A 274,848-nucleotide genomic window follows, 5' to 3' on the forward strand; every position below is an offset into this window, starting at 1 on the left:
TCAGAATAGTGGCACAAAAATAACGCCATACAACCACCCCTCTGCTATTTTGGTGACAGAAGCATCAGGGCTAACCGCACAACCTGTTGGGAACTGTGAGTTTTCATCCCTGGTATTTTCATGGCTGTCAAGTTATTGAGTGGAAACTGACAATGGATAATTGAGTGAAACCACAAATTAGTTGCCCTGCCTGCACACTTACTCATGTTGCTCCCGGGAGAAAAAAAAGGGTGGGGGAAAAAAAGAACGATAAGACAAGATCACATATGTTATAAGATAAGATAAGATAAGACTTTATTGATCCCACAACGGGGAAATTGTTGCGTCACCTCAGCTCAGGTACAGATATCAGAAGGAAATACAAAAATACAAATAAGTACAATAAACTATATAGCTTGATATAGCTATTGTACCACTCACCACCCGCTGGTGCAGGGTCCGCTCTTCGGCAAAGGTTTCTCCATTTGGTTCTGTCCAAGGCGTCCTCAGGTTTCAAAAATAAAACTATGAAGACACTTAAAATAAATTTCCTGTGGTGGGAAACTATTTTGTGCAACTTTTTTGTATTTACAGTTTTGAGGGATAAGCCTCTTAAATTTCTCTAACTAGAAATATATGTTAAAAAAACAAAAAGGATTTTCAATTTTTTTGTAGTTTATTGCACTTTTTTGCAAGTTATGTAATTACTATGCACTTAATGCATGCATATTATTAAAATGTGGGCTATAATCGTTGTATTGATGTATATCATCTTAAGGGCAGGGATAGCTCAGTAGGTAAAGTGGTCACCCCATGATCGGAAGGTCGGCGGTTCGAATCCACTTAACGGCTACCCTGAGGTACCCCTGAGCAAGGTACCGTCCCTACACACTGCTCCCCGGGCGCCTGCTTAGTGGGCTGCCCACTGCTTCACTGAGTGAATGGGTCAAATGCAGAGAAAAACAAGTAATTTCCCCATGGGGATCAATAAAGTATCCATTATTATTATTATTATTATTATTATTGAAATGCTCCCAAAAATGGCACTACAACATATAAATTTATAAAATATACTCTGGCGGACTTGGTTCTATAGGTCTTAAAGGGTTAACAGAGTCCTGCAGACTCCGAAGGACCTCAGTCTCCTCAGCAGGTGGAGTCGACTTCTTATACAGGATGTCTGTATTTGTAGTCCAGTGCAGTTTATTGTTGAGGTGAACACCCAGGTACTTATAAGAGTCCACTATCTCAATGTCTTTCCCTTGGATGTTCACCGGTGTTGTAGGGGGTGACTTCCTCCTGGAGTCTATGATCATCTCCTTTGTCTTGCCAGCGTTGATTTGGAGTACGTTGGTCTCACAACAGCCAACAAAGTCACTGACGACCCCCCTGTATTCCTGATCATTCCCGTCTGATACGCATCCAATGATGGCTGTATCATCTGAGAACTTCTGTAGATGACAATCGTCCGAATTATAACAGAAGTCTGAAGTGTAAAGGCTGAAGAGGAAAGGTGAGAGAACCGTGCCCTGTGGTGCCCCCGTGCTGCAGATTACCACCTCGGACACACAGTCATGGAGCCTCATATACTGTGGTCTGTTGGTAAGGTAGTCGATGGTCCATGCAGTCAGCTGTTTGCCTACTCCGGCTCCCTCCAGCTTTCCTCTCAGTAGTGCAGGTTGGATGGTGTTGAAAGCACTGGAGAAGTCAAAAAACATGATCCTCACAGTGCTCCCCGCCTGCTCTAGGTGAGAGAGGGATCAGTGTAACAGGTAGATGACAGCGTCATCCACCCCCATTCCAGAATGGTAGGCGAACTGCAGGGGGTCCATCACTGAGCCCACCAGTGGCCGAAGGTGGTGCAGGATGAGCCTTTCCATGGTCTTCATCAGATGAGAAGTCAAGGCAACAGGCCTGAAGTGGTTGGGCTCCCTGGGGTGTGCAATTTCTGGCACCGGAACCACACAGGAAGTCTTCCACAGTTCAGGAACCCTCTCCAGGCTCAGGCTCAGGCTCAGGTTGAAGATGTACAGGGCCACCTGACAGAGCTGGTCTGCACAGTCCCTGAGCAGTCTGGAGCAGATTCCATCCGGACCTGCTGCCTTCCTTGCCTTCGTCCTCTTAAGCTGATTTCTCACCTGATCAGCTGTGAAGTAGATGTGAGGCTGGGCTGGAGTGGGGGGTGGGGCTGGCTTTGTTGTGGGTAGATGTGTTATGTATCTGAAATGAACACAAGCTGCTTTAGTCACACTGTTTTGTGCTATAAAACATTCAGCCATTTTCTTCCATTTATCCAAATCAGAGTAAGTGGAAGGGAAAAAGATGAGGTACACGGTGGGCAGGTTGCTAATCTTTCACAGAGCTAAAACTTAGTGTTAATTTAGAGTGACTAGTTATCCTAAAGCCACTAATTGCATGTCTTTGGACTGTGGGAGAAAGCTAGATTACTCAGAGAGAACCCACACAGACAGGGGGGAGAACATGCAAGCTCCACACCGAAGGGCCCCAGACCTTCTTGCTGTGAGGTAACAGTGCAACACACATCCTACCTCACGATTCACCTGAATCCTAGTGAAACATTTTAAGAATTTTATGTGTGATAAAAATGTTTTTTTTTAAATTAACTTTTGTTTTAGTCAAAGAAAGGAGGCACAAACAGCAAATACCCTGCTTTTCTGGTGCATTTAAAAAGTATCACTGACTTGAAAATCAGCACGTACTTCTAGTTGTGTATTCATATATGTAGATATCGTTGTACTTTGTGAACTGCCCATTGAAAACAAATTCAATTTGTGTTAGAAAGTTTAGGTAGTTTTGAAAAGAATACAAAGCAACAATAGCTGCTTTGTATTCTGGGATTAAAATGACATGATTGCTCCGAGTGCAGACAAAAACACAGGTTTTGTTCTGAGCGACAGGACAACATCTCAAATTTTAAAAAAAAGCTGAATTGTATTAGTTAGGGCCATTGATATTCTGACAGTCCTGTTTGAATATCAGTTCCTTGGAGAGAAGAAAATGTCCCTGGTGAGAGAGAGAGAAAAAGAAACAAAATGCTTTAAAATGCTCACGCGAATCATCTTTTAGTCATTCTGCTGGGCTCCCACTCTCAGTGATTTTGTTTTTTTTAATACTTAAGTTACACACGCCACTCTTCACTGACACAAAGACACTGGGTGGACTTTTTATACATTCGGTAGGATTTGTTGACACACCCAGATATTATGCTGGTGCAGCAATTTTCACTTCATTTGTGCAGTTACTGTGCTAAGGTTTTTTTGGTTTTTTTTTAAAGCTGGCAACCACAGAATATTTTCAATGTGTGAAATATGGATCACTGACTTCCAAAAAGCTCTCACCCACAAGCTGGGGGGGAGGTTAAGAGCAAAAAAAAAAAAAAAAAAATCAAATAAACATGAGGCAAATTCTCTCCCCGTTGACATCAAAGTGGCTCACATTTGCAAATTTTTCTTCTTTCAAAGTTTTTCAGGGGTTTATCATTTCAACTTACTTATTGACCATAAAAGGTCTCCAGAAAAAGAAAAAAAAAGATCCTTTGGTTGTAGCTGTTCATCATCATCTCCTCCCCTCCGTCATGTCCTCTCTAGCCTGCTGACACTGATGGTTTCTAAGTGAGTATCTCATCCAACTCTCCCTCTCTCTCTCTCCTCCTGTCATAATCACTGCTCTTTATGATCGGTTTGCCCTCTCTGCCCTTTCAAGATGCGGCGTGTAATGAGGGCTCTGGAGAACTATGTGAGTGGGCTATTTAGCTATTCAGACAAGATCAGCTCACACATCCCACGCTCTCTCTCGCTCGACTCCCTACCAATACCTTTCAGCTGAGTGCAGTGATTGTTTGTCCTGCTCACAAGGTCACACTGTGGATGGAGCCGGAGCAGCTCCGCATTCAACATCCATGACGGGCCTTTTAGTGTCTGCTCACCACATGGAAATTGAATGATTAAAATGGGCGATTTAAATATTCAATTCGATACTACTGTCAAATTATTTTGTATAGCTTAATAGCTGCAAAGGCAACATAAAGGGTCAGTTTTCTCAAATTAAAATAATAATTATAACATAAAAGACATATTTCCTCCCACCAAAATCTGTGCACGCCGTATGAATCCATCATATTTTACACCAGCAGCAGCTTTTCTTTTTTTTTTTTTTTTGCAATACTGCCAGAACTCATTAACCTTGAGTTTCAAGTACTGCTTGTACATGCTGTTTGCAGACACATTAATAAGCAGCAAATAATATTATTTCTATTAAGGCCCCCCAAAAAACTTGAAACTTACTCTGCAACCTTCCCCACCCACTGGATAAACAAATTATGTCCATGAGTGCTTATAGATAAACCTGTACAAATTCTTCCTGCAATTCATGTCCAGTCTGCTTGTGTGGGTTTTCCTCCCACAGTGCAAAGCCAAGCATGTTACATTAATTGTGGAGTTGATCCCCAGTTAAGAAAACGAATGGATGCATTTCCAGCAATGAGACTGAAACTAATACACACACACATCCTCCCCATCCATCCAAGCAATCAACCCCAAACGCAAAACAAAGACTGTATGCACTATGTGAGTCAGCACATTATAAATCCAAGTTATACATATATGCAGTAAAAATGTTTAGTTTGTTTGTGCCCTTTTCTTATGTCCTTTGATTCTTAACATTAGTGGAAAATTAACTCATATTGCTGTTTTTAATAATATTATTTATTATGATTTTCAGTTGTGATTGTTCATCACACATTAGTAACATAACTATTTTAAATCATATCTAATTTACCACATAAAAGTGTTAAATTGGAACAGATCGAAAGCGCATCAAATCTGACTTTTTTGACCCAATGCGACCCATGTGCGATCATGCTATGACAGTGTGAACGGCACAAATCCGATATTTTCAAATCCGATCTGGGTCACTTTCGTATGTGGTACTGAATCCGATACATAGCTGATGTTTCAGAAAGCAACTGCTCTGTGAACGGTCATGTCGCATTAAATCCGTCTTTTACATCACTGACACAAGACAGACGCCAATTATCAGCGCCCGAGAAGACACTGTGAACGCTTCCTGGCCATCCAGTGTAGATGTTGAAACTGTTGGGAAAACAACTTTGAAGAAACGTGAACATTTTATTTGTACTGTATAATCTGCAGATTCTGACAGAAATCTGCAAATATCCTTTGGAGCACCGCTCCTCTCTAAAACAGCAATAAGGATAATTATTAAGGCCATATGTAAATAACAAAATAACTTAAAGCAAAATTGGGAAACGTAAAGTCCGAAACAAGTCTTTATATTAAGGGTCTAAACAGAGCGCGTTGTGTGTGACGTCTTCTTTTGCTTTGAGGGTTCACACTAGAGCGCATTTGCTGTCACATTTTATTTGTAGTGTGAACAAGCAGACAAGAAAATCGGATTTGATCAAAAAATCGGAACTGAGCATTAAGACCTGCAGTGTGAACGTAGCCTAAGATTCAAAGCTTATTACAGTAGAAAAAAGGAAAAAAAGAAAAAACCTGCATGTGTAACATGAGTTTAATAATAGAATCTAAACTCTTCTTCAGTTGGTTAAAAACCACAAATTCCCAGAGATATTCTGAGGACAGAAACTCAGGGTCCTGTGTGGCAGTTGTAACACTGCACACGCTAACATGTACTACTTATGTAACGTGTAAGGGAGAAAATGAACATTAAAACTTAATAACAACAAGTTTTACAATCTTTGGTTTTACCCCACATATTGCTCAGTTACAGTATTTGGTCTAATGCTTAGATGACCCCATTAAGACCTCAGTAAGATCTAGATTGCTCAAAACAGCGATGCCCATCTTGCGCAGTGTCCACTGAGGGACACATACCAGGCTGGACATTTCTTCCTGTTAGAAGCGAGTTTTTCCTTCCCACTGTCACCAAGTGCTTGCTCATAGAGGGTCATCTGATTGTTGGGTAATAGAGAATAGAGAAGTCACAAGTTAGGACTAGTAATACTCCTAACTTTACAATATAAAGCGCCTTGAAGGATTTGATTTTAGACAAAGAGAAATTGCTAGATCGTTAGATTTTTAATCTACTCTGTTCTCACCTCTGTCCCTGTAGTTTAGACTAAGCGCAAACAATGTCCATGCCTGCTAAACGTGCACACCTGCCTCCACCGTGTGCATGCGTCTTTTAGAAGCACCGCCCACCTCTGATTCTTGACCTATGATCGCTCATAGGCTTTCAGCGTCATCTCCCGTTGGACTTGCGTGTCAACATGGCGGCTTCCATGGCATCCCAGGCTGTAGCGAAAGGACTGAGGATAGCTACTTCAAAGCACATACTTCTTGATAAAGCGAAGGTAGCGTCACAGCTTCTCTTGCTGATGTTACGGTCTGCTGCTCGGGCTGGGTGGCTTCGTCGCTGACAGCGTCTCACGGCTAGGGTTAGCAAGTTAGCATGTGTGAGCGGACAGAGGTTTGACAGATCAAAGTTGAACAGTGTGACAGTTCACAGGTGACGTAACAATGCCGTCTTCAAGTCCTGCAGTAGCTCTAATCATGGAGGCTGTTAAATATACGCGCTGCTCTACAAATGATAGTTATTCGGCAAGAGCTTGTTTGAGTAAAGCTTTTCTAATGCGCTCCTGCATGTGAATGTTACTCGTGTACACTGTCTGTCACTATAACTGTGAGTCTGTAAGTTTGTGCGTTTAAAATATTTTTAATTTTTCTTTATTGCGTATAATTGAACTGCAAGGGTCTTCTCGTCAGTAAGTTATTTTGCATGCTTAGGTTCAGCACTTCTACAGTGGGCTGTGTGACCTCTGATGAGCAAAAGTCATAGTGAACAAAACCTCCAGCCTGGCCCCATTTCAGATAAGACCCGAGTAAAAAAGGTTAACCCTTGCACTTTGAGCTTCCAGCATGTGCGTGTGAGCTGGCAACAGCAGCCAGCAGAATTCGCCTGATTAGGGTTGTCTAAGTACACAGTGGCAAATGCTTACAGTTGCACAGTTTCTCATTTAGCAAACAAAGCATTTGGTCTGGTAATTGCAAAGAGTCTTAAACATGCTGCCAGAGCTGCAAGACATAAATCCCCACACCCCTGCACTGTACTGACTAACAAACAAACCCAGTCACACAGAGTTGTGCTTTCATAATAAATTTCAAAGCTCCAGGACGAACAGATGAATAAATTAGCATGATATGCTGTACTGTCAGTTTGATGCTTTTCTGCGCAGTCGGTATCTGAGAACTGGTCTTTCAGGTTGAGGTGCTTGCATAGGTATTTGGAACATTAGTACAAATCACCATAGTGGGTGGACAAAGCAGGGACATCTCATGCTGTGTTTACCTTTCATATTTACTCCCAGATGGATTCAAATGGATGGTAACTTATCATTAAACAGATTTCATGTGCAGTGTGGTAGAGTATTTTTTTATATAGGTGTTGTACCTGGAGGAAAGGTGATTGACTGAAAAATAATTGTGCTTTATGCTGATAGAAAAGAAAATATGTAAATTGAACTTCTTCTTTTATCCAAATTTGTCCAGATTAGCTTGGTAAGCTCCTAATACTAAAACTATTAGACATAATTACATGCTACGTCTCAGTATCAGAATTCATTATTATTGCTTTTCAGCTTTAATATTATGACTTATTACAAAGTATTGTCAGAAACGCATGGAGGTTTTCTTTTTGTGTTTTTGATATGTCTTGTGTTAAACTAGTTGCTTGCTTCTCTGCAACCATTACTAAAGTATAGAGAGGCCAAGTAATGGCCCACACTTTACTCCGATTATAAACCTGCATATATCTGTGCGTCATGCCTCCCCCCCCCCCTTTTCTTCATGTGGCTATTGCACATAGCTGCATTACTTTCTTAGTCCTTCCAAAATGTGGGCGACCTACAGCTTACCTTGCCGGAACATCTTGGATTGGATGCTGCTTTGATAATGTGCTCTTCACACTGTGCCTTCTATTTAGCCATGTGTCTGTGTCTGTGTTGTTTTTTTTTCATGATTGAAAACCTTTGGTTAATGTTATTACCTAAATAAAAACAATGTCCCAACCAAGGCAACAAATTGCATGAAACATTTCCATTATTTCTTTTCTCATTTTCCACCAACACATTCCTTAGAGCAGGGAATGGGACCCCCTGTAAAGGCTGCAATTATTATAATTTTTTTCCTCCAGCATTAGAAAAAATGCTCTATAGGATTACTAAATCTGCTATTATTATATATCAAATATAAGTGTTTTTTATTTATTTAAAAAAAAATATTTTTCATCCATCTAAGAAAGCAACTGTCAGTTTGCTAGTGGACAACAACTTCGCTCTTATTTTGAAAGGTCATTTGGCGGTTAAAATCTGGCCTTTCCAACTCCTGTTTTTCCAACTGGCTATCTTGCTAGCCGGGGGTGGAAAAAGAAGTGTATTTCTTTTTTAGCACTTACAGCACCAACTATATGAAATATCTCTGAAATTGAGGAACCTGCATCAATAACCAGCCTATCTGCATAAGGTAAAATTTAGATATGTCAGTGGAGGCCTGAGACCTGGCCTGAACTGTTCCTTTAAAAAGTAAACTCTAACAAAAGTTTTTATCTCATGTTTACTGGCTCTTTACCTGCTCGTCTTCTGCTTCTTTCACTTCTTTCGCTTCTGTCTCTCTCTTTCTCTCGTTCGGGCCAGGTGATAAGAGTAATGATCGGGGATTTTCTCTGGTGTGTAGCACAGTATCAGGGCCTGAACAGATTAACAGTCACGTATCGCTACAATAGAATCAAATCAGCTTTGACAGTATGTCAGCTAAGCTGTGGAATTCAATTTGCAATGATTTGTCACCAACAATGCACAGGACATTGCAATATTCAGATGGTTAGGCTCCAAGATACTCCTTAAAGGAGGAGTGAGATGTTATTTTTTTTTCTCTCTCACACTCTCTCTCTCTCATAAATCAAATCTCCTGAATTCTTGTCTGCACACCGAGATAATCCTCGGGTTGTTTTTCACTGTCGCTGCACAGGGATGAATTTGTAAACCTTTGCTAAGTTTTTATTTTTTGTGTGGCGAGCGTGCTTGGTAATACCCCAACTGTGTTGAAGCCCAGCATGGTTTGAAGGGGTACACTGGGAAGAAAGGTGTCTCAATGAGACTCAGTCCTGAATATTTTACAGAACAGGGTGGAGAGCCCTCTACTTGCAACGGCTTCTTTTGCTGGAACTTCAAACGACGGGAGGCTCCCCCATCTGTCTCAGCAAGAACACATTTACATTTCCTCCCCGCAAGGGATACTGGAGGACGAAGTTGGCTCTAACTGGATTTGAATATCGTTCGCCAAGGTTAATAGCCATTTCTGTAGCTGGTGAGGTGCTTAGGCTTTTTCAATAATTTAGAGCGGCTGCAGTTATTAGGAAATGTTGCCAGCCTCTGCAATGAGTAAATGCGCTCCTATCAGCTTAACTTATGCTGTTGTGCCTGTGTAGATAATGAGGGAGAAGTGGGAGTAATGCTGAAAATTACTTGAGAAAACAATGTCAGTGATGGCTGACAGGCGTAATTCATTAAAAGTGCAGTATATTGAAGATCATGTTCAGCTTCTCTATCATCTGTGAAATGAGACCTTCAAAGATTGAGTTTTCCTGGAACTACCCTTTGTGCAAGTCATAGGGATCCGATTCATTGAAAATTCTGACTGGGTCTGGCTGGCTGATCTCTCTGTGCCATAAAGGCGGTGATTCCACTAGCACTGTGTGAGTGAAGAGACTGTGTTACAGAGCACAATGGCTGCTGCCACTTGTAATAAGTACGCTGTAGTACTCTTTGCACAGTTTTGCCTAGATATCGACCATCTCGCCTGCTTAACCTTGGCATGCATGCCATGATCATTTTTAAAGTGGTGACGGCATATTAATCTGAACTTATTGATGAACAAGATAATTAAGCCATCAGCTAAAAGCAGTGCGTGGCTGTTAAAGCACAAGGGGAAGGCTTTTGCAATTCATGAGCTGTGACTGAAGGTTTGTGCCTGTGGCAAAGTTCACAGATATATGGGACTGAACTTTGCCACAGTTGCGCATCCTTGTATTAACTTCTCCTTATTTACTGCATTATCTTCCCTTTAGACCTGACACCTTTGAATCTGACTCCCTCCTCATATTAACTATGCTAATTACTGAAATCCCTATCTGTAGAGACACAACAGTCAGGTTTTCCTTTCTTAAGCCTGTCTGCAGGAGATTAGACCTGCCCTGCCTAAAGACCTGCCAATGATGCAAATCTCACTGATCTAAATCCTGGAGCCATGCTCTACTGCTTCCGTCTCTATCTCTGCTCCACTGTTCTATCCCCGGCTCTGTAACAGGCAGATGTCATTTCTCTCTCCTTACTAAAATGGTCTGAGCGTGACCTTTTTAAAAGGCAAGGGCAAAAAAAAAAAGCTACAAGTGGCTGCTAGCAGTAATAAGAGCAACAGCGCATCTTTTGTGCAATAACCAGACCCAAATTTAATTTATCACTTTTTTTATTTATTTGTTTTGTCCATGTGATCAGAAAGGTAAATTCAGAAAAAGTAAAGTTCTATAGTATAAAGTGCCTTTCTCTGGTAGCTACAACAGAATGAATAGGCCAATCATTTGAAACGCTTTAACATGCATAACTTTTTAAAGGGGGTTATGTAACCTGCAATTTTATTTATTTATTTATTTATTTATTTAAACTAAATAACCTATTCATGCTTTCATCCAAATCTATAGAGGCACTGCCACAGTTGAGGGGTAGAGAGAGGCACTTGTGCCACGAACACTCAAGCACTATATTAATTAGAGCAGATAAGGCTCTTTGAATTAGTCCACTAAAGCTTCATGAGGCATACTCGTGCTGCTTTAAATGGAAAGCATGGCTGTGATTCATACTGGCATGTTTGTGAACACAGCTTCTTCGCGTCGTCCATCTCTCTTATTTTATGTCACCTCTAGCACAGCTTACTACGCAGCGCTTGTCTTATCGCAAGACAGTTTGTATTTATGAGATGCAACGAAGTAGCCAAGTGCCACCTCATTAACAGAGTAACACTGTGCGATCAGTATAGCAGTGACTCTGATAGTCACACAGAGGACTGCTCAATGTGATTCAGCATGTGCGAGTGCGAATGGACACTATAAATTTCCCCTTTTAATTTTTCCTTGGATGGTTAGCTGAATGGATGGGGAAAAGAGATGAGTTCATAACCTGAATGGGAACAAATCAATTACATAGAATTGATGAACTGGCAATCTGTTAATTTCTTAAACATTTGATAATGCCCCTTAAGGAGCATTCTGGTTAATTAAGTCTGCAGTCATTTGTCTTAACTAATTAGGCAGTGTCATTTCAAAGGGTTAGGGACTGGCCATGACAAATAATGAGGATTTTAACCTCACCAGACATCTGGGAATACCACTTAATAATATGTGATATTCGGTGACTGTGATTCGCAGTTTGGAACAAGTGCATTGGTTTGTAATAGGTGAGAGTAAGGACTCATTTTTGTGCAGAAAAAATGGGACTTAACAGCCAATAATAACATGTCAGTGTGTTGCCAAAATTGCTCAAAAATGCTTAACTCTATTGTGATACATTAAAGAAAAATGTCCTTGTATACGGTTTAATGCATCGGTATTGAAACATACTGTTGTCCTGAAAAGTAATTGTTTCTGTACAACAATAACAACAATAACAAAAAAGATGTGCATGGGAGGGCATGAGTGGGGAGAGCGGTGTGCCAACCAAACCTCATTTAAAAATCTGGCCTTGTCAGCTCTTGTTGTGAGAAGTAGGTGCCACTTTTCACTGAGTGTGTGATAAGCTGCAGCTGCTTGAAGTGCATGCCGCTCCAGTCCTCAAGTTAGTGATATTGTCTGTAAAGTGTCTAGATAAGCCTGAAACTAGGTTTAACAGATATACAAAGCATATCTGATATCAATATGCTTATTTCTTATATTCTATGTAAAGTAGAATAGAATATATTGGTATTTTGTTATTCCCCCAGGCATATATGCAAATTGGGCATTTATTTTACTTTCTATTCTATTCTACTAATCTTCCTTAAAGAAAAAGAAAGTTATCACTCTGAAACTGTAGCATGGGATTTGTAAAAAATAAACAAACAAAAAACACTGATTAGTTTCTATTTAGAAGACAAAACCAAAAAAAATGAGTCAACAGTTGAATATGGAAGCCCGTTTCCACCACTAAAAAAAAAAAAAGGATCCATAACTCGAAATTTCGAGTTATGGATCCTGGAAATGACGTCATTTCCTCGTTACCCGGAAGCTGAAGCCCTCGGGTACAAATGCTACAGCTAAGCTACCGGTATTACATCCAGTCATGAATGCACAGATTGCTGAGTATTTTCAGCGTGGCTTCAAAAATGATGAAATCCTTGTGTTATTAGCTGAATCACATGGCGTTACTATCAGCAAACGTACTCGCGAAAGCGCCAATTTGTTGCGATCAAGTTTTGAGTGCATGTTACTCTGTGCCATATGCTTCCGGGTAACAAGAAAGTGACCTCATTCACGTAGATTACTGATTGGCAGAACTAAGTCGAAATTTTGAGTTATGGATACTTTTTTGTTTGTTTGTTTGTTTGTTTGTTTTAGTGGCGGAAATGGGCTTCCATAATTGAAAAACCCCGGTAAGACCTGAGTTGGAGATTCACCCATTTTAAGTTTAGCATCTTTAAAGACAATATATTCCGCACGTCTTTGAAACGCAACTGAAATTTATTGCTAGTCTGCTTGTCAATGTGCCCACTAATACAATCTGAACAGGATTTTTGGTTTCGTTGTTAAATGTGCTGAAGACTAATTGTAAATGTTCTGGAATATTGTTGCCCAGTCCCTAATGACTGTGACCTGGTGTAGCTAAAACCAAAGAAATGTTTTTTGATGAGAAAAATGTTATTAGATTTTCATCAGAGCTCCCCTTTTTTTTCTGGCTGTGCATTATATGTGCTTAGGTTTGAGCATGTGGCAGCAGTGCATTCATACACTAGATGAAACTGAATCCTTTTTGCAATTACAGATGCTGTTTGATAAAACAATCTGTTGTTCTTTTTACAGAGCTTGCACGTGGACTTGGCACTGAGGAATGTATTTTATCTTTATTTTATTGATGCTGACCTTTCATTTTCTAGTGTTTGACAGCCTTACAAACTAGGAAAACTTCAGAATATGTTTTATGTGCCATAAAACCGCTGGTCTTGCTTTGAGGACCTGTTTCCCAGACATGTATTAAGCTTAGTTCAAGGTCTTTTCTTCAGTCGATATTTTTAAAAAGTTAATCCAGGACTGGGCTCAATACATATCTGGGGAGCTGGATGAAGATGTTCTTCAGCACTTGAATTAATAATAATAATGATTTTAAAGGCACAGACTATTGTTTTTGACGCTCATTATTCTTTAAATGTTGAGTTCCAGATGTCATCAGGGATGGAAGTTTAGTGCTACCTATTGGGAAAACTAATGGATACAAAGTGTCCTTTGTCCTATCTTTAATTGGATCTTTAAAATAATTACAGCTCTGAATGTCATTGTGTCTGTCTTTCTTTTCCCCATGAATCATGGTGACGGTGTGGGAGAAGTAGATCTGCTGTTTGCTTTGTGTTTGATGTACAGGACATGCTGGTGTTAGACTCCTGTCTTTCATTTACATTGGCCTGTTGGCAATTATGGTTTTACCATAGCAGCATCCAGTTATGTTTTTCTGTCTTCTTATTCAAGCACATTAGTATGCTAACATCTGTTAATTATTTCAGAATATCAAAGTACAGCTGGGGGTGATTGGCACATTGGTAATGGTGATTTATATGTTCATAAATGTCCAACTTATCAGTGGCTCCCCTGAGATATCACAGCTCATCCTTAAGGGAGCGTGAATTCAATAGCTGTCAAATGTAAATCTCATAATGGTGCTTTATATGAAAAGTCAGGAGGTGAAGGTAAAACATAGTATATGTGTAGTTAAAATCCACTAGATATTTTGGCAGTTCATTGCAGACATTCTTTCATGTAATAAGGAGGGGGACCAGCAGATTCACGTTTCCAGCTGCAGAGCTTTCTTCCTGCTGGAAATAAAAACATAATTCTTTGTTTTCACTGTAATAGATTCTAGGTGTAGCAGTGCACCTATGGCAGTTTGCTGCAACTGACAGCATATACAAACAAAAATTAACTTTTGCATAACTCCATTTTAATAATTGTATGACATTATTAAACTTCACAACTTTTCCCAAACTACTATAAGTTTAAGGATCTTTTCTCACTTACTCATCTGAAAATAAAGTGCTCCGATATTAGAAACCGGCATAAATACTTAACTGAAAGTGAGCTGCTGTACATTCATCTTCACCTGACGTATTTGACTTTACAAGACTAAATCAGGTGCAACAGATTTATATAACAAAACCAATGTCAGTTTCTTACATCATTTTTTCAGAGGTAAAATATCGACCCCGTTTTCTTTTTAACTCTATAAATCTCTCTCCATAATTTTCCTCATACCTGCTTTGGTCCTTTGCTCATGCTGAGGCTGCTGACTTCTGAGGTTTAGATTGAGTTTAGCGTTAGCTACTTTTCCTTTGTTAGCTTCTTTAAAATGTCCACGTTCAGGTGATGCAGAGGAGTTAAGCATTGGACTACGTTTGTCTTTATAAATGTTTTTCAGACTCGTCCATCTGTACTTGAATTTATGTCCTCACAGTGAAGAGTTTCCATGGTGAAGACATGTTAGCTTGTGGATTTAAATGTGCGCACAACTATAGACCAGCTTGTAATCAAACATCTGGGAGGCTGTTTGGCTGGTCATTGGTCTCTACTGAGAATGCTGGAAATCGGTTGATTTAAATCATGGATTGATCGATGCATCTCTAATAAAAAATGTCTGCTTTTTTCTGAAAATGGAGAATAAAATAAACACAGCAGGCCATTTCAGAATTTGGCAAGTTAGGAATTCTAAGCAGTCATTAAAAGAACAACAATGAGGTCTTTCATAATGCTTAAATATTTCAAAAGTCCCTTTGACACGTCCTGATTGGACTGTTGCAAACTTTAGAGCTCTGAAAGGAGTGTCACGCAGGTTGCATCGATACAGATTTGCAGTGTCCTCATGAATATGCCTGCTTAAAATTGCCTTAGTCTCTCAAAGGTTGTCAATAGCCTTTCTTTATTTTTGCATAGAAACTAGTAAGGATCAATCCAGGGTTGACTTATTGAAAACTTCCTGTAATGGAACTCACTTTGTCCTGCCATCAGGGCTTTTGATTGATGATAGGCTTTTTGTAAGTGGGATGGTGTCTTGTTCAAGGTGCATTTCTGACTCAGTGCAGCTGTTTACTGCCTTAATGTAGCTCTTCACAGTGTATGTAAGAGATTTATCTGTGTATATATAATGTATAAACTTACTAAGTAAATAATTCAGTGAGATAATGTAAGGTTATTTGTTTTTATTTCTTTTTATTGAGTTTTGAAAGGTGATGACTGACAGTGGCTCCTGTTAAAGTACGTCTCCTGCTTCAGTGCAGCCTCTTCACAAAGTCATTTCATCACTAGTGTAACAATAGATACCATTAGGTTCTCATATTGCTCACATTTCTATATAACAGTTTCCATAAAGTACTGAGTTTTATTATCGCTTTGTTTGTCTGTTTTTAAGAATGGTTTTAATATAACTGTTACAAAGGTAATATTTTTGGAAAGCTGCTGAGCTTGTTTGAATAAATGTTATAATAGGATAGCTGGAAACTAGAGTTTTTTGGGGGGAAATAGTGAAATTGATTTATCAGATGATTTTCTTTATGCATCTTCTTTATGACACTTTGTTAGTTACACCCTGTTAGTACTGGGTTTGGACTCCTTTTTGGACTCACCACTGTCTTCGCGGCATCAATCCAGCAGCAATACTCAGATCGGCTGTACAAACCAAGTACAGTTCACACGGTCCTATGTGAACTGTACCTCAGTTTGATGTTTTTAGCTCGCACTTGGTGTGTGTGGTCTTCTGCTTTTATAGCCCTATGCTTCAAGTTTGATGTGTTGAGCATTCAGAGATGCTCTTCTGCACACCACAGTTGTAACAAGTGGTTATTTGAGCCGTCCTATCAGCTTGAAGGATTCGATCTCCTGTGATCTCGGGCATCAAGAGGCCATTCAGACCTCTGTAAACACTAGTGATGGTTGTGGGGAAATACCCCAGTAGATCAGCAGATTCTGAAATAGTTACACCAGCCTGTCTAGCACCAACAACTGTGGCACATTCATAGTCACTTAAATCAGCTTTTTCCTTATACTGATGTTCAGACTGAACCAAAGCAGGTTCTTGACCATGTCTAGATGCCTAAATGCAATGAATTGGTTCCATGTGATAAGCTAATTTGTGTTAATGAGCAGTTGAAGAGATGTACCTAACAAAATTATACTTTGCATACAACATCTTAGTTATATAGATAATGGTAACTGGTCATTTTTATGAACCTTCCAGCAACCTCTTTGAAAAAATATTAACATAAGGTGAAGACACTGCTTAACTGTGCACCATTGCTACATGTGCAGCAGTGTGGGGAGCATTATAAACAATGGAGTCAGAACCACTCTTAATTTGATTTTTCAATAATCAAATGAATCGTTTTAAATATGCCATTTAATATTTTGTGAGTACATATGTATGATGTAATTACTACGAGGATACGTGAATTTCATTACATTGCCAAAAGAAAACGTGTGGCGGAGTCTTTCTTTTACAGCCGCAGTGCTGAAGTCTCTTGTATGATAAATCGCTTGTGTTGAGAGATAATGTTCCTGTACTGTTAACACCTGCCAAATCAGAATCACATCTTCACTCACTATTCGCTGGATCCTGTCTAGACTTACTTCCAAGAAACAAATGTGTTGTTTGACCCGCCGTGTCAACCCTTTGAATTTTTGAGTAACAGATTGACGAGCAGTGCAGCATTGACGCTCGGCTGTTTATGGGCCTGATCAGAGGTGATTGCCTGCTTTGTAACCTTCCCCTGTAAATTAAGGCTTATGGCTCCAATAAATTTTCAAGGGAGCTGGAACTGCTCTGTCAGATGGTGACTTTTTGACATTGTTCTACTCTCATAGTGATAAAGACAACTGCTCTAAATTAGCCTTAGGATATTGACTCCTTAAGTTTAACAGAAGGGCAAATGACAAAGTAGTGGCATGTCTTGAAATGACTTTGCAAAGTGCCAAGATCAGACATACCCTAACTGTGGTGACACTTCTCACAACAAGTGTTGTTTGACATTGTGCATTCTGCTCTCAACTAAGCTTGAGACTGCACAATTCTGTTCCTCTTAGGAGGAAGAGAAGTCCTGATGTTGCACGATGCCGCGCTGATAACCATATGGTCCAGCCAGAGAGGTGTTTTGGGACTAGTGTTGTACATACCAAGATTTTGTCCTTCAACACCACTGGTGGATCAGTACAGCTGCGACAAGGACTTGGCAATCTGATGCATCTGCTGCCATAGCACTATCTGTCCTTCCTGTGCCTCTTTGTGCGAGGGCACAACCAGTGAGTGTTCTGGAAAGAGAGCGCCTGCATGTCTATTCTGCTCATTTCAGTGTTGCAACTATTCTTGTTTGCTTGTTTGTTTTTTGCGTGTAAATCTCATCAGAATTTAGTGCAGGGAATTCAACGTATGAACTGTGGTCTTTAGATTTGTTTACCTTTTTGCAATTCTTTCATTTATGCTAACTATCTAATAAGGTGCCTTTGATGTGAATCGTTTTTGCAGATACTTATGGAGCAAAGGACCATGTCAGGTTGTTTTTGGCTCTTTGTCACATACACGTGAATGTGTATCATCTATTTGTTTAATTACACTTCATTGTGTCTTTTCAAATCTAATATAACCACAGTACACTGAGCACTGACTCACTTAAGGCATATTTTTTGATTTTTCTATTTTTGCAATTCCATCAGAACATAAGCGTGTGCAAAGCTCCTCTCTTTTATCGTACTTTTCTAGACAAATTTTATTCGCACTTTACAGCAATAACCTTGTGCACCAATACTTTGTTGGAGTTTTACTTTACTGTGTTAAAGGGAAGAAAATTTAAATGTTGATCAAGTAAGTAAGCAGACAACCCATCAAGATATGGCTAAATGTTTGATGTTTGCTTTTAGCATTAAATGAAAAGCCCTGTTAGGATCCATCTTTTCTACAGTGTATTGCTGTGACATTTTCTGATCACTCGCTGAATGTCAGGACTCTTGCTGCAAGCATGCCAAAAGCAAAATCTTTCTCAGAATAAGTGCTTACTCAGTTTAACTTCAGCTTCCCTTTCCTCTGCCTAATTTAAATTTTATAGTTAAGTTATTTTTCCGTGCTTTTGCATCAAATCTAAAATGCAGTTGCACAGGTATAAAGAAGACAAGGTTGAGCTAATAATAGAGTGGTATGGCATTAATACTGTATGACTTTGTGGTTAGTTTGGGGTTATTCCTACCTCCTGGACATTTGCGTGTTCCTGTCCTGAAGGGAAAACCGGAGACAATTTGTGTGGGCCTGCGATGGTTTGTCAGTGGGCCAAGTTCTTCGAAAGTATGGCTGGAATGAGAAAGGGGACTTTTTGATTTACAGAGGAAAATTGTTCCTTCAGTTTTTTTTTCTTCTGCCTCCTCTTACCTTCATATATTAATATAGAGATCATTATTTATCATTGTCACCACTCCACCTCTCTTTCTCCAGTGTGCCCCACTTCTTTCACTTAAATGCATCCATATGAGAGATCTTGAGTGCTTTTGTCTGTAGAGAGGTTTGCTCTGAATACTTTATCCCATCTTGGGCCCATTGCATACAACTTTGTTTGTGCCAGTGTCTAGTCTAGTCACCATTGTGCACAGCAAACCTTATGTCTATTCTTGTCATCTTTGTGTGTGCATTAAGAATAAGTAGAGCAGTAGTTAGGCTGAAGGACTGTGTAGGATCGTCTCTAGAGTGCTGCTGATGATAATTACTGTAGAGAGTGTGTCTCGAGGGACTGCAGGCCAGCTGCCTGCTTGCCTCCCTGCCTTACTGCCATACTGTCATCCAACACTTGCAGCTTTTTTGTTTTTTTTCCAGGGCAACCATGCAGTACTCAGATTATTTCTCTTCCTGTCAAGATGTCAGCACTATCATGACTTTCTTGTCTGAGTGCAGGATTAGAAATGGCTGAAACCATAACTGTTTCAATGATTAGTCCGAAAGGAATTTTAAAGTAGTGATATCTTTATATGGTTCACAGTATCTATTGTTAAGGTGGCAAATATATCTGTGCTCTGAGTTGCAGCATCTGGGGAATTGGCTAGTATAAAAGGTTTTGCAATACTGTAATTCCCATTTGACACTTTTCTTTAAGCCTTACTGTTTTCCTGTTACTCAACTTTGAAATAACAGAGTTTATGCAATAGCCTTGCATAAATATTAGCATTACAGAATGACAGTTAACTAAAATGTTCCTGTACTTTAAAATCTGTCAGTGATCGAATGTACCGTCCTCTCTGTTTAAATATTTTAAAAAAGGAAAGAAAAAAAGTAGTAGTAACGCAGGCCGGGCAGTTAATTGATGTTTCTTTTTTAATTAAAACAAAGTAAATTGAAAATGAAATGAAAGCAATAATTAAGAAACGGTAATTGCAACACTGTGATAAAGATTATTGTGCAGCATTTCCTTTGCAGTCACGCTGTTGTGTATCCTTGTTGTAAATCCATCACACTTCTTTTACAGTGGTACATTTTTGTTGCTCCCTAAAACCAAAACTTGGTGTTATATTTAAAGTTCAAGAAAATCTAGTGCAAATTTCCATGAATTACTTTTGTTCACTTTCATAGCATTTCTTTTTGTCTCACCCATGTTACTCAGAGAACCAGGGTTATATTGATGACCCTACGTTTCCAGATTCGGAAACTAAATAAGCATCAAATAAACATGATTTAAATATTGACCTGCAAAATTTTAAATAAGACTTCAGTATTAATCAACAGCCCTTACTTGAGGATTTTATGCCAAGGCACAGTGACCTCGTTATGGGGGTGCATGTTTGCTCAACACCATCCTACGTTACTTCACTATGTGGATTTTTACATTAATTTGTCTCCCATTTTTATATTGTTATCAGCAGTAAGAGCCCATCTTTGATACAGACTATTTGTCTGTGGATCTGCGACACAGTAAAATGTGCCTCAGGTTTCTTTCCATTCCCTGGTGTTTTGCCCAAGGTAACTGTCAGTGCCTGGAGGGCCACCTCAATCCCTACCTGACTTTCTCAGTATGCAGGGGTTGTTATTTTAGGAAGTCTGGATATCTTTTTCACCCTCGCTCACCCTTTCTTTGGGTGACAGTGAAGCCTTATTAGTTTGAATTTATTTAACTTTCCTGAGTAGTTTTTCTAGACCACAACAGTGTTTCTAATAATATATGCATAAGTCAAAGATAGTTGAAGATGCCTCCTGTGGAGGAGAATAAACACTGACACTTTGGGTTTTTTATTTTCTTTTTTCAGATTAAGTAGACAAAAATTAATTGACATGGTAACTGTTAATGAAAATAGTCACTGGTACAAACACTCAATTAGTATGCTGTTTTATGATGCTGATGTATTTGTGGATGACTCTTAACCTCTGTAAAAATGAAACCTCAAGTTAGAATAATACACTGCAGACTAATACATGAAATTGTTTCATGCACAAACTTGCACTTGTGTAGTTGAGGTTGACTACACACTGGCATTACTGATGAGCATAAGAGCTTGGATACTTTGCAAGTATCTATATACATACCATCTGACCATACTGTGATGCGTCTTAGGTCACTCGGATCAAAGCATTTAGCTGTCTGGTTAATACGTGTTGGTGTGATCTGATGATACTTCCTATTAAGGTGTTTAACCTGGCCCTGGGAAGGGTCCCATTTGCCACTTTCTTTTAAGCCCATTATAGAGTAAAAGATTGACAGATGGAGTTATTCATTTAGGCAGCAGAGCTGATCCTCCTGGGGCAAACAGTTGGGTGGCAACGGAAGTGGATGTTTTAAGAGAGAGGGCCCTGCAGGTACCTGACAGCAGTCAAGTGAGTCGGCAAAACAGAGGAAACGTGTTTTGCAGCTTGGTTTGTTAAGGCTGTGTGAGATTTTCCGCTAAAGTGGACATAAAGGAGTGAGCGACAGGCAGAAAAAAAGAGTAAAGTTTTAAAGTCATACACATCAGCCAAGTTTTTGGCCAATACCACGCAGTACAGTTAATTTCCTGCCCTTCCTTTGAACCCCATCCACGCACTGTGAAAGAATGACATTATCAGAATGTGCTGCATTAGAGGGATATGGGTAATAGACTTGGAAGCATATATGTGTACAGTACAAGCTGTAATAGCTAAAACATATAAATAGTGTAGTATTACAAACAGTACTGCAGAGGTGACCTGCACATGCCCCTGTTTAGTGTAGGCCAGTATACATCAGCGTGCGCTGCTCTCCAAGAAAACAACCTATTTTGGCTGTAATGAAGTCTCTCGACAGGCTCTCACAAGAGCTGGAATGGAGAAAGCATGCTAATAGTGTGCTGTGGCACAGAGAGGATTGGTTTTGGCATGAATTGTGGATTACTGGTCTTGCAGTTTTGTTTTCAGTCGAGGTCCACCGATGATTGTAGATTGAAAAGGTTTAACTTGGCTATTGCCTATTTAAGGGACCATGTCAAGATCATTATCCTTTAATCACTAATAACCATTAAGTGCTAGTCGGGGTTACATTTTACTCCGTCTATCAGTAAATGGTTGAAAGAACATCTCTCTCTTTCAATTCCCTCACTCTTGTGTGTTCCCCCTTCGTGAATGATGGAGTGACTGATGACTTTAAAAAACACACAGTGGCCTTTTCACGCCCCATGAACCACTGAATCAAATTGCAGCCTAAAAATGCAGACACAGTCCATGTGCGTGCGCTCAAGTGAACAAAAAATGGCTTCTATTGTTGCCTGTTTGGTCCCTACTGTAAGAAGCTTTCAAAAATGTAGTTTCTGCTCCTCTGTCTTTATTCCTCTTGAATTCAAACTACATTATTCATTCACTGCGCACGGGTCTCACGCTGTTTGCAAGTGTGAGCAAGAAACATATAAACATGTTTGCTTGCTTGCAAACATTTTTACCATAATCTGAAGAGGTCCAAATAGTTAAACATGACTTAGTACGCAGAAGAACATGATTCTGTTATGGTTGTTTTTTTGTTGTTGTTTTTTTACCACATCACAAATCCTTAGTCTGTTTATGAAAAAGTCTATAAATAATTTGTTAGACTTATGTCATAAACTTTAGACAAAATGGCATTGTTTTGATTTTTTTTGTTTTGTTTTTTTTCTTGCCATGAGTCATCGAGAAATCGACAATGCTTCCTTAAGCACAGTTCCTGGTTTGTAGCATTTGACGTTGTTGCATTGATCTTTTGACAGTCTGTTACTAACAGAGTTTCAATAGTACACAAAAGCAGTGGATTATGTCACAAGTGATCATTGTCTTCTACATTTTAGATCACTTATGTGGCCCTTATGCTCATGCAGGTGTCCCTGAATAACTAATGTATTCTCTAACAGCATCCCATCTCAGTTTAACTCGACTGAGTCAGCAATAACATATTGTGTTGCAGTCCTAATGTTATCCTGATGTAAGTTTAATCTTTACCGGGTAGACAAATAGAAATACTGAAGCATTCTTTCTGTGCCGGCCGTGATTTAGTTCATAGTTCTTGTTTTTCCTTTACTTTAATGGAGTTTCTCTTCTTAATGACTCCCCAAAGACCTTTGCTGTGAAAACATTTGCATCCAGGCTCACATACAAGCCTGCTGGTGCAGAGGGATTCTAACTCTAACACAGTCTATGTCTCACTGTCGCATTAAAAAGCCAATTTCTTTTTAATAGCAACAACAGCTGGAGCTGACAGGACCGGTGTCTTGCTGATGGAGCAAACGGCTTCTTAGCTGTCCTGCAGTTTAAGCCCAAATTGCTGCCTCATTACAGGAAAAGAGAGCGTAAAATAGTTGGAGAGGAGGGAGGAGAGGAGTAGAAGATATATCCTATACTTGCTATGTGTTGTTAGACATGTTTTGGTATTGTTTAATGTAAAGAAAACACAGCAGAGTAGACAGGCTTGGCGATGTTAAGGTGAGGGGAAAAAATTGCCATTGTTAGATGTGGTGGGAGCCTATTTGCACTATTAACTTTGTTTCATTTACACTTTTACTCTTTCTACCTCGATCTTTCATCTAGTGCACCTGGTTGAGTCCGAGGAGATGGCTGAATCTACAGGAGTACCAGAGCAAGAAGCTGATGCAAGAGAGTGGCGTAGCTGTCCAGCGCTTCTATGTGGCTGACACAGCTTCTGAGGCACTGGAGGCTGCAAAGAGACTCAGTAAGTAGAGGACACACATACAGAGACATGTGATTCACTTATGTCAGCAGCTGCAATACGTTGTTGTTTAATATTGGTTGTTTAATACCAGTGCTCATTCGTGGATTTCACTGATACATTACTTGAAGCTGTATGTTCAATGATTATTTGGGATCTGTCACAGTTTTTCACATTTATGGTAAATGGCCTGTATTTGTATAGCGCTTTTCTAGTCCCTAAGGACACACCTGTCATCCACCCATTCACACACACATTCACACACTGGTGATGGCAAGCTACATTGTAGCCACAGCCGCCCTGGGACGCACTGACAGAGGCGAGGCTGCTGGACACTGGCGCCACCGGACCCTCTGACCACCACCAGTAGGCAACGGGTGAAGTGTCTTGCCCAAAGACACAATGACCGAGACTGTCCAAGCCGGGGCTCGAACCGGCAACCTTCCGATTACAAGGCGAACTCCCAACTCTTGAGCCACGATTGCCCCCAATTTAATGAAAAGCAAGTTTAAGGTCAGTCTCAAATAAACTGGTGAGTCTGTGTTATAGCGGTCAGAATTGTGTTATTTTCAATTATTTTCATGCAGTATAGATTCAGCAAGTGCACTTGACTGTATTGCATTTGTAGCTCTCTTTTAAACACAGATGTAGTGAGGCATAAGCTAATTCCTAATTATTCTCTTACTGTAGTTTTAATGAGTTAGTGTAATGGTAAACGGTAATTGTATTGCTGTACCCAGTAAAACCTTAACGGTCCTATTTGTGCCGCATGGCTCTTTGGCCCTGCTACCCAATGTGCAAATGGCTGTGTTTGCAATTTAACAAGGCTCGAAGTTTTATCATGTTAAATTCCATCTTTGCTGTTTGCGTACGTGTGGGAGCTTGTGTTTTTGTGGTAGTGCCTGCTCAGTTTTTCATCACGGCATTCATCCATACTAATTTGTTTCGCAACCTCTCATATGAAGTTTCATATATAAGTGTCAAGCTTTTGTTTGGGTGTGTGTGTGTTGTATAAAATTCAACTTGCTGCCTCACACAGTCATACAATGTAAGGTAGTGGCCAAAATTGTGATTTTTCTTTTTCTGTTTTTGTACTTGTGGTACAAATTTTCACAGATGCATTGTAAGCACAGTGTTAAGCACACATACATATGTGTGTGAACCTACATCTGTCCTCTACCTTCCCTGTTCTACTTTCCTTTCACACACCAAATTGTCCAGCACGTATAGTGTGTATTTCCACCCCCAGCTTTATATTTTATTCAGTGTCCTCTCTAGCTACAGCAGCAGCTTTCTGATAGTGCCTCCAGGTTGGTTGTCAGCCAGTGAGGTGCCACTCTTACTGCTGCCTTTGGGCTCAAGCGCCTGGGGCGCTGCTTTCAGTGGCCCTGGTTAAGATGCTGGCAAAGATAAACTGAATAGGGGAAGAGAATATATATTTTCATGACAGTATCTAGAATGTATTGCTTGGTAGGGGATGAAATGGAGAGTCGGAAAACTTGGACAGAAAAGTTCGAAGGGTAAAATGTAATTTTTCTGCACTTACATAGCTTATTTTACACATACCTGAATTTTAAGGCCATGTTTTTCTTGTTCACTCATTAACAAACACATTAAAACACAAATGGCAGCGTTCACCTGCCATCAGGAACAACTTCACTCTGTTGCTAGCTCTGCCATTAGTTTACATTCCACACTACCACCTAAATTACAGCACAACAGTGGAATGGACAGTCTAATGAAACCATCAGACAGCCTTAAAGGCATGTGTGCTCTCAATTCAGACAGCATTTGTCCATTGACAGTACATGCACTCACCAACCATTCACATATTCAGGTTTTCTTTGTCATGCAAATACTGAAAGGTGATTTAAGTGAGTTTCAATGTGGCATGGTTGTAAGTGCCACATTAGTTAATGGGCTGGTCCGTGTATTTCAGGAACTGCTGAACTACTGGGATTTTTCCGCACAACCATCTCTTGTATTTCATAGAGAATGGTCTTTAAAAGAAGAAATATCCAGTGAGCAGCATTTCTCTGGAGAAAAATGACTTGTTCATGTCAGCAGTCAGAGGAGAATGACCAGAGTGCTTCTAGCTGACAGGAACGAAACAAAGAATCACTCGTTAGAACCAGGGTATGCAGAAGACCGTCTCTGAAAGAAAAACATAATAGAACCTTGAAGAAGATGGGCTACAGCAGCAGAAGACCACACCGGGTGGCACTGACTCATTAAAGTTAGAGAGAAGATTGGAAAAACATTGCCTGGCTTGATTCTTGATGTCTGCTGCAGCATTTGGGGGTGGCAGCAGCTCAGGAGGTAGAGCAGGTCATCTACTGATTTGAAGGTTGGTGGTTTGATGCCAAACATCCTTGGGCAAGATACTAACCCCAAGTTGCTCTGTGATGCATCCATCTGAGTATGAATGTGTGCCAATGTTAGAGCACTTAAAGCAGGGGTGGGCAACTCCAGCCCTCAAGGGTTGATGTCCTGCAGGTTTTAGATCTCACCCTGGGTCAACACACCAGAATCAAGTGATTAGTTCATTACCAGCCTCTGGAGAACTTCAAGACATGTGGTACGAGGAGGTAATTTAGCCATTTAAATCAGCTGTGTTGGATCAGGGACGCATCTGGTGTGAGTAAGTTAATGTGACATGTTGTATAAAGCGCTTTGAGCGCTCCAGGAGAGTAGAAAAGCGCTATATAAGAATCAGTCCATTTACGAATTACATTTGGATTGTGGTCATATGGCATAAACAACTTCCATCCTGCCATCATCAATTAAAGTGCTAATAGTGAGGAAATGGGTTTGCATTATCTTGGTGCACTCTTAGTATCAGTTTAGCATTGTGGCCTCCACAGTCACCAGTTCTCAATTTCATGTAGTTTTATTGATCTTATTTCTTATCATATCATAAACAAATCGCATGAGCAGTCACAAAATTATGAGCTGAAAATTGGTAGGAACACATTCAAATTACAGCTCCCGCAGCTGACTGGGACCTTTTTTATGTTACTAATGCATTTCCAGTGTCCCTGACAACAAATATGTTAACCCAAGTTTTTGCAGTAATTTCAAGTCAGCTTGGTTAACCAATCCCTTGCTTCCCATAGTCCCTCAGAGCAGCTTTGCCCTAATATCTCTATTCATGCACTGGGCTTTGGTTGGTCCTTATCTGTGTGTGTCTTGCACTTTTTGTGCCCTTTGATTACTGCTGGCTCGCTAATAAAGCATGCAAGTGAGCATCCACATATGGTTCATTTCTTCAGACACACACTGACTGACTTTGTCTGGGCCATTTTAGGTCATACATAAATGTGTTAGAAAGTAAAAAAGGCAGAGATTAATAGTCTTTAGTTGAGATTTGTGGTGCTGATATACAAGCCGAGGCTGTGCCAAGCTTTGTGTCTGAGGCTGTGATGGGAAGGCAGGGAATGGAGCCAGCCTAGGATGAAGATCTATTTCATGGCTTTCCACTGTAGAGGACACGTGGTATGGCTCTCTACAAAAGATATGGATGTTTGGGGTATCTGAGCTGATCAGAGTGACTCACATGGATTTCGATGTCCTGCTGCGAACCCCTGACGTACACACAATTGAATGAACTCATCAAACATTGAAGCACGGGCACAGATGAATGACATTCATGGAGTAGGCTTGCTTCTATGAGCACACAAACACTCAAACATTCACACCAACTAGTACACTCCTCTCTGCTCTCCTCTCTTAACCGTGAAGTGGTTAAATTGGCAGTTCAGTCGCAGTAATGTTACACAGGAAAAAAAACTCTCATTCCTCTCATGGACTGTGGAGTGGTCCAGCTCTGGTAAGGTGGGCACAGACCGATTTGTTCTATTGCTGCTGAGGACAAACAGATTTTATCCTTCTCTATCAAAGCATTAAAAACATGTATCTGGAGCAGACTTTTAATTCGCTTTAACTTGAATGACACTCTTAGGGGAGAGTTTGCATTGCGTCAGATGGGTGATTCGCTACCAGGTAATGGCTCATAGAAAGTAGAGTTTGATTTCTTTAGTGTTGTACTGGGTGAGTCCTGCAGGGAGCTTTTGTGATGGCTGGTCCACTGGGACACTGAAAACGTTACCACACTAACTGCTGCTGTCGGTCCAAAACCAGTGACCCACATCCACTATTCACATTCACAAGCTACTAATTTTTGTATTTTGTGTGTGTATATGCATGTACAGATTACAGTTTACATCTACAAATTACACTTTTCCATCTAAGTATTTCTTAATCTAACCTTAATATGTAAATACTTTAAATGAAAGTTAGAGTTTGTACCATATTGCCTGATAATGCCTGATTTGGAACAGATTGTTTTCTTTAGGTAGATTTTCATCACCATAACCCAAAAATTTTAATATGCAAGTAGGAAATCAATCCTGTCATTTGAAGACTGCATCGTCTCAGATGCTGTGCCTGGAGCGACCCCCTGCTTGGGCTTACAGCAACCTGATGCTCGTATTCCCACGGGGATCACTTTGAGCTTCCACCTTCCACATCTGTTCTTTTTGTTCCTTCAGCTCCTGGTGCTTCTCGACGTTCTCATGCTCCTTCTTGGGATTACCACATCTATCACTGCTAATGTTTTTTGCTTGTCAGCCACCACCATGTCACCGTGGAACTGCTTAAAGTTGAATTCCTGCAGGATCTTAGCTCTGCTGTTCTCGAGCAGTTTTGCTTGTATGTTCCGGGTGGATTTTGGTACGTCTTGCCTATATTGGACAGAGAGCTTTTTGTACACTATCCTTGCTATATAACCGATCAGCTGCAGACCAGTTTTATTTTATATCTCCTTGAGTTTATTCAGATAAATTGCATAACACGATCTTGTTACAATGGAATGTTCTCCTGGGAAACTTTGCGCCCTGGCATTCATGTGGATGTTAGTTTGACACATACTGCTTACCTAAGCATTGTGCAGACAAAGCACAGCACACTATAGCAATGACGCTTTCCATAGGGACCCCAAGTAGGACAGCGTGGCCTGCCTCAGAGTATCACAGGCTCACAATTGTGTACAAAGCCCAAGGTGTTGACCCAGCTTTCAAACTCATCAGAGCCACCTTTAATCCAAAATTTAAGGTGCAGGCCAGAGATGATTCCTATCTAGGAGCCACAACCCAGCAGTTCACTGGGCCTAAAAGATCTTTGGGCAACATCCTACGCCAGAAACAGCACATCCCAGATATCCTGTGTCCATGCCAAACAGGGCAAAGTGGTTTTAGTGAAATTAAAACCTAACTAGAAGGAACGGTGCCGTCTTAAAAGCAAGCAATCATACTTAATATAAACACCATTGCTATTTTTGGTTCTGCATACTGCACTTTATAAAGACAGTTTAAAGAAATAACTTTTTAGTGCATTTTTGAAAGCGCTGTTTCTTATCTGCTAAGGCCTAAAACTTTCATAGGCAGAGATTTTTCACAAATGCTTTGTTTGAGATGTCACAGTAACTGCAGTAATGAATATAGATTTTGTGTTTGCCTTCGAAGCAGATTTGCACGGCCATGCACACAAATATACAAACACACATACCTGTGCCCTGCTACTGCCAAAGAGAATATGATTATGCAGTCCACTTTGTGTGTCGCCACCCGCCTGACAGATGCATCTGCAGAGCAAATCTTGATGGATTTTCAGTCTGAATTCTAAATCAAAACCACATTTTCCCTCTCTTTTCTTGGTACGAAAGCCCTTCATGTCTGCCATTTCCTCTGCCTCCCACAGAACTCGTTCATTGACAGAGCAGTGATGGGAAAAAACATCGGTCTGGATTCTTATCTTAACCGCATGTTGAGCCTGTGTGATGAATGGGAGCAACATATACTTGTGTATATGTACAGCTTATATCAGATGGCAAAGTGTTCTCTTTTAGCATTGTCATCTTCCTGACTTTCCTTTCAGAAATTGTGCTGCAGTCATATTCTCTGCGTCCTTCATTTTTCCCTTTCTTGTTTTCAGTTTTATACTTTAATCTTTTCGTACTCCTCGCTCACCTCAGTCTCCCTCTGCTGCTCTCTTCCTCTCTTTGTGCTTAGCACAGCCTCACTGCCAGAATGACAATTAACAGAGGAAGGAAATATTTTAATTTATTTTTTTCCCACTGCTATGAATATTCAGTGTAAACAGTTTTTATGCATGGCTGTCAAATCTCATGTGTGCTTATTAAAAGGATGGTTGGTTTGATATGTTGGCTTACTGAATAATAGCAAGCTACCTTGACATTAGCCAACCCTTTGATGAGGCAGGTTTATGTGTGTGTTTATGCAGTTTTGCAAATTTGGTTATTCTTGTATATTTTGTGATGTTGCTGGATAGGAGAGGGAACGAGAGCTCTATGGGATGTTCCCAGCTCACAGACACATTTACATTGGTTTCCACTTTTTCCCCCTCAGAAGTTGAGGTACTTTAAAAGCACTCAGATTGTCGGATGACATAGACGTCAATCTCAGAATAAAAACCGTGTGTGTGTGGGGGGGAGGGGGAGGGGGTTATTCTATATATAGTGGTTTATGTTCTTAGAAGTGAAAGAGGCTCTTTTGTTGGGCAGGATCTACTGTACTCAAGGGAAAGAAGCTCATATTGTTTTTTGTACGTATTGTATCAGTAAAACTAGCTTCCATACATTTTGTTGAACTTTGAAGTGAACAAAAAACCCAATATAAACAACAGCTAAATAACAACCTAATTACAGCTGCATACAATAGTTACATGGGCTGTAAAAGCCAAAAATTCTGTCAGATGTAGAAATTTGCAAAAGTCTTAAGCCACCCCTCATTTTTTAAAAAGTATTTTGTTAGGAAGATTTTTATTTTTATTTTAAATTGTTCTTTGGGAATCACCTTGTTGGTGCTGGTACTGTTTTTATGCTTGTCAAACTCCGCTGTTTTTGGCTTTTTTTTTCCTAGATTCATTGCTAATGGGAACAAATTTGTTTTTGTGATAGGCTGCTAGTATCAAAATTATCAAAATAAAATAAACTGTTTACGGCAATATTTTTTCATCGTTTTGATGGTCACTGTAGTGGCTGTATTAATTTCTTAAAGTGCTCTCTTTCTCTTGTAATATAACCACACTACGGACGGACAAGCGCCTGTTTTTATGTGTTGTCGTTAGCAACAACGACGGTAAAACCATCGCGTGTCCGCTTGTTTATTTTCCATATAAACCTTTCACAATAAAGCTCAAGATCCTGTTGAGACTTTTCAAAATAAACTGAATCACGTGAAAGATGCAGAGTTTTTACGGATGAGAAGTAAAAAGGAGCTGTCAGGTGCTTAAAAAATAAACCTTGGACTCAAAAGTTAGAACAGGCTTTTCCCCGCAGCACGGCGTCTAATGAATACTCACAAAGAAAACGGCGGCCGTTACAACTTATGTCTAAAAATGTATCGTTTCAAGCATCTGTTAAAACACTCGACTTCAGGTACATGACGCGCAGCTGGAAACACTTCACGCAAGTCGAGCTGCCCGAGATTCACAGAATTTACAGAAAATGTTAAATTTTTGTGATTTATATCGTTATCGGGACGATAGATGTCTTGTATCGGGATATGAGATTTTGGTCATATTGCACAGCCCTACAGTAGTATTATAAAATACTATATTTTTATCACATGCATGACAACATGATCATAATTCGGTCGTGGGGAAAAAAAAGTGTCCCGCTGTATTTCCTGTTCACTCCTTACTTGAATGATCTTTAAACCTTAGAGCTTTCATCAGACTGTCATGCTGTAACCAAACCTTAACCGCCACATCTCCGTATCTCAAGTTTCCATACGCAGCATAACCTCATCAAAGCTCAACCTATATTTACGGTATGTTGAACCAACACTTTCTGTACAATTCATATGAAATATGCTTAGTGTAGTGAATTCAGAAACTGTGCTTCCAGATGCAGTAAATGAATTAAATGTAGGTTATATGCTCGTTTAGATGATTGGTGTTTGTATGTGTAATGTTGCTCCAGCAGCCAGTTTCTGATATAATCACTGCAACCATCCTAGTTTTGTGTGACTGGTTTTGAACTGTCTTTTTTTTTTTTTTTTTTTTTGTATCAGATATACGTTTGATTTGTAGTACATGCTCCATCCGTTCAACATCGGAAGAATAACAGCATGAATGAGCATTTTGTTTTTCATCCATTTTTCGTGGAATCTGGATTTTCAGGGTCGACTGAGTACTTTGTGAGTGCTTAGCTGATTTCCTGCACAGCAAGTTTAGCATTTTCTTTTTCAAGTTTTCTTCAACAAAATTGGAACAAAACAACAAAAAAGGTCTTTCCATTTCTGAACTACTTGGCTCCTGTAATTGTTGCTTGCAGGTGTATTATTTATATTTGTCTTTCTTCATAATTCAGCAAAATGTGGAAATTCAACAAGAGTATATTTGACAGACTTTAGGTAAAGCACCGCTTTAGGCAAAGCACCACTTCTGTGTAGATGCCAAAATATATGTGGGAAAGGCTTGATATTTCAGTAGATGCTGAAACAGTTACTGCTGACATTTTGATTCACTATTTGTTTAGCAATTGTAGGATTGAACAAGTTATTTTACTGCTATTTTATTATTGCATTATAACCACGTAACAAGCATTGCATTAAAGCATATATTGAAGCTGTTAACATTACATTAAAGTCTGTTATTTCAGGTGGTATCATAATCATATAATAATCTTTCATTGCAGGAGCAACTGTAATCATTTTATACACATTGCATTTTGGTGCTTATTAAAGAGTTGAAGCTCGGTCAGTTAATTGATGGTCAGAAGCTTCGTCCGGCGCGATGTCCGGCCGATCTATTGAGTAAAGTGGCCTAGAGCTATGGAAAGATTGCATACAGGCTTACAATACATATATCACATATAATCTAGAAACAGGCCTGAATAAAGGCCTGAGTGTATTCCACAACCTGCTGCATTTGAGTTTGTTTGGTAACAGATGACTCAGAATAAGTCAGGAAGTATACTTCTGAAATGTCTTTGTTTCCTCTGTAAAGTGTGCATTTTTTGGTGGTTATTTTGAGGAGCTGTCTGGATGAGGCTATTTGAATAACCAGGTTGTTCATTGTTATCTTTTTCTTTTATATTCTTTTATTAAGTTTTAAGTAGTATCATTTGATTAAAACATTTAAATCAAATCAAATCAAATCACTTTTTATTGTCACATCACATGTGCAGGCACACTGGCACAGCACATGCGAGTGAAATTCTTGTGTGCGAGCCCCACAAGCAACAGAGATGTGCAAACACAACAACACAAACGAGCAAAATACAAGAATGGCCAACCTGAAACTAATAAATATATGTACAATATATAATAGTGTATGCATTTCTGGATGTGTATACTAAATATTTTCCTACGTGTGTGTGTGTGTGTGTGTGTGTGTGTGTGTGTGTGTGTGTGTATACACATTTTTACAAATTAAATAGTAAAAAATAAAAAAATAAATAATAATAATAATAATAATAATAATAATAATAATAATAAAATATATAAAATATACAGAGTTGAATATGTGCAAAACAAGTGGCATTAATGTACAGTATGGAGTGCATAATGTTGAAGTTCCAGTAGTGAAGCTGAGGTGTCTATGACGTGTTCAGCAGTCTGATGGCCTGGTGGAAAAAGCTGTCTCTCAGTCTGCTGGTACGGGACCGGATGCTGCAGAACCTCCTTCCTGATGGAAGCAGTCTGAACAGTTTATGGCTGGGGTGACTGGAGTCCTTGATGATCCTCCCCGCTTTCCTCAGGCAGCGCTTCCTGTAGATGTCTTGGAGGGAGGGAAGCTCACCTCCAATTATCCGTTCAGAGCACCGCACTACTCGCTGGAGAGCTTTGCAGTTGTAGGCGGTGCTGTTGCCATACCAGGTGGTGATGCATCCAGTGAGGATGCTCTCAATGGCACAGTGATAGAAGGTCCTGAGGATGCGGGGGCTCATGCCGAATCTTTTCAGTCTCCTGAGAAAGAAGAGGCGCTGCTGCGCCTTCTTCACTGTTTTGTTTGTGTGTACTGACCACGTAAGATCCTCAGCCAGATGTACACCAAGGAACCGGAAGCTGCTCACTCTCTCCACAGCAGCGCCGTTGATGGTGATGGGGGTGTGTACTTCTCTGCACCTCCGGAAGTCCACTATCAACTCCTTTGTCTTTGCGACGTTGAGGGTGAGATGGTTGTCTTGACACCAGTGGGTCAGGGCGCTGACCTCCTCCCTGTAAGCCGTCTCATCACCGTTGGTGATAAGACCCACCACTGTAGTGTCGTCCGCAAACTTCACAATGATGTTGGAGCTGTTAGTGGCTGTGCAGTCGCAGGTGTAGAGTGAGTACAGGAGAGGGCTCAGTACACACCCCTGTGGAGCACCAGTGTTCAGTGTGATGGGGGATGAGGTGATGCTGCCCAGTCTGACCACTTGGCGTCTGTCAGACAGGAAGCTAAGGATCCAGCTGCAGAGGGAGCTGCTCAGTCCTAGATCCTGCAGTTTCCTGTCCAGCTTCGAGGGAACGATGGTATTGAAGGCTGAGCTGTAATCTACAAACAGCATCCTCACATACGTGTCTCTCTTCTCCAGGTGTGACAGGGCAGTGTGTAGTGTCAGGGCTATGGCATCATCAGTGGACCTGTTGTGGCGGTATGCAAACTGTAGAGGGTCCAGTGAGTCGGGTAGTGCAGAGCAGATGAAGTCCCTGACCAGCTTCTCGAAGCATTTGCTTACGATGGGGGTCAGGGCTACAGGTCGCCAGTCGTTCAATGAGGAGATGGTGGAGGATTTGGGTACAGGGACGATGGTGGCCATTTTGAAGCAGGCTGGGACTACAGACAGAGAGAGGGAAAGGTTGAAGATGTGCGTGAACACTCCAGCCAGCTGAGCCGCGCATGACCTGAGGACGCGGCCGGGAATCCCGTCCGGACCAGTAGCTTTATTCAATATATTACACATATAGTTTCAGTTGTGTACGTGCGTGCCTTCGGTCTGGTGGAAAGGTTACAAGGTTTAGCTGGTGAGGTGAGAGGTGAAACTGAGTGCATTTCAGGTCAACACAAACGCACACCCACACGTCAGACGTGTTGATACATCACAATAGTTCATTAGTCTTAACTAAACTGCCAGTCTTACAAGGTATGACATAACACACACATACACTTTTGCTGGTGATGCGAATGGTTCCACTTCCTCTGGCAGGGTGCAGAGAAACATTTACACCTCCAACTGAGCCTGACGCTGCTGCATGAGATCATCTAGAGGGTACCATATGCCTCTACACCAACCCCACACACGGCCTAGCCAGTGCCATCTGTCACGAAAATGCACTTTTCCACCATGGGCATCACCACAAGTCATTTTGAGGAGTTCCTTATCCAACCATGACGCACCTCACCTGAGTCCTCCATCACGCTCCCCTCCGATCTGTCTAGACTGGCCTGTTTGCCACCAGAAATTCTGTGCTGTGCTTTCTGTGTTTATTTTTTTTGTTCTTATTTTTATTTAATATTAGATAATTGGGGTGTTTGTCGATCATTATAGCTGCTTGAACATCTTGTTTTATTGTAGCTTTATTTCTTAATGAACATGGGACATCGTTGCATTGGATTAATACAAAAGGGTGAGCATGAGGCATTCTTAAAATTCCCTATTACATCAGATTTGTTTTTTTCCTAATGAATAATGCAAGTAAAAATGCGTGCTGGTTAAATCTTAGTGAAAAATAATTTAACAGCAATTATTGTATGTGTGTTCAGTTACTGTTCAATTATAAAGTGCCAGAACTGCATAAAGTCATTGGGGCTAAACTGACGGGCTAGAACTTTGTTGTGAAGGTCAAGATTTCTTATTCAGCTGATCACACCTTCATAGCTGATAAATTGTATGACTCGTCAGACTTGGTGGTAACACTCGGCAGCCGTGTGCTGTTCACACTGAGGATCTAAAAATGAAGCAAACAGATCAGGCTCGGGTGGTTTCTATTTCTTTCCAAACCTTCACACCTTCCTGACATTTCACCAGGCTTAATGCTCCGCTATGGTACTTTGTAGTGTAGTTGGGGGATATGACTAATTACTCGATTCAATGGTTAAACTAGGTAGACTAGTCTGTCAAACTAGTGCCATTACACAGCTTTTTTTTTTCCCCAGTGAGGCAGTAAATGTTACATTATAGCAGACTCCACTGATGAAAGTCGGTATTTTTGTTTGCAAAAGTCAGAAAATGGAGCACAGACTTTTCTAAGTGTTAAAAATCACTGCTTTAGTCAGCAAAGCCTGGCAGGTTGGAAATGAGGTCTTTCTTTTTCAGTATGTTATTTTCTTAAGTAGCAGTGTTTCTTGCACAAATAGGTACATTTAACAGTCATCAGAGGGAAACCCAACCTGCCACCTCGTCTCAGAAATGAACATCTGCTGTAAATGGCACTATATGAAGCGATATTTGTAAGCAAGGTCTGGATGAGTCAAAATTGAGTACTTTGGCCATGATCACCAAAGGTGTGATTAGAGTAAATATGGTTTACAATTTTATGAAAAGAAAAGCTTGAAGAATTAAAGTGAAAAATTCTCGACTTTAAGCCTCTAAGGCAGCTACTGTAGTGGCAGAGGAAACATTGCACGGATAGAGGGAAGACGGCATTTGTTTAAAGAGCAGTAAATACTGGATGCAAATGTCATGCAGTCAGAGGATGAAGTAAAGGCCTGAATGGAGAATCATCCTGGGAAGTTATGAGTGGAAACATTTTGGATTCAGCACCACAGATCGAAAGGGTGTGGATGGAGGAAAGACAGTTTGCTCTTTTGTATAAAGGCAACTGTCTTGCATCGACACAACCACAATAACATATCCAACACTGCATCTTAGCTTGCCATTGAATTGAATTAGTGGAAATTTTACTAAATGAAATGAATTCTACATCTTAAGTAGTTTAAAATTAGGTTACATGAGATGCATTCAAATGAAGTGAAATACATTTCATTATCTTTTCTTTAATTCAAACTTGAATGAAAAATGAATGCGAGTGCCAATCCAACTGTGTTTTTTTTTTCTTCTTCCTTTTTTGGATTTCAACCAGAGAAATAAATAGAAATCTGCACATATTGCTGACTTCTCGAAAGCTTGTGCTTGGCAGCTACTACACCTGACCTGCATGAAACAGACTGTGAACTAACAGATTTTATATGCATAAATATACATTAAGCAAAAATGGTGAAAATTGAATTGATGAACAAACTGCAATGCATGTAATTGAATCTAACCCACTGTACAAACGTGAGCTTTGATTGACTTGGTATCATATATGTATTGTAGGACTTGACAATCAGAAATATGTTGAAACCTTGTCGTGGGCTTTGAGTATTTATATGGCACATTAGCGTTACTCATGCTTCAGTTCACTTGAGCTCTTTTATGCCTTTGTGTCCCAAAACTTGTGCAGTTGTAGAGCCATTATCTGAATAATACTCAGCCTAAATTGCATGTTTTATTAAGGCTATTCCATGATTCATTGAGCAATGAATTTGTAAGAAGCAACGCAGTGATATTTTCTCTCTGTTGTGTGTGTGTGTGTGTGTGTGTGTGTGTGTGTGTGTGTGTGTGTGTGTGCGTATTCTCTCCAGTTCACATCCAATTTTTGCCTACCTTGATTTGGATAGCAGTGCTGTGTAAGACCTGGGTCTTTTGTCATCAAATTCTATTATACTCAGCTCTGTGTGTGATAACTCTCCCGTTCTATCGATGACAAATGTTTGGACATATCTTGCACTTCAATAGAGGGTTGAAAACGGGGGGAAAAGGTACTGTACACATCGCGTGCACATGGGGCCCTTCTTCCTTTTCAGCGAGGGACAGACAAATATTTTACTGTCAAACATGGTTAAAACACGGAAAATGGCCAGACCTCTCCTCGCTGTGCACATCCTCCCTTCTCATTCACACTGTCCCCACTGGAGCTGCTTCATGCACTTCAACATTTCAAGCGCCTTTTAAGACCACTTTCATCTTCCCCCTTCAGAAAATGAGGCAGAGTCTCTGGTGAAAAGCGCTGACAGTAGCAGTTAGCGTTGAGTAGTGTTGGCTCAACCACAGCTCTTTTTCTTCTGTCTTTGTCTGAAGTATTGAGAGATGAGACGACCCTCTCAGAAGTTGGTCTGTGTGACTGTGTAGACCAGCTGGAGCCCTCATTGCGTCCTCTCCTCGTTGGTCTGCTGGACAGAGGACACCGAAGCAGCTGCTCATCTATCAAGCCACTTGATGTTACAACGGGTTCTCGCACTTCATGAGAATATGCAGCCTGAGCCTCTGAATTTTGCGCTTGTTTCGCTGCCATCTTTGTGCTCTTGCTGCCAGCAATTTCCATCAGAGTCTTTGTCATTTCCACCTCTACTGTTTCCAGTGTAAACATTATGTGGTGAGTGGAGCTGTGCTGAGATTGGGTCTGTTTGGTGTCAACCATTCAGATGGGTGAGCTTGTGAATCACTGAACAAACACACAGGGGAAGATGTATTTGCTAGCTCACTACCTCTTTTTTGACATGCAAGCCTATATATGAAAGAGCTGTTTAAGCGGTTCATGTCTTGAGTCTGTGGCTTCCAGATAGACATTTTTTTTTTGAACACACCACTATCTTTTGGATATTTAATGTTTGCTGACCAACAGTGCATAATTAATAATACTCAGTCTTTGTGTTGACTGCACAGTGTAATGTATAGTTTGCAGTAAAAACATGATTGGAAAATCCGTCAGGTCATTGGCTGCAGCTGCTAAGAGACTGATATGAAATATTTGTGCCCAAATGATAAGAAACTGACAAATTTGTAGCTGTTAGCTGTAATTTGGCATGCCTCAGCCTTTTCTCCAATTTCCCTTAATAATAACTTCTTGATTGCCATCCTACCACTGAGACCATTTCTGATGAGGGTTAAGGGCAAGTCTTTCAGATACAAGTCATCTTTTGTCTTCTACTTGTCCAGTTTCCTCAATATTTTTTAAGAACGCACTGCACACCATGCTGAGATGTGCCACATGTTTGGGTAATAGCACTTTGGAAATCACCGTGCTGTTCCAAAAATATTTTATGCCTGTCAGACTGTTATCTTTGGCAGTTTTCCTAGAGTCAAATAATAAAATGAGAACAAATTGTGTTTTGGCAAGAGGCTTAAGTGCCTAAAGATACAATTTAAAATGGGTTCTTTGGTAAATTGTCTGTTATGTGTAGAGACAATCCTGGTTCATCCCATTTAGAACTTGTTGCACACGTTCTAAATGGGATGAGTTACATAGCTCTTAAATTGTGATTGTGAAGTTAAAACAGCATTGGAGTTTCTTATGTATTGAAACCACACAGTGCGCTGTTGCCTTCTTCTTTAGTCACTCTTTTCAGCCTTGTAATGTCTTTGTCACAGAACTATCCAGTTATATATGTTGTATACTATATACGTGTGAAAGTGTCTTTTTTCTTTTCTTTTTTTTTTTACTGTACATTTGTTTATTTTTCTTTCCCATATGATTTTTCTTTTTCATTCGTCCCTTACTTCAGGCTGTTGTTGCTCACTCCTACTCGCAGCTCCCCTTATTTTTAGTATTTCCTAAACACCCCCTCAAAATGTGCCCAGACCTTCTGTAAAATCATCATAGATGGTACTCATTTGCCAGTTTAATCACATCGGAGGGGATAAGTAAACAAAAGCAGGTTGTTAGCTGGAGCCAACTGCAGATATCTGCGTCTCACTCACTGCAGGGCTCCTGCTGATGGACTGAACAGCTCTCGCCCCTCCATAGTGCTGCTCTGTCACACAGGAAGACAGATGTTAGCCTGCAGTTTTTCACTACCTGCCAAGATAACACGCATAGCACGCAATGAGGAGAGAAAGTGGGGGTGGGGAGGGGGTGTGAAACAAAAGGTTATTAACACAGACACAGCGACCCGCCGACTTGGAGACAAAGCAGAAAACCACCCGTAGGCAGCATGATAGCTGTGAAGACACATGCGCATAAAAACGTCGAGAATTTTCAAGCACAATATGAGCGTTCCAAAATAAACAAGCAGATGCACATTACACTGCCCTCTCCAAGGACCTGTTGTTATCCATTACATTAGCTGGCTCTTAGGTCTTGCGTTGGTTTTAAAAAGGGGGAAAAAAGCAATGCATCTGAAATAGTCTTAACAGCTGTAAATAGGCTTTGCAGGGTAAAGCAGCCTGTCTCTCAAAGAGCTGATTTCCGTAAGCAGCTTAGTGTTTCCACCTCCTCATTACGCACCACAACCTTTTCATGTTGTGGAATTATTTTTCACACGTCTTCTCTATCGTATTAGGATGATACTAATGTGCCAGTGAGCGTGCCGCCTATTGTTTGTTGTCAGGGCACATCGGGTAAACATGGGGCACCTGGTCGTGCCGGAGTTGAAAGTAGTTCGAGCAGATACAGAAATTGTGGAGTAAAATGTGCAAGCTCGGCTGTGCTTCGTTGTAGTGAGCTCCAGCCATTAGATACGTTTCATTAGTCATCAGTGGAATTGGCATTGCGTTCCTCCTGCCCACTAATGCAGCAGCAGATGTCTGTAGATTTTAGAGTTTTTCTCTGCAGTTGTTAATGCTGAAGTGAAGAAATTGTATCAGTCAATAAAAGGGCCTCTCAGCTAGTTAAACTTTTTTTTATTTATTTATTTATTTTTTACTCTTTTTCTTTTTTTTCTGGCGATCTTGTCTTTAACAAGTTGATTTTTATTTTTTTTTTTTTTTTTGTTAACTGTTTCCCGATGAGCCTCGATACAAGTAAATGTCTTCACCCTGGTTTTTGCTCCGAGACGAATGATTCGCCCTGCAGATATCTCCATGGTCATTTAGCACCCATTGCTCCACAACACCATTATCATTATGATCACCCTTCTGCTTGCATGGCAATTAAAAAAAAAAAAAAGAAAAAGGGGGAAAAAAGACTGAGAGGAGACCGGGGGCATCTCAAGTTGTCATTAGAGGTGCTGTCCTGTGTCTGAAATTCAGGTGGACTTGTCCTCTAATGAGGACTCAGCTGTCATGCAAGCCGTGACTGGAGGAGTGTCACAAAGAGGTGCCATTGTTGGTCAGGGAAACTGATATTCTTTTTCCACTGAGTAGCACCGAGATGCATCATTAGATGCAGAGACACATGGACACTGGGCTTAACCAGACAAGACAGTGACATGATAATTATTTATTTAGTTGTAGCGAACAAAGAGGATAAATGTTGCAGTCTTTGGCTATTTTGGTGTTCAAATCTGTTTGTTAGAGTCTTGTTAGGCCCATATATCTGGTTGAACTGACGCGCCAGTAGTAAGAGGGCTTTTACCAAGCGCGCTTATGATTTATAAATGTTGGTTGACTTTTCAACCTCAACTGAACAGGCAACATATTCTGCTTAAAGAATTTCAAGACCATTATATGTCAAGGTAGATGCAAAACAGAGAGATTTTATTTTCCTGTCTCTCCTTTTGGTTCACTTGCCATCGCTGCATGAATAGAAAACCATTTAATGTCTGACCTTTTCACAGTCTGGTAGAATTGGGGGAAAAAAGGTAAAAGTTTAGAGAAAGCAGAACTTTTTCCAAGATAATGTCAGCTTTATCTGCTGCGCTTACAGCCCCATCTTCTAAAAATCTGTATTCCTTTGTTAAAAACAATGATTTTACTGTATTCAATTAGACATTTGATGGCACAAAGAAAAATTGTCGAATACTGAAACTGGGAAATTTCATTGTTATTTGACTAGTGTGCTGATTTTAAAGTGCTAGCCCTGTAAGAGACAGGCTGTCCCAGGTGTATCCCAGCCCTGAATGGGATAAGCAGGGAATGATGGATGCATGCCGACCAGTTTATAAAAATCTTTTGCCGTTAACAAGTTATTTATGAGCACAGCTTAAAAAAACTAAAAAAAAGTTTGATGATTTGTCTCTGTGTTGTTGTTTTTTAATTAAATTTAGGCTTTAAATGATTCGCAAATGATTTCCTTTTGTTTTGATTTACATTTTACATCGCATTCCAGCATTTCTGGAAATGGGAGTCGTAAATGAAATCATTATACAAGCAGTCATTAAACATGACCCGCTCTGTGCACTTGCCCTAATGGTGCCTAAGTGTAATTAAAATAAAATGTGTTGATAAGGCTATTACACTAGGCATTTTACAGAACTAAGCGCTGGCCCTAAATTTGCCTTTTAATTCACATGAAAGGTAAAAACCCGGCGCACATATTCACTTTTGTGCTTAAACAATTAGTAAAGCTTATTAGATGGTTTCTTTGTTTCGGATCATTAGTTTCCTGCGTTGCCTATGGTGCTGTAGTAGATTATGAGTCCATTTTCACAATATTACTGATACATAGTTGTGACACAGCCAAAAATCACTGCGGCAAAGTGACTCATAAACTAGAGTCGACAGAGTCACTAGCTTTCTTGACATCAATATGCAGCTGACAGCATAATTGAAGTTATTTAAAGGTACACTATGTGCTTCTAGATGGAAGCAAATGGAGGTGCAGATTGTTTTGTTTTTTTCCTCCTACTTATCGTAAAATAGCTCTATACTGGGAAAGTATAATTGTGCCTACGCTACTTGTTTTAATGATCCTGTAGACTGACATTTCCGGCCTCCTTTTTTTTTTTTTTTCTTCTTCTAAAGAACAGATTCCACCTGTTCGACAGCAATCAGCACTGTCTGGCATCATAATCGAGCACAGATGTTGAGGGTTTGACTGCGTTTATTTTTATTTTTTTTATTTACTGTCTTTCCTCTGGTGTTAATGGCTGTGTTTGATTGTAGCTGTTCGTGGCTTGTGTTTGTTTTCTCCTTACTCCCTAGAGTTTGATTAGTCTTCCCCATTTAGCCGCCGCATTACTTTCATTACAGCACACGAGTGTCGGGGAGGGCCACCCTGATCTTTTTCTCTCTCCTTGCAGATGGTAGCCTCATCTTACTCTCTCCGGATTGGCGCATAGCCCGCATCTGTCCCTTACCAGGCAGCATTCCCCCTCATGGCGCAGCCTCGAAGGCTTAATTAAATATCAGACCAAAGCTAACTGTGCTGTTGGCCGCTCATGAGCTACATGCTGAGGGAGGAGGGTGGGGGAAGAGAATAGCCTTTCAAAGTGCACAGAAAGAACGGGGTGAAAGAGACACCGACTGCAGAAGTAACGTCCTCTTTGCCAGCTGCCTTCACTGGCAAGCAGACTGGGAGTTGATTTGCTCTCATTACTGGGAAATAAGTAAAGCCTGAGGATGATGACCGCATTACTCAAATTGCATACGATGAGATCGGAGATGTTGTGCAATGTTAATCTCCTTCCGTGTGTCCCCAAGAAATGGAAAATAAATGAAGATGAAAATCTAGCTCCATTTCTTCACAGAGGGCCATGCATGATACAAATGGAAGCAGTTAGCTGATTATGAAACACTGTCTCCCTCCGACTAAGAAGAGGATTCTCGTTCAGCTGATAAGCAAACTAATATCAGTCTGAGGAGATTTTTTTTTTAAATTATTGTGGCTGGATAACAGAAAGGGATTATTCACTTAGCCAGTACTGTAAAGAAAACATACAACAAAGCAACGTAATCAGAACATAGAAAATGTTCCTGTGATAAAACACCCACCTGTGTCACCTTTCAGATGTTTAGAGCTAAATATTGCATTTTTTCCACTGTGTGAACATCTTGAGCTGTGACTCATCAGCAGCGCTTGCTGGTGTCTTTATTAACTTCAGACACGTGCCCTTGTTTCTGCTTTTTCTTTACAGTTTGACATAAGAAAACTTTGACTTGTTTCAGATTTTTTTTACATTTTATTACTCCTTTTCCATCCTGTCCTCACGCTGCTCTCATTATGGACCAACCTTTTTCTCTCAGTGTTAGAAGCCATCTCTTGTCTGCCATACTACCAGCTAATGGTCACACTGCTCTTTCACTCTGATCTTTAAGGACATTGTTATAATTTCCATGCATTTCAACTGAGATTGATGTTTCAGTGTTAAACAGCATTATTTGTAAGATTCTACATGGTGTGTGTGAGAGAGAGACCGAGAGAGATGGGAAGAGGCAAGTGTGTCCTTTTTAATCATGCTGTCTTTGTGATTGGTAATACTCACAGTTTATCACATTATATCTGCTTCTTCTGTTTTTCCTCTAAAGTTTTCTCTTATTATCAGCACATTACAGCTTCTGTGGCTATTCATAAATGCTGAAATTGCTTATATATCTTATTGTGTGCAGATTGGCTTCACTTACTAGTGCAGCAAGAATGAACACCTGCCTTGTTCTCACACCATTACCTTCCTTAACACGCCACATACCCTTTTCTTCTTCTATATATTTTAGTGTACTTGCTATGACGTCTTATCTTAGTTCTTTACCTTTCTTCACACCTCAATGACGCAACCTCCCTGCTGGGCCACATCCTTGTTCTTTAACTTGCTTCTTTTTTCTATATATTATTTCTTCTTTTTAAAGCAAAAGTCATTTCCTCTGTGCTGTCCCTCTCCGCTGCACATGCCCGCAGGACATGCTTTCTCATCTTGCTTTGAACTCTTTTTAATTTTGTGCAGTAGCAGTTTTTTTATTAACATATTTATTCATTTATAACTGCTCTCAAAGCCTTTTGCATACGAGCTCACCTTTCATTCTCTCTCCATCTCTTCATGCTTTCGCTTCCCCTCTCCCCTCAGCCTTTAACTCTCCTCGCAGAACGGGCCTCACTAATGCAGTGTTAGTTTAATCCCTGTCACTCTGTCCAAGCCTGTATTCCCTGGGTCCTTTCCCCCCCCCCCCCCCCCCCCCCCCTTTTTCCTCCTTTTTTTTGTTTTAAACTGCAGCAACAGTGAACATGGAAAACATTTTTAGCCCCTCCAGCTTCACCAGGTCCTCGATCTATTCCACCCTTCCCTTAGACGTCAAGAGTTTTTATTTTTTTAAATGCCATCAAGGGAGGAGCCAAGGTCAAGGTGTCTTCTTAACCACGTTTCTACGCCCCCTCCACCCACTTCCCAACGTGCTGGCAGCCACCTGTCAAAGGTTGAACTCTCCCCACCTAGATAATAATAACCTAACTGTAGACCATCTTTCATCAAGTGTCCTCTGATCCATTTGAATAGTGCGGGATTGTGGGTAAGATGCGGAAGAGAGAGCTCAGAGACGACCTCCTGATGCGACTGCTTGGAAGGTGGCAGTGACAGCGAAGGGGATGCTGGGTGGTTAAGTAATTAGGGCAAGGTCATGTTTCCAAACTTCCAAGACTTCAATGCTTTACCAAGTTTTTATTTTCCTTCTTCCTTATGTGGATCTTTTAATTCTTAAATTTATCATAATGGCAATCACCCCAGAAATGGTAATCCTCTGTCAGTGTGTCCACCACTTTAGCTTATATGTTAAATTCAATCACCTGAAATTGGTAGACATTTCTGTTCTTCAGAAGCTCTCCTGTACTGTTTAGCATAGCCACCAGGATTTTGACTTCTTTGGGAAAGTAGTTCTACTAATACTCTGATAACTCCAAAATGATCATCACAGTTATTTTAATCAGTACTGACATCGCAGTTAGTGGCTCTACATTGTGTAGTGCTTTATACTTCCGCCCAACAGCAGAAGCTCCCTGGTTAAAATCCCAGCAGGAGACACAAATTCCAGAGAGGTTTTATCAGGAAGGGCGTCTAATGTTAAATAAATAAATATCTGCCAAATCAAATGTGAAGCTACCGACTGTGGCGACCCCTTTTTGAATAAGAGAGCAGCTGAAAGGAGCTTTATTGACATTATGATTAAGCATGGAGCTTAGTGACAAAAATGCTTTGTAAGTATAACACTGCTTTTTCATCCAGGTTGTGTTCCTGCTAATGTCCCTTCATATTGTTCGTATTTACCATTTTCAGCAGCTGAGACAGATGTTTGTTTGTTTTTTCACATTAGTTTAGTATTTCTTTGACCTTTGAGCTAACACCAGCATCAGGTCAGAGGTTTTTATTTTCCTTTGCTTTTTATTTATTTAAAAAATGCATTTCAGAGATCCAGTTTACCTCAGTGAGTGAACAGGTGATCATATGCCACAAGGCTATAGTGCAGCAGCCCAGGTTCAAGCTGACCTGTGTCTCCTTCTCTCTCTTCTGTCTCCCCACTTTTTTTGTCTGTTTTCACTGCTGTACTATCAAATAAAGGTTAAAATGCCCCAAAAAATAATCTTTAAAAGATGCATTTATGCTGTTGACAAGTTAAACCACCTGTACTTTTTCTTTAAAAAACATTAATTAATGGACTTAAGTGTCCATTGATAAAACTGGTATGTTCTTTACTGGACTATAAACAGATGAATGTCTCATTGGGAGCCCTTAGATCTGGAATGCACTATAATTGGTGTTTAAGGAAGTCTTATCTGAAATGTATATGAAAGGATGTTGTCCACGAGTCCTGTTGGGTTGGTGGGAAGGTTAAGACCTGTCACTGTCTGAGCCAAGAAGAATAACATTAGGTTACAAAAGATATTTATTTTCCACCATCCGGCTGTCTGTAGACTTAATAGAGTTAACTTTGTGATGCATTACAACAGGACCTTAGTATAAACTAAAGTCAAAGTCTTGCAGATGATCACTCTGCTAAGGAATGTTAGCCAGCCTTCTGTTTTCTTCCTCCCTCTTTCCTTCCTTCAATCATATGGACAAATAATTGACAGGCTCAAGGGTGCGTTCAAGGGCATGAGCTTATATCTTAAGTGCTCCGTCTGACTTTCTCTTCTCCTCCTTTTGTCTCGTTCCCTCTCTCTATCTCTCTGTCTGTCTCACTCTGTTGTTCAGATGCCAAAGAGATCGTGCTGAAAGCTCAGATTCTGGCCGGGGGCAGAGGCAAGGGTGTGTTCGACAGCGGCCTTAAAGGTGGAGTGCACTTAACGAAGGAGTAAGTATGCCCCTACGTGCATTTCACACTGTGAGTTACTGTAGGAAATAGATTGATGTTATTTTCTCCAACAACAGCGGCTTTTACAGCGAGGAGGCTCAAAGAGCTTTCTGAAGATGCTCCCTAGGCACAAAGACACAGTCAGGATTACTCGGGCTGCAAATAAACATTTTTCTTTCTTCCACTGTCTCGTTTTCGAACAACTACCCTCAATTAAATGTTGAAAAAGGGGCTTTAAGGTCGACTGAAGCATTACTCACCCCATTTTCAGTTTCCCCGCTCGGGTTTATTGGGTTTTGTGCTACTATTTTGTTCCTGCTCAGAGTTGCGAAGTGTGATGGATGTATTTCTTCAATGAGGGCTCCCTCTGAAATCTTATGCATTTTTCAAAAGGCTAAACAAATCTTAAAAGAGCTTTACTTTGCTCAGGAACTGCATTTCCCTCCACCAAGTTTCCCCCGTATAAAATACATAAATAAAAAAAAAAAAAAAATGCTGTCTTCTTAGTAAAGGTAGCTACAACTTGCTGCCACTGCAAAGGCAGAAAGGTGATTTATGACAATTGTCCCAAGCATGTATCATCATCACCCTACTTCGGGGTTCGGAAAGGCCGGAAACTTTTTCAAAGTGAGATACAGTGAAGTTCATCGTCCCCAGACAGTGACATGAGTGCACAGTTCACCTTCCTCTCATCTATCAAAGGATGAGTACAACCCCGAGCTTCATTTGTATTCACTTGCAAAAGCAGAGCAGGCTAACAGAAGCAGCCTCAGCATGCGTGCTGCTTTTAAATGGAGAGAAAATGCGGAGTTTGATTCACAGCAGTGTGCACGTGTACCCAAAAGCTGTCCTTCATCAGAATATTTTGGACTAATACCGAGAAAGTGCTGAGACATATTTCTTTTCAACCGAACAAAGTTATTGAGAGGGGAAGAAATGCGCTTTCATCTGTAGACCCCTCCTGCTTTTTCCACCTTTATTTTAGAAGTCTTTTATTTTTTGGCTTTATGATAAAGATTTATTTCAAAGAAGTGATATTGTTTGACCTACAACCTCTGTCCTTTAGCCCCGCTGTCGTTGGTGAGCTGGCCAATAAGATGCTGGGTTTCAACCTGACTACTAAGCAGACACCAAAAGAGGGAGTGAAAGTGAAAACGGTGAGCCACTGCAGAGACAGAGGGAAGGAAAAGATCTCTACCCTCACTATCTTTTCTTGCCTTTTTTTGACCTCATTTCAAGTCATTTTGAGTCCAGTAATTAATTTCTGTCATATTAATATCAGTTTTGTTGTTGTTGTTTTGTGCTCAGTTTTAATAGTAGCTAGCCCCCGATGTTTACTTTTGGGTTGCACTAGCTGGTGTTATGGCTCATTGCATAAATTGAACAGAACCCACTGTGAATTTAAAGTGTCTGGTAAACAACTGTTTCTGTGCGCCACTAACAAGCAGGAATACTATTTTCTCTGCTCGCATGCTGCATGTCGTCCCCCCTGAAAACAGACGTTTTCCAGGTGACGAAGCCGTTTCAGTCTGTGGCTTGTTTGTGTGTCCTGCTGCCTTCCTCTTTGTCTCTCCTCATCTCTGTTTCTGTTTCCCCTGTAAAGTTTACGTTGAATCAAATGAGCATCACACATCATTTTTATTGACGGCGGCTACAGAAAATTCAACAAGCTCAGAGTTAACTCGCTGTCTGAGGCAGAAGGCAAAGGCGGATAAAAGACACAAACATATGGCCAAAACCTGGATTAGATCTGACTGAGAAGAGAAGTGAAAACCAATTGGACATCTACAATCATTGTCTTACCAAGAAAATCTCACACAGCACAGAAATCTGACGTGGCAAAGAGCCGCCTAACGGCTCGAGTACAATAACGGTGTAGTCAGAACCCGGCGTTTCCGATGACAGCCAGAGCTCAGCTGTCAACCTGCCAATGGGAGCACACACCAACGCTCAACCCGTCCTACAACACAGATAAGGGGCAGCACTCGTGTATCTGTGTGGATTTTCACTCTCATAGCTCTGAATGAGAGATGAGGAAACGAGGCGGGACAGGTGAGCGAGGCAGAGAAAGATAGAAATAGACTGTGGAGAAAAGAATAGGTTTAGTTTGAGAGAAGAAACTGGTATAAGTCAAACGACAGGCAACTTAAAAGGTTGTTTGAGTGAGTGGGGAAAACAACTTTCGGACAAGAAGATAGGAGCGCTGTCTGTTAACACGGAGCGCAGAAAAGCCGATCCATCCTCATTCACTGGGCGATAAGGTGGAAGCAGAACATAAGGGCTGTGCATGTTCAAACAAACACCCCTTCCACCAAACCTGCACCCCATTAACCACCACAGAACTGATAGTTTCCTGTCAAGTCTTTTTTTCCTTTCCTTTTCAAATGGGCTTCTTGCTTGCTTCCTCCTGCCCCTCTTTCTGAATGAACACACAATCCCTCTCTATTTGCCTCTGTTTCTTTTATTCATAACAGATGACATTTCCTCAGAGCTGTTGCACGTAGATTGTGCCAATCTCTGCACTCTGCTTATGTTCTTGTTTTGTACAGCTAGTTGTAAATGTGTTACTTTTAAAAGATAAAGTTAAACATTTTCGGAGTTTTTGTAAATACTGGTCGGAATAAAGGGGAACACAAATGACTTATTTCCCTTTTTTTCCCCTTAATAATAATGTTTTCTTAGTGATGTCAGATCAGTAACATAGCTACCTTCTTCTATCCAGCCCCTCTGTTTTTGCTTTGCAATGTGCAGGTGATGGTTGCTGAGGCCCTGGATATTACCAGGGAGACATATTTTGCCATCCTAATGGACCGCTCCTTCAATGGTCCTGTCATGGTAGGAAGCCCCCAGGGAGGTATGGATATCGAGGAGGTGGCTGCCAGCACCCCAGAACTCATCTTTAAGGTATAACATTTCTGCTTTTCAGTCATTTCTAAGTTGTCAGTGATTACCAGCTACAAGAATAAGAAAGAGGGGGGGAAAAAAAACTTGAGAGCAGTCCAAACTTCCTTGAATTAGACATCTTACCATGATGCTTGTTCTTTACTGGCACAGTGGAGCTCTTTATAATCCCCTCACCATCTTACTTTAAAACTGATAAAGGTTTTGGTGGGGGGGGGTGTTGAAATCATACTGAGTTTCCAGATGGAAGCTGAGATCTGTTCGCGCACACACAGCAGAAGCTGAACACGGCACACGCATACAGGAACACACTGGAGTTTAACATGTGCAAACACACACAGCCTTCGATGTTTTCTTTTGCCATTAATGAGATTTTATGTACAGCTTCTCGACAGCACGGCCTCATCGTCGTTAGCAGATGTAACCTTGAAGCGTTTACAGATGGCTACCTCCAAAGGTTATATACGTGTATCTTATTTTGCTAATGTGCGTTGTGAAACATCAAGCTGAGACAATTACGTTACATTAACTTCACCAAAGACTGTAGAGTTTCTATAAATGAGAAATGCGTGGTTTTACTATCAAACAAAATGATTAAAATAGTTATTGTCCAGCCCTGTTTGGTGCTACAGACTGTCTGTACAGATGGATGAGATGTCACCAATAGGTGAAGCAGTAATGATGTTGTAAATAGGAGATGGGCAGTGAAGATTAGGCTGCTGAAGTCATGTTTCCTACCAAATGAAATGCAAACACTTGGGTTTTGCTGAAGGATGATGGTGTCAAAGTGAGCACCATCAAGTTGACTTTTTTTTAAAATAAAAACCTAATTTCCACATTGATACATGAAATTATCATTACTATGAGATTCATAATAAACTGAATCTGCTTCACTACAGTTTGATTTTGCACTTCCACATCTAACCAGCACTTGGAACACAGACGTGCCTCCACAGGAGCGTGCACACAGGTTCATGCCCGGACTTTTGCACTGCTTTGAAATGGATGTGTCTGCGGAGCAGTGACACTGATCCATCATCATCAAAAGAGAGAAAACAGGAGGATATATTAGGCTGCCAGGCTGACTTTTTGTCCTCCTTTATCCTGGAGCTTAATGTGACTGCAGTTTCTTTATATATGGTCTCCTTAACTTTTTGTTTCCCCGCGGGGGTTTCTGTCAGTGAAGAACGTGCATAGGAATAGTTGGTGAAAAGTGCAGAAGAAGCAGGTGAGATATTTTAAATGGAATAAAACTGTAGGTGTGAGGTAAATAAGTAAAAGAGCCAGCAAGTCTTATTTATATATGTTCAGCTTCTAATCAGCCACCGTTTCTCTCTGAACCATGTGCTTTTTTGGGTCACACACTCTGCTTTATGGAGGACGGATAACCTCCTCTGCCAACAATGATGCTGTCAGTCATCAGCAGTGCTAAAGGGGGAGGATAGAACGATTTGAATATGGAGCCAATTGCCCAATCCTAATAAACACACATGCCCAGAACTTCCCACAGATCAGTCGATGCATTATGCATAAATTACCTGCATGTTATAAAAACCCAGTGGAATGTGGGTAAAGGATCTAAAAGGATAGATCTGGATCACTTTCTTCAATTTTGCAAACTGGCATTGGTCTTGGTGATGGATATGCTCCCTGAAATTTTATTCTGTTACACCATGTTACTGTACTCCTGCTTTGTGCAAGCTATAACTCTGGTGTCTGATTCTGGTTTTGTACAGTTTATGTATTTTGTGGTCTACAAAGGAAAATGAATGACATGGTTTAGGAAAGAAACAGTTCGTACATGTGCAGATGCTCCACTAGTACCTCAGGGATTGCTTCAGCTACTACAAATAAGCACTCATTAATAAGATAATCATAAGCATTTATAAAAAGTTTGATGAGTGTGATGAGCACTTTTAGATATATTTTTGGGAGGTATTGTGATCATCTTCATAGACAGCCTATTGCTGTTAGAGAGTTGGTCCATTCTGTGTATGATTATCAGAAATATATTGCATAGTTTATTTAGGATATAGCCTAATGTTTACTTCTTGTCTTCGTTTGTTTGTCTTCCTCTGTCTTGCATATTCTCTACAAATCTACCAGGAAGCCATAGATATCTTTGAAGGTGTGAGAGACGACCAGGCACTTCGCATGGCAGCTAATTTGGGTTTCAAAGGAGCTCTGCAGAGACAGGTAATGGGCCCATGGAAGGCTTTAAAGTCACAAAGAAGGATCAGTGATTCTGACATTCATATATATGTAGGCAGGCAGATGCTTGCCCAGTCATAAATAGGCCATACTTTGGCTATTATTAGTTTTCCAGAGGCAAGTTGTGAAGTGTCATTATACTATGCTGACTTGCCAGGTGGTCTGTTGTCATACTTGGCAGTGAGGCACAGCACTGTGCCAGGCTTAGGGAGCTTACAGTACTAACGATATCATTATTTGGTAGAACATGGCACACACTGATTTTGTGAGTGAATCATGCGTTAGCCACTAAAACTCATCTCAGTGGGCCAGTTATGATTTTGAGGACAGTGAAACAAACATTTTCTCTCCTCTCCCCAAAGTTTTGAGTCATGTTCAGGCATTTGCTCTGAAAATAAAGCTGAGGAAGAATAGCACAGCAGTAGGCCAAGCTCACAGTCTGAATAAAATGTGTGCTCAGTTAAGATTACTTTAGATCTTTTTTTTTTTTTTTGCCTCTTAGTATTAAACCCTATTTTTATGGCAAAATTTCAAGTATTTATTTCTGGGCAAATTTACACAAATTTTGATTTTTATTCAGATTTTCTATGTGTTGTTTCACATTTGCCGTCACGAGCACTGGAAAAAACAGTTAACTTCTGGTTTGTGTGATTGCTATTGTTAGCAAATCCATGCAGGCTGTTGCCCATATACAGTATAAAAAAAGGCTGAATTGTGTCTGTGGGTTAACGGCACCTTGCCGGGGAGGTGACAGGTGTGTTTACAGTGTCTGTGAGCTATGAAAGGCTTCACAGTGTGGGCCTAAAGCCACACAGCAGCCAGACTTTCGGCCTTTCATGCCATGTCAAGAATGTAAGCCGACGTCACAGCTTTGTGCTGGAAAAGGACAGAAAATCTGCAAGTCATGTTTCCATCACTGCAGATTGAAGGCAGAGCCGATAAATACCCAGAAACGCCGTCAAGCAGACTAGAGTCATTTGACCGATGATAAATGCAGCTGTACCCTTTCCCGCTGTAGAGAAAAGTCAGATGTTTGTCCAGTATAAAAAGGGCTTAATTTGTTTTCTTTTGCACAAGCTCTGACTGGCATGAGAAATCAGATAACTCAAATCCTAGCACATAGAATAATGAAATATATAAATTACAAAAAAGTAAAAATCAAATCTGCCTTTGTGAAGCAAACTTGATTTGATGACATTTTTATTGCATCCTTTTTTATGGCCTGTTTTTGCTGGATACTGAAAGGAAATTGATTTTAAACAGGGAATGGGAGAAATAGAAAATTATTGGTTAGTTGTGTGCATTGTTAGTGCGCTTCTCCATGGTTGCTGTTTGTCAGTTGCCAAGCTGTTTAATTCAGACATAATTACAGCATTTCTAAAATACCTTTACTGTTTTGAAGGAGCTGTGTGGCGACGGGAGCTTTGTGCAGATACAATTTTTTGCGCGTCTGTCTGCACTGTCAGACTGCCTTTGTCACTAAAGAAGCAAAGCTATAGAGAATTAAAAAGAGGTTCCTTTTAAAAGGAGGATTTCATTGATAATGTTTAAGTGCAGTCGTGTTTAATATCCCGTATTCTCACTGACAACATTTGTTTTCCACATTGTAAATATCAGTTTTTTAAATGCAAAAGGCACATTAGCAAAACAGGTATGCATCGATACTACATCTATGTGCAATCAAGTGAAAGGTGTGCTAACACCAGGTAATTTAACTTTGCCTTCCTTACACATTAATGCCATAAAAAGACACGGCGATGTTGAAGGTGATTTGCCATGTTTTATGTAGCCTGTGTGGGAGGCTGAGCAGCCTTGTCAGGGCTGACTACTCAGAGCCGAACCATCAGGTAATTACTGTCCTCTGTGGACCTCACAGGCAGCAGATCAGATTAAGAGGCTCTATGATCTGTTCCTGAAAGTCGACGCCACTCAAGTTGAAGTCAATCCTCTCGGAGAGACTCCCGAAGGACAAGGTACTTTGTATCATTTTTTAAAAACATACTTGCCTGTATGTTTGTTTGTTTCATGTGTGTCTTTGGATGTGTGCCGTCCTGCTGTCTGTAATTTCTATTAAACATTTTACACGCAGAACTCAGCATTTCAGCATCACGATGCTGCCACATATTAATCACCGACTGCGAGACAGAGGCAGCACTTCGCTCCTCTGGTCTAAATGCATTTCAGAATGTGAAGTGTACTGTAATTGCAACACACTGACATCAGCTTCTTGTCAGCATGACTTTGTCTGGATCAAAATCCAAATGGCTTCAGGGAGCAGAGCTTTCCATATTCACAGCATGTTCATGTTTGTTGATGTTTCCTAGTTGCTGATGATTAACTGAAGGCATATAATCTATCATCAGCAAGTAATGAGGGACTACGAATAGCAGCAGCGGCAGCTTCAGACGCAGCCTTTTAATTTATGGTCGGCGAAGATTAACCACTTTGAGATGTTCTGTGAAACTCTTATGGGCTCTGAGTGGAGCATTAATGAAATAAAGTAAAGTATCATAATTAAAAATATATTGACATAGGTAACTTTGCATGACCGTTTGTAGTTTTTGAATTGATCAGCGTTTATTTCATATTTATTATTTTCATATTTATTTCATATTTTGCATGCGCACAAGATGTTCTGTGTAATCCCAGCAAATCTTTATAGGAAAGCTAACAACAAATAATGCTGTTTATATTTATAAATATATCAAGTATAAATGTTAAGATTTCCAAAATAATAGGAAGAAATAGTAGTTCCCAAGTTAAAAACGTTGCATCGGGGAATGCCCCTAAAGCACTTTAAAAACCACAAAAACAATTTAATTTATCATACTGTTCACTTGTTCTATTCTCAAAGGAATTATTTTCTATAATTGTGTCGTTGTAAACTGGCCTTATTCCAAATGCATGTGCTCAGCCAAAAGTACTTAACTTGGAATATGTCTGTAAGTGTCTCTGAATGGATGAAAGAGAGATTATTAAAAGGTTGAGCAATTATCATCTTCACTCGACAATGTTTATTGGAGTGAAGCTTAGCCTATTACACGCTCAGTCTATTGAAATTAACTTTCAGTAATTATATTCAAGATAAATTTATTGTGTCGTCAAGCAATAAATATTGTCTCTTAACTCTTTGTACTTTATGTATAAATGATCAGATGAGACACATGAGCCAAATGACAAACTGTAAAATAGTAATGCTAAATTTTCTAAGAAACAAGCAATGATTAAGGTGTTGGCCTTGATCAACATGTCTGACTTTGTGCTGCTGCAGAAGTAGTTACGGCTGCCACGATTAGTCGACTAGTCACGATTACGTCGACTATCAAAATCGTCAACGACTGATTTAAGTCGACGCGTCGTTTGAAGCTTTGTAAGATACCAAAAGACGCAGGAATAAGTAGTAGGATTTAAGAGTGTAATAACGGACTGAAACAGAAGATGGCAGCACTGCATGTACAAGGATGCCAGCTGCCGTTAAACCCCGAAGAAGAAGGAGCTGTGTCCCAGACAGTGTTGCCAACTTAGTGACTTTGTCGCTATATTTAGCGAGTTTTCAGACCCCTTAGCGACTTTTTTTCTAAAAAAAAAATCGCTAAAATAAGACGTGAAAGCACGTATCGCTTTTACTCTCAACAAGCAGCGGGTGCTGTAACGCAGTCAGTTCTTCTTTTACTCGTATGCTGTTTTGTGGATTACAAGGTTTAAAACTACTTATAAACACAGACACAAAGTAACTCCACCAGAGCGCCTATTTCGGGTCACTTTTGCCGGTCCAAGCCCGGGTAAAGGAGCAGGGTTGGAATTGTGACATTAAAAAAACAATAATTGCTAAAAGAAATTTAATTTGTAGTTCTAAACTCTAAATGCATTTAGGACGTTTTTTACTCACTTTATGTCTCTTCCACGATGTTATTTCTCTCTCCAACAACATGGGTTACAATTAGATTAGCATGACCAATTATGCAAATTAGGCGATGACGTCATTTAGCGACTTCTAGCGACTTTTAGGACAACCAATAGCGATTTTCCTTACTGAGGAGTTGGCAACACTGGTCCCAGAATTCATAGCGCAGCCCAGCTCAGTTTCCAACAATGGCGGCAGCTGGTTAGTTTTAATGTTACTCTTATTATTCTTTCTGGGTCACAAAATAAACGTTTAACATATTTTCAGGCGAGAATGTAGCTGTGTAAACCTCAAATATCTGCTCAGTTTATCAAGACACCACATATTTTCAAAAGCGCTCCGACGTTTTCGGAGATGTCTGTTACCCACTAGCTCGATAGCTAGCCGGGGGCAAGGCTCACTAGAGCCCGTGAGAACACCGGACTCCCGGCAAATCGTTTTCAAACCCACCGCGGTCTTTCGCTACTCAGGTTAAACATGATATATGAGTCACTTAGATAACTTGGAAATGTTATTGTTTGGCTTTGTTTCAGTATTTTATTTGTTCCTGAGTAAATCGGTTTGGCTGAGATCAAAGTTATAGTTTTTACACAGCTGAATAAACGTCAAGCAGACAGCTGATTATCAGAAGTGTGAGATGCTCCAGAATATACTCCAGTGTCCTGTTATATTTTAGATAGCAAGGAGTTTATTAAACTTCACTGAAACAATCTGCAAATTTCATTCAAATTTAATAAACTATCATCTTGTCTTTATTTTTAGTTAGCACATACCTTAAACACTTAAAGCTGTAAGCTAATGATAGTTATATAAGAGCAGATGCTGCTGGTGCAATAAGCTGTAGTTTTACGTCTAATACTTGCATGATCTGATTAGTCGACTAATCGCAAAAATAATCTGTGACTAGTCGACTATCAAAATAATTGTTTGTGGCAGCCCTAAAAGTAGTTAATAAAAAGATGGGATATTTCAGTCATTGAAAAGTGTCTTAGATTAGTAATTTAGAAGTACAGTCTTAAATCCCCCCTTATTTCTTTATATTTTGCTAGGATAATGGAAAAAGGGGTGCAATGATTTACTGAAACACGCAAACATCCATGGAAATACAATATATAAGGCAAAGAGAGAGTTAATTAAATTCTACTGAGCTTAAAACTCAACATTTGGTAAGACCAACTTTATCTTGAGCACAGCCTGAACTCTCTAAGCAAACCTTTCTTGGCATTTCCTGAAGTAATCCTCAGAAATAGATCTCAAAGCTTCTTGAAGGACATTCAAAGCTCTTCTTTGGATGTTGGCTGCCTGTTCAGTTCAGCAATGTTGCTGATTGGACTCCGGGGACAGTGACTGTTGTGTCTGAGTGATGGTGTTTCACTGTGTGTTTTCTCTATCCAGGTATATTTTTACTGCATTGACGGTTTGTTCGGGATCGTAATGTTAAAAAAAATGAAAGTGCTGCCAGTCAGATAGTTTCCTGATGGTATTGCTTGATGGATCAAAATTTGAAGTGAATGAAATACAGCCAAAATCATGACACAGCCTCCACTGTGTTTTACAGATGGCTCCAGACACTCACTGTTGTATGTTTTTCCTGACTTCCTCCAGACGGGTTGAACCAAAAATTTCAAATGCGCTTTCATCACTCCGTCAGCCCTGCAGCCGCTAATTTTCAGCCCAGTGGTATTTGGCCTTTTCTACCCCGTTTCCCTTCATTAAGAATTTTTGATTCAATGAAGAGTGGATGGATCTCAAGTCTGTTCATTTTCTTTTTAGGCTTGCTACTTCTTTTGTCCTCCATGTATCCAGTTTCCTTAATAATGCCAAGATACTCACATACAAGTTATATGAATCCACAACAGTAGTTCATCCTTTAGTCGAGTAACTTTTTTTTCATATACTTGAATGTATCATAGGTCAGTGTTAAAGGGCTTAACAAAACAAAAATTCCTCTGAAAATGGTCAGGTACAAGGACTGGAGAGAAAAGGCGACTTTTAATGGTTTAATGAAAAACTTTGAAAGGCCTTCAGAAAGCCTGGAGCACTATTGATCAAAAAATTTTTTAAAAATTACAAGAAAGTCTGTCTTCTTGGAGGAAAAAGATAAAGACATGATTCAAGATTTTTGCACAGTAGAATACAATTGGATCCAATATCTACCAGGATTGTTCAATTTTAAAGTAAAATACCATTTCACGGCCCCTTACTTTATTTGAAAGTCACCAAGAGCTGTTCACATTTCTGTCCTCCTCTCATTTGTAGCAGGCACTAGCAAACTGTTGTGTCCAGTAAGAGTAATGTAAGAGTAAAGTTTCTGCTTCTATAATTTCTTGATGTATTTTTCCTGTATGGCGTAATCCCTGTTGGAAGCAAGCACTTCCAGTCACACAGAAGAACAGAGATATGGGTAAATTTCAGTCACCTTGATTTCCCCTAGTGACAAAAATGGAGGTTAGCAGGAAAACAATTCAAGTGCTCGTCATTCACATGAGAAGGCTGTTATAGGAAGTCACAAAGCATTATTCCAGCGCTTGTGACGCTGCCAAACGTTGGTTTTTGTTTTTATTTTTCTCTCAAAGAAATAAGAGTGATTGTCTTGTCTTTGGAGCTGAACACAGATTGAGTGTGATGTGTCATACACTATTACAGCGTGCTGAAGATGCATCACTTCTTTGATCCTTAGTTTCCTCAAAAAAAGATGCTTGCTCAAAGTTATCAAACACTCACACGACAATGTTTTTGTGTGATTCGTTATGAATATTAATGCAGAAAATGAGTCCTTAAAAAAAACTGAATTTATACGAGGGGTATGATTTTTTTTTTCTTTTTTTTTTTAAAGAAGGAAGACGCAGGTGTTGTGATTGAAGCAGGCTTTGTAGAAGGGCTTCACATTAACATCAGCTCATTCTTTGCTTCGATTTGTTCACACGTCGCAAGGGAGCACAGCTATTTTCTTGCAGGCTTTCGACAGACGTGTTTGGAGAAGGAAAATTTCTCAAGGGTGGAAAATTTGTATTTTTTTGTCTCGTTTGGTAATAGCTGAATACATTTTGTAGATAGACTGCAATAATGGATGTGTCAAAACAGAACAAAAAGGAATTGTGTAGTGAGGAAAACTCTTCACCTGGAGGACGCAGCATGCCGACTCCCCAGTCCCAGGAGAGTCTGCCGGCTCCATGTGTCTTGTGTCCATGTATGTTGCTCATGTTGCACTCATAAAATATTTGCACATTTCAATATTTTCCTTCCTTTCCTCAGTTTCGCATCAGGATTGCCTGAATGTTTAAATGTAATTAGCCATTAAGTGGAATAGTTAATATTGAAGGTGCTATAGAACATTACCGTAGTTCATTTTAAAGCAAAGTGTGGAAAATACTGTGAGGCCTGAGACTGAAAACTGGACTGGAGAATATAAAGTCAGCACAAGCAGCTGGTTAGCAAAGCAAAAACTGGAACTAGGAGACGTGGTCCTCCATTTGGATGTCATTTTTATACTTTAGGTTTTGTATTAAATTAATTGAGCTTCAATATCGGGGTGAATTTGTTACCTTTCCCCCTACTTTCCTGGTTTTAATAATAAGCTGAGCTAACTGACTTCTGGCTCCAGCTACAAATTTAGCAAATAGACGTGACTTTTCAAATTCTCACCAAGACGGCAAATAACTGTATTTCTTTTGAATGTCCAGTTATCCCTTTCAGTTAGAGTCACTATTTAAGTGTAAGCGCTTCTACTAATTTGTTACATTATTAGTGTGCGGTATTTTCAGGTGGCTTTAAGAGTGTAGAGTCTTTGAAATACACACTCTTTGATGTGTAAAGGAAATGTCCATTTGCTATAATAGTCTTTTCCTTAGAGGCAGTGTCAAAACCACATACCTTAGTGAGCCTGAAATAATTAAGACCAGCAGACTGAGGGGACACCCTGGAGTTCATTACTTTCAGGTTTTAGAAATGGTAATTAGTTTTTTTTTTTTAATGTCTGGATTCTGCTTCCTCTTTCTCACTTGTTCTATTTTTCCCCCATTGCTGTCTTTTACCCATCCCTTACCGTAGTGGTTTGCTTTGATGCTAAGATCAACTTTGATGACAACGCTGAGTTCCGTCAGAAAAACGTGTTTGCCATGGATGACATGACGGAGGCCGACCCCACGGAGATGGCTGCAGCAAAGTGGGACCTTAAATATATCGGACTGGATGGGAACATTGCCTGCTTTGGTAAGGAAGCGAATCTCTCCATCAGACCCGACACACCTGCTTGCACATACACCACCCAATAAAGGAGTTCTCCCCTCCTGCCATGTGGCTTTAATGTGTCTCTTAAGTAGAGTAAGCGAAAAGCTCAGACACAGTTAAAACTTAGTCAAACTAACGGCAGTCTGTGCTCTCCTCCAGTCCACATTACAAGCAGCTTTCTGAAGACTCCAGAAGGATTGCTGCCATAACCAATGCGTTCTAATTAGCTATAATCCACCCAGAAAGTCTCCTGTGAGCCAGATTGTTAGCATTCTCATTAAAGGCCCCCTCTCTTGTCATAAATCAAAGCTTTTACAGTGTACAACTGCACTAACAGGTGCTCTCACTTCTTACCCCGTAGCCTCATAAACACATTAGTTGTCTGTTAACACTTCTCCTCCATTCTGCACACAAACCCCATTCTGCATCCCCAGCTCCCAGGCTCTCCTAAAGTAACAACAGCTTTTAAGGCCCTGCAGCTTCCTTGAGAGCTCCGTAAGCCACCAAAGTGACAGCTGTTAAAGCGAATTTCCCTTTTATTGAGACCTTGGTTGGGGAGCTTGCCAGGACGCAAGTTCAGCTTGGCTAAACCAAATTATGTAGGACATTTTTGTGCACTTGGCTCCTGCACAACTCAGCAGGGCAGAGGCACAGGCAGTTGGCTAAATGATGACATAGTCCACAGTCCAAAAGCATAGCACAACCTCTTCTAATCAACACTCTCTTCTCTGAAGTCGGGAGCTGAGTTGTAATCAAATTTTCTCTGTGTTGCTTGACTTGAATGTTTCTGATTAGAAGATTTCCAGCAGATTCACTTTTTAAGTGTGGCATTTTTTTCCAGCTATTTGCTCGTATTTAGTGGATGACTTAGCACTGAATTCCTTTGCGGGTTATTATAGTTCATGCCATCTTTCCTTCAGTGTCAGTAATGTTACTTTAATTAACTCGTGTCTGCATGTATCGCACTTTGTTCTCAGGCACGTCTGTTTCAATATCCGAATATTAGCCTTTATTTAATGTTCAAATTGTTATACTTTAGCCTCAATTATCGTTAACACAAATATGTGAAAGTCCATAAAAACGAGTGCCTAATTATTACATTACATTGTCGTAACAGTGAATGGAGCTGGTTTGGCCATGGCCACGTGTGACATCATTGACCTGCATGGAGGAAAGCCAGCAAACTTCCTGGACCTGGGTGGTGGAGTCAAAGAGAAACAGGTGTACGAGGCTTTTAAGCTGCTCACTGCCGACCCAAAGGTAGGAACAAACTGTTAACAAAGAGGTCGCTTGCCTGCTTCTTGAACAGCTTGACTGTAACAGTTGAGTACATAAGCTAAATTGGTTACTGATTTTTAAAGCACAGCTTGGAAGAAAAAGCAATTTTACCACCTGTTGAATTGCGTTTGATATTGCAGTCATGTATTTTGTCACAGTACATTCATAAAGCTCTATCTGTCTGGTTAGAGCTTTGTCAGTGCAACTCATTAGTCTGGGGACCTTGGCATATGCCCATGTTTAACTTAGGAAAACAGACTCTGGGAGGCTGTGTGATTATATGCCATCATTTCAGTTACTGTGGCATGATAAATTGGCGCTCTGTATTCTGCAGTAACTGCGCTTGTAAAGAAAGGCTAAGACGTGCAACCGCGTGCGCTGTGAACACGCAATAACGGGCGCATATGCAGCTCAGATTTAATGCACATATAAAACTTTAAATGAAAAGCATGCGACAGAAGTTCTCGCGGCTGTGAATGAGTGGCAGCTCGGGGTGTTTTACAAGTGATTCTGCTCCATGTTCGGAAAGCTAATAATTCCAAGCTAAACAACGTAAGCCTTGTAACGATACCGCAGTGCTGATTGTGTGTTGACATTTATCACATCGCTAAATCCCTCACTGCTGTCACTCCTGTATCCCAGGAATGATCACGGGTTCGCTCTCTGGGGCGTCTCTACTTGGTTGTGTTGAATACAGAGTAGAATTAGATTGAAATTCAGTCCTCAGCTCACTTTTTTTTAAAAAATCTTTCTTTAAAAAAAAAGCACATGCTGACTTGATTTGGCAGTAAATATTTTTGAAGAATTAGCTTCGCATCTAGTTTAAAAAGCTGTCTTGCCAGCTGGAATTTCCTCAAATGGCTTTCCAGGACAGGTTACTAAACAATACAGCTACAGTACGCTGTAAGTGCATGTGATACATAGTCTAGTCTTAAAATAGATATTCTGTATATATTACACATACCAGAAAGCTTTATTTCATCTAAAGCTCATTCGAAACACTGAAGTAGGATTTTTCATGGTAGCAGTGTTGCACACCTTTTGTTGATGAATGTTAAAAACTTGCTAACCTTAACACTCCAGCAGGTGATACATTGCCTGACTCGAAAAATCCACTGTGTGATCGATTTTGGTCTCACAAAATCAGCCCGGCAGACTGTGGAGAAAAATAAAAATGAATATGGTGGTTAAAAAAGAAATGCAATCAACAGGGGAGGTTTGCTGCTCTCTTCCCCTGAGGGAGCCACATTTTTATTATTATTATACCCTTTTAAAACAAGTTGGATATCTTCAAAGGCGAGATCAGGTTTTAGTCTGTATCCACTGGCCCCCTCACCATCAAACACTCCTCCTGTTCCTCTTTCTCTCTCTTTTTTTTTTGTCTTGGGTTGATTCCCCAAATCCAGATGGGGGAGTAGACCTGCTGCCTGTCCCTCCTGCTGCTGTGTATGGAAACGGAGACGGGAAGCTCCTCCCTAACAGGGAAAAAAATAGAGGAGGATTGACATTAAACTGGGTTGGAAGCACCATTAGCATTTCAACCAGGGGAGCTGAGAAACCTGCTCTGATCTGTGGAGGGAATGTTAATCATTTCACAATAAGAGCATGCTGCTCATTTGCATTTGGTTTTTCTTTTTTTCCTCCCCACAAATTACTACTCCCAAATATTTAAAGGATATATGAGCAGTAAGTAACAGTAAAATCATACCCTGGGTAAACGTGGATGGGATGAGGTGCCGAGGCAAAATTGATCGGCTCGGAGCGTCAGTAAATTCTGTTTTTCCTTATTTGCCTTAAACATCAAGGCTTCAGTGCTTATTTCCTTCAAATGCGCAGCCCTTTGTTTAGTATTTATTCAAAGTTTAGAGTCTCAGACAGCCTGGTCTACTTGCATTTCACATCATTATTTTTCTACTGATTTAAAAAAACAAAACTTTTGCTGCTTTTGCATAATAGTGTTGATAGAGTGCCTTATAGGAATGCTTACTTCCACTGGCACTGAATAAAATGAGTTTGGTAGCTGCTGTGAGGAAGGCCAGAAATGTTCTGTTGCATATGTGAAAATGTGTTTTTTTTTTTTATTAGGAACCACTGCAACTTTTGAGTGCCAAGATTAAAATGGTTTATGTCCTGCGAAGAAAAAATGATAGAAGCCCATTCAGCAGGAAATATTACACTGTAATGACAGAGAGAAAAAAGAAGGGGAAAAACAGGTATTTTTGGGGTCCGTCTCTTCTTTCTGGCTTTCTTCCTCGGTTGCTTTTTCCGCTTTTGTCTCCCTCCCTCCCCTCTCTCTTCCTCGCGCTCTCTCCCTCTCAATCTCCGCTTTGATGTCTCAGGCTCATTGTGCTGAGAGGAGTGGATGCGACGCGAGTGTACCGCTGGCACTGAATAGCAGAGATGGAGCATGAGATGACAAAGGCTTCCTTTTCTTGTTTGCTCACTTCCCCAGAATCTACCCTTAAAGCATTCATTACCTTCAAATTATTATGTTGTGAATGAAAGGGGAAGAGAAAACCGATAAAATGGAGGGATACCGCATGAGAAGTGGGAACAAGACGAGAAAGAAAGTGGGAATGAAATTAATGCGAGAAAAATAAGCGAATCATAGAGCTGTATGTCAGCCCCCCCACCCCATCCTACCCAAGTGTGTGCAAGTGCGTGTTCGCGTTAACTATGTGAGATGTTATGTAGCTCAGCTGGGTCTACTAGACCAATAAGGTTTGTTTGAATTTAGGCCCCCGGCTTTTTTAACAGGAACATATTTATCTTCCATGCTAAAATAAATAGCTCCACTTTCTTCACATCCACGCGTGGAACAGTTTGATGACAGAATGCCTGAATTTATTAAGGTTTCCCTCACATCACCTGTAGGCACAGGAGCAGGCAGCAAATACCAACAGCCAAATAACCTCGTTATTGCCTTGCGCCTGTGCCGTAAAGAAGGTGGCAGATGGATGTTTTGTCCAACTCAACATCCATTTTGTTCTCCGGGCTTAAGGCTGTTTTCTATAATTTTTATAGGCTAGAGTAAATGATGACATTTTCCTAAAACACACTCTTGTTGTGGCTAGATGCCCGTATCAGGGCCGCCATTATATCAACCTACTAATTGTCAAGGCGGCTTATTTTGTGATTTATTGTGTCGCCGTTACGTAATTAATATTCTATTCAAGTAGGCCGAGCGTTTTCGTAATACTTTAACCTTTCATTCCCATATTCATGCGTCTCACTGCGAGTGCATAAAGGAGCCTTTTTCAAAGGTTTATTACAATGCGAAACATCTAAAGCCCTGATCTTATCCTCGACCACGGCAAACTCTGTGTTTTCAGATGAATGAGAAAGTAAGCACGTACGGCAGCCTGTCGGTAAATGAACATGTCGTGCTGACTCACGAGTGTGTGTGGGAAGCTTGGTTAACATTACACTGAGTTTGTGCATGTCATGTGTTTACAGATTAGCCTTTCGTTCCAAATTTACTGTAATGCAAACTAAAGTCTGCAGCAGAGAGGCAGCGCGGTGATCCTGGGGATGAATACTGAGGTTCTTTCTGTTTCTTGACCGACAGTTCCCAATTTCCATTTTACAATTTATGAAAACTACAGAATCCAAAGCAGTCCGACTTTAAAAATGAACTGGCTTTCGGTGTAGATAACGTCTTCCCCTTCCAGAATAAGGTGGTGTTGCGGTGTTGCTCGAAGGAGAGTTAAATTTTCAGAGTGAGCGAGCTGTCAGGGTTCTGCCGCCCACTCAGTTGTTTCTGCGTGTGTTCAAAGAGATGGCGATAAAGAAAGAACAAAAGTATAATGTGTTTAAAGTTGTAAATAATATAAAACTGGGAAATTACACATTTATGTATCAAATATGATAATAATGAAAACAGCTATTCCTACATTGTGACCTTAAACATACAGGCAGTGTTTGTTTCTGCGTCTTATGACAGATTTTCTTCTTTCTTCTTTGTACATTGTTACCTTTAGGCTTGTTGCATACTGCAGTAGTTTGTCACATCTCTGCGTTGTTTGAGGTGAAGCAGGCACGCTATGAGGTGGAAGAGGCACAGACGGGCACATTAGCATTAGTCAGCCGGGGGGACCCGCCTCTGAGGCAAAAACAAGAGTCACGTACATATTCATTTTTTGGCGTTGCATAATCACACTGCCGATCGTGAAACATCTTTTAGCTCGCACTGGTTTGTGTGTGAGTGTGAAGGCAGTTTGAAATGCTGAGACTCACCTGTGTGTATGTAATTTCGAGTTTCTCCCTCAGAGAGCTCTCCCTCCATTCTCACTTGCTCTCTCCCTCCCTCTCGCTCTCTTTGTGTGGGATTATTATGCGTGTCGCTCCAGCCCCCTCATTGCCCTCAAAGAAAACTACACACAATTTTACCTCTTTCCAGCTCAGTGACTCTGCTTTAACTCACCTGTGGTTCCCCTTTAACCACTTTCCTCGTTGTTGCAGTGACACTCCCGAGCCCTGCCGGCTCTAAGCCCCATCTCACCCTCTACAGGGAACACACCACTATTACTACCTTTCCAGCTCTGTCTTATGTTATCTGTGAAACAGTCTTTACTGGTGTTATACACCACTACTTATGTGCTGATGTATACCCAGGCATTTCCTGTCTGCTCCTGCTAGTCTGTCATTTCACTAGTTCTTCTTGTGTTTTCTGCTTCTCCTTCTCCACCTTTTATCTCTCCTTCTTTGTGCTTCTTCTTTCTTCCCAGCAGACTTTCATCTCACTAAATCCTGTTAAAGTCAATGTGAAGAGCTTCCTTCAGTTTCATGCCTGCTAGTTAAATCCTGCAGGTGCCCAGGCACTGTTTCTCATCCCTGTATGGAGATGTCTGTACCCGTGTCCAGTGTGCTCCACATGTATGCAGACAGAGAAAAGGGAAGAGGGCTCAGGTCCAAGCCAGGTGAGCCAGAGAAATGTGTCATGAAAAGCCCATCATCCTTTCCTCACTGAAAAGAAGGAAAAGAGCTCTGTGTTACAGGGCTGTTTCCTAAGGGTGTTACAACACAGTTTGCAATGAAAACCACACAGCTCTTCCTGTCACTCTTAAGAAATGCAAATAGGTGCAGATAAATGCTTGTGTCGTGGCACAGCCACATCATACAGACGCACACACACGTAGTCCTCATGGGAGCCAAACAACTTTTAATCACAACAGTCACCTGCGATATTAGAGTCCCATGCTGCGTTATTTTAGTAGGAAAGAAATCACCTTTCCGCCTGGAGCCAAAGGCCTTTGGGAGATTCTGGTCCCCTGTGTTATAAACACAAGCAATGCGAGCTGGTGAGAAAAGGAGAGAAAGAAGAAAACAAGCTACCTCAGTAATGGGGTTCATTCCCAGTGTGCAGAGTATTACACAAGTACTAAATAGGGGGCCAGACATAAAGGGACGCATGCTTAGTCCAGTCAACGCACTGGGGCAGCTATATTGAGGCCAAGCTGCAGGAAGAGTGAGCACTGCTCGAGACAGGCAGACAGTTTGTGCGCTCCGAGGGAGCTGTGGCTCTCTGTTTTCCAGTTACTGGTTGCGTAGGTCATTTGAGAAAGCCTCCATCTCATATTGTGTTTTCCTGCAGATTTGCTTATAGTGCATTTAAGTCCCGTAGTGATGGATATAGGGTTAGGTTCTGTGTGCGTCTTTGAGGACCTTTTCGTCTCCAGCTCATTTAAAATCAGTGCAGCAATGTAAGAAGCTTCTATTATAGGCTAACCTTAGAGTACACTGACCCTGGCGATAGTCTGTGAAATGTATTCACCTTTTCTTTGCTATTTGAACATATAGTTTTTGAATGCATGTGCGTATAAATTTCAGTGCTTTCCATTCTGAGCTCCCAAGATTGAGGGCAAAAGTTCAAAACCCCTTTGTGCAGCTTTATAAAATACACATGTACAGGCTGAGGCAGCATGGGTGAACATACTTGATGAGACCTTACCTGTTAGGGAAAATATTCTAAAACACTTCTTCAGTAAAGACTCAGAGAAGAGAAACACACAGAACTTCTTGCTAGCAAGGGCAGCCTCCAGACTGAGACTCGCACTAAGAAACTGCCCCAATCTTTATTTATACTTCAGTAGGTGTGTGTGTGTGTGTGTGTGTGTGTGTGTGTGTGTGTGTGTGTGTGTCCTGCTGATCAAAGGGTCATGAGAGCACAAAAGGTACATCCTTGGTCAGGAAAGGGGGTAGTCTCCCCCACCCTAGATAACATGGTGAGGAAGTCCAGCAGTTCATCTATATGTAAAGAAGCACTTAAACTAAAACAGACATAGCTACGTTAATCCTGCCGTAAAACAATAAAACAAGGTATGAGCTCTCATGCTCCCAGACGTGGGGGTGCATTCCTGGGATGCACCCCAAGCCTGCAGCCTGTTAGAGATCACACACAATTAATTATATGCCTCTAAGTATACATGGTTGAATATTTCCTAATACAAATAACTACATGCAGTATTCTACCATATGCAAACTTATATCACTAAAAGATTATACTGACTACTAAATACAATTTTCCATTGACATTACCTCACGGCAGTATTTTAAGTTCAGCTTCCGAATTAACTTTTGGTGTTTCACAATTTTTAACATGACTTCTAACAAGAGAAGTCAGGAAGAAGCAGATGTTTGTTTTTTATCACATTTTTCCCCAATAGTTTTAATGAGTGCACCCATGAAACCAAGAGAATACATGTCACACACAGCAGCTGGTGTGTTGAAGTGTTGATTGGTAGAGACACGAGATGGCATATGGATTCATGCTTGTTTCGGTTTATAGAGATATATGCATTTTGTGTGTGTGTGTGAATCAATACCAATGTTGGCAGAGCTCTGTTTCTGTTTTCAGCTTGTGCATGTTTAGCTTTGGCTGTTAGCTTTACATTTGTAAACTGTGCTGCAGTTGTAACATGAGAGAATTGCAGATGGTGTCTTATACCTCTTTGCAGTGTGTTGGATGAAAGCAGTAGATTTATGCTTATAACCAGCCTAACTATATTTTCTTAATTTTCTCTATTTGGGTTTTGAAGCAGTTCAGGCTCGGAACAGATGAGGGATTTTGAGAGGCCAGTAAAGATCCCGTAACACTGAGATTAACAGTAAAATGTTAATACGCCCGGAAACACGTTAATATTAGCCATTTAACTATTATTACTAGCCATATTAGCCACATGCTAAGTTATTATTTAGGTAGCAGTTGTTGGCAGTGGCTAACTATTAAACTATAACATTAGTGAGGAAGCTAGGAAACAAACAGCATAAGTTCTGCCTGTCTTTAAGTCTAATAGAGGCAGTTAACAGGATAACGCAAGTATTTATGTGTATAAAGTTTAATGCTTTTCGTAAATTCCCAGAATGAAGTTGAGAAAAGTCTACTAGCAACTACAATATGTGCTTTACTTTTATATGTGTTGCATGAAAGAACAAGAGTATGATGATGAAATGCGAACTGCATCCAGAAACAGAAACTACTGCACAGCCAGCATGCTAACACAAAGCTAGCCAAAAACTCAGACTGACGTTAAAGGGCCCAGCAGCCTGACCCTGAATATCAACCCTAAATTTCCACCTGTACATGTTTCTACAGTAGGATCACTGTGCCTTTAAAGTTTCTCTCAGCTAGTTCTAATCTTTACTTGGTGTTTTTAGTTTTGCTTACTTACGTAAAAACTAAAAGAAAGCTCGTATGTGTGGCCTCATTGGGATTTATGTTGGTGTGTGGGACTGTAGCCAAAAATTTATGCTAACTTGTACTTTTTTATTACAGAGTGCGTCTCAGGTCATTTGTCAGAGTAACATGGAAACAATGTAACAAATTACTTTCTCTGGTGAGTAATTAAGTAATATCCTGTGTCACTTTTATGAAAGCTAATGAGTCAAGTGTGATACATTACTTTTTTGAGTAACCCGACACTCTTGATCAGTACAAAAAATATGGTGCCCAGTCACCAGAAGCATACAAAATTTTGCCTTTTGTCAGGGTTTTTTTTTTTTTTTTGCACAAATACTTCATATGTGGATATCTTAGAGTTCAGTTACTCTGTCACTGTCATTTACATTATTGTTTGTATTGTTCTAATCTTTATTTTTAAAAAGTGCCTTTTCCCTTTGCTTTTTTCACCTCATGGTATCAGAAAGAGTATCAACTATCAATAATTTTCTGGTCAGTATCAAGTTTAAAAATGTAGTATCATGACAACTCTGTACTAGTTTCTTATCTTAACCAGAATCACAGAAGTCTCAGAAAACGAGTATGTTGTAGTAGGTCGTATAAGCACACCATGCCAGAAGTACTTGACTATTTGGACTTGAGCCTGAGTTACAAATGCATATCCTCTGTCGGCACGTTGATGCAGGTTAAACAAACACCGCGGGTCTGTCTGTGTGGTTTGACCCTCCTCTCCACCTGGGTTTGATGTGGGTCAAATGCTGCCCAGCTTTGGTCACTTTCTGTTGCTGTCTGAAGTGGAAAGAGTCTTAACTTTTAAGTGTCATTTACCAATTGGCTGAAGGAGGAGTGAGAGCACGGATGAGGGCAGAGAGAGAAAAAGCGATTAAAAAGCTGGAAAGAAAGAGAGAAATTTTGCACACCTTGGTGTTGAAGAGAGAGGGAGGGGTGAAACGAACTTTTTCCTGCATGTAATTCTGTGTCATTTTCAGCCTTAACTGTGAAATGTGAAGCACCTCGCTCCTAGCAAGGATAATTTAAAGGCTGCTCCGTGAGTGGCTTTAATGCAGATTGAACGAGAGTGAAATAGATCTGTGACACGCACAAGCGTGCTCTCTTGAAAGCAGTATTGAGTGGGTGAATGTTGAGACAGGTCAATGAGATGTGAACTGAGAATGAAAAAGTCAAATGTACAGGCATGATGAATAAGCACAAAAATATATGCTTTCCACCACAGAAAAGGGATGTTTAAGCCGTAAGTGAAGAACAAACAGTACTTTTAGACTAACTATTGTATACTCTCTCTCTTATTTCTGTGCTTAATTTGAGGGCTCGAACTGTCCAGACATGTACAATGGAACTGATGAGTTGTCAGATTGATTTGCCCTTCAGGGAGCTGTCGTCTTCTCCACTTGATCTGGGTTGGAAAAGCACAGCGTGCTTTTAAAGACTCATGTCATTTTCCACAGCACCATCAGCAGACAACACTATTAACCTAACCATCATGTATTCAAGAAGACCGTGGATCGCTAATGTATTCACCTCATCCCAGCACCTTGACTTGGCACCAATTTGTCCCCTATTGAGACACACACACTCGTGCACACATGCACACAGAGACGAAAAGACAAAGAGGGAGACGGGTCTGATTGAGCTTTCTCCTGTCTGCCATTCCTCATCCGAGGGAAATCAATAGAGGATCTGGGATTGGAGCTTGAGCTAATTGAGCTCTGCTCTCTCTGTTCTCTTATTGCTGCCAGGAGCATTTTGTCATCACAGCACCTGGTTCACACCACAGGGCCAGGGGGAGCTAGTCAGCGATCAGATAGGGCCTTTGGATGCCACAGGGAGGTGAGCTGCATGTGATTGAGCAACCTTGTGAAGTCAAGCACTCAGAGGAAGGGCATACCAAAGACGCTCTTCATTTATTTTCATTTGCTTCTTTGAAAGCGGCTTTACGTCTGCTCCTTTTCACCTGATGATAAAGGAAGTGGAAATACATTTTTAGTTTTGTAAAGTTTAATCATTTCGACAGTGATTATCACGTTGGGCAGATCCTTGTTAGAACTCTGTATCGTATTGGTCATTGCATCTATCTGCATGTATTTTACATCTCACTATTGGCTACAAAAAACTCAGAGAATAATTAAAAGGCTTCAAACTTAAACCTGTTGTCGTGCCAGTTTAAACCCCGATGCTTTTTCGCCCTGAATATCACAGCGTGAATGCAGCAGTTTTGTTGTGTTTACACACCACACAGGGTTTCAACATAGTCACCCACGATAATGGCTCAAATTAAATGTGGCATGCTGTTGCTAGCCAGTGTTCTCCTCTTCTGAGTGTTGAGTAAATGAAGATTTCTTCCATCCAAACCATCTGCTGTCATCACTCCACCCTTTGCCTCCTCTTCCCATCCTTCCATCTGTCCATGTTCCAAGACTTGAGAGAGTATGACCATCACAGACTTTTCCCTGTGCAGCTCTGAGAGACATTGCTGCAGAAATGTGACTCCCTCATTTCATGCTCCTCTGGCGCGTATGTGTGCACACAGGCGCGGGAGGGGGTGGATTATATGTGGCCACTCGAACACTCAGTCGATGAGATCAATCGTGCTCGGTGAGCCATGTATTGACACCACAAACACTGTACCCTCTCCTGCTCTCATGCTATCAAGGTGGAGGTCGGTGGTGCGCAGGTTAATTTCAGTGAAAGCTGGCGAAAGTTTGACGAGCAAACATGGCAGCTAGCTAGCTCTTTTTGGCTAGAGGTGACCAAAGTGCACCTCATTAACTGCAGTATGAGTCACTGTAAGATGCATCACTCATCACTCATCACTCAAGGAGATGCATGTACTTTAAAAAGGGCTAATATTTTAATAGCAGCATGTATTTGCTTGAACAAACTCTGAAATTTCATTCAGTTTACATTTTCCAGCTCCTGCAGGCTGCTGTGTTATAGGATTCTGCAGCTGAACACAATATTATCACACAATATTTTTGTTCAGTCGCATGAATGAGAGCTGAGATTCTGCACTTTAAGCATTTATTCATCATGAAATTGAAACTTGAATATGTTTTGGTACACTGCGAAAAATTGTGCCAGCTTCCAGAAATATGTGAACTTAACTGTCTTTTCTGGTCACGCTGCTTCTTTCTGTGCTGGATTTTCACTGCGGCTGGGGCTGAGGCAGCACCTCCATACACAGCAGACTAAAAATACTGAAACTGCATGAAATATCAACGCTTAGTTTAAGAATATGTTAGGTTATTTCTTTTGCTGTTATGATATTTATCTGAACATATTTAATCTGCACCACTTTTTGTGTATGCATGTGGTGTGTTTGCCTGTAGATTTCATTCTTAGGGATTGCGTTTATTCTAACAAGGCCCTAGGCTCTGAATAACTCACATTAACCTTCTGATTTTAGTCAGACTTGGCTCTAAATACCTCCCCTCCCACTGCCCTCTCTGCTGTTGATGCCTCATGAGCTTTGACAGGGTCACAGGTTAAAACATCATCTCCTTTCCTCTAGCACCTCTATAATGTCCTCAGAATGAGCAACATTAAAGGACAACTGTTTTAGCTTCTTTGTCCACACTGTAAGTAAATAAAAGTAGGATTGTGCTAATGCTTGCAGTTTCAAAAAGAAAGCCACCCAAATTCTGAAAATCCCAAAGCATTTGCTCTTAAAATGCGGCGCCTTCCCACAGATGCTGTCGCTTCATAAACCGTTCCTGGATACACTATCTGTTTAGATGTCCTGTCTCTTCTCAGCGCCCCTGCTCGTCATGTTTCAGGTAGTTGCTGCTTTGTATGGCGAGACATGCCAGCAGCAGTACAGCGAGAGATTATTGTCACAGTAATTGGCTTTTCCAGGCCTGATTTGATACGAGCCTCTTGTCTGATCCACACACTTCTTTATTATCAAGCGTAATGGAAAGACGATGAGGCTCCCATAAAACGCTTGGCTCGTCATATCTCCAGAGAAATCGCCTCTCGCGTTTTGTCTCCATACTCCGGGTCAGGATAGATGGCCTTATATCTGTGTGAAGACTGAAAACCCGTAGAGGCGCACACACTAGCATTAGGCGTACTGGATCTGCACACATGAGAAGAAAAATGGTCTTTTTCTATACTTCCTGTATTAATTTTAAGGTAAAGTTACATTAAAGGATATTGACATGGATAATAGTTTTTGATACCAATACCTAAACAGTTCTGCTATAGGTCTGATTCTTTATCACACATTTGCTGAGTTTGACTCAAATGGGACTTTAATGTCATTGTTTTGCTTTGTGCAGCTGTCAAATAACACAAAGTTTCTAGGAATATTATTTTAAAGGATAATTTAAACTGTGTTCTGGATTTCCATCCCTGTTTAGAAGTACTGGTTGGTGCATAAGAGCGAGAGCATTAGGCCTAAACAAAAGCGCACATCACCCTCACCAATGAAATTAAACAAGTGCATGTGAATTAGATCAATAACTGAGTAACCACCAAATGATGATAATGATTGTCAGGCCAATACTGATGCTATTAGTATTTGCTCAGCAGGTGATGCTGTTTTTTTGTTTTGCTTTTGACTTTATTACTCCCTCTTCGATAACTAAAATACTTCATTATTATTGTTGTTGTTGTTGTTTAAAAACAGACTGGTACTCTGCTATCTGGATTTCACAGTGCTGTATGTGAAGTGACTCACAGTTTCATTTCGCTCCATTCTTGTGGCCGGCCCGCCTATCAAAACTCCGATCAGATAAACTCTGACAGATTTCATTTTCTTCAGAGGACAACATTACACTTCTACATGTTTACACAGCAAATTGTGGTGTGCGGTTTTATTAATGTTTAAAATCTCATATATTAAACCCTTAATCGCCATTTTGCTAGTACGCACTGCGGCACATTTCCCTTATCCAGATTTTATTGTCCCTGCGTTCCCCATAAGTGACAGCTGGTTGGAAGAATTTGCTATCAGATTGCATGATCCAGTTCAATTCCTGGTACTCTGTCCAAGCTGACATGACTGTCTGCTGCTGTGGCAGTCTGCCTTGTTCACCAAGCAGCAGAGGCAGTGTTGAACACGGCTCTCCTCCATTATTATCTCAGTCACTATCTGCTACTGCCAGAGGAAGATACAGATGGACAAGAGATTTTCGCAGGGAAAATGGAAAAGTACTGTGAAGGCACGGGAAAAATTTTTTTTATTTCTTTGAGATTGTTTGAAATAAAAATAAATTATTTCAGTTTCATTTCTGTAGTTTGTGTTCGGGGCTCAACTTTACCATTACCACCTGGTGAAGTCTGCTGGCAGCTAGGGTTTCATTTCTTATACGATGTCACATTCACACATTTTTAAGTGCTGATTCTACATTTTTATAGAATTTCCTCCATGACTTTGCTGATTCACTCACTGGGTTTTAAAGTCCCTCAAGCTGAGCATGTTTGCCATTGCTGTCATAGTGGATGCAAGGAGCAAGGGTTGCAACGGACTGAGACCAAGGCCACTGCATGCTCATACAGCAGGGAGTAGGCCTGCACTCAGAGCTCACTTTGTAATTTAAATGTAGTGGCAGGAGTTTACAATATATCATGTATATTGTTTATATTGATATACCAGCATAGTTGGATGATGAATTTACAAAAAGAGTTTCTTTATTTACACATCCAAGATATTGATGAGGAGAACCAACTGCTTGCTTACTGCGTAATTCTGATCTAAAGCAATCAATCAATCAATCAAGGCTTTATTCGCTACGTGCAGGTTGCCCTGCAGTTAAATAAGGACCCCCCCCCCCCCCCCGACCTTACACACACAACACAGACATCACATGGGGATACAGGTCGGAGATCGGTAGCGTTACAGAAAAAACACTGAGGACAGCATGAGAACGGGTAACAAAAAAACTACTCTGCACAAAAAAGCACATAAATGTCCACAGCACAACATTATGGAACACGTGACAAGCCACAGGGTCAAGTGGGGGGTGAGGAGTAATCCGAAGCAAACACAGCAGCCATCCTGCCCAGCGCTACCATTCCAGCGCGGGCTCAGTTCCCAGGAGGGAACAAGCATCGAAGGCGTTTGGAAAGGGAGGGGGGGATGAGTGTGTGCATATCAGTGTACATGTATATGTGTGCGTGTCCAGAGTTCAGCTGAGACGGTGTCCTTCATCCTGCTAGGCTAAGTAAACAGTCTTCCAGCCAACCCAGGTGGCCTCACATGGAATGGGAAGGAACAATCTAAACGCAGTCATTATCAGGGTGTTTTTGTTCGGCTCCAGCCTTGCGACCGCAGCTGGCGCCGAAAGGGTCTCCGCATGAAGTGATGGTGTTTTTTACTTTAGTGCGAACAGCTCATATGAATTTCAAAGCAGTTCTAACAGTCCAACACTGGTCTCTCAATCTCCCGTTGGAGAGCCGCGAGCTTCTCCGTGATGTTATCAAACTTGCGCTCTGTGATGTTATTCCGAGCGAACCCCTCCAAGATGTAATCCAGTCTGCACTCAGAGATCTTATTCTGAGTATTCACGGCAGCCGTAAGCTTCTCCAAGATCTTATCCGTGCTGCACTCAATGAGCCCGTTTTGAGAAACTCACGCCTCGTCCCATCGTTTCAATCCCAGCGGGCAGCCTTGTGGGGGTTTGAACAGCCAGTTCCGCTTTCTTAATTCTTCGATAAGTCAGGGCCAAGCCAGCTCCGATCAGCAAGAGCCCTGTTACCATGGTTCCGAATAGATAGTTAGATATCTTCATCACTCAGGCTCACCCGAGCTCAAACTTCTCGTTGAGAAAGGGGTGTCAATTGCATTTAGGGACCAGTTGATCAAATCCATAATTCCTCTTTTAGGTTTTAGAGAACAGACTGTGAGAGAGTGTTCCAGGGAAAAGTAATAAAAAACACGAGACTAGACAAGGACACAAGAGGCTAAGCAGGGAAGCTAAGGGAGAGGAGTCAAGAGCAAGAGCAAAAGCATACCACAAAAGCAATCAGCGAGCTGCTCAAGGCAACAAAAAAAGCGATGTTCTTCATGACAAAGTCAGTCACTTGATCTCAACCCAACAGATCAAATATTTCAGTTACTACAGAGGAAACTAAAGCCAGAGAGACCCACATATAAGCAGCACCTGAAAGTAGCTGCAGTAACAGACTGGAAGAGCATCTCAATGGAGTAAAAATGGCATTTGGCGATGTTCATGGGCTCTAGACTACAGGTGCTCATTAATAGAATAGAATAGAATAATCCTTTAATTGTCCCACAAGGGGAAAATTGGTTGTAACAGCAGCAAGAAAAACACATACACAAGCAAACGGGACACAGAACAGAAACATAGTTTTTTACATTTACATCATGAACAGTAGTTACCAAAAAAGAGTACTGTACAGTAATTAAAATAAAATGACTGCAAATGATTTGTTGTTACAAGCATACCTCATATTTAAAACGTTAATCTGTCCAAATACTTTTGAGCCTCTGAAAATGGCACACTACACCACAGTGATTGTATTCATAAACTGTTAATGCACTGTGTTAGTTAAACCCCTTGAATCAGTCTATATTTCAGTCACATCTTGACTGTTTGAAATCCACTGTGCTGGTGTGCAGAGAGAAAACTACAAAAATTGCGTCATTGTCCAAATACTACTCATGGACCTTGCACTGTGTATTTTTGGTTAGCATTAAACGAGAGGGTACAAAGCACTAACATACCTGGTTTTAAATGAATTGAATCAAATGCCATTGAAAAATATAATTATCTGAATCCCAAAGGGATGCACTCGCTATTGATCCACTGATATTTTTTTTTCATTAGGCTTTTGTTGTGTGCTTGTTTCCTTACCTACAACAGATTGTCATTTCAACAGCCGTATGACACTCATTCTTTGTTTATTTGTTGTAGCAAGCATAGTGAGGAGTACTGGGAGAAAATGAGTAAAAGCGAGTCGGCGTGAAAAGAGCAACCAAATGGAAAGTGAGAAAGCGCAAAGGATGAGAAGAAAAGGAGGGAATGTGTATGTAGTGTGTAGAGGGTGGTAAAATGGGTGGAGGAGTGGGGCTGGGAGAGGAGTTCTAGCAGTGATTACATTGTCCATCAGGCCACAGGACGGCCTGCATCAGCCCGCAGGATTGATGTTTGACAGAATAATTAGAAAACTGTCGCAGCCTGTAATCACTGAAGCTCATCTTCCCGAAGAAGACTTCCATTCACTTTGTGCCACACATACACACACACATATACAGACTAGTGGGAACCATCTGTGGTTGACTGGTATATGGGACAGTGGGTTGATAGAGTGGTAAGATGGGAGTGTTCCTGTTTATTCTTAAGAAAGTGAAAGACTTTATCTGCAGCAGTGGAGACAGGAGGCGAGCGTGGCGCCTCACTCACTGGTTGGCTGACGGCAGGAGTGGGGAATGCGCTGGTGATTTTAAAGGTGCCGCTGGTAGGATTTATGGCATGGCAAACAATGAATTAAATGGAGTTTTATTACAGTGGGTGGCAGAATGAATGAGATGTGGGACCAAGAAAAAAAAACCTCACTTTGACTATTTCATTCATGGGTGGATGACTGGTTGTGTGAAGCGCTTTGGGGTCCTTAGGGACTAGTAAAGCGCTATACAAATACGGGCCATTTACCATTACTAGTGTGTTTGCTATAGGAGTGACTAGATCTGCAATGCTAGTCAAAGTGGACACAGTGTATTTGCAGTAGCCCATAGTGAATGGTAGGACATGAGTAACCCATCATTACTAAGCTGTGACACACCAGTGAACATGCTTAAGAGTAGTGGATGGTAACTAAAATCTAATCACACCTTAACTGTGTTTCCTTAAAGGTACAGGTTTGCTTTTGCCTCTGGCATTTGTTCATAACACCAACAATTAATCCTTACCAAGTATCATAAGCTATAATGAATAAGGCTTATATTTAAATAAACACACCAGTGTGAGATGGAGTAATTACAGTGAACTACACTGAGTCAGTGGAAAGTGTATTGAACAAAGCACTCTCATTACAAGAACAATTTAAGCAGGTGCTCTGGAACTTTCAGCCCTTGCATGTTTTTTTTCATTTAAGCCTAAAAGATGCATAACAACAGATATTGTAATCTAGTTATTAGATTGTAATAGATTATCTTGAAAGTTTGATATTGCTATTCAAACTCCCAGTTTCAATGCCTGTTGATGGTTTATTTATCAGCAGTATAATATTAAGGCTTTCCTTGATTCAGCTACATGTTGAGTCTGTGACAGCCCTGTTTTGTGATTATTGCACATCAACTAGCATTAGCGCCTCCAGGTAAGAGGTCACAACATTAAACATGTCATTCTTACACAGCTTTTAAACAGGCTTGTGGAGTCTTTCCCAGCTTTGAGTGAGGGGACAGGATACCCTCAGGATAAGTTGGCATATTAAAGTTAAGTTAAAACACAACCAACCCCAATATCAAATAGTACAACAACCTCTGTTTCATTATTAGGCCAACACTGCAGGAGGAAAGACAGAATATCAGGTCAGCAAGATAGCCCAAAACATTCAAATGAAAGAACTAGATGTTGGTCTTGAAATGATAGACGAGCGGCACAGTTTCCATATTTAAACAGACAAGTTTATGTAGGATGAACTGGACAGAAGGATGAAAGCAAAGCAACCTACAAGTGGAGCACTTTGCAGAAAGAGTATTGAGATCAACTTTCAACTGTTTTTTTGTTTTGTCTTGTTTGTTTGTTTGCCACAAGTATAATTAATTATGAGATTTAAACCTTACAGAGATTTTCAGTAGATGCAGCCATGTCATTGATTTGAAAATTCTGCGTTTCCTCGTTCTTGACTTATTGCATTCACAAACTTGGGTGTCCACACCGCCCCGCTATATACCAAACTCAAAAGATTAAGAGGTGTTTTTCATAAAAAATTACAGCACACAAATAACAAAAATGGCAACACTATTTTTGATCTAATGAAGTGCCAAAAACAAACAATAAATAAATAAATGGATAACTGGTAGTGAGTCTTTTGTGTGCACACAGTCTGTGTCAACACACAGGGGAACACTGAGACTTCAGAACATTTTCACTGTGTTTGTCTCATTCAGCCACATATTTGTTTCAAATAACTTTCAGATTTTTCACATAAAAAGCAGCACAGATTTTGTCCCTCATCATTTCAGCTGCAAGCACTTTATAAGGTGAACATTGAAACTGAATAGAAATCAGACCTAGCTTCATTCTTCAGATCATTCTCCTTCTGCTGGTCTAACAGCACAGGTCACAGCTAGTCTTCTCCAGCATCATTGCTCTAGTTTAGTGTATCCCAGCCACTGTGCCATGGCACACAGGTGTGAGAAATGATCAGGTGTGCTGTGGAAGATTATCTGGTTCCACCTGATTAGTACTCTAAGCGATCGGGGCGAGTAACGGGCAGAACAATTGTATTCTCTTCCAGTAGAGGGCAGTACAACTACCTGCTCTAATAAGGCATTTAAACATACACAGGCATAACAATACTGCGTGTATAAATATGAATATATAAAGTTGATGACTGTGAAAGTAAAATAGATCATTGTAATCAATTTCTTGTTTGCTCCCAAACCTGTAACACATTAGCTTGCACTTGAAGTTCAAAGGTCACATTATATGGCCTTCCTGTTATTCACAAGGCCCCCAGACAAGACTTTCATTGATCTGAAATCTACTCTGCATCTTCCTTCTCTCCCCAGGCTTTTATTGGTTTCTCTGATCCCTTTAATACCTGAGCAAACCATTAATGGCTAATTGATATGCTGCACCGTTCTCCTGAACTCCATCAAAGTATGCATGGCAAAATGTCAGCCATAAAGCCATTGGTTGCCCCCACCCCCTCCCTTCCTCTAAGACACACGAGAAATCCTTTGCATTTGCATATGTGAACAGGCCACATCTCTATTTGATGAGACTTCAGGACATGGGAATTTTTTATGTAAGAGCTCTCAGTGCAGGAGAATAAAAGGCATGAGCTGGGGTTGCTAACATGCCCAATCAGTGTGTGTATCTGTGTCTGGCTTCCTTAAACCCTGATTGTGCCCATCTGTTTCGACCAGGTTTGGATGTTCCTGGCAATTTAGCACCCACTTTCCCAGACCTTGTTGCAGCCACAGGGGTTGGGAAGGAGAGAAAGCTGGAATAGAGAGCAAATTGGGTCTATTCTATCAATTTCTGAATTACTCATTTAGCTGGGGCTGAGTGCCGTAGAGAAATCGTCATCTCCATTCATTAGCTGCTGTGATTTGGTCATTGACAAGAATGATGAATGAATAAGTGGGTTTGTTGGAAGGAGTTCTGTACTGTATGCAGAAGCTTGCTTTTCATTAAGCTTTTCTCTCGATTTTGGCATTTATAAAAGGACATATGGACTTTGACGTCAGTGCAACTACTATACTGTTCTCTCTAAGTATGTTCTAGGGATCTAATATGCCATCCTTTTGGTGCACGTGGCTGATTTCATATACTAAATTCTCACTCTACACCATATTCACCTGCCCCTTGCTTAATTGGCTGCCCTTCCATTCTTTCACAGCTTAGGTACGGTTTGTGCTTATGTATTCTTAGAAAACTTGCGCTGCGTTGGTGTAGTACTTGTAAGATGCGTTAAGGTGAAAATTGTAGTTGCGGTGCCACTTAATTGTGAGGGGGAGGAATGTGAAGTCCTGAATGAACACTAGAGAAGTTCTGTAAAAATCTTTTTCCCTTCCCTGTCAGCTTGTTTAAGAGCAGTTATTCCACTTTAAAAAAAAAAAGACTTTGTTTCTTTTTTTTCTAACTATGCAGAGTCTTGGAAATTATTACAGCAAAATCAAGCTTACAGTCTTTTAACCTGAAGATTATTCTGTGTTTGGTCTCATTTACAATCACTCTTCTCTCCTGTGCTCAGTGTGTGTGTGTGTGTGTGCGTGTGTGTGTGTGCGCGTGTGTGTAAGCACTTTGTTCTGTTTAACTGACTGTCCTCCGAGTTGTCCGGCTAACTTCCACACCAGGATTACCTTTTGAGCATTAGTGTTAACTATTTGTTTACACCAATGTTTACTTAGAAGTCATCTGCTCTGTTACTTTTTTGTTAAGTTGTTTATAGTGGAATGCACTTCACTGAAAGCGAGCAGTCAGGCCTGCTCTGTCGGACACGTAAATGGTGGGGAGGTGACTAAAGATGAGAGTTTGGGCGATGATTTGCCTTGCAAAGCACACCCATCTGCCCTCTCGATGGCTCATTGGCTCCCAAGATCAGGTGCTATCTGAACTGGAATCATTTGGATAATTGACCTTCTGTGTGCATACATTAGAATAAATTAATTCTGATTGGCCGTGCAGCATTAGGAACAAAGCGGGAAATGTTGGCTCTTTTATATTCAACTCCTGGTGTGTTGTACCCAGTCTCTTAGGTGATTATGTATGCCATTCCCCAAACTATTATGCATTTCTTCAGTTTAATAAAATAATTCTTGCTCTGAGCAGAGTAGAGCACAACAGACACACACCAGTACTCAACTTTTTAAAGCTTCAGCCTGACTTTGCAAAAAAGTATCCATCCTACCATATGTCTATGCACTTATGCAAATTTCTATACATATTTCACGAGTAAAGGTCAGTGATGTATACCAATCTGTGTGTCTGGCAAAGAATAAGAATAATATTCCTGCTTTCATCATTTGCGTTCTTGTCTTCCAAGTTGTTGTTTAGTTTGTTTTTTTTAAATCTCCAAATGACCTTGCTATTCCAGTGAAAGTGGTTACACTGTGTGTGCGCACCAGGCCCGTGTAGCTTTGTATGTGTCGTTGCTGCGTGATGGACAGCCATTAACCCTTGTTCAAGGGGTTGAGGAATATTTATGTCTGCCTGTCAGCAGTAGCACGACACCCTCCGGGGATGAATAATATGCCTGCCCTACACTGGCTCCTATTGTTGAGTCTAATTCACACCAAAATGGTTTGTGTGTGCATGTTGGTGCGCCTGCTGATAGGTTTACAGTGTGTACGTGTGCATGTGTCAGTTCGGGGCTCTCTGATACCCTGAGGTGAACAGCAGGAGATGAGTTCTACATCCCTCACTGACATCTGACAAACCTCCCGCTCACCACAGAGGTCGGTCTCTCCTCGCCTTGCGTCATGCATGGCATCTCTGTTGCCTCGTAACTGTTCTTTCCTTTTTCTCTCCGTGTAATCTTCAGTGTGCACAAATATATAAAAGGATTTTAATCCTGATTATGTCAACATTAGGATTGGATTGAAAAGGTTGTTCAAAGGTCCCGAAACCTATAGCCTGGAAGAGTTTGCAATTTGTATGGTGACTGTATAGAAAGTGGAACATGGTCTTAGGGCCTTCATAACTAATTATCAAATCCCTTCATTTTACTATTATTAAATCTCGTGTCTACCATCGTTTCCAAATTCATGTTTTTTTTTCTCCCTCTGAGTGTGACATATTTTCATAGATGGCTCTAAAAGGTCTCCCAAACATTGCTGTTAAAAATGCCTTCTGGATTGCTTTCACTCACCGCAGTAAGCTTTAGGGCCTGTAGTGAATGACTTTTGCTGCCAATGGGATCATTTCTACTCTCAGCCTACATGCAGTGCTGCTCCAGCCTCTGCTGCTGTGAGGTTGTCAAGGTCTAAGAAGAAGAGAAATTTTGTGGAATAAAATAAATACTTATACAGCTGACCCAGAATCAGTCGATACTCTGACACCAATCAATGCAAAAAATTACTATCAGATGAGATACTCGTTTGTAGCAGTATCAGTACTAACGACACCATTTTTGCCTCCTCCAGCTGATCCACAACTTCACACAACACCTGCAGACTTGCAGACACACAGCCCCTCCTCTGACATTCATAACACTAAATAACACTTTAAGTTATTCTCAGAGACCAGTAAAGCTCTCGTTTAAACAAGATTGAAGTATTGAATAGTTATCATAAATGTTAACTTGGCCACATTAACATTTGTGATTCCCACTCAATAGGTCTCTGAGGAATCAAAAGTAATATTGAGTCGTCATTATCGAGCTTGAAATTCTGGTATCATGACGACCCTAGCATGACCTTAGTGCCACTCGGATCAGATTTGTCTGTTCACTGTGACGATTTGAGTACTCGTCCCTTTAATGTAACATTGGCCCACCGTATGAATTCGTTGAAACACATTCAGAAACTAAGTATGCATTCCTAGTCTAATCAAGCTCCTCTAGCCCAAAACGTGTTCCAGATAAAGTCACGTCTAAACGCGTGAACATTTTAAAACTGTGCTAATGTTTAATGTTCGTTCACATTTTTAAGGTTCTTCAAAATGCTATCCTGGCTTTTTACAAAAAAAAATGTGCTTCTTTACAAGGTCTGCTGTGGTGGTTTTTGCACCGGAGATTCTTAAGTGAGACTTTCATCCTTCTCGGTTGTTTAAAAGGATTAACTGGCAGCGTAAAAGAATGTGGAGTAACATGCTTACTGCTCAACTCCTGCTTCATTAGAACTATCCAGTGCTTTCAGAGTATCTTAACCTGTCCTTCATAGCTTTCAACAACAAAGTTTTTCCCCGTCCGCACCTCTAAGCCAGCAACATCAGCTCCCTGCTCCTATCTGCATGACAAAGAGGAAGTATATTTTGTAAAGCTGACCTTCAGAGGCACCTTCTGGGTTTTCATGTACTTGAAGTGCATTTAAAGACAAATACACATAAACTCTGTGACACTATTCATAAAATGTGTACATTATCAAAGTTATAGGTGTTGTTGTGGGAGCAGTTATTCATAATTTTCCCCACTCTATTATACCCATGTACTCAAATAAAATGCTAGAGTTGTCTCTGTAACACAGCAGCGTGGATAAGATTACATACTTTACCAAATACAACTTCACAAACACATTCTGTTTGGCCTAAGGCACTGAAATGTTTGGTCTTAAACTCAAACTCTGTCAAGATGAAAGCTTATTTTTGTGTGTGTGAATCATAATAATGTAAATGACAGCTGAATGAGTTCACAGTGTATTGTATTTCATAGAAAATACAGTTTTGTTTTGTTTTTTATAACTTTTTCTCTCTCTCTTAAATTTGAAATTTGATTTCCATGAATACTAGATATTCATTCTGCTTATAAATCTGAGGGGAGGTGAAAGGGTCACATAATCATTGTGATGGTTTAGTAGCTAAGAATAAGAATAAAGCTTCAGTTACACAGTGACATCTTTATTTAAAGCTTCTTAAATGTTGGTACAGGTGATAACCATCACCTAACTGCATCCAGGAAACTCTTGATCTAGCCTTTTTTTTTCTTTTTCTTTTTTTTGTCTTCAGAATCAGAATGCATTGGTCAAGTTTGTGTACATGTGCAAGGAATTAGGCTTGAATTTTCTTTGGTCTCAGTAGAAACAGAATAGACAAACAGACAAAGTGTCCAAAGATACAATTTCAGATTGTAGACAAAACACCGGTTCCCTTGATTTAGATTCGTTTTTTATGCTTGAATGGTTCACAGATTGGTGAAAAACAAAAAACATCCCTCTGAAAATGGTCAGGTACAATATCCAAAGAAAGAATTTGGAGACCTCCATAAAGCCTTTGAGAACTTTTAAAAAGTGTAAGACCGTCTGGTTCCTTGGAAGGAGAATATAAAGAAATTAGGGGCCGCTCAAGAGCTTTGCGCAGTACTGTACGTTGATCCAGTCATTTAACCCCAAGAAATGAGATGGTTAATAGTAAGATCTGCTGTGGTGTTTACATTGGTCTGTCTACAGTTAAATGTGTTTGATTCTTATATTTAACAACAGAGAGAGAAAAGAGAGAAAGAATCATATCCTGAATGACAGAGTAGAAAAAGTGGTAAAGACGTGTCACTAGAGATCCCCAAAAGTCCCACAAGAAGAGAAACTTGTCACAAAATGTTAGCAAATCACAAAATGCTTTGCTTGTTTTTTCTACTTTACTGAGGAAAAATCAAAGAAAATCTTTAATTGTAGGGCGGTGGAGCCCCTCTAAAATAATCCTCTCAGTCACGACACATTGCACAGTTTTTGTGTTTGCTTGGCATATTAGACAGTTTTGGTTAATTAGCATTATTTCTGCCTCTCACACCTGTCGAACATGTTTAAACTAATCTTAATGGGAATGCCTGGCAGTGGCTGGATCAGAAGGCAAATGATTACAATCATTAAACTCCACATGCTGTATGATTTTATCTCCCGACTGTCGACACCAACTGGCCCACACTGGAACAGATTTGATCCCACTTGGTCCAATCAGTCATTACATCCAAATCATAGCTATTAGTGGCCCAGAAATTGTAATGTATATTCACCTCCTACTCTTTTTTTTCTTTATTCAGCCAGAGATTTTTGTGTACATACTCATTGCATTACTTTGACAAAACCACAGAGTGCAATGACTGATTCCAGAACAGTGCAAAAGTTTGTGAGAATAAGATCAGACGAGCAATGAGAAACGAGATATGTTAAAGGCCGTTTTCAGGATCCATTCTGTGGTCACACAGGTTACGCCAGACCTCAGTTTGGTTTTTTCCTCATTTCCCTCTCCCTTTCTGTACCTACCAATACCTTCACACAAACTGATTTTGGCTGGAAGCAAAGCCATCTTTTCCTTGATTGGTTTCTATTCTTTCGCCTGCAGGGAAAAAAAGGAATCCCAGGGGGCTCTAGGTTGGAGGTGGCTGAGTGCTCATAAAAGACTCTTGGCCAGGACATATGTGAGAGGACTCAAAGATGTGGATGAAAGCGTGCAAGACATTTCGATGCATACTCGAGTTAAGGCTCTGAAATAGTGCTCCGTCGCGTTGCTCTCAGGATGATTTGTTTTCAGAAAAGAGAATTGATGCCAATAATAAAAACGATGACTATCTGTTAAACTGCTGTTCAGTAGATGGTTAAAGTTGGGTTAAATACAGTCACTCTGAAAGCATGTAATCATTGCACAGCTTTTAAATTGGCACAGAAACAGGAACATAAAGGAGTATGTGTAGTTAGTAAACTTAGTTTAGTGATTACATCCTTATGTCCTCCAGATGTAACCCCATCAATCAGACAGGTATCCAGCTGCCTGTTGCGGTAGGTTTTTACCATCAGCTGAAACTTCAGACGCCACTGTCTGTCAAAAGGTGTCTCTGCCAGTGACATGGCCAATCTTTGACATAATGCTCAGTCTGTCTCTCTGCAGTCCCAAGAAGGGGCTGTCATGCTTCAGCAGGCCGGATAATTATTTCCCTCTTATCCCTCCTTGCCAGGGCCAATCCTAGCCTTCAATAGAAGTCAGGGCCTGCACCACTTCCCATCAGTTCTTTCTGTCTCTTTTCTTCTCCATCTCCCTTCTTCCATCTGTTTCACTTCACCTCACTCTCTGACTTTAAGACCTTCTTTTTTCCTCAGTCTGTCTTTATGTCATTCTCTCTTTCCTGTTCTGTATCGTCTCTAAGAATAGATTTGCATGGTAAAATAGATACTCCGTTTGACAGAATCAGTGGTCATAATGGCAAATGTTCCATAAAATTGCCGTGTGGGGTGTTTGATTCTGTGAAGTGGTCATTTAATGCAAAGCTTGTAGAAGAGTTGGGTTTCCCAGAGATGACAGTGTTACATGATGGAGCTCCTTGATTTTTAAAAATGCTGAATTTAATTCAGTAGGTGCTGTCAGGAGTTTGGATGCTCATTACTCCTCTTGGCGTTGTTCACTGGACCACTCACTGAATGAATGAAACACTCTGATAGAGGGAAATACATAGCATTATTCGGATGTATTGAATGAATGAATTCCTAGTTTTTGGACCTTTTTATCAGCATTTTAGAACCCAGCTGCTGAACCTGGACCTTTCAGATGTTTTTCTATAAACGTCAAAATAAAGTAAATGACCCTGCTGCCATTTGTGAGATTAGGCTCTAATATGGAATTTATAAGCAATTTACCCATCTCAGTATCTCAAACAAGGCTAAAAAGAAGGAAAAGAAAGCATGCTAGAATACTGTGAACAGGCTCAAGTCACTCCTCATTTCTTTATATTTTGCATCCAAGTAGCCGGTCTTTCTTTCCATTTTTAAAGTGCTCTTCTGGAGTACTTTTAAAGTTTTTCCCAACTCAACTTGCTGATACAGTATGGCTCAATCAATGACAATTGCAAGCATATTTGGGGGAGAGCAAAGTAATCCAGATGCATAAAGAGATTGCTTGGGTTTACGGTCAGTGAGGAAAACCTCCTCCAGGCTGCAGGAACCAAGTTTTCTTTTTTATAGGCATGGTGAAAAGCATCTTATTCCATTCTTTGAAATGGATGATGACTTTGTTGATTGTGCTGATGGTGAAGGTCTTTTGAGTGCAATGGTTGTGAGTACAGTGCAGACAAGTGAAGGCTGTTCATTAACGAATCAAATATAAATGTGTCTTACTGCATAATGGCAAATACTTTGCATCTATGCCAATTCGTCTTTCTGTTAAAATTGAAAAAACAAGCAAAAGAAAATGTGCAGATCATGTTGGAGAAGCTGAAATCCAGTGAGCACAAATGGACCATATGTGAAAAAATGAATTCGCATTTTGTGACAAAATTAGAATTTAATATTTTATTTGGTATTTTTTTAACTCTGCCTCACTGAGTTAGGTAAGTTTTTTTTTTTTCTTTTTAGTTTTTTGAAACTAGATCTAGTTTTTAGCTCCCTTTGAGTTGTTCTTTTACAAAGTTTAAGCTATTTGAGTGTAGAAACTAAACATATACCAAGAAATCCAAAACAACTCAGTGCCCATCTAAGACAATTTAATGCTTTCCACTTCAAACACGGGCAGAAACAGAATAATCGTTTCTCGCCAACTGCTCCTCCTTTCATTCCAAGATGTTTTACTAGAGCCAGCAGGCCTACCTTGATTTGGAAGCCGTCCATGTTAACCTGTGGCCCCAGGACCAAGAACTGGGCCCCCAGTGGATCGAAAACAAATAAACAAGACCTGCCAGAGCAGGCGGTGACAGTACAGGCTGTCTTCAGTAGATAAGACAGAACAATAGCCCTTAATAGGCCACAGAGAGACACACACCCATCTCCATCCCTGCCTTTTTTTATACTCTATCTTGCTTGCTGGTAACAAAGGGAACAAGATTCTTTCCCTCTTCTATCCTGCTGAGAGATTAGCGGTGCTTAACAGCGGTATGGGCATAAAAATGTGTATTTGAGTGATAATTCAGCAACGCACGCACAACTCATGACAAGGAGCCTCGCAGAATGAGAAGGAATACAATGCCTTTATTCCCTTCTGGGCTAAAATTTGGAGGAGAAAAGTACATCATGTTTGTTTGCTACTTAACAGTGTATGGAAATGAGCACCAAGACATCCCCAACATGGAATGGTGCTTTCTAAAGTTGTCCTCATTTTTCAGTCAGTACAGATGACTGTTTCAGTATATACTGATCCAGATCTGTGCCCATAATAATTACACACAGTGGGGGTTTTCCCAGACATGTATTCAACATATGTTTTATAAAAAGCTCAGACAGCAAGACTACAATGAAGGTCCACATGAGCATGGTGAATTGTCTGAGTTATAGCTTTCTTGTCCTAAGTGCAGTTAGTGGGGTGTATAATAGCAGGCAGAAAAGCCTGTTTCTCCTGTGAAGGCCCCCTTTTTTTGACTTTGACACAAAAAAAACCTTGGCAGAGTATCTGAATGCCAGCAGCAATGATCCTATTTTCTAAAATTTGAATCATTTCAGCGGCACCCAGGTAGAAGGTAACAGCTCATGCTGCAACTCTGCCTGAAAGAACACACAAAGATCCTCTAAAAGAGTGAGCTGGCACATTATACCTGATGCCTTTATGCTGAGCTCTGATGAAAGAAATCCACCCCGCTGCCAACTTTGCTCACCTGAAATGAATGCCTTTAAGGAAAGAGACTGTAGCGTTTTACCGTCTGTTGCAGAAGTACAGAAATGCGATGTTGAAGGTTTGAGGCGGATTGAGGGGCGCAGCGCTATTTCAAACCTTGAAATCTGGATTTCTGAGATGCTGAAAGGATACGTGGTGCAGGGGAGTTTGTCGTTTAATTGTACAGGACATCAAACAAATGGGCTTGGCACTAAATTTGGCTCCCATTCTTTTTGTTTCCCCTGTTGTTGCATTTTAACCCCACAGCTCACTAACCTGCGGAGAAGCAAAGTAATTCATACCTAATGTGCCGTTTTCATTCCACCACAAAGGAACCGTACGCTTGACCTCACCATATTATACATTTTGAAACCGAGTGACTCATTCCAGGGCAGAATATCTTTAGAAAAATGAATAGTTAGAACTGCCGTCGCTGCCTTGTTCCCTCCTGCCGCACGGTTCTGTATTTAACGTATATCTGCGATTTCTGCTTGGAAAATATAGCAGCTGAAGAGTATTTATATCAAATGTCTGCTTATTTGTCTCTTTGTACGAGGTGCTCCTTTGGGATGTACACATTGTCATAAAACGAAACGGGAGAAGAAGGGAAAAAAATAAAACGAACTTTCAGCAAAGTGCAACTTATTCCTCGCCACATCCATATTTCTATAAACTGCATTTACTTTTGTGGCCAGCAACATAAATCATGCCTTATATATCATTAATATACATGGGTGTCAATAGGAGATGCATGAATGGAAGAAATATGGTTCATCCCCACAGAGACAGAGTTGAAAAATGGGCTGTGGACGGGGTGAGAATAGAGGCTTCTCTAGTGAAGCTGCAAAAGGCGTCTAAATCTCTGCTGCCCCCAAGTGGGACTCCATATAATGGAGGGTGTGTGTGTTTGCGACACTAAACAACTGTGATACAATATGTGCAGCTTGAGCCACCAGAAATAAAGAAACGCACTGTTATCGTAAATCGGTGCCCCATTTTGCTGTTGCTCAGTGTCAGCTGTGTAACGCGAGGAGCACTCCAACAAAACTGTCACATTAAATGCGATACATTGTTAACGCACTGCACTGTGCATGCGAAGTCATGGCCGATGATACGAGCATTGTTTGCTCACTGGTAATACAAACAACTCCAATGATTATCTTCCCTCAGCGGGTCATTTTTTCTCTCCACATTTGATCTTTCTTTAAAGCTCTGTTTATGCTCTGGATTTTATTTATTTATTTTTCATCTATTGTACGTTGCTGCCGGTCAGGATAAAAATTGGGTGCGTGCATCGACTCGAGCATTATAATTTGGTTGATTATGTTTTCTGTGGATAATATCCAGTTGTTGTTGTTGCCTGTTGTTTGCCACACCTGCACGGGGTAATGTAAAAACACACACTTTCATACTTGTGCCCTAAGGCAGGATGTAGTGTATATGGCCAAAAAAAGAGGAAAAAATATAGACAAGCATGGACTTGGTGAACTCTGCATCACATCAGCTGCTAGTGAGTCTTTGTCATTGATGGTAACGAGTGAGTAAATGTTATTGCTAATATATTGCATATGTTTCCTTTAAAATGTATGTAAATTTACCCATATTTCACCTCCACATTAACCTATATGTGGTCCTTCCCCTGTAGACCCATTATTGCAAACACACAGGTCATACAATGTGTGGTGGAGCAGATTCATGATTGTGCAGTGATGTCAGTCGTAAACATAGACAGTAATGAACAGCAGGGATAATTCAAAGCTTCTCCTTTTAGATGTTTTACAATAGGTAGAATTTTTTAACATTATATTGACTTTTCAAACTATTCATGGTGCAAAGTACAAAGTGAACATAAAATAAATAAAAAGACAGAAAAATGCAGAAATAAAACGCCCCCCTCTCCTACCTTTTCCGTTTCAACTTCACATGAGGAAAATATGGATATGTATATGTAATGACATATAATAGCTTTCCTTTTTACAGAATTTTTTTCTTTCAACGCCGTGCCTTAAAGCAGAGAGCGCAGCCTTTGTTGCAGCAGTCTTTTCTTTTTTAGCATTCGGAGGTTATTTTGCAGCATTTTGCAGATATGGGTAACATAAAAGAATTGTAAGATTAATTTACAATAATGAAATTAGACTCATAGAAGTAAAAGAGAAAACAAAATGATTATAAAAGTGAAAAGGTGCTTTCCATTTTTGAGCAGTTTGTAATTCTGGGAAAGGATGAGCAAGTGTGCTTGTAAATATTATCTTAATAAAATGCATTTAGTTTGTTGCTGTTTAAATGATGGGAATATTATAACAGGGAGAGATGAAGTACTAGAAGTACCTGAAGCTGCTGAGTGGCACAGTTATCATTGTTTAGAGTGTATCGTCAGCTTTCCCGTAGACTGGGATTGTGACTTCATTGGAGTCAAAAACTACAGCACACATAATTCAAACTGCCTCTACCCCGTCCATAATTCTCCATAAAGCTCCTCATCATACAGCATTACTCTCTAATCAGGAGGCCGTGTTTCATTTGATCACCTTTGCGTTTTATTGAAACATCAAACTGTTATTTTCAAGTTTGAGACTATCGATTCCCGGCCTCTTCCTCTTGTTTGTTTGTTTTTGCATTTCAGGGCGAATTCCCTGTGCGATGCACTTAATCAGCACAAAATGGGTCTCGGTGTGAATCTTTCTCGGTGTCTTTGCGTGGTAAATGAGTTTTTATAGTCCTGCCTATGTTTGTGTTTGTTCGGGAGCGCTCTCCTGGTCTTGTGCCATTCTCCGCCGTTCGTACGGAGATGCTCATTTGGATAGCATATAGAGGACAATGCCATGGCGACACTCTGATAGCTATCCAAGTCCTTGATCTTCTCTCCCTGTAAACATCATTACCACACACTGACAACATACACATGCACAACAGGCACGCACACACAAGCACACAAACACACACCCACAAGCTGCTCATCCAAATCGCTGCTAACAGATTAGCAGTGATTATAAACAAACATGGAGGATTAATCCTGTGTGCTCTCAGTCTACTTTTCCACTGAGCTAGCTAGGGTAATTACCAAGTGCTAGATTGTCAGTGTGTAATCACACACACATGCAAACACACACACATACAAGCTGCAATACTTCTCTATTTGGTGATATCACTTTTGTGCTTGTTTTGTAAGAAAGTTGAGCGTGTCTTCATCGATATTTTAGGGCAGCTGTGCTCTGGTAAAGATGATGGGATGTTAAGTCACTTTCCAATAACCTGACAGCATCTGAACAGGTCACTGATGTGTTGTAATGCACAAACTGGACACTTTTCTATAAAGGTACAACATATATATCCATATATCATTTACATAACACTTTGCACAGAGGCTCAAACAAGATTATCCTAGTTCAGAAACACACACTGCTGTATCGTGCCCTAAACAGCCAAACAGAACAGCCTTTTGTCATGAGACACACTTTTGACACTGTCTCGCAGTCTTAGTCTGCCCGTGCTGACAGAACAGACAAAGCTGCTCCTTTGTGGAACAAAATGTGTTTTTATGCACACCTGACAAAGTGTGAACTTCACACTTCTTCCACCTTTCACTGCCAGCAGAGTGCAAAGATGCACTCTGTATGTCTCTGTGTGAGTTTGCCTTTTTCACTTTGCCCTACAACTTTACAGTAAAGTCTTCACCCCAATGAAAACTTACCAGCAAGAAAAATAATCGTGATAAATTACCCCTGAGACACTGAGAGGATTGGCCATGTTGCGTACAATACTGTGTACTCCACGTAGGGCTGGGCCATATTATACCGTTCACGGTAATACCGGTATAATGTTAGGCAACGATAGGAAAATGAAATATCGCGATAGAATGGGAGTAAAACGCGCGTGCGCAGTGCCTTTGTTTTCATACGCACATGGCCGATTGTTGAGTGAAACAGATGAACCAGAATTGGTTTGTAAAAATGGTGCAACTTCAGTGATGTGGAACTGGTTTGGTGTTTGTCCGTCAGATACACAACAAAGCACATTTTTTTGCAGAACATGCAAGCGGCCGTTGTTATTGTCGTATTTGTCGGACTAAGATGCTCTTAAATCTGGGAGTAATCTGGGTCCTAAACTCCGTATGCTTCAGGTCAAACAACACTGCAGCATCACTTAGAGTTAAAAACTGTCTAAATTCTTTCATCTTTAATAAAACGATCAGCATTGCTGCTTTACCAGGTGTAACTATAAAGTTTAACTTCCAGGCATCCATGAAAACAAAAGTTATTACATTTAACGGAGTTAGAAGTTAGCAGGAAGCTAGCGGAAGTTAGCTCGCTAGTTTCGCTAGTTACCTAAGCATGATATTGCATGTTCTGACTGAGAGATTTCTGAAAAAAATCAAACGTACAGCTCTGCTATCACTTCCAACATAAATGAAGACAGGAAACTAAACAGCAGTGACGTTTGTAGGGTTACTGAAGTTGGGCTAGCTGGTATATAATGATGTGCTACGTGATCGCTAGCGACACAGCTATGTTAGCATAACATAAACAGTGAAGCTGGAGGACGAACACTAACACTTTTCCACTTATAAAAGTTAACGTGAAGGTTCTTCATGGTTAGAGACAAATGCAATCGCATGGCAGGATGCTGTAAACGGACCAAACTTCAGTCAGGAGAACAACTAGGGTTGCCAACTCCCTGAAAAATAAATAAGGGACACCTCGTGGCCAGGGCCGGGCAACCCAGTTGTCTTCACCCTTCCCAGTGTGGTAGCTCTTTTTTTGTGTGTGAAATTATTTTTTAACCATTTGACTTGAACTTGATTTAAGCAGATGCATATTCTTTGTGATATGACCATATGGGAAACAAATGATCATTTAGCCATTTATTTTTAGCTCACAATGACAACATTAACACAGTAAAACAGGTCTCTTTCTTAAACAGAAGCCTGTCATGCTTAACTTTTGAGAATATAAGTAAATCTTTCTTTAAAAGAACTCTGTCCTACTTAACTTAAAATTATATAAATTAATAGAAAGCAATAGAACGAAAAATATTCTTGTAACAGTGCACATTTAGTGCATTTAGTACAGTTGGCTTCAGTTGAGGTATTATTTCAGCTTTTCTAAAGCTAATCAGCTGCTCCTGTTTGTAAACCCACTTGTTCCCATGATTACGTATCTTAACTCATCATCATTATTCATCTATGTATTACTTTTATGTATTTAGTGATCTATTTGTTGTAATCATCTATCCTTGCAGTTGTTTATTACACAAAATAAATTATATTATTACACTTCTGGCCACATAGCCCTGATATTCACTGCACATGCCCATATTAACCTTAACCAGAGGGTTTAAAAAAAACAAACCAGTGTTTACATACCATATCTGCTTCTGCCGTGGCCTGGCGGACAAAAAATTGGTAAAGGGTTCCCCGAGCTTTCATGCCCCTCATGTTCTTCATGTGCCCACCACTAGAAGCATGCCTATGGAAAAAGTGCGCCAGCACACAGTGCAGTGCGCTTTATAGTGCACTTTTCCAGCCAGGTGTTTTCCTTTTCCCATTCCTCCCTGTACTTTTGCAGCCTTTTTTTTTTCTTTCTCTGAGCGAACAAACATTGCTGCTCTAATGCTGGGCTCACACTGTGCGATTTTTGGCCCATTTTGAGCCGATTTTTGAGTCGTGCGACCGATTTGGTGATCAGCCCGATTTTGGCCTTCATCGTGCATCGTGTAGTATACGTGGGGTAACGAGAAGCGATTAACACCTCACGACCAGCTCCCGATCATCAATCGCTCGTGAGGGTGTCACTGCAGCTGCTCACGCGCAAACACGTAAACGTCGGTGAAAAAGACGTTGCAGCACGGCTGTGCAGCGTGTGATCTGGACACAAGCGATGGAGGCACAACTTGTAGAACTTTGGAAAGCTCATCCGAGCCTTTTCCATGTGGCATCACAAAATTATCACGACCACAACAACCGTGAAAATAGTTGGATTTACACTGTTGCTCAATCACAGCTGCCTGATCATGTTTTTCATTAGCAATTTAGCAAAGTTGATGTGGTGGTGTGTCTGTGTGAGTGAAAGACAGAGAGAGCGAGCGACAGATTTTCTGTTATAACCTTCATTTTATGGACGCACAGTGTGCCGTCCGAGACTTGCACCGCAGTGTCGGCGTTTGTTTCCCTGTTGGCCATGCTTGTTGTTGTGGTCATCGGTTGTCTTCCGGTATTTTCTCCGTAAGCGACCTTTCCTCAACCAATGAGATGAGCGGTAATCTGACTTGTCATACTCGTCATAAGTGTGCTGTCAGCTCATTGGTCACAAAGCAGGAGAGGGGCTGGGAATTATGTTTTCAAACAAAGTGTTAATTCCATTAAAAGTTATAGACTACTTTTGATTCTCACTGTATTACGGGACAAAGTGCGTCCCTTATTAGCTCAATACGGGACGTGTACTTTTGTTTCTAAATACGGGACGATTCCGTTTTTTAAGGGACGGTTGGAAACCCTAAGAACAACAAATATATTTGAAAATTTGCGATAATGATATAACTGACGATATAATTGATGCGAGACAAAATACAACTCCACAACATTACTAGCGCAAAAAGACAACCTTCCATTTATTTTCACTTAAACAAGAAGCTGGTTTTTATGTACATTAAAGCTTTGTAAAAATGTAACAGTGCAAATGCAAATTCCTTGCTGAAAGTTTAACCAAAAGGCATTTCCAGTAGAAATGGGCTGACATATCCTGAGCATAACCATGTATAATATCCACTGAAGTTAAAAAGAGGTGCTTTGCAACATTAAACTGCAGTGTGCAGTAAGTATTTTTCGGACCATAAGGTGCACAGGATTATAAGGCACATTAAGCGAAACAAAGCAGTCAGATAAATCAAACTTTATTAAACTCATTCTTCTTGCTTCCTCCACTTCTGTACCTTTGATTCATAAATGTTGATTTCTCTGGCAGCTGCTCTATTCCCATGTTGTTGCAGTATATTAATAACTAACCTCGTATTGTGGATGGATTATCTTAGTTGTTCTCCTGACTGAAGTTTGGTCCGTTTACAGCATCCTGCCATGCGATTGCATTTGTCTCTAACTATCAGGAACCTTAACATTAATTTTTATAAGTGGAAAAGTGGTAGTGTTCCTCCTCCAACTTCACTGTTTATGTTATGCTAACGTAGCTGTGTCGCTAGCGATCACGTAGCACATCATTATATACCAGCTAGCCCAACTTCAGTAACCCTACAAACGTCACTGCTGTTTAGTTTCCTGTCTTCATTCATGTTGGAAGTGATAGCAGAGCTGTACGTTTGAATTTTTTCAGAAATCTCTCAGTCAGAACATGCAATATCATGCTTAGGTAACTAGCGAAACTAGCGAGCTAACTTCTGCTAGCTTCCTGCTAACTTCTAACTCCATTAAATGTAATACATTTTGTTTTCATGGATGCCTGGAAGTTAAACTTCATAGATACACTTGGTAAAGCAGCAACGCTGATCGTTTTATTAAAGATGAAAGAATTTAGAGATTTTTTAACTCTCAGTGATGCTGCAGTGTTTGACCTGAAAAAGACGGAGTTTAGGACCCAGATTACTCCCAGATTTAAGAGCATCTTAGTCCGACAAATACAATAACGACGGCCGCTTGCATGTTCTGCAAAAAACCGTGCTTTGTCGTGTATCTGACGGACAAACACCAAACCAGTTCCACATCACTGAAGTTGCACCATTTTTACAAACCAATTCTGGTTCATCTGTTTCACTCAACAATTGGCCATGTGCGTATGAAAACAAAGGCACTGCGCATGCGCGTTTTACTCATATTCTATCTATATTCTATATTTCATTTTCCTATCGTTGCCTAACATTATACCGGTATTACCGTGAACGGTATAATATGGCCCAGCCCTAACAGCAACAGTGGTCTGTAAGATCACAGCTGACATCTCTTTGTCCTCAGCATTGTACACACCTTTGCTGCTCTGGACCAGCAAACTGCCAAAGCTTCTGCTTGTTCAGAGGCACTCACACTCACTAATTATCAGTTAATCAAGTGCATTTAATTAGCAGGACCTGGCAGCTACTTACTCTCTTTATTCCTATAGAAGCAATAAGGGAATTCTTGGTTTTTCATGTACTGCTTTTGCATTTTAGCTCAGTTTTTGATAAAGAAATACTGACATGCAGTAATTTGTCATGTTTTGTTATCTGAGGTTGCAGTTACCTCATTTTAAGACCAGCTAAGGACCAGATTATTTCTATTTTGTCTTTATAAGTAAGACATTATCATTTAATGATATAATTGAATGTCTTATTTAGTACATGTCTGAATGAAGCCGCTAGGATTCCCAACAAGACATGCTCTGCTGTTTGTTTAAATGATGTTTCTTGCTATTGCACAAAGATGGTACAGCTGAAACTTGCCTTTATCTTATTTCATTTCACTTGCTGTTTATTGTTGGGTTAATTCTTTTTTTGTCTATTGTCTTCTTTCACAGGTTGAAGCCATCCTGGTCAACATTTTTGGGGGCATTGTTAATTGTGCCATCATTGCCAACGGCATCACCAAAGCTTGCCGAGAGCTGGAGCTCAAAGTGCCGCTGGTGGTCAGGCTGGAAGGTAAAACAGCACTTGACACTCACCAACACTGGAACACATGCACAAAAGTTTTTGTTTTGCCTCTCTGACGCTGTTAGTAAGTCATCGGCAGTTGGCACTTCCAGTTAAACCAAACAGACTGCATCATTTCTCTTAGGCACATCTAGCCTCCAGCGAAAGAATTTCACATTAATGAGCATTTAATGATTGGGGGTTAATACGCTATAACATGCAACTAGGTTCACAGCTGTGTCGCTCGTCACAGTTGTTCACCTTGACCTGGCGCATGAGTAACATCATCATCATGTAAACACAAGTTCCTTTTGTCTTGCTTTTACATATATGTGTCAGTAAGTTTTATTTTTGAACTGTACCTAAAGTCTCCTTTGCTCAGGGTACAGCTGGTTCGAGTTTATATGGACTGAGAATATAGCTTGCAGTATCGTTTTATGAATATTTTCAATTTCAAAGGTACAAAGAAACTCATTCCCCACCTAGTTTTAAACTTTGGAGCCATTGTATTATTGCTGCTGTACTCTCAGGAGCATATCCATCTTCATTGTGGCCCAGTGTCCCAGAAAGAACAGCAGTGCATTTCTCATAGATGTCACATTCTGCTGCACCTGTCATTAGCAGCAGCCAGAATAACTGTAGAGACGGCACTGATTGGCTCACCTTTCACCTCTATATGCTAATAAAACCTGCTCAGCTGTGTGTGTTTGCCCGAGTGTGTGTGTGTGGGGAATGGCAGTGGTGACTCAGAGGCATAGGGCCAGTTGGTGGTTAGCTTAATTGTCAAGATCCTGCCGAGTGGTGTGTCCAGAGCACAGAGCAGGGGAGAGTGTGTGTGTGTTAGCGCTTAGCATTTCATGCTGTATGTCTGCACACATCTGCTATTTGTAGGTCAGGGCGTGTAAGCTGTTTCTAGAAGCCAACTGTGTGTCGAGGTGCTGTGCAGTAGTGAGGGCATGGTTGTTCAGAGCACGATGTAGTGTGAGAATTTTACTCTTAACTGTCATTTCCACTACTTTCCCCTAAAGTCGAATAAAAATGTCATGCAGGTATGTACATCTACCCCATGGCTGTAAAAACTTTGCGTCTGAACCAAAAATAATATTGTTGACTGGAGTTCAAACACCCCAAGTTCAAGATGCACATTTGTCTCTTTAGAATACACAACTACAGAACAAACTAGACTGGCAATCTGCACGGATCCTTAATTATCCACCACACATTTCTGATAGTAGCCATAATTCAATATGACTCTCAGACAGTCCAGAAAGTCACTTCTGTTGGATGCCGGATGGTCCAAACACGTCACCCTGACCGAGGCCTAATCCAAGCCTTAGTTGTGGGTCATTACATCCTGGGCTGCAGTCTTGTGGAGAGGATTGGCTCTGAATCAATCAGCTCAGCTTGCTAGGCTGTCTGCCGGGCATTGAAAACGGCCCAACGTTCTTCAACAGGATCAGAATGGATTAACAGGCACACTTTTAATTGGAAAGGCCCTAAAGAGCCAGGGTTGATTGCACTGGCAGAGAATTATGTGCTCCCATATGTGGGGAAGAGAGGCCATGTGGTCTAGTTCTTGATAGAGTTGTGTTAGTTGATAGAGTATGCATGAAGTGTTTGATGTGGGCTGATTGAGTTGATCTAAAACAGTCTGTAATTATCATCGCTAGCACTTAGACTCATCTGGTGAAAACTGAGCAGAGAACACGCAGACACACTGTCGTTATTGAAGGTATAGAAAGGAAGCGATACCTAAGGAGGTGCTGTACTGCCCTCTTTGGCTACAGTGTGCGCATGGTCATCCTGTGTTTCTCTGCAGGTTTGTCTGCCTCTTAAAAAACCTTTGGCATCCAAGAAAAAGGTGACTACATTCATTTAACTCTGTTCTGAGGTGTCCCCCAACTCTCTGTCAAAGAGTGGAGAATGTTCTGCTTGAGCAAGATTTGAAGGCCCTGTTTCAATGGATGTTTCAATGGATGCATATCCACATACATAAATATAGAGTAATATACATTCACACACTGGTTGATTTGGGGGGGGGGGGGGTTCTGTCTTTGATTTCACATATATTACACATTTTTTCATTTTTGTAGTGCTTTTTAAAAATAGCTATTAACTTACCCTCACATAGTGTAAATCTCGCTATTTGCCTCTCACAAAGAATCTGACAAGAATTGATTAAATCATGAGAATGAATGTCATGCACATTATACAAGTATGCAAATAGGGAACAGTGTTAAGATACTAAGATACTCTCTGTTAGAGTTAGCACTGATGAAAACATGAAATCTGGTGGTGCAGTAAGCTGCTCTTAAATAACAGATAATACAAAAAACTGAATAAAAAATGTAATGTGTTATGTTTGTTTTAATCATGTAGACCAGGGGTCGGCAACCTTTCTAATGGCGAGTGCCATTTAAAATTTCCTCAGAAGTCAGTGTGCCATATGATTGCATTAGCAATAAATTTAATAACGCTCTATATGAACAGTTACACAATATATAGACCCACTTTATAGAATTATATTTGTTTACAGATTTTGGCAGCTATCAGTGAATAGTTATCAGATATTTTGAAACAAAAAAAAAGAAAAAGACACTTTTTATCCATAACAGCACATGAACTGTACAACAGAAAATACAAATGCTATTTATGGTCTCCTCACAACAATGATAAGAAAAATAAACTAAGCCAATGTGGCATGTCTGTTAATACAGAGACACACATGTTAATGTGATCTCTGGTCTCCCACTCAGAGACACAGGTCTTCGAGTGTCCAGCATTCAGACGGCTACCTGAGGACTAATGTGAGAGGAAATCTGCGCACACAGATATGTACAGCCAAATACTGTCAATAAGGCCTCTGCAATGTTCTGAAGACAGTTAAACTTCTCAGGTAGTGATGTCCAGCAGGTGAAAATGCAAGCTCCATGAACACGCACAGCTGTGGATTCCAGCTACGTCGATGTCGCATTAACTGGCATCAACTCAGCCAGTTAATGTGAGACAAATCCAGCTGCTCATTAAAGATTTCTGGTTTGATCAGAAAAGAAAACATTGGTCCAAACACCTGAGAGCACCACTGGTGCGGCCATTTATTTTTTGATGCATCTTCTCAGATTAATTCACTGCGTGTCGTGTCCACGGCTGGACTGGGACAAAAAATCAGCCCGGGCATTTTGACTACAGACCGGCCCACCAGGTATTAAAGCCATAAAGCCTTTGAATGAAAACAAACGCTGTTGTGACAGTGATGTACAGTCTTGTTGGTATATGCATGATTTCTGTAAATTTTACATCAGATAAAAACTGTGGTTGTAAGCTTCAGATAATTATTTAATAACAGCCAGACATTTTAAATGAGAATAAGAAAGTAAAGTATTTCCTTGTGCCCCCCTTTCCCTCTTAATGCCCTACCTGGGCCCCTGGCAAAACTTTGGTAGATCCGCCCCTGCACAGTTACCAGCTGTCAGCTACTTAGAAAAGGATCCTGGTGTTATTTGTCTCTCAGAAACAGTTCATAACTTCCCTTCAACTCATTCATGTCACCTAAAAGGTAAACCTGTTTCTCCATCACCTGTTCAGCTCTGATGATTCAGTAAGGACATCTCCTGGTTTCATCTTCATGTTTCCCTCTCACCAGATATACAAACCGATATCATGACCAGCAGCTTTTACAGCTGTGGCTCCAGCAAACATCAGCTGATACTAGAAATTAATATTAAATAAATTCTAACAACAGCTGATCAAGCTTAAACATGCTGCTGTTGTTTAGCGCGAAATCCGCTGGTTTCTTCTTTCTGGCGCAAAGTGGAAGATAAACAAACAAGAGAGGAAAGCCGATCAGCTGATCATTGATCAGTTTCATGATTGAAGTAGAAACAGGAGAGGGAGGGGGAGAGAATGAGAGAAGAAGAGGCAGTTGTGCAGCAAAGACACAGAATAACTCCAGCTTTGTGTCTTTTTTTCCCCATTCTAGCTGAAGTCCGGGACAAACTGCGTCCCCTCTCAGCTCAATACGAAACATGTAATATTTTCTCTGAATGAGGGACCATTCCATTTTTTAAGGAGCCGTTGGCAACTCTAATAACTAACCTTATGAATAAAATAAAGTTCACTTTAGTTCAGTAACATCATAGCACCCACCCAGCTGTATATAAACTCCGTCATGCTAGCTCACGCAGAACGAGTTATTGTAACTGACTGTAAAAAGTCAGCACAACGAAAATAAACTCCACCTAAACTTGGTTTATATCTGACCCAGACAGACTGCAGGTCATAACTTCATACCTGAAGTTCAGTTCACCTGACACTCGGACCGGCGGCCGCCTCGGGTCCCTCCTCCTCCTGCCTCCCCTTTCTCTCATCCACCTGTTGGCCTCCACCACTTGCTAATGTTACTGAATCTGTGGAAGCTACGCCATAGCCACCACCAAACAACTGAGTTATTTTTACACACCGGCCACATCTGGCCAATCCAACACCTTTCATTGTTTATACCGTTACAAAAAATAAAAAATCATCGGGTCCCGAGCAAATGCCCGGTATGCCCAATGGCCAGTCCAGCTATGGTCGTGCTATCAGTTAACCCTTCGCGTCCCAACCGTGGCACGCCTGCCCAGGGTTGCCGACCCCTGATGTAGACTGTCTGGTTGGGGCTGGGTTAAGAGTTGAGTGAGTATGACAACATGCAGTCAGTTAAATAGTTTTCTTTTGGGGGGAGGGTGTATACATCAGCTGCCTGTAGTTCATCTGGCTGGTCTTGAGGCAGAGCGCCCTTCTTTGTTTTAAACTGCTTTTACTAAGTGAGTTACTGGACTGTAGCATTGTGACATTTATGCAGATTCCCAACACAAAAAGTTAATGATACAGATTATAATGTATGTTAGGACAGTGGCACGAAACAAAAACAGACTAAAATGTTAACTTTTGGTTTGCCATGAGATTTCCTGACAACTGCAATGACATACATACAGTTTACATACATAATTATTTGCTTTATTTGTACTGAGCTTGTGTCTAATTTAAATAAATAAGTCCTCTAAGAACTTCTTTCACAGCGTACCCCAGTATCTTCAGACAGCTGACAGATGGTGGGAATTATGTTAGTGTGACACATCAAAAGCTCTCATTGACAGCCAGGAGATTATTACGTGGGGAACTAATCACTTTCTAGTGTGAAGCAAACCATAACTCACCAGCAGTGCAGACAAGCCACCAACTCAGGAAACCTGAAAAAAACTGTCAGTGGACAGTCTTGCAGAAGCTGCCCGTCTAATTGCCACGTATTAATGACAATTGTAATATTTAAAAGGGAAAAGAAATATCCAGACACACACAGCCTTACACTGACAATCACTCAGTCACCACATGATTAATTAACCGGTTGGCTTGACTGTGAGAGAAGGTGAAGGGGTTTCCATTTTTTGTTGTGGCAAAGATTTTACCAACAGCAGGCGAAAGAGTTCATTTATCAAGCTCTACATCTTTTTGTTTCCCTTATCTTCTCCTGCTAAGGAAACAGTCTTTATCGTGTCCTTGACACATAAGGAACCTTTACAACTTCAGACTTCCTTTGTATGTGTGACTCTACGGCAACGTGTCCTTCTCTCAGATGACAGCAACGCTAAGCACAGCTTGTTAGGACAAAGCTGCTCACAAATGTAGGATTTGCAGCATCAAGAAAGCTCCTCCAGCACAAGTCTTTGGCACAGCCCCAACCCTTATTATCCCACTGAAGCCTAGTGGCCTGTAAGTCACACGTTAAGGCGTCATTTTTCACAGTAGTCACAGGTACGCTAGTTAATTGCCACATAAATGTGAAAATATTGTGTTGTGATGCTTGCCACCTGCTGAATGCTCTTATGTTGTTTTCTTTGTTAAATGCTGAATCTAATTTAAAATCCTTCTCTTCATGTACAAGGTCTAGAATAATCAGGTCCCATCTTATATTAAAGACCTCACAGTACCACTTTGCCCCATTAGAGCACTTTAGTCTCAGACTGCGGGTTTATTTGCAGTTTCTAGGATATTTACAAGCAGAATGGGAGGCAGAGTCTTCAGTTTTCAGGCCTCTCTTCTGTGGAATCAGCTCCCAGTTTGGGTTATGGAGACAGACAGCCTCTAGTGTTAAGTTTAGGCTTAAAACTTTCCCTTTTGATCAAACATATAGGGAGGACTGGATCAGGTGACTCTGAATCCTCCTTAAGTTACTCTGCAATAGGCCTAGGCTGCTGGGAGATTCCCATGATCACTCGTCTCCTTTCATAAGTAGTGTTCATAAGCTACTCTGTATTTAGTCATTAGTTATTATTAATCCCAGGCTCTCCTCCGAACTCATTGGTGTGGTCTTTCTCCCCTTAGCCCAACCTAGTCATGGCAGATGGCTGCCCCTCCCTGAGCCTGGTTCTGCTGGAAGTTTCTTCCTGTTAAAAGGGAGTTTTTCCTTCCCACTGTCACAACCTTCTTCCTCTAAGGGGTTGTCTAGCTGTTGGGGTTTTCTCTGTATTACTCTAAGGTCTTTAAATTACATTATAAAGCGCCTGGAGGCCACTGTGGTTATGATTTGGTGCTATATAAATAAAGTTGAATTGAACCTAATTAAATTCGGGGGGTTTTGTCGGTTTTTGATTGGATTGAGCACTTTTGAAAAGTGAATTAAAGTTTGATTGAATTTTCAGGAGTTGATTGTTAATAAAGAAAAAAGTTCAGACTAGCAAGTTAGTGTTCTGTGACATTTCTCAGTAATTAACAGGTCAGTTGGACTAATGATCGAGGTCTGGAGAATACGTGTTGTGATGAATTTCTGCAGAAATCTATATTTTTGCCTTCTCTAATGTTCATTTCTTATATTTAATCATATAGATTTAAAACAATCATCTTGCTTTGGTTATTTGTGCATGCTGACTGTGTGCGTTGATGCCCTCTCCAGACTGTGAGTAGGTCTCTGGCAGCACCTAGTGGCTGCAGGTGAACACACACATATCCCCATTCTCCAGTTATACCCTACACTCACACACATATACTCCACACATGCCTTAGTAATTCTGTATCCAGCTGAGCTCAGCCCTTGCTGATGCTGCTGGCGTGAGCTATCAGTGCTCCCTACTGCTCACAGTGGAACTGCAGTCAGCTCTCACCCATACTTGTGCAGAAAAAGACTCCCACAAATGCACGACTCCAACACGACGTGTGATTCTTCCACCACACATGTCCTGAGTAACACACAGATGCTGCACAATCTAAATAATACACTGAATACTCCTGCTGGTCATGAATATGTATCAGCTTGGGGAGAAAAAAATGCATGTTTACTTTTTGTTCCTGTATACACTTTCCATAGGCATATTTGTCTTTCAGAATACCTGCTGCATTATGTATTTGCTGGGGGCCCATATGGCTGCTTCCACTTTCGTCAGTTTTATCTTGTGCCGTTTGAACTTTGTTGTGCTGCAGCTTTGTTTTAATCTTGTGACAGATAAACCTGTCAGTACACAAGCATAGATCCATCAATCTCAGTGAAGTTTGCGGATTAGCCTGTTGAATGTAAAGCATACAGTACTGCACCGCTCTTCTCGCTGCGTGTCCGAATCGAGACGCACACAGTCGCACGGAGAATATCCGCTGTTTGATGTGAAAACGACTTGAGACATCCGATCCCCTGTTTATGCAGCAGAGCAAGAGCTCTTCCTGCTCTTATTCTAATTAATTGCATTGCCGAATTGATTGTTTGGAGTGCGAGCCTGCAGAAATGTGTTTGGAATTACTTATTATACGGCTGGACAAAAGAGATGAAATATTAGGCGTTAAGTGGCAGTGGTAATAGAATTCCTCATGAAAGGTCTATTGATCAGGGTGGCCCGGCCTCTGGAGAATTCACATATCATGCAGTCTTAATTACACGGCAGCCACGAGAGCGAAGGTCAACCTGTGAGCGTCTGAGCATGCACAAACACTCGCACATCGACTCGTTTAACACCCGAGCGAATACAGGGAGACACTAATATACAGAGAATCTCAACACACCCTTTGTCCATATACAGCAAACGTAACGTGTAAAGTCACAATAAAGTGTTTTTCCAGAACCTTTTTTAGAGACTTTTTCAAATGTTGTTTGTTTGAATTTGAAGTAAGAAAAGATCAGACAGGAGTGATCGTCAGTTGAAGTGTTCAGCATGGACACAGAGAGGTGCGTCAAAATGTAATAAATGAGATCTGAAATCTGATTAAGAAAAACAAACAAATGCAAGTAGTTCAGGGGGAAAAAAAGATAATTAAATGTTTCAGCAGCGTGCTGAGTCTTTGATGGCACATCAGACAGATTCAGTTTTTGTTCTTCATGTGTCGAATCAGTAAATGCCACATAAACAGCTGGCTTTTGTTGTTTTTAGCTGCAAGGGGCCAATTTTGCTTCATTTGACCTTTTGCTCTGCTGCCCCACCAGCACCACCACCTCGTTCACTCCCTCTCTCTTGCTCTCATCCACTCCCCTTCCTGCGTCCCTCCGTCCGCTGAGGCGCCCCCTGCCCTGTGTTGTGACAGGCTTGTCAGGCTTGCATTTGGCCGAGCGGTGTGCAGTGCTGGGAGGCAGCCAGCTCAGTGCGTAGAGCCTCGGGGTTGCACAGAGTATCTCCGAGTGTCTTCCTCTTTCTCTCTCTCTGGTTGGTTGTGGGCCTACTGGGGGCACAGGCATCACCGTATCACCCAGCACCTGCTACCCCTGACCTCACTACAGCTGGGGGAGCTGACACACACACACGCGCGCACACAAATTGCCCTTTTGCCCGTTGTTCACACTCTACGACGTTCGGATCAGCAGTTGCATGTGCCACCATTGACCCATGACTCCATCTGTCTGTGTGGATTGATTCCTCCAGAGGAACTCTTCGTCTTTCACACAGTGTGGTTTTTAACATCCGTGCAGATGGCAGATCAGGTTCACCCTTGTTTAGCCATTTTTGTAATGTTGGTTGTCGCCTGTTGTAACACTGTTTTTCTTCCCTTTTTTTTGCCCCTTTTCAGGGACCAACGTCCACGAGGCTAAAAGGATTCTGACCGAGAGCGGCCTGCCCATCTTGGCAGCAGATGACCTGGATGATGCCGCCAAGAAAGCGGTGGCAGCCATCAAGAAATAGAGAATCCTGCAGGACGTCTCATTCCAGCCTCAGCACAGCACCATCAGCCTTTTCTTCCACATGCAGACCTCCAAAACCTTGAGCCTTTGCGTGCATTTCTCACTTTAAATGCCAACTGAGATCCAGATCACGAGCACTTACAGGATTCTGCCATTACACTGGTTTCCTCTCTGCAGATCAGATCAGCTGCAGTTTCTTTAATCATTAAAATGTGCATTAGTTAGGAAGAACCACTGACATATTCAGGCTAACATATTGAAAGGACACCCAACACTTTGTCCATTCCATTAGCTTTCTTGTCTTTATTTTTCAGCAAAATATGAAGTGGGAAAGACATTTTCCATCTTCACATCCCATCCACTGAGTTGTTGCCATGTTATCGCACACCATTCATAAGCTGTGATATCATTCAGTGGTACTTGCTGAAACCGAGATGAATGGAAGCTGTAAACACTTTCTTACTTCGTCCACGTTGGTTACCAAGCCTGGTCTGCGTTTCAAATGAAGTAGATGGCGTACTCACTCTGAATTTGTGCATCATGTCTTATTTATAAAGTGCTACTATGAGACGTCCATTATCTGCTCTAATCCTGTGCCTGTCCAGTGAAAGCTAATGAGGCATCACAGGTGTCGAGAAAATGAATAATTAAAAGCAAAGAATTTTACTTTTTTATAATCATGAATGGATGTTGACAGGATGTCTGAAATACAATGAGAAAATGCAATTTGTGACATTAAACAAAAAATGTTTTAAAAACTACACTTTAGTGTGTTGAATTTGTCCGGCCCATATCGGAGTATCCTGATGGAGGAAAAACTGGCAGAAGGTGGAAAGTAAGGCGGAAAAAGAAATTCTGCTGAATTTCCCGGGTATTTCTGAAGGAAGCACACTCCCAGAATAAATGTGATGTCAGTGAGGAGAGCAGATCCTCAGCAGTTTGCAGTTTTCTTAACACTATTGACTGCATGAGCACATATTTTGCAAATGTTTTTCCAAGTAAATCAAGCTGCTTCTTCAATGGGCAAGTATTTTTTTTTTTCCAACAAGGGAAAAAGAGACTTGGATGTAATTTATAGTGAAAAGTTTTAATATAGGCAGTTTTTTTTTTCATTCTTGTAATAGATCTCCCTTTTTCTTTTCAGGAGGATGACACAGATGTAGACATCTCAAAAACTCATGTATCAAATATGACACAGAAGGGATTAAGGGGTTAAGCGATCCAGAGGCCAAAGCTCATCTTTGTGTTGAAGTGTCAGTTGTCTAAAGATATTTAGTTTCTTAAGATTTCTACCATATATTTTCAGGTCTTCTTTCTTAAATGTTTAGAATTTTACGTTTAGAACGTATAAATGTTACGTTTATTATTTTTCCATTCTTCAGTAGTTCAATAAATCAGGATTTTGACAGAGCTCAGAAACTGTTTGTTACAGATTCCATGGTAACTGTAAAACTAAAGTCACTAGAAACGCCCTCATGTGTATCCAAAAATATAGTCTACATGATATCATTTAAATCTTTTTTTGTTTCTTTGCCATTTTCTTTTTGAACAACCCTGCCTTCTTTCTTGCTTTTCGTCTGCACATCAGTGTACGCGTACACTTAAACTCCTCAAATCATCCACCTGCAGTCTTCTAATGAAATTCAAGTGTACGTCGTCCCAGGAGAGACTTGAAAAGAGTGATTGTCCTTCATAGGGCCCGTGTGAGCGCTACAGAAAGTTGACTGAGACCTCTTCCTGTCAGACACACTGACTGTGTGATGGATTATCTGTCAGGCAATCTGAGAGGGCTCACAGGATCGACTGCCACCTCCAGGAAAGACGCACGCAGAGAGCACTTTTCTCGTCCTGCCTGCACCGGAGAAGAACACCAAGTGTGACTCAAACTGAAGCTTTTCTCTACAGCACTTTTTTTTTTCTTGGGCAAAGTCAGGAGGACTCCAGAAGGGCCTCTTGGAAACTGCTGCCATAGCTACACGTCTTTGTGACATGTTTATTGACAGGCTATATTTAGAAACAAAAAAAAGATGTTGCCTAACTACTGAAATTTCTTTTCACTGTATTAATTCTTAGCATCCCTATCGCTGAGAGTCATCTCACAGCACAAACTCGGAGCTCTGAGGCTCTGTGCTGCATCGTGCCAGCCAGCCAAGCCGTAAAAATGGGCTGAAGGGTTCAATAATTGCCTTATTTCATGCTCTTCCCTCCGTGTGTCAGAAATATCCCCGCTGATGGATTGGACGGAGGAATTTAAGGCTTGTTAAAGCGGGCTTCTTGAGCCCTGATATTGTTTAATTCAGTGTCAAGCTGGAGGTCACAACGGAATGTGCACACTGATTTACTGGGCAAAATTAGTGCCGCTCCTTCATATAAATATAGATGAGGGGGGAAAGAAGCTTTGGAGGTCAGTCTGACGACTTCTATCGTGTAGCCCGCTGCTTTTAACTCTGCTAATACCTCCGGAGGTGGGAGACACGGGGGTGTTGTTGTAAATGACCCTTTGGATGGGCTGCTCCTTTAATTAAGCTGAATTATTATGCCGCGGGAGTTTTATTTTCCCGCTCTCGGTGGCTGGCTTTATTTGCCTCTGTAATTGTCCAGTTTGCTTTCTCAAAACAGGGCAGATTTGTTATGTGCTTTCTGAACTGATGTCAGGATGGTAATTGCCACTTTACCAAAGCTGCTTTCAGTGTTTAAGCGTGTTGGGGGAAAAGCGTCCACTCGTGAAAAGCGTTCTTTCTGACAACCGGGTCAAGGCCGTCTCTGAGGAAGTATTGGATATTTATTGAGTAATTTGGAAGCGGCAACTATGAACATATTAGTTCATAAAAAAGCAATAGTGGGATGAATTGCCTCCGGCTATTGTACTTCATTTTTCAGGGACAAGGGGTTGCTCAATATTTACAATTTTCTGCCTGTGAATCTGTCGACCAAGCGGTGGATAGATGAGGACAATGAGCCTGTGTGTGTGTGTGTGTGTGTGTGTCAATTGATTGTTATATCAGTTCCTGTAAGTGCTGTGAACACATGTTTATGCATGAGCTCTAAAAACCGCCAAGGTAGCTCTGCTCTGTGGGATCATACAAACACACAAACATTGTTTTCCTTTTCTCGGTCATGGAAATGCCAAGTGAGATGGAAGGTCGGGCCTCGCCCTCTCCACGGCCATTATTGTCTTACCAAAACCCTGAAATCATAAAAAAATAGCTGTCGACAGATTTTATGGAGCAAAAGCAATACAGCGAGGTAAAAACGTCAAGTGAAGGAGGAGCCTTGGCTGGCAGCAGCGTGCTTTGTTACAGCGCCGCTGTAGAAGTCCTCAGATTTGGCCTTGGCTCACAGATGAGCAGAAAAATCCATTTCCCCTCTCTCCAAACTGTTGTCAGTGTGTCTGTAATGGAAGGACTTAGAATCGATTTAAATTACCTTGGCTGTCTCGAGAAATTGAGCGAAGAGGAGGCAGATTTAAAAAGTTGCAATAAGCAACACTCCTCTTTCCATGACAATCTCTTGTTTTCAGCCTGTCTCCCAGCTGCTTCCACAATCAATACAATTTCTGCATCTCTTTCAGTTTCCAAAGTTTAAACACGCAAGATAATTTTTTGGGGGGATGTTTCCTGTTGATTTGGACCAAAGCATTTTAAACTTCCTTTCCATCCATCAAACACCAATTTGCTCCCTCAGTTTTTTGTCATCTGACCCTCTAACCTGATTTATAATAGTTTTGCTTAAAACCTACTGCCCTCTGTCTTTGTTGACTTTCTCCTTTGGTTCCCTTTTCTTTTTTTACATTTCTAATCAACCTTATTACTTCCAGGTAGTGCAGTGGGGCCGTGGTTAGCACTGTTCCCACACAGCAAGAAAGTCCTGGGTTCAAAGTCTAGGCCGGGGCCTTTCTGTGTGGGTTCTCTCTGGGCGCTCCAGCTTCCCTCCAGTCCAAAGACGTACTTGAGGTTAGGTTAATATGAGATTTTAAATTGTCTGTAGGTGATCATTACTTCTCTCCCTTCTTCTTTGTTTATCTATTCAGGCTTTGTCCTCTCTAATTTTTCCTTCATTCTTACTCCTCCCATCTTCATCTATTGTTTTTTGTTTTGCTTTGTTCTCCATCCAGAGGTATGTCATCCTCTTTACGTCAGGTCAGGATGGGCATATGACATGAAATTCTGCTTGTGGTTGAACCCTAAGTTCTGATGTAGGGGAGCAGTGGGGGGAAATTACGTAATTAGAAATACACTCCCTGGAATCACACGGGTGCTCTGATAGACTGAGCTCTGGTAACTGTGGAGGCCATTTGAGTTCAGTGAAGTCATTGCACTGTTCAAGACATCAGTTTGAAATGATTTGAGTTTTGTGACTCAATGTGTTATCCTGCTAGAAGGATTGACATGGTCAGTAATAATGCTCAGGTAGGCTGTGGCATTTAAGCAATGTTCAGTTGCTACTAAAAGGCCCAAAATGAGTCAAGAAAATAACCCACACACAATTACACCATCACCAATGGCCTGAAAGATGAGAATATTAAAAGAAGCATGTGTGCAGGCGGGACCGTGTGGTGAATAACTGTGTCCAAGGCATCAGCTGCAAGCACAGTCAGGCTGCTGCACATGAAAACTGAACTCGCTTGACAGTATTTTGTATTTTACTGCCTACAAAATTGAATTAGTTATTAGCTGAAGTTAGTGCAAAAAACGGTTCCAGGTGGTTCTACCTCAGCACCTTCACTCTTCCATCCTTCCCTCTACATTTCAAAAACATATGAAATCCCTTCCAAACCATTTTTGCACATGCTTTAAACTGCAGTCCTGATCAGAGTTGCAAAGATGCACTCAGTCTGGAAACTCTGGCATCTCAAATGAGACTTCAAAGTGTTTTCTGTGTCGCTCGCAGTGCAGCATACAGTGATCAGATCAAATCAATAGTGCTGAGCAGAATCCATGAAGGACAGCATGGAGAACAACGGTGGGTTAACAGATGTCCAAATACATTATTTTGTAGCACTTTGAGGTGAGATGTCAATACAGGAAAAGCTAGAAGGAAAGCCACATCACCATCATACCTACGTGCTGACTGATGGCTTAACAAGGTCCTCAAAGCTTCTGTAATTACAGAGTGCAATACAAACAGCAGGAACAGACAAAGGGAGGCAGGGTACATAAACTACATAAACGCTGCATAAACCTGCTTTCTTTTTCTCATCTCTATTCTGACTTATAAACCTTCCCCTCAACGCATCCTCATTTTTTGGTAAGCGTCCTACGTCATCAACAAGCCAGCATCAAGTGTGTCAGTGTGGAAAAGAAATCTACTCCTGCAGTGGGTGTAGTTAAAAGCTCATTTAGTTGACCTCTGAAAAAGCTTCCACCGCTTAATTAAAACGGAGGCAACAGTTTCAGATTGCTCCCAAGTTATCCTGGTGGAGCGCTCAGCAGGTGTTCACCTGACACTCTCAGGCGCTCAGTTTTCCCACAATGCCATGCTTTGAGGCCGTTCTTTACTGCACTTCTTGCATTTTCCTTATCTTTCTTCATATGGCTGAAGGTGTGTATGCTGATGAACATTAAGTACACACCCAGTGACGTGATCTGTCTCCGTTCATCGTACTGGTTGCAGTGTGTTTGCACACACCCCTCGGGGCGAAGGTGACTTTGGCAGTTAATAGGTGTAACGTTAGCTTTGCCGTCTCATGCTCAGGCTGAATATATGAAATGTGTGTGTTCGTGTGTGTGTCGAGCGTTATCACCATCAAATGATTCTGCCCACAACGCGCGCTGAACGGGGGGCACCAAAGGAAAGTGGCCCGTCACCTGTGATTTTGGCAACGATATAAAGCAGAGCAGTACCAGCAAAATGAAGGCCGCTCTCACAAATCCAGCTATGAAGAGAAACGGTAAATAAGGTAATGAGGTTTAGTAAGTGTGCTAGATGTGCCTTGTGGAGGATGCAGCGGAAGCCTGAATAGGTCTGATTGTGTTTATTCTTATGTTTGCTCTGTGGATGTGTGTCAGAATCCACAGGAACATCAAATTGGTGCATATTTGCACCTGTGTTTGTATGTGTGTGTGTTTATTCACTGTGGGAAGATTTGATGAGGCATTTGTGTAGGGAAATGTGCTTGAAGGTTTGTTTGTGTTCAGGGTTGCGAGTGAATTGCTTTCTGTAAAAAAGTAAACTCGTGACGGTTTAGTGCACGTCAGCCTGGAGTATTTAAATCATATGGTAGCGATTAGCATGATATGAATCCGCTGACTAATTGTAAACTTTGCCTCACCTTTGTTTACCTGCTGCTGTTTTGCTGAGTACACAGGCTCGCTGCATTCACGCTGGACTGCGCATTCATTAGTGGGAGCTCAAACTGTAGAGCACAGCCATCTTCTTCTTTTCTTGACTGCTTACCAGCCTCCGTGGAGCAGTTTGGGATTAAAAGCCTTGATCGTAAACATATTAATGGCATTTGGTCAAGATGGTGCTTACTAGAGCTGTGCAGGAGGTACACACTCTTGGTTCTGTCTTATATATAAATAGCCCTGAAGGCACAAAAGCGATCTCTCCACTAAGGCGTGCAGTTCTAAAAGTATAGTTGTTACACACAGAGTAATAAAAGAAAGAACTAATCTTCATTTTATCTGCCCAAGTGTATTTGTGCTGGAAAATCAGACACTCACTTTGTAATGTGCACCTGTTCAATTGCGCTTTAACACAAATACCTAATCAGTCAATCACATGGCAGCAATTAAGTGCATTTAGGCACAAGGACATGATCAAGACGACCTCATCAGAATGGGGGACAAAGGTGATTTAAGGGACTTTGAATGTTTCTGAAAATGCTGATCTACTGAGATTTTCCTGCACAACTATCTCTGGAGAGAAAATATCAATTGAACAGCAGTTCTCTGGGTAAAAATGATTTCTCGTTGTCAGTGTCCAGAGGAGAATGGCCAGATGCCTCCGAGCTGATAGGAAGGCAAGACTAACTGAAACAACCACTTTACAAGCAAGGTATGCAGAAGAGCATCTCTGAAAATGCAACACGTTGAACCTTGAAGTGGACTGTTTGCAGCAGCAGAAGACCACTCTGTGTATCACTCCTGCCAGCTGAGAACAAGAAACCGAGGCTACAGTTTTTGCATGGGGTCACTAAATTTGGACCACAGAAATGTTGCTGGATCTAACAAGCTTTCATTTCAGACAGTTGGATTGAAGGGCCAGAATCATCCGGCCAAGCATCCACCCATCCATCCATCCCCTGGATAATGCACCACATCACAAACTGGTTTCTTGAACTTGATAATTCTCTTAATAATTAATTAACTTAATAATTTCCCTGTATTTTAACTGCCTCTACAATCACCAGATCCTTGTGTAAAGGTGCTTTAACCTTTGGTGGAATGAAAGATTCTCGTCATGGATGTGCAGCCAACAAATCTGCAGCAACTGTGCGATGCTATCATATCAGTACAGACCGAAATCTCCAAGGGAGATTTCTAGCACCTGGCATCTGTGCCACAAAAAATTAAAACGCCAAGACATCAATATACTACTCAGTATATTAGTCATCTGACAATCAATCAAAACCTTTGAAAAAAGTTCAGGAAATTTCCTCCTGAGAATCTGCAAATCATGCGCAACAATGTGTGTGAGAAAAAGACGTAGTTTAGGAAAGAAAGCGGAGCCTACTTTCCCTAGATGAACACATTACCTACATCCAAAGAATCTTTCAAACACTTCCCCTTGTAAAATTCTCTATTACATGGGTCAATAGAGGGCAATGGGAGAAGAATAAATACCCACCCCTCTCCCATAGACTGCAGCCCTCTTCATTGCCTGCACACAAACATGCACACACGCGCCGGCTGACACTCGCTGTCAGCCCATCTGATTGCCTGTTAGGCAGTCTCACCCACCACGACAAGTGCCCTTTATCGCCAAGAACCATTTTCTCCGCCATGTCAGATATGGAGATATTAATAAATGCACAGTGACAGTACTTAGGGAGGCGAGCAGCTATCCTGCCTCTGCAAATTTACCTGCGGGTCACTTTTGTTCGACGGGAAAAAGAAACTACGGAAACAAACAGGTGCGGGTCAAAAACTCATCTCCTCTCCCAGATTAAAAACTCATCTTTCAAGGCAGTGCGCCGTTATTGAGGCTGATTCCCAGTGCTCTCCATGCAAATGGAGGTGTGATTAGACACATGGGAGGGGTAGGGAGGACGTGGCTGGGGATGAGGAGAACAATGTGTCCCTCTGTTCAATTACCCCTGTAAGGATAACTGAGAGATAGAGGGCCAAAGGCTGCCTCTGCCTCAAAACACTCATTAGGAGTCAAGGTTGTGTAGTTAGCACAGGATTCAAAGAAACACACAGCTTCACACTATCCTTGCTATTTGGTAAATTACCAGTAATGCACATAATAATTTCATCATTAGTGTATTTATTAATTTTGTATTTAAGCTATATTAAGGGCTACTTGTGTTACATTTGTGCCTTTTTTTTTATTAAGAGGGCACTTTTTTATTTATCTGCTATCACTGAATCTTTTCTGGTAGATAAAAACTTATTGTGTCTGTGAAGGTTCATCCAGGTCATCATAGTCTAAGGAGCTTGGAAAGAAAAGTGCCTGGACTTCTTTAAGTTGCTTGAAGACGTTTCACCTCTCATCCAAAGCTTCTTAGATGAGAGGTGAAATGCCTTCAAGCAAAAACGTATTGTCTTTATTTACGTTTTCCATATTTATTTGTGTATGTGATCAAATATAAAATAAAAAAAAATATGATGATGATGCAGATCATTAAAGCACTGCTTCAACCCAGCCATGAGATGCCACAAGCCAGTATTTTCCTTGTGCCAGGCCCAATCGCAGATAAATGGAGAGGGTGGCATCGCAAAGGGCAACCAGCAAAAAAACCACAAATGTGTAGTTTTCCATACCAGATTGGTCAGGACCCGGGTTGACGACCACTTCCTGTAATGTTGGCCAACAGGGTGCAGGTGGAAACGCTTCTTGTCTTCCTGTTGGCTGAAGACAAAGGAAGAGAAAAGGGGATGGTGTGTTAGCAGGTATCAAGAGAGAAGAAAAGGCAAGAATCTGAAACTGAGAGTTGGGACTAAATTGTTGGGATTAAATATAAAATTGACTGACTGGTAAAGGTGGAGAGTTGGCTGATGTGATGGAGAAAAAATAAGGTAAATATATTTTGTGTGCAGGAGACCAGGAGGAAGGGAAGCAAAGCCAGCAGCATCAGAGGTGGATTCAACCTGTTCTACCAGGGTGTAGATAAGAGAAATAGAGTAGGGGTAACCTTCAAGAAAGAGTATGTGAAGTAGGTGGAACAGAGCCTGGACAGGTAAAGGTATGCACTGGAGACAAGAGGAGGGAAAGTCAGTAGAAGCAAGACTGAATATATGTGTAGATGGTGGATAGAAGGTGGATACGATTAAATATCAAGGTTTAACCATCCAAGGCAAAGTGCAGGCAGGGTGGAGTGGGTGGAGATTAGTCTTAGGGGTGATTTTTGACAGGATAGCAACAAGAGTGAACGGGAAGGTTTACGAGATGGTGAGACATGCTAAGATATATGTTTGGAGATCTTGACACTGACAAAAAGACAGGAGGTTTAGCTGTAGGTGGCAGAGCTGAAGATGCTTAGATTTTCATTGGATTAGAAATGAATACACCAGACAAATAGTGCAGGTTGAGACAGTTTGGGCATGTGCACAGGAGCGAAGGCAGATATTTTATGACAAGGATGTTGAATATGGAGCTGCCAGGCAGGAGGAAAACAGAAGACCACAGAGAAAATTCATGGAAGTGAAGGAGGACATGCAGAGGGTTGGTGTGATGGAGGATGTTAGTGATTGTGTGAAATGGAGGCAAGTGATCCGCTGTAGCGACTCCTAAAGGGAACGACCCAAAGAGGAAGAAGATTAAAGCACTGCTTCAAATGCCTTTTTAATGAAAATCACCCAGGTCCAGCAAAGCTAAACGGGGGGGAATGAGGGTGGTTTCATCTGCTGTTGTTTCCTCATTAACCTTAAATTATGCAAACTAGACCAGTTCCCATTCCAGTTTGTGGACAGCTCCCTTTGCTCACTCTTGCGGTACCAACCCCTTCCTCTCCTCCCCCTCCCTCTTCCTACGAGTGGAGTGCTTTCATGTTGGCTCCAACAATCTGAGGGTCATGTCTGCTTTTCATTGCCACCCATTCCACTGCTGCTTTCCTCTGTAATGAGTCCTGGTGAGCCGACAAGGTCAGGTGGCACAGACACATGGAAATATCGTTTCTTTTTCATGTGCTAGCTCTGTGTGTTTGCACTGGATCATTTCACCATCTCTGTGTGTGTGTGTGTGTGTGTACGTAGGGACGCACATCAAGCTACAAAGCCACCAAGGTCGGTATAAACAGAAACTCATCCATCCTCACACACACATTGTATTTCGCTGGTATAACTCCCTCTTGCTGAGACTGCAGTTACCTGCGCTGCTTCCACTTCAGCCTCAGGGTACGGCTTCATAGTAAAGTCTGCATATTTATCTGCTCTGCTGTCATGGATGAACTTGTTTGGATTGATGTGGAGGATTAGTATTTCACACCAAATCAGATAGCTCCTTGGAACCTGCCCTTTAGCTTCTGGACTTTTTGTTTTTCAAGGGAAATAATATTAGAGAGAACTAGAAAAATTTGCATTTCCTGCGAAAATGCTGTGTGGATGCCTTAAGGGCTGAAGATATCTGCTGAAAAAAGCTGAAAAAGTTGAAAAAAAAAAAAAGCAAAAAATGTTTCCCTGAGCAGGATTCGAACCTGGCCCTTCTGGTACTCAAGGCAGTTTCTCATCTCACTGCGCCAATGTCTTTCTGACAAAGAAGAGGTGGAGAGACTGACAATTGTGCTGAAATGAGCAGAAGAGGCTGAGAATTGTGCTGATAAGAGGTGAATCAGAAGAATTTCTGCTGAAAAGAGTTGAATGAGCAGAATTCTGCTGAAAAGAGGTTAAGCAGCAGAATTTCTGCTGAAAAGAGTTGAATGAGCAGAATTCTGCTGAAAAGAGGTTTTTGCTGAAAGCAGCTGAAAAAGCTGGTATTTGTGCTGAAAACTGGTGAAAAAACTGAAAAATGTGCTGAAAAGGGGTGAAAAAGCTTAAATTTGTGTTGAAAAGAGTTAAAAAAGTTTAAGTGTTAACTGAAAGAAATGTTGCCATAAGCGGGATTTGAACCCGGGCCTCCCAGTCCGAGAACGGATGCTCATCTCACTGAGCTAAAACACAGCTCAACCCGGCAAGGAAAATCAGTGAGGCCACTGATAATATGCAAAAAAGGGCAAAAAATATTGAAAAGAAAAATCAATATCTCCAAAAGTATAGAAGTTATGAGCACCAAAAGTCATAGCCGGAAAGAGCAGAAAGACCAGAATTTTTTAAGATTTGAACGGTGAAAATAGCACAAAAACTGTGGGAGTAGTTGAGTGCCAAAAAGTGTACGGAAGCAACTAGAATAAAGTATAAAGATTAAAGAGAAACAGGAACTCAATAGTGTGGATGCCTATTAAGGCATCCACACAATTATAGATATGAGTGTCATTGTACAGGTACGTGTCCCGAGGAGGCTAATGCTAGAATGCATGAACAGTTAGAAGTCATGGAATATATATTTTTTTGTAAATAAGATTTGTTTCAGTAAGACCTAGGGCTGTAGTGGTTCTACAAATCAAATGTTTTCTGGGTCCTTAAGTCAAAGCCTCTTAAAACATCCCATCTTTCACTGCAGCATCCTTTAGCACAACAGCTTCTCATGACTAATTAGCATAAGCAACAAAGCTAATTAGTGCGACATTATGTTCACTTATTACAATCTATGTGTTTGTACTTTTTTTAAAATAGGGGGGGAAAGCTAAATAGCGGTTCAGCACAAAGTTTGCCTAACACTGAAGTTAGGTAGTTCCATGTATAACTACACTATGTTGGCAAAAGTATTCACAAGTTCAAAAGAATATGAACTTGAGTGGCATCCCATTCTTAATCCATAGGGTTTAATATGATGTCCACCCACCCCTTTGCAGCTATAACAGCTTCATCTCTTCTGGAAAGGCTTTTCACAAATTTTAGGAGTGTGGGAATTTGGGAATTTCTGACCATTCTTCCAGAAGCACATTTGTGAGGTCACACACTGATGTTACATGAGAAGGCCTGGCTCACGGTCTCTCCTCTAATTCATCCCAAAGACGTTCAATGTGCAGGCTAGTCAAGTTCTTACACACCAAACATCCATGTCTTTATGGAACTTGCTTTGCACAATGGTATGCAGTCATGTTGGAACAGGAATGGGCCATCCCCAAACTGTTCTCACAAAGTTGGGGGCATGAAATTGTCCAAAAGATCTTGGTATCCTGAAGTATTAAGAGTTCCTTTCACTGAAACTAAGGGGCCGAGCCCAACTCCTGAAAAATAACCCCACACCATAATCCCCCCTCCACCAAACTATACACTTGGCACAATGCAGTCAGGCAAATGAAGTCTGGAGATCTGTAGTGATTTGCTCTGCAGAAAGTTGCCGAACTCTGTGCACTGTGTGCCTCAGCATTCTCCGATCTTGCTCTGTGATTTTACATAGCCACCCAGTTTGTGGCTGAGTTGCTGTCATTCCAGTTTGTTTTTTGCCACTAACTAACACTTGACTGTGGAATATTTAGCACATTTCATGACTGGACTTATTGCACAGGTGGCATGCTATCATGGTACCAAACTGGAATCCACTGAGCTCCTGGGAGTGACCCATTCTTTTACAAATGATAGTAGAAGCAGTCTGCATGCCTAGCTGCTTGATGTTATACACCTGTGGACATGGAAGTGATTGGAAAACCTGATCAGTGATCAATGATTTGGATGGGTTAGTGAATACTTTTGGCAATATAGGGTAGACAGATGCTTCTTTATGAGCTGCTTTTCACTGTGAAAAACTTCTACCACTACCATGTTGCTTACTAGACGTCACCAGGACTCTGACCTGTTTCTATCTCAAATTTCTGTCATGCTTTTGATGTTCCTGTAAAATTAAATAATAAAAATTAAAAACCAGCAAGTCACAGCTTTAAAAAGTCGCTGTAAAAATGTTACTGTTATGAAAGTGTTTAACTGTTAACAAAAGTGATTAACAAAAATAACTGGCATCCAGCCATTCATTTATCATTGTTTTTAACCTCTTATCTAGTTCAGGGCATAAACAGCATTAAAAGATGGTTGTAGCTATTTAGACATCACACAGTGGTTTTGAAGCCTCCAGAAGGTTTCTACTGTCGCCATCATGGTTGTAAAAAAGAAAAGCAATATGTTTGTGAAGCCACCCACTCTTTGGCTGAAGACTTTGTGTGGTTTATTTTTTTATTCAATATTACCCTAAATGAGTGACTGAGCTGATAAGCTCAGCATGCAAGTGTTTACACAGGTCAAGACAGAAAGCCACTTTGCCATAAACTTCTATAGGACCAGAAAACCTTTTGTGGCCACAGCTATCGCTATCTGGTGCCCTTCAGATAGACTCTGCAGGTTTAAGGTACTAATAGTGGCTTAATTGTTCTGACCTGGAAGACACATCTATGTTTTTTACTGTCTATGGTTCAGGGTTACATGGTGGCTGAAGCCTATCCTAACCTCATAGGGTGGGGGACAGGTCCGCTCCATCAAAAAAAGGTCATTTAGCTTTATTACTGAATCAGAAAGATATTGAAATTTAAAGCCCATTTGTGAATTGGAGATGTTGTTTGTGTTATTGGCTGAAGTAGTCCTAAATCTACCAGATTCACTATATGCCGGTGCACCGCTACAATAGCGCTGAGTGGTGCACGGTGTTTTTCAAGTTAGAAGATATTGATGGACCGCAGCACTAAGGAGAAGAGACTTTGAGGCAAATTACATTCTGCAGTTCTGATTTCCAGTCAAACTTTGACAGGAAAACTTGTTTAAATGATAAAGTGATTCTGTCAGTTTTTATATATCATACAGTCAGTTCTTACAACAGGATATCACTGGAGCAGCTGCAGATTATTAGCATTCAGTTCAAACGTTATATCATAGGACTATTATGGTCAGTTTCAACATGAGATAACATACTGGTACAATTCATAAGTATAATTTAAACATTTAAACAAGTCATTTGTAAATTGACTGAAGTATGATGATGATCGTTGGGATAGAAATTTGTTTCTCAATAGACTTTAGTGCACTATGAGGGGTGGCTCTCTCCAGTGCCACTGATGCAGTGCTCCAGTGAACAGCATCAACTAGTGTGGTGACAAGTAGGTTATACTGAAAAATTCAATTCATTCAAATTTAAGAACATGGCAACATTACTGTAATCGATTATGGCTATACTTGTGTAAACTGTGGTGGATAATCATTTTACTAATAATCCTTTCATCTATTTTGTTATCTATTTATCTATTTAAATATCTATTTATGTTTTTGCATATTTGTCAACTTAAATGTTTCAGATCGTTAAACATGAATATTAGACAAAGGTAACACAAGTAAACACAAAATGCTGTTTCTAATTGAAAGTGTTTATTATTAAGGAGAAAAGAAAATTCAAACCTACATGGCCCTGTATGAAAAAGACGTGAACCTGCTGGTGTGTTTTGGATCATTGTCCTGCTGCAGAACCCAAGTGAGGTCAGTCAGCTTGAGGTCACGAACAGATGGCGGGACTTTCACCTTCGTGATGTTTGGTAGACAGCAGAATTTGTGGTTCCATTTACCACAGCAACCCAAAAGTCTTGGGGATCATCAAGTTTTCTGGCAAAACTGAAATGAGTCTTTATGTTCCTTTTGCTCAGGATTGGTTTTCGTCCTGGACCTCTGGCCATTTTTGCCCAGTCTCATTCTTATGGTGGAGTCATGAACCTTAACTGAGGCAAGTGAGGCTTGCAGTTCTTTGGATGTTGTTCTGGCGTTTTTCGTTCTTTTGTGACTTCTTGGGTTAGTTGTCACTGCTCTCTTGGGGTAATTTTGGTTGACCGGCCACTTGTGGGAAGGTTCACCACTGTTCCATATTTTATACTCCGTATACTCAGGAGGAACTGAAATATAAAATTAGTTGAGGACTACACTAAATTAATGTCAGGGAAACTCAGCCAGAGAGACTATCAACCAACCAACTACTCATTGTGTATGGGATTTGAACACCATTGTACTGTAAAAATATTGCCTGCCTTTTATGGAGTAGCAAGGGTGCCAAATAAATACACTATAAAATGATGTATTAAACGTGTCATGTATTAATCAAAATTGGAAATATGTGGAATATTTTTTTGAATACGTAATAATTGAATGTATCATTCATTAAAAAATCTATTCATTTTATTTCTCTAATTCATTGTTTCATGGTTCATGCATAGGGATTCACTGGAAAGCCTTATGAGACAGTAAAGGAAGGGTCTAAGGTTATTTTTACATACGATGTTTAAGTTGAATTCATGTGCTAAGTGTGAAAAATGAAAGAGTGCAGCTCAGCACACACTTTTAAAGCAAAACTTTTTATACTGACGGTGAGTAAATGAAGGGATGGGAAAGGAGGAGACAGAAGAGAGGGAGAAATATTATTATGTAGTCTAGTTTTGTTGGTGTCGTTTTTTTGTGAGTGTCATAAAACACCCAGAACAGTTGATTGTCAATTTCACAACATTATTATCTGATAGAAAATCGAAATATTCTAAAATAATAACATTAGGTTGGTACAATAAACAACAAGACCACACAGCAATGGCTCAATGTTTCTGCATCACCCACTGTTCTTCATGAGTCATTTCACTGTGGCTCAACAGAGATGGAAAATGGGAATTTCAAAACAGCCCTTTCAAACAGTGAAACAGCTGTCAATTTACCGTCTTGGTGGAGCTACAAAGCAGTGGCTGTGAGCTGGGAGGTCCCTCCTGTCTTTCTCCACCTGGATCCATCGCCCTCGATGCACACTTTCAAGGACACCTGGCAAACTCCATGGAGGAGCTCAATAATGTAGGCAACGACCCCAAAAAGCCCAACGCAGCAGCTGCTCGGGCGCCACTCAGGGAGAGGCGTGTGTGGGTATGTGTGGAAAAAGTAACAGAAGCATCTAATTGAGTGAAAAAGTGTTTATATAGTCCGTCCAATAATACCATGCTAATATTGGCTAGGCTATTTGCTCTCAAAGGAGCATTAGCTTTTCAGTTCATGGATGTTGGAAACATTTCTTTTGTGTTCTGCTCAGTGTTTACATATTTTTATCACATTATTTCTGTAAGTTCTCTGCAGCTGCACGTCGGTGCTGCAGATTTTCTGTCACTCGGGTCACTGCAATCATTGTCAAGCTAGCCTAAAACAACTCTCTTTGAGGTACACTGTTTAACATAAAATAGAAATCTGTGGTTACAGCAATATACATTTTTAGCCATAACTATAGATTTGCTAAATAACATATCCACTTTTGTGCTACTTTGTGACGTTCCAATGACATAAGTGCTTGTTGTTAGTAACTGCTGCTGTTTTTGGTGATGGTAGCTGCTGTTAGCCTATGTTAGCTGGTGTTAGCTAATGTTAGTAAAATCATCTTTGAAGGAGGTCTAACATTGCTGGACTTGGACAAATAAACTCTCATATAATGTCAGAGGGTAATCAAATTGTTTGTCAGGGAAAGTATGATTTTAGGACACTCCAGCCTGACATTAGCTGGCATACATGTTAGTTTTTATCCAGCTGTTGTTGTTATTTAGCTTGCTTGTTGTCAGCTGTCCAGAGATGGGAAGGACACATGTCTTAAGTGCTAATAGTAAGTAATTGTTACAATATCAGCATAATTACGCGCTTTTATCCACGTTTTTATGTGTTAGAGCCCTGACAAGAGTTCAGGAGATGAGGCTTGTAGGAAGAGGGTAACATTTTATCGAGATGCGGTTGTGTTGTCACTTTCCTTCATCTCTGCCCTTCTCTTATAATGACACATAGGTGTGATGCTTCATCATCAGGTGCAGACACGAATTAAAATGTGTCTCCACAATACACAAATGACTACATATTCTCTTCTTCAAAAGTTGATTCTGTTCATCTGGACATAGCGTTTTGTGGGAGAAACGTTTCGTCACTCCTTGAAAGAGATGAGGATGTACACATCCTGGACAGGCAGGAACGCTGGTTTGAGTGCGAAGTCAAGGAGGCCATTTACGTGAAAAGGGAAAGACCATCTCTGAATCGAGGAGGGGGCCTAAGGGTAAGGGAAGAAGTCACCTGGATGAGTGACGAAACGTTTCTCCCACAAAACGCTACGTCCAGATGACAAGAATCAACTTTTGGAGATTTACTTTCCTGGATGATTGAGAATGCATCAATACATATTCTCTTCTTCTTCTCAAGCTGGTGGGACAACATGGCAGCTTCCATAAACCAGCACCTGCTCCTATGTCGTTTTAATGGACTCTTAATAGATTAATTCTAAATTTGGGGTAACACACCAGTTTGTTGGATGATGTAATTACACACTGATCAAAGTATATTTATGAACACAACATTTTTCTTTCTATTAAATTACCTTAAAAATGGCTGTGCCTTTAAATAATGCTGCTTCTTAACAAAGTGAGGTTAAAATCATTAGTTCCATTTATTCAGCTGGTTAAGCAAAGGTAAATGTCTGTCTTTGAGAAAACAAGTGCACACAGACACACACACACACATACACACGCTGTATGTGTGCAAATGTGAAAGCTGAGCCCTATTCTCACCTCCGCAAACCCACCACCACCTCCCACCACCTCAGAGCAGCAGATGACATTTCATCAAATATTTATTAAAAACAATCTCTGAACAGCATAATTAGAGACTGGGTTTAATGTCGGCCTAATCCTTGGGCTCCGATTTCCCCGCCGTGCTCGTTTTGCAGTTATGGAAGCCAGTGCCGCAGTGTCTACAGCCAAATGGGCTCCCAGTGAGCACCCTGCAGCGTGATGTCTTGTGGAGCACCTCGTCAGTTCCTCACCTATGAATCAACGTTTAATTTCTCCCCCTCTCCCCTTTTTCTACTGTCATTCTTGTTTATCTCACTAGAAGCTCACAAAGCAGCTGCAGTGTAATATGCTGACAAGATGCACGCACGCACGTACTTGGCTTCAAACGCTACAATCCCCCGGAATGGCTTGTAGGAGAAGAGCTGCCGCTGAGCACATTATTATATTTTCAGGTTATTAATTACTTTCCAATTACTTAAACAAATATGCTACATTGAGTGCCTAATTTCCCTGCTAAACTGCAGCAGATGGATGTGGCTTTGGCTCGAACCGGCTAGCACTTGGTGCCTCAGCATAAAAGAAAAGCACAGAGATGAGGAGAAATATCATGCACTGGTTGCTGCTCTGCTGTTTTAGCTCTAGAACATTAGTTAGTTGGTGAACCCTAAAGCAGGGCATCAGGACGTGTGTGTTTTCTGTGCAGCCTCGCAGAGAAGCAGCTGCTATTAATTATTCCTTGAAAAGTTGTGGCTGTTTGGCATTTTGGGAACAGTTATTTTTTTTGTATCTAGTTGTAAATGACCTTTTAGACAACATTTTCTAACCTTGAACTATAAGCTTTTTTTTGGGTGTGTGTGTGATGGATGTTACATATGCACGGAACGTGGCGCCCTATGGTTTTGCGGGTGCTCGTCTATTTACACACCCGCCAACTCTCTCTCAAAACAGCGGCCAAACTCTTCAGTCACATCTAAAAGCCTAATGGGAAATCTCTCCCCTAATTAAGATGCATGAATAATTCAAGTGGTGGCACGCTAATTAGTATTCCATCAGTCCTCTGTGGCAGTGACGGCCTGTCGAGGCTCATCACAGCTAGTTACGGCCCGTACGGGGAGGAGGCCGGCTGAAGAGAAGGAATGCAGACACCTTGAGAGCTGCTTGACAGAGTATCCTATGATTACTGCAGAGAGCATGACAAGCTTCCTATTTTCCTCCATCTCTGTAATCAACAACAACATGAATCCTTTGTCTGTGGAAAATCTGGTGAGAAAGATATAATTTAGGAGGAAAATGAGCCTTAGGAGAGGGAACTGGGTTTTTTTCCCCTTGTCTAGCTTCAGCTAGAGAAAGCGATGTTACATTTATTTGTGTGAGCATGAGTAGTTTTCTTGTCACCCAGGGTGCAGTGAAACTTCCATATACACATTGTACTGCTTTAAATGCATGATTTAGCAGTGTTATGGCCCCACAGTTATTGCCTCTCTCTCAAAGGGGCTGTTTAATGCTAGTAAAAGCAATAAAGAGGTGTTAAGATGGAAATTAAGTCTGGATAAATCACCGAGGTTAACTCTGCTTTAGCTCACAATTACTGTGTGCCTTCAGTGAAATTCATTACTTTATCCACAACAGGAATATTAACCCTGTATGGAAATGTGCTAATGTGTCTGTCATCTTGTGCGATCTCGCTCCGCATTGTTTTCACTGCAAGAATATCATTAAACAAGAAATGATCTTTAATTCAATTACAGCTGCGTCGTGAAACAAATTAATGGCGATGCGCGATACATGACGCAGTAGCTTCTATTCGTGCCCGTGGCTGTGTCACTGTATTCGAGGATTCGCCGTTTTGTTGCTATGATACGCACACACACTGTCTCTCACACACACGCACACAGGAAAAGAAGAAAGGCTCCTGTGGGCCCTCGCCTGTGTGAGTGTATGTCGCCCCGGGGAGGCAGGCTGAGGTTTTGTGGTGTCTTTGTGCTGGGGTTAACCTTGGCTGTGGGCTAAACACACAGGGAATGTTCTGAGAGGACCTTCAGCCATCAGCAGTGGCTTTTCATATACTGCTTCACTCCTGTGGGAGTGCCGCCACAAACACAACTATTGATCCGCTGTCACGCTCTCACACACTCCTCCCCTTGGCGTTTCTCTTTTTCTCTTAGCCAACTGGGTTGTGTGTGTGTGTGTGTGTGTGTGTGTGTGTGTGTGTATGTGTGTGTCAGCCAGGCTAAAAAACACTCTCCAAAGTGGTCACAGATCCCCCTGATGTGGTATTGGGATATTGATGTGTCCCGTGTATCCTGTGGGCTTATGCATTATGTTTTGCATCTTTTCTTTTTAAATCTATTTATAGCCACAAATGGCCTGCAGTGAATGTGTGCAAAATATGATCACATGTTGTAAATTACACGATTTCAACTTCCTGGAAAAGAGTGGAGGGTGACCTCGTGCTGCATTATTAGTTATTACTGTTTCTGCTTCTATCAAAATCAATTTTAATTTTCCCTTTCTTGACTGGCACCACACTGTTAATGCAAAATGATCTTTTATTGTGCAGGTGCGCCCTGGCATTGTGTAGTAACGTTGCTCATTTTTATTCACAGAAACGTTTGAAATTATAGGAGAAATGTATTTTTTTTTAATTTGTTGTCGTGGTCTTTAAAGTTGAGTTAGTTGTGCACTTTATGTTGATTATACTTTATGATATATATCTATGCTTTTCAGTGGACAAATTCATATTTCTTCATGTTGGGATAACCTGCTGTACGGGTCACACCAGCAGTTAATTCATCATCATCATTGTTAATTAGAATTAGTTTTTTGCATTCCTTGAACTTTAATTAGGGCAACATTTCACAAGCCTTTTGTGAAACTGTGCAGAGGATGTCTGATTCCCTGTGTGTAGGTACAAAGAAGCAGAAAGATTTAGACATGCTTGGTTGTTTTGGGGGCATGTTTGACCCATCTAAAGACTTTAATTGTGAAAATTGTGAATTTTTAATTATTATTTTTGGACATATGAGATAAAGTTGGACAATAAAAAAGTTTTATTTGCTTTTATGTGGATGTCTTCTCCTTCTAACCTCATGACTGTGTTATTTGGACTATGGCAGCCCACCTTTTTTTTTTTTTTTTGGCCATTTGGGAGTCAGGTCAGTCTGTTGTGAGACTAAATGTGCAGTGATGGTAAAACAGAGTTCGAGAATTTTAAATGCACAGCTAATAATTTCAAATTTGGAGGGGAAAAAAAGAAAGAAGACGAAACCCCAACAGATGGAGCAGGAGACAAGTTCACAGGATTTGTGGAAAAAAGAGTTGGGGAGAGAGAAGGAGAGAGAAAGAGTGGTCTGAGGGACTACAATGATTCATCTCCACTTCCTCTGTATGCGGAATAAATAGCAGGCCATTTCCACATCATAAATATCACCCCCGCTTAATGTGCTGAGCTCCAGGGTGGGCCTAGACTGCGTTTTTGTTTTTAGCTTTTTTTCTTCTTTCTTTTTTTTTTGCGATTTGGGGGGCGGCGTTGTTGATGAGGTGGTGCGATGGATCCCTTACCTGCACGCCTCGAGAGAGGGGGCAAAGGGCATTTAATCCCCGAAGCAGGTGCCATAGCTGTCATGGTCCCAGAGGGGCAGATGTGCTCCAGATGCCAGAAGGGACCAAAAGGAGCATTAATCATTTTCAGCCTGATGACTCTCCTCTTCATCTCCTCAACCCGGAGGAGCGCCTGTGTGAGGCTGAATGAGGGACGGGCACACCTATATTCGCATGTGCGGTGTAGCTACGTTTCCTTGCTGTAGAAATAGAATGAAGACTTTGGGGGCCAGCTGTCATAATTTGAAGACAAATTGAAGAGGATAGTGAGCGTACACACGCTTTCTCTTTCTTTTATCCCTTTTGAATGTAGACCTCTCGTGCTGAGCAAGTCAGTGACATTGGGCCCCGATTTGTCCTGACGTGTGGAGGGTTGAGCTCATTTTTCTGGATGTCAAGCGTTGTCCCCTCTGATGAATCCTCTGGCCCGAGGCCTGGGCAGATTGGCTCGCGCGCTGGCTACAGGCAGGTGATTGATGACTGGAGGAGAAGTCTTCGGCTTTGCTCTGATTTCCCCTGACCAGTGTATCTGACAGCACCAATCGCCAGGCGGACATTGGAATTGGGCCCTCCGCCATCGAGTGCCCAACCCCTGGCAGAGCTTGCTGCTTAAGCTGCCCGTATCGCTCTACGTTTTGAAAACAGCGGCATAGCTACGCTTAAAATGCCCGTGCAGTAAAAACCAGTCGTGCTTTTGGAAGGCTGTGGTGTATTACACCCACGCAGACATGAAATACCACTAAGCTGGATGTTTTCCACATTCAAGTGCAATTAAGAGAGATTGTGTAGCATATCTGGGGTCCAATTCAGAATGGCTTTTCTCAGCATCCTTACAGGCGAGGAAAGCAGTGAGCCAACGCCTCCCTTCACAGCCCCGTCTGAAGCCCCTGCATCAGCTTTTTGGATGAATGCTCGCCTTGGAACACACATAGGTGGTATATCGTCTTCTCAATTAGCACCTTGTCCAAAGGCCCCCCATGTCCCATTCCCTCCCACAGTACGGGTGTGAAATTTAAAATCCTCCTCCAGCATGACTGCTCTTCTCTTCGGGGGAACTGCACTGCTGAGCCAGCATAATGACAATCACCACAGTAGCCCAGGATGGCAGAGCAACAAAACAGTGAGTGTTTACAGGGAGGGTGAAGGACTGCAAACTAAGCTCAGCGATGAGTGAAAGTGAATTAACAAAGGAATTAGGAGTGTTGGGAGTGCTGTACTGTGAAGGCTGAGTTAAGTCATCGGGCTTTCTTTGGCCACGCTTCTCATAGCCAGTTATGAACGTCTGTTTGTTCCATTAAAACATCCCTCATTCTTTTCCGCCCCTTCCTCATTTCCTACTTCACTCTACCAGTCTGTGTCCCATGGCAGCTCACCAGGTGGGCAAAGTTGCAGCTGGCAATTAACAGGTACCCACCTGAGAGCTAGTGTAAACGTCTGTTTGGTTTAAAGGAATGTGATTAGCTGCATTTTTTTTAGACAGCTATCTCAGGGGAAAAGCAAGCAAATAAAGGAGGGAGGGAGATTTCTTTTTGATGTTTTGAATAGAGATGTTAAGTTGCTATTACCCACTGGTTTCTTTCTTTTAGTCCTTAGATCTGTTTTGGCTCTAGAGGGTGGGAATGGCACCAAAAAGACTAATTATAGTTGTTAAGGCTTACAGTATTCCCAATCTTTGTGCCTAACCTTTTGGAGCACCTTTTGGTTTTTATGCAGATGAGTATGCACAAGCCTTTGTCCAGTCTTGGATTTGCATTTCTTCTTCTTTGTTCCTGCCTCTGTGACTGATTAGCAGAACTCAAGTTATGGATCGGGTGTAAACATTGATAAGAGCAGTGCATAATGCATGAGTGTAGTTAAAAGTGGAATTTCTCTGTCGTAACTAGAGCAATAGCATTGTGAATACTTAATGTTAGAGTTGCTGTAAAACCTGGAGGTCTTGGAGACACTTCACGCTGACCCCTTCTGATCTGATGCCGTTTTGACACTAGCTCAGAAGCATTCTCAGAACAAGGGAGAGGCAGAACCTCTGCAACCTCTTCCAAGCTCACCTAGCCAAACCTCTCATTCTCAGATTGTGTGACTTTAACCATAACCTGTGAACAACTGAGCTGCTCAGCAGGCTGATCTAAACTTCTATATGAGCGCCTTTCAGGAGTCATGAGTGTTGACACGATTAAGAGTGAGCGGGTGCCTTGTTTCGTGGATGGAACTATTTTGATCCATAAACGCTCACCTGTGGCTGCTGTTGATTCTGATAGAAGTGTTGTAAAGCAGGCTGCCTGTTGTCACTTGTTTTGTCTTTTGGCACAATGGCTAGGCGTGACAAAAACACATCCTCTCCTTCTGAAGCACTTCTTTCGGCAGCGCCGGAAAAAAAAAGACACGGGTGGTGCCTGCCAAACTCGCCACAGTCATAATAAGCCAAGTCAGAAATATCAGCGGCCCCATCATATACATGTAACAGACCAATCCTCTGAGTTTTTCATGATCCATTGTGTGATATTTTTTTACCCTGAATCATAAATGCAAATCAGTATTCATTTGCCAGGACGTGTGCTGCCACCCAATTCACTGAAGCCACCCATCTGCAAAAATCCCAGCCAGTTCCCAGGTCCACTAGGTCCCTCGTGAAAGCACTACGCAAGATATTTTTGCACAATTTGGCTTTCAAAATAAATTCCTAGGTTCTCTTTTATTCTGTGACACTGTTTAGGAAGCAGCAGAGCTAATTTTTGGTTGCATGCCTCAACTTTCCATAAAATCTTTAAAATAAATGTTTCTTTGGCCTGAATTTTGCTCTTCTTGAAAAAGTGTATCAGATATGGAAGAGGATTAGGGCCACCGGAAAAAAAAAAAAAGGTCCGAATTCTGACTTTTTTTCTCAGAATTCTGGAAAAGAAGAAAAAAAGACATGCCCACGTTTTGTTTTTGTTTTTTTCTGGTGTGCACCGAGTGACAGATATTATTAAATCAAAACCTGGAGCCAGACAAAGATGAGAAAAGAAGGAGGGCAGTGAGAAGAAGAGGAAAGAAGTGCACCTTTCCAGCAAAGCTCAGACACATTACTATGGCAGACTTCCCAGTGTCCTGCACATCAGAGCCCAATCAAATATTCTATTACATTATTCTCCAATTTCTGCCCCCTATCAACTTCTGGGGCCCAGGGGCCTTGCTAGCACTGTCGGCCGAGGAAATGTTTCCTCTGCATCCATCTGTGGTGATGCGAGGACATATTGGAAATCAAAGCAGGAACAGGAGGAGGGAGCAGAGGGCAGGTCCCCTGGCTCCTGGATGGCTCCTCTTCAGCCAGGAATTGCCACTCTGTGGAAAGAGGTAGTAGGGAGAGGTGAATTTGTATGTTAAATGCATACATGCACACACTCCTTACTGTACATACATCTGTTCATGGATGTGGTTGAGCCTTATGCATACAGAAGTAGAAATACAAGCCAGAACATTTGTTCTTCACTTTTCAAATTTGAACTTTATATATTTCCAGTCACCAAAGTTGAAAGTAGACATGGAGATAGTCACATGGGATTAAATGTGCATTCTCACCAAGGACAGCAAACTCTCACATAGGTCAGGTTCAGCAGAGTCAGACATTTTCAAGCTGAGGAATCAGACAGCAGCAGAAAAAAGCAGATAAAAAAATATCAAGAGAACAAAACCCTGCTCAAAAAACAAGGTCAGAGAAAACTGCAAAACTGAAAAGTAAGGATACTGTTGGTGCCAACCCACAAGAAGTAAGCAGTCTTGAAAAAGGCATAAACACTAGCGAGGACACCCATTGAGGACTCACATCAATTAATAATCTGGCCTCTGCTCAAACTGCCTACTGATTCCTTCTGAGCGGGTTTTACTGAGCATTCTGTAATCTTCCCCTTCCCCAAAATATCCCCCTTCAGGAGACATTTCCTACGGCCTCAACTCATATCTCTGCAACACAGTTGGTCAGCAATGTGGTCCTGGCTTGGAACCACAGCTGCAGAGACTCGGATGGAGTTCATCACTGCAGAGGAGGGCAGAATTTTGGAAATCTGGTATTAACAGGCTTGCTTCTTATAATTTCTAATGAGTTAGTAAAGTTAGCCAAGAAGCATTTATAGATTTAGAAGCTTTGTGCAATAAAAACTTTCTCTCTAAACGTGCAGCTACCCCTAAATCCACTTCGCAGCTTTGTGGTTGGACTGGAAAACATACAAACAAACCAAAATACTTGCTTCTGACGTGTGACATCAACTAGCTTCATGCTGTACTCGTTCTAACTGTTACCAGCTTCTGTTTTTGTCATATTTACATTTATGGACTGGATCACAGGTCCCACAGTTGGGACAACAGGAACCACTTTTTTCAGAACCATCCTAATATTACATTTTAATATTGCATTTGTCTATTTGCACAATATTTCTCTGTGAATAGTCTCTGGATTGTTCGTTTATTTAAACAAATAAGTTATAGCTCTAAATATCTGACAGTTTTCTTATCCATCTCAAAAATTGGTACACATGGTATTAATGTGTGTACATTATTATCTGCCCTAATAAGAGAGCAAAATGTTATACCACTACTCATATGAATCCAAAAACCAAATCTGATTTCACTGTGGCGACTATTCTCATCAAGGGCTTCTCCTTATGCACCAGTCAACCCTATAAACCTCAGGCTACAGTTCTCCACATCAACACAAATCCTCATCTAATGAAGACAGATATAAAGGCTTTCTTTTAGTGTTTAGGTATGAATATGTGTAAATACAAAGCTGACAATACAAAGCAAAGATGAAATCTAGCCTAAGGAGATTTTAAAGTGATCGCTACAATGATTCTACAGTGGTTGCCAGATGGTTGCCAACTGGTCTCTAGTCCAGTCTTACCATATCCCCCCATCAGTTTATGATCAAACACAAGTGAAGAATGATGAGAAGCTTTTCCCCTCACTGTCATTCAAACTACTACTAATGGGTGGCGAGTGATCACATGATTCACCCTGGCAGCTATGTGCATTATGCACCCCGAACGAAAACAAACAAGCCACTGGCTTCTGTTTAACCTTTGGAAAAAATGAACAGATAAACAAATGAAAGGGGGAGAAGTGGAAATAATGAGCAACTGATAACCGTCAGCTGGCGGTCAAACGCTGGTGTGCCACATACGCTTTTTTTCCACCTAAACACACACTCACAGTGTGCCCCTCACTCCAATCACCACCTCCCGGCTGCCCAGCAGGAGACTCGGGTTGATCTCACAGCAGTGTGACAGGACAGCAGGAGCGCCTAGGTGGGTGGTCAAAGGAACAACAGAGGTTAGTGAATAGAGGGGCATGATGAAAGCATGTGTGTGTCTGTGGAAAGAGTGCAGTGTGTAGCCACTATGTCCACTGACAGTGGCCTGAAGATCACGCCAAGGGCACTCCAGCCAGCTACTCTTCTAGCCAGCCCCCTGTCTTTAGCGGCTCAGTGTGCATATGGGACTGTGTGTGTGTGTGTGTGTCACAGCACATGAGGCTATCTCTATATCTGTGTGTGTACGTGTGATTCACCTATGACCAGCTCTGCTCGCTCGGAGGCAGCTCTTTGTCTTTGTGCTGACAGGGTGAAGATGATCGACTGCTCTGTACCTCCAGTTTCACGCCAAAGAGACAGAGAGGTTTATGCAGTGAACACGTTTCACAGTATATGTTAGAGCTTTGCTTTGTTTCGGTGTAAAGTGCCAAAACATTGGATTTTTTAACAACTAAAAGTCAGCTATGTTTGATATTTGGGTAAGTGACTCTCTCAAATGAGATTAAACTAAACTGTGTGTCCAGAGGGATTATATAATATCAGAATATTATTAGTTATCTAAATTGAATAAAGCTCTCAGAAATGAAAACCATATGTCTAAGAGGGTTCATTCTTCACATGTAATCTCCCTTTTTTGTTGCGATAAGCCTGAATAGTACAATGTTTAAAAATGGAGAGGGGAAAAAAGTACCACGAGGGGATATGTGTGTGAAGGCAGGAATGAAAGAAGTAGTGATATGATCATTTGAAATGATAAGGCTAGACTCATGAAGACTTAATTGTTTTTTTTTTATATATCTGAGGCTTTATGGACAATGTTTTCCTCTTCTGCTCTCCACATAAACTAAAAAGATTTCAGGTCATGCATATTCTCTGTATTCGTTCAGACATTCATGAGTAGTGAACCCTTTTCCAGGACATGTCATGAAAATAATTGCACACTTCCTCATCCAGAAAGATGGTCAACATCAAGATCAGAAGGAAAAAAATGAAGCCAAAATGAAATTTGATCTAGCGTAATATAAGAAAAAATAAAGTCAAAGGGAAAACTCTGAGTACAGAAATATCAGAGCCAAACACCAGTATAACTGTGCAGAACGATAATAACCCTTAACTTGGTTACATCTTTGTTTTTCAGGACATTACAGGTGAGAAGATCTTCACCCACAGTGTTGATTGTTTCTTCTTAAAAACTTAATCAACTGATAGGAAATCAGTTGAGCCCCTAGTTCAACATTTGATTGGTTATTACGGTCATTATTTTCACAGCAAAGATATCAAGCACTGTATACTTCAGATTTCCACTTTGCTGGTTGACTTGAGTGTCTGTGGGGTTTGGACATTCGATTTTACATTATTTTTATAAATTGCTTTGCCTAAAAGAAATACAAGTTAAAATATAACCAGATTAGTAAAAGCAACTGTGACAGCCCTTCATGAGTTAGTAATGTTTTACGATGACTGGCTAATTGAAGTTTCTCCATTTCTTTGAGGAGGCAGGAAATCATGCCAAGACAGTGTTTCTCTTCCTCTCCTTTAATGTCATATTTCTAAGGCTGCTGATACCATTATGTCGACAAGAGTGTGCTGAATTACGGAGTTTGGCTTGCGTCCCTGGAGAGCATGAGCTGTTGGAATGATTAGTAAAGCATGTAACCAGCCTGCATCTTGTTGAGCCAGACAGACAGGGAACATATGTATATGTGCCGGGCCTTTTAATCAACACATGGGCTGAGAGGATGCTTGCTACTGCCAAGGAATGAATGCGCTTCTTCCCTCTGTGCTTTGAGGGAAATAAGGTAAACCGCCACAACACGAGTGAATCCAAAATAAACGTGCGCTCAGATGTAGAAGCCAAGAAGCAATAAAAAAACCAAAAACCTCTCAACTGAAAGTGCTAAGCAAAATTATATTTACAGAGTGTGAACAGATAGGAATATTCAATCAGTTTTTATAGCCCACAGAGACACATACAGCAAAACCCAGCAGTCATTGTAATATCACTGGCCTAAATAGTGTTATTAAGCTGACAGTGGCTAATTAATTTTATTGGCGGCTTCATTTTCTCCCTCTCCCTGCGGTAAGAGTCCAGTGTCGTCGATAAACTGTGAGAGCGGTTTGACAGTGACCCTCTGGGCGCACGCAGGCCCCAGCGCCTCCTTACGCCGTCTGCCGTCACTCCCGTCCCGCCAAAGGCTCCCTGTAATTAAGAGCTACGCGCTGGGGAGCGCGTGCGTGCATTTATCTATGGAGCGATACATGGAGGGAGTATTATCAACAGGGGTAATAAAGCATGCTGTAGAAGATAACAGGGACAGATTAAAATGCTGTAAAAATCATCTGAAAAGTCAGTTCGTGTAAATAAAGGGAATCTTGATTTGTAAGATAGCTTAAAACATGTCAGTCTGAACTGTAGGTCGTGTCTTCTTTAAGTTGTGCACTGAAAAGCTGAGGCGTTCAGGTCAGGGGGCTAATACTCGCATCATTTTGTTAACTAAGTCTTTGAGTAGGCTTAACTTAACCACACTCAAGATCAGTAGCACAGAAACTGTTTACTATGAATTCAGCAGTATTTCGGTGCTGCAGTAGTTCGGTCTTCACATTTCCCCAACATCAACACACGTCACCTGCCTCCATGCTTCTTCAGACAGTAGTGGGAATGTGTATTAGCTGTGAGTTTAATCTTATTAAAGAGAACAAGGAAGACTGTTATTGTGGTAAAACGTGTTTTTAGGTTTTATATATTATGAGGAAAGCAGGGCTGTGGGTTAAGTGCAGGGAACAGGGTCTAAAGTCACAATACACTGACAGAAAGATTAACCCACAGTCATGCCCATCGTTTTTTAAGGGATTTATTGCATGAAAACAAATACAGTGGCTTCTATATTGTGCCTCATCATTGGCTTCACAGTGTGATGGTTTTAACAATGGCTTAACAAGCAAAAGATCTCTGCTTCAAACCCAGGAGGAGACGTAGATCCCACAGTTTGTTGGCCATGCATGTTCACTGTATATTAACAGGAGTACATAAAGGTTAAATGTGTGTGAGAGGAAAGCTGAGAGCTATTTATCCCCGGAGCTTTGCTCCATATTTTCCCTCCCACCTCTTCCTCCTTGACATGGACGAAAGGTGAAGTGAGAGAGTGAGATGATGGGCTTCGCTTCCTGCAAACGTGCTCATCAGCGCGTTGCATTGATTGCACTAATATCTTCTCCGCAACAATCAATGACTCCGTGTCGTCCTGACACCGTTGCGTGTCTCACAGGCTGTCTCACAGCTGATGGAGACAAAACAGGCACATGTCCTTAAAAACAGCAGTTCTGTCTCAATCAAAAGAAATATATATGTTTTTAAATCATTCTTTAAACGTCAGAATGATGTATTTTTTACACCAGTTTGTCTTTCCACGAATTCTTTTTGTTCCGTTATCACGCGTTCATTATCCAGTAGAAAGAAAACAGAAATTACCGGTATAATTCGACCCTAACTGAGAGCTGGTGTCTGTGACTCTCGTGCGCTCTCCATCTCTGGCAGGGTGGCAGGTGTTAGATGAAATAGAGAAAATGAGCTCAGTGGAAAGACCCATTAGATGCCAGCAGCGGGGGCTCAATTGAACAAATAGAAACACTTTTGTCATCTTGGGTTCACCGTAGCCAGCTGAATGCAATCCTATCAGAGGCTAAACAGGAATGTGCAAACGTGCACATACATATGGGTTTGGATGTAATCCAATAACTACCCCGGCTAACTCGCAGGAATCACACAGAGATGTACGTTCACATACAAAATATTCCACTTTAGATCTAAATTGGCTGAATGTTCCCCACGCAGCAGCTCTTTAGGTAGGATGGAAGATTTCACTTTCAAAACTCCGGCAACTTCAGTGGAAGCCTGTAAAAAATACAAACTTTTTCATTTCAACATTTGATTGTGTTTGCTCCATTTTCATTTACATTTATTGACAATAACTACTCTTCATTTTGGGCAGATTTTACATCATATTTTCCCTTATTTACTGCAGCTGTGTTCTTCCTGTCCTGTTATCCATCAACGGCTTCTGTTTTTTCACCTACAGGATTACCAGCCGTAACGTTACCCACCTTCAGGTTATTCAAAATCAATTTTTATCCTGACCTTATTTCCAGCACAACCTCAGTACTTACTGGACCATACTGTATGCCATCTCTCCTCCTCCTCTTCTTCCTTCATCTGTTGACTTACTGTCACTGTCCCGCTCACCTTCTGGTGCTGGCACATGTGCTGAAATCCTCAGAGCAACTTCACCCCTCCTCCCCTAACGCTCGCAAATTTATTAATATGATTTACATAAAGTTAAAGTTCTCCTGGCAGCCAAGGAGGCCGCTCTAAAATAAGCTGTGGCGCTGACAGAGTCAATGTGTTATGTGTGTCATAGGCCCGAGGGGCTCTGGGGGCTGTTGGGCAGGGAACGTTATAGAGGGTCCCCGGGGGTCTGCTGGCCTGGAAATGACATGGAGTGAGGGAAGAGCCCCCATACTCCAGAATCAGTCATCTCATCTGCAGGGGGAGAGGAGGAAGGACAAAGACGCATCGCCCCACCGCAAGGCACGTACGCACACTCGTGGGAAAGGCACGCATGCACTCTCACACACACTCGCACATGCACGGACACACTCACCGGAATATAATATTTTATGTGTGATTTTTAAATATGGCTTTAGAGAAGGATTATCCAGGAGATGATGCGGGCCGATTATGGTTTCAGGACATCGGGGGCGCTTGAGCTCTCTAGAGAGGCCCAACGCAAGAGTGTATTTTTTTTTCTCATACCGCAAACAGATTTTAAAATAGGGTGAAAAAAAACATTAATTTAATTTAACATTAAAACGGCCTGTTCACTCAAATGACAGGCATACAATGATGCTTTCTTTTCCTGTATTAGCACGGCTCGAGGGTGAATTTAACAAAAATTATATATTTATTAGGAGTTTATTAATTAAAAGCAGACATAATAAAACACAACTTAAAAATAAAATGACAATTTTAAGTATTTAAAGTTTCTCTATTAATAATGGAGCACTCATAACTCCTTTCAGTTACACAGTGACTGCAACAAAATCCGCTGTTAACATCGTCGAATGACCACCACATCTGAAAATAGCAGTGTGTGGTGTTGCTTATCTACCACAAGGTCAATATCTGCCCGCACCTGATGACAACCAGCTGATGTCAATCCATGCTGACAGCTTTTGGGCTTTTGAGTGGTTTGGGGCCAACCCCACATGGGAAATACAATCTAGTGTAACCAGTAATGGAGCAGAGGTGGTTAAAAGAAGAAGAACAGAAAATCCAACCCACCGCCACACTCGGAGCTTTCCAAACAAAACTAAAAGAGAAAAATGTGAAAATCAAGACCTGCGGAAAAACCATTTTGCGCCTGCCTTCGATAAGCCGAAGGCCCGCTTTTCTTTTTTTCTCTCCTAAGGAAGAATAAGTATGACTGCATGGTCTGTGTTACAGCTGTGAAATTATCCCAGCGTGTCTCCTCTGAGCTGCATGACAATGAAAAGGCAAAATGTCAACACCTTGTTTTCCCCGCAAATATTTAAGAAAGCTGTGACTAAAGAAGTCCTCGGAGAGGGGAAAGGAACACAGAGGGGAGAATTAGCCGAAAGATTCGCGTACCGGTTTTCCCTGATGCTTCATCTTAATTACTGCCGTGCAAGCCATGCAAATCCGATTGGTCGTTTATGCCAGGAAATTCATAACCACGGTGCGATATTAATTACTCCGGTAGGATTCGCGCCATATTTGATATGCACGAGGCATTGGCGGTCATTACCAGCCTTGTGTTTCAGCCCTCAGCCCTGCGTGTCAGCGGTAATCAAATCTAAACGTTGACAACAACACATTCACTAATCAATATAGGATGGGAGGGATCCTTTGATGCTGGAATTTTAATCTCTTTTCCTTTCATGTGTGTGTGTGTGTGTGTCAATATACCATTAGTATCTCTCACACATGCACACACACAACTCTATTAATTTCTCTCCCAGGATGCTCATTGGATTTCCTCATTTAAAGCACGTCTTTTATGTTCCATTGTTCCTAAAGACATTAGATTAAGTGGAGTCAAATGCAATTACGGCACACAGTTGTTCAGCGAGGGCAAAGTGGGGTTATGTGTCACATTTGGGGGCAGTATAGGGAGAGAAGATGTATGCCATACTGCGATAATCACGCAATGCTCCCACTTCTCCTAATGCATGACCCGGAGAGAAAGATGAATGGTGGGGGGAGTGGACGACGATGTGAGAAAGAGTAATCTGAATGAGACACCGAAGAGAGAAGATGATGGACAGAGGAAGAAAGCCGGCCCTTAATTCCATCAGTGGAGCAACACTGACCTCTCCTGGCTAACGCGCCTCTCCTGTCGGTGTCACTTTGTCGCTCGAAGTCCCCGGCAGTGGCTTTAAAATTGCTTTCTTAAATCATCCAGCGTGTGAGTGAGAGGGAACAGAGATCGAGCACGCTGAGGAGTAGAAATAATGAGGAAAAACACAAAGCACGCGGCCAATTACTGACTCGGGTTCTACATTGCTCTTATAAAAATGTAATCAATCACTCGCTCCAGTGTAGGCCACACACAATGCAACCCTCCCACCCCCCAAGTTTAACACTGCCTGCCACAGCAACAGGGAAAGGTCACCCAGGGGAGTGGGGGTGAGAGGTAACAGTGCATTCCAGTTTATAACACAGCCACACTTTTAGTAAATATAGAAATGATGGTTAAAGAAAATGAAGCACTTATAATGACAGTCAGCATTTCACTCTCATCCATATTCAGGAAGAACATGCAGGTTTTGCCTCTGAGAAACCCGAGCAGGTCTCTGTTCTTCTGTAAGAGCCACAGTGGGTTTTCAGACCGGCACTGAGGATGCCACCTGAAACTCACAGCAGCTTGAGCATGTTTGGAGAGGAGACAGGGTGGAGATGATGGTCTATATGGGAGGAGAGCATGGATAACAAACAAAAAGGGAAAAAGAAGCCGTAAAGTGGAGGCAAGTACACTGATGTGAAAGCATGTGGCCTGGTATTCATCCATGAACCCCTGTGATGCTTATATGTGCTCATAAGCAAAGATGAAAGATCCAAACAAGCATGGAGACACACACTTTCATGTCCCACTCTGAGTTCAATTTGACCATCTGCATACTGAGTTTATTCAACTGCAGGCAGCTTCTGTGCAAACAGTTATCAGAAATCACTGAATTAAAAAAAAAAAAAATCTGTGTGTGTTTCTGTCTCACAGTCATCCTCTGCCTCGACTAATGATGTGTTGGCATGCGCATCGCAGCCACATAGCCATTCACAGGGCTGGCGCCTGTTAATGGTCCTGGCACCCCAAGCCACCCCAGTAAAGTGATCCGTCCAACTGGCTTAGCGGGCGCACACGCAGTCGTGGACCGAACAGATGCCACTCATTTCTGCTGGCCAAAGTGACCCAGCAATAAGCTGGCTAAGCACCTAAAAAAAATCTCAGCAAGCTAGTAATGAGAGAAATGAAGTCTCTGCTGTGTGACAACGCAGCGTGGCGCCCCGCCACAGTGACCGCCTTTCTCGCTCTCCTACTTTCTGTTTGTCCTTTTCCTGCTCTTGCCAGTTTTGGGGCTGATCCTGGCTTATTTGATATTTTGCTGACCCTCGCTCAGCTCCTCTATCGTTTCCCATGCTTCTTCTGCATCAGTGTCCTCTTTTTCCAATTGCTTTCTCCATCACGCAAGATTCAATATTTTTCTGCACCACTGTCCTCTCACTGGGCAGCACTGGTATGTTTTGTGTGTGTGTGTTTCCATGTACTTGTGCACCCGCGTGTGTTTTGCTGCTAGCTGATGCGCTCTATGACATATTGAGGAAATAAAAAGATCCTCCGCGGGGACGGCTGTGGCCCACTAATTAAACACCTCCTATGCGACCTTATTGCAGGCGCCAGTTGCCATAGAATCGAGCTGCATCTTCTGGGCCCTGCGTCAAACTGCATCTCCTCCATCTCTGAATCACAGGAAAGGGGGGGAAGGAGAGGAAGGGCAGGAAGCTGCAAGGTCATTACCTCAACAAAAAAAACAACAACCCTCAATTACTAAACAAAATAAGCTTTACACAGAGCAGAGATATTGGCAGACTTGCTTCCGCAGCTATGTGAATACTTTTAAGGTGGCAATTTGAGAACAATTTGTCCATGATCTGTTCATGTAAATTGCATAATGTGTAAACAGCGGTGTGTTTCAGTTTTTGTCAGCTTGCACAATGTGAAGCTATTTAATAGCTTTTTAACGGCGCATGTTCTTAGGCAGCTTACTCTGTACACAAGATTATGTGTATCTCACAGACGGTGACTCGAAGAATGCAGCTCAAATATTAAAAAAAGAGGACAAAATTCAGGATAAACTTTATAAATCTTTTTGATAACATTAAAAAGCAGCAGCTTTAGCAGAGCTCTTGTGAATTAGTGCTGGTGACACTACATATTATAATGCATGGGGAAAAAAAATAGAAACACAAACATCAAGGCCCGAGGGGAAATGTGACTACCAACGTCTACCTGAATTGGATAACCAGGGACTCATTTGCACAGTCTCATTTGGCCATTCAGGCTTATTCCTGACAACATTGCATCTTTAGTCATTAGATGTACTGTAAGAACTTGTTGTGACTTGTCTGATTTTCCCCTCTGGTCATCTTTGTTTTGGTCAAATCTCAAAATCTGACTGCATGCCTGCCCCTCTCTGTCTGTGTTATTGCTAGCTTACTATCTGGGAAACTGCTAATGTCATACAGAACACACCGTGAACGCAGCAAAAAGGAGGGCAGGAAAAAAAAAACACAAGCAAACTGAGGGTTGAAATAACCAAGAGGAGACCTGGGAAACACAGCTGAACAGAATCTAACTACTGAGGCAGGGGAAGCAAAATTAAACATAAAACAGACAAGACAAGAGACTACCAAAATAAGACAGGAAGTAACTAAACATGGAAACAGGAACACAGACCTGATGCAAAGACAAAAAAGGGAAACAAACAATGAGACAAGTCATGCTTCATACAGGAGACAGACAAAACAAATGAGAACTAACAGAATCAAACAAGGAGCCGAATGTTTAATGTTTTGAACCATGTAATAACCAATGAAAGTCAAGCATGAGGATACCACATGCGCACTAAGGACTGAGGGATCCCCAAAAGCTTTTATTAATGCTATTCAGCCAGCAAATGAATGTAATAGTTGGAGAGATCCGCAGGTGTGTGTCTGTGTGTGCTAGTGTGCGTCTTGTGTGTCTGCTAGGGTCAAGCCTGCTGAATGAAGGTGTCCTCTGATTTGGTCCATTGTGGTGCGAGGGTCAGCGGAACAGACGACTCAGCACCTGTCACCGGTCGAGTCCCACTCATCACTCACCGCCTCCATATGCTGCCCATTAAAATCAGACATGCGGGCACTCGGCTGGCAAAGTCCACACACCCAGTGACCCTCCTCACATCTGTTGACAAAGTCTTAAACACATGCAGCATGGAGAAGGGGGAAAGGACAGTCGGTAGGGGAGGCAGAACAAAGGGAAACGTTTACATGCTAAAAGTTCACTTTTCCGAACGCACAGCAGAGTAAACTGCGTGACAGATGTGCTCTTATCACTCACGGCATCTTGTGTCAGACAGCATGTCTGTTTATAGAGGGCTCACCAGGCTGAGGCCATTACTTATACCGAACAGAGAAACTACTTTTGTGTGTGTGTGTGTGTGTGTGTGTGTGTGTGTGTGTGTTAGTGGCAAATCTCTGTAGCGCAAATACTCATATTTTGAGTCACTCATTCATAATTCGTTTATGCAGACATGACCGCCACGAGGATTCATCTATAATAAGCTTTTTATGCAACCATAAACTGATTAAAGAAATCGGGACAGATGCCAAACCATTTAATCATTGAATAGGGTTATAAGATACAACTTCAGTGTGCAGTTGCTGTGTTAAAATGTGTCCATGTGGAAACAATGGGCACAGCAAAATGGTTGCGCTATAAAAGTAGCAGATACTGGATGCAAATGCAGTTATGTGCACAATCCCCTAAAGGGTTTCACGATTTGCTTGCCTGAGGTTGCCAGAGGGACGGAGAGGAATTAGTCTGCGGACGTGTTGCTGAGCCTCTCTTCCCTTAAAATTAATCATTTACAGTTTCTCACTGAAAAGAGTTAATTTATTCAAAAAGCAATGATAGCAGCCAGAAAACCCCTCATGTTGTATTGCTTTTAGTGGCAATTTTAATCCAAATCTTAAATGATAAAATGTTATTTTGTTTTTTTTAGAGTCAATGCTTTCTAAATCGCCTGTGGCACGAAGCCTCAGGCCGACTAATTTCCACACCATGCTTTTTTTTTCTTTTCTTTTTGTTTTTACCTGTAACGTAAACACAGAATAAACTAAAAGCCTCTTGTTTATTACAACATCTGATCTGGTTTGTTTTTGGACATTCACAGCAAAGGAGCACAATCAAGCCTTCAACTGATGCAGCGAGAGTACTGACTGAGATCATTTTTTGTCCCACATTACCTTCTATTCTTTGGCTCTGTGCTAAATCCAGAACTGAATTGATAATCCTTCTCCTCACATCTTGATTAATCAGCGCCCATCATGTATTAAAGACCTCATAGTACCATATAATCCTAACAGAGCACTTCACTCTCAGACTGCTGGATTACTTGTAGTTCCTAAAGTATGACTGGGAGGCAGAGCCTTCAGCTCTCAGGCCCCTCTCCTGTGGAACCAGCTCTCACTTTGGATTTGGGAGACAAACATACTTTTAAGATTAGGCCTAAAACAGTTTGATAAAGCTTATAATTAGGGCTGGAACAGGTGACCCTGAACCCTCCCTTAGTTATACTGCAATAGACTCAGGCTGCTGGGGTAATTCCCATGATGCACTGAGCATTTCTTCTTCACTCATCACTTTATTAGCTGTGTTTTTATACACGACTACTGTATTTAATAAATAGTAATTATTAAACCCTGGTTCTCCCATAATGTTTCTTTTATTCTGTCTCTTTCCTCTTTCCTCTCACCCCCAACTAGTCATGGCAGATGGCCGCCCCTCCCTGAGCCTCGTTCTTCTGGAGGTTTCTTCCTCTTAAAAGGGAGTTTTTCCTTCCCAAAGTCGCCAAGTGCTTGCTTATAGGGGTTGTGAGTTTCTTTGTAGTGTGCACTTTATATTACCTTACTAAGTGCCTTAAGGTGACTGTTGTTGTGAGCTGGCACCAAATACAAATGAATTGACTTAAACTACTGTATATTAAACAGATGCCTGAGAATAGCAGTAGGTAAAGTACAGAATATCCACACAGTTATACCAAACCAATAACTGAGGTGAATGATCTGGAGTCTGAAGACTGCAAGCTAGTTAAGGCATTTCACTCCATTTTCACTGCTCCACGTGCACATAACATGCCTCAGTCTCCTCGCATTAGATGCCAAACACACCCTCAGACTTTGGTGGCCTATTTAACCATTTATTGGGTTAAAAAAAACATTTGGTGAGTTCAGTGGACATCCAAATAGGGTTCTATCCCATCTTTGCAATCCATCAGCAAAGATCAGGCTGTATCACAGATAGTGACATGTTATTTAACCCTAACCTTAGTTATACGTAATTAACCTTAATTTTCAACATAAAGAATGAAAAATGTTGAAATGAAGTCAAAAAAACTTCCACCCTCTCCCTTTGAGGTGCTGCCCTGCTCTGCAACACTCCCTGCTCTTACAGCCACTCCACTGCCGAAGTGCCCACCTGTGGGCTCTGCAGGGATATTTGCTCATTACTGACTGAGCTTGAATGTTAGACAGCAGACTCTAACCATATTCTACTGTGGTTATAAATGATTTCAAACATGAATAGCTTAACTTACCTTTGAAAATTATCGGCTGCAGTGATAGCAGCATGAAAAATGCATTTCTAACAGCTTTGTATTTTGTGTGATCAGATCTCAAACCTTTACCTGATGCTGTTCATTGCAGTCAACCTTTGTGCACAGTACACTCAATCCATAGCTATTTTGTTATACTGCACTTGAGAATTACTGTTTATTCAATGTTAGTGAAGATATAAATTTCTTACTTTCATCTTACTGTTTTCAAGCAGTAAACCAAATTATATCTGCATGCCTTGATATGGTTCTAGCTAAAGTTTAGTGATTGTTTTTAATAGAATCAGCCATATGACTGCTTTGCAACAGGAATAATCAGCTGTACGGTTTAAAAGCTGCATGTAAGCAGTTTAACCTGAATTAGACCTTTACTGGAGAATAGCCAGTAGCCGAGGTAAGGACATGCATATAAGTGCGGTCTGAGAGAGAAGCAGAGAAATCAAATGAGGGACTTGGAGTTGAAAGTAAAGAGAGTGTCTGTAGAGATTACATGGATGGAATTCTATGCGCTAGGTGTGCACGCGTGTTTAATTTGGTGTAATAAGTGTACGAATCTGAGTATGTATGCAGGCGCGGTTGCAAAAAGTTTAATGTGTGTAATAAAAAGATTCTGAGAGCATGCCTGAGTGACTGTAAAAGAAATGCAGAGGGCATTCTCTTCAAACGGGTGGTATTCAAAGAGCAGGCACTTTCAAAAGGAGACAGCACTGAGGGCAGCCGAGTTTGAACTGTGTTTGTGCAAAGCAGTCTGCCTTTTAAAAAAAAGACAAGCAAAGAATTAATTCCTGAAGTGCATTCACTGAGTCTTCTTAGAAAGGGAGCAAATTTTAGGGGATATAAAGAAGTAGTGGTGGAGCTATGAAGACGTGAAGACAGGGGGTTTACTAACCGAGCAGGGAGAGGAGGGAAGTTGTGGACTGGAAGGCAAGTGAGTGAAATACATGGAGGGTAAGAAAGGGATGGAAAAAAGGGACACATAGAGGGAGAACACTGGCCCGGGGCGCTGCTACGTGCTTTGCCTTCTTTCTCCCCTTTCTTCAGGAGGCTCTCAGAGAGACGGAATAGACACGAGATGAAAAGAACAAAAACCCACTTTCTACATGGACCTATGGGAACGCTTGAGCCAGTGGTGCCACATATAGCTGCACCGATCTGACCTCGGCGCTGCAGGAGTGATGGCTAGTGAATTACCATGTCAGTGGCCCAGTGCCCCGTCACTCCAGCTCCCTCACACGCATAATAAACACGCTCTATCACCCGTTCGGCCCAACCACACCGCCCAAAGAGAGCATATTAATTATAGATACACATTAAATTACTTTCATTACCTCCCCTGCTCAGTCGACGGGACAGAGACAGGGATGATGGATGGAAAGGGGTTTGCTTTACTTCCCCAAGTAGCAAACGCCCCTTCTTTTACCTTCTCTCACCCTTTTCTGGCGTGTTCATTCTTTATTTTGCACCAGTTATCCTGTGACTTGCATTTCCCTATTTGTCTTTTGCATCTTACCCCCAATTTTTTTTGTGACAACTAGACAATGGGAATGTCTGTTCTCTGTCACATAGAAGAGAGCAAAATGTGCCGTAGGGCAAAATTGCCCCCATCAGACCGTTGTTTGGATCAGCTGAATGAATTAATGAATAACTGTGGTACTTTCAGGACCCAATAGGTACGCTTAATTTTTTTTATACTGAATATGAACCATAGGAAAGAAAACCCAGGTTTGTCGTCGGTATGTTATAATACAGTATTGTGCAGCTGAAGTTGTCAATCAGACACTTTCCAGTTGAAACGTGAATAAAATCTGACTCTACTTTTCTCTGTTCATATTTGCTCATGTATCCAACAGCACTGACTGAAGTACAACCAAAACATTGACAGTTGTACCTCTAATGACCTCCTGCAATTTGAACCAAATTTTCACATTTGGCTTCATCGCTCCAACAGACCACTGATTTTCTGATGTATACCTCAGCCTTTTTTCCCCGTTTCCCCTTCTAATAAAACCATTTCCAAAGAGGCTTAAGCAGACAGTCGATGGATCAACACAAGGATCAGATGCATCTCTCAGTTCCTGTGTCTGGTATTTTTTTCTGGTATTTATTTCTTGCTGACATCATTTTCAGATGCTGTTCATCTGCTGTAGGCCTGCTATTTTTTCTTTTGTCCTCCACATGCTCAGTTTGTCCACAATGCCAATATAATGTTTCAGCTAACAGCTCTTTGGGAATCACATTGTTGGTGCAAAAATACTAGTTTTGAAAATCTGGGAATGTTATCCTTGACAGTTTTTGTAGATTTAATTCAAGAGATGATGTCCTCTTGTTGCAAACTGCTCGTAACAAAGTGCCTAAAGATGCAATTTAAAATGTGTTCTTTGGTATGTGTCAGCACAACACTGCCTCAACCCTTGTGTTAGGTGCCTTTTTTTTTTTTTTATCTTTGAATGATTTAGTGTAAAGTGGTTAAAAAAAACATTACTCTAAAAATAGTCAGATGCAGGAACTGGACTGAAAATAAGTGGAAAATGTTAGATTTGTATTGTTGATTGTCATTTATGCTTAGAAATATTTACTTATATATGCTTAGAGTTTTGTAATTAGTTGTAGATTGGTAGAGGTTTTGATCCTTGATAGTCTGCAAACTTTGTGTGTATTAGACAGCACTTTGGGAGCATGAGAGGTCATACCGTGTCTTATTGTTTTATGGTAGGATTAACGTAGTTGCGTCTGTTCTAGTCTAAGTGCTTTTCTGTTTAGATGAACTGCTGGACTTCCTCACCGGGGGGGGTCTAGTCTACCCTCTTCCTGACCAAGGATGTTTGACCCTTTGATCAGCAGACCACACACACACACACACACACACACACACACACACACACACACACACACACAGGCAAGGTACTCTTTGTTTGTATGTAGACGTCGTATGTTAATGAACCTATGCATATTCATGTAACCTCAATAAAAGGACAGTGTATGGGAGAACGGACGAGAGCTACTGGGGTCAAGCGAAGGAACGGCGCTCTGTCTGGTTCTCTCCCGTGCACGAGTAACATGAAGAACTTTGCCTATTTGTGTCTTGCTTAGCAGTGTAATTATATTGTCTTCAACGTTCCAGCGGATGGGTTCAAGCTACAAACCTAACATTAATTGGTCCTTCGATGCCGGCTCCCTGGGATCGCATTCACCGAGGGGGGGGAGGCACGCTGAAAGACTGACGTCAGCCAGGAAGTTCCTGTGGATTCGCTGTCTGTCTTTCTCCTCGATGAATGGCGATCGGCGGGATTCAGGCTGATATTACACGCTAAGCAACGCCAAGTAAGTTTAAAGAGGCCGACTCTATAACCGTGTCGTTGTGCAGTCTCCGCCATTTTGTGAGGCGTTGAGAAGTTCGCTGCTTTGTGGAGCGATAACTGGGTTAGTGTCCCGAAAAAGAAGTTTTGGTTAAATCGCCCAAGGGTCCCAAGCGTCCGGTGAGTGTCCGGTTTTGAAATCGCCCTGGGTGTGTGTCCCGAGCGTCCCTTCATTGGGTTTTGTCGCGCGAGTGGGTGAGCGTCCCACAACTGGGTCAGGGTCCCGAGCGGTCCGGTGTGAGTCCGGAGTAGGCCTATTTTGTGTTGTTGTCATTGTTGTCGTCGTCGTCGTTTTTGTTGTTGTTGTTGTGTGAGTGTGTGCGGAGCGGAACATGTGGTCTGTGACACCGACTGTTGTTGTTATCATGGGTTTCTAAGCAACCAAGAGTGAGTTGGAGGGAGACAGACGTTTGTGCTGGACTTTGCTCCTGGCAGCTGACACAAAATGTTTATTCTTTAGCTTGCCCTGATCGACAACAGCCTGTGTGCCAGACCATAGACGTAATTGAGGTGGATAGTTGTTAAAAGTAATCTACATTAAGCTTGTGGTTGCTTAAATTCAGTACAATGACATGTGAGGTGAAGTGATATAGGTAGATATTTAAACTCATGAAGTGCATAGAGGCACTTGACCTGTGTGGAAGACTGTCGTCTTGTTATGAACCATTGTTGAGATATGGAGCACACCTGTGAAAACAACTAATATGCTGAACCCTGTATGAAACATCTAAAAATACATGATGGAGAAGCTGTGTTGAATATGTAAGTGTAAGACTTTGCCACTGTGGGCAGAGCATGCAACTACTGTGTGATGTCGCGTTGCAGTTTTGTTTTTGTTTTTTGAGCTGATGAGCAAGCTACACATTATCAGATCAAGAGCTGTCTGAGAACTACTCAAAGAGAGGGAAACAGAGAGTGTGCAGCGTTTCCATGAGCAGTTTTTCTGCACCTTGACTCGTGTGTGTGTGTAGCATCAGCATCATGTTTTTGTTTATTTGTTTTGTTGGATTAAAAATAATTAAATAAACTGGTGATCATGCTTATGGATCACCATGGCACATATCTCCAGCCATATGGTTTATTTATGCAGATGAAAAAGTGAGTGTGAATGTGTCTGACATCACAGTGTTTTTGTGCACTGTGCAAAAGTAATTGCCTTTGATTGTGAGTGAGAGCGGTGATTTTGCAGACCACCAGCTATTGTGAAGAAAAAAAAAAGAGTGAAAAAGAGAGAGAATTTATATTGTAGATGAAAAATAATCATAGGAAAAAGGTTTTGTGTTGATCAGCCGAAAAACAACTACAATGTCATTTTCTGCTTTTAAGAAAGGATTGTTCACACAAACACAGACAGAGAGAGAGAGAGAGAGAGATGTGTGTTGATTAAGCAGTGATGATAATAATGAAATGTCTTAGTTTGTCACTTTCAGGTGAAAAGCAGACCTGAATCAATTTTCCACATGCAGCGGTCGGAAGAAAGTTATAGTTTAACATCATTGGAAACATGCAGGCCAAGTTTCTGGCTGACTTATTTACAGTGCTATGTGTCTCTCAACCTCACAAGCAAGCAAGCTCTCACCCCTCCCTGAAGATAAGGAATGCAGCTCCAAAGCAATAACATGATAAAGAGACAGCAGCAAGTCCTGAGCAAAAAAGTCCCAACAAGCAGCAGCAATGTGGATAAACAGCAGCAGAAGAAGAAAGCAAACCCATCTTCCTGTCTGATTGGATGAATTCCACGGAGGGGCGAGCAAGATGGCAGCGTGAAGAGGAGTTTTTGTTTGAGTTCTCAGCACGAGACACTTATTTGACGTCTTTCTGGCCTTCGGGACTTTTTTGGAGATCAGCGCGCTAAACTTGCTGGATCTGAGGCCAGGGTCTGCGGCGGCAGCATGTTGAAATGCTCAAAAAGGACTGAGTGACTCGGGCAAGCCACATGCGGCTAGCGACATGAAAGAAATGGACCCTTCATGATGCGTTCAACGTGCCAGCGCTGTGGTGGGAAAGGCTCCATCATAAACACGCCCTGCGCCCTGCGCCGAGGTTCAGGCCAAGAAGAAGAAGATGATGACTTCCAAGCCCAAGAAGGTCGGCCTCAGCGTGGGCGAGCTGATTGTGAAAGCCGTGGCCGCTCTCAAGAAGGCTCTGGCTGCCGGAGGCTACGATGTGGACAAGAACAAGGCCCGTGTCAAGACCGCCATCAAGAGCCTGGTGGCGAAGGGCACTCTGGTGCAGACCAAGGGCACCAGGACCTCCGGATCCTTCAAGATGAACAAGGCTACTGAGAGCAAAGCCAAGAAGCCCGCCGCGGCCAAAGCCAAGAAACCGGCAGCAGCTGCTAAGAAGTCGCCCAAGAAGGCAGCAGCAGCACTTCAGCTACTAGACAGGACAAAGCTGAAGGAGAACTGCCGGGACTGTTGAAGTGGGAGAGGACAAAAGAGTGAGAGGACAACAGAGTGAGAAGACTAGGTGAGAACACATAGGAATTATTTAATGTGGGAAATCAAAATTTGGGTTAGCAAACCTGGGGAAAAGAAAACTGACTGCTTAAGTTGGAAAATTGAGACGGAGTCTGAAACATTGCGAAAATAGAAACATATACAAAATCACACACACACACAAGCAGAACATGCATTAACCCTACTAACAATTCCAAACACAAAATGACTCATGAAGACTCATAGCACATTAGTTAAGAAATGATTAAATAATAGCAGAGAAGTGTGTAGGAAAGGCAGCTTTAAGAACATGCTCTGCTGGAGATGCAGCTCCACAGACATGCATTAGACCTGCCTAATAACACAAACACATGTAATGAAAATTAGCTTGTTATCTTTCATCAGTGTTAAAATAGTGTCAATTTAGCAGACACTTGTTATTAAATACTGAATTTATCCAATGCAAAAAATTGACTCTCCAGGTTGCAGGACAACAGTTTAACTTTTGTGGGAAAAAAGATCCTGGTTTGACCAACCAGTGATCAGACAATAAATTTAGTTGTTAAAATGGTAAATTGGGAGAAGCTTCCTGCTTGATTGAGGCAGCACATGTAATTTACTGTATGAGGGAAATTGTCTTTTGTGATACTATTTTGAACATGCTTTTCTGTTGTCCTGTCAACTTAGTGGGTTAATAGTTGATATGCAAATTAGTGATCGGTTTTAGATTAATGAAAGGTGATTGAATTCTAGCACGAGTGAATGAGATGTGTTGGAGTTTGTTGTGTGTTGAGTGGAGACTCTAAAACACTGAGTTTCCTGTTTTGATGTGCGAGTGAATCCTGTATTTAGATACACAACTCTGAATACATCAGAACAAACGTCTTTTGTGAAGTGCATGACAGCATGTCACATGTTTTATGATGAAGGGAAAAGGAAAATTGAATAAAATAGATCTGTGGCCTAAATGAGTGAAGAGCACAGACCTGGTAATTAAACTCATAGCTAATAAGACATTAGGATTATGTTGTGTGTTGTGCAGCTGATGGTTGATTTGGAGTGAATCTAGCTGATGATTTTTCTTTTGTTGTGAAGTTGAGCCTGCCGATTAGTATGATGGTATGATGAACCATGCTAATGGTATGATTTACCTGAGATGAGGAGTTTGTGTCATGACTTAACAAGGCCTTTTTATTTTGATACTTTCACAGTGCACTGAGAGTTTGGTTTGATAATCTCTGTTATTTTTTATTTTTCATTTTTGAACAAGCACTGATTTTTGCTTGTGAATTTCTTTTCTTTGAGCAGATCTGCAAGTCGGGAATTAAAAGCGTTACACGTCGTCAAGAAAATTGTTGCAAGTGAGTTTCTCCACATTTAAAATGGGTTCAGGAGGAAGCCACTTATTTGGGACAATTAGGAAATGAGAGTCCCCCCCCAAAAAAGGATTCAACGAGGAAATCCAGTCTAAATTATTTTTCTTTTTGAAATAACGTCGTTTTGCTGAGCGTGGAAACGAATGCGATGATAATTTCCACAATTAGCAAAAGAAGGAACCACTGAGTGAATGAGTAAGAATTTTAAAATATCTGACTGAACATGATTGTGTGAAGTTAACCCCCACCTGACAAAGGTGCAGATGAACCCATGTGTTTCCTTTTACAGGAGCAGAAAGATGACAGCAACACTCGAGGTTGCATGATGATTTAACCTTTTAAATGCCATTTTCTGTGTCTGTGCATTTATCAGGTGTGTTATTCATAGGCTTGAGTTGCTCACAGAGATAACTGTGACAAAGTATGCATACGCCTGCGCAAGCGCTAATATTTGCATTTTCTTTTCTTACAGCATGCCAGTTCTTCATGTGAATTGATGATGCGATTTATACCAGGACAACTGGTTGATGTTTTTTCCTACTACAGGATTTCTGGGTTTATGTGTGAGGAAAACTGTGTTTACAGGTTATGTGTGGTGATGCTGTTGCATTGTGTTGATGGGAAAATGTGAAGGTTACTTTGATAATGTGAATAACCTGTGTGAAATTTCCTGTGTTGAGAACTGGTGTTACTTCTTTCCACAGCTAGGGTTGACTTTATGGTGTTTTTATGGCACCTCTGGAACCTGTTGACCTGTGTCTGACCTCTGTCTGACTACAGTCAATGTGTATTGCTAATGTTAGTTTCTTTGAGAATGCTGTGGAAGATTCAGCTGAAACGGACAAGTGACATGAGTGAAACAAATAAGAGATACAGTGTTTCTGGGATAGTTTGATATGGGCTCATTAGCTGGCCACTTTTGAGCCCATAGTAATATATAAGTGGAGTGACTTTGCTTAAGAGCAGTCACCGATTACATTAATGTTGCCTGAGTACATGGGATGATCCATGTCTGAGGCGACTTATGAAAATAATTGTAGTTTACTGATTTGAGAAAACCTGCACATGACACTTGTCTTGCTGATGTTGAATGCTTCTTGTCCTTATGATACAATTGTTTACAGGTATGTAGTTTGATTTTACTTCCAGATTTTGTTTTCCAGGCCATGATGGTGTGTATGCAGGCTCCTGGGAGAGCCAGGTGTTAAGCAAACTTAATATGCAAAGCACACTAACATTTTCATTGCAGGATTATAGGTCCAGGGTGGTGCTGCTCCAGGGGAGGAGATGCCCTGATGTTGCCTGGGATATGATCTAGCTAATCTTTTTCTTTAAGACTGGAATCCAGGTTTGGTGAGTTGACGCATGGGTGTGTCCATGCGTCAAGAGGAGGGGTCCAAGGATTAACATTAAACAATGTTTTTTATTATTGTTGCAGTGATTTGTGTGATTAACCGTTTTATTTACAAATATTAAACCTATGCAAGTGGTGCATCCATGTTCAGATGAGGCTTTGATGGCCTATAAGTGAAGTTCACTGAACTAAAGAATGTGGTTTGATGATTGTTGACATACTCTCCAAATAGTTTGTCTTCCTAGCAAGGAAATACAGGTGCAGCAGTAATCTCCTGAGAAATCTTCAGAGACCCAGTGAGAAGCGTGAACCATTCCAGGCATAGCCGACAGCCAGGCAGTGGTTGAGGTCAAAGGTCAAGCTGGTTGGGGCCCATCATGAAATCAGACCTTGGAGCCACAGCAAGGACCATGAAACTGCTTGCAAAATAGAGGAGAGGATCGTCCACAAGATGGGAGCTGAGGCCAGGAGAGAGGCTTCAGGAGGATCAGAGATCATCTTCAGCACAGCAGACATCACACAGAGAGCTGTGCTACTAAGCTTCCAGGGAATCAAGAGGAGACTTCCCACAGCAAGATTTTAAATACAATGAAAGATTCAATATTGACGCTGAGGAAGACAACTAAGGTGTACGACGTGCTCTGCCTTAAACCTTCAGCAGCGTTGGAACATGAAAACTCGTGGGATGAGGGGAGCGTGCCAAGCTCCATCGACAGCGTAGAAGGAGTTCGAGGATGACATCATGATTCTGTGAAAAGCACAGGAACCAGAAGCTATGGTGGTGATGACAGCAGTTTCCTATGAACATCACCTAACGCTGTGCCACTATACTGTGCATACGATGACACTCTGAAGGCTGCTGGGATCATAACAGCAGTAAGACAACTGAACCCTGCACCGTTTCCACAGAGGTGTTTCTCTGCAGAGCGTGGACAATTAAGGAGTCATAAATATCCCCCTCACAAGACGAAGGTCTGAAGTCAGGTGATGGGGGCTGGTAAGAGGCCATAAAACTGGAGTGCTGAGAGGTCTGCAGCTTGGAAATAGCTGAGACCCATGTTGACAAACAACAAAACCAACTGGTATGTTTGAATGTTTATTCTACATACATTTGGACTCTGGTCCTATGGACAGTGATGGAAACAACTGGAAGAGACATTCATGACGCCCTGCAGAACTCAAACCACTCTGCAGAGAGGCATGTGATGTGCACACCTGGAGGAAGCACCACCAAGCTGAGATGTTTTTGAAAATGTTACTTTTTTATTTTCACTATTAAATTAACAATTTCTTTGTTTGCTCGTAAGATGCAGTTTGCCATGAGATGAGCTCAATGAATGGGGTAACTGCTAATACATTTATTAAACTGTGTACCTTTCAGTAATTTAGGGTGATTTGACATATGCTGAGTAAAAAAATGTTTGCATTGAAACTGTCAGACATGAGGTATGCATAACTGGGAACTTTCTAGCATAAAGGTCAAAAACGGGGGAAATGTTAGATTTGTATTGTTGATTGTCATTTATGCTTAGAAATATTTACTTATATATGCTTAGAGTTTTGTAATTAGTTGTAGATTGGTAGAGGTTTTGATCCTTGATAGTCTGCAAACTTTGTGTGTATTAGACAGCACTTTGGGAGCATGAGAGGTCATACCGTGTCTTATTGTTTTATGGTAGGATTAACGTAGTTGCGTCTGTTCTAGTCTAAGTGCTTTTCTGTTTAGATGAACTGCTGGACTTCCTCACCGGGGGGGGTCTAGTCTACCCTCTTCCTGACCAAGGATGTTTGACCCTTTGATCAGCAGACCACACACACACACACACACACACACACACACACACACACACAGGCAAGGTACTCTTTGTTTGTATGTAGACGTCGTATGTTAATGAACCTATGCATATTCATGTAACCTCAATAAAAGGACAGTGTATGGGAGAACGGACGAGAGCTACTGGGGTCAAGCGAAGGAACGGCGCTCTGTCTGGTTCTCTCCCGTGCACGAGTAACATGAAGAACTTTGCCTATTTGTGTCTTGCTTAGCAGTGTAATTATATTGTCTTCAACGTTCCAGCGGATGGGTTCAAGCTACAAACCTAACAGAAAAGAAGCTAATATCCAAAGAAAACCTTTAGAGACCTGGAGAACTTTCAACTGTGGCTCAAGACTTTTGCACAGCACTGTATTTCCAGTTGTACTCGATTAAACTTGATCTATAAGCTCTCTGATTTGATTAACTTTTGAAATCAATCACAAGAAACCTAGCGTCTGCATGCGCTAATGAAAATGTGGCTAATATGAAAATAGCACCTCTCCAGTGTCATCTTCTCTCATCCCATACAGTGCAGTCCCTGAGCAAATAACCATGCGCCACATCTCTTCTTTAACCCTAAAGGCCGCTGTAGGCTTCGCAGTGTGTCTGTGTATTTATGTGTGTGCACACTTGTCCTCCTTCGCTGCCTTCTATAAGTTTGATCTCACTGCAGCCAGGAAACCATTACATCGGGTGCCTCTGCTTGCTCAACAACCCCGGGTCTATCTAATCTCTGCTGCTCCGAAACATCCCATTCAATTTCTTCTCTTGATAGATGCCAGTGCTCTTTGAGCCCTTCGGGAGTACATTCTTTCTTTCCTGCTCGTCTCCAACTTTTCGCTTGTGTAAGACCACTAGATTCATCAGGTCAGCCCCCCCTATTGTAAACAACTAGGATCTGATTTGCACAGATCCAAAGGTCAAGAGAACGGCTGACAGTCAGCATCCACGCGCCAGTCTAAGAACGTTTCGTGGCGTACGTAGGATGCTTTATGAAGAGTGATACCCACTTAGATTCACACACTCCTGAGCTCGCTACCTCTTTAACACCGACTGACAGTTACTGTAACTGAGAGCTGCCAGTTACACTTAGAACAAGCAGATGCATTCTAATTGTAGTCGTCATAAACAGATAAGGAAGAAGCACTCTAACACTAGCACTACTCTTCCTGTTTACATTTACAGCCACAGATGCTACTTAGTGTTTCCAGCTATTTTGCAATTATATTACATTTTGCTGTAACCTCAGCAGACAGAGATCTACTGGGCAAGACACTAAAACCCATGATGCAAGGAGAAAGAACACCAAAAGAACCCTTTAGTAAGGACATAGCCCGTGTTTATTGAGATCATGATCACATAACATTGCATTAACTGTGAAATTACTAAACAGCAATGCAGAAGTGTAAACTACCCTCAAGCCATTTTATTCACGGCTGTTTATTTTTTGCTCCACAGCACTTTTCACCCAGCATTGCCTAGTCATTGGACCACCTCCAAGACCCTCTGGAGATCCAGAAGTCTTGTGTTTTTTTTTACCATTGGGCATGGAGGACAACATTTATGGAACTCCACAGGAACAAACATTATGAGAAGGGCAGCCTGTAGAGGAGGGTCAGGAGGCCAGAGGGGAGCACGAGGTGAGAGTGAATATAATAATGACAAACGGATTCCTGGCCGCTGCAACCGCAGCCTCGTCTCTCGGGTACCTTTCCACCTTGTCATGTCCAAAGACCTTGTATAATACTCAGCAAAGGGACAGGAGATAGCAAACACGTGTGTATCTGTACTCGCCTGTGCATTTCTAATTTATTGGCCCACTGATTTGCTGATGCGTGTGAGGCCGCACACAGGAGCACTAGCCTGGAACAGCCGGGCTTTGGTTCATTAGGCGCTCACACCCTTAAGCGGCTGACATTTCCAAACTTGTTCCCCAGTTTTCTAATTGTCGTGAAAAATTGGACACAGGCGCCAACATTGAAAAAGCTGCACGCTACATCTTGATTTGATGGCATTTCTTGAGCATCGCCGGATGAAAGTGAAATGCAAAAAAAGCACGCTGGATAGTGCAAAAAGTGAGGAGGGAAATTAAACAGGGCTATTCATCCTTCTCATTTGAAGACCTAAATAATCATCTACATAGATAAACCACATAGTGTCATCTACCATTATTGGTACAATTCGCACATCTTAAAAATATGTCAGATGTGGTGTGTAAATTTCAAAAGAATCAGAACAGTTTCGAAAAGTAAACCTTAAAATTGTTACTCAGATAAAGAAATCAAATAAGAAAAGCAAATACATAGCATTAAATCGATTAACAGTTTATACAAATCCATCTTCTCCATAAAATAAATGTGACTGTTAAATGTCAACACAAAATTATGGCATCATTTTGGGGCACTCGTTAGTTTGTGTTTCAGCTTGAAATTAATAAATACTGACAAACGGTTAAAAAGGTTAAAAAGGTGTCATCATGTGCTGTTGATTACAGAATTAAAGTCAGTTTAAGACTCCAACAACAGGCTTTGTTAGTGTATGTTTAAACTTTACAGACTTTACAAAGACCAACCAAAAAAAAATGGAAATATATGGACCAGCAGACAGGGTATTTCACATACAGAAAGTAGAAGTTATAAAATGTAATCACTGCATGTGCAATACTACAACAAAATATCAGTGTTTTCAGTACGGTGAAAACAACGATGGAAAAACATCACATGTTTAAAGGAAAGTACACAATTCAACATTGCTCCAGAGTCCAGGCAGGTGCAGTTGTACAAATGTCATACCTCTAGAGAGCTGACAGAGTGGACAGATGACTGTAAATTAGTAAAACATGCTGGTCATAATTTCCCCATGAATGTTAAAGAGATGACTGATATTTAGCTGTTTAGAGCAGCTAAAGTTTGACATATAGCTAAAGGTCTTAGCTTTGTACTTTGTCACAGTACTCTTTTATTTCTTTGTTGTCACGGGTAACATACCACATTTGCAATTCATGGCATCTTTTCCATCCATTACTACTCAAATGTAACTTTTTTTTTTAACCCAGTAAACAAAAAAGAAAATCCCAGACACATCTGCATTACTAGCGCATTATATAAAAAGACAGAAAATACAATTTCATTTCATTTTAAGAATCACTGTCACAGTTTTTCTTCCTCTGTGTGGCCTTAGTGCTGTGGGATAATTTACTCATTTTCTAGAAAGTGTCATGTAACCTTGAAGCATACTGAGGAAAGTAATAAAAACATGAGATTTGCTGTAACTTACTATAAAAACAGAAATCTCTGTCTGTCCACAAACCCCTCCTGAACCATCAAGAGTTCAACCAAACTTGATGCACAGGGTAGCATCATATCATTTTGACAACAAGACCTGATCAACAAACTGTAAATTCCAGAATTTACATTTTTTACAGTAAATATTCGCATCACTTTTCAATTGTGCAGAAAAAAGAACAACAATACAAGAAATCACAGACTGTGTCTGAGAAAACAATGTCTCTCAGCTACAAACAGCGCTGCTTGAAATGTGAAAAAGCACAACAGCTTCACAACACAGCTGCTGGCGAGGTCCACTGATAAAGAGGTGCCAGTGAGTCAACTCAGAAATAATAACTTCTAGTTTTAGTTCCCCATCCTACTCTGTGGAAAAACAAACAGCTTTTTGTTGTTTACAGAGTAAAAGGCACTCATATCGGTTTGCAATGAGGTAGATCAATACAAATCAAAAGGTTAATGTATAATAAGAGTTGTGCCTTCAGAACAAAATAACTGGCAGGATCAAGAATGAATTGCAAAAAGGGTTTTGTTTTTGGTAACACAAAAGGTACTCCAACAAGATGCATTTCTCATTTAAAAAAAACTTGACCCAATACTGATATTTACTTACAGGCTGCACAAACTCACATGCACAGGAAAAAACTTTTAAACTTTCAAAAAAAATTGGTTAACCATCTTCAATTCTTCATCAAGAGCCATAATCAGGTCAAAGTTGTTCATGCATGCATGCATGTATGCATGTATGTATGTATGTATGCATGTATGTATGCATGTATGCATGTATGTATGTATGGCTTGTACAGCAAAACTTCCATCAGCTTTAGCTCTACCTTGTGCTAATTAGCAAAAGTAATTAAAAAAAAGGAAACACACTAAGCTAACATGGTGAATATAGTCAAAAATCTATACCAGTGAGAAATCTCCACGTTTAACCCTTTACAGCCGATCGGAGCGGGCACGCTCTGTTTTGCGTAACTATTTTTAAATCCCGGTAGCTCTGCAACCAAGTAAGCTAGCGCAATAATTTTTTTTGCATATGAAACTGGAGGAGTTGTACTTACATCTTATGCCATCAGCTTGTCCTAGGTCACAGTTTCCTTCCACATATAGCTTTGCAAAAACTGCATAAAAATCACTTGCAGCAACAAAAACATGATATTCCAGAAACACGCTTCGCCGATCCATCAGCTGTTTGTAACACTTCCTACGTCCATCAGCGCAAACTATCACATGACCGCATGACCTGCCCGAAACCGGAAGTGACGTCATTTTGCGGAAATATAGTTTTTTTACGATCGGGACCTTATGAGCTTGTGTTTTACTTGTTATGTGTTTTAAAAAGTTATGTTTGACTTTATGACTTTCTGTGTCGTTTCTGGGATGCTTAAGACTCATATTGCACTGCTGGAAATAGTTTATTTTGATGCATATGCTGTTATTTTGCAAATTTGCACTATAATATTTATTTTCGTTTTTCCTGCAGTATATAAAAATTGGTGTATTTCAAAAATAAAACTATGAAGACACTCAAAATAAATTTCCTGTGGTGGGAAACTAGTTTGTGTAACTTTTTTGTATTTACAGTTTTGAGGGATAAGCCTCTTAAATTTCTCTAACTAGAAATATATGTTAAAAAAACAAAAACGATTTTCAATTTTTTTGTAGTTTATTGCACTTTTTTGCAATTTATGTAATTACTATGCACCTAATGCAGACATATTATTAAAGTTTGGGCTATAATGGTTGTATTGATGTATAGCAACTTGAAATGCTCCCAAAAATGGCTCCACAGCATGTAAAAATATAATATAAGCTCTGGCGAACTTGGTTCTATGGTAGGTCTTAAAGGGTTAACAACGTTAAGCAGCTTTGCGCGCCGATATTAGCAATTAGCTCAAGTTGCTATACAACCTGTTAGCATGGCTGTAGTCTCTGTGTTGTCTGCTGGTTGAAAGACTTTACAGTTCATCAAAAGTCAAAGTAATTGCCGACTGACTGAACGAATAAATCAGTCTGTTAAAAATGAGTGCGAGCAAGCAGAAAGCAATCTGTGCTAAGATCAACCTGTACAGCTACAACTATCACCCCGCTGCATTCACGCTAAATAAAGCAATCACATTTCATTTTGTTTCGGCGCTCTCTGGGTCCTGCTGGGCTGCGCTCATCTCCGTCTCCTCAGCTTCAGGCTGCTCCATCTCTGCCGCTGAGATGCTCATCTGCTCCTGGTTCTCTATGTTAGTTTGGTTACGCTCTCGGTCTTTAGCTCTCTTTTCTTTCTCCAGCATGTGGTAGTTGTAGATGTTCATGACGAAGAGAAAAAGCCCGCCAGTCGTGATGACTGAGCCACACATGAGGAAAAGGTACTTGTAGTCGCCAAAGATGTCTACCAGTAACCCTGTGTGGAGGAGGCCAGAAAGAATATTTAAAATTAATCAAAGAAAACACAGCACAGTGAGAGTATAGCGTCTAGACGGCAAGTTTGAAGGTGAAGAGGAAGATCAGACTCAGATATTGCTTATGAGTGCGTGCAAGAGAGCGAGAGTGAGCATAGGCCAATTTGAGAAGAGCCATCTCGGAAATGACGGGGCCATTACACCCTTCTTGGCTCTCCTGAATTGCCGGAAATGCAATTTGGATGGCTGCTACCAAAACGAATCAGAAGAGAGGCATATTCTCAGAACCATAAATATCCAGCTCAAGTCTGCAGAAAAGTGACAAATGTGGTTTAGATCAGATTTCAGCCTGTGGCTTTTCTGAGCCCCAAGTCCACAAGTCGCCCCGACCCCCGTTTTCCCCTCCAGACACGGATCGATAGGCGAATGTCGCTATCTCTCTCAGTGTCGGCATCTAGGACTGTCCACCTCACTGCATTACAATCCCCCTTAAAGCCGTATGGAATCCTGGCAGCTCGCCTCAGAAGCTGAAGTATTTTGAGCAGGATTAGTTTCTGTTTATTTTCTCTTGCTCCTAGAGTCTTCCCTTCTCTTTCCACTATTAAACATCTAGTTAGTAAAGATGACTGTGTTTATTCATCAGGCCAGTTTTATAAAATTGATGTTTGTCAAACATATTAGGAAGCACATTTAGTACAAACATGCTACCGTCTCCTTCTGAAACCAATTAAAGATGATGTTAAACTATAAGGAAATTAAACTGATTCCCTTAGCAGATCTCCTTAACTATACCACCTGCCATCTTTGCAGTGGAAGATTGTGTTAAAATAATGTTTGTGTGACTGAATGCAATGTACTGTACTATACTAGGAGGGGGTCACTTTGCATTTGGATCAATTTCAACCATCTCAATGCCGGCTGTATTATCTGATTGATAGCACTCATCTGGTGCCTGTACTCCAATGACCATCACCCTCATTAAGACAGCCCTTGATTGGCTAAGCAGTAATTAAGTCCATCTGGCATAGTCACCTCTTTTTTAATGTATTCACAGCTTAATTATGGCCCAGGTACAGGACTTTAATGACGAGAGTTTGAACTGAGCGTCATTAAACACCCAAAGCAAAAGGGTAATTACACCCGCTTACCTCACTTCCTCCTAATTGGATTGACCCGAAGGTTTGGGGGAGCAGTAACAAGCAGAATAGGGGAGACATAACGATTGAGCCCTCTGGAGGAGATTGTTAGACGTGCAGGGAGGCACTTATTTACCCTATTAAATGAGCGCCTCGGAACACGGTCGCTCTAGACTAACTGGGGGGCCTGTAACTTTTCACCTCATTAAAAGTCAGGTTGGAGGCAAAGGACGCGTTTGTCAGCAGGATGATATTCACAGCTGATTAAGTCATGTTCAGCTAAACTACTGTACATCCTCACCTTGTTTATGTAGGACATTAGGCCTGTATGAACACTGGTGAACAAGTTGAGCAACAACAGAGAGGATGGCTTGCTCACTGCAATACAGTATGTGTTATTGACAGACATCACCAAAAATGATAAATACCTTTCAAAACCAAATTTCTGAAAACACTAGGGAGTGTACACCCACAAGTATTGTAGTCTATCCTTACATGCATGAAGAAAGATGGCCACAAGTTAAGAAAAAAGTTACATGTAGGAGATGGTAACTAATTTATCGGACAAAATAGGTCTGCCTCGACTTGTTAAGAAAAGCAGTAAGAGTCGTGGAATAAATGATTTAAAAAAAAGCATCATTTTTTTTGACAAAAGGAGGAAATACTTTGACTGATATTGCAAAATCAACTCTAGGCTAAAATGGCTATTACATTATATCTCATAGTAATGTTAGTAGCTTTTTTCTTTTTGTTTTACAGGGACAATGAGCCAAAATGCTGAACAGGTGGTCAGTGTAGTACTGTGTGCTAAGGTTGGGGCATATGTAAAAATTTTCCAGCCGACATTCGTCAATCCAATAAATGACGACGGGCGATATATTCGAGCAGGTGACTTTTTGATGGGCGGGGGAATGTAATCACGCACCAACTGATTTAAGCATTTAAAATTTATTTGTAAGTTTCATTTGGAGGGAATACTTTACCTTCTTTTCTTGTTTGTTTCAGTATTAATATAGCTACTTTTTGGATTATTGAATCATTTATTTATTTGAGATGCACTGAATCACACAAAAGACTTTACGTCTGAGGGTTTGGGGTTTTTTTAATGTTCGCTTGAAGAGATATTTTGATTTTTAACTTACTTTTTGTTTAATTTTGTATTGGTTGTTTGGTTGAGTGTGTAAGACAGACAAACACTGGACCGACCTGTAAACACGGTTATAGTGGAAAAAAGAATCCAGTTTCTCTTTGTTTCCCTCCCCACCATTGTGTTTGTTAGTTTTTTTTAATTTAAATAAAATGTTTTTGTTTTTTCTGAACATAGGCTACTGCCGTTCTTTCTTTCTATTATGAGTTTAAGTAAATGAATCGCTGCATTTGGGTGACTCTGAGGAGGGGGGGTTTGTTCGCAGCTGGAATACGGTGCTGCTAAAACAGCGCTATTATTTTTTCCATTGACTGCTTTTATTAGCTTCAACCAACATTATTAGCAAACTTACTTGTGGGCAAATAAATAAATTGCTCTTGTAAAAACGATCAAAAGCTTTTACAAGAGCGGTGGGTCCAATCGCCCAACCTTACTGTGTGCTTCCTAATGTGACGTTTATACACTATGATGTAGATTCATGCATAAGTGAATCAGTCTTAAAGTTTGGCATTGTTTTTTCCCCATCAGTTTTGCAACATGATTTTATAACTGCAATGAAAACCAACAATACCACAATACAAACAATACCACCCTAACTTTACCTCGTAAAGCCTCAACAATGAAATATCTGTGGATGTTACAGTGGGCTGCGTTTATAGATATATTTCTGGCACTGCAGTGAAAAGCTGTCACAATAGAATCGTGCCCGCTTTTAATTGACGGCCTGAGCATCATGGGCATCATACACTCGTCTCATGTGCACAGAGATTCTCTGAATCTGTTGATGATAGTATGTACTGTAAATGATAAGATATTCAAAGTCTTCACAATCTGATGTTGAGAAACATTAATCTGAAATTGTTCCACAATATAGACACAGTTTGCTTCTTACTGGTAAACTGCCCATCTGTATTTCTGAGTGCCTCACTAAGACGCTCTTTATACCCAACCTGTTGCTATTGCAAATGTTCTTCCAGCTGTGGTTAAAGTCAGACTGTAAATAAAATGCAGCTTTTTTTTTTTCTTATCTTTAAATGAAGCCTGGATTTGCCCCAGATGCTCCATTATGTCATGAAAGCCTGTGCCCATGAGGATAGATGGCTTCTTTCCAGCAGGAAATCACCATGACGAACTGCATCTTTGTGTGGGCGTCTCATACAATACAAAACATCCATACTCCGTGATAATGCGGCTCTGTCTTACAGTAATGATACTGTTACCAAGCTTTACTGCAACATAATGCACAGCCTGTGAATGAAAGAGATAAACAAACAAATATTGTTTGCAAGGCTGCTCTCGCTTGAAAGCGGTTATTTCCTCTGTAATGGTGGAAATTTCTCTTTTCCCCAAGTGTTTCTGCATGTTTGTAAGTATATATTACCTTGCTCTTTGCCTCAGTTGTAGAAAGAAGCAGCGTAAAGCAATCTTAAGTGATCTAAGAGTAAACATGTGTACTTGTGTAAGAGAAAGACAGAAAAAGGATTATGTATGAATGAAGGATGTGTTACCTGCAGCAGGTGGTCCCAGCAGCATGGGGAAGCACTCCACGATCGTGACAAGTCCAACGGCGCTGGGGAAGCGCTGATTTCCCATCAGATCCATGAGGCATTCAAATATCAGGGCGAAAACCATCCCAAACCCCACACCAAAAAATACTGCGTAGACCACCAGGAGGGTATAGCTCCTCATCAGAGGGCACAGCAAATGGCACGTTCCATTAAAAACCATGGCAAAGCTGAAGAAGTACTGAATTCTAGGCCTGATCCACTTGCTGTTGGCTACCAGGCCGGTGCCGGGTCGAACAAACATGTCAACAAAGCCCATAATGGAGAGCAGGTAGGCCGCAGAGTACTTCTCAACACCTTGGCTAACAGCATAGGTAGACAGGAACACAATGGGTGCATACGCTCCAAAGATGAACATGACATTTCCTATTAGGTAAATGACAAAGCCCCTGTCCCTGAAAAAGGACAGATCCACAAACTTCTTTGTGTTCTTCATACAGCTTCCTTTTATCTTAGTCTTGCACTTATTTGGCCGATCCACGTTTTGCTGCGGTGCACAAGCGAGTGTCTTACAAACAGGTCGCATGAGGGCTCCAGCAACACAACAGTTGAGCATCAGACCCCCCAGGATAAGGAGGCTTCCTCTCCAGCCATATGTGCCCAGTAGATATTGGTTAAGAGGAGCCAGGAAACAAAGGAACACTGGACTGCCAGCCATAGCAAGTCCATTGGCTAAAGGACGCCTGGCCAGAAAATATTTACTGATGATGGTGAGAGATGCATTCAGGTTAAAGGCGAGTCCACAACCTGCATGTAGAAAGATTGAAAACATCTCAGTCACATTCCAAAAACCCTCAGGAAGAAAAACCCTACTGAACCTGAGCTCCAAAGGGTACTTAATTAAATTAAGACTAAATCTGCCGGCTGCTCATTAAGGTTCCATCTCATTTCACTTTTGCCATCTAAAATCTCATTACAGGACTCTGGAATTATTTCAGAAATAATTTCTCCATTCAAGTAGAAATAAATTGGAGAGCCTGGGTAATACATTTACTCACTTGCCTTTCTATGCAGAAATTTTTAATCTAATTGGACCTTATTTTGAAGAAGATGAAGAGTTACAGTTAGATAGCTACGGTGTTTAGAATTTCTCCCTCTAATGTCAGGGTATTCTTACGATGCATAAAGTTTTTGTTGTTTGGTTGTTTTTTTAATGCATTTAAATGGGGATTTACTATATTAGGCTTTTAGGGGGACATAAAAAGTGTAATTTAGCAATTTTTTCTTTTCTAATGAGGAATTTCACATTATTTTGACTTTAAATTAAAAAGACTGACTGCAATCCCAATAAATGTGACATCTACAAGTCACCGAATTATGACACTGTCCCCTAAAACTTAAGAGGAACACTTAATCATCACAGTATAATAACATATGTTAAAGCTGTTGCCAGACTTGTTTTGGTGCAAGTGAAAGTGACAACAGGTTGTCTTCATTGGAAAGGCAACCTCCAAAAAGCCACATGGCACCATTTAGTTGTAATCCAGCTCCTCCAGGATGGCACATCACCTTCTCAAAATGGTTTGCTGTGTCTCCCAGCACAGTCTCAAGAGTGTGGAGGCCATTACACAAGGAGACAGAGCTGTAAAGGGGTGCCAACCCAGCAGGAGTGGTGTCGGCTCCTTTGTATGGGAAGGAACAGGACCCAGCAAAATGACCTCCAGCTGGCAGCTCATGTGCATGTTTCTGACCAAAGTGTCATAAACAGATTCCATGAAGTGTTCATAACCAGCACTGTGCAGCTCCAATGGCATTCGCCAGAGAACATCAGAACTGGCAGGTTCGCTGAGAGCTCATCTGACAGATCTGAAAGAGTCTGGAGATGCTATGGCAAACCTGTGGTCTGTGGCCACCACATGCAAAACAGTTTCTACGTTCCTGGTACCCGTTTTAATGCATAACAGTGTGTTTTAAATGATCACGGAACCCCAAATCATGATGTACCAAAAATAGTAACAGAGGAATTTTCCATGCATTTGTGCTGTCACACCTGGATTATTGTATTGCCTTATTTACAGGCTTAGATAAAACATCTTTAACGCCTCCAAGCAATGCAAAATGCTGCAACCACACTAACACATTCTAGTAAATGAGCTCACATTAACCCTGCTTTATCATTTTTAATTTGGCTCCCAGTTGACTTTAGAATTTGTTTAAAATTTCTTGTATTACATACGGACTAAATGGACAAGATCCAAACTATATATCTTGTAATCATTTTGTGTGTGAAAAGCACTATAGAAACTATTTAAATGACGCTCTTAGTTCAATTATAAATATGTACTACCATCAAAATGTCCTAGAAAGTGTTGAGATTAAATTATTTGAAGTGCCTCAATTCTATGCTTTATATTAACTAAAATGCCATATATATAGCCATATATAGTGTAGTATTAAGTGGACACAGCCCTGAAAATAAAGGCAATAGATTACATGTCCTTGGGGGATAGAATGCTGTAGACTCTCGCTCACGCTTGCCTGGGAGAAAGTAGATAACAGGGGACCACCTTCTAGTAGAAAGTTACTGAAACACTGTTGTTTAGACTAGAGAGGGACCAGCAGATTGATTGTTTGATTGTAACTGATTGTTTATTCTGAGAAAAACAGGTGTGGGATATTAAACTGTTTTGTGATGCATTATACTGCTGATTTATAAGAAATACTCTTTCCAGAGAATCATGGCCTTATTTTTCTGATTAGAAAGAACAGAACATACTGCACAGGAAGGCAAGGTCATAACTTACGCTCACTGAGAAAAAGAAAGAATCTGAATGTTTAGTTTGGAGGGGGGCCGAAGCTTTGAGAATGTGAGAATCGGTCAGACACGTCGAGATTTGCCGGACACCCTCCTGTGCACATCTCCCGTCCGCACATTTGTAATGCTCAAAGTGTTGTATGGAATAAAGACAATTGCATTGATTAAAGAGATTGTTGATTGAGCATTTATACACCGAGTGTTGTTCTTCCTTCAGCCCAAAATTCAAAGAGTTGGTGTATTTAATAAAAGTCCACTGTGTGTATAACCAATGCAGTCAATCTTAGCAACACAGATTGTTAAAGCTGAGGTGTGTGCAGAGAGACAAACCGTGAAACTGTTCATGTGATCTTGTGTTGTGCTTGAACGGTGCCAGGCAGGTGCTCCAACCAATCAGAAGCATTCATTATTCCAGTGACAAGGACAGCATACCTCACCAGCTTCTCAGCATCACAAACACCAGTGAGAGAGTGAATGAAGGAGTATACGAGGAGGAATAATTCTGAGATGTATTTCGCTGTGTGTGGGGTGCTTTTTTATTAACGTGCAGGTGTTTGTGTATGTGTAAGCATATGTCTGCATGACTTCTAGGCAAAACTGCCTAATGCCTGTGTGTCAGTGCACTAGGCACAGGGGAACAGTGTAGAGCCCACACATGCCCCAGGCACCACACATGGCCCAGCCACTCGCTGTGCCTATTAATCCTTCACAGGGGCCCTTGGCTGGGTAATGAGCCTCTTAGGATGGCAGAGAGCCCCCATGTGACGAACCTGATTGGAGCTTACGGAAGAGTACAGAGGGCCATGGAAGATCATGCTCTCTGGGATCAGAGACAGTTCTGTCTTAATTACTGTCCTGGTCCTGGTCCCCTCGGTCCTCTAACTGCACCCTAGGAGCCAGGGCAGATGCCCAGGGCCTTCAGGAAAGGCATGGCAGTCTAGTTATGGGGAGCAGATCTGAACCAAGAGATTCTAAAAGGGATGTGAAAAGATGCAGACTGCCAACATCCCAATCCCACTGGGACCAGGATTGATGGGAATGCAAACTGAATGGTAAACAAGTATGGCATGATATCTTGGTTTTAGTCTGTGATCAATTATGAATTCCCAAAGTGAGACCACAAAAAGTAAAACCTGTTCAAGCAGCAGTAACACATACTGCTTAGGAATAAAAGTACTGTACCTCCAATGACGCCAATGCAGAAGTAGAGATAAGCGATGGAGCTCCCAAAAGATGCGGTTACCATAGACACTCCACACATCAGTCCACCCATGATGACAACTGGTCGGCTCCCAAAACGATTGACCAACATGCTGCTCACCGGTCCTGCAAAAACAGATGAGCACTGAGAACGAGCAGTACATTCTTGTATTATGTTACGTCTTAATGTCGCCAAAGTTTTAGTAATCCGGGTACCTACTACTTCAAGGTAAACTGATGGGTCTAAACCAGTGAAATTCATCATGTGATCATAGGGCTAAATTCTGCCACACAATTTTGTAATGAATAGCTCATTAAACAAAATAAATAACTTAAAAGATGAGTTTCATGTTTTTTTTAATGTCTGTTCATTTTATCTGAAAAGCATTATTATTTGCACATTAGCTGTTGAGCATCCCTGATCTAAACCAAGGGCAAAAGGACATCACAGAGGGTGACAGAAGACCTCCACAGCAAAGCAACCTGGCAACTCATTAAACATTCCCCTGATAATGTAAAACACTACACCCAGTGATCAATCAGCAATTAAAAAGCCTTTTATATGCTGTCACTCTTTCCTTCATTCATAACCTTGCCTGAAAGAGTGACATTGAACCACAAGTCATTCTCCAGAATAATGAAAACCTCTATATTCTTATTGCAAACTACACAGGCTTCTCGAAAAAAAAATAATTAAAGGAACGGTTTGAAAACGCATCAGATCTCAATGGGGAAAAAAAGATACGTATTCTGATGTGGACAGTGTTAGGAATGAAAAGTTCACACATCATTTGAAGGCAATAAAAGTGATCAACCTGCCCCCCAAAAATCAAAGTGGAAAAAAAACAATGCAGCAATGATGCTCAGTTGTATGTCCCCACATTACCCTGTATGCATGTGTGACAACGTTGGGGTGTGCTCCTAATGAGACAGCGGATAATCTCCTCCCAGATCTGGACCCGGGCATCACTGAGTTTTAGCAGTATCCTGTTTTAGCAGTTGTCTCATTGTTGCCCCTCTAGTGCAGCTGTTGTTAATTTCATTAACACCAAAGTGGGTGAAACTGATTAACAGCCCCCTCTGCTACTTACCTAATCAATATCCCAGCAGTTTAACTGAACTGATGCTATACTCTGATTAAAAGCTGTTCCTTTAATTGTTTTTAGCTGTGTAGTTCAGTAGTGGTAGCAGTGATAGATTAAATCTTTTTGTTCCAATTTCTTTCATTTTTGCACTAGCAATGTGATCCTTAAAGAGCCATTAGCTGAAGACATTGCATATCTCAACATGGTGCAGTTTGTCCAAAAAGAAATCTAGGAAAACTGGACAAGTAGAAGTTGTGTCCTTGGGAAATAGGGAAAAAGCATTCTTAAGGGAGGCCGAAGGGAGAAAAGGCTGAGGTATTCCCAGTTACACAAGAACTGGACTTAAAATCAGTGGCAACAGGTCTTATGGAGTGATTCATCCAAATGTGAAACTTTTGGTTCAGATCAATGAGTGTCTACAACCAGTGGAGGCTCTGTTATTGTTTGGGGCTGTACATCAGCCAGTTGTGTTGGGCATCTTGTCAAAACTGATGGAATAATAAATGCAGAAAAGCATTAACAGATTTTGATCCACCACACAAAGCTGTCTGGAAAGTGTCTGATTGGCAAAAACTTCATTTTTCAGATCATGATCCAAAAACACACCTCCAATGCAGTAAAAACATACCTGAATTTAAAAAAATAAAAATACAAACTCTCGACAGAAAACAACAAAAGGCAGCCAAGATCCAAACAACAGCTTCAAGAAGCCTGGAGAACTATTCCTGAAGACTACTTAAAGAAATCAAGAAAGCGTGCCTAAGACAGATCAGGCTGTGTGAAGAACAGAGGGGGTCATACCAAATACTGACATTCATGCTTGTTAGAATGATACAATATTTATTCTTTTTACCATATATGCTCTATTTCCATGTATGATTTGACATGTTTTAATAAATTGCTGCACCTGTGTCCCATTTTTCTAGCAAAATATAAAGGAATGAAGGGTGACTCAAGACTTCTGCACAACACTGTATGGGAAATCAAATATCCACCCAGCTGTTTATACAGTTACACAGGTTCAGAGCAGGGTCAAAGATAGATCATCGTTTTCGCTGTAGCCGTGTCACAATAGGGCATCTCTTGTTCTACCACCGTATCCATTTCCATTATAAGTTTATCATTGTGACTCGTTGAGTCAGAGGTTTCCTGAAAAGGCTGTCATGTCTTTCCCATGGGGGCCTGGTGTCAGACCCCACTGTGCTGAACCTTCCTCTGATATATTCCCCTCTTTCCTTCTCCTCCGCTAGGTGACATTGTTGAATCCTTGCCAAGGACAATATGATAAAGTCCTGTGCCTGAGCCACATTGGAGGGGAATATTTCACTAGTTAGGCCGCTCTGAGTTGAGTGCAGGTGAGTAACATAGCGTGCTGTCCTGCAACCTTGAAAGCAGATACTAACAAACTCAGGTTAAAAAAAAAAAGAAGAAGACAAGAAGAAAATCACACTAAATAAAAACTCAAGATTCTACTTTTTTCTTTCAGCAGTGAATAAAATATTTATGTCTTCACAAAATCGTAGAGAATACAGTTTTTGTTACCTTTATTTATTCTCAACGTTAGTATTTTGAAGACAGTATATAATATATCTAAGTAGGGTCTGATTTGTGACATCTGACTTCACTTCTACAAACCCAAATGTACAATAGATGTCACATGCAGTGGTGCTTACTTCCATAAATTCCCTTTGGACCTCAGTGAAGAGACTTAAATTTAGGTCAGGTGACTTACATGGAAGCAACGTTCACTTTATTAGGCAGCGGGTGCAGTCGCTCATGTGAAGCCAGTTATACTCGTTACTGTATTTCTCTAAATCTAAATTACAACCATACACAACAGTCGTGCCTTTGCAGCGGACACAGACACCACACAAACGATCTTTATGAAACTGGGATTTTTGTGTTTATGATGCTTATCGCCAAGTACAAATGCACAGAGCAGACTTCTCAAAATACTGATCTGTCTGCTGTCGGCTGGTTTGAAGCTGTGCTTTAGTAATGCTTGATGCAACTTCTTATAGAAGGTGTAGAGAAAGTCTGATCAACAGACCACGATCGGTGCTAGTATGGGGTGTACGTGGTATGTCAGAGCCCTAGGACAACTAAATAAAACACAAAAGAACAAGAGACCAAAAAAAACTCAGTCTGGTTAACCTGCAGGCTATTATTTACCAGCCAATACAAATGTGTTCTCTAGTAGTGATAAGAGTACTGATTTAGAGGTGCTGACTACAAAAGGTGTGATGGCCTAAAGGTATGAGGCCACACTACACTGCATTCCAAGCAGCTCTGGGTTTGAGATTATCATATTTATGCTAACCAAGTGGTTTATTGATGTAGCATCACAGCTGACAAAAACAGACTGCAGAAGACTATTCAAATTCAATTCAGTTTTATTTATACAGCGCCAAATAACAACAACAGTTGCCTTAAGGCGCTCTATATTGTAAGGTAAAGTCCCTACAAAAATAAAGCATACAGTAATGCTAACTATGTGGATAGGAAAGCTTAGAAACAGTTTAACCAATAAAGCACACACAGAGTCAACTCACCTCCTGCATACATGGCAGCTAGCATAATAGAGGAAATCCATGCTATTTCACTGTAGCCAGCCTGCAAGTCTTCTTGAATGTCTTTAAAGAAAATGGAAAGGGCTTTGGGTGTGGAGTAGGCAAACCCAATGGAAATATGGGCCCCAATCACAACCATCCAGCCCCAACCGCCATCCAGGGGCTTGGAGCCCAAAACATCTGCTGGAGCAGGAGGCATGTTCCTGTTCAGAGTGTACAGTATAGGGGGACACAGTGTTACAGTCGCTGCATGCATGAACAAAGCAGTACAATCTAAGTAAAACACACAAGCGCATATTAATTAAAAACGAGGAGTCGGATTTCAAAATAAAAGTCTCAACATCATTCTAAACTTGCTGACAGGTAGTTGAGACATGGACTCACACCGAACTTAAAGTTTGGGCTGTTTTCAGATTCTGCGACATGCTAGACCACACCGGCCATGTTTGTAAACAGAAGCGGGGGAAATAACCCGCAAAACTACGCAACAAAGCAAGCTCTTGTGTAATATACTGCTGCTGCTGTTGGTGGTGGTCATCATAATGGGAAATGTGTGATTTCTTCCCTAGACGTATTAAAATACAGCAAGACCCAAAGGTCTGACACTGCAATTCCACATTAGAGTTTTTTACAAGCCAAGATAACTTTTCCGATCACTCCGTCTCGTTAAACCGTTCCGCGCAGAGTGGGGCAGGAATGCTACTCACCACCACGTGGACAAAGAAACCGGTTAACCAGCGTGTGTGGATATACTGCAGAAAGCCTGACTGCATCTTACCGTTCACTGAGCGTCTGCGCAGCCTCTCTTTACGAAGTTCCTGACCAAAGTTTCACCAGCCTACAGCTTTATTTGACTGCTGGTCACATGTCGCACACATGGGCCCGAGGTGATCCGATTCACTAAATCAATGGGACATGAGCTTTGTCTCCTCTGCGTTTTTCAGCCACACTGCTGTCTGCGGCGGCATTCAGTATGACAGCCGAAGGAAAAACTAAATTCTACAACTACTAAGCTATTACAACAGGAAGAAAGCTGTTACGGCTGTGTGTCCTTTACCTTTGGCAGACATAAAATGTTTTCATGTACCTAATGATGGTTTTCAGGCGTTTTCCAAGCCAAAATGAGTTAATCTGACCCATCTGATCTGATAAATTGAGGTCATAATCTAACTACTCAAGATCCGCCTCTTCTACCCGGTGAAATACACACAGACTGGACACTTTATTAGGTATAGCTTTCTAGTACTGGTTTGGACCCACTCTTGCCTTCAGAAGTGCTTTAAAACTTTATTGTACAGATTCAACAAGGTGCTGGAAATATTTCTGATCTCAAATGTGCTTTACTGAACTGAGATCTGCTAACTGTGGAGGTCATTTGAGTACAGTGAAGAAAAAACCAGTTCAAGATGATCTGAACTTTGTGGCGTGGCATATTATCCTGCTGGGAGCAGCCATCTGAAGATGGGTACATTATAGCCATAAAGGGATGGATATGGTTGGCAATAATACTCATGGAGGCTGTTGGTGTTTAAATTATGCTCAGTTGCAATAAGGGGCTCAGGATGTGCCAAAAATAAATAAATAAATAAATAAATAACCCTGACACCATTACACTACAAATAGCTGCCTGAACTGTTGATATGGGGCAAAAAGGATCCATGCATAGACCATGGACAGCAAACTCTAACCCTACCAAGTGTCACAGCACACAGCATAATCTTCCTGTTCTTAGCTGACAGGAGCGGTCTTCTGCTTTTCTAACCTATTTGCCTCAAGGTTTGACATGTTGTGCATTCAGAGATGCTCTTCTGCATACCTTGGGTCTAAAAACTGATCATTTAAGCTACTTTTTTATAATCCTATCAACTCAAAGAACACTAGGCATTCTCCTCTGACCTCTGGCATCAAGGCATCATCCAATAGTGGACACCTTCTCTTTGTTAGGCCATTTTCTGTAAACCCTATAGATGGTTATGCAGGAAAATCCCAGTATTTCAGTAGTTTGAAACACTGAAACAAACCTATCTGGCACCAACCATTGCACACGCTAAGCCATTAAAACCACCCTTCTTCCCCATTCTTATGCTCAGTTTAGAGTCCACCAGGTCTTCTAGACGATGTTTGCAAGTCTCAAAGTGTTAAACTACTGCCATGTGATTAGCTGAGCAGATAAGTTACATCTGTTCAACTGCTCACTAAGTGTCCAGTGAATGTAAATGACCTGGCATAGCTTTCCACTATCTGTGACACAGCAGCTACAGTATAAGTATCAGAGAAGTTCAAGGTAGGAAACATTTTTAGGATCAAAAATATCACAGTGGAACACAACAATATACAATTGAGGTCCAAAGGCCTCAGTCACTTGAAAGTTAAAAATAAACAGAATAAAAATAAAACATTTCACTTTTAATAGTTTTATTTTCAAATTATGTGCAAGGTGAATTTCACAGTTGAGCTCAACAACCACTATAACCTGAAACCCAAAAAAACCAAAAAAAAAACCCAACAGAAAAATAAATGGATTAAAAAGACACAATGGAATAGCACCCATAGGTGATGCATGAAGATGACCAGAACGAGCTGTGTTTGGCCGCACAGGGCAGCCAACTCTTAGGAGAAAGCAGGTTTTATAGCTTTGTGTATTACATGACTGGTGTTTGAAATATGTTGTAACAATGCAGTTACTTCAACTGTAATGCTTAGTTTCAGTGAGATGTTCCAAAGATACTACTGTACTACGGGGTGGAGGGGGGAGGGGGGCAAATCAAAATATATCACTCGTGCGGGTAATTTTTTTTTCCCCCTCAACAGAACAGGATTACTCTATTATAACTAAACAGATAATTATGTAAAGAAAAAACAAAACAGCCACTAGAGACAACAAAAAGAAATCACATCTATTTTTCAAGTTATAAAAGAAACTGAAGATAACTTTAAAAAACTGTGCAAGTACAGCAAATCTATAGTACAGTATATTACACATAACAAAAACAACTTAAATACAGTACTGGGTATCAGTAGAAATCCTGAGAGTTCTCCGTTCCTGGTTCGCAAATGGCTGTCTGTGGACAGTCGAGTGAAGCCCAGACCCACTCTGACCCTTTTTCGTGGGAAACATTGTTCAAGCTGGGTTGACTAGAAATCAGGTTAAAGTCAGTCAACAGTGAATCTTCTCTCGGAGAAGTTAATTATATCCTCAAGTCCTTAATGAATGCGACTTTTCCTGTATTAAATGCCAATGTAAATCTCTTAAGATGATTGCTATATGGTTGCTAAAATGTTTTCACTTAATATGAGGGCACTCCTTGCTTAGATAAAATACACAAGAAATGTGTAGTGCAATGATGAAACAGGAACCTGCGTGAGGAAACTGACGGCACTAAAAATGTCACACTTTGACAGCAAACGCCCTCCAGTGGTGGCGTTCTTCTGTACAAGATTGTCAAAAAAAAAAAAAAAAAAAAAAAGCACCAGCACCAAAAGTTTGTATCCTCTGTGATGACGTGTAAAGACGGATTCATAGCTTTACGAGGGTGCTTCGTAAAGTTTGCAGTTAAGGACCGCTGAAGTGGCGAGTTATTCAGTGCAACGCTGAGTAAGACTTTTCAGATATTCTTCATCAGGAGGAACAGTTTTTGATTCTGATGCCCCTTTTTTTCTAGCTGCAGGCACATTGGCATCACAAAAGATCTCCACGAAAAATCCGCATCACTTCAGCCAACAGCCAAACAATCGTTATGGGTACTACTGATCTTCGCTAGCAGAGACGAGCACACAAAACAATTAATGCACTTTTAATAAGGTAATACAATGTAATATAGCCTAATCACAGTTCCAAGATTTATTGCTACCACAAAATCCGTTTCCAACTTCCACGACAACTATAGTAAGACCTCAAATGCTCTTTTGGCATTACGAGGAAGGCTATTGGAACCCTTTTTTTCAAGCGTTTAATAACCCGGTGTCAAAGAACAAACTCAGAGCTCAAACTCAGAGCAAACACTTGTTTATATCAACACAACGGCCTGAAATGTCCCTTTGCTCCTAATCAAAAATCTCTGAAGTTTCTGAGGTAAACCTGTTGGTCTGAATGAGCCACTTAGTGTTGCAACAAATTTGACTCCGTCCTTGTTTCTCCAATGTGGAGAGTGAATATTCTAACATTTCACTTAATGGATGCCAACTCAAAGCAGGAAAAAAAAAAAAGTCTGGAAGCCGCACATAGTGTATGTTTGACACACTGACACCTGTGGAGGAAGAGTGGGCAATAAAAAGTTACCATTTAACTTTCAACCTTTAAAAACACTAATGTCAATCACAAGCACACTTCAAATTAAAACTTGCATATGAAATAAACTGAAGAGAGGCATAAACGCAGAACAGGAAAAAAATCCACACAAACCTCAGAGCCAGCAATCTACTAATGACCTAAGGTACTCATCTTACCCGTATGAATATATCGTTTATATGACTATTTGTATATTTCTATATCTATATAGAGTTTCACTTTATGCTGACACATAGCATCCATATCTCCAGAGGCAACACCCTCAGTTCCATGCTTATCATTTGTAAAAATTCATACACACATTAATCAGCCACAACAGTAAAACCATTTACAGATAGCACTAATACAACCCAATCCACAGAGGCCCCACCCTGCAACTCAGGGGTTTTAACGTTGTGGCTGACTGGTGTATTTATGCACCTAACACAAAAATAGAACAACATGGCTCGACAACAAGCAAAAAAAAAAAAAAATAGTATAATTGCACTTATGAGTCATTGTACGGTTTTGTTAAACAAGCCTCAGTGTGGGTAGTTGGTGCTTTCTTGAAGAAAAAAAAAATACTGCAATCTTTAAAAGCACCCCCATTTTGATCATTTTAAACCAGAAGTTGAACAACTTAAGACTTAACCAAAAATGGTGCATGTGGTGCAAACCCAAGGTAACACCAGGCACAAGGCAGGCAGGACCACACTATCCCCCCTCTGCCTCAGAGATGGGGTCCACAAAATTCAAATACCTCAAAGCACTTTCTGGAGACACTGTGGATAAAGTTTGGCCACCACGCATTCAAAATGGCGGCCCAAATCCCAGAGGCGATCGGGTGTCTCATAGACTTTGGTCCATACATCTGCCTCATCGTCATACTGGTAAAGGGAGTTCTTCCTGCTAGTGCGAAACACATGCTCCTCCACCATGACTTGTGTAGCTCGTACAAACAGGTGTAGCTTGCCTTGCAGCAGCATGGCCTTGATATACGGGCTTGTGGCTTGGTCAAAGGGTAGATCTTTCTTGCGGCTCCATGTGTTCTTCTCAATGTCGTAGACCTCCACAGTAAAAGTACGCTGGTGGTTTCTGCAGATCCCAGCTATGTAGTAGATGCAGTTTTTATACAAGGCAGCCAGACCCTGACTCCGAGGGACACTCATTGGCGCCAGATGACTCCAATAGTCCTTACGGGGATCATAGCAGAAGAAATATTCACCTGTGCGAAACAAAGAGACAGAGTTATGATCAGATGCATTTAAATGGTTTTCATATGCAGTATGTCTGTTGTATTAATATCACTTTATTTACATATTTTGTACAGATAAAAACAAACAAAAAAAAAAACATAATTGCATAAGTTCCCCTGAGCACAGAAAGACTCACCTTGGAGGACGTAGATACGGTCTTTGTACTCTACAGCACTGTGAAACTCCATGGCCACTGGCATTGGACTGACTGCAGTCCAACAGTTGTCTCTGGCATCATAGCACTCTACTGATTTTAGTGCATTTCGCCCATCACCTTCATAAACACGGCCTCCCAGTGCATACAGCTTCCCGCAGCAGTGCACAAGCCTGCATCCAATTCGGGCTCTCAGAAGAGGTGCACGTGGAAGCCATCGGTTGCCTGCATGCTCGTACTGCCAGAAGTCACTCTCTGCTCGATGGTCTATGGACACCTCGCTGTTACTCGGACGGTACCCACCAGCAATGTAGATGTCATTTTCTGGGGACACCAAGATGCCAACCTCCCGGAGATCATTAGGTGGTTTGCAGAGTTTGAACACCCTTCCTGTCGCCGTGTCCAGACAAGGCACCGTCTGCTTCTTACCTGAGTGTTTATGAGCAGCATCAAAGCAGATGACCATCTCAGAAGCAGTCATACCCAGGCGCTGTGGACAACCATTTGTGCCAGTGAGGCGAGCTTTGGCCTCAGCAGAGTCTGTTGAAAGGGAGAGGGCGCAAGCAAAGGGGGGAGGTATCCGATTGAGAAAGGCCTCATCCAGCAAGGGCAGACGGATACACTGGGAAAAAACCTCAGCTAGATGAGTTTCACGGCCAGACAGATCATGCTCTAGCCAGCGGACAATGCTCTCATAGACATGCTCTTCCTTTTCCACATTGAGGTCATCATTATTCAAAATGCTGACCAACTGCTCCTTGGTCATCTGGAGGAACTCTTGCTCCCGTGATACACACAAGAACTAAAACAAAAGAAGTTTTAGAGTTTCAGTTCAGACATTACAAAGTTCGATGTCAATGTTGTTGACTGCCACTGTTCCAACAAAAATAAGACATTTGCCAAAAGCAGGAACTGTGTCACATTAAGTCTTTAAGCTCTTGATGAAGACCTGAAAGACTATAAAACAGTACTCTAAATTATTTATCAATTCCCCAGGCCACTAAACAAGGAATACATAAAAGTAGAAAAAGCCATAAACACAAAAAAGAAATAAAAAAAATTATATCAGTCGTCTACCAAATTATCATTACATATTAGTACCAACCAAGAAATTTAACACTCAGTACATCCTTAGTTTTTTGGCAGCCAAATGTCCTGGTCATAAAGAAAGCAGAACTACAAAAGTAGATACCACAACATGTCTAAAAATTGTGGTATAAAATAGCTGAAGGCATTCATTACATCACAGTCCAAAAGTAACGGTTAATAACCAATTTAGGCTTATGTTCAACTGACCTTCTTGCGGATATAATCCTGTGAGCGTTCCCTCAGTTCCTGGTGCCCATATGCATCAGCAAACATAAAGACTCCTATACAGTTCTGAGGGTCAAGTCGGCTGATCATGAACTGGGCACACTGGTCCTGCAGGGCAGGAATCTGGAAAATGCTGGCTGCAGTGAATAGGGCCTGGACATTAGACTCAGAGAGCGAGACCCTGGATGTGTAGGCATAATCTAGGACAAGGTGCATGGATTCAGATTCCACGCCAACAATTCGAACCTCACGCTGACTGCTCTCTGTAAGGCCACTGGTGAACATGGACCTAGAGGAACATTTGAAAAAACACAAATTATTTTATGATTATTATAAATTCTCATCTTAAAAACTGAGAAAGTTTATCAGAAAATCGTATTTTCTAGACAACCTCTAGTCAAAATGACAGTGAAACCAAGAAAGAAAGCAACTAATAAATATTTGTAAACAAACACGTACAAATGAAGGACATAGGCACATATGCAGTGCTGAATTTCCTACCTAAAATATGGGCTGATTGCAGCAAGAACATTTCTGTGGCATGAGAAAGTCTTGCCATGGTCCACTTCTACAACGATGTCTGTGAGCTGTGCTTCATCGTACAAGGCTTTGAGCTGCTGCAGGATGTTACAAGCATGAACAGCATCTACCCCATTGTAGTTGGTGATTGGAAGCGTCCCATTTTGTACTTGTAACAGCTTCCCTACCTCTGAACAAGAGCAGAAACAGAAAAAAATATTATTATCATCTCACTTTAATTTTTTCAGTCAACTCTAAACACATGTATAACTGACACGAAAACACAAAATGCTTCATGTATATACCAAAGAGCCCCAAAAATTAAGGAAATGCTGCAGAAAAAAAACTGCCTCACAGACACTCTAGATATGCAAGCTCTAGTTTGCTACAAACAAATATCACATGCAGTATGCCAACAAAATATACTGTAAGAGAAGAATAAAGACAGTGCACGAGGTATGAGTATTTAAAGCACTTTAATCTCAGTATCTTTAGTTGTTTTGACGAATGCAAAGTGTCAATTTTGAGAATGAATCAGAAAAGAAAAAAAAACCCAGATCCCTTTGACTGAGTTAGCATAAGACATAGGTCAGGTCAGGTCCAGAGGATGTCTAATGACAGGTACCTGAGGTTACCTGGGGACACAAGATCAGGAGAGTTGTAAACAGGTTGCAAAACCACACATAATCACATAATAATGATAATTACTAAATTCTTTAAACAGTAATACAGCGTACATAGTCAACAGTGCTCTGGTTTAAACACTCATTTATGTAGAAACATTTTTTAAATTAAAAATTAATAGATTATTACAGAAGAAAGGACTTAAATATGATGTTAACATACCTGACAATAGCAGCCACAGCTTCTGATCTGGAGCTACCAATTCTTCTGAAGTTTTTGTTTAGCTGCCAGTGTAGAGCTCTGTACCATTTGCCTATTCAGTTTATACAATGTGCATTTTTAATACTTAACTGCTATATAGTCATTTGGAAGAGCATCAATACCAACAGTACCGTCTTCAGCCCATCCAGCTGACACACAATTTTACAAACCAGCTGCAGACAAGCAGCCATGCTTCCCTCATTAGCGGCTGAACACATGAAAAACGCGAGTATGTCTGTGGTCTGGAGGTATTATAAAGTTGATGACAACAACATTGCCATTGTGAGATATGTAAACTTGGAAAAGCGACCCACTTCAGTACTGGAAAGAACATGCTAATCAGCTTCCCAGTATCGACCCAGTTGCAACCCAGTATCTCATGCCCCCTTTAGCTCTGTGGACAGTGAGAGCCTTTTTAGTGCCGTTGCAAACGTCCTTGATGAGAACAGAAACAGGCTCAAACCTGACAAGGTAGAGATATTAGTTTTCATTAAGAGAAACATACTATATTTTCTGCGAAACTTACTACTGTGATGACAGTAAGAGTTAGGAGTGCAGTTCCTAAAAGCACATTACTGGCTTTGCAAACACTGTGGATCTTTTATTTTTTTATTTGTTTACATGCCTGCCGGATATTTTAAGTTGAGGTGCTATTTGTTTTTATATTAGACTTTTTTTTAATATTTACTGTGCACTAAAGTCCATAAGTGAAGAATTTATTTTATTTATTACTTGATTGTTCAAGCTACCTCACAAAAGGCAGTGTGAAGTGTTTGAACTGTTTCTGCAGCTAGACAGCAACAGCAGCAGTTAGAACCTAGCAGACTAACTCTACTTGATCAGCAACAAAAATATAGTGCCAAGTCAAAAGAAGCAAAGCACAATTTCAGACAATCTTAAAATATCTGTCATATTTTATTGTGGGGTTTTTGCACTAAGTTCAATAATATAGAAACAGTGTTATCATTGATGTTACAGTTTGTATTGTTGTCAGTTTTTTCATTTCATTTTCTTTCTCCACCGGCATTGAAGATGGGATTTTCTTAGACAGTGCTATTGAGTTTGAATTTCTAGTATCATAACTACTCTATAAAGCACACAGCCTCTAACCCACTGCCTAAGAGATTTCAAAATATCTGAATTTCCTTAGTGTTAGAGCTGGGCGATAGAACGATAACGATATGTATCGCGATATAACTTTTACTCGATAGAGAAATTAAGCTATCGCGATAGACCTCGCCGCTCTTGTCCTCAAAAAAAAAAAAAAAAAAAAAAAAGGTCAGCCAATCCAAATTAAGTAGCGCAGAGCCGAACCAATCACAGCCACAGCGTCACGTCGCGTGACTTGTTACGTACAGCACAAGTGCCAAGCCCCACATGTGTATTTGTTTGGGAAGCAGCCAGCGGGTAATGGAGGAAATGAGTGTGCCGACTAGAAAAATTAACCGAGCATGACCGAAGAGAAAACAGATGATGGTTCCAACGCCAGAGAGATTGTCGAACGGAAGAGCCATAGAAGTTCCGTAGTGTGAAGGTATTTCGGCTATTTCAAGTCTGACAAAAAACAGAGTAGCGTGCACTGTAAATTGTGCCGAAAGCAAGTCTGGAAATACAATAAACTGGTGCATGCGTCACACTGTGCGCCACGTTATTGTTTCGGTGAAATAAATTTCTACAATACTGTTACTGTTAATTCTACTCTCTGCAGTGTTTAAATGCTTACATATACACACAGTTACTGTCCGTCCACACATACGACTCGGTTCTGCTTCTATGCCCCAGCTTTGTTTACTTTTTCCCACCGAGGCTTCTAGACTTCTGATTGGCCAACATTTCTGCACGGTTAGGAATCTAGCGCCACCTGCTGCTTTGGCATGTTCATAGCAGCGTTTTCCTTCATTTCTGCCTTTATGTGTGGACGGGATTATTTTTTAAAACGAAAACGGAAAATCTCCGTTTTCAAAAATACCCGTGTACGTGTGGACATAGCCTCAGTCTCTGACTGGAAGCGCTAATTCGTCATTCGGCTTTTGTCAGACTAAAGTAACTGTTAAAACTGTTTGAAAAGCTCAGCTATACAACAAGGAGAGATTGAGAATTTCCTTTTAGTTCTCAGTTTATTTGATATTGACAAAAGTTAGTCAGTTTTGTCTGTTCTTCTGTAAAACAAACTAAGATTTATTTTTAGAATTAATATTTTGTTTCTAAGTGGAATTGACAATTTAGTCTGTTTTTGTTTGTTCTATTTTGAAACTTAAACGCTTTAGCGGCTGCCTTTTGTGTAGTTTGCAATATTTGCCTTTATTTATCTGAAAAAGTCTCATGTTCCTTAAGTACATCTACCCTGTTGAACTTATTATGGGAAATAAATATTTAAATAAAAACAAGCTGCTGATTATTTCACATTTTACTTGTGAGCAACGGCACATTTAAATCTTACAAATATAGTTATTTGGCTTATATCGTGATAGATATCGTTATCGCCTGAAATGAAAAAAAAAACATATCGTGATATGAAAAAATCTCATATCGCCCAGCTCTACTTAGTGTAGATGACTAGAGTGTAAATACAAGAGTTTCTGTGATCTTACTCAATCCCTATGTTTCACAAACTTTTAAGCAACACTTACTTGGAGATTATTTTAGACATTGTAGGTAAATATTGTTACTTTTCTAACATAAAAATCTTCAAAAGAAATACAAAAACTTCTAATTATTTTATATTATAAAGCAATTTCCAGCTGCTCCCTTGTCACAGGGGGCCACCAAAGTGGGTAGCTTCACATGTTTCTAAGCTGGATGCCCTTCCGGCCCCCAAGGGGATTTATGCCTCCTTCTGGGATTAAACTGAGGATCTTTTACTTGTGCTATGATATACATGATATGATATACAGTTTTATTTTGGATTTTAAAGACATTCAAATATATAAGGAAATAAACTCAAATGACAAAGAAATGTGCATTACATGAAATAAAAATTAATCAAAGCCCAAACTGGAGTACAAAGAAGTATGCACATGCTTATGCGTACCCCATGTTCAACACTGCCAATTTAGCAGGATCATCATTGTGGTACCCTCATATACATGCATACACTTGACCCACATTCATATTAGCATAAATATGAACCAATACATCTTTATACAAACATTAATTACATATTATTTTTAAAAAAAAAAGTCAACTGAATAAAGCTTGAACATTGCAGTTGTTCCATAAATGAAAATACAAAAAACAGCAAAACTGAGGGATAGTTTTTGTTAGGTAAATCTCTAAACCACTATACTATGGAGCCACACATTCTTTTTATAGTGTAATAACATAAATAAAGTGTGGAGTGTGTGAAAACCTGATGACCAAATTTTAAGGATGTATGCCACCTGGATTAAAGGTCCAGATATAATGACTGATACAGCTGTATAAATATAACTATTTCCTGCGCTATATTTGCTTGTTTCTAAACTTGTACCGAGAGATTGTTCCCTTTCTCTTATACTGAATGAAAGCAGCAGGACAATACATGAGCCTAGAAACTCGTGAGTACAGCAGTGCTGCCCTTATAAGCGTACACAAAGTGAACGTCTTTCTTAGCACATGTGTTATATCAAGTTATAAAAGTGGCACACCAACTTTATGACTGCTGTAAAGCTTCACTTTGACTTATACGGTATACAAACTTACAACAAATGTCTCGGGTTGTGCAATGCTGACAGGACAAAGACTCTCGGTGGGTAAATAGAAAACTACTATCACACCAGGTGGTAGCTAGCTTGCTAACATCTCTCATCGCTGCCCTGTGCCTGCAGTAACGGTCTGGTTAGCTAATAAGACTGAAAACAAACTTGAAGAATAGACACTAATGAAGAGCGACGCTGTACACAACTTCGCCTGAATGCTTGTGTTTCATAAAATACAGTAATGCTCGCGGTTGGCTTAGCTAGTTGAGGAGCAAGCTTAACTTTTAGCAGACAGCTAGACACCAAGCTAATGCTAGCAAAGCTTTCTTTGACACAACATTGCGAGATATAAATGGCGACAAAAATCTGAAGTGTTTTAAGTGTTGACGTCTTCATCTTATAGAAGCATAAGAGTGTGTAGCGCAATGTCTAGTGTATTCGTTTGATGACTATAGCCATTACTACAACTTGTCTAACCTTTGTCTCTTGTCATAAACAAGTGTTTACACAGTCAGCTGTGGCAGCGAGCTAACCGGCCGAAAGTTAGCCACACAGCTAACGTTAGCTACATAGCCGGGCTAACGACAGCCAACAGTTTTGAGGAGTCGTTTAGAACCTGACCTTATTTAATGAAACTGCAACATGTCAAGACCCCTTCGTTTAATCTGTAAAGCTACGCCTGGTGAACACATAAACTTACATATTCTAACTTTAAAAAGCAATATTTAAGTACACAAAACAATGAAGATTTTGCTAACCTCCACTGGCAGCCATTCTCTCCAGTCTGTCTCAGAGCAGACCGACAGAAACGTCAAATGAGTGCAGAGCGGAGCCCCGGAAACAAGGAACAGCCAATCGCAAGAGGAGAACGGATCTCAGAGCCAATCATTTTCCTTTTTTCTGAAATAGGAAAAAGTTAATACTGCATGGATAAATTACACACAGGGCACTCGGTTAGAGCCAACCAAAAGAAGTCAAATCAGCAGTATCTAGACAGGTGCATCCAAAGCAGAGGTTGTTTTCATATATTGGTGGGAACAGTGGAGGTAGACATAAGTTCACCTGCAGGCAAAAGGCTAACTGCACATGGGGATAAACACATTACAGTAGCGTCTTATTCTACAATGTACAACATGCTTTTTTGGTATGCAGAAGAGTGCTGTTATTGATTTATAGCGCTGAAATGAAAGCTATTTAGACTTCATATAAATAGTGCAACATGAACGCTGAAAAAATAGATGAGTATTTTTTCAGTGTAATATAATAAGAAAAAACATTGCATGCCATATAAAAATATTGTACGCATCAATTATATTATATCGACATAGATTAATATTGCTGGAAAATATATTTTTAAATAGCAAAGATAATAATGCATTTTACTATAACAAGTGTAGGCAAAAGACTCCACATTCTTGACAACCATGTGGTGACACATGTTAAGAGCCATAACCAAGATGTTTTGTGGACTGTGGCATCCTTGCATTTAGCCAGCAGGATGGACACATTTATGTTATGTTCCAATGCAGATCTTGTAGTAACATATGCCATAGGAGGCAAATGTTCAAATCAGCGTGACAGCGTATATTTTGAAGGTTAATCAACATTCATTGTGACTGCATGCCTAATTCTAGACATATGATCTGTTTCTAGTACTTCAATATCTTGGGGGAAAAGTCTAAACACCAATGAAACACCCTACAATCCAGTGTTGCATTACCTTTATTGTCTTAATAAATAGTAAATCTGCTGTTAAATTGCATGTCAGTGATGGGGGCCACACGACTTTGTTAGTAGATAATCCCTTGCACCTCACATGCAACCCTATGTAAAATACATTATCAGTAACAAATACTTTGTTACTGTACAGAGCAGTATCTGTACTTAACATAAGGTTTGTTTCTGACCAGCTTTTTTACTTCCTTCGTTTTTAGACAAATATCTCCTTTCTACTCCTTACATTTTCATTACTTGTTTATTACTGTAGGTTAAAGACATTTGTGGGCAGTTATTATTTCATGTCACTGCACACCTTCAAGTTGATTTGAATCTGAACAGAGGGAACAATAACACACAGAAGACAATTTCTGGTGTATCTATCACCAGTTATCAGGATTTGTGATATGGTAACTATAAAATAAAGAAATGTCCTGTTTTGCAAGTTCCCTTATGATCTGCAGCATAGCACCTACTCTGTGTTTGATACTTAATCAATCTAATCCAGTCCTTTGTGGCCACTTAAAATATGTTTATAGAGCTGTGATGTTAAACAAATTTCCCACGTGTGGGGCTAATAAAGGTTATCTTATCTTATCTTATCTTATATTTGTTGCCATTTCTGCTGCCCTCTTTTTCCTCTTACCTGGATACGTAAAGGATATTTAAAAGTCAAAAATTGATTGCAAATTCTACTTTGTGATACGAATAATCTTTCATTGATTTCAAATGCAGATTTCAAACAGGTAAACAAATATAAAAAACACACACAAACTGTCTTTCTGTGCAGTTTCTAACTAAATGTATAGTTGCTGTAACTTCACTCACAGATGGAGATGGGGTTGAAAGAAAGACACGACAGGAGAAGAAGAAGAGATTGTTATTAAAGGGTAAGACTGCTCAGTGACATTTGATAGTCTAGAAGGTTAAAGCTTCTGTAATGTGCCATTTTTTGGATGTTGGATCTATACCTGATGTGCTGCTGGATTTCTATTTCATATTGTGAAATATCTTGCAAAACAAAGTGAAGTGTACCTTATCCAAGAGTAGCAGAAATCCAATTAAATTTAAGGCGATGATGCTGATTATACCAGCTTGATACTGCTGGTAGCTGCGGCAACATAACATATTTTTATGTCTGGTTAAATTGACAAAAGCAGTGAATCTCAGAGCAGCAACAACATAAGTCAGCATCACAAGTCACAGCCTGTACACAAACTGTACAGGCGCTCACAATGCCAATCTTAGGAACCTGCTGACTCACTTTAACCTGTGACTGTACAAATTTTTCAGTTCAATGCATTTTTAAAAAATTCTCTTGGTTTTTCTCTGCTTATGTTCAGCATACATTGATTTGATTCATTAGAATTAGAATTTTAGTTGAAATACTTCCCATGTATTAATATTATTTTATTAATATGACACAAGGTTTAGTCTGCTTTGCAGAGAAAAACACCTGGTAGAAACGTCCTCAAAGAGCTACTTTTTACTTTTACATTCGAGTACATTTCAGTGTCTATACTTTACTGAAGTGACAAATATTTGTACTTTTGCTACCTCTGTACGTAAGTTAACATTCATGTTAAATTATCTTATTTTACCAATTTTGGGAAGGTGCTCCTGCTGCTGGCCTGGATTGAGCCAAAGACTGATTGTATCCTCTGTGAAATCCCTGGTTCACGCCAAGGCCATATGCTTCCATGTGTGAAACCTTCTAAAATAATGACTTCTATTTATGGTTAACCTGCCTTTGCCTTATGTGCTGTCTCTTGGCCTCAGTGAAATGATGCCGACCATTCTTGTTACTGTGTGTACGTGTTCTAAGCACAGTTTAGAGCTCAGTACTCAGTATTTCTCATGTATTTAAATAGCCAAGAAACATGGCTGCCGGGTCAGAGAAACAGGTGCTCACGATGTCACAAAAGCATGATGATGAAATGGCTTCAGGTTATTGCCACAGTTGTCCTCATACACCGCACTCAGTCAGTAACTGCAGAGTCCCAACACCTTGTAAATGATGCTCTAGGAACTTCTTCAAGATCTTTATCTGTCCTGAAAATGTTCTCCAGCTATTTTTTTGAGCATGTCCTTCGTGGTTGCCAGGTGCTGAAGAACTTGCAGGAAAGCTAACTGTATGTGAAACAGTGGAAATGTTGTGCTGTCGGTCAGTTACTACATCACACCTTGGGAGCAGGTAATTGTTAGGTTGAGGTTCATGAGCTTCATCTCCTCCAAAAAACACCACCACTGCCCTGTAGACATCCAACCAGCTAATGAAGGCTGCTCCCCTACACCCTGAGGTGCAGGCAGGACTCTCCCAACACTCAACCACTAACTAAAAGCTACATCTTTGCTCATTTTACTTTCTTTTCATTTGCTTTCTGAGAGCAGAAGGTCCTTCAGTGGGTCCACCTCTCATTGCTCTAAGGCCAGACACACAAACCCATACCTCAGCAGCCTGCTCTCATCGCACCCCCCCACTCGCTGACCCATTTTTACCCTTTGACATTTCCTGCTCACACATGGTCACATGTACTTTGTTCCCACTCTCCATCTCATCTTCACTCCTATAACTTTGAGTGCTGAAAGGCTGTGAAAGGCTGGAAGAAAACTACATACAGATTCATGGATAGGTTATCTTACCATTTCCTAGTCTGCATGCAGTACACATTCACATCTGAATGCCACTTGAGTTCAAGACATACATTTCAAGCACTTTGACACATTGAAAAATACATTGTCATTGTCAGATTCTGTACATTGTCTTCTTTTAGATGTGGTCATTGAGCTTAACATTGAGGGAAAGAAGGCCCTTTTCACTTTCTTACTACTCTTGTCCAGTCGTCTATCAGCCTGTTCTGTCTGTGTCCCTTTTTTTTCAGTTCGCCCCTCCTTCCCATCTCCACCTCATTCAGGTTGTAGAGAGGATCACAATCACAGTCTCCGTCAGACATCTGCTTTCTCTTCTTCACCAGCATCAGTGGCTAGACTCCAGGGGAGCCCTTCACCTATCGCTATCAAAATAGTTCAGTTCTCCTCGTTCGTATACCTGTAATACATTTGTTCTGCTTTCATCCAAATAATATCTCCTTATTGAAATTCACATTTCTCAGTTTAACACATCAAACGAGCCTTATCGCAGCGCTTCATTTCTGCAGGACACACGTGTTAGAGCAACAGGACTGTGTTGCTTGAATGGCTTGGCAAACTATGTGTACTGTGGTTGATGTTTTTAAAGTGGGGTAAATTGAGTTTTAATTCAGTCTGGCATGTTTACGCTTATCCTTGAAAAACCAGGTGAAGGTTTGATTAGCAATGACAGTAGATGAAAAATGTCTTCGTGCCATAGCAAGTTTAATTGGCATGTTTTTTATTATTAAATCACTTTAAAATAGTGATTTTCTATGAGAAAGATGGGTATATTTGTTGCCACAATCCTATCCTTCTCTGTTTGTATTCACCCCACACACACACACACACACACACACACACACACACACACACACACACCACCACCCCCCACCCACTTTCCACCTCATTTTTTTAATCAGATAAATGAGGCTTGATGGCAGAAAATAAAACAAACGTTCAGCCTCACGCTGAGATTTAAGTCTCTATTAATTTATAATGTTGGCCAATTTTTAAGCCTTTTAATTCCGACATTGTGTTAAAGGGTTCAGATCGATACTGTGGCATTACTTACTGATTTATGGCTAAGGGTGCTGTGTTAACATAAACCAAAATAAATATGTTCTTGGGGAAACAACCATTTTTCTCCTGCAAATAAAGTCAAACTTGACTATTTCATTGCACTCTCTATTATTATGTTGATTACATCTTTCATGCTCTTCTCATGCTGTCAGCAATAATGAGGCGAAGCCCTGGGTGGCCGTGGCAGTTGATAATTTGCTGTCTGTCTGAGCTGAGATGGGACTTTGCTGCAGTGGGTCATTTGGCATTCATGTGACAGCACCTGCAACCTCAAAAGAAATAGAGTAATTACTCTGTACTGAAAACTGTGATTGCCATGTAATCCCCATAATTGACATACTGTCTTTTAATCACTACTGCTTTTATGAATGGATTTACGCCCCCAATAGCGTAGTGGTTAACACAAGCGAACAGTCACTGGTTTGATTCCAGTCAGAGATACAAATCCTATTTGGAGTTGTGCCAGTGCAAAATGCTGACAAATCAAACATCAGAACGACCGGTTGTGGCAAGGGAGGAGTTGAAAGTAACCTTTACTAGTAAATTTATAAGAAAATCTCTCTTTTATGATTATTGCTGAAAGTTCAACAGAAATTGTATCAGTTAATTAAAGCAAATAATTAACCTTCAGTCTGTGGGAAGTGACATTTCAAATCCTTCCATTCTCTGGTTTTAACCTTTGAATAAAAAGACCCCAAAAACCTCTCTTCGAAACGTTTTGCTATCATTTAAGCAACTTTAAGTGATACTATAGCTTCACTCAGCATTTCCATATAAGCTGACACTTCAGCTTATATGAAGTGTCGGCTTATATGGAAGTACTGTGTTAGTACTCCTATCACTGTTGGCCTTGCCAACTTATTTTATTTTATTTTATTTACAACTTTTTTCATATTTTCATGATTCTGTTAATAAATGACAAACTGGTAATTTATGAACCTGCAGTTAACCTGCAATTAAATGATAATTAATGTTGTTGACTAACAGAAATTATTTTGGAAACTAACTGTAAAACATGGCACGGATGCTAAAGGCCCTCTTAGAAGAAGAAGACTTGACACGTTAATGATGACATCACTGGGTTTGATTCAGAACTGCTTTAAACCATCATGGCATTCATTCAATCAGGTTCCTCTAAACATTCTCAGAGATTTTAGTCCATGATGACATGATAGCATCACACAGTTACAGTAGAGTAGTCTGCCACACACGCATGTTTTGAATCTTTTTTTCCACTACATCGCATTGATCGATCCTCTATTGGAATTTGAGTCCAGTGAACTGATGGCGATGCTGAAGAAACCAGTTTCAGATGACTTTACCGTTGTGACATGGTGTGTTATCCTGGTAGAAGCAGCCACCAGAAGATTGTACACTGTGGCCATAATGGAATGGATATGGTCAGCAACAACACTTAGACCAGGCCTTGTTTCTCCACTCCTTCATGGTCTGGTTTTTGTGGCCACATGCAAATTCCAGCCACAGCTGACAAGGGCAGCACCTGGTGCGGTCTTCTGCTGCTGTAGCCGATCTGATTGAAGGTTCAGCCTATTGTGCATTCTGGATTGCATGGTTGTAAAAAGTATTTGAATTAAGGTTGTTGTTCTGATCTCTGACCTCAACAGGGCAGTTTCACACAGACAGCGGATGCTCAATGCTCACTGAATATTTTCTCTTGTAAACCCTGTTCAAAGCCACTTAAATCACCGTTCTTTCCCATTCTGATGCTCGGCTGAATTCCAGCATGTCATCTTGATTTTGTCTACATATCTAAATGCACTGAACTGTTGCTATTAGACATTTGTGTTAAAGAGCAGTTGAACAGATGTACCAAGTAAAGTTTGAGTGTAGCGTCTTTCTCTTTCAGTTGTAACGTTTAGCATTAAAACTGAATTTGTTTTCCAGAGAGTTTAGCATTTTCTAGGCAATGCAGAGTGTTTGTACAGTCACACATTTTCGATCATCCCTGAAATTGAGCAATGAGAAGGTGAGCTGCCGTCTCTTAGCTTAACTTTGAGAATTTCCATGGGTGGCGTGTAGGTAAGATTGCTCTATATTTGCCATGCAGTACAAATCAAATATTCTGGGAATTTAAAAGAAGGGGAAACACATGAATCTTACAGTTGTTTCATTACAAACCAAAACTGCTGACCTGAATCATTATTCACATCCACTGTGGATGTGATTTTGATATCAGACCTTTGATGTGTATAATTTTTTTGATAAAAATAGTTCTACACAGAAACCATACAGTCAAAACCGACATTATTAAACACTAGTTAACAGTACTCCTGCATGGATTAACCTCCGAGCATTCTTTTCATACAGCTTATGATTGGTAGGTAGGACTTTGTTCCAGTGCCGTCATCAGTGCTGTGCACGCTGGAAATGCACCCTAATGCTGCGTAACACTGTAAAATGACAGAAGAGGAGACAAATAAAAGTACAACTGCAATCTTAGCAATCGATTTCACATTTTTTTTCCAATTTCTTTCCATTCAGCCACAGTGCAGCTTGTGAAATTGGGCCCGGCTACTGTTGAATCAGAGGAAAAAGGCTTCCTGGGTTTGCAGTTATTTGATGATAGCTCTCGTTTCTGATTACCTCCACCGCCCGCCCATAGATGTCCTTTTTGGATACATTGAAACTGTTCACCCGCTACTCTTTCGACTTTCTCCCCATCTTGTGCAGCATTTTCTGGTAACAGCACTCTTAACAATGCACACTATATTATTATAGTGTGCATTTACAACACGGCACAGGTTATGCCCAGCAAATGACAGTAAAGGAGGTGTTTCAAGGGAATACACAGGGTTACAACTGTTTTTTCTGTCTCATGCTTATCAACTATCTGCTGGTTCTAAGTGAGGTAAATGCACATATCTGAGTTTATTATATCAGCAGTTAATCATGTTAGCGAGTGTCTATAGAATTTGTCAACAATTTGGAGAGGATTAAATTGCAGAACAAACAAAAAGGAGACAAGATGGAATGCATGAGGAAGATGAGGCAGGGGGTGTAATTGCAGTTTAAATGTGTGTTTTTTGTCAGAAATGGAGGTAATGGGTTATTATATCCCTCTGGAGGCCTGCAGTGGAAAATGCCTGCAGATGTTGTGAAGGGCCATGGGCTCCCCCACCACGCCACTCAGGAGGAGACAAATAGGAGCACAATGGGAGGCTGCTGTAAATACAGAGTTGGAGGTCCGTCTCCATCTTTATAAAGTCCCTTTCTTCCTCTTTTTCTCAGACTTTCTTTCTCAGCAATCCCCACCTGAGTAGCTGATGAGCAGATGGTCTGAGTTTCCCCAAAAGCACCTTAATTTCCAAACAATCCCACTATAGCAACTCAAAGTGCTGACAGAGATCTTTGTTAATGGTTGTTGTTTAGCGGTGTAACTTCTAGCTTAGATGTTTTCTAGGTTTCGTTTCAGACCTTTTATTATAGCACAGTAATGCAGTAGAAGATGACTGTTGGTAACACTTTAGCGTCCCAAACATAGACTGTATATAAACGATATACGTAGCCTCTTTATCTGACAAAATGAAGCCAATGCAGCATTCAATTTAATGGTCAGCAGTAAATATTTTCCTAATGCCCTAATCAGACGCTAATTTTAAATGTTTTTCACTACATTTTCTTAATTTTGGTGCCCAGCAGGGTGTGCAGTAGGACTACCGTGCAATTGAGAAGTTGCATGAGCCTCGTTTGTTCAGTTAAGTCCATAGCGCCTTCATAACAGTTAGAAAATACAAAATGCTCAGCTCAAGGTTTAGGAGCAATCACTGTGTCTTTACACTCACCAACCACTTTGTTAATTACATGTAGCTAGTACTGGATTGGACCCAGTTTTGCATTCAGAACTTCCTTAATTCCTCATTGCATGGATTCAACAAGGTGCTGGAAATAATCCTCAGAGACTTTGGGCCATAGTTAAATGATAATGGAACACGGTTATTGAAGATTTTTTGGCTGCACATCCATGCTGTGAATCTCCCAGAAAGGTTTTCTATTGGATTAAGATCTGTGACTCTGGAGGCCATTTGAGTGCAATGAACTAATTATCATCTTTAAGAAACTAGTTTGAGATGATTTGAGGTTGATGGCATGGTGCCCGCTGGAAGCAGCCATCAGAAGATGGGTACATTGTGATCATAAAGTGATGGAGATAGACAGCAACAATACTTGGGTAGGCTGTGGTGTTTGAATGATGGTACCAAGGGGCTCAAAATGTGCCAAAAATGTACACCACCACTGGCCTGAACTGTTGATGGATGGATCCATGCTTTCATGTTGTTTGTTGGTTGTAATGAGTGGTTATTTAAGTTATTGTTGTTTTACTCAAAGCAGTCATTTTGGTCATTCTCTTCTGACCTCTGGCATCAAGTAGGCACTTTCACCCAGAGAACTGCCGGTGGATCGTTTCTCTTTGTTGGAACATTTTCTGTAAACACCAGAGATGGTTGTGTGGGGGAATCCCACATCCCACCAGATCAGCAGTTTTATGAAATACTAAGACCCATCTGGCACCATCAACCACTGCTATGTTTAAACTCACTTTAGTTTGAACTTCAGCAGGTCATTTAGATCATGTCTACATGCCTAAATGCACTGAGTTTCTACCATGTGATTTCCTGATTAGATAGTTATTCTAATGAGCATTTGAACAAGTAATGTATTAAACTGGCTGGTGGATCTATTTACTATATGCAGTCCTTGGTCAAATCAACTCAAGCGCCATATACCAGTTTTGAGCAGGTTATGCATCAGACAATGTATTTCCCTTAAGCATTAAAATCTGTGAATCCTCAAGTTGAATGAGGCTGTGTTTCCACTTGGTCCTGGACTAAGAAAGTATTATTGTTGTTATTATTCTTAGTGTTATTAGATTTTTTACACTTAAGCTTCTGTATGGTATATAGCTATGAGAGATAACTTGTTTCATTTTGTTCCCAGTCTCTGTACTTCCTTCTAATACCTTGTTTTGCAGACAGAAATCAGTCTGGTATCAGTCTTTTTCAACTGTCAACAATAAAGCAAATATGCTTATTCCCCAAAATGTCAGACTTTTCTCTTGTTTGGCTGAAGATTGTTTGGTCTACTTTATTTGCAGCACAGAGTTTAAAGGTCCAAGAGAAGTATTTTATATAATTCAAAACAACATAGACACTGAATTCCTCAAAATTGAGTTCATTTGAGGAGAGATCAGATTGTACAAATATCAAAGTCTTTTGGAAGCTGCCTGAATATTATCCAGTCTGTTGCAAACACAGTGGGCAGCCTTATCCTGTGGTGATATTAACCATTCATGCTTTCATAGCTATAAGATGGAAAGAAAATCCTCAGTTTAGCAGAGACGAGCCCTAGAAGGATAGGTCTTTTTTTGTGTGCGTGTGTTGCTGCTGCGGCGGAAATGTAACGGAGCTAATAACGCCGGATCAAAAGCATTCTGATCTAGTTGCCAAAAGCCACGGGGCCTAGTAGGCAGCCGAGGTTTGCGCTGCTCCAACTTTGGGGACGGTTTCAATGGGCTGCTCCTGGGTGACCGTGCATTGTCTGCCCTTCAAGTTGGAAAAGCAAACAAATAAGGCTATGCTGCCTCCCGCTGTGAGGTCGACTCATTTGTTCCACTTGTCCGGCTGATGGATTTGGTTTTTTAAAATTTGGCTTTTTTTAGCCTCCTGCTAATTAGTTAAGGGAAAAAACACGCACTCCACACATTTCGTCCAATTTGACTAGCCTCTTTTTTTTTCTCCTTCTAAATCGCCCTCCTGTGATCATCTTCACAGACTGTGCATCCACAGCATGGTTGCACTCGGTCTATGAATTAGGCAGAGCCTGAGTGTCCTGGAGGCTCTAGTCACCCTGTAGGAGGGTCTATGAGCGGTAACAGATTAGGCGGGGCTCCCTGGTGTGTACTGCCATGCGCCCATGTGTGAATACTCTGTCTGTCATCAGCAGTAAGGCAGTGGCATGGGTGGATCTATCAGCAAATCCGACTTGCATGGAGAAAATTCTTAGGTCCTGGCAGAAAAGGCTGGGATGGGCTTTTCCCCCCCTCTCTCCCACTTTCCTTTTACATTATTTCAGGCCCCAGGAGAGTATTCTCCATCATGTCAATGTAATGTAGCACACAGAGGCAATCATGCAGCCTCTCTGGCCTCGAGGCTGCCTGCTCAGAGGAGAAAATGCAGCTTTAGCACTTAATCATCTCACCAGTACCTGGTGCACCAGTCTATGAGAAGGTTTTCCACACAATATGAAAGCAGATCGTTAATGGTGGCTGTGTTGTTGCGTAGTCCCCAATGGTTAAGGGGCTTCTCCATTGACACCCCCCCCTACACACACACACACACACATAGTTGAAGATCAGTGAATACTCAGACCTATGCGTATGTTGGCCCAAACCATGTGGAAAAACACCACAGCTGGGCGCCAATGTTACATGCAGACACCTGCTGAAACATTTGGATTCATGACTCCCGTCTCCTCACTGAGGAGCGCACTGCAATCAGAGTCATTCTAGTGTGATCAATGCCACACCACTGAGGAAGACCATGCATGCTGAAGCAGTGATGTGGGGCTTTATTGATATTGCCTTGCATGCATACCAGACATTGGTGTTTCAGAGCTGCACGTATCACATTTGATAGGAAGTGGATCCGATACTGCCTTAATGTGCTGGTCACACTGGTTGGGAAGGCCAATGACAAGAAGGGAAAAAAAGCGTATGTGTGTACATGTATAGAAATGAACAGAGCAGTGTGTGTATTATCAAGTGATTGATCGGCTACACGCATGGCTCCAAGGGAAGACATAGGGAGAGGTCAAACAAGACTGTTCCAAATAGACCTGTCGGAATGAGCCTCGGGGAGGCCTAACTGGTTAGACAAGGGCAATACTTTTTTACCACAAGTGCCCTTGTTTTACTGTGCACGGGCTGGACAAGCCCATGTATTATTCACTGGTCTCACTGGGTGATAAATGGGAGGCCTCCATTCTAAGCAATGGAATATTCACACCAGTGCTTATCTCTTTTAATCCCATGACTGCAGGCCAAGTCACTGAATTAGTGGGCAAGGCATAACAGTGCCATTTAAACTGCAGGGGCAAGGTTGTTTAACTAGGAGCTATTTCCAAAAGCTCTTTTTTGATGAATACGTCTGGCGGCGTTAGCTAGTGTTCTTTTTAGGACGTACAGTATTTAATAAAAAGAACACGTGTTTTTATGCTTTGGAATAAATCACAGTTATGCCCGTGCACTGTATATTACCTGTAGCAGTTTGTTTACCATCTGTGCGCTCATTTATTTCCCTTCCCCTCTGTGTTTTATCTACAACATAAAACCAAAGAATACACATATCTGCCAGCATGTGGTTATTTTTATTAAACTATTGCTAACACCAGCAACCGTATGGCAATATTTTAATGACTAACTCGTGTCATCTCATAGAACTCGCAGTGATGAGTTTCTTTTATTTGGGGCTATAAAAAGATAATTAAAAAAACTTCACACTCTTATGTCTGTATATAAGAACATGATGTTTGGGGGTCTGTAAATGTACAAATAATAAGGAAGAGAATGAAAGCTTTATTGATCCATTAAGGAAACTCTCTCCATGTATAGAGTGAGTTTATATAAATCTATATATAAGTGAGTGCCTTGATCGGAACAGGATTATTAACCTACGGTGTTATTGATGGTGGGAGGAACCAGAGCTCCCAGAGGGGTTCTGCACTCAAATGGGAGAACGTACAACAACTCCAAATCTCTGGCCAAGTTCGAACCCATTTGTGTTTCTTTTCCCTCCGCACATAATTTATTTGAACCAATTTGATTTTATGTTCATATCAGGAGCTTAATACACATTCAGATCCTTTTACTTACAGAATAAGATTATTCTTTGCTTAACTTCATAGAAAAGATGCTTGCACAAACAAATAAAGGCCTCAGATACAAAAAAGAAGTTGTTTAGTCAAAGGATAGCATTTTGCAAGGGATACTGTAACATTTCAATCTCTATCTAAGGAAGGAAAAGAAGCCAGTCAAAGGCTAAAAGCAAACTCTTGTACAAACTCTTGCTTTAACCAGTCTCAATCTAGGTTGTTTCTGATTTAAATGCATGACCTGTTTATTCACAGGGCCAGTGGCGCAATGGATAACGCGTCTGACTACGGATCAGAAGATTCTAGGTTCGACTCCTGGCTGGCTCGAAGTGTGTTTTTGACACCTGATTTGAAGGAGGAGGTGGAATAATCAGGATATGAAGAAAGAAAGAGGTTAGTTTAGGTTAGGGATAGAGATTAAAAGGAGCTAACAAGTGGAGAGCACTACTTAAAGCTGACAACAGTGATGGACAAAAGATAGATGAAGAGTGAAACTTTCAATAACAAGGGTTATTTCCTCACATGTAGAAACTACAGAGGAAACAGTTGAGGAACCACACCATGCAGATATGGTAAAAGAGTGAGCATTATTAAGGCATCATGCAAAAAAAAGAGAGCACACTTGTTTTGTGCTGATGGAGAAGGTCAGAAAGAGCTTCACTGTTTCTTCATGTTTCTAGAAAAAGGATATGATAAGAAGGCAGAAGAGGGACTGTGGTACTGCATAGAAACAGGAGGTGGGTGCAGGGCAGGGAGGGACAGAGCGAGACTGATGTCATCAGTACATCAGTTTGTAAGTGGCATTTTAAATGTTCACATTACAACTTGCAAGATGTGATTAGTGGCATACCACAAGTTATTTTATTAGCATCTGCACTGTAGACCTACCTTAACTTTACCTTACATTACCTTAGAGCTAATATAGCTACTGTATAAAAAAAATAATCAATGTACTGTTCAACAAACTACTTCCTGTCTTGCTAAAAAAAATCCCAATAACTCCATGCAGCCCTGCCATGGTCATATTTCAGCAGTTTGGAAGAAGCTGGATCCTGTAGTCCAACTACACCGCCAGCCTTTGTTTTCCCTGCACAGAAACTGGATGTCTGCCACGGAGCTTTCTAGAATACTAATGACAGTGGTTAGCGAGTCAAAGTTACTGACCTGAGGTGCCGAGATAGAGCACAGAGCAAGGAGTGGTGGAGCTGAAGCTCAGCCATAATAAGACTGGAAATGTCATAGTTTATTACCTCTGGTGTGGATTGCACTCCACAGGTTGTGGCTGATAGCGAACTCCATTCATTCCCTATTCATCCTGCTGTATGGATTAAGGGTGGATGATGACGGGGGGAATCTCGACAGTCAGTGCAGACGGGGAAAATGTTTTGCATTCTTTCTCCCCTGTTGGAAACATGTCTGAAAGGCATGCTGTAGTTAGTGTTGGACTCCAGATGAAGCTCTGCTTAGTGGATTGGCAGAGAAGGAGCACCTGAACAGCCTCTGGAAGCAGCGTGTCTGGGTTTTTTGGTTGTTGTTGTTTGTTTTTTTTTTACTTCTTCATCCCATTGTTCACCTGCCCTTTTTTCTCGTGTTATGTTTTTGTTTGTTTCATTTTGGAACTAACCATGTTTCTGGCAGCCTATTTCTCCCATTTGCTCTGCCCATCATCTCCCAACTTTTCCAGTTTCATTTTAATTCTGTGCAACCCTCTTCCTTCTCTCTCTATCGCCTTGTCTCTCTGCAGGTGGGGAGGCTTGGAAGAAAAAAAACCTGAAAGAAAAAATGAAAGAAAGGCGGCTATGCTTCTTTTATGCCCCTCGTGCCTTTCCTCGAACAAGGCGAGGGTTAGACTTGTCAGGCAATTAATGTACCTGCACATGGCTACAAGGAGCCTCTCCATTAAAAACAAAGCCAATTCATTCATGGATTGGAGGATAACCCCCCCCCCCCCCCTCCCACACACACACACACACACACACACACACACACACACACACACACACACACACACTCCTTCATTTGTATCAGGGTTAGAGTAATTACCCCCCGTGCAGCTAATCTATTTCTGCAGCTACTGATTCATCTTCTGCATCTTCTCAATCTGTTTGAGGTGGTCTCGCATATTTAATCTTTTTTTTTTTCAAAAGTCACTTTTTATTCAGTTTTTTTAAATCACTGATTGCAAAATCTTTGATTTCCAGCATGAATTTCAGCCGCTCTAAGAGTTTAGCTGAAGCCCGGGCTTTAATCCTTACCGTACATCAACCACTTGGTAATAATCCATGCGCAGAGATTCATGCATTAATGCAACAAGGTATAAATATTAATCATAAAACACAAATTAACATTGAAGCAGATTATAGATAAAAGCAGCCATGGGAAGAAATGAGGGGTGAAACTTTTTTAAGTCGGAAAACTTTTGAAATTTTACAGAAAAAAGTAAATCCGCACAAAAAGAAGTGAACAACAATGCAATGCTTCACACACGCTGCTCAAGTGTAAAATTAAAACATTTATTATGTCGGTGCGTCTCTTTTTTTCCCCTCCTATCATGCGATTCCTATCTTCACAACATCGAGTGACTCCTGAATTTGTGTGTCTGTATAACATTGTTCCCCTAAAAATGCTTTTTAGAAGGTTTAAATTGAACAGCTACTGAGTACACACGTTTCCAAGATAATATCCAAAGTCCAAATGCTGCCTATTTTTTGTGGAAGAGCAACATTGCCATCTATCACTGAGAAACAGTAATGCAGCACACACAGGAAATAAAAGAGTTGCATGTAAGCTGTTCAAAGTTGGGTTTTTTCTGATGTCTATGAAAACCTCAAAGCGTCCAACTAACCTTTTAATATTTCTCCTGCACAAACGACACTGTTTTTATCTTACCTGTCTGTATTCTATAGCACAAAAACCTTAAACATCACTGTTACAACAGCACGAGGAAGCTAGATAAGCCAAAAATAATGAACAGACAACAACAACAAAGGGGTTCATCTACACCAAACTCCTATCCCTCTGTGTGCAGTTCTGCTACGGTGGCCTCAGATGAGAATACTCCACGTTCAGTGTGAGATTTATTCATTCCATTTACTTCCAGGTGTTTTATTTTCATGGGATGAGGTGATGCTGCACATTGGTCCTGTCCTAAAAGTCCCACCAATGGCTTGTGTGGATGTGATTTCATTTATCCCGACTAATTCACTGAAGGGTTCGGGTTATTTAGTGGCCTGCCAGTGTGAGAGACCACAAATGAAGATGGCCAGAGTGCTTTTATTTGGTGCTGTGTTTGCAGTGGTGGCATCATTGCGTGATGTGCGACTTTTTTCCCCTTCTTTTTATTAGCATGCAAATGTATAAAGCACATCCATGTACAAAGACACCGTCGTCACCACTGGCAGAGATAGTTTCTTTCCTAACCATAATTTCATGCATAATGTCACAGATCTGGATGCCGCGCGGCCCAACTGTTCTCCCGTGAATCCTAATTCCACATTCAGATCGCTTTATTTCTGAGACGCCTCTGCAAATCGTGCCCTTAATTAATCTGAATGATGCATCGATTCCACCTTCCCTCTTCCCTCTTCCCTTTCCTCGACAATTTTAAAGGGCTTGTGAGGAGCGCGTGAAGAAATGGAAACACAATCAAAGCAGTGGAACTACCCAGGGAAAAAAAGGATACGACTTTATCAGATGTAGCATTTGATTACCCCGCCTGTGCTTAAAAATCTGCAGAGAACAATTTGAAAATGTTAAAACTATGCAGGAGTTCAAGTGCGTGTCTGTAAATGCACATCTACCAATCAGAAGTTCCAGCGGGTCTCGGTCGCCTATTTTTCAAGCTTAGTTTGCCAGGTTTTCTTTGGGGGAGCTTTTTTTTCAGCTTTGGCTACCTTCTGGTCTACTTTCCCCTCCCTCCATCCTTTGCGCTTCAGCTCTAACAGCCCCTGACAGCTGGAGATGAAATAGAAATTTTGATATCAAACACCTACACAAAGGAGGGCTGACCTTTGATCAGCGTGCTGTTTGATGTTGTGACATAAAATTTGCATCATGGGAGCCCTGGCAGCGGACGTTACCGCAAAAAGGGGTAATGCCAGAGCCCTGTCAGGGAGCCGCGAAGGTCAAGGGCCTATTAGGAAGGAACAAGCCCTCTAATCCCACACAAGGGCCCTGCAAAGCATTTGATGTTCAATGCACAGAAATAGAATGAAAAATTGAGCCCTGAGAAAAGAGCAAAGACATTAAGAGGTTATTTCGTATCAGCCGCTGAGTGAACAGGATAGGCAGGGCATTATAGAATTGTTCTTATTATACTTGATGTTGTGTTTAGATCAAAAAAATTCATAACCTCAGCTGGTCAAACAAGATTATGCTCTGCAAGTCAGTCGCTCTCGCCTTGTTGAAAGCAATAACCTGTGTGTCTTTAAAGCATTTCGTACTACACAGATCCTCGCCAGAAATAACACTGGCGTGCTCTCTCAGGTGTGTGGCGGCGCGGGCTACTTTAGAGCATATGGCACGCTCCGTCTGAATGTTGTCTATTGATCTGTGGACAGGTTGATCAGTGGAGCTCTGAAGCTCTTTAATTATTCAAGCTGGCACGTCATTTTTCATGCTCGCTGTTATTCCACAAGACCAAAAATAAATGTGTCACTCCCACTTTCCATCTTTCATCTGGCCATCGGCTTGCAGCCTCATTAGCTGCACAGCACAGTTGAAGGAGGAGAGGAAAGGAAAGGAAAGGAAAGGAAAGGAAAGGAAAGGAAAGGAAAGGAAAGGAAAGGAAAGGAAAGGAAAGGAAAGGAAAGGAAAGGAAAGGAAAGAGAAGTTGACATACATTCCTCATCCCTTGTTCAGCACACGCTGTTTAACAGGTCTGCTGCACTATGTCAGACAATCATTTGATCTCATTTCAGGCAATATCATCATCTTTCCTCTCGGTCCTGTAATCAATACCCGGTATTTCAGTTACATTTTTGCTCTCACTTTAAAGCGCAGTCGTGATGCATGCCAAAGACTTTTATAATACGCTGAAGACAGTGTTTTGTTTGGTTAATTTATGACAGTTACTCATATCAACTTTGACTTTTTAAGGGAACATCCTGAAAAATGCGTTTGATTTACTCTCTTACAGGTTTTTCCTCATATTACTCCACCCCTGCACATCTGCAATGAAGCGCTGTCCAGAAAAAAACACAGAGGGATATGCTTATATTACTTTTAAATATGTAAGCTTGACTTGAGAAAATCTGTTTTACTTTGGCTTTGACTGAAATTAAACGTGGATTTTTTTCCACAGAAGGAGACTTTCTGTTTGTCGTCACATACACTGACATAGTGTGTAAGATGATATAGCTTTTATTAGTCCCACAGTTGGGAAATTCACATTATCACAGCAGCAAAAATGAAAAGGAACAAAATAAACAGATGCAGCAATAAAAAAAAGATAACCTATATGAAATATACACTAAATGAAGCAGGGAGGAAAGTCTATATTACACAACGTAGAAAGAAATATCACTTAAATATAAGCGCAGTGGTTCAATGTGAATAGAAGAAGTATGAAAATCTTGAAAATGTTACCTAAAGTCTATCTAACTAATATTCACATACGCAATACAGGTTAATACAGAAAAATACTACTTTTTGAATATTTAATAATCTCTCATTAACTTTAAATTATTATTCCTGATGGATTAATGGCTTTTCCCCATTAAAGCAAAATTAAGAACCATAAGAACTAACATTAGCATTAACATCAGCTTAGACTGATGCTCAAAAATGATACAGTAACTTGTTTAATGTTGCTTGTGTTGAATCTATGTTTAGGCGCAAGCCCTGATCAGTGCATCGTCTTTTTCATTGTCTATCCCATAATCACTGCATTTTGATGAAACCTGCCCATAATGTGAGCTGATAACAGCTGACCAAAATAACAGCACATATTGGTCCAATCTGATATAAGGCACACTACTTAAACTGTGCTTAAATTGCTGCTGCTGCCTGTGCACGCTGCTTTGCAACCCACCTTCCATTTAGCTCCTCCTGTTCGTGCTGTTTTCATGTCTGTTTTTTCTGTTCTGTGCTCAGCATCAGTTTTCCTCTTTTCTTGATGTGATAGGGGTACTTCCGCCTTTAATGAAAGAACAATCATTGTGCTTAGGATAGATGTCCATCCCTAGTGAACTTAAATCAGTCAGAGTTCAAGACATTTTCTCAAAATGACATATTTTTGTACATTTTAATAATCCAACAGGGGGGGATAAAAAAAAAGACCAGATAGAATCTACTGTATAACATTACCTCAGTCACCATATTTTCTGACACCAGTATGAGGTAAGACTTTCCAGGTCAGACATTTTTAAGACTCAGGAGTTTGCTGGCCTGATCAATAATTTTGTTCTCTATAATTATCTCACTGTTGCACTCATTAATTACACTTTCAAGGCTCATTTCCAGTGCTGGCAACAGATGCCCATTCTGCTGGAGCGTCCAGGGAGGCGAGGGCGAGCTAGTGGTGGTGGCAGAGAGAGCAAGGCCTGATTAATCCTCTGTCTCTCTGTCTAAGGTTGGCTGCCACTCGCAAGGGGTAAAATGCAAGCACTCTGTCATTTGAGACTTCACCACGTGGGAGACAAATGAGGCCTTTGGTGGCCAAATCGATAAGTTCCTCTGATGAGCCAAATTTAGTGAGTGCCGCTTCTGCTTTGAAGTAATCCTCCAAACAGTCCGGGGTAAGGCTTTTCCAGAGAACTTACTGTGCAGTGTTTTTGGATCATCAAAGTGAGAGAAAACTCACTTGGACCACTAGCTAATTCTAATGCCTAAGACGTTATATTATGAGCAGTTTTTTTTGCAGTGCAAAGCATCAGTTGCTGGTCTTTACACTAACCAGATGGCCTTCAGTTGAATCCTGTGTCTAAGTCTTCATTTCTCTTGGATCCTATTGTCTAGAAATGCTGCCAATCCACCTGCACGGGCGGAGGAAATAAAATGATGAGGATTAGTTTGGCTGATGACAAATCCAGAGTGATGTGTGACGTTGCTAAATGTGATCACTACCTTGCCAACCTCTCCATCTGTCCAGGAGGCGGGGTCGCCAGATTGGCTGAATAATTCCACCAGACCCAGACAGCTGTCAGTTCTTATCTACCCTGTGCTCCCACGACAACACCTGGATGCAATAAGTGGCGAAGTGAAGAGACTGTCGTTACAGTCATTACCGCCTCAAGTTTAGAAAAAAAAATTATTGCTGTAGGTTTGAAAATATTAACTGTGTGCGCGTGATTCCATTTTATCATCTTTATAACAGTGTTTGCTTTTGCTGAGTACGCTCCAGGATATAGTCCCCCAGAATGAGTTAAAAGTGCAGCATCGCCTCCAAAATGTTCCTTTTTTTACTGACATCCACAAACAAAGGGCAGACAAGGGTCACAATCAGATATACATTCAGTCCCTATAATGCCCTTTTAAGAGCAGCCTGGGCAGATCGGAGCGCAGATGAAAACACACTGAGCTGGCACATGGATGCCATCTGTCTGTTAGAAAGCTGGATGTTATGACCAGAAGGTCAAATTGTAGTTCCATACATAACAGTATTTCCTGTCCATAAACAATCAGTCAGGGACTAAGAATTAGATATTTTTCCAGTGTATTTCCACATGTCCAATTCAGGGTCACAGTTGGCTGGAGCCTATCCCAGGGCTAGCACCGAGAGACAGACAACTATTCAAGCTGACATTTACACATCAACCAACGGAGAAACAGCAATAAACCTAACATTACTGTCTTTGGACTGCAAGAGCAAGCCAGCGTGACCAGTGGGAACATGCCAACTCCACAATGAAAGGCCCAAGACATCCAGTGGAATCAAACCCATGGCCTACTTGCTTTGAGGCAACAGTGCTAACCACCACACCATACTTAAAGCTGCAGTGTTTTGTAAGTCATGAAAGCGTTAATTCAGCTATTCTTTTCAGCAAGCGCTGCATACATCTGGCTGCAGAATCCATTGTTTGACAGTTGGGCAACCCAGTGCAAGAAAGCCTGAGTTCTAAGTGCTCCCCGCATCATGTGGATGCGGGGAGGCGGGGGTACAGGAGAGAAATGATGGAAGAGGAGGTGGAGCGAAGGAGAACCAGCTGCGTTTGAACCTTCTCGATCAGGATACAGCTGTACAGTTGAGTGCTCAGACCAGACTGGGCCTAAACATGGAGCGGTTTCATGCTTCAGCTGCAACTGGGAAACAGACGGCAAATGAAGAGACTTGAAAGTTCTTCCCATACACAGGCCTGTTTAAAGGGTTTTGGCTCGATCTGCACTGTATGAATCTATAGAACTCTTTGACTGTGTTCTCTGTTCACTGTATGTGAACTATAAAGTTACAGAAAACTGACTTTTCATTATTACTCTGTTAGGTATCAGATATTATCAGATGCAGAATGAAGTGCTGTCTTTCTCCACAAGAGGGCAAACTCTCTCTGTAATATTTGCATGTGGAACCATGAACACAATAGGCTTACTACTCAGTACAACACACTTGTCTTAGAAGTATGATATAATTTAGGAGTAACTGGGATGGCTATGGCTCAGGAGGTAGAGCAGGTCTACTGAGCAGAAGATTGGTGGTTTGATCCCTGGCTGCTCCTGTCCGTGTGTCAAAGTGTCCTTGAGCAACACACTGAACCCCGAGTTGCTTCGGGGTTCAACACAAAGTTACAGAAAACTGACTTCTAATTATTACTCTGTTAGGTTCAACATACAAAGAAGTCCTTGCGTGTGTGTAAATGCATCAAAGAGACATGCTGTATAAAGTACCTGCAGTGAACCAGAACCAGTCCATTTATCGTAACTCTTTAGCTCAAAGGTTCAAGTTTGTGCACAGCTTTCAAAGCTTGACATTCAAACATGGCTTTAAAGCAGATTGATTCCTTTTTTCTTTTGGTTTCTTACATCTGACTTTCACCTCAGATTTAATATTCCCACATTGAATGTCTGCTTTAGCTTTTTTTAAATATACTTCTTCTTTCACGAGACAGGAAAGAAACACAGGAGGTTTTGTGCTTCGCTGTGGTGGAGGCTGAGACTCCCCACCATCACTCCCAGAGTCCCAACTTGATGTTGGGAGATGAGACGGGAAACAGGTGTCACCCATGACCTTCGGTGCTCAGACACTATGGGCCTCACAACCGGGAGTGCTCCATAAGCTCTTTCACCATTCTCCCTCTCATCCTTCGCCTATTATACTGAGGCAAACCTGCACAAACACACACACAAACACTCCCGTATGTGTCATCAAAGATTACACCCATCGCCACTGATGAGCATTCAGGATTGTGTGTTTAGCATCAGTACTGCATTACAGTTACAATGCATTTCTCTTGTGCTCCCGCCCTGATTTCAACTCAACTCGGAAAGACGACCCCTCAGACAAAGAAGGGAACACAAAGTAATAACCTCTAAATCCCCACGACTGGCTTATGTGAAGCCGGAGACGATTGGGAAGTCTGCCTTTGAGAAGGCTGGTTGTGGGAGCTGGCAGTGTCAGTGTCCTCAGCATGTCTGTCAGTGCCTCTCCTATCGCCCACTCTGTTTTCCTCATAAGAAAAAGATTAATTTTGCAGATTATCAAGCTCCAATAAAGTGCTTACTGTTAGCCAGTAATTGAGAGAAGCCGATGCCTTGTCCAGAAGCAAATAATAGACGGTCAAATAGAGGTAAAGGACACACAATACACTTCTGGTAAATCTGAAAAGTGCACTATACCAAAACCTGTAAACAGTACAGGGTTTAAAGCGCGCAGCTCCCAAAACAAACAGCATGAATATCAGATCAAAGGTGAAATGTATCCAAATGCTGACTTCAGTTATGACTGGAATGGCTGCAAGCTGCGCCTTGTGGGGCCCACGTGGGATAGCAGCGCAATTTATGGTTTAAGCTAGCTATTGCAAAAGATCTGAGAGATAAGAGAGACTTAATCTAAAAGAAAATATTTTTGAACCAATAACTGGATACTTCATACATGCATTAGCGACTGAGTAGTTGGTAAAAAAAAAAAAAAGCTCTGAAAAATATACCTCAAACACAAGACTCCACATGACTTGTCGTCATGCTAAAAACCGCATCACATTATCCCACATGATCCTCTGTAAGTAGCCCAGTTATTCCTCGACACATAAACAAACCCCTCTCTGTAAAGATCTTCGTTCTTTTCTGGTTAAATTTAGCCTGCATTTCACATGTCAAAGCTTCACAGCCATTATCCCGCCAGAGACATGACCATAGAAATCCCAAACCATTTGTCTATAGAAGGGGCGCCTGTTTATGGACTAATGGTTATCCTGGTTGTGTGTCTATGGCATGAGCCTGACAGCCAACTCTTTGACACCGAGGCCACATAGGCAGATGGCAACCAAATGCCTTTTATTGCCTCCCTTTACCACTTGTGTGTCCCGATCGCATTAGTCATGAACACTGCAGGGACAACATGACACAAAACTCATATACAATCTCTCTCCCTCTCTCTTTCTCCCCGTGCTCTCAGCCAATCAGATCAAAATGAACACTGTGACACAAGCAGTGAATTTTTTAGTTCATAGTTAAACCTGCTTTCATGCATCCGTGAACAGAATGTTAGCATGTGTGTGTGTGTGTGTGTGTGTGTGTGTGTGTGTGTGCTTACAATATTATATGCATGGAAAATGTTTGTGTATCTATGTGTGTTTGTGCTTTTGAGTGTCAGATTGCCACGCTATGTGCTGACACTGCCTAGAGCTACAGGTTGCACCTGGTGTGTGAGAGCGGTTTACCAGCTGCTGATCCTTGAGTGTCACGCACACAAACACACATGCACGCACACATTCACTGTACTGTATATTTGCTAATTCCACGTTTACATATGCGTGCATGCACCATGCACTGACATATGCTACTCCATGCCCCACATAACTTAGGATGCATGAATGCATATTTCTAAGAGCAGCACGCACGGTACTGAAATGTTAAACGTAGCTCCTCCCGAGACACAAAACACACACACAAGTGCTTTAAAAGGGATTTTTATTCAGTTAAAAATGATCTAGCCGATCCTTTGTTTGTTCATTAGGTGTTTCGACAGTATAGGCCACCTGCTCACCACAAAAGCTTTTTCATACCTTTTCACAAACTGTTAACAATGTAAGATTTCTTCCTTCTCTGTAAACGGTAGGTATTCTTTAACTCTAACTAAGATATTGTGACATATCCACAATTTTGGCCTTCATAATCCTGAGCTTGGTCGTGTTCCTCTGGCTGTTTACTCTGTTCCAACCACAAGTGCAGTAATTTGCACTCGTGCTCACAGTTTTCCACTGATAGCCCATTAAGGGACTTTACGCGTCGTACCACCACTTCAAGCGAGACATGTAAGATCAAAGACTGTCTAGACTCATGACTCCCGCCGTACTGTGGCTGTCACAGGAAAGCGGGGAGTCGCCCGACATTTTGTTGAGATAAAACGGTTGCATTCTGATCCAAAAAAAAAAAAAAAATCAAACAGAAGCTTGTCAAATGTGTGTTACTTAAGTTGACGATAAGGAATCAAAGTTGCTCTGGCACCGGCCGAGCCATCGTTGGGACTTAAAAGGTGATCGTAGCGTAGTTAGCTATCACTTTCTCCCAGTACAGGCTAATCTAATCAGTGTTAGTACAGTAGAGACAGACTGGAGGTGAAGCTGTACGGACGCCAGAAGCCCAACACTCCAGAGATTAAACCCACGTCAGACAGGCGACACATTATGCAGATGAACATGAAACATGAAAGTGGTAGCATAATGTGCTGTGTGTATAGGATTTCTGATTTAATCTTTTTGAATACCTGCTACATACTTTTTTTTAACTCACAGGGCCACCTCATAGCACCTAATGCACAAAATGCTAAAATAGTGGACCTGTTTTTCTCCACAGGAATTTCCTCCACACTCTTTGTTGACACTTGTTTGTGGTGGAGCAAGGAGTGGAGAGGAATTGCGAGGTGAGAGGCAAGGAAACCATCATACCCCCTCCTGAGATGGACAAGCCCCTATTATCCCCTCGTTCGTCCCCCACTCGCTTCTCCGAGTGGGGGCTTATAATTGGACCTTTGTGCTGTGTGTGAATTCTTCGCCTGCACACACTTTCCCAGACTGTGTCCAGCTACCAAACAGATGGGGTTTGTATCCAGGGGACACACACACACACACGCACACAAGCTTACCCAGAAACATCCACACAGAGTGCACCGGTCCAAGGGACATGTCACACGCCCATGCCAGGTCTTTCTCCTGTGTCGCTAATAATAGGAAAAAAGTCTGATTAGCCCTTGGCCTCTGCGAGGACGCTCTGTACCCCTGAGTCTGTGGATCCCAAATGCACAGAACGTTCAGCCGTGTTTTTGTAACCGGGACGTTTGAAGTCATCGTGGTGGGGAGGGGAGTGCGTCATTTTTTGGGGAAAGGAAGGACAAAGAAAGGCAACGGCCTAAGGTCCATTGTTTTTGTCCTTTCTCTGGTTTTGTTCGCATTATTGAACATTACAGCGGTGAGTGGCACGGCTTGGAAGAAAGCAGCATATTGCCAAGGCAACCAAAGCCTGTACTTGTGTGTTAGGACGTTAGAGCTTGCAGCTGCATGGGCTCTTCTCTGAGAGGGCCCTATTAAGGCCGTTGCCAGTAATGGCAAAAAGAGGGCGTTTAAGACCAGGGGGTGGGTTGGTTATGTGTGTGTGTGAGTCTCACTATTTTTTTGTCTTTTAAAAGTATCAAGCTTTTCTCTCCTTTATCTCTCTAACTGCTCACACATTTCTTTGGCTTGTTTCTGCCACTCACTCACTTTCCCTACTCGTCCTTCACTTCATCACAATTTCTGCCAAATGCCCTCTTTGCTCTCTTCACTCATTCTGTCATTGAACTTCTTCCTGGTCCCCCTGCTCCGCCAACATCCCGCCCCTTCTTGTGAGACATAACTGTGTGCCAATTTGCTCCACTTGTTGAGGCTGTCGGATTTGCTCCTATATGACACTGTCTGTCAACAAGTAAACACTACAATCCATATCTGCAGTGTCATGCTGAACCCTGTTTAGTATCACCACAGTCGCAAGAAAAACATAACCTTTTCACAGAGTGGTGGCATGTTGATGGTAAGAGACAAAAGGATATGATTAATGTCCTACGCGGATAGCAGAAAGCAGTAAATTGGTTTCTTGATATGAAAGAGGCAGCAAAAGATTGTGAAGCAAAGCCAAAAAAAGAAAAAGGTAAAAAGCATGTGCGTTTAAATGCACGTCCATCGGGGTGCCTGTGTTGACCTGCCTGTCTCCTTCAAGCCTTATAGCAAATAGGAAACAGCTTCCAGTGCTTCACGAAGAATATGCCTGCTTCCCGCCATTTAAGAGCAGGACAAATTGGAGCAGGGTGCTTTCATAACTCAAAGCGAACCACATGATGGATTCTGGCAGGGATTTCCTCCAAATCAATAGTCATGCTTTTTGGGGATGGAATGTAGCTGAAACATCTGCTGCTTGAGGGCTGACCAACAGGTGGTGCGGAGCGGCACTGTATCGTGAGAACACAGAGCCCGCTGGGAGTAAGAGCGCGGCCAGGTGCTCCCAGGGCCGTTCACGTCTATCTGTGGGGGGAATCCACATTATTAAACCAAGCAGAACTGTAAACTTGATCCAGGACAGAGCAGAGTTTAACACAGGGGCAGCTCGCCCACGCAGGCTTGCAGTGCTCTGCCTCATGAGGTACCCATCTTCTTTTAAACTCCTACGTAGCCGCTGTCAGCCACTGCAACCCAGCTGAAAAAAATTTGAAAAAATGTAAGAAAAAGCTATTTACATAATTTCCCATTTTTAAAGTTTACATGATACCTGCAGGAAAATATTTTTATCTGGATACACAGGCTGCGTCCTGAAATGGGGGTGGGGGCGGGGGTATATCCAGAGGGAAAACTATTCAGCAGGAAAAATAACTGAAACACACTTGTGTTTGTTTTTCCCATTTTGGCGCTATTGACATAGCTGCTCCTTCGTTCCGGCCTGTCCTTTGCATTTCCCAAACACACCCAGGTGCACGTTTTGGAGTGCAGCAGCCAGCCAGCCGGCCTTGTCACTGCAAGCCTTTACCACGGCAACAGGCCCAGTGGAATTGATGATTTTCAACACTTCACCTCAGGGAGCTTGTAGGTTGCTCAGTGTGGGGATGGCAAGGTGTTTTCTATGTCAAAGACTATTACGCACAAAAATCAGATCTAAAAAATAAATAAATAAAAGATTTTTTTTTTACTGGATGAACATTTTCACACCACTTGGTGCTCAGACATGCTTTTGTTAATTTGGGTTTTGGTTCCAGAAATGTGGTGTGATATTTCACTGAGAGGGGAGAATTGTAAAGTCCAGCTGTTGGCTTTGACAGCTTTGGGCACAGCTGGTCTCAGTCTGTTTGTGTGTGTGTGTGTGTGTGTGTGTGTGTGTGTGTGTGTGTGTGTGTGTGTTGACACATAGGCATTATGGGTACTAAAAGAAAGTCTCCATGGGGCAAATCATTACATTTTAAGGTGATAAATGATTTAAGGTTGGGGTGAGTTTAGGTATATGTTAGTGTTAGGCAACGTGTGTGATGTTTGTGTGTATGTGTGCGTATGATAAGCACGCGTGTGTTATTCGACCAGTTGCTCATAAAAGTTTTCAAATTCATTCATCTATTTTTGCTAAATGAATAGCAGATATAATGAAGCGTGGCGTCTGAAATACAGGAAAGAGCACTGATGATGAGGTGTTAAATATATGTGAGATGGAGCTATGAAGCCACAGGAAGAAAAAGAAGACCATTACTAAACACTTCTGGGTAAGCACTTAAAATATAACATGAAAAATGTAATTATGAACATTTAATTTATATGATGAAACTGAACCCTGCTCGACCTTTCTAAACTATTCTTACCCATCATATAGTGAGAATGGGACTGCTGGGGGAGAGGGGATTGAAAGAGGAAGGACGAGGGAGGTGAAGGGGGGGTCCCATCCCCTGGGTGTGGTGATGAGGTAGATAAGCCTTGGCTGTACCCACAGGAATAAAAGGAAGCAAAGCAAGGCTCAAACACTCTCCTCTCCTCTGCTCTGCTCTCCTTTCCTCTCCTCCTCTCACCTCTCCTTCTTATCTGATCGGGCATCCACTCACTGTTATTTGCAATTCTAATGAAAATCAGACACCTGCCCTGCCAACCATCAGCACTCTCTGTAGATCCCTGCCACAACAACATGGACCAAAAGAGAAGAAAGGAGGCAGGGAGAAAAGCAAGTGATGTGAAAGCGAGTGGTGGAGAGACCCATATCAGAAGAGGGGATATTATGTTACTGGAGGCCTGGTAGATTGGACTGTCAGATGACCCGGCAAGGGAAGGAAAAATGTTCTCTTTCATTCTGGGTTTAACAACGGAGGTCTTCTCACAAAGTGGAAGGATCACAGTATGATGTTGGCTGTGGCACTGCTACGGAGACCAAATCAGCCCTGTGGGCGGTCTAATATACAGGCTTCTGTCATCCCATTGTACATTTGGGACATGTCTGAATAGATGATGCTATGAAACCTACAAGGACGCTGTAAATTCACCTCTGATGAACTCAAGAAGATGCTGTTGTCAGTTTGGCCGAGCTGTAGGATATCACCTTCACGGTGACATTTCAATTGTTGCCCCCTTAAAGCTTTATTTCTGAACAGGACCATATAATGTTACAGAATGTGTAATACCAGCTAAAGCCACTGTTCAAGATGGACAAGAATGCACTGTTTTCTATCCATTACCCACTGGTACCTCATCTATTACAACACACAATCTGCACCTCTCCCTGCCCATCAGTTGCTGATAGGCAAAAGTTGAGAGTATCAGCAACCCTAAATGGGCCCTTTAACAGCCAACAGCCAAAGACTAGAATGGGGAGAATAGAAGCAGGTGGGGAAGTAGGGAAGTCAGCAAGATGCTATCAGTCCATTACAGACCCCCAAGGACAAAAGCAGCTTCTCTCCCTTACAGTCTGGCCTAGTTGTGGCCATGGCTTAGTCACTTCCCTGTGCTCCACATATGGGTGCCCAGGCAAAGAGGCCTTAATGCAGGTGTCAAAAGGTGCCAGTGATTTTGACTGCTTTGTGTGCTGAGTTCAACCCTTGTTTTAGGTTATTTTCTATCCAAGGATAAAGCAGCAGACGCCCCAAAAGGCCTACTTCTACATGAGCAAGAAAAAAAAAGACCGCCCTACAGGTTAGCTTGATGATGTACTAGAATTCAATTATATTCATATTTAGATCCATTTCATTCTGTTACATTCCCACTCTTATTTATTTCAGCATTGACTGTAAGCCTCCAAACAAACAAGAGATCCTTGGTTCGATCCTGGGAGAAGACACAAATCCCTTTTGGGTTCTGTCAGGAAGGCTATTTGGCATAAAAAGAATCTGCCAAATCAAATAAGCAGAGCTACCCGCTGTGGCAACCCTTTGAGAACAACGGAGCAGCTGAAAGTAGCTTTACTATAACCAGCCTCCCCTCCCCAGTGCTGCTTTGCTGGGACAGAGCCCACAGGAGACAGCTAAGAAAATAAAAACAACAACAACAACAAAAGGCACACCTGTTGTAAACTACTTCTCCAGCACTACCCTCCACTTGAAGCAGCCATTTGATTACATTGTGCTTAATCCAGACAGCGGTATTGTCACCCGTTTAGAAGGTGCTGGGTACATGTGGCTCACCCTTTAGCATGCTTGAGGCGGTGATGGGTGGGGTGTGAAGGCAGGCTGCAGGCCACAGTGGCAGGTGCTGTGACGGATGTTCTGGAGAGTGCCAAAGCAAACACGGGTAGGCAAGGTGGGGTCAGGGTGGGGCAATAAAGTGGGTATGGGGAGATTAGTGTGCCATGGGCCTGCCCTTTAGAGAGGTGTGACCAGTGATAAAGAGGGGTGACAGCACAAAGGGTCACATTCTGCCGCATCATGCCCCGTGTGTTTTCAAGGGGGGGCGAGCAGAGTTCAGCTTGAAAATAACACAAGGCAAAATGAGAAATGTCGAAGCCAGCTTTCATTTCCCCGGCCAAACAAAGAGGTAGTGTTTGAACGGCAATCAACTCTTCATCTGCTCGCACTTGTAGGACAACTTTGAAGTCCGGCTCCAACTTGCAGCGGCAGCAGCGGGAGGAAGTATGAATCAGGTAGAGTTTCACTTGCCTCATGTCCTCTAATGGCCCACCCAATCACCAGGACATGAGCATTACACAGAACATGTGCACAGGAAACTTGGAGGTATAGCTGTTACACAACAGAAACTGGATACGCCTTGTTCGCTAACCTTGGGTCTCTGTCCTGCCCTCAGCCCCTTTCGCACTATTATGAGGGCGACGAAAGAAGGGCACAGAAAAAAGTGTGAGCTTTAATCTATTCTGGACCGAACACTGATGGGCAGCTTCTTCGGCTACAAGGGCAACATTTGGTGGATAATCGGTTACATGGAGGTTTGTGGAGATTTCCCAAAAGCAGCTAAATCTCCTGGACACATCTGGGAAACTCTTTAATGCTAGCATGAAATGGAAGCCAACAACACAACAGCCAAACGGTAGTGCAACTACAGTGCTCTCTGCTTGTAAATGACTAGCCTGGTACTCAGCAAGAGACACTAGGAATGAGAGTAGCAGGTGGCGATAAAACTTCCTATTGCCTTGACCTGGCCTTGAGTAAGCCAAGGACTTCAGGAAGGTTCAGAGCCCAGTGTGACTTAGTAAAACTTTTTACCATTCCTTGTTGCAGTCTTTCTGTTAACCACAATCACTTCCCTTTATCTTCCCCTTAATTCTCATCTTTAAATGCCTTTAAATCCAAAACCCACAAGTGATGTGGCTTAACTAAATGTTTTAAGCCCAGGATAATGAATTAAGATAACAGTCAAATACCTCAGTTAAAGCAAACTAAAAATCTCACTCTATGTATGCACAGTGCTCTGTTTCAAACAGTATATGGGCGATAAACATGATCCAAAGAATGTCTGATAGAAGTTCAGAGGTCAGAATGAAGCATGCCTTGGCAGGGACAGAAGGACATAGCCACCTGGTCATCTGGGTTAATTATAAATGAGGCAGGCCCGCAACAGGGGAAGATGAGCTGGACAGCTGTCTCTCCAGACACACATATAAATGGGATCACAGCCCATATGCATGGTCCGCTCCACTGAGCGCCAGATCCCGGGGGCCTGTCGTGGCTGAAAAGCGCTCCGCTGCAGCCAGGTGGAACTGGGGAAAAGTTCACAATCACAGCTGCCAAACTGTTTTTCACTCCCTCTTTCTTCGCTTCTTCTTTCTTATAGCGTTCCAAGGAAATACAAGATGGGGAGAGTTGTACGTTCCTCGGATTTGTCTACAGTAATTCTCTGGTATTCTCATGACTTTCATGACAGGAAGTTAGAGAGTGCTGATTAAAGAAAGCGGGAATAAATCACATTATTAACGCCAAATGAAGTTGAAAAAGTCCATTATTTGTCTCGGGAATCACTTCAACCGATGCATGAAAATTTCCAGAGCAAAGTCTTTGTCCCCAGACTTCATTAACAACTCCAAATAGATGTTCATAACAGGACCTCGTTCAACTAAATACCAATTTATCACTATTCTGCCGTACCTGTGGGGTCCTGTGGTAATATATACTCTTTGGCTTAAATGTGAAATAAGCATTTTTTCTTTTTTCAGGCTTAAACTAGGAGACGCCGTATAATACACACACAGCAGGATTGGGAGGAGCCAGACAGCAACATAGCAGATACAAAGGTACTGGCAAAGAAGAGCGATGATTAAAAAAAAGAGCAAAGCGGAGGGAGAAGATGAGAAATGGTAAAGGTGAAAAGGGGAGAAGTGATGGACAGGAGTACGTGTTAATGAGACACCAAGAGAGTGAGCTATATAAAACTGAATATCAAGCAAGAAATGGAGGAGGGGTGATCATTTGCCAAAGAGTCTGATGCCAGCCGTATGTCTTCCTCACAGGTTATGAAACTGGACTCGTCGGATTTGATCAGTCATATTCAGCACCTGTGTGTTTTACTTGATAATATTTCACTGGCTGAGTGTTGATGTAGGTAAAATGATAAGGGTGATTATTTTTTGCTGATTTGGTATATAAGGCAAAGCACTGCCCCGAGACTCCAGACACATGCAACCAGTGAAGCAGTGAAGCATTATACTGCGGTCCCAGCTGAGAGCGAGCTACGTGAAATATGTCTCATTGCTCTCTGCCAGATTCGAGAGATCTAGGAAGCAGACAGATCGTTGAACTTGAGCTTTTGTGGAGGCATTGTCCAAAAAAAAAGTGCTGACAGTAGAGATACAGCCCCAGGTGCCCCCCCTCCCCCAAACACTGTGTAAGTGTCCAGTCACTGGAAAAGCCATTGTGGTAAAGCGGAGGAGTAATCCTGGCGTGGCCTGTCTTTTCACTTAGGAAACCCATAAGAATCCAAGCCCTGAGCAGAATGTCTCCCCTGATACCCATAGCTGAGATAGCAAAGACGGCACTGGGGACACTGTGTTTGAAACAAACAGAAAAACTGTGTCTGCTGGGCACAATACGTCTGATGCTGGCTCACTTTCTCAAAGCAGCTAGAGAGTACTTTTCATGTTGCAACAAATGTCTCTGTGTCTGTCTGTGTGCATCTGTTTTTTTTAAACATTTGAAGAGTCATGCAAATCAGCAAGTGCACAATTTGAAGGACACTGTATATTAACATGATGCTGGACCCTTTCCCAAACCCTTTTCATGACTGTCAAACTATCTAAAGCTATAAAAAAAAAAAAAATCCACCATCCATTTTCTGATCGTTATGACAACCTGTGTCTTTTCAAGTCCACTATGATCAATAGCTTCACTGTAATGGTGTTTGTCAGATCCGAGCAGCAGAACATCCTTAATGTTTACATTCCAATCACACGATGACAGCTGGGTGGAAATCCACTGTGTATCAGCCATGCCAGCTCGCTTACATTGACCGACATGTTGCCTTTGAGAAATAACAATGTCACCTGTCACTCACAAGCAGGACAAAAACATTCAGGAAACCTGATTTGGTGAACCTGCCAGAATATAATTCAGAAGGAAAACTAAATGCCACACTCTTGCCGTGATTGAAACCCTAACTCGACAGTACACAAAAGCTGGACAGAAGAAAAATGGATGACAAGTCCACATGGAGAGATCTGGTCTAACATGGATTCATTTTGAAGTGCATGTGGCTGGATTAAGAGTTACGTACTCTCAAAGGATCAATAAAGTAATCTTCGTAATGGTAAAATGATTAGCTCCTTTATCACTAACGAGTATGATCATAGTCTTATTTCTTGCAATATTGTGCAAAAGTCCTGGGTCACCCCTCATTCCTTTATATTTTGCTTGGAAAAGGGGAACGTAGGTGCGGTGAATTATTCAAACATGCAAGCATGCATGAAAATACAGTACATAAGGCAAAAACTGAATTTGTATAGTTACAACAAGTTTGAAAGTCACTATTTGGTATGACCACTTTTATTCTTGAACACAACCTGAACTCTCTTGAGCACTTTTAGGAATAGTTATTCGGGATTCTTGAAGGACATTCAAAGCTCTTCTTTGGATCTTGGCTGACTTTTGTTCGGTTCTCTGTCAACATAATCTCACCCTGCTTCAGTAATGCTGCGATCCAGGTTCTGGGGAGGCCAATCCATGACTGATGGTGTTTCATTGTGTGCTTTTACTGCACTGGCAATGTGTTTGGGATCACTGTCATGCTAAAAAATGAAGCTGATACCAATGAGATTCTTTCCAGATGATACTGCATGTTGGAGCAAAACCTGAAGTTACCTTTCTGCACTCATATTTCCATCAACTTTGACAAGATGTCCAACACGACTGGTTAAAATACAGCCCCAAACCATGTTGTATTTACAGATGGCTTTAGACACTCATTCTTGTACATCTCTCATGATCTCCTCCATGCATGCTGATAATAATTTCAATCACTCCATAAGGCGTGTTGCCACTTGTTTTCAGCCAGTCAAGAAAAAAGAAAGAATATTCCTCTAAGAATGGGCAGGTACAAGAACTGGACTGAAAATAACATGAAAAACCATGCAATGTCCAAAGATAAACTATGAACGACTTTTAGAAAACATATTGCTCAGGACCATTAAAAAATACAAGACAGTCTGGCTCATTGTAAAGAAAACATAAAGAAACTAGGGGTGGTTGAAGACTTTTGCACTGTGCTGCATGTGTTTGGCACATACAATAGAGGAAAACTTGTGAAAAGAAAGAAACTCAAACATCTTTCCTTAAACTCAGGGCAAATATGCCCAGCTTAAGTCTTTGAATTTCATTCAATCTAAACAGTGCTTTTAAATAGACCAATAACTTCCCAAAGTGAATAAAACACTTCTCTTGAAGTATTGGGGCCTTTCAGAGTAAAACCCATTCAACACTATTAAAAGCATAACTTTGAAAACAAGCATTTTTCATTCGTCAAATCTCAGTCTGACACACAGTTTTCTCTGGTCCTTTGCCACCCAGCTGAAGCATCCAAGCTCATTCAAACAAAGCAAAAGTGCCAATCAGCTGCAAGTTGAGCCCAGCTGTTGCCGGGACTGGGTGTCATGGAGAAGATATTAGGTTGGGGTGGTGACTAAATGTCCAGTGCTGGGAAAAGGGAAGGGGTGGCAATAAGGTAGCTGTGGGACTGCAGAAAGGGAATACAGGGGGTGGAAGAAATCAGGCTGGAGTGTCAGATGAGGGATCGGATGATGTTTGGCCAAAGCCTGAGGAAGTATCATATGCGACACCTTCATGAGAGAAGGTTACTCTGGGCTGAGCAGCGGCCAGGACCACAAGTCTCAGGAAACGCTGACGGATACACAAATCTACAGACAAACACACACACAGATTAACACCCACTGCTCACACTGACACACAAATACTCACAAGATGAAGCAAACACCGAGTCACATTCTCAGCATAAGTCCAATTTGCCAGTGCACACACTCATTGATTAATCCATATGGGCTTGCACAAACACAGCGGCTTCTTACAGCTGAGTGGTGAAATTGGAGGGCTCCACCCAAACAAAGCTTAGCAAGTCAGAATTATTTCAGTAGTTTGCTGTCTGGTATTGGTCTAGAGACCACAATAACTCAGCTCAACGCACAAAGTCCTGACCAGTTGTTTAGAATCTCCTCAAAGCAAACAAAACATTAATGTGATAGCAAAACTGTAGGCAAGCAGAAAGTGTGTTAGAAGACGACTGAAGCATCTGGCATACTTAAACACGGGCCGTCCATATGATGCAGCAAGCCTATGCTAATGTTAGAATGATGAAAGAATCCCATTAATCTCATTTGTCAGGTCATAACCATCACTCATAATGCCGAAAGATGAAAAGAACGCTTTCTATAATCATCAATTAGGGATCCTGTGATCCATCTATCCATAGCGCTCACATTCTGCAGAGCTTTTCCCCCTTACTCGAAGTGTCCAAACAGCAGGTGGTGGTCTGGCGATTGACATCTGAGCGAGATGTGACCACAGATAGCCCTCCCTCTCTATTCCACCTGGAGCTGGCGCGGCACTCATGACTGACAGCTCTGTTCTTAATAATTCATCTGGCCTTGGGTGTCTGAAGGTCAGGAGATCATCTGCTTGGACTTGGGCGCTGAGGAGAGGTGGCGCTGTCATCAAATATTTATTGACCCGCTGTACTCCCAATACACTCTCAAACTCAAAATACACAATCTCATGCGCTAAACACAGCACAGATTCGCACCCGGCAGCGGAATAGCTCGACGGCACTGATGCTGTTGGACCGCGTGCGAGGGCGCAAAACGAGTGCACGAGTGATTTGCCTGTTGCACATATGGATTGCAAGAAAGTACGCCACTGTAACGGCTGATGAGTCAGAGCGTTGTCCTGGTTTAACTGCAATCAGATGGGAAACAGAGCTAAAAAGAAAGAACACATAGCATGGAACAATGAAAATGCATTTATTTGGCAATCTGCATATTTTTCTCACTGTCTATTTACTGAAGAAGACACAAAATAAAAATCTAATGAAAAAAAATCTGAAACTATTCTTAAAAATCTTTGAAAATCAAATTTGTGTCCATTCATACAATGTGCAACATTAGAGTCCATACCAACCACCTTAATAACAAGTTTATTACTGATCCCTTTGAAAGCAAAAAGTGGTATTTTCTGGTTCCAGTTCAGCACAAAACGTCGTTAGTATAAAATATTTTGAGAGCAGCAAGAACCTCCATATGTGGACATGTCTCCACCAGTCAAGCCCAGCAGCTGTAGAGACGCCAGGAGAAGTGATGACCTAATACTAGCCCTGTTTCATCACGATCACTCCTGAAAGAACATATGCAGACATCCACTCCGAAGCCAAGGCATTACACGCCACTCGCTCCCCAGATTTCGAGCAGGTGCTGCTGCTGTTGTTTGTAGCAGCGTTTGGCAGCACAGTCTTGGATTGCAGCATTTCTCTGCATCTGTATCAGCTTGATACAAGCCGTTACGTGTTCCTGGTGGTATGCTGCAACTCACAGAGCCCAACTGTTCCAGCGCAGGGTTTCTCAATCTGAATCAGGAGTCATACAAATGTTTTATGACTCTTACAGAATGTCTGTTTGCGCATGACGCCATAGCTATCTAAATGTATTCAATATCTTTACACGTGTGTGCGCTTGTGTGCACTTGTGCATCCGCACACTTTAATGGGCTTCTGCAAGTGAATGTACAGCAAGTGAGGTTGTTTGTGCGGCTAAACTACGTCACCTTATGTGTGAAAGAAAACAGCGTGCGTTCCGTCAAGGTTTCTGAAAAGGAGTCACGCAGCGGCACACGTTGAAGCACTGCTGCTGATTTGTGGAGTGAAGAGAAAGCTGTAAAGCTCACCTTAAAAAAATAAATAAATAAAAACAAGCTTACAACCAAGCTGTGTGACCGGCGTAAAAATAGGCAGTTCTGTGTGCAGACTGTCTGCTTCTAAGACATTAAAAAGCAGATTATTTATTTTATTCATGAGGTCAGACGGGGGGTTTGTTCCTCACCCGTAGGTGAGTGAATATCTGCCTCGGATTGAGTGCGCTCATGCATGAGTGTGGAGTAATTTTCTCCCGCTTAGAGCCTGATGGGCTGTGCACGTTGGACTCGAGGTGTGCACGTGACAAGTGAATGGTACACTAGCCTGTACCTGTATCCACAGATACAGGCTAGTGGTACATCAGTATCAGTATTGATATCAGCCAGTATTGCTGATATCAATACCGATTCTCATTATTTTAACCTATGGAGGCAGCTCAAGTACGGCAGAGCAGTGTGTCATGATTTATGAGATGATTCATCATCAATTTGCAAATTCTGAACACCTTTTAATGACCACGAAATCACTGAGATTTTTACTTTCCATAATAATTAGTTTCAACAACCACACACACCTTTAAGCTTTTCATGTATTTTGAAACTGGGCTGACCTGGAATGTAAATGTGTCTGTCAGTGCGCCCCAGGGTGGCTGTGGCTACAATGTAGCTTGCCATCACCAGTGTGTGAATGTGTGCGTGAATGGGTGGATGACTGGATGTGTAAAGCGCTTTGGGGTCCTTAGGGACTAGACTAAAGCGCCATATAAATACAGGCCATTTACCATTTAAAGCACTTTGGGTCAATGTCTGATGTTTAAATATGCTATAGGTTAAAGATCAAATATAGGAAATGGTCAATACAAAAAAGGTTCAGACTCACCTGTCTCGCTTCTTTTAATGCACAGCACTTACATAATACACACTGCTAAAACAAACAAACAACAACAAGTAAACATCTCTGCAAGTTAGCATCCTGCAAACTAACTGTTTAACGTAGCTTCTTCCACACTGCTGTGTTTCTGTTTTACTTCTGAATTTTGAAGTTCTCAACTCTGAAATGATCAATAATTGTTTGCAGCACATACATAGCACAGAGGGATTTTGCAATCTAGGCATCATAATTTACATCTCTGTAAGGGTGTTTCATTTATTTAGCAGATTATGGAGTCAGAATGTCAATTAGCCTGGCATCGTGGTTCATATGCTGTTTCGCACCCTGCTGGAGGTGACACTTTCCAGCTAATTAACTGGATAATTGCTCTAGAAAACAACTAAACAATCAAAATAGCTAACGAGCACATGGTCTGCTAAATTACATCACTTTTTAATGCACAGTATGGATGTGCATAAGAATACCTACCTACCTTCCTCTCGCCCTCTCTACAGATTCTTCTTATTATCCCACAAAAAATAAGAAGTTTTTGTTGCATTCAGATGTCCAGAGAACAAGCCGTGACAAATGACTTGCGCCTTGTGTGAAGATATGTGGAAGATAATAGCAGTGTTGGAGCACAGAGGGATGAAACCACAGGTGTTAAACAGCTAAGCGCTTTAGCCGCTTCAGGGGAAAAGATGTTATTGAACCAGGAAGCTTCTTCCACCGGCCCCTCTCTGCAGGGCAGCTCAAAGCCCAGGGGTCAAAGGTCGGTGTCAGCAGAAATAGAAGCCATTTGTTTGGTTGTCGGCTCAACAGGTGAGCCCTGGGTGGGGGACTGGGCTTCTTAAAACATCTCATCCGACAAGAAGAAAGAAAAAAAAAGCTGTCTAAATATCAGGAATGTCCACCGCATACGGTCAGTCACTCACCACACACACGTCACAACAACCTGTGTTTACCCTTATTTCTGCCACTACTGTGTTTGCTTTGTAGCTTTGTAAGAAACTGTTATAGAGAGAAGCAGAAAAAAAGGAAAGAATGGCCACCATTGGTGCATACCTCAGTGTTTGTTTGCGTGTCACAGGGTCAAGTTTTGTTCTTGTTTCGTTCTTTTCTTTTTTGTGCTGAATGAGAGACAGCAGAGCTGCACCTGTGCTTCAAGAGCATGTGGTAGCTTTCCCCTCTGGCTGTGTTGTTTTGTATAGGGATCCAACCTGTGGGTTTGGGCCCCAGCAAGACATTGAACACATTTGTGCACACATGCCTCCTCCTTTAAGCCTATTGAACAAACTGTGTGGCCAGTGAAGCATTCTACCACAGCTCATTTATGAAGCCGTGGGTGACTTACTGTACCGAGCCTCACAATGAAGCCTGATTGCTTAGTGGTGACAAGTCATTTAAAGCTAATTGTTTGTTATATCCCACACTTACGAGGAAATGATTCATTTCAGTTCATCAGTACATACAAGCTCTTTTGAACCATTCATAGAAAGGAAATGCAATGTCAAGAATACTGTAAAGAAATAAATACAGTCATGTGAAAAAGAACGTTTTTCTATGCAATCCCACGAGAAATAAGTGAGCACACTTTATGATTCAATAAACTTTTTAAATGCAGTGTCAATTAAGCCAATATTGATCTTTAGCCTTGTCCCATGCAGACAGAGATTTCTCCAGATTATCAGAGACTTTTGATGATGTTATGTACTTCAGATGTGCTGTAGCTTTTCCATCCTTTTGTTGCCCTTATTCCAACTTCTTTTAGATGTGCCATCAAATTCAAATGACCCCCTTTTTTTGTTTAAAAGTACAATATGTTTTCCACGTTCTATTGTGAATAAAATACAGGTTTATGTTTTAATACGTTTTGGCAAAACACAGCATTCTGTTTTTATTTCTATTTTACACAGCCTCCCAACTTTTTTATTTTTTATTTTTTTTGGCTAGTGTAGGTTCAAATAAAGTTTGGTAATAAATTGACAGAATAAAGAAATAATAAAAATTGAAGAAATTAAATCCACATGTGTTCATCTTGTTCAACATCTGCTGCTTCCAAGGGTAAGAGGCAATGCACTTTTACTTAAATAAAACTCTAGTGGCCGGGACTTTTATTTGAAATGGAGCAATTCTCCATCACAGGTCTGCTGCTTTTGCTCATGTGAGTGGTCAGGGAACTTGCACCACTGACTAACGGCTGTCAATGTATATGTACAGGCATCATACAAGCCCCTAAACTCAAAATGACCTGCTCTTTCAGACAGCACTAACAAGCATGAAGTTACGGTCCAAAGCTGAACACGGCAGGGCATTAGATGAATTATCAGAAGGGGCCTGTGACCATTACAAAGCTGTAAAAACAAGGAGGTACACATGAAAACATCTGCTGCGTGTGCTGGACTGAGAGAGTGAAAAATATAACAATTTAAGACCAAGAAAAATACTTGGAACATCATCATCTCAATTTTCGAGCAGTCCCCAGGCTCAGCAGCACATGTGAACGCGAACACACATGCACACACGCACATACATACACACAGATGTCCTATGTTGTCCTGTCTTGATGGGCTGTGCAATGGAGATAATTATGTTTAAATACAGGCGGTTAAAGATAAATGAGCAATAGTAGGTAATGATGGCTTATTTCCCATCTGTCGGTGCATTGCAAGGCAGCTGAGCCTTGTGAATGAACATCACTGTTCTGAGCGCACACAACTACTTCTGAGCGACAATTTATCTCACCCATTACGAGCACGTCATGTTAAGTAAACAGCAACTCAGCGATTGTGTTGTACCCTAGAAACCTTCCCGTTTTCTTGGGAGGAAATTCTCACCTTTTGGGAGAAAGATGTTTATTTCGTGCTTAATAATGTGAATGAAAAACAGAAAGCGTGGACTTGTTGTCCTTTGTTACCACAACAGTCTTCCTGGTTGTGCGTCACTGGCCTGTAAACCAAATAGTGAGAAAAGAGTATTTAAGGAGGGCTTTTAATGCTTCGCACGCTGACAGAAACCAGGTCATTGACATGCAGGAGAGCATTGTTGGGTGATTGAAAAAGCAACTGCGCAGAGAGAAAATAAAAGGACTGAGCAGGGGGGAGGCCTCAGAAAACATCCTGCAAGCACTTTAAAAGAAACTTTACAGCTACTCCCAGAGGGAGTGAGGAGGAAAATGGAGCCTTCGCCGTGTCGATACGTTATTCTGTTTGTATTTGTCTAACTGTCACCTCTTTTACTGTCTACTTCCTCTAAATCTTAATCTCCTTTTTTTTCCTCCCCTCATTTTCCGTGGGGCGGTTTTTCTTACTCCCTTTTCACTCTTCTTGAACACGAGCACACACACCAAACACATCTAGGGCATGCAGGTGCGACGGTTGTGTAAGCGACTTATTCCAGGTGCAGCTGTTTCTGCTATGACAAACTGCATTTCCACATTCCAGTACATTATGAAGCTTCTGTTTCATTCTAATCATTTGAAAAGCTGAGCGCTGAACTGCAGATCTGAAATTCTGAGGCATCTGTTGTTTATGTCATGCGATACAGAGCCTTCAAAAGATTTCTTGACAAGGTTAAGCTGGCTGTTTAATCTGTTTGGGAAAAGAATGAAAAGTCATTTCTTACGTTTTCAGGTCAGTTGTGTTAAAGTAAACGTGCGCTTGCCTGGAGTTTTTAGGCAACTTCCTCACCAGCAAACAAGAGCACTCAGAGAGCACAACTCCCTCTAAAGGGCAAGGGCCATATTCTCAATCTTTGATGTTTTATGACGCTTTTATTACAGCATGTTGACGTCAGCCAGTTATGGTGTCATTGTGACGTCCTAGTGAGTCGTATTGACAAAATATAATATAATAAGGTGTGTCGTGCAGCTCTTTCCATGCCCCTTCATATAATATATTACACTCCATATGTTTTCTTGAAATTTTCTTTTCAAGGTCAACTTTGAACTTAATAAAAATGAGGGTTAAGGTCAAATGCTTAGCCAGCCTAGGTACTCTGTCTCCCAAGGCCTAGTACATTGTTGTAAAGTTTGAAGAAAATATATAAAAACTGTACGTAATATAAAGTTTTTAATTATTTTCACATTGGTGAGGGGAGACTAAACTAAACATGTCTCAATAAAAGCAGATCTGAGAGGTTTTCTGGTCTGGAGCATTTAGGTGTGTTTAAGACGATGTCAATCAAGAAAAGACGTCCACCATGGGGGATAAGTCTATTTTAAACTGTTTTTTTAGTCCATTATTCTACAGTGACAAAGAGGGGTGGTAAGTTTGGCTTATTTTGCAGTCACAGTACCTGCACCTTGCAGTCTTTGAGCCGACCATGCAGTTCTCTTCATACCAAAGAATTCTAGACAGGCAGATGTGAGGTCATCTGTCCAACAGCTAAAGCATGGATGAAACTGGATCTCGCAACAGGACAATAATCCAAAGCACAGCATCAAATCTATGAAAGAATGCCTGAAAACTAAAAGAATCTATGTGTTGTAATGGCTCTGTCAAAGTGCAGAAGTAAATCTGGTTAATCTGGAGAAAAAAGGCAAATAAGAAGAAAGAAAAAAGTGGACTTAAAGTCGTCTACAATGATATGTGAAACTGAGAAAGACACAGAAAAGGTGCAGAGTGTGTACTATCTTTTACTATGACTAACCAAATTACCAAAATAAAAATCATAATTATAATCATAATTTGATATAAATATTCAGGAGGAGCTGTTAACAACTTTGCTCACTAGTCACTAGTCAACTAGCACTACTATCACACTAAACTTTTATTCAAAGGTTTAATCCACCAACAGTCCAATGAGCTAGTTTGAAAATGACAGCAGTAAACATCTGGAGAATTCACAGAAAGTGACTCAGTGTGCTAAATACAATACTCTTTGCCTGGGTGCCACCCCTCACCTAAAAGACATCGTCATCAGGCCTCTAACCTGGACAATCTGCTGACAAAGGGCTGGGACTCTTGACCTAATTCCCCTGACACTGTCTGTAGTTCATGTATGAAAAAGGCTGAGGTAAACGTTAGCACTCTGAAAACGCTAAGGCAACAATGGTGAGCATGGTACCAAAAATTATACCAGCATATTGACTTCAATAGCCTTTTTAGCTCAAAGCGCCTGTGCCTGACAGAGCAGCTAAGGTGGTTGTAGCCTACTGTTGTTTCCATTGTAATTTGCTGAACAGATTACCTAGCCAAAGCATTTTTTCCATCTCTTTAACAATCAGAAAGGATACACACAGCAAGGGAGTGTATCTCTTTACATTCTTTAATCTTCTCATCTTTCTTCGACAGCTGGCAGAAGCTTCACTAATCTTTCCAATCAGGCAAGCATTTCCTGTCTGATCCACTGTCAAACAGAGCAAAAAAAAAAAAAAAAGAACAAAAAAGAAAAAGAAGAGGAAGAGGGAAGAGAAAGATGAAAACCCACTGTGAGACGGAATAAACTCTTCCAGGAATCATTGGTGTCATTATTGCATTTGACTGTGCACGTCTGCAGGCACGCAAGCACATTTTCACACCTGCAAATGGGTCTGCAACTCACAGAGCAAATGTTCCCTCACATGCCGGCATGTAAGCATTCATGCATGTTGACATACTGTGTATACAGACACACATAGCAGGCAGGGCATGTGGAGAAACGCAATACGGCAGGCACACACGGCCATAAAAATCTGAAAGACAGAAAAGGTAAATACACCGTACTTTCACTATGGAATCATACTTTCAAACTACATCAACAACAAATAGATGTCCCTTTTCATTAGGAAGAGCTCCAATTAATTTGCTCGAGCTAAGTATGATAGTGTAAGACGGGGCCCTCGTCCAAACAAGATGAAATGTGAGACGAGGCAATCAATCTGCTCCACTCGGTGACTGCCAGACTTAAGGGCTCCACATCTCACCTCAACTCGAAATGTGATTTCCACTGCAAATATCCTGCTATAGTCATGTTTTAATCAACTTTGTGTGTTTGACTTGGAAGCGAGTGATTATTATTAGGATATTATACTGACGTCTCACTACATGAGGGACAGGCAGTTGCCGGGACACTCAAAATGCCTGTTTAAAAAGAAAATAAAGCCAAGTGTCATTATAAAGATTTCATTTCCTAGTGCATCATCAGTCTTTACCATTACTAAGTTCGAACAGACCGAGGGAAACAAAGAGAGCAGGTTAGAAAACAAGGGACAGAGAGAAACTGCAAGTGTCTGTTCGGAATTAGATATGCAGAACTGAGGCGCATCTGTCCTGTCACGCTTCTGGTCTCCAACAGCCGGAGGTGCCCACGCTAAATAAGCACAACAAATTCACCACAGGAGTGTGTGTGTGTGAGCAGGAATGGGAAACATCAGGAAGCTCTGGCGCGTAGCAGCACCTTTCCGGTAAAAACAAATTCAGCTGGACGTGTCTGCAATGCCAAAGGTTAAACTGATCTACAGGAGTTAAGTTGGAGGTGGAAAAGATCCAGAAGAGTTTGAGTTTGAAGAGTTTGGGAGTTTGAACGACAGTTCGTCGCTGTCAGCAGCTGTAATGAACTAACGAGGAATAAATGCAACCTGTTGAATGAGCTCAGCTCTGAAGTAAAATGATGTTTACAGCACGGGCCTCAGATGTCCATATCTCACTGTCAGCTCAGATCTAACGTCTCTGCTTCTCCACACATGCAGACATCTGCTGCGTGTTCATGGTTACGACGAATGTTGAGCAACCAGAACCACCAAGAAGCGACTAATTCGTGGGTGTTTTGTGGCTTTTTTTTTTTTTTTTTTTTTGCATCATGCCAAATGCTACAAGGCAGATGGAAGAGATCGTGAAGATGTTGTGCAATGCGAGATGTTAAGTTATTACATTTGAAGACGGGGTAAATTTGATTTTGGAAAATTTAGTTTGCATAGCGTTTCAAATTTGCACGATGCTGCATGCCCTGCTGCTGATTTGTTTATCTTTTCATCATTGATATTTTATGACCCTGACAGACTGACAACCTGTGACAGCTGAGATGGACTAAAGCTCCCACCCCTGCTGCAATCCTGAGTAGGGCTAGTGGTTAAAAAAAAGGCTGTATAGATGGCTGGATGATTTATTATTCTTGAATTTGACATGTGCGGCAGTGTGCAGGGAATGTGCAGAACTCATATGTGTCTTCAGGTGTGGATGATAGAAGTTGCATGTGTTTGTTTGCCCATATGTGCGTTTATGGAGTCAGGTTGGATTTCTGAACGCCAGCATTCTTCGAGCTCGAGCTCCAAGGGATTAAAGCGTAGGCGTATGATAAAGTGTCATGAGTGTCCATGCCTGCTCTTTTACAGAGGTGAGAGCAGTGAGAGTTTCCCCTTTTGAATCATTCCCCATCATACACATACCTACAGTCTTTCTGCGAGAACAACTGTCCCGTGTCGCTTTAAGAACAGAAAAAAAAGCAAACATCTGTTATGTAGGTTAAAAAGCACCTTAAAAAAAAACACCTGGCTGAAATTCAGAAAAGCTCCCCAAGGTCTTAAGTTATTGTCCATTTTTCTTCCTTCAATAAACAGAAGCAGATAAATGGAACATATTTTCAGTGCCCTATAAATCCGCCTCTATCTCACTTGGTTCACCCTTCAGTAACAAGTGAATCCAGCCTGTAGAAGTGTCAGCGATTTTTTATCCAACATCTTACTTACCTCAAAAAATTACTCAAGTTTGTTTGTTTAAAAAAAAAAAAAAAAACATCTATAAACTCTTATAAATGCTCCTCAGGGGCTAAAAACCCAGATGTCCCCAGCCCCGGTGCTGAAACGTTAAAGATAATTCACTCCTCCTGCAATCCCCACAGAGTAATTTTACAAAATTTTAAAGACGTCCTGCATCCCCATCTCCACCCCCCAAACAGACAAACCAAGCACACACACACACACAGACACATTGACACACAAACACATGTATGCACACAGCCCTCAGTGCTGCTCTGTGGGGCTTAAGTGTGCATAACATGGCAGCCATTATCCTATTAGCAGCAACAGTGGCCTGGGGGCAGGTAAGGGAGCAAAGGAAGGAGGAAAGGAACCGGCACTAAAGAAAAAAACAGGAGCTGCAGCCGGTGGAAGGAGGGTAAAGCAACAGTTCGTAGGTAAAGGGAGAGTATGAATGTAAAGTGCACAGGGAAGGAAAACAAGCTGACATGCATTTTAGCAGCTGTGGCAGCGCAGCAGTGTGGTTGGAGCTGTGGAAAGAAAAAAAAGATTAATAAGCGGAGAAGATAGATGCAAAAATTGACTAAAAATAGAAGCAGGGGTTTTCTTCAGAAGAAAGAATTGGGAGGCCCTCTGTGTGCACATCATTACTTTACCTGGCATGCATTGGAAAGCTCTTTAAATGACTCATATTCTCTTTGAGCTTCAACAGACGCCCTGCCGAGCTTGATTTGGCCACCATTTGCAGATCCCAGCTCCAAAGTCAATCTCTCACTTTGAACTGCCCAAATAATGGACTTCAACCGCTTCACTACCGCATGCTAATTTCCTTTATGATAAACCAAGTTGCTCTTCTTCGCTGTCACACACCAGCCCCAAGAGCTGCGTGCACAGCAGGGGTGTTAGCGACGATGTGCTTATGCAAACCCCACATACCCTCTCTGCTCCCAATTAATCCCCCACCGCACCAACCTCCTCTTTATTCCCCCCCTTTCCTTCCTTCCTTACCTAACTTCCATTCCTCACTTTCTCTCTCATTATTCAGCTGCCCTGTCCAGGCTCTTTTCACAAGGTCTCTATTGAAGTCAGGGGAAAAAAGGCTCAGCAGCAGCTGGCCACTCTTTTCTCCAGAGCAGGTATAGAGGAGCTGAGAGCTCTCTGCATGAGCGAGCCCCATTCCTCCAGCTCTATTCAACTCTGCCTTTGCCTCCACTATTCACCAAGGCTCTACTTTGTCAAGAGCAAGGGAGCAAAGGAAGAAGGAAAAAAAAAGGAGGGATCAGCCTTTTCACTCTTTGTACTCCACATGGCTATACAAGCATTTCCAAAGCCTCCACTAATGAGTTGGCCACAGCGTTGTGTGAGCGGAGAGAGAGTTAGAAACAGGTTTGCAAAAGAGAAAAGGTTTGATTAATACGGGTTCATTCTTTTCTCTGATGGAATGCCGGTCTTACGTTCATCAGCCTACATGGGTGGCTTCACTTTATAAGTCCATTTGTGTCACGTATAACCAGCTCCGGGATATTTAGAGGGAAAGCGCAGCAATTAAAGATGATAATAAATGTACAAGTGCAAATGCAGTGGAGTGTGATTTCACTCAATCACTGTAATTTATGTGGTTCAGAGGGAAAATGTTTTGTGCCCAAGCTGTGAAGTGGCTGGTAAACATGCAGTCTTTGTGGCAGCAGTTAACACGCCGTCTAATTGCCATTTCTCCACAGTTAATGATACACTCAAGATAAAGTAATGATGCTGAATGAATTGCTCGTAAACATATACAACGCATACCAAGAGGGAGGCCATTTGGCTCACTAGTGAATGGGTATCCAGTTACTTCAAATAAATTGAATTTTCCACCTCTGGTCTGCGGTGCCATTGAGTGTGTTTGAAGACCTAATTGAATTGAGACTTTCAGACCATTCTGATTTCGCTAGCTAATTAAACCGCTCACTGGCTATCTAAATGCCAGGCCGGTGGGTAACCAGCCGTGAAATGTGACAGATCAAACGTAGGCCTAGCGATTTTAAATCCGTGGATTTGAATCAAGTCGTTTTAAAAGCTTTTTTGCTTTAAGAAAAACGTGCACGGTGGAGACAGGTCACCGAGTTCGGTAATTCCAACTGTTTTATAGCTATATTCCACACAAACAACAAAAGCTGTGTTTAATCCCATTCAGAGCCTGAAGAGAGAGCAAAAGACAAGGGCAAGGGAGAGAAAAGACAGAATGAGATCTCTTTTTTTCGTACAAACGTGTTTGCACTAAAAAACACAGAAACAAAAAGCGCTGGCAGACTGAAAGCTGTTTGGCTGCTGCAGCCCTGCACCACCTTTCAAAAAGTGAAACAAGCACATTCCTCTGCTAGGACAGAACAAAAACTGTTCCGGGCCATTGCTTCTTTTATGAAATATTCTATTGACAAGGCCTATTAAAACAACCACAGCCGAATACACAAGAGAGTCACCTTTCCCCACCCTGTCTGTCAAAGTAGCTGTAAACCGACAAGCCGTGGCTTCGACTTCGCAGGGCGAGGATGTGAGCAATGTAGACACAAGCAAACACCTGTTGAAAGGACCTGGAAACTAACTGCCATTTTGGGCCCCACTTTCAACAATGCATGCCTTCACTGCAGCTGACACTGTGGGCTTGAAATGTAAGCATAGTAGACAAGGTGTGCGCTTCTCGCCACGCCTACCTCGTGATGGAACAGGTTAGGGAGCTGGTATGGTTTGTCTCTCATCGCTCGCCGTTGGGCTGCAAAGCTGCGAGTCTTACCTACTGACAGGAACTTGGCATGGCACAGCCTGATTCACCCTCGTCATAAGGAAAACAGTGATGTGAACTGTGAAGGTTAGCTCACTTTCTATGCAGTGAGAAAAAAACAGGAGAATAGCTGGAGCTATGGTGTTTAGACACCTGCAGGTTGCACCACACTTGAAGCTTCTTTGTTATTGTCTTTCATATACCCGTGGTTTAGTTCATTATCTGGTGAAATACTGATTCCTCTCGACGTAGCTATCACTCCTAGCTTATTTCTTTACTACAGGTGTAAATTTCAGGGGTAGTGAAGTGGCACGGTGGTTAGCACTGTTGCCCTACAGTTCTAGGTTTAAATCCACCATGTCGGCATGGCTTTCTCTCAGTGTCTGCATGAGTTCTCTCCATGCACTTCTTCCCAACGGTGTGCCCTGCCTCTTGTACCTGAGTAACTGGCATTGGCTCCAGTAACTCCCCTTGACCCTGGTAAGGCCAAGTGTAGGAGATGGATGCATGGTTGTTCTCTGTGCATTTTCATAATGATAGCGTTTTACACATGAATATCTGTTTGGTTTGTTGCCAGGTCAGTGGAGACTGTACGGTGGCCCTGAAAGGTCAAACGCAATGCAACTTAACAACACCAGGAAATAGAAAAATGCTGTAAAAGCACGAAAAGTTGAAGTTGAAAAAAACACAGCAGAAATACAAAAAAAAAAAAAAAAACCCCACTGTGATCATAAAAAAAATAATGCAAAACTAATGGGGAGATGATAATGTAACTGAGTAGCTGGGGAAGTGACAATGTAGCAGTAAAAAACAAATAGCAAGCATGTATCTAAAGTAATTGTGCAATTAAAACACACATTACCTGCATCCTTTTCTCTCTCACAACACTGAAAAATGCTCTACTCCATTAAATGTATGTGAGTGTAGCCTGTCGCATGCTTTGGTTTTATATCTTTACATTTATTTACAACACATATCTTCTTCAGACTTTTAAAATTTATAAAAATAAGTAGTCATCAAGTAATCAGTGATTATTCCTAATTTTGAGGAAACCCTAAGGTAGATCAGAGTCAAGGCCAGAGTCTTTCATCCAAAATGTCTTGCACGTGGAGTGTTTATAGACATCCTGCACCTTCTTGCCTTTACATTTTTCTTTCTCTGCATCTGTCACGCTTTCCTCTTCCCCCTCTTCACTCACGTCCTCTGCCTTGTAGGCCACGTAATCACGCCACTTAGCAGGCAGTCTGGTATCGACACAAGTGCCCAAACTGTTTCTGCTTCCTATTAGCCAGGCATCTCTGCACTCCTGCAACACCCGTTAGCCATCTAGTCCCAGTTTGATGAGTTGGCTGCGTTTCACGCCTCTCCACTTTATAGTTGATGAATAGCTGCAGCAGATGGTTTGTTATCTTTGAAGATTCCAGTAAGATGAGCGTGATGAATCGCTCCAGGCCTCGCACGTCCACCCCTCCTCTCCCCTCCTCTCGCCATCACGTTACCCCTCCAGCACTGAAATAAAGTGAAATGTGAACAATGTGTATTTGACTCATCGTGAACACATAAGAAGCTACTGCCTGCACTTCTCATACCGGCCCTGAAATCTGTGGACGTGTCTTTATGGACACTTTGATTTTGTTCCAGCTGCATAAACACCAATATGAATGGTGTTAAAATCATAAAAAACAGATATAAAAAAGAAGAAGACAAGGGCTCATCTGGTGCAATCGTTATCTTCTTTAGAATGGACTCTCATGACAGGAACATGTCCACTAACACAGACAAGAATGGGCGTGGGGTGAGTCTGAGGAGTTTCCCAGTTGTGATAGAAAAGGCCGTTAATGCTTTTCTTACAATGTAACATCGTTGTTTGACTGTCAGTTTAATGAACGGCAAAAGTAGTGCCAAAACATATGCTATCAAAGTAAAGAAATATCTGCTACTGAAATAAGAATAAGAAATAATTTGGAGGAAAAAATATGAGAAGAAATATTTCTCATTAGTTTAACCCGCTGTCTGCCTGCTGCACTAGTAGACATTATATGACCAGATAAATCACATTAAGAGACAAGTCAACAGTCCACTCAAAATAGAGCCCCAAAGTACCTGGTCCACATACCCTGTTTGTTGGGCTGGGCATTTGTGGCATAGCTGCGATGGTATATATGAATAAGGACATTTAAATAGCAGTTCAGTGGCTGGAAGTCCAATATAATAAACTCTAGCAATTTGATATTTATATATTTTACTATTGATATATTATATTACTGAGTATCAATTAAAAATATACTGAAAAAAAGACACGATTTAATACTACACCATATATTCCTAAGAAATAGAATTATATAACTGGAATTTACTTTCTAAATACATTTCTTATCAAACGAATAGATATAAATACCATATTATATTTTAAAGTTGAAAGTTTGTGAGATATCAAGCATTTAAAATATTTGAATGATTTTCACAACTCCAAAGAACAGTCTAAAAGAAATGCAGTTTCTGGACAAAACTATAGAAATTTGCAGTTCTCCATCACCATCGAAGTCATGTTTTAACAGTGTCTCATTTTGCAGATATTTTCCTCGCTTCCAAGAGCCAGAGGCCTCACCTGTAGGCCACAGCGCTCACTCATACACATGGTGCAATGTGAAACCTTTGCTTATTCACTGGAAAGGAACCGCGCTGCTAAACTGCCTGCAGTGCTCCAGGTGTGAATATCTATGTCCTTGCTACTGTGATTAATAGCAAAGAAATCTGGGACTTCTCCCAACACGAAGCGATCACAATAGCTCCGACAGAGTCAATCAATACTTATCTTTCAGTGCTGAGAAAAGAAATGTGACGAGAAAAAGAAGAAAAAAAAAGCATACAAGGGGCCGGGAGGCTGACGGGGGCATTGATTTATCACAGATGTGCATTTTTGAGGCACAGGGCAAATATGATTTCAACATTTGGGAAAATTTTTCTGCTATCATGTGGCCATTACTGGGCATGCTCAAATGGTGAACGATTATTCTGGATGGACAAATGACACACATGTGTATGGGTGTGTTTGCAGGCCCATACACACATACAATTATACACATCCACTTTGCGTGCGATTGTGTATGCAAATTGTCAGGTACATGTACACAAAACATTTGCAGCTTTTCGCGGATGGTTATGAAAAAGGTTCTTTACTTAATCACAACTAATTTTAAAGACACCCCATTCAAAGTCATTGTGCAATATTATCAACAAGATCGAAAATAAATCGATAATTTAATCACATTATGTTAAGAATTTTATAAGAGGCCTTTCAATTGCTTACAGCGTATGGACAGTGTGTCAATATGGAGCCAATTTGAGCTACTTGGAATGTAAGTAGGCTTTACTCATGCACCGAACATTCATACATTTTCGTCCGTTTATCCAATTCAGTGTCACAGAAGGGCCTGTACAAACCTATACCAGCTGTCATGGAGCAAGAAGCAGGGTAGACTCTGCACAGGTTGCCAGTTCATCACTTTCTACCAACATAGGGACTGGCAACCATTCACACTCACACCTACAGACAATTTAGAACCACAAGTTAACCTGTGGGATGAATCTGGAGTACCTGAGAGAACTTAAATACAGTTATATTTAATTATGCTTTTACTGCACTTTTGGTATTTTGACTTTACACTTTTTTATGCTCCACTACTAGGAAGCAAATCCAGTATTTTTCTCCAGTTTTATTTGTAAGATGTTATTATTTAAGATTAAATACATTTAATTATGATTGGATTAGAATTAGAATATAAAATGATTAGAGTAGATTAGATTAGATAACATATACATAGGTGGAATCATCACCACAGTCACCGCCACTAATGATGTTTGCACAATCGTCTATCGTTAAACAGAGTAATATCCAACCACCTTTCCATCAATTTTCTTAATCGCTAATCTATTTCAGGGTGATGAGGGGTTGAAGACATTCTCACCTATCACTGGGTGAAAGTGGACCAGAGTAATTAGTATATTTTATTTTGACATTTTGATAGCAATTAATTTAACCTTGATTTGAGCCTGATAAGTATCTACTTTCACTAGGAGTATAGCATTTTTAAACTTGCAAATTTTGAACTTTATAAACAAAGTATTTCTGTAGTATTGTTATTTTTAAGTGATGTAAAATGTCTAAATTACTTTCACAGCAACACTCACTGCTGGATTCTATTCTTTATCTGAACACCTGCAAAGTGCAATTGTTCTCTGAAGCGGAGTGGAGATATAAGGGTTCTTCTTCTTCTTATTATTATTATTATTATTATTATTAGGCAACAGTCGACTGAGGTGTTCACTTGGAAAGAGAAATGTACTTACTATTCCACAATTGTTAATATTCATGCATACGCAAACTTTACACAAGCAAATGCACATGCAAAATTCAACTTTCTCCAGCTGGAACTTTATCGTATTTTACAGAAACTCCTTCAAATGCGCGTGGCTGAGGGGAATACAGCCAATTGCTTATAATCAGCTTTCCCGCTCTTTCTTCTGTATGTAAATCTTGATGTCAGCCTTACTAACAAATACTTAAATCGGGCTTTCAAACCAATTATGTTATTACGGCTTGTTATAATGCGATTACAGAGCTTGATCTGGGTGATTGTCTCTTTAAGAAGCAGTGAGAGTGAGAGGAGGTGGTGCGGTTTCACACCCCGGGGTGGGAAACATGGGCGGGGCCAGAAACCGCTGAGTGACAACTGCTCAAGGGCTCTCCAACTTCGCGAGGCAGTGAGAACCCGCAACGACCAATGAGGTTAGGCTGTAACCCGGCCGTCAACTCTCACCAGCCAATCACAAGCGAACCGGGGAGGACCATTGAATTGCTGTTGTGTTTCCAACATGGGATTACCGAAAGGTCCCGTAGGAAAAAAAAGGAAAAGTAACTGGGTAAGGGGGAAAAACTCATGGTGGTACTGAACGCTCAGAAGGAGGAGGAGGGGGTACTCAATTTAGCTATTAATCGCATCGTCGAGATTTTGTGACCACAGACTGTACCTGATAAGCAGCTGGTGGAGAACACCGGGCGTGCGGGGGGTTTAAAGTTGGATGTATTCGACCGCCGCGGTATGGACGACATGCAACGTTCGGCTTGAGAGACCAGCGCTGGAGTTTTCACCACTGTTCCTGCGAGCCCGAAATTATTTCCTACATATTCAAATTTCTGGTTTCGTCTGGCAGTTTTCTTTTGCTTAGTGTTTACTTTTTTGTGCTACTCCGCTGATCAACTGTTACTTTGAGAGGTGTACAGGCGCAGTGTCCTTTAACGTCTGACTGTTGCATGTTTTCAGAGGTCGGCAAAAGCAATATCACTACTGACAAACTACATTTAGCCTTTTATGCACAAAGTTTGGAGAGTTAAAGGAGTTCGCTGTAGCAGAGTTTCGCTGCTAGTCCGTGATTTACCTTTCATTATTTTTTTTAGCCCGCCTCGGACGCTAGAGGAGAAAGTTGGAAGTGGGGGACTTGTGTCAGAGATGAATGTTTCTGGGACGGAAAACATTTGGCTGCCCCAAAGTTGTCCGTGCTAGCATCTTTAGTACAAGAGGACAATTAATGCGTTATAACGAGCTTTCGTTTTTTTTCGTAGCCACATTAAAGACACCAGGTTGTGGGCACCGGGAGAGAGCTCAGCAGCCGCGCTATTAAAACTGGATACAAAATGGCGGCCTTCCTGGGACGATTTGGATATCTGTCTCGGTGTATTTTTTATTTAATTTTGTCGGTCGAATTCTTTCAAAGTTACGGATTGAGTTCAGACACACCATGTGCCCAGAACTGTACCTGCAGTGGCGACTCAGTGGACTGTAGTAATCTGGAGCTGACGGCGACGCCTTTGGACCTTCCAGTTCGGACTGTTTCCTTGTAAGTAAAGCGCTTAGTTGCTCTAACCTATTTATTGACCAGCCCATAACGGGATAACAGTGTAAAAACGTGGACAGCAGCATAGAGTGTTAGGGCTTTATTTGCTTAAACACGCCGACAGCACGGCTTTGAAGCAGAGGACCCCTGTTGGTACGGGGCTTCTCCCCAGGAATCCCGTCAGAGAAGATTTTTGTGGTTCTGCTTAGAGTTGCATAGTTTTGCTTATGAACTAAAACAGAGGGGGGAGTGACGGGCAGCTGTCATAGAAGCTATGCCCGTGCCTCCTTTCTAACTGTATGTAAGCAAACAAAACTGCCCCCCTGCCCCGCGCGTTTTGTTTTCAGTTAGTTACCCCGTCAAAGTACTCCGGAGGCCCCCCGCGCCTCTAGAAAGTGACGGAACATTAAAACTTTACGCAGGTAGACCCTGAACATCATGTTGTAACTCCACTTGAGCTTTTTTGTTTTTCATGCTGTTCGTAAATTAAAGTCGCATAATCTTTCACAACATTGTACCCCCCAAACAAATAAAAGCATCAGTGAGTTTGACACTTGGCCAGATGCTGTGTTGAAAGACTTTTTGTGTAGTTCGGGCATTCCCTGCTGATGTTTTTTTTTTTGTTTTTTTTTTTTTGCTTAAATAGTCAGACTTGGGGAGTTTTATTCAAAGTAAGTAGGTTAACAGGTGTTTTTGTTATCGCGAGAAGAGCCACGTGCGCAAACGTGTATTCCAAGTTGTCTGCACTTAAAAGGGTGTCAAAGGCTTTGCTTTGTGAATTATCGTTAACTTCAAGTCATTCTGTATTTTATAACGCACTTACTTTTAGAGATGTGATTGAATGTTCCAGGCTCTGGTTTATCTTCATGCTTAAAAAAAAGATTTATCTTTCTGTGCCTGGCACATGTGCCTTCGGTTGCATCTATCTGAAGGTGTATTCATGTTTCCAGTGTTAGAGTGAGCAAACAGTCCCTGCAGCCTGAGCAAACAAATAGACCCAAACATGTCATAACAAATTAACCGTCATTACTCAGTGAGACTTATGACAGGTATCATCCTGATTCCCCTTTCTGTCTCGCTAGATTCACTTCATAAATTCAATTTCTTGGGAAAGTCACCGGCTCCTGGAAATAAAGCTGACAACAAATGAAACTCTGTCTGCCAGATCATTTAGGAAATGAGCTAATTTGGCACATTTTTATAAAACATCCCCCAATGTATGGGGAACTTAAGCACTTACCAGACTGAATTAGATAGTTTACTTACAGACAACACTGCTCTCTGTCCTCCCTGTTGACATGTTGTTTCTCACTGGAGTATATTGCACCCACTGTTTCCAGTGACTTTTACAAATCCTTAAACTTTTGAGATTTTTTAGTGTTTGTGTGTGTGTGTGTGTGTGTGTGTGTGTATTCCTGGGAATTTAGAAAAAAACGGCCTTAGGACTGTTCTGGCTCCCAGGTTCCTGTTTGAGGCAGTTTTTCTTGCCCCATGTAGTCAGGAATGCAATGGCTTTAAAAAGTCCTCAGAAAACACGAATAATGGCACTTGTGCCTGAGTAGCCCCGTTGCCCTGAAGCACCTCTTAGCCATTCTCAAGTGCAGATGCTGTTTATCATGCATGCACGCAGACTCACAGTACTGCCCTGTCCTCTTGGACAATGATCATGTATTGTGGGACAAATGTCCCATCTGAAACTGCTGCACTGGACCTTTTGGTTTGTGTGAAGACAGGGTTCCCCGCGCAAGCCCTGTGCCGCTCCAAGTCGGCTTCTGTTATCTCGTCCAAACCTTATCAGGCAGAGATTTAAGGACCCGCAATCTTTGTTGTTTTCAAAGGGAATGGCTTTATGGCTTTGAATTATCTTTTAAAACACCTAGGTTGCATATTTCCACACCACTTGAGATAGTCACATTGTGCTGGCGGCTAACTCAAAGGGAACCAGCTCTTTGCCTCTGGGGTCCGTAAATGAGCCAGATTAGTGGATGATTACCGTAAACCCAAAGAGGCAAGTATGGACAATTTCACCTGTGGCCCAATGTGATCCCATCATAGTGAACCCTGTGCTAACTCTGTCCACTTATGTGAAAACATTTTATTTTATTTTAGGGTATGCAGCAGTTTGGAAGGTTATTTTTTTATTTCTGTGCACTAGAGCTTGTCTCGTGTGTGGTGCATGATGTGCACAGCTGAAAGGGAAACTTTGGTATTGTTGAAAAAGACAAGATAGAGCAGGGGCTGTGGTACAGTGCAACAATAATAGTTTTAGCCTGTCAAAAGAGCTGAAAGAGTCAGTGTGCACAGTCCCTGGTTTCAAACAAAGTGTGCTTGTCTATCTCCACCTTCAGGCATCTTAGCCAAGTAATCAGTGTGGAATCAGTTCATTGTTATGATTTCCCCCTGGGGAGGGAGCGGCAGTGGTGGTGCAAGAAAAGGCAGCATTGGTGGTTGTCAATAAACACAAGGCACCCACACCAGTTTTCTTCTCTCACTCAAGTGCGCAGTGCAGAGGCTTCCCATAAAGGAAAAATTTCATCATCACCTGAGGTAAACGAGTAGAGGCTGTTAATCCACAACAACAAGCACCCTCCGTTAGTCAAACATACAGCGTGCATGCTACAGTCGGAAGCTTTTAACCCTTCAACCCTCTGCTCTGCTGTCTGTAAAATGAACATGGTTCAAGCAGCAAATAAATGAACATTTCCCACCCTTTTGTGTGGGTGAAGAACGATAGCGCTGTCATTTAGCTGCTGCAGTTATCCTCACACAGGCGCTTAAATTGGGATTACAGTAATGAACCATGGCTCTTATGACACAGCAGCGCACTCGAGGAAGCTGCTCTTGGAGAGAGTTATCATACCTTCACCAAGATGTTGGAGAATTTCAAAGCTTTTAGGCAGCAAATGATTGCAGCAACATTTTTGTTTTACACTTTGTGTTAATAGAACTGTATAATGTCAGGTTAAAGCCACAACCAAAGCAGCTCTTGCAGTTGTTCCCTGTGTTACAGAGTCAGGGAAAATGGATGAAGAGTGTAGTTTATTAGAATGGATCTGGAAAAGCCGATGAGCTTTTTGGCCAGTCAAGACAAGTGGCCAGTGGACCGGTGTTATACTGCAGTTCATCCATTACTAGCAGCCCCAAGTCCACAGAGTCCACATCCCTTGGTGGAGAGAAAACAGTAATGCTTTCCAGTTGTCAAAATAATCTCTCCTCAGGATCTTGTGAGAAAGTGGCCTTGATGGTGCATTCAGGGAAACAAAAGATGTTAGCACATCCTGCCTGGGCCACAGAAAGAACAGAGACAAATAAGACTCAAACTTTTAAGGGAAAAATGGGTGATTGACCAGGTGTGGAAATGTACCCTTAAAAAGAAGCGTATTAGCTACTTTTTGCTATTTTAGATCATTGATTACTGTATCGCAGTAATATTGATCACTATTGATCACACTAGAATGCTTTATTGCCCCCCCCCCCCCGCCTTTAAGCACATGAGATTTATGAGTGAATGCCTAACAGCCTGGACATCCAGCCTCTTTGAAACCTCTGTGGTTATGAACTTCTTCGTTGCACTTGTCCTTTCCTGTTTTACATCAGTGCTTGTAACATTTAACAAACTGTCCACCACTCTCAGATGTTTGCCTATTGTTTCTGATTGATGAATAGCCTAACAACATATAAAGCAAGTTTACTCTCACAAAGTCACATATTCCCTCTCAGGAGTGGTGTCTTATCTTATTTGCAGCCACAGTAATGTGTATTAAAAGCATTTTTGCCCACTGTGCCACTGGCATAATGGGATTTTGCAAGTAAATAAAAGCATGAGCATTACAGATTTTGGCTGCGATTGCGTGCTGGGATAGAGATAAAGCAGATGGAGGGTGTCTGTTTGCCAGCGTCTCTCCGTCTTTTCTTTTTGCTATTTGTTGTTATGGAAAGTTCCATCTTTTCTACATATATATTTTTCACTTGAATACTGAGCCCTTGAATCACTCACCTGCTCTCAAATGACCCCCTGTGTAATGTGGCATTTTGCTAGTGGTTTCCCAAGTTTTTACATGTGCTGGCCAAACTCTCTGCTGCAAGTCATCCCCAAAGTGTAGCCTTCAACCTCACTTAAAGCCTTATTGGTAAACGCTACCCCCAACAGCTGGTTTTTGGCTTCTACCTCAGGAAATAGGTTTGTGTTGGTGGTTTCGGGATGGAGAGCCCAGATGGTCGATTGCAGACTGGTTACTGGGGGGGGGGGGGGTGTAACTCTGGATCACCTGGCCTGTGGGAGTAGGAGTTCGTGGAGAGGGATGCATTAAGCGGAAGTGTCTTGTTAATGCCACAGTCTGCTTCTGCTTACTGAATCTCAGCTCCACTAGTTGGTGAAAGTCCTCTCAGTGGTCAGAAACCTCAACCACTGTCACACATGTTGTAACACACAGTGGAAACCCAAAGGAAATTGCATGTTACACAGCCGTTTGCTTGACTGCCACATATATGCAGAAATAACACTTTTATTTTCAGGTAGTGTTTTGCTTCATCTAAGCTATTAATAGACACACAAAATAGGTTTAACCACTAGTACTATGCTTGCCCTGGGTTTACTTTTTCCATCATGGCCATTTATACTGTCAGGGATTTTGGATTTTATGTTGGGACTGACTGATGTATAAACACCACAGTGCAGAAATGTTTCGTCTCTTGCTTAAACACATCAACATTTGAGCAGCTGGGGCAGAGATACAGCAACAGCACTCAGCAGGGCTGAGCCCTTTGTGGTTTCTAGGGCATTTCTCGCTACGCAGCCTTGTAATCTTGTGGTATTGGTGATTATACCAAGTTTGTTTATTGTCATAGTTTTGCTGGCCTTGCGACTTTCATGTCTGGTAGATATTTTGTAGACCTAACTTGTGTGTTTAGAAGGCTTTAGGATGATATTATCATTGGAGGTGATCTTTATCAGGCCCACGTCACTTTTCCTCCCACATCAGGCCATTAGATTTTCAGGTTAGTAGAAGTATTGGTGGTTCTTAGATGGAAGATTAAATAGAAGTCTTGTTTTTTTTTAACCGGCTGAGATGATTCATGTAACGCATTAGCTGTGAACAAATTAGGAAGAAACGGCTAAAGCTTGATCCTCTACTCTAATAAGAGCAGATAAAGTCTGACATTAATATGGAGATATGGAATGAGCTCATAGCCTCACGCTGGCTCTAATGACAATCAAACAGCTGCTGCCACAACTCATTCGACAGGAATTCAGTCAGCAGAATAGATGGCTCTTTTGTGAAGACACTTTAGGGCGCCAAGTTTTTCTTTTTTCTCTTTTTTTTCCTCTTTTCCCTCTACCCTGAAGTCAGTATCTACAAAGTGGGCTTGATCAGTGAATCATCTGTGAATTCTGTACATCTGGTAAGAGTTTGGGAATCTGGAGAAGATGTTTGGGGGAGAAAAAAAAAGTGTGACTTGGAAAGAGTGAGAGGTACTGCGCAAGTGAAGCAGCTTCACCCCAGAAAACAGACAGCCCTTCGAGACACAAGGGGAGATTGGAGTGCTAACTTGGGCCAGATTTTTTTTTTGGCCTTTGTACTTTCTGATACTGTAGAAAACAGCATCAACTTAAATCCCAAAACAACCACATATTCATGTGTAATCATTATTACCATGGGTAATTATTGTTCTGCTAATAAAATAAACATCACTGGGGAAGGAAATTAACGAATGAAAAACTGTCTGTCTTTTTCTTCACTTTGAAGTTAAGAGCATTAGGCCAGACTACTAGACAGGAGTACAACAATACAGTGTTTATGTTATTCTTCGAGATTAATTTGGGACACTCATTTCCCTGTACTCGGAATGATCTAACATGGCGCCATTTGTAAAACATTACACTGTTATCACACTAGACGGCAGGAGCATGCTCCTGCATTAAACCCTTGGTTTGCCTGCTGTGCAGACGGCATCAACGGGTTTGTGCTTCTCATATGGAGTGCCCAGTCTCGGGTCTGTGGGCCCAGCCGTGGGTTCAAGCAGCGCCTCGGGCTGCTGCAGAAACTTTCCCCAACCTCGTCCTGGTTTGTTTGGAGTGCGCTGCTTCATCTCCTGCTATAACCCCAAAGCGGCAACACTCACAACGGGGCTGCACATGGCCCCAAGATGTGCCTGCATCGGAAAACTTCAGAGTCACGCTCGCTGTCGGGCTGATTTCAAAGGCAGGAGCAGCCTCTTTGAGTTATGTGTGTGGGGGCAGTGAGTATCTGTAATGCAAATGGTAAAATATGCTGAGCCCATCAGCACTACATCTCTCTGATCTTGCACCTAAGTTCTCCTTGCCCCCCCTTCCAAGGATCTGGTATTTACTGTGTTTCTTTGCTCCGATTTTAACGAGTCAGATTTATCACTTCTATAGTAACGCTTGTCGGCCAGTTTATGCTTTTAACCTTGTCGAAACTGATAAGATACCGGCCCCACTTCTCATTCGCTGTATGACTTGTGTGTAAAATGGTGGCCGGGAGCTGGTGTTAGCTTTGTGTACACTCTCACTGCAGTTGCCGGGCTATAAACTGGCCTTTAATGACAGGAAGAGCAGCGTCGGTGTGTGTATGTGTGTTTGTGTGTCTGTGTGTCTGGCTCTCTGACACGCAGGTTATTATTTGACCAGTTTTACGATGCCATGAAGTCGACCACATTAAAGAGCTTTTGTCTCACAACTGGGCTACAGAAGGCTCATCCCTGACATCACTTCACACTTTGAGCGAGCAAAGTTCACACTGCATTTATCTACGATAGAAATGGGAAAAGATAATGATGATGTATCTCTGTATGTCTAAGTCCCTGCACTTTTCCTCCCTCCTCACATCTCCTCTCCCACACACAGGCTATGCGCTGACTTACAAGTGTAGTGTCATACGCTATGACATCACTCCACTACTCACAGGCTTCCTCTACTCCCACAGTACCCATAACGAAGCAATTTTTTAAAGCTTTTTAATGAGTTTTATGTGTCACATCGGCTACACAGTCCAGAAGTGATTGTCTTCTGCAGGCGCTAGGCTCCATTTTTCTTTCTAAGACACCTGCTCTATGAAGCAGGCCTTTCATGAGTTTATCATGCTTGCTTTTGAAGCGTTCCTTCCCAGGTATACTCGGATTGAGTCAAACCTTCCAACTAGTTGTTAAGGCGACCAGCTTAGGATGTTGTCAATTGAAGTATGTCTGTTGCTGTTTCATAAAGAACCTTTGATATGTTCCATCTTTAAGTGTTTTAGGGTACTGGTACTGGGCCAAGTTGACTTGGTGGGGTTGTTGTGAGCAAAAACTAAAATTTTTAGGTGCAATGCACTAGAGACGGCAGAGTGAAAGTACATCCGAGTAACTAAAGAGGCAGCAGATTGTATTGTTCAGTTATTTATTTGGAGGATAAAATAATATTTAATAATTGAAAAAGCTGTTCCTCCACATAAACTCGCCCACGCACACCAAAGGACTCAAAATCTGAGGGAAAACATTGGTAGACTGTGTGATGAATGTTAATTGTGCCCCTTTTTGATTATCCAAAATGCTTTACTGGCATCAGCACATTAATCAGAACAGATTGAAGTCATTGCGAAAATTAGCATTTGATTCAACGTTTAGATTTTCCCACACTTTTTTTTGGCTAACTACCTGGCTGAGAGTGCTTTTGAGTGTGATCCTGCTGACTAATGTCAAACAGTCCTGCCCATTATGAAGTAGTTGTACCACACAATGGAATGCAGTGTTTGAACCACTCTCAATTTTTTTTAAGGTAAATTGCAGTAGTGTTTGCCATGTTTAATAAAACACAGCTACACTTCGTTTTCCAGCTGGTTGAACTATACAGCATAAACTTGCAGAGCTTTATGGAACACTAAACCCAGTTTAGCATTTGAGAGGATATTTGGATAGTTCTTTTTTTTTTTTTTTCTTCTTCTTCTGAGCATGTTTGTTTCTGTTAGTGTTGGCGTCTGCATCTCTCCACTCGCGGAGCAGTCGAAAACTCAAAGACTTGTATTTTTCTTACCCGATGCAGCAAATTCTTTCAGAAACTGCATGAGTGCAAGGTCACTTTCTGGAAAGCATTAACAATGCTTAAAGCTGGAGTCACATTCCCTCCTTCTTTCCTGCCATATGAGGGAGTGTGTGTGTGGTGGCGATGGGGGTTGGAGAGGGAGAGAACCCAGCCCTTATCATCACCATCGCCTCCTTTACAGTAGGTGTTAAAATACTGTGAAACTTATCTCATCTGATAGGCAAGAAAACAGATTTGTCTCAATGAAGTGGGAAGGAAAAGACGGAGTTGTGTAAATACCATAGGTGACTGAGGAAAAAAAGGCACAGGCGTGCTTGCATATACACACATAAAGGGCCAATTCTGTTTGCTGCTGTGGCCTTTGGCACCAACCCGACAGGTTTACCCCCCAACCTCGACTTTGTTCCTTCATCCTGCTTTATCCTTCTCCTTATTTTAAACCTTGAGTATCATATCTGCAGTCAATTTTCTCTGCTTAATTCAATATTAAATATGAAAGTTAGAAATTCACAAAGCTCCATGATTGTGGCGTTTTTGGATAAATCTTTTACTTGCTTGTTATGCAGCATGGACTGCTGAAATTTCTTCTGCTATTTTGTGCCAAATGCAGGTTGATTAGAAACTACTGATAGCTTGTCCAGATGACGGCACTGCCTCTCATGCTGTCGGTGTTGGGTGTATCTTTGGCTCATTATACCTGCCTCTAGGCAAAGGCGATCAATGGGGACTCTGTGTGTGTGTTGTTTTTTTGGCTTCGTCATAACAAGGTAATTTCCTCCCGTTGCAGGGAACAATAATTTAGCGATCTAGGCCTGAATGGGAGGTGCCCCAGTAAATGATCATGACATAGACATGCATTCACACCTCTCTGTCAGCCCCGAGGGCAGACACACGCTCTGCTATTATCTCGTCTCACACACACACTTTGAGAGAAAGAAATGGGGAAAAAGACTGTCATTATCTGCAATTGAGCACAGAAGACAAGAAAGGGAAATCTGTCAAGTGAGATGGCTATTGAGACTGATGGGCATAAATTGTTTAAGAGAAAGTGTTGTGAGCATGAAGTATGAAAATGGCAGGTTTTTTGTGTTTGTTTAGCTTCAAATTTATCTTTTAAAAAAATATATGTCGCTGTCCAGTCTGTGGGCTTTTAAGGCCACTGTGGTAAAAGCCCACTGTGGGACAAGAGCAGAATGAGGAATGCGTTACATCAGGTAAAAGTGTCCCCAGACTCTGGGAACAAGTAGCCATCTCTCGGCAGGCCTGTGAAACATTCCTGGGCCGTCTCTCACGTCTGGACAGAGGGATGGAGGGGCGGGAGGCAGGCGGCTCGGAGCTGTGGGCTCCCTTTGTCTCGCCTAGCCTAGCCCCACCACGCAAACACAAACAGCGCTCTCACTGCGGCCTGCTCTGCCAACAGGCAGGCGACATGCCAGCTAGGCAGGAGGCAAGTGTGTGACACAGATAGCACTTGTCTACGCGAGATAAACTCGATTCATACGGCGTGGGAATCTCGGTGAAAAAGCAAAGGTGTGTTAGCTGTGTTTTTTTTTTTACCTGCACTCTTAACCGCAGTAAGGCTGTGTCACTGGACAAATCGCTCACTAATAAGCTTCTGTACAAGTCAAGTGCCAGCTATTAAATACACCGTTAGCTGAAAGTGCAGATTGACTGCTGCAGATGAATGGCCTGTGGGTAATGTTTGGAAAGTGAGCCAGGAGAGAGACGCTCTGTATCGATGGTATCGATTCGGGCCCTCCTTGAAGGCTGGCGTAAATTTATGTACTGCAGTGTTTTCAGGCATACTTAATGCAGACAGATGTGGATGTTTGTCAAATGGGAAACATAATTGCTGCTATTGATTAGGATCCTTATTTAAAGTGCTGAAAAATGCCAAGGACAAAAGCAATAAAAGATGTGAAACACCATTGCCCTGCAGGTATTTCAAATAATTGTTGTTTCCTGTCTTGTAATGAGCAACTTTTTGTTTGTTTTCAGAAATCTCGGCTACAACAAACTGACTTCCATCAGTCCTGAAGCCTTTGCCAACCTTCCCAACTTGAGAGAGCTGTAAGTAGTCACCCGCAGAGCACTCATGGTTTCTGCTGACAGTCTCCTTAAAATCTCCTAAACCCTTTTCAGTAAATGTGTTTGGCCCTGTTGGATTGTCACCTGAAGTGTCACCTGTTTTTTTTTTTTTTTTTTAAATAAAAAAATAAAAAATCAGTTACTTCATTCTGGCTAACTCCCATCTTTGCCGCGCCGCTTCCGAGCAGCATTCTCATATGTGTTCCCTTGAACTAAGTCCAATTGAGAATTAAGTGGTGGTTTTCTATATTAAGCCCTTTCCCCCACCACCTGATACTGTGGCCAACACTGGCCTTGTAAATATTTTATATGGTGAGGAGAGGGCTTGGTTTTGTGTCACTCAGCGCCAGTACACAAGGCACACACACACACAGATACAGGAACGTACTGGTGATACACACACTGGTGACATCTTTGGCAGGCCAGCGGGCCAGTCATACGCTCCCGGACATCTGTTTTACTCCCATGTTATTTTCAGTTTTTAAAAGGATGACTTGCCACTTGCTGTGCAGCAGACGTGAAAAGTCCTATATGTTGATTTATACGTGCTTTGACTGAAATTAGTTATAACAACCATATCTAAATATGTGTAGATATCTGTGCACACACATATATCTATCTATCTATCTATCTGTCTGCCTGTGTGTCTATCTATCTGTCTGTCTGTATATAGTCAATTTTCAAGGGTGCTCCTTTATCAGCGGTTTGCTTCTCTAACCCTCTTCTCTCTGTGTTTGTAACTTTCAGTCGGCTAGACCACAATGAGCTGACCTCCATACCAGATTTAGGACAGGCTGCATCCAAGATTGTGTCCCTCTACCTGTGAGTATTACTACACTTACTGATTAACATGGCACCAGAAGATCTGTATCCAAAAGAGAGACCTTTCCCTTGTAGCCTGTGTGTGAGGTGCCCCTGTGTGTTCACAGCTGCAACACACACACATGCCCAGACTCACAAACAGTGACAACAACAAAGAGAGTTAAACGTTAGAGAGTGCGGTCACACTCACGTCTGAAAGGGCACAGCAAATATTGCTCTTTTAGTAATTTTAACAGATTGATGAAGCCAGCCATGCCTATGTATCCCATGTCTGCAGAGGGCTTCTGTTACTGTATTCTTAGGTCAGTTGCCTCACTGGCGTGCTTTTAAATAGTCTGTTGACATATGTTGAGAAAGAATAGGCCTTTGCATCTCATAAGTAATGTTGAATTCATGTGAAGGTAGCCAAAAATTTGACTCGACTGCATTTAAATTAGCTGGTGTCAGTACGAATTTCTGTCTTCACGGATTAGCATGTGATGGAGTGAGCGACCAGTCCTTTTACCTTTCCATGTGGGCTTGTCTGCAGTGAGTGGTGCTGGCTGTTTGGAGTGTCAGCTCGTATATAGTTCTAAGTCGTTGCTCCCAGTTGTGAAATTGTGGCGGCGGGGGGGGGGGCTGGCATCTTGCTGCATATTTACAGCCGTATTTGGAAAGGGCGTGGGTGCACTTGTGTTTGTCACAAACGTGGGCTCAGCAGTGTCTTTTTTGTTTTTGTTTTTTTGCAATGGAAGGAAATTGATGAAGTGGGGGTAATTCAGTAACTTTATTCATGCTGCTAAAAGATGGCGAAAGCAGTGATGAGGCAAGCCCACAGAAATATGTGATCTTTTTATTTTTAATGTTGTTCATAATAAGATAAAGTTAATGCAATGCAAAGTAATTGAAGGAAATAAAAGAGTTCTGACACCTTGTTTTCTCAGGATGTTACCTAAAGCAACTCATAATGCAAGAGACAAAGGTTTTTAAAAAACCGGTATAAACTTCAACAAAGGTAGTGATTAGTCACATGGCCACAAAGTGCAGCAGTTTCCCTGAACGTTTGTTAACAAATAGAAATAATCAATATTCTGAGGATGTTTCTCCTCGTGAGTGCTGAGCAGCGGTGGCCTCTCTGCACATGCTCCACACATGTGCAGAGCATGTGACGAATGCAGCGCCTAGCCCCTCAGCTCAGGGTACGGGGGCGGGGCTTGCCAAAAGGGGTTCGATAACAGCAAGGAAAAATATGCCATTATTGTCCTAAATTGCTTGTGTTTTAGTTAATTAAAAAATTATAAATATGTATACAGTAACAGTAATGGAACCAACAAAACGAGCTGAACTACATAATTCACTGTGCAAATATAAATGTAGCTGCAGTGCACTTCTTCCCAACACCTCCGATTGGGGTCAACAAGGCAAATAAATGTGGGTAGTGATGCTGGCCTGTGAATGGATATGGCAGCGTTGTGGTTATTGCGGTATCCACAAACATTCTCACAACTCGCTCAGCCTGAAACGAGCAAGTTAATCGGCCATCGTCGAGTGCGAACCATTAGCTTCACTCTGTATTTTCTTTCACACTTTGCTGGCATCCAGGCGGGCTGCATGGTAGTAAAGTACACAGCTGCTGGTTCCTATTACATTGGTCATCGACATATCAGATTCAGCGGGGATCTTTGTGGGAGTCACACGTCCGCCTCTCCCTGTGTGTCATCTGCCTGCTTCTCAGAATTTATCGTGATGCACTGATGTGGTCAGAATATTACTGTAAGCTGTGGACAGTTGGTAAGGGAAGCATCTGTGGTTTGATTATTCAACTCTAACAGATGTCTGTTGACGTGTATCAGAAGTTTGACCTTCTGTTATTGTGTGTCATGGTTTGTTTGTTTGGGGGGGGTTTTTTGGTCTGTATCTTTAAGTTTTAGCACAGTCTCATGTTCACTCTGCCTCTGATATAAAACAGACTGGAGCAAGTTCACCTTTACTTGCACAAACTGTGTCCAGTTGCAGGCCCTGCAAATGATTGGGGTGTCTTTTTTTGGGTCTGACTTGCAGCCTGTTGCTAGGGGAAAGGCCAGTAGTGCTGATGGGAGTGGAGGCTGGTGGGAGGGTCAGATTTTTACTAAGCCATGCAGCTGAAGTGAAGGCCCACCGAAGCACTTGCAGCTGCAGCTGTCAGTCACATAGCTTACAGTAAAATGGGTGAGGGTAGGGAAGGGGAGGAAGGATGAGAAATCAGGGAGGTAGTAATAGATCGTAGTATCAGAGCAGGATGACACCATCATATATCGAAAGAGGAATGGTTAAAGGAGAAGTAGTGGATGAGGCAGCAGGAAGGGTGCAGAAAAGAAAGGAAAAAGGAAGTGAGAAGTGATCTTGGGTTCAGTGTCATTCCCAAAAGTAAATCCAATGTGCTTTAACACACCAACCACTAAGTCCTCTGCAGTGTGTGTGTGTGTGTGTGTGTGTGTTCGCGCGCGTTCGCGCGCATGCACCTTGGCAGACACAGCAGCTCGGGCTGCTGGGCGGTGTTCCCGTGCTGTTGGTTGGAGATCGTCCGGAATGTAGTCTGACTAGAAGTTTGTGTGAGACAGTGGCTTGCATAAACATACAAACACCCAGGGAAGCAAATGGACAGAGAATCTGTCTTCAGCCGCTCATCAAACAGTAAACTCTCCAAAAGCCCAAGAGCATTTTATATGTGGTTGCTACTGACTGACAGGCTGACTCCCTCCGAGTCTTCTAGTCTATCGAATGACTTGTTGCAGACAAGGTATGCAGTCATGAATAAAAGGATCTATCCAGAAGGTGTCTTGACACAGAACCTGAAATAAATGGTGAGCTCCTAGTAGGGCTGGGCGATATATCTTTTTTTTTTTTTTTTAAATATCCATATATTTTCATACGAGATATAAGATGTGACAATATCGTTTATATCGATATAGTCTATGTTACGTTATAATTATACTTATGGAGCCGCAAGTTTGCCTCTCTTTCGTCCACTTTTGTCTCTACGCAACGTTACTCGGCCTCGCCTCTCCTTCACTGAACACAACTTCCCTCCCCCATAGCTTCACCTGCAGGCAACGACAAGATGAACACGGCAAATCTCCGTTAACGACTTACCGCGGATCGCCCCGTGCGTGGGGCTGGACGGCGTCAACGTGTTAGCGAGCTAACCGCGCTAACGACCTAAAATCCTTTCATTTTCTCAAAAATCGATAGTGCGCCTTATGTATGAATTCTGGTTGTGCTTGATGACCGCGAACCAATTTTATGTGGTACACGGCGCTCAGCAATCTGTCAAAAAATGTTTTAGTACGACTTTGGTAAGCTATGGAGCTGCACCGCTTGATGGATTGTCGGAGCATTACGGCTACCGTAGTCTGGAGCCTCGCTGAGTGCACGTACTGTGCTTCAACGTAATATTACCGTATTGTGTGTGTATAAGGGCCATAAATGGCACCTGTTAAGAGACATGGTTGCAAAGGCTATGTCCACACGTACCCGGGTATTTTTGAAAACGGAGATTTTTCTATGCGTTTGCACCTTTCGTCCACATGTAAACAGCGTTTTCGGTCACTGAAAACCGAGATTTTTAAAAACGCCTGCCAGGGTGGATATTTTCGAAAACTCAGTTTTTGCTTTTACATGTGGACGAGGAAAACGGAGAAAACGCAGCGTCAAAGGTGTGCGCCTTTTTTGATGTCAGACTGTGCGCCATGTTATTGTTTCGGTGAAATGAATTTCTACAATGGGGGAGACTGTTACTGTTAATTTTACTCTCTGCAGTGTTTAAATGCTTACACATACACACACAGTCACTGTCCCTCCACACATAGGACTCGGTTCTGCTTCTATGCGCCATCTTTGTTTACTATCTCCCACCGAGGCTTCTAGACTTCTGATTGGCCAACATTTCTACACGGTTAGGAATATATCGCCACCTGTTGCTTTGGCATGTTCCTAGCAGCGTTTTCCTTCATTTTTGCGTTTACGTGTGGACGGGATTATTTTTTAAAACAAAAATGGAAAATCTCAGTTTTCAAAAATACCCGTGTACGTGTGGACGTAGCCAAAGAGGATTTCAAACTCAAGGCTGCCAGCCACGCAGTAGAACTTGGGAATAGAGCAGCTGTGAAATCTGTCTGTCTTTGTTATTATGCTCATCGTCTTTTAGTTTACATTTTGACTGCACAATTGTGAGCTTTTTGTTATGCACAAAAACAACATTGCTTTCTTTTATTTATGGAGAATTATTATTTAATAAATGCTGATAATTTATTTTTGAGTAATTTCTTCATGTACATCTACGCTGTATGTTAATAAGTGCCTGTGTGACATCTGGGACACAGCTTTGACTAAGAACTCTCTTTTTGTTCTTACCTTATGGCTTTAAAAAAATACCGAGATATATACCGTATATCGCCATCCAGCTAAAAAATATCGAGATATGAATTTTGGGTCATATCGCCCAGCCCTAGCTCCTAGGATTTTTGGCATTATAAATTTCTGCCAAATGAAGAACAATAATTGCAAAAATGAACACTTGTGAGTTTTTTTTTTTTGTACATTCATTATTCACCTTCACTGGAAGGTGAAGAACGAAACTGCTGACTGATTCATGTGGGTGTGCAATATACAAAATGAAAAACAAGTACATCAGCCTGGCTTCAACGGAAATAATAGGAATGCTAAAAAGAGACGAGTGGGCAGGTGAGTTGCTTTTGTTCTCAATGTTTTGTTTGATTGAGAAATGACTCAGACTCAAATTTTTGGCCTTTTTGGTGCCTCTTGTAGCACTCTCCCTTTGGTGCTTTCATCCTTTCCGTACATGTCTGCGAGCTCTGTTTTTTGCTGCACTTTTTGATCGGGTACAGACAAGCATGGCGGGGTGGTCGAAACTTGTGGTCACTTTCAATTTGATTAGATGTCCATCAATCATCACATAAAAGACATGAATTACTATTAAGTCATCTGAGCATGTCAAACTTTCTGTTAAATCATCCAAAGGCCATATGCCAGGCACCCACAGTTCCACAATACAGTTGGCGAGCCTGCTGATGTCCTGCAGGCTCCCAGAAAGCCACAGCAGGATGACAAGCAAACCAGAAGCAAGTAAATGTTTTAAAATCAGAGTGTCAAAGCGACAGCAGAGCAGCACAAACTTTCCTATTGTGCTCATCGCCTGCTTCAGAGGGGCTCTTTAACACAGCTTGGGATAGAATATGTATGGCCCACTGGATGATCTAATTTTCAAATAATTCTCCCTTTGTCCTGACAGTGGACTTCAAACGGAAAGAGACGGGCCAAACAATCGACTTCAGAGATGGCACTGGAAACAGGAGAATGGGCACGCTAGTGTATCCCCCCCAACAAATGCACTTTCCATACATCAAAAGACGTGTCAAAATGAGCCGGGCTCATGATAATCAGATGGTCGATGGGGCAGGGTAATGAAATTTGGAATTAAGTGGAATCAAAGCGAATAAGGAACTCCTGGACATCAAAGGGAGCACGGGTGAACCGAGCTCCTCTTTATCAGAAATGTCACTAGCCGTATGATAATCAGTTTTCATGATCGCTACTATTGTATGTGCAGACTTCAAACACGATGAGCGCCGAGGCTTTATCCGTCTCTCACACGGTGCAGCTGGGCTCTGGCTGTGGGAGGGGAAAGTTTGATTGGAGCGGTGGAGGAGGAACGGGGGGGGGGTTCAGCCTCTCCCACCAGTTTGAGACTGATCTGTTTTTCCACAGTGAAGGTCACCAGCTGTTGACCTCGCCTCACCCCATAATCCCCCCTCATTTTCTCCTCACCCCTTTGCTTCCTTCCTTCTTTCTTTCCATCCCTTTCTTGCTCTTATTGCTCACTGTTGCCACTGTCTGTTGCTCTGGCCCATGTGTGCGTTTGTTATTTGTGTTGTGTGTTTGCGCATGTGTGCTCATCCTTAACCATTTCTGCCACTGTTTATTCAGGTGGGCCACTGTGGTTTGAACCCTCCTACATCCCATACACCAATAAATGACTGTGTGTGTGTGTTCATCTGCTGGCTGCAGGCTAGAAAAAGAGGAGGGATTGACCTTGTTTTGATGAGTTTGACTGGTAGAGCACCTGCCACCTCACACTTTCCGTGAAGCACGCACACGCACTGCCCTTTTAAATATAACACTATCAAACTCTTAAAAGGTCAAGTGAATTGATTTAAAGATGCTGCACGTGATTTGGTTAAAATCTCTCTGTCCCTGATGTTTGATAAGTAATAAGCTGCCTAACTTCCAAGAAGACCGTGACCTTTTATTAACCGAATTGGTTCGACATGGTGATAGTGTGTATTATCAGATTTGGAAAGAATCTACAGTAAATCTGAATGAGGCAGGCCACGTGACAGTACTCTTAGGTTTGGATCATAGACTGTGTTTAAAAGCCACTGTGGATTTTTGAACGATTAACCTTAGCATTATGAAGAATGTGATGTGAAAGAACACTATTTTAGACCAGAAGGTGCAATGCTAAGCTATCAGCTACTGTCAGCTAGTGTGAAGCCTTAAGTGGGGTTTTGTTGTTGTTGTTGTTGTTGTTTTTCATTGCTAGTTTGCTGTTTTGAAACCATACATAAGATGTGCTCCTTTCTGAAAAACCGTTTTGTTTAATTGTGGCCATTCTAACTTAATATTTCATTCATTATTTCCTGGAATGAGTGACTTAGCCTAACAACTTATCGGGAAAGTCTTGCCCCCTCCCTGATCAGACGATTGGCTTCATTTTTCAGACCTATATCCGTGCTGCCTATCGCTGTACCTTCAGGGTTCGTACGGGTGCTTGAATTTGACCCTGAAAAAGGCGTATGAACCCTGTACCTTACAACAGGTTGCATCGTCTACCAGAGAATTACATTAAGATGCTCCAAAAAGCACCAAAATCCAGTACTGTGACTGGAATTAGGAGAGATGCAGCTTTACAGACAGTACCTGACGAAGGAGGGGAATTAGCTTCCAGCTATATTAATTTCATGATAGACGTTCAGCGATTAGCATTATGATGCAGCAGGACTACTTTTGGAGCCATGAGAGGAACTGTAGTTTTGTGGCACTCCAGACAGCTTTGTTTAAATTCAAGAGAAAAAAGAAGTTGGTGTCATTTGCTGGAAAAAGGCTCTTGGGAAGTTGTGATTAACTAGTTAGAAGCATCAAATGGTTTTGCCTTACAAGGTGATGTCAAACACGTTGCTTGTGAAAGCTAAAAAAAAAAGCCTCCGTCATGTAGCAAAGATCTCCTTTGAGTGGTACATGTCAGATGATGAAGTGGCAGTTTGCTTATTGCTCTGCCTTTTTGTGTTACTCTGTCGTGTTTCCTATCTTTTTAAATGTTTTGTTTTAGTTTTGTAAAAACAATGGATGTGGTACTAAATGGATCCCCTGACCCTAGTTAGCACCTAGTCATGTGTCAAACGTGTCATCCAGCAAAAGCTTTCATGTACACTCAGATTACACAGGCCTTCAGTCTCCAGACACACACACACACACACACACACACACACACACACACACACACACACACACCACTTTGGTTGCAACACGGATAAATGTCAAATATCACACTCCATCAGTCTATCTCACTCTTTATTATATCACTGTCTTTCTCAACCTCTCTGTGTGGAACACGTCTGCTCCACAAAATAAAGTCAAGTCAAGTCAACTTTATTTGTCAATTCTGCCACATGTACAGGACATACAGAGAATAGAAATTTCGTTACTCTCAAAGAGCACAGATGTGGAGGAGGTCAGAATAGGGTAAAGAGAGTCACCCTCATTTCTGAACAAGAGCTCTAAACAGGACAGCCTGAGAGGAAATTCAGTCTCCTTTCAGGCTTCTGGCTAAACCAGGCTAGCACCCACTGACAAAGCTCGGCGGAGATCGAGGTTTCCTTGTGTGAAAACTCCCTGGGTTCATTAGGACCTTTAAAGTAACTCCTCTCCCCATTTCACAGCATACCAAGATTTTCCTTCAAGTGGCTCTGGTTCATCACTGAGGCCCCATCCATCAGACAGATTTTGTGGCTGTTTTTTTGTCCTTGGGAGTTGTTTAAAGAAGACCAGCCTCTGTTTGGAAGCACTTAAAGTACTACATTTTGTGGTGGATGAAGACCACTTTGTTCTGTGTGTTGTCATTCTCTCACTCTCTCTTCCCGAATGGGCTTACAGAAGCCAGTGGGATTGGAGTGGCTTCCCTGATGGGAAGAGTACACAAAGTTTAGGTAACAGTGAGGACCACACCTTATGTCTTCTGTTTGTGTTCTTTATTTTTCAGACATCATAATAAGATTCGCAGTATTGATGGCAGGCGGACTGGGGAGCTGCTTTCTGTGGAAACCCTGGACCTGAGCAATAATGACATTACTGAGCTGCGAGGACAGTGCTTCCCTGCAGGCCTCCATATCCGAGATCTGTAAGTAGCATCTCAGAGGATTCCTGTGGCACGTCATGCACCAGCTATTTAATTAAAACAAAATTAAATAAATTAGTAAAGATAAATATGTTATTTATTATATGAGGAAACTTTAGTTCTGTAACTAATATTAAGTGATGTTAATGGACATGCACATGCAAAATAACATGTTTTCCAAATATAAGATTTCTAACAAACCTCACTGTGGCTTCCCTTTGTTCAGGTACCTCAGTAACAACAAGATCAATGTGTTGGAGCTCGGAGCTCTGGACCATTTGGGCGAAACCCTACAGGTTCTACGACTGAGCCGAAACCGCATCAGCCAGATCCCCGTGAAAGCCTTCCAGCTCCCGAGGCTCACCCAGCTGTGAGTGCCACTGGATTTGATCAGTTTTAACAATGTAGGCTAGTGTGCTGACAAGCTTGAGCTTTGATCTGTCAAAACAGTTCACCCTGCAAAAACATTACGCTGTTGTCATATCATATTTAGGCTGAAAACCGAGCGCCTTTCCCAATTGTAGTGTTTGGAAACTACACAGAGATGAGCCTTTTCCCTGAGAAGGAGCTTCTAGTGTCTGCTGATTGAGCTGTGTGTGTGTTTAACATTTAGAGTGCTGTTAGTGTGAGCTGTACCACTAGGGATGGATAAGACCTGACTAGGTAAACACCAGAGCCATATTATTGGTGATTTATTGCCTTCTTCCATATCCCCCAAAGTGGTTAGTTTAGTCCCCACACCATGCTCCTTTATCTTCGTCAAACTTCCCTCTAGCATAACGGTGAGGTAGACCCATTTGTAGCTCAACGCCTCCATTCTGGAGAGCAAAGGGACTCGCGTAATGGGAGTCTCTCTCCATTGTGGCTCCAGTAGTTTCCCCAGGTGCCTTTTGTTGGACATGGGGCCCCAGTGACACTGTATCACCACATGCTAGAGGTGATGCACATGAGACACAAAAGAAGCTTTGTGAATGTTTATCTTTGAAAAAGCTGAAGGCTTTTACAGCCTACACACACGCACACACACACACACACACACGCACACAGCGGCTGTACAGATTCATTGTTACATCCACAGGCACCTCAGGCTTTTTATACAAAGAGAAAATGAGTAAAGTTTTTAATCATCTCACTCTGTCTTAATTCAAGGGGTAATAACACATGTAGTGTACAACCCTGGCCCCATACCACCACCAATGCTTGATAAATGCCTTTGCTGAATAAGGGCAAAACAAGGGGAAGATGTTTTTTCTGCTGCTTCTCTTTAAAATGGTCTTCTGTTTACAGTTATCTGTTTTGTCCTACCACCTTTCAGTGAGCTGAACAGGAACCGTATACGCCAAGTGGAGGGTCTAACCTTCCAGGGTTTATCCAGCCTGGAGGTGCTCAAACTACAAAGGAACAGCATCGGCAAACTGACTGACGGAGCCTTCTTTGACCTGGCTAAGATGAAAGTCCTGTACGTACTAAACATGACCTTTAATCATACCAAAGAGAATCATTTATTTAAAACTATTATCCGACTGGTTTTGTTTTACTTTCACAAGTTCTCCTGCACAGCAGAGGACAAATCCGAATAGTTGGAAAAAAAAAATCTAATTTAAAGAATTTGGGTGCTGCAGTTAGTTTGGAGCGAGCACTATCTGATTGGCTAATCCTATTTGCACTCATTTACTGCCATTACAGGAATACTCACTGACTAAAAAAGATCTTTTTGTACCCTTACTGGAACTTTCTCACAATTACACTTTTCCCCCCTCCACCCAGAACTTTTACATAATCACTTAAATTACACGCAAAATAACAGAGTAATGCTCACAAATTGCATTGTAATTTATGTCACAGTAATGTGGTGAAGTGTTGTGAGATCAACAGATTCTCACTGCAGTATCTCTGTGTCATGCAGGCACCTGGACTACAACAGCCTGACGGAGGTGAACAGTGGCTCGCTTTACGGACTGACTTCCCTGCAGCAGCTGTTCCTCAGTAACAACTCCATAGCACGCATCAATCCTGATGGGTGGAAGTTCTGCCAGAAGCTAAGGGAGCTGTAAGTACCAGCATTCAAATTAGCCCGAACGCACACTCTCTTGCCAGATGTACCGCTAAAACGTTTCACCGGAGAGTGGTTAAATATCCGAAAAACTCAGCTTGGTAACGACAAAAAGCGTATATATCAGTGCAGTTTGCATTTTTTAAAATAAAGGTTTAAATGCTAGCTCTTAAAGTTTCCACTAACACTAAATGTGGATTCTTAAAGCCTCGAGAGCCCAACTCTTTTGACCTGCCACCCATATCATCATCACCATCTCCCTTTCAGGGTTAAACGACATTTTGTTTTAACACTCAGTACGCTTACACTATTCTTAGGATTAAGCCTGTTTATCCCATAATTAGAGCTGGGCTCAACAGCACTCGAGCGCTTCGACATGAGTTTTTGTGCTCCGTGTGTAAACCTGCGGCAAACCGGCGTGTAAATCCTCCGCTGGATGTTGTGGTAATTACACTGAAGGATCACCTTCACTGCCTTTGTCTGCCGAGTTATTATCTGAGAGTCTTTCCTGCACTGTTGACACGACTGTCGTAATGCCGCTTTAAAGTGCTTCGCTCAGCTGAGGCGTTGCTAACTACGAGGTAGCCGGGGCTATCTGTGGCGCCTATGTTTGTTTATGTGTAACAGTCAGAATGGATAAAGTGGTAGATGGTGATCGCGCTAGTTTGCTCTGGGTATCTCAGCGCCGCTTCCTGTACGCTCCCAGCACACGTTTCTCCCAGCACCACACCTTTCCACCAGTTATATGATTTTATTATCTGCGTTTTGATGACCCTCACGGCTGATAGAAGTGAGTGACTCGTCTTTATGAGAAGCCTTGTTATTGCATTCCCGATTCGCCGGGCTGAACTGGTCATCAGGGAGAATCTCTGCACACATGACTAGTCAAGCAAACCTGAGACAGACAGAGAGGGCAATAAAATGCACAATACTGCCTTTGAGCACTGTTTGAAAGATACCGTTGTAAGATTTATTATCAGTGGTAATCAGGATTTGCCATAAAAACCACGAAAAGAAGAAACATTCTTAGAAGTCTCTTCAAGCTGTAGTTTCATTTCTTTTCTTTTTTTTCCTTTTCTTTTTAAGATTGCAAGTAAACCATCTCTCTGAATTCCTAAAACAGGGGAAATCCCTTGGAAACCCATGCAGTGTCGACACCCCATTAGTATGTTCCTCAGGCCTTTTAATAAAAAAGAAAAGATTTAGAGGCTGGATGTGAATATGAGCAACATTTTGAGGGTTCCAGGACACGAGTAGCAGTTTATTCCCCTGGGGTTTACCACACGCTTAAGTAGTCTTATAAACGGAGGTTGTAGACATGCTGAGTCCCAACCCAGAATTTCTTTTCTTTCCTGTCAGACGATGCGAAGCTCATTTAAGCTCTGAGTTCTGCTAAATCCATTCTCCGTTAACATCATGCGGTGTGGAAAACCGTACAATGGAAAAACGCATCATAAACTGGCAAATGGTCATCGAATGGGCTTTGAAACTGAAGTATAATGATGTCGTGAGCGGTCTCAGTGGTCTGCCAACCTTCCAGACCTCACACAGAATATTTCTCTCTGTCTGTTCTGTTTTTTTCCCTCACTTTCTCTCTGTCTCTCCTCTTCTTCTGTCTCTATTTCTTTCTCTCTCCAGGAATTTGTCTTACAACAACTTAACTCGTCTGGATGAAGGGAGTCTGGCAGTGCTCGGGGATCTCCACACCCTCCGTCTGGGCCACAACTCTATCAGCCACATCAACGAGGGAGCCTTCAGAGGCCTCAAGGCTTTACGCATCCTGTAAGTACACCAGCCCACCCCCAACCACCATTACCAAGCCCTAAACAGACCCCTAACTCACACATTATGCCCCTGCTGACCATAAGGTTAAGACGTGCCACTTGGGAGCAGTGAAAATTGAGATGCTTAATTTTGTTTTTTGCCTGGGTAACATTTGATAGTTAATCTCATGAAGTCCCTTCGTTTGACATAGGAAAGAGGGAGCTGTTGGCTTTCAGTGAGGGTTTACTGTCATTTGTATTCATGTCTTTTACAAGGTGTCTATTGTCATGGTTTCTGTAGCAACTTCTTACTTTTTTAGTGCCTTTTTTCACTTTGTTTCTTCAGTTCTGTCTGGGGCGTTTGTTTTGTCTCCAAACACCCAGCAATCTTGGATCTAAAAGGGTTCTGTGTCACTCGGCTCCCTTGAGATCCTTCCTGGCTTTTTTGAAGCCATGAATGAAGATAGAGGATTTTTTTTTTCCTTTCCCTGATCCACCATGTGTACAAAAAGCCCAAAGAAAGAAAAGGGGAGAACCACAGGGAGAAAGCCGGTGGATAAATCCAGCAGAAAGACTTGGGGGTCTTGGTCCCTAACCAAGGTCTTCTTGGCTGAGCTGTTCACAAGAGAGCCAGAGAGGAGAGTAATACCAGAGCTTGCTAGAAAGGCTCTCTGACAGCAGGGTCAGAAGCCAAGGCACATAAGGCTTCTCCCTCTGCTGGCACGCTGGATGCCAGATAACTAGCTACAGAGGGTGGAACAGGGAGCTTTCACTGCCATATCTCAGCCCTTCTCATGTTTTTCTTTCTTGTCTTTAATTAACCGCTTTGTTTCATTTGGCTGCACACTTTCAAAGCCCTCTTAATGCCCATTTCTTCCCCTCTGTTATTCTAAGTGTGTTCTGTCATCTCCTAACGATATCCCACAATACATATAATCTCTGTCTTAATTTTGGAATTTTTTCCTCCTCTCTTGTACTCCTTCTGCTCGGTGTCTTTGAGGCAGGCCTAATCTAATCAGCAGTGGGGAGGACGTGCATAGGCTGGGCCCTGAAAAGGAGCCGGGGGAGCTTTAATTGGGCCGGAGTGGCTGGTTGCGCTGGCATGGGGCTGGAGCCTGAAACGGGGTGTGAAAGCTCCAAACAAGCCAGCCTGCCCTCTAATTCGGCCACGGGGGTCGTTGGCTCATCGGGGCCCCCCTCTCCGTGCCCCCATCTCTCCCTCACTCTCTCTCTCTCGCTCGCTCCTCTACTCTGCAGCCCCCGCCGCTGCCCTTGCTTTAACAAGGCAATAGCCTTTAACATCCACCCAGCCAGAAAGAGTAGGAAATTGGCAGCTCCAGTCCAGTCAAACAGACACAGTCGTCAGCACAAAGTGAAAAGAACCAAAAGGGGATAAGAGATGCTTGGAAAGCAAATGGGAGGAGGAGTGGAGGTGGCTATTGTGGTGGGGGCGGAGGGGTGGGGCTGACCATTAACCCCGAAGGCCCTTTCTCAAGTTTGAGGAAAGTCTTTTTTTTTTCTTTTTAATGGCTTGGAGAAGTTCTCAGACTCTGCCGCTTGTTCTTTTTGATCACCATGCAGCAGGGCGGAGCGGTGGCCCCTCTGCAGCTATGACTTCACTGAAAGAGGTAGCTCTCAAGCAGAAGCATTCAGCAAGTGTTCGGAAACCCCCAACTTTCATTCACTCAATCTCTTCTGTCTTTGTCTGGCCATGACTAAGCTTGGCTGCTAACCCCGTCGGCACTCTTGGCTGCGCCGTACCTGCCAGCATCGGACTTGCAGTCCGAACTGTCTGGCTTCTGGCATTGTGTTCTTGCCAGTCCCTCTACGCCATCATGAATTATACATGTTTCCCTGCACTAGGGTTTGCCTCAACACACCAGCGCGCATGCACACGTTTTCACACGCACACTCCTTCTCCACCCCTCTAAGGAAAGAATATGCTTGGTTGGCAGAGCAGAGCGGGAGAGGGGCTCTTTAAGCCAGGTGCAGCGGGGGCGAAGGGGGTAACCCGTGACTTCCAAGAGCAGCTTCTGCCAGGGCTGTGAAGCGCTTCAGCGCTGCCAGGACCAATCCCTGTTCCTCTCCTCAACCGCCTTCCGCCGTTCTTATCCTCCTCTTTTCTCTCATTCTCCACAGGGAGCTGGACCATAACGACATCTCAGGCACAATAGAGGACACCAACGGGGCCTTCTCTGGATTGGACAGCCTCATCAAGCTGTGAGTGTCTCCCCTCCTTTTCATCCCTCAGCCCTGGCCTGCCACTGTCTCTCTGCTCTCTTCAGAAAACAAAAATAGAGAAAGCAAAGGGAGCCGCCTCCTTTTCTTGCATCCCAAAGCCACTCCAGTTTAAGTTTGTTTAGAACTTTGAGACACTATCACGACCCCACACTTTACTTTGAAAAAAACATGCTCACACTGAGCAACAATTTAAAGGTCCCCTCTTTATTTAGTTTATTAGTTTTTTTTCTCCTCATCCTATAGAGGCCACTTTCTCTTCAGTTCATTCTAGCGTTCATCTTGTGATTTGATTGTAAGCTTTATGGGCAAACTGGGTTCTCTTTGCTGATAATGGCTGGAAAAATGAGTCATGTTTTTAATTACTCATTGGTGCTTTCAAACGCCTTGTATAAAGTTCAATATCAAAAGTTAGTAAGCTTAGAAATTACAGAGGCGTGAAGTTTCTGGCAATGAGCAGCAATCATCAACCCACAGGATGAAAAGATGATGTCCAGCCAAGATGGTTCCCAGTGTGAGCACCGCTGAAAGAAAGAATGAGAGAAAGAGGGGAGAGAAAGGGCTTTTCTTTGAGCTGGCAGGGGTTCGCTCCCCAATAGGCGAAGGACTATTTCTCCTCCATAGCCGCACTCCCTCTCATCCCCTCATTCCCAGTCTCTGTTGTTAAGAGCTGAGAGAGGGTGAAATTGAGGGCCGCATTCAGTCATCAAACATCAAACGCCTCATGAGCCCCGCCCTCTGACCCTGCCCCTTTTGTCAAGGCGTTGTCGGAAGCTGCCTGATGCATCCCAACGCTGGCAAAGCGAGCCATGGGAAAAACAAGAGAGAGAATCTTACATCAAAGTGTCCATTACACACACAGAGTTCCCATTTTAAAACTGTTTTTAAAAAGCTGCGTGGGAATGCCGCCACATGGGATGGAAGTGGATCTTACTGTTCAAAAGATGATTTTTGGATTTGATTCAGTTACAAGTGCATGTGACAGCTTCATTGAATTCCTTCAAAAACAAAAAATTATACCGTTATCTGTGTGACAAGACTGCCATTTGTTTGTGTACATGTGGACGAGTTTGAACACTGGGCTCTTCTTTGTGAGCCAGCCAGCCATGTCTCCTCTTCCTGCGATCCAAAGGCTACGACGGGTATGAAGAGGTGGCAGTGGCGGGATGAAGGAAGGGGATTAAGACCCCAAATCAGAGCAGCTAGACTTTGGGCTTGACAGACACTGAAATGATTACACGTATGTCCTGTTCGCGGGGGGGCTTTTAGATTCTAATAAAGATAAAAGTGGTCTTTGAAGAGCAGCACAGAGCCCAGGTGCCCCCGCCCACCTCCACATCCCTGTTCCATCCCCTTTACCCTTCCTCTTGGCTAATCTCCACACAGTTCAGGTTTCCAATAACCCCCCCCCGTCAATCTTATCAGATTCAAACCGGCTAATTGTGCTTCTCTCTCTGTTTTGTTCTCTCTTCTCATCCCCTTTCCCCAAAATGTTCCCTCCTCCCTCTTCCTCTCCCCCCTTCTTCATATATTGACACCCCTCGTGTTTGGAAACGGCAGGACTCTGTTTGGAAACAAGATCAAATCCGTGGCCAAGAAGGCCTTCTCTGGCTTGGATACCCTGGAACACCTGTGAGTATCCCAGGAGAGAGAGCGGAAGAGGGGAAAGAGGGGGTGGAGTGTAAGGGGGTGTGGGTTTTGTAAAAGTAGTTGGCAGGGGGAGGCTGCTAGCGTCGTGGTGAAAGAGAATGATATCGGTGTGGGTAACACTAATCTGTTCACACTTGATGAAACAGTATTTAATATTTCAACAGGAACTTGGGGGAGAACGCTATTCGCTCCATCCAGCCCGACGCCTTCACTAAGATGAGGAACCTCAAAAGCCTGTGAGTTTAACACGGATCTTTCTGGTTCTGAGTGTGCTTACAGAACCTGCCTGCAGCAACTCACTCACAAATACAGAAAAGGGTACAGTGCACGTGACATATGCTTGTCTGTTCCCTCTCCTCCAGTCTCATTCAAAGCAACAGCTTGCTGTGTGACTGCCAGCTCCACTGGTTGCCCGACTGGTTGGTGGCACGTGGTTTGCAGGTCGGTATCAATGCCACCTGCGCCCACCCGGAAAGTCTGAAGGGAAAGAGCGTCTTTGAGGTTCCGCCCAGCAGCTTTGTGTGTGGTGAGTGTGTGTGTGTGTGTTCTCTGGTTACATGGCTGTGTCATTGCTTTGTGATGAGTAGGAGGCGTTCAAGGCACAGATGGGCCACATACATGGGCTCCGCTGTCCTGTTATTGACACATTTGCATGTATTTGGGTAGTGTTTTTGTTTAGTTCTGCGATAAACTCTCCAGCAACATGATGTCAGTTTTTATTTTCCCTTTTTACATTCAGACACCTGCTGAGCAACGCTTGTGATAATATCCTCACGCTTTTTAAACACACTTTATTTCACCCGCTGCCTTTTTTTAGACGACCTCCCCAAGCCTCAGATCACCGTACAGCCGGAAACCACAATGACAGTCCTCGGCAGTGACGTTCGTCTCACCTGTACAGCTGCCAGCAGCAGCTCCTCCCCCATGACCTTTGCCTGGCGCAAGGACCAGGAGCTCCTTCGTAACGCTGAGATGGAGAACTACGCCCACGTGCGTGCTCACCACCAGGCCGCGACACCAGATCTGCCGGGCGCAGGAGGAGGAGGCGTGATGGAGTACACTACGATTCTCCACCTGCGCCGCGTCACTTTTGCCCACGAGGGTCGTTACCAGTGCATCATCACCAACCACTTTGGCTCCACCTACTCGAGCAAGGCCAGACTCATCGTCAATGGTATGTTACGTCGTTAATAGCTTCTTTGGGTCACTTTTATTCATTTATTAAAACAGACGAATTGTTTCAGCTGTTTATATTATTCAACTGAATTTCAAAATTATAGGGCCCACAGTGAGTTTGTCTTTCGCTACAATAAAGTCCCCTTCCTCTCTCTCATTCTCTTGAGCGTCCTCTCCTCTAGGCTGATATTTGGAACAAATTGATTTAGCTGCATGTCATCGCTGACAGGCTTGATCTATTCTGCGCTCTGGCAGGGAACCAAACTCTGAATAAATACTGTCCAACTGCAGAAAAGCAGTGTGAAAAAGCCTCCATCAGACCTCTTAACCCTTGCTGTAGCCAAGTGCTCGCTCACAGCAGATCCTGTCAAACTGAATTTAGCATTTTGGCAGATATTTACCTGGTTGTTGCTTTGGCTTACTCATGTATAAATAAAGGTTTCCTGCTTTTCTAACTGAAAGTTTCTTGATTTCAATGTCAGCAGCAGCTGGGAAAATGAATGAGCAGCTCTGTAATCCTTTACAACTGCTGTTGCAGTTCTACATCCTGCTCGGGTAGACTGCCTATATGTTTGTAAATGAGGAAATTACTCAAACTATGAAGTGGATTGTCAACCTTCCTACAATATATAAAGGTCATATTGTTTTGATCTGCTAATACTGAAGGAATTTTTCCATCCGTAGTTCTTCCATCCTTCATCAAGACTCCCAGGGACAGCACCATCCGAACTGGCCACACCGCCAGGCTGGAGTGTGCTGCAGAGGGTCACCCGGCACCTCAGATCGCCTGGCAGAAGGACGGCGGCACGGATTTCCCCGCCGCCCGCGACCGCCGGATGCACGTCATGCCCGACGACGACGTCTTCTTCATCACGGACGTCAAGCCGGTGGACATGGGCGTGTACAGCTGCACTGCCAAAAACACAGCTGGCACCGTCTCTGCTAACGCCACCCTCACCGTACTGGGTAAGAGCTGGGTTTGGTCAGTCCGAAGCAGAATGAGAATCTTTATATTTTGCTTTCTCGCCAGCTGTGGCCTTGCTGCAGGTCAGGGGTCAGAGGTCACAGTTAGGGGTCAAAGGAGGGGATCGAGGGGGATCACAGAGGGGAGTTTGTTAGGCATTTACACCACACACACACACACACACACACACACACACTCTCTGTGAGGGACAGTCATGGCTGCTTCACTGCAGGCCTCAGTGCTCCCAGTTTATTGGCTGTTTTACACTGTTAAACAGAACAGAGCTTCTCTCTTATAACCATCTCAGCACATAGATCATCATTGTCCTTTGTCTTTGAACTGAGCAAAACAACCCACTGTTGTATACAGATGGGATATATTTTTACTTATACATTTTTAATTGACCTTTTAAATTAATCTGTAACATACCCGCAAACATTTAAAACACTGCTTTAGCATAACATTTGCATGTTGTCAAGTTTTAATCTACAAAGCACTACAAAATACTGAAACAAGATACCGTAGAACCACTCTGAATTTCTAATGTTTGAGTTTAAGTGACGGAGAAGGAGGGGTAGTGTGTAGTCAAGGGGCCCCTAACTGAAAGAAAGTGGTGGAGGAAGAAAAATGGGAGCCAAAGAAGAACTGCAGCGGTGGAGTGTGAGTGCGCATATGTAGGGGGAGGAGGTAGTTAAAAGGGATTTAGAGAAAATAAGAGGGAGGGCAGAAAGAGAAACAGGGAGAAGGAGGACGAAAATATTGATAGACGAGAACACAACTGAAGTGGGTTAAGTGAGATGTCTTAATCTGTGTACATCCCACTGTGAAGGGAAGTGCTCACTCTGAGAGGAGAGGCCACCCTTAACACGCACACCATCGCTCAGTCCAGTGTGCTTCATTCACTGAAATGTGAAGCTGGCAAGGAAACAGAAAGGTCCTCTGAAGAGGATCCTGCCCCAGAGGAAATGTTTGTGCTCCAATCAAAAAGCTTAAGTTTCAGGAAACTTCGGACTTTATCAGCATTGTGTTTGAGTAATAAATATCAGTCTTAGAAGACGGATAGGCTTTCAGTGGCTGGACATGTCCGTTTGTGCTCAGGCTGTCCAGCTGAATCACCACAATCCGGTAGTCTGTCATCAATACAGTGAACAGAAAGGTGCTAAAGAAAACCGTAGAACCACCAAAACCGTAGTTCTAGAAATCCTTGGGCTCTTTTTATGAGGAAACTCATCACCCCACTTTTCCACAGAAACGCCCCACCTGGCTCAGGACCTGGAGGACCGCAGCATTACTGTCGGGGAGACGGTGGCGCTGCAGTGCAAAGCTCTCGGCAGCCCGCCCCCGCGCATCACCTGGCTGCACAACGACCAACCGCTGCGCCCCTCCGACAGACACCACTTCACGCCGGGAAACCAGCTGCTTGTCATCGGCTCCGCCTTGCTGAAGGACGCCGGGCGCTACACCTGCCTCATGTCCAACACTCTGGGCACAGAGCGCGCCCACAGCCAGCTGGTGGTGACTGAGCGCAGGAACGCTTGCGCCACGCCGACAGGCCCGAGCACCGTTACTATAGGGATCATCGTCATCGCTGTGGTTACGAGTATTGTGGTGACATCGCTGGTGTGGGTGTGTATCATCTATCAGACGAGGAAGAAGAGCGAGGAGTGCAGCGTGACCAACACAGGTGAGCTCAGAATGACTTCTTTTTGCTTTTTTAATTTGTAAGTTAAAAACACATTTAATCTAAAAATGAAGAAACCACTAAAACTTCATGCAGCCCACAGTTCTGGCTCTGATGTCTGCCTCTTTTCTCTCTCCCAGATGAGACGATCGTTCACCCAGATGTATCCAGCTACCTCTCCTCCCAGGGGACTCTGTCCGAGCGGCAGGACATGTGCATCCGTGTGGAGACCGGCGGTGGCCCTCAGCCCAACGGACACGTTGTAGACACCACAGGTACCGCTAAAGTTCGCTCTCTGCTTCCAAATGTTTGCGCTCTCCCCGGCAGTTTCTCCCACGTCCCCTGGTGGGTTACGTAATGATGAGACGAGCGCTGCTGTAAAGACCTGCTCAGTGTCAAAAATAATCACAGGAGACGCCCTCAGCACAATTTTGACATGCATTTGTTGACTTTCTGCCTCCAAATCATTTATTTGTTTCCCCGTGGCTGCCCGCAGGTTTCGACAGCACAGTGCTGTGCACAGATTGTATGGAGAATGGCAACAGCTACTCCAAAGATCCCAACTACCTGGCACACGGGTTTGGTCCTGCTGCAGGCATGGAGTACCAACAGCAGCTTATTCCACCACCCTACTCTTACTGTTACCCCGGGGAGCAGCACGACACTGGGTCACACACAACCCCACTCTGCAATGGGACCCCCAGCAGGATCCGAAAGAACTCTGAAGGATCAGTGTTTCCAAAAAACCATAATACAACACTGAACCAACACGATAGAAAAGGTACGGTGATTAGTGTAGTGAGTTTAACTGTACTTATCCAGCCTTATCCCATAAATCCACTACTCTTCTTAAAGCTCCACACTGCCCTGATGGAATAACAGTTTTATCAGGTGATGCCATGAGAAGCTATCAGCCATTCTGGAGTCTTCTTTCTGCAAGTGCCTTTGAATGTGATCTTTGATGGATTGTCTCCTACCAGCATCTGACACTGTATCATAGTTACATGCCCAGAGCCCCTCAGGATATGTATCTCCCTCCTGATGATGCACGCCCAGGCCTGTTCTGGGCTTCAGCTCCTTTAGTTATATAGCAGTGGTATTGGCCTTTGAATACCAATTCTCACCTCCACACAGCTCTACACACACATTCCACTGACTCGCTTTCTTCCAAAGCCGAGCACATATTTGTCTTTGTGCGTGCCACGTCACTGACCCCGCCTGTTCCTTCTCTGTTTCAGCAGTGAGCAAAGCGGGACAGACCAAGACATCGCAGGAAGACTCCTTCCACAAGCCGGTGAAGCTGGCCAGCGTGACGAGCCACGGACACATCGACACGGACTGCGAGCCTGAGCTCAGGCAGACTCTGCTGTCCAATGGACACGCCCTCAGAGCCTCTCAGAATGAGAGCGCCTCTCTAAGGAGAGCCAGTGACTAGCAGCCCCAAAAATGTGGACCGATATATACAATAATTTTTTTTCTTGCACTGGGAAATAACCTGCTACCTCATATCGAGGCAAACGGTCCCGAGCCTCCTGCATCTGAACTGACGGAGGAGGGGGGATGGGCATCCGGAGTTTGAAGGCGGAGCTTGTGTGGGGGGCGTCCCATCTGAGCGTATCAGCTGTACATAGTTAAAAACCTTCCTTTGGGAGGTGGCCGCTAAAAAAAATAAAAATAAAAATTTTAGCTGCAAAAAAGAGGAAAAAAAAAAGAAGAAAAAAATGTGACTTGCATTTGAAGCATGTAAATGTGGGGAATCTTGTACAATATGTATGTGCAGGGGGACTAAAAAGAGAAATATGCCTTTTGGACTTTTTTTTTGACTGTACATAAGAGTTTTCTTATATATTATATAACTTTTACAAAAAAGAGTGTTTAAATATATGTGCATGGCAAAGAAAGGAGTGATGGTATTTTTATTTTTCTTACAACAAGAAAAAAAAACAGCCTTTTTTCAGCTTTTACCAACATTCAGCTGCAGTGCCTTATTGCATGATCAAAGAAAACTCAAGTTGTAATAGCATATATCCAGAGACTGTTTCTGTGAGAGATCCTGGTACACTTTTTATCGCAAACAAAACACTTGATCGCACTTGAATGTTTTACCTTTTTTTTTTTTTTTTTTTTTGCCAGCTATGGCCTTACGGAAACAGCTCGCACCACCGTTTTTGTATGAAGGAGGAGCTCGGATGCTGATTATTTAGGTACGTTAGATGTTGGTGCGAGTGGTGGGATATCAGTTAAAGCACTTTTTTCTTCACTTCACAAACATGCAGACTGTGTGTACACGATCCACCGGCAGGAATGCAGTAGCCTCCTCTCTGAGGAGACGTTCCGCATATCTCGACGCACTAAAGTCAACAGTACATACTGTACCCTTAAGGCTCTTCCACCTGTTTCACAACACTACACGTTTACTGCAAAGCCGCTCTCATCGGGTTGGGATGAATGCTTCACGTGTTTTAAAGAGGACTTATTATGCTTTTTGGTATTTCCTTTTCATATGCAGATGTACGTGGAAACTGTTACAGTGTTGGATGCTCGTATTAAACATAGCCAAAGTTTTCACATAACGAGGTCAGTGCATGTAGAAGTAATCCCTGTGAGCCCAAAGCTCAGGCTTCAGACTGCTCGGTTTTCACCCACCTGCTGTTCAGACACTCTGTTTGCCAGAGGATGATTTGAGGGGGCTGCACTTAGGCCCAGTGTACAAACCTAAATAATTGTTTTGAACTGTGAATCGTGCAAAGCTGCTCAAGTCAATGCCAATAATTTTTTACAAAATTAGATCGATCGATCTAGAGAGAGAGAGAGATCTGCAATAAGCATAATAGGTCCTCTTTAAGTTCGATTTTTTTTTTATTTGTCCCAGAAAGTGACTTTGGTACAATTCTGCAACCACATGTGGCTGCTAACAGCTAACAGCTGTTGCTTGGAAGCTGCAAAAGCCAGTAATAATCTCTCAGTGCAACTGCGTGACACCTGTCATGAGTTACGGCCCACATTCATAACCGAAGCTGCAATTTTTGGATGTTTAATTGGCCGGCTGCCCAACTGTTTTTTTTCTCTTCTTTTTAATAATAAAATCTGAATGCTATGGAATTAGCAAAAGATGCATTGTGATGTTGTGTCATTCAGTTACTGCTGTAATATGGGTCGACATCCGGGGGGGAAGCTGGGGTACGGGGTGGTGCATTTGGGAGCAAAAGATGGCCAGTACTCCACCTGAATCACTGCAGTTCAGTAATAACGATTCATGCCTGAGGTGGATAAAGGTGCAGCTCACTCCTGTGAACAGTTAGGGAGGCTTGTGAAAAGTGCCGTAACCAAACTTTGGGGGGTGAACTGTCACAGTCCCTGAATGCTTTGGTACCATTCAACATGAATACACCAGTGGCCTTATCAAGGTAAGCTGGAGGACATGCTCCTCTGGTTACACCTGATAGCACTTACTGAGGTGATTTTTACCAGCAAGACCAATCAGAGAGTATGTTTTTTTTTTTTTTCCTCCTCTTCTTTGTTTTTTGGGCTTTGGGAAAGCAACCCCCGTGTAGTAGGTAAAAGGGACTCGAAGGAGCGAGGGTGCAGTTCATATCCTGAGTAATTTATTGATGCAGACTGTCTGAAACCGTTGTCCCAATGTCAAAGTTAAAACAGTGAAGTGTCTAACATGGCATTGAAGTGTCTAATAAAAATCCCATTTTGCTATTATTACAAGTGTTGGGCCTGTTTTCTTGCTCATATAAAAAAAAAAAAGCACACACATAGGGAGGATGTTTCGACAATATCACAAACAGCTGAGTTAGCATTTAACGCTGCTCTCCTGTCACAGCGGTTATGGAGAAGCCATCAATTCAAATGGAGCATGCACAAAGACATGAAATCCAGAGTCCTTGATCTTCAAAGTAGTCAAGTAGCCACGCACGCACACACACACACACACACACACACACACACACACACACACAGAGAGAGAGAGAAAGCTAATCTTCCAACCAGGAATGTCTCTTGGCTCCTTGGAGCTGCAAAGACAGCAGGCTTTTTTTTTTTCCTTCTGCGGGCTGTTAAAAATATTTGCTATTGAGTCGAGTCTGACTGAAGGTCAGGATGTGCATTCCAGATGGACGTTTGTCACCAGATGATTGACGTGCCCCTGGCCGCGGCCTCCACCAATCACACTCCGACCATTGTTGTGCTACAGCCTAGTGACAAGCAGCATGACAAACAGTCCCACCTGTGAGGACATTTGTCTTCTCGTGCAGTTTTACCTTCCAGACCGGCTGCTGACAGATGAGAGGAGCTAATTCACTGAAAACACACTGATACCTAACTGTTCTTCCATATGCCAGCTAAATAATCCTTCAATAAGATGTATTGGAGCATTTTTTATTAAGTTGTCCTCTTCTTTTAAAAGCCTGAGGAGCAGGGAGGGGGTGCATGAATACTTGTAAAATTTAAAAAGGCCACACTGGAAATCACATCACGCAACAATTTAAATTAAACTCAGAGATTCTCTCATTCATTTCCAAACTTTTCTTATATCTCGTCCTCGTGGCCGGGTCGCGCAACACTTCTGTGGTCCAGGAGTTGGAAACCGCTGCTCCAATAAACAAGATCAAAGCCGGAGTAAAAATGTGCACGGCCTTACCTCTGCTTGATCCAGTCATGCAGATCGGTTCAGCTGTGGGACTGGACCGCTGATATCACACAACCTCAGCAAACAAAATCAAAACCATCTGCTTAAATGAAAGAGCAGAAAATGAAGCTTCTTTGTGAAATCTGGTGTGCTGATCCCTTCAGTGAGTGTATCAGAGCACAAGTGATTTACATAGCCAAAATCAGCATGTTTACCAGTTTCATGACTTCTAATCAGGTCGATCACTTACTCTAATTCTGTTTGACTTGAATGTTTGTACATTGTGGAGAATGCAGTTGCTCAGAGCGTCCCACAACATACAACTGCCATAAGAGGAAAAGCTAGCATGGCTTTCTATAACTGCCTATCAGCACCGCTAATGTGCAGCACTTGACATCAAAACATGGGGATGTTAAGCAAGTGCAAAATTTCAGAGAAGCAGCCATTTTTTATGCAAACTACCCCGTTTTCAGAAACTCAACAAGTCAACTGGTTTATAAGCAGGTTTCTAGCCCATGAAGCCCATTCCTTCTTTCTCTCTTTACAAAATAAGCAGATAACAGATCTGGAGTGT

At 41.7% G+C, this 274,848-nt stretch overlaps 4 protein-coding genes, 1 non-coding gene and 1 pseudogene across 8 annotated transcripts; 4 read left to right on the forward strand and 2 right to left on the reverse strand.

Moving 5' to 3' along the window:
- The first annotated feature begins 6,184 nt into the window (after positions 1 to 6,184).
- On the forward strand, positions 6,185 to 106,927 carry suclg2 (succinate-CoA ligase GDP-forming subunit beta). Its single transcript, XM_085273315.1, has 11 exons — positions 6,185 to 6,334; positions 23,285 to 23,426; positions 46,248 to 46,347; positions 47,414 to 47,504; positions 49,099 to 49,251; positions 51,355 to 51,444; positions 53,336 to 53,432; positions 59,414 to 59,575; positions 60,711 to 60,853; positions 96,922 to 97,042; positions 106,055 to 106,927. The coding sequence occupies exons 1-11, from the start codon at positions 6,251 to 6,253 to the stop codon at positions 106,165 to 106,167; spliced, it is 1,296 nt and encodes a 431-aa protein (XP_085129441.1). The 5' UTR covers positions 6,185 to 6,250; the 3' UTR covers positions 106,168 to 106,927.
- Positions 106,928 to 147,268: 40,341 nt separating this feature from the next.
- LOC146573890 (histone H1 pseudogene) lies at positions 147,269 to 155,327 on the forward strand (annotated as a pseudogene).
- A 1,077-nt stretch (positions 155,328 to 156,404) lies between these two features.
- On the reverse strand, positions 156,405 to 173,121 carry LOC146573891 (monocarboxylate transporter 2-like). 2 transcript variants are annotated; one of them, XM_085273316.1, is made up of 5 exons: positions 172,993 to 173,121; positions 172,197 to 172,417; positions 168,542 to 168,685; positions 164,548 to 165,351; positions 156,405 to 160,758 (listed from the first exon to the last, which is right to left on the reverse strand). In XM_085273316.1, the coding sequence occupies exons 2-5, from the start codon at positions 172,411 to 172,413 to the stop codon at positions 160,484 to 160,486; spliced, it is 1,440 nt and encodes a 479-aa protein (XP_085129442.1). In that variant the 5' UTR covers positions 172,414 to 172,417; positions 172,993 to 173,121; the 3' UTR covers positions 156,405 to 160,483. The 2 variants fall into 2 exon arrangements, with proteins under 2 accessions (XP_085129442.1, XP_085129443.1); XM_085273317.1 differs by having other exon boundaries at positions 172,922 to 172,997.
- Positions 173,122 to 174,612: 1,491 nt separating this feature from the next.
- Positions 174,613 to 185,116, reverse strand: kbtbd8 (kelch repeat and BTB (POZ) domain containing 8). The gene is made up of 5 exons (XM_085273319.1): positions 185,045 to 185,116; positions 179,707 to 179,914; positions 179,188 to 179,494; positions 177,874 to 178,693; positions 174,613 to 177,706 (listed from the first exon to the last, which is right to left on the reverse strand). The coding sequence occupies exons 1-5, from the start codon at positions 185,058 to 185,060 to the stop codon at positions 177,243 to 177,245; spliced, it is 1,815 nt and encodes a 604-aa protein (XP_085129445.1). The 5' UTR covers positions 185,061 to 185,116; the 3' UTR covers positions 174,613 to 177,242.
- Positions 185,117 to 197,854: 12,738 nt separating this feature from the next.
- Positions 197,855 to 197,927, forward strand: trnar-acg (transfer RNA arginine (anticodon ACG)). The gene has a single exon. It is a non-coding gene; the product is annotated as a tRNA-Arg (tRNA).
- Positions 197,928 to 237,613: 39,686 nt separating this feature from the next.
- Positions 237,614 to 273,344, forward strand: lrig1 (leucine-rich repeats and immunoglobulin-like domains 1). Of its 3 annotated transcripts, XM_085273322.1 has the most exons (19): positions 237,614 to 237,751; positions 238,624 to 238,734; positions 248,771 to 248,842; positions 249,608 to 249,682; positions 257,979 to 258,116; positions 258,340 to 258,483; positions 259,429 to 259,572; positions 260,020 to 260,163; positions 261,805 to 261,948; positions 264,069 to 264,149; positions 265,728 to 265,799; positions 265,982 to 266,053; positions 266,180 to 266,343; positions 266,635 to 266,991; positions 267,678 to 267,959; positions 269,207 to 269,641; positions 269,779 to 269,913; positions 270,135 to 270,419; positions 270,877 to 273,344. In XM_085273322.1, exons 1-19 carry the CDS (start codon positions 237,621 to 237,623, stop codon positions 271,071 to 271,073), a joined length of 3,183 nt encoding a protein of 1,060 aa, XP_085129448.1. In that variant the 5' UTR covers positions 237,614 to 237,620; the 3' UTR covers positions 271,074 to 273,344. The 3 variants fall into 3 exon arrangements, with proteins under 3 accessions (XP_085129448.1, XP_085129446.1, XP_085129447.1); XM_085273320.1 differs by lacking the exon at positions 237,614 to 237,751 and having other exon boundaries at positions 237,770 to 238,734; XM_085273321.1 differs by lacking the exon at positions 237,614 to 237,751 and having other exon boundaries at positions 237,770 to 238,734; positions 270,880 to 273,344.
- The last annotated feature ends 1,504 nt before the right edge of the window (positions 273,345 to 274,848 follow it).

This window comes from Mchenga conophoros, linkage group LG5 (assembly GCF_057382185.1).
Source record: "Mchenga conophoros isolate Kocher_MC1m ecotype Shallow Benthic linkage group LG5, M_conophoros_male_GT1.1, whole genome shotgun sequence".
NCBI classification, from domain to species: Eukaryota; Metazoa; Chordata; class Actinopteri; order Cichliformes; family Cichlidae; genus Mchenga; species Mchenga conophoros.

Coding starts and splice junctions, on each gene's coding strand:
- suclg2 (XM_085273315.1), top strand. CDS start 6,251: ATGGCGGCTTCCATGGCATCCCAGGCTGTAGCGAAAGGACTGAGGATA. Junction 53,433..59,413: donor AGAGACTCCCGAAGGACAAG/GTACTTTGTATC, acceptor CCCTTACCGTAG/TGGTTTGCTTTGATGCTAAG. Junction 59,576..60,710: donor TGGGAACATTGCCTGCTTTG/GTAAGGAAGCGA, acceptor TTGTCGTAACAG/TGAATGGAGCTGGTTTGGCC.
- lrig1 (XM_085273322.1), top strand. CDS start 237,621: ATGAGGTTAGGCTGTAACCCGGCCGTCAACTCTCACCAGCCAATCACA. Junction 259,573..260,019: donor CTGGCTAAGATGAAAGTCCT/GTACGTACTAAA, acceptor TGTGTCATGCAG/GCACCTGGACTACAACAGCC. Junction 266,054..266,179: donor ATGAGGAACCTCAAAAGCCT/GTGAGTTTAACA, acceptor CCTCTCCTCCAG/TCTCATTCAAAGCAACAGCT.
- LOC146573891 (XM_085273316.1), bottom strand. CDS start 172,413: ATGCCTCCTGCTCCAGCAGATGTTTTGGGCTCCAAGCCCCTGGATGGC. Junction 168,686..172,196: donor AGCTGCCATGTATGCAGGAG/GTGAGTTGACTC, acceptor CTGTTTTTGCAG/GACCGGTGAGCAGCATGTTG. Junction 165,352..168,541: donor CTGCATTGGCGTCATTGGAG/GTACAGTACTTT, acceptor TTCTACATGCAG/GTTGTGGACTCGCCTTTAAC.
- kbtbd8 (XM_085273319.1), bottom strand. Junction 179,495..179,706: donor GCAATCAGCCCATATTTTAG/GTAGGAAATTCA, acceptor ATGTTCCTCTAG/GTCCATGTTCACCAGTGGCC. Junction 178,694..179,187: donor AGGATTATATCCGCAAGAAG/GTCAGTTGAACA, acceptor CTTTTGTTTTAG/TTCTTGTGTGTATCACGGGA.